Source organism: Eumetopias jubatus, unplaced genomic scaffold (assembly GCF_037043125.1).
Source record: "Eumetopias jubatus isolate StellerSeaLion01/CBP00866 unplaced genomic scaffold, mEumJub1_p1.0 scaffold_6, whole genome shotgun sequence".
Taxonomy (NCBI): Eukaryota; Metazoa; Chordata; class Mammalia; order Carnivora; family Otariidae; genus Eumetopias; species Eumetopias jubatus.
This window is the reverse complement of record NW_028274812.1, coordinates 79,535,798-79,824,155: the sequence shown is the minus strand read 5'-3', so window position 1 is coordinate 79,824,155 and position 288,358 is coordinate 79,535,798. Positions and strand designations below refer to the sequence as shown.

Sequence of the window (288,358 nt, the reverse complement as noted above, 5' to 3'; positions counted from 1 at the left end):
TTGATCATTTTTCTTTCATCTCACTTGGCTAAATTTACTTTCCCCTTCAGGAAACTTCTGAAATTTATCCCTTTCTCCATAAAGCTATTGCTGGGAAAACCTCACATATATTTTAATGTTACCATTTTGGTTCTTGCAAATTTCTCCTTCATGATATATATCCTATCAAACCTCAGAGTGGATAAAGCATCTATGTAAAAGTAATTTTTTTCCATTAAAGTAATCATTTAATTCATTCAGTCTTTCAGATTGTGTAGCTGTTGTATGTTTTTCATTCTTAAATTGTTTTTAATTGCACTCTTACCACTTGTTTTTTCTAATCAATTTCTTTGTTGGTTTTGTTTTTCACTCAGTGTGTATTTCATTACTTTTTTCATACCTACTTATTTCTGCTGTTAAAAAAATGAAGACAATTTGGGTGGTACAAACAAACTTTATTCAACACTTCATGAAGTAGGACAGTCTTTCTTCAGAAAACTGCCAGATGGGGCCAAGGTAAGCTTTTATAAGAGGGTGGCTGGGTGGCTCAGTTGTTAAGTGTCTGCCTTTGGCTCAGGTCATGGTCCCAGGGTCCTGGGATCGAACCCCACATTGGGCTCCCTGCTTGGTGGGAAGCCTGCTTCTCCCTCTCCCACTCCCCCTGCTTGTGTTCCCTCTCTTGGTCAAATAAATAAAATCTTTTAAAAAAAATTAACTTTTATAAGATGAAGAATAATGAACAAGGAAGAAGCAAATAGAAAATATCTGATTGACTAGAGCCAGAGAGTCAACCTGGTTTGGGGTGAGAAGGAACAAGGAAATAAGTATAGAGCCCAGAGTTGGCTTGGGGTTTGGGGTTGGCTGACTGAATATGCTACATTTCTGATCAGGTGAAGCATTTACAGAAGTACAAAAGTTATCTAAGTGGTTGACATGGCACCCTGGGCAGCTTCATCTCAGGCCCCAAAATTAGTTTCCACACTATGGAAATACATTCTAAATTAAAGAAACCTGATAAATTTTCCCTACTAATTTTTGTCACTAAATAATCAATAATTCATCAAAATGTGACAGCAACAGTCCAGATAATTAATTAATTAATTAATTTATTTATTTATTTTTAAATTTTTTATTGACATATAAGGTATTATTTGTTTTAGGGGTACAGGTCTGTGATTCATCAGTCTTACACAATTCACAGTGCTTACCATACTACATACCCTCCCCAATGTCCATCACCCAGCCACCCCATCCCTCCCACCCCCCACCACTCCAGCAACCCTCAGTTTGTTTCCTGAGATTAAGAGACTCTTACGGTTTGTCTCTGTCTCCCTCTTTGGTTTCATCTTGTTTCCTTTTTTCCTCCTTTCCCCTATGATCCTCTGTCTTGTTTCTCAAAATCCTCATATCAGTGAGATCATATGATACTTATCTTTCTCTGATTGACTTATTTCTCTTAACAAAATACCCTCTAGTTCCATCCACATCATTGCAAATGGCAAGATTTCATTTTTTTGATGGCTGAATAATATACATTGTGTGTGTATATATATATGTATATATATGTATATACATATATATATACCACATCTTCTTTATCCATTCATCCAGATAATTTACTGAAGTCCAAGTATTTTTGTTGCTTTTAAGAAAATTGGAATTTTTTTAGCTTAATGTTTGGTTTTAAAACTCTGACACCACACTTTATTCTCCGTTATCTTTGTCCTAACACCCACCTATGAAGGCTCTCTTAATCTTTGACTGAGTTGCGTATTCTAAAATTTGCTTTTTTATTCAGTGAGTCTTTTGGAATATAAGAATGTTCTTCCCCACAGAAATGATTTTTTTTTAAAGAATTTATTTAGTTATTTGAGAGAGAGAGAGGGTGCAAGAGCACAAGCAGTGGAAGTGGCAGAAGCAGGTTCCCTGCTTAACAAGAAGCCTGATGCAGGGCTCGATCCCAGGACCCCAGGACCATGACCTGAGCCAAAGGCAGACACTGAGTCACCCAGGTGCCCCTCCACAGAAATGATATTTAGAAAGAATCCTTGTAATCCTATCCTAAAGTGGACCCCCCAAATTCTTATTTCATCCACAATGTAGCTAAGCAATGGTACCAGTACTATAGTTGTACCTAATTTTTTGACATTAATTTTCAGAGAAAGTTTATTTCTTTAGTTTCAATCTATCTGTATGCAAGAATCCATCTTCACTTACTATGACTTTGTTGATGAGACTGTCCTTGTTTCATTACCGGTTGGGTGGTCTTGAGCAAGTACTTAACTGCATAGTGGCAATAAGGATAGTACCAACCTCAATGAAATATTACCAAACCAAATCCAATAATAAGTTAAAAAGTCATTCACCACGATCAGGTGGGACTTATTCCTGGGATGCAAGGGTGGTTCAATATTCACAAGTCAATCAACATAATACATCACATCAACAAGAGAAAGGAGAAAAACCCTATGATCGTTTCAATAGATGCACAAAAAGCATTTGACAAAGTACAACATCCATTCATGATAAAAACCCTCAACAAAGTCGGTTTAGAGGAAACATACCTCAACATAATAAAGGCCATATATGAAAACCCCACAGTTAACATCTTGCTCAATGGTAAAAAACTGAGAACCTGTCTCCTAAGATCAGGAACAATATAAGGATGTCCACTCTCATTACTTGTATTCAACATTGTAGTGGAAGTCCTAGCCACAGCAATAAAAAGAAGAAAAAGAAATAAAAGATATCCACATTGGTAAGGAAGAAGTAAAACTTTCACTATTTGCAGATGACATGATACTGTATGTTGAAAACCCTGAAGAATCCACCAAAAACCTCTAGAACTGATAAATGAATTCACTAAAGTTACAGGATACAAAATCAATATACAGAAATTTGTTGCATTTCTATACACTAATAATGAAGTAGTAGAAAGATAAATTAAGAAAATAATCCCATTTACAATTACATAAAAAAAGAGAATACCTAGGAATAAACTTAGCCAAGGAGGTGAAAGACCTGTACTCTGAAAACTATAAAACATGATGAAAGAAATTGAATATGACACAAACAAATGTAAAGACATTCCATGTTCATGAATTGGATGAACAAATGTTAAAATGTCCATATTACCCAAAGTAATCTACAGATTCAACACAATTTCTATCCAAATATCAACAGCATTTTTCACAGATCTAGAAAAAATAATCCTAAATTTGTATGAAACCATGAAAGATCCTGAATAGCCAAAGCCATTTTGAAAAAGAACAAAGCTGGAGGTATCACAATCCCAGATTTCAAGTTATACTACGAAGCTGTAATAATCAAAATAGTATGGTCCTGGCACAAAAATAGACACATAGAGCAACAGAACAGAACAGAGAGCCCAGAAATAAACCCATGATTATATGGTCAATTAATCTTCAATTAAGGAGGCAAGAATATACAGTGGGAAAAAGACAGTCTCTTCAACAAATGGTGCTGGGAAAACTGGACAGCAACATGCAAAAGAATAAAATTGGACCACTTTCTTACACCAAACACAAAAGGAACTCAAAATGGATTAGGAACCTAATGTGAGACCAGATACCATAAAAATCCTAGAAGAGAGCACAGGCAGTAATTTCTCTGATATCAGCCATAGCAACATTTTTCTGGATATGTCTCCTGAAGCAAGGGAAACAAAAGCAAAAATAAACTATTGGGACTGCATCAAAATAAAAAGCTTCTGTACAGCAAAGAAAATAATCAACAAAACTAAAAGAGAACTTACTGAATGGAAGAAGATATTTGCAAATGACACATCTGTTAAAGGGTGAGTATCCAAAATATGTAAAGAACTTACATAACACAACACCCAAAAAACAAATAATCTAATTAAAAATGGGCAGAAGATGTGAACAGACATTCCAAAGAAGACCTATAGATGGCCAACAGACAAATGTAAAGATGCTTAACATCACTCATTACCATGTAAATGCAAATCAAAACCACCTCATACCTATTAGAATGGCTAAAATCAACAACACAAGAAACAAGTGTTGACAAGGATGTGAATGAAAAGGAACCCTCATGCACTGATGGTGGGAATGAAAACTTGTGTAGCCACTGTGGAAGACAGTATGGAGGTTCCTCAAATAATTAAAAATAGAATTACTATATGATCCAGTAATTCCACTACTGGGTCTTTACCTAAAGAATAGGAACACTAATTCAAAACATAGATGCACCCCTATGTTTATTGCAGCATTATTTACAATAGCCAAATTATGGAAGCAGCCCAAGTGTCCATCAATAGATGAATGGATAAAAAAGAAATGGTATGTGTGTACAATGGAATATTAGCCATAAAAAAGAATGAAATCTTGCCATTTGCAACAACATGGATGGACCCAGAGGGTATAATGCTAAGTGATATAAGTCAGTTAGAGAAGGACAAATACCATATGATTTCACTCATACGTGGAATTTAAGAAACAAAACAAAGAAAAAAAGGAGACAAACCTAAAAACAGACTCTTAACTAGAGAGAACAAACTGATGATTACCAGAGAGGAGGTTGGTGGGGGTTGGGTGAAATAGGAGAAAAAGATTAAGGTACACTTATTTTGATGAGCACTGAGTAATGTATAGATTGTTGAATCACTATATTGTACACTTGAAACTAATATAGCCCTATATTTTAACTATACTGGATTTAAAATTTAAAAAAGAAAGAAAAAGAATAGTACCTATTTAATAAGATTGTTGTGAAAATTAAATGAGAGAATCTATGCATAGAGCTAACCACAGATGCCTGAAGAGGTTTCTGAAGGCGTTTGGGAAAGTTCTTCCTTAATCTTACATGAAAAGAAGTAAACTTTTTCCTAGCCAGTCTTGAACAAGAAACTATGTAGCCCCAATTGTTTATGACAGCTGGTTGATAACCAGATACTCTGGCTGAAGCTGACACTAGGGAGAGGTGAATGGAGAGATAGAAAGAATCTGGCTCCCTCAAGACATTGCTCAGCTGCTACATCAAACAATATTGAAATCTACTCTAGTTATGAACCTCCTGTTATGTGATTTGTTCTTATTTTTTAAGACAGTTTGAGTTGAGGTTGCTGTTTTTCTCAAATGAACACATTTTAACTAAGCAAATTTGGTGAGTTAGAGAATTCATGAGGAACAGAAGTGCCACAGGCTACAGTGGCAAAGGGCAGAGAGAGTCCAAGTCAAAGTGAGCCCCACAGATACCTGGATTACCCAGGTCTGGGGATGGCTGGAAGCCAATGCAATCCAACTCTTGGAGCTAGCCCAATGAGTCTGAGGAGGCATATTGAAGTGCTTCAAAAAATAAAATTAGAAATACAGTAACAAGAATATATTATTTTAGTAAAGTATTCTAAGCCTAACATAACCTATGGTTCTTAAGAGCTATTGGTGGGACTAGGGAAGAATGGTGTGGGGACTGGTTTTTCCTTGTTGTTATAAATGAGAAATCTTTATTGCTAGGAGTTCGTAATGGACAGAAAAGTAAATAGATGAAGATTGGGGCACAATATAACAGAAAATTATTGTTATAATTTTAGTGCATGAAGCTCCGTATTTATAGGTTTATCAATAAGACAGGGGAATGGACATTAACTTCAAAGAATAAACGTTCCTTAATCTTAAAATAATTAGATACTGGTCTTTATGCTAGCGAATGACAAGGTTATTCTCTCTTTAATATATTTGTTTTTGCAATATCTTTATTAGCAAAATAAAATTTTGAAAATACACAGGGCTTAAAATCAATAGACCTCCTTTCTTGGAATATACACAGGGAAGGGTCATAATTGTATCCTTGCCTGTTGGCTTGACGGTTTACACCTCTTGAGCTAGGTAGCTTTTTAGTCTTTTCACCTCAAAGCATATTAGGTTGAATATTGGTGGCATGGTTAAATAAGGTGGATTATCCTGAATAATGCCTAGAAAACTAGGTTATTATTGCACCATTTAAAAATTGATAGAATTTTTTTTTGCATTTTTGACAAGAAATAAATGATTGTATAATTTTTTGTAAGACCATACCCTTTATTACTGATATTATTAACAGGGCTAGTATTTATTCTCTTATCCTGAAGCTGTGGAACAAATATATTCACCCTAGTGCTTTACTTTTAGGATAACCCATACCCCTACTTAATGTCCATTCAGGACAAGATTTGGATGATTATGAACACTGTTCCAGGTTATTTCTGAGTTGCTCTATTTTTTATAGCTTCCCCTGGCTCCTCTCTGCTGCACCTCCTAGTCATGCCTTTGGTCATTTACCTTCCAGAGCTCTGACCCTTACTTTGAGTCTGAGGACTTGCTTGCATACTCACCTCTCCAGCATTTTTTGTTTCTGGTAAAATCAGATAGGTCCTCTATGTGGTTCAGTCTATTAGGGGGTCCAAAAGGGAGAATTAGTTATAATCTGCTGAGAGCAAGTAATCTATACCCATCCTTCATTATTTAGCATAATTACTTCCAAAATTTGGTTAAAAGCATAAGTTCCTATAATGATTTTAATTCCTACTATCATAATTTTGAAACAGCAGTTTTTTTATTGATGGAAAATAGGCTTAAGAAATAGACTAGTAACAGATTAATAAGTGTTTATGATTATGTGCTATAGATGACTAAAAACTTGGTAAATATATTAATTACATGTCAAAACTCCAAAGAAATATTCATTGGGTTGTATAGTTCGCCATTTTGCTGGTAGTTCTGAGACTGTAAGTAAGGAGTACTGACTGCTTTTGAGAGACATTTTCTCCTCACTAAATAAGGTACTATTTGGAAAAAACAATGGGTTTCAATGCATGGACATCGGATATGAAAATATAGGGCAGAGTTATACATCAGATTAGTGCTAGGAATAAAAGCAACATGGGCTAGAATTTGGTATTATGCACCTGGAACCTGACTGGTTTGACCTGATGTATCTAAAGCAAAGTCTGGAAGGTTTGAGGTATTGAGGAATGAACTCTTCAAAGAAATGCACATCTTTTTTTCCTTCACTTACTATATCTAACATAGATATGTTAAGCTTATAGCTATTTGTTGAATCAGTGAATTAAAAGGATTATAAAGTGAGGATCAAAAGAGCCAAATGACTATGGGGCAATAGACCTGGCAAAAAAACAAAAACAAGCAAGCAAGCAAGTCTTGTTTTCAGACTCCAATTTAAGGTCACGTCTATTAGAACAGTATGAGCTGCTTACACCCAAGCGTGTCTTTGGTAAAAAGATAATAGACATATGCACTGATGTTCTAACAAATCAAATATATTTCTATTATAAGAAGACAGGAAACACTTGCCAGCAGAAAAATCATATGACCTAATTCAAAATTTTAATGTCTTTCTTTTCACTTTCTAGTTTCTCTTTTCTGCTCCTGCTCAAAAGTAGTCAGACTCGCTACAAAGTATGCAGCATTTTTGGTAACTATATTCAAGGCCTGTGCTACACTGAGCAGATTTGATTCTCCTTTTTCTTTCCTGGAGCTGAGCCAGTGGTAATAGTATATTCTACTCTGAAAAGAAAAAAAATTCAAAATCGTTGGATAATAAAACCATTATCCAAACCATTTATTATTAAAAATTCAGGAACATTAAATTATCTCTGCAATTCTGTTTATTTCTTCTAGAAAATGCCTTCTAAGATTAATACTTTCTGAATGATTTTTCCCTTGTATCCTGGGTTTTCTTTTCTAAACGTGATGAATAACTTTGTGTGAGTTTTTTCACTTTCACTGTAACAAGGCTGCCAAATAGCTAAATAGAATTGATTCAAACAGAAATGCATTCTTTTGCTTACATTCCTATTTTGAAGAGAGAATATTGTGTGAAAAAAGTACATTTTCTATTAAGCTTTCTTTCTTTTTCTTTTTTTTTTTTTGTAAGCTTTCTTTTGATAAGCCAGTATGAACATGTGTTGGGAATGGAAACTCATATAAAAAAAGCAGCCTATCTGCTGCTTGATTATTAAATTTATTAGAATTTGTAACACGTTTATAACAATGCCTGATCACAGAGCATGGGCTCCGTATGGATTCGAAAACAAACAATATAGACACAGTAGCAGAATCATGGATATAATGGTAATGAGAGACCTAAATCCTAGGAAAGAACCATAAATTGCCAAATTTGTGATATACTAATTACATGAGAAAATGTTATTTTTCTTTACTTTTGATTTGATTCTGGAGGCAATAAATAACAGTTTACTACATAATGTTATTTATTTTTACTTCCTTTTATATAGGTATTTTTTATTATTTTATCTCTTAATTTTTAGCAAACATTATGTCTCTGAATTCTGTTCCAAAAGGAAAGGATGCCTTGGCTCCCCTCACTGATGCTACCAGAAGCTCCTTTCCTCAGTCAGTCATTAATAGGGACTCTAAGGACTAGTAGTTCTTGGAAGTTAGTCTGTATAAGAACCACATGAGGCGGGAGCACTTCTTAAAATGTAGATTCCCAGGTCCAGCCTCTGAGATTTTGATTCAGGAGGCCCAAGATGGGTCCTGGGATGTGCTTGTTTGACAAGTTCTGTCAGGTGTTCCCAATACAGGGGTTTTTTAACAGCTCAGAACATGATTGCCATCTTCCTTTTACAGAAGAAGCAATATGGAAACCTGGTGAGGTTAAATTACATAATTGAAAGTAACACAGATAATTGTTTAAAAGCTAAAATAATGCATGCTCAGTGCACCTGACATTCTTTGCAAAATTAGAACTTTATTTAGAAGTTCATTTCTCTTGACAAGACAGGGGTTAATATGGGTCCGGTTTTAAAACTTTCCCAAATAGCCTCTCACCCTTAAATAAGACACCATCTTTATTCTTAACTATTCTTCAGTCATCTCTAGTTATTCTGAACCTCATTCTGTGTATTTTAGTTTAGTTTAGCAAATATTTACTAACCACCTACAATGTACAAGGCACAATCCTAAAGCATACTTATTTTGTGTTCTCTACAATATAATGGAAACATTTCTCTTTGACTATTTATATTTTGTCTTAATTTACAGCTCAAAGCAAATGAAAGAATTATAGCTTATCAAATTTGATGTTAAAACATGACTATTTAATCATATTTCATATTTAACAATCTGTACTTTTAGATTGATTCAGTAAATTAATTAGCTACTTAGCCAATATAAAACCTTAATGTAGTATGAATTTTTAATATAGCAATTTTTCCGTTCATAGTTATAATATGCTTCTGGCAATAATTTTCGAAGTACAAAACACTTGTATCTAATTTTCTCTTCTGTTGTTCTGTCCTAAATTTAGAAATAATATTTCAAGTCCAAAATTCTAAAATAAGTTGAGCTTGTGGACATGGTAAACAAAAATCACAATCCAATGTATTGCCCAGAAAAAAAAGTTGAATACAGAATCATAGATGGTCTAAAATTAGGATGATACTACCTACTTTCCCCACTAATACACATACATTCACCCTGACATATTCACATACTACTGATGGCTCTGATGGACAAGCACCACAATCACTCCGTAGGAGTCTTGAGTGTAGTAGGGATATTAATATGTCTTATTTATCTGTTAATGGTAGTTAACATGTTGGACATTTTCTGTGTGCCAGGCCCTTTGCTATATGCTTCAAGTGAATTATTCTCATAACTTTCACAATAACCCTATTAGCACTTCATTTTATAGATATGAAAAGACTTGCAGAGGTTAAGTTTTCCAAGCCAGCATAGCCAGTGAGTGGCAAAACAGGCATTTGTGTTGAAGTTGTCTAACTAGAATTTGCAGGTTTACTACAATGCTGAAGACTTCAGTACCTCTGAAACTCTTAACTCACTTGGGGGGGGGGGCAGGCAGTGAGTAATTAATTGGGTGGAAGATATACGTGCCTCAACCTTAAAACAGGCTTGGATTTCAAACAGGGTTTTCTATACTTTCCTTAACATTCTTACAAAGCATGTCTGTCTTATTACTCATATTCTAAAGACATCTGGACAAGAGTTAATATAATCCACAAAAGAATAAACTAGTTCTTAATATCACAGCTTACCAGCTTCTTCAACCTCCACTGCTATTTCTTATTATTGTTTATAAAAAACCGAAGTGACTTCTTTACTTTTTATCAGGACTCACTACATTTACCTCATCAAAATATTTCAAATGGAAATTAGATGTTTTAAAAGAAAAGAACACCTATTTGGAGCAACACATTAAAATATTAATACTTGCACAGATTTGATTTTAAAAGGAGTTTCCAGAATATTCTTACTCCTTAAGTCTAAAACACATGCATAAATATTTCAATGAACATTTTCCTGTTTCTTATTCCTCTCCTCTATAGAGATGCTGAAGTAAAGCTGTGCACAGGGCTTACAGCCAATTCACCATGCCACTCAAAACTGGAAAAGATCATCGTGGACGTCTTTTAATAATGCATGGAGACTTAGTAACTCTATGAAGGGTTAGGACAGGAACAATTTGTAAATGAAGTTTTAGCTTTTTCAAATACATTTTCACATTGTCGCTGCATCTGTTCCATTAATAGGCCCTATCAAACCGAAAAACAAACAAAAGGAGAGGATTTGCTTGAGGATGGATTTAAAAGCAAGAGCAGGGGATGTCTGGATGGCTCAGTCGGTTAAGCATCTGCCTTTGGCTCAGGTCATGATCTCAGGGTCCTGGGATCGAGCCTCACATCGGGCTCCTGGCTCAGCGGGGAGCCTGCTTCTTCCTCTCCCTCTGCCTTTCCCCCTGCTCATGCTCTCTCTCTCTCTCTATCTCTGTGTCTCAAATGAATAAATAAAATCTTAAAAAAAATAAAAAGTAAATAAAAGCAACAGCAGGAAAAGGATGAAGACAATAAGCTTCTGATGAGTTTACCATGAAGGCAAACACTCACCTCCAGCTGGGATGTTAAAATTTGTTTATCTGGAGAAGGCGTTAGATAGTATAAAAAGCAATCCTCAATAGGGTAGCATTTCTAAAAGATCATCAAATAGTAAAATCATTAAAGACAAAGAGCTTTAGTTATCTCAAGATACAGTATCAGACCTTCAGTTTTAACCCTTAAAATGAATTATTATTCATGAACAAAAACTACTGATTTTCAGCCTAAGGAGAACATCTTGAAAGGACAGGTAAGAATTAGAATAAATAAGAATACTATAATTTCTAATGAGCATACAAGTGCCCAAAGATCTTTTCACAATAAATAATTGGAGACAACTTTTCTAGCAGGGAACTAACTAGTAGGTAAGAAAATGAACATTCAGATGTTATTAATCTACCAGCATAGCTCAGTTTATTTTAATAACATATATCAGGGATATGAATTGGGAAGTGTTAGAACTTTTTTGGTTTGTTTCAAAGAGATAGCAATTTAAAATTACCAGTAGATACACTTTGATACAAAATCAGGTACACCAGATCCCACGAGGCCTAGGATCTGGGACTGCGTATTTTCTCCCACTTTCCCCCCTGTTTATCGTCCCTTGGCATAACTTTACTTGTCTTATCAGAATTCACTTTTGACATTGTCGCTTCTAAAAAGCCACTCATAACTCCCTCCCCGCAACTGAGCTTGGTGTCCATTCCCATGCTTCCCATGGCACCTAGTGTTGGCCCCACTAAACACATGCTACACTGTGGTGCTTGTTAACTGTGTTCCCCAAGAGACTGTGAGTTCCCCAATGGCAATTTCTTCATTGTTTGCCTATTGTTTTGCATGGCACCTCACAGGTGTTCAGTTTTCCGGTATGGGTCACCAAGAACTGAATACAGGGTTTTCAGTCTCTCTGAGGCCCCATGGCACAACAGTTTTATGTTATATATTCCAGGAACAACTAAGGCAGCCTGATTTTTTTTTAAATTTTATTTTATTATGCTATGTTAATCACCATACATTACATCATTAGTTTTTGATGTAGTGTTCCATGATTCATTGTTTGCGTATAACACCCAGTGCTCCATTCAATACATGCCTTCTTTAATACGCATCACCAGGCTAACCCATCCCCCCACCCCCTCCCCTCTAGAACCCTCAGTTTGTTTCTCAGAGTCCATAGTCTCTCATGGTTTGTCTCCCCCTCCGATTTCCCTCCTTCATTTTTCCCTTCCTACTATCTTCTTCGTCTTCTTCTTTTTTTTTTAACATATAATGTATTGTTTATTTCAGAGGTACAGGTCTGTGATTCATCAGTCTTACACAATTCACAGTGCTCACCATTGCACATACCCTCCCCAATGTCTATCACCCAGCCACCCCATCCCTCCCACCCCCCACCACTCCAGCAACCCTCAGTTTGTTTCCTGAAATTAAGAATTCCTCATATCAGTGAAATCATATGATACATGTCTTTCTCTGATTGATTTGTTTCACTTAGCATAATACCCTCTAGTTCTTTTTTTTTTTTAAGATTTTATTTATTTATTTGACAGAGAGAGAGACATAGAGAGGGAACACAAGCAGGGGGAATGGGAGAGGGAGAAGCAGGCCTCCCACAGAGCAGGGAACCCAATGTGGGGCTCGATCCCAGGACCCTGGGATCATGACCTGAGCTGAAGATAGACACTTAACAACTGAGCCACCCAGGTGCCCCAATACTCTCTAGTTCTATCCATGTCATTGCAAATGGCAAGATTTTGTTCCTTTTGATGGCTGCATAGTATTCCATTTGTGTGTGTGTATGTGTGTGTGTTATATATATATATACAACACACCACATCTTCTTTATCCATTCATCTGTTGATGGACATCAATGCAAGCTGGTGTAGCCACTCTGAAAAACAGTATGGAGGTTCCTCAAAAAGTTGAAAATAAAGTTACCGTATGATCTAGCAATTGCACTACTGGGTATTTACCCCAAGGATACAAATGTAGTGATCCAAAGGGGTATGTGCACCCCAATGTTTATAGCAGCAATGTCCACAATAGCCAAACTATGGAAAGAGGCAGCCTGATTCTTAGAAGCAATATACCAGAATATTTCAAGATCAGTAATTCATTAATTCTTAAATTCTATTCACATTTTACATTATATATATCAATTTTTCTTGTAATAAGGTCATATGTGACTTATCTTTTTAAAACAGGGAATGTAGAAACTTTTTTTTTCCTAGAAAAATAGTGGGAAATATAGAAGCTATGCACAAGGATAAAGAGACAACTTCAGAAATTTGAAGCAGATTGAAAATTAGTAATATGGTCTGAGGTGCAATTAGAATTTCAGGGCAGAGAGAAATTTCTGAGGTCATCTTGCCCGAATCCTTTATTTTACAGAGATGTAAAGTGATTTTCCCTGGGTCACAGTGCAATAAATGGCAGAATATAGATTGAATCCCTGGTGCTCTGACTCTAAATCCAATGTCTTTTCCAGGATATCACAGACTCCTCAACAGTGAAAGTAGAAACTGCGTGTTTCTGGCTCCAAATTAGCAACCAGAATAACATATGTTTATTGCTTTGAATAATGTAAATGAAGATAACATCTGTTGCCATTTGTGATGCAAATTCCTTCCACTATAATAAAGCCATACCACTAGAATCAAATGAATAAGTCTTTACATAAGATCGTTTAGAAGAAGGTATATAAATGAATATGGTCCAACTACTAGAATATATAGGGATACAGTTTTAGGGTACTGTTAGTTTCAAAAGTCACCCAATCTCAGGGTGTGAATGTGTGTGTCAGTGTGTATGTGTGCGTGTGTGTGCCTGTGTGTTTGTTGGGGGTGAGGGAGGTGGAGGAGCATTTGCTTCCACTGGAGAAAATAAACCCAAAGCCAGAACTCAGAGAAGTAAAGGGGTGTCAGAAATGGGTTGGACCCTTGGTTTTGCTACTTAAAATGCCTAGGTGACTTTGGGTATGTTACTTAACTTCTGTGATTTGTTAATGGAGGGCAAATAAAATAAGAATACCTCTTTCATAGAGTTATTGAGAAGAGGTATGTGAGATCCTTAGCAAAGAGTAAGGCATCAATAAACAATAGCTATTGTTGTTACTTGTGATTGTATTCATATTTCAGATTTACAGCTAACAGCCTCGGTTGAAGTTTGTACTCAGATAAATACTTAACAATGAAGCAGAAAATAATATGTATAATTTGTCAACACATAATAACTGTGTAGATTCTTTTCTTCCTCTTCTCTTGGGCTATATGTCAAATAAAAAACTTGATACTGCTCGTTATCCAAACTTCTCTCTGAATTAAACCTGGATTTTAGATAATCTTAATAGAGGTCTTTAAAATTTATATTTTGAGGACACAAGAAATAAGGTCATTTGGGGTGGTTGTGATATTTTTCAATTTTTACTGCACCATTCTATAATAAACCTCATTTGGAGGAGATGTGCTCAAAGGCAATGGTTTTCTATGTGACTCTGGAGGCACAATGCATAGGCAAGTGGTTGGGAAAACTTTACCAGAAAAATTGTGTTCCTTTGGGAGATCCAAATTTACTTATGAATTCTTGTTAATGAGGATAAGAGGAATTGAGGATTTTCTTAAGGATAGCAATTATCTGTAGATTCATTTGCTAATTAGCTGAGAAAACACTGCAATATGAATTACAGTCATCTATTTTTATATTTGGAACTGCTAAAAAAATCACTATGCAAGGAAGGTAGTAATTGAAGTGATAATAATAGCTAATATTTATTTAAAACAGTGTGTGCTAGTGTGCTAGGAACTGAGGGGCTGTGTAAGAATTATATCATTTAATATAATACAATTATCATCATCTCCATTTTATAGATTAAGAAATTGGGATCTTAAAAGCGAAGCAAATTTACCTTGGGTCACTTGCTACCAAGAGGCAAACTAGTGCACCAAACCAGGCAATCTCAGTTCAGAGCGCCCATGCTCATAATCACGACACTGTAGGTCTTCTATCAATGTAAAAAGAAAAAAAAAAAAAGACAAATTCATCTCCACTGAGGATAAAACAGATGTATTGCTAGATAAAACAATATAAGATATGGGCTTTTTCTCAGTGTTTTTAATACCTATCTTCTTGACTCCTTAGGCAGTTTATATATCTTACTGTAGTATTTATGTAGTCAGTTTCACACTCTTCCTCTAGAAGATTTGCCACTACTCTGCTTTTTTATCCCCCAGAACGTAACTTTTTCTTTTTTTCAAATAATCTTAATGTTCCTTTCTTTAATATTTTATCTGAACCATTTTACACAGATTAATATTTGTATTATTAAATAAGACCAAAATATTGTCACTTAAAATTTTTCCCATTAAATCACCTTTACATTTTTAATGGTTGGACTTACCAGCATCAATTTTGAATACTTCTGCCTAATTCTTATATTTTGTTCATTTAAAATTAATGCTTTAAGTGTGCATCTTTTTCATAGCACCTATTTTGCCTTAGCTTTCTTTGCTAGCCTGTGTCATCTAGTCTTTCAGTAAATCACAGTAAATCCAGCGTAACAGAGCAGTCTGCGCTTCTGAAAGCTTTCTTTCATTTCCACAGAAGGCTTTTAAGAAAAGCCCGTTTTCCAACTTGGTAACATGCCTAAATGATTTCCAGGATTAGCCCAAGCTTCTTTTTCACCTCATATTTTCATAAAGCATCATTTTTTCCCTAATAGACCTAAAATACTTTCTGTGGTGTTTATAATTCTGGTAGATTAGTCTAATTTGTTTTTTATATCTTTAATCAATTCAGATGTGAATTGTGTGAACCCTTTCAATAAAAAAAAAAACACTGAAATGCACTAATGTACTGCTCTGAGAAAACAAAAAATGCTAAAAACTGAGTTTACAATCACATAAATTGGAATCAATATTCATATGAAAAAGAATTATTCTCTTTACACATAGATTTTTGGGAGGTAAAAGCCTAACATTCCCTGTAAATTCAAAATATAAATTTCCTGTAAAATACTTTTTAAATTCTTCCTGAATACAAGTATTAAAGTAAAGTAACATATTTTAATTTGGGGAGTAATTATTTTTACAGTATGTGATTTTAGGTATGTTAAAGAGATGTAATGCATAGTTGTAAAAGCTTCTTTTCCTCAGCCATATTCTTAATCTTTCCACTTTTCTATAATTATAGACTTTAAAATACAAAATTAAGTACTTTAAAAACATATACTCTTTATTTTTTTTCATGAATTTGATATAATTTAATGGTTTTAAACACTTGGAAACTTTTATGGATTATGCTCTTCTTAAAGCACGTACCAACCATTTTGACAAAGGCTAGGAAACGCTGTAACATGTTATCTGGACTATGCTAATAATTATATAAATAATGGTATGGATTACTAATTTTATGTTAATAGTACTTGAATTATTGATGATAATGATAGGCAGGATTCTGTAGTATAATGTTAATTCTAACGACCATGAGATCATAATCTGCTGAAAATTATGTTAGGGTATTTGATCAATTTGAGAAAAATATGGGCCATAGAATAGTGAGTGGTGACAAGTACAGATATGAAATTAAAGCAGGTGTTAAAGTTATCAGGTAGAAGTCTAACCCAGAGACCTGGCTCCAAAAAGTCTGATGAATGGTTAAAAGACACAAAAGACTTGTACAATTAGCTGTCCCAGACACCAATGAGGATGTTAAGACATTAGTGGATGGAACACTCCAAATAAGGACTAGAATTAAAGGCAGCAGCTAAAGAGGGACCTAGCTGGCTTCCTGGCTGAGCTAGAGTGGAAGGATTAAGTTCACTCACTTTGGAGTAAGACAGGGTGTTGTAGGAGTCCTAGCTACCCCATGTACAAGCTGAATGTCCTTGGATGAATAACCAATTTAAATTTTAGTTTCCTCATTGTAAAATAAGGGTTAAAAACAGTACCTGGCCCATAAGGATTTTGTGAAGATTAATTCAATGAGGTAGCCCATGATTACCTGGCATATTGGGGATGTTCAGTTTGCTAGTTGTATTATCTTAATGGTAAAATTTGGCTCCCTTACTAGACAGCAAGATCATTGAGGACAAGGACTTTTTTATACTTGGTACCTAACATGATAAATGTTTCTTGAACTACTGAATTGAACACAGAGCTAATAATTTTCTCCTGTGTAAATGGGTGCTGGCCTAGGGATTATTGAAGTTTCTGTTTCTTGATAGAAAGACTTACTACCATTTCCATAATCTTATATTATAAAATAATGCAAATTACTTTTCTAACAATAGGTTTTTTAAAAATATACTTTATATTCTTTTTGAAATTTTCAGGTATTTTGCTCCTTATGATTAGAGTAGCTGTTTAAAATTAATATTGTTTCCTGATTACATTTTTAAGGATTTATTCATTTATTTTATTTATTTTATTAAAAAAATTTTTAGAACTTTCTTGTTTTTATTTTTATTTTTTATTTATTTATTTTCTTATTATTATGTTATGTTAATCACCATACATTCATTTATTTTAGAGAGAGAGAGCGAGTGAGCATGGGGGAGAGTGGCAGAGGGAGAGGGAGAGAGAAACGAGCAGATTCTGCACTGAGTGTGGAGCCTGATTCAGGGCTGGATCTCAGGACCCCGAGATCACTACCTGAACTGAAACCAAGAGTTTGTGGCTCAACTGACTATGCCAACCAGGCACTCCTCTTGATTACAATTTTTGCATTCACTTTATCCATTTTACTTATTTTAGGTTGACGTTAAACTAGCTAATAATAATTTAGTATTCTCCATCTAAGGTTTTATATTTTGCACAGAGGTAAACCATTTTATTTTATGTTTTTATATGGATCCTAAATATTTCTACATAGTTACCATAATATTTCCTCTGCTATATATGGATTGGCATTTAATGAATTTGCTTTATTGAAAAAAAAACTGTTACATGAAACATTTTTTTTTTAAGATAGTCTGTCCTGCCTCTTTATTCAAGCCCCCTTCAAATATTCTGCAATTACATAAAGCAAACAAAAGGAAGAGATGAGAGCTTAGGTGCATCTTTGCACATTTTCACCTTACCCTTCTTTCTAAACTCTTTTAGAAAAGTTGTTTGTGCCATGGCACACATAGCTGAATCACAACATTTTTAGAAAAGTAGTTTCAAAAGGCACAAACTAAATGTTTTAAGATATTGGGAACCCATTAATTTCTTTATTCAACAAAGATGTACTGGTTACTTATTGTATATTCCCACTAGGGATGAGTAACACAAAAACGAGTATGAAAACTTGTACAATTTTCATGAAAGTTATTTTCTATTATACAATTTTATAAAATCCATAACCGTTCCATCTTCAGAAGCTCAAAGAAAATTGTAAATATACTCAGGTTAATAAATATCTATGTACGGCTTAATGAGAAAGGATACATTGTTTGTTAAAACTGACTGCAGTTTTCCAATAGGATTTCAGTGATTGCACCATATTTTGATAGTTTGTTTACCCATTTGTTTTAATTACCAGACTACACTTGTAAAGGGCAATAATCACGCCTCACTCAATACCTGGCCCAAGATAGGAGTTCAATCCAATTTGCATAATGAATGAATGAGTGGAATTGAAGCGCATTTCACACATGCAGTACACAAGGCAACTTTGTAACATTTCCCCTATTTGACTCTTGATTATCTCTGTGATAGATGTACTATGACTGGATTTTACATTTCTCAAATAAGAACTGCAAATACATTAAACCATTAATCTAGTGTTCATTAATTTGGAGTTCAAGATAATTCAGTCTGGGCTTACCTGAAATTTACCTCTGCAGGATTAATGAAGACTGATATATTAAACAAATTACAATAGACTTAAAATCATCGACTCTTTCTAACGGGCAGACGGTTAAAGCAGTGATGCTCTAGAGAAATGTACAATAACTGATTGCATGCAAATGGATGTTTTAATAAAGAAGGTTCATACATTTAGTAAAATAAACTGAACAGACCTCCACGTAGAAATGATCGATAATTGATTCTATAAATGTCTGTTGAAACTTCTACCCGATAGCTACCACACACTGTGTGTAATACTAAAGAGGACTACAAAGAATGTGTCCTCAGGATGCTTAGAATCCAGTTGGGATTCTAAAATATGACAGAATTTTAGAATGAGGCAAGGCATAAATGACTTAAGAATACAGATTAAAAACACAACATGAAAGGTAAAAAGTGAGCAAATCCACTCTATAATAATCATAATTTCTTGTAAGACATGGAAATTTAATTTCACCTTTGGAAAAAGAACAATTGTTTTAGAACTCATTTTTTCCTCAGTTCTCCCCTCCCCCAATGGAATCAATGCATCTCTTTCCACAACGAGTCACTTCGAGGATTTCTTCTTCATAAGGCCTCGATTTCACTTTCCCACTGGCAAACCCGAGGGGGCGCACTCCTGCGGAAAGCGACGGGGCGTTTCCTTTTCCTTCGCGGAGCCCTCCTAGAAGAACTGGGCGACGCCGGGCCGACCCAGCTCGGGGTGAGTGCACACCCATTCGCTCCCCGGGGTCCCGAGCCCGCTCTGCGGATCCGGCGGCCAACAGGGCGACCAGCCGAGCGGGCCGCGGGGCCTTCTGGGGCTTGTGGTCTCTGGCCCCGCCCCCGCCCACTTCCCCCGAGGGTAGAACGCAGGGCGAGCGGGGCAGCTTTCCAGGCTTGCGGTCGGGCGCCTGGCCGCCTGGGCAGGCGCTCTGGCTTCCCCGGCCTCAGCCCCAGCGCTTCCCTCCCCGCCTGCACTGGCTCCCCGCGGAGGGCGCCCTCCCTCCTCTGCAGGAGCCCCGAAGGTAGGTGGGGAAGCGCCCCGCACGCCTCCCTTGTCCAGCCTCGCGGGCCGCGCCCTCTGCCCAGGTCGCCTGGCCGTTTTCCTTTCCGGTAGCCCAGGGGTTGGATCTACGTTCATGCCACTCGCACCTCCGTGTCTGGGTCCGCACACTGTTGGGGTTTCCCTTCACCTAATTACGCGGATCTCACCTGCACTGGAGCTTTTGGGGTCACCCGAGCACTGGCGCAGAAATCTGTGGGTGTCTGTGGTGTGTTCCACGCCTGTGAGCATGTTTAATCCTAGCTTGACTACCAAAATGGTGCCTGAGGCTTCAAGGAGAAGGCGGGACCTGCGTTTTTGAAACCATTGGTGGGGTTGGCAAATCCATTCATTGAGTAGATCTTTAAATGATCACCTGCTGTATTGGAGGGACTGTATAGAGTGCTGTAGGTGTCGAAGATGGGACACACATGACTTCCTCACTCAAGGACCTCACAGGCTTGTGCTAGGGATGGATATATAAGTGCCCAAGAAACATTCAGAGGGAAGGGTAAAATTGCGTTAGTAAGGATCAGACAAAATGCTGTGGGACAGAGAAGCTTCGTGGAGGTGGGCTAAGTACCAGATATTTGGAAAATAGGGGAAGAAGTTGGGAATTCATTACAGATGAAGGGGTAGTAAGAATAAAGGCAAGAAGCCAGGCATGCATGGAGAAAACAGAGTGTTTCAGTGTGTCTAGAGTGTTTGAAGTGGCAGGAAATAAGACGGGAGAAGTAGCTTGGACTGAATTATGAAAGGCTTCAAGTAGCTTCATAGTCTGGAATTGTGGAAACGTTTTTGCACTTGAATTCCATCAGGATCCATAGATTATAAAGAAATGTACTGTTGTTTAATATTCATAAAATGTTTATAATGTCGAAAAAACGTAATAACATGGACTCTTCATGATCTGTTTTTCAATAGCAATGTGTTTGTCAAATTAATTACACACACACTGATCACTTTCTTAGGCTTGTTTGTATTGCCTTTTTCCTATTTAAAATCCAGAGAATTTACAGTGTATCATGTGGCTGCAATGAGATTCAGTTGCTTGGCGAAGATTTGTGATTTGCTATCCACTATTCTACTTGTTTTTATTTTGGAAGATTTACTGCTTTAGAAGGGTTTTGGATCAAGTGCGATAAAGAGCATGTGTAATTTGGAACATGTATAATCTGGTTGACGTTTTTTTCATGAATGATGGAGGGAATACCAGTATTTGGAACCAGCTTTCCCAAACCAGTATTTTGGAGGCTTTGTTAAAGCTTAGAGAATGCTATCTTAAATATGTTTTAGCATATATAAAGATGTTAGGAGTCCAGTGGATATGGTGGTGAAGATCAAAGAGAATATTTTAGTTCTTTCACAGGACATGTGTATGTCACATATACATTAAACTACTTGAAAAAATACTTGAAGTTGAAGGTCAAGAGTCACACTTTAATAGAGCCAGTTAAATTAGGCCTGGTCATTTTGGAGCTTTATTGAGGGAAGTGTATGACTGCACTGTGAAGAATGGATTGGAAGGAGTGAAAAGATCAGTCAGAAGGTTGATGCGGTAATAAAGACAAGAGGTATTAATGGTTTGAGGAAAAATTAGACACATCTTTAGATTCAGTTATAGAATTGACAGGGAATTGTATAGAAGGATAATCGGGAAGTAGTGCCCTGAAGTCAGAGAGCAAAGTGTTTTAAGAATAGAAGAGTGGCCATGAGGGTCATATTAGTGGTCTGATGCTTCAGAGAAATAGAATGAGGATTTGCAAATAGACATAAGGTTTGGCAATTATGATGTCATTTGTGACCTTGGTAAGAACAGCTAGGTTGAGTGGGGGTGATTAGAGAGGTTTTTTTTTTTTTCTTTTCTTTTTTAAAGCTGCGAGCAACCTGAGCATGGTTGTATGTTGAGAGATAAAAGTACAGAAGAAGAGATTGTTAAGAGCAGAGAGATGGTTGGTAGAGAAGATAAGTGTTGGTATGCAATTAGTGCGTATTCTTAGAATATTGTGTATGCTATATAAGTACAGGAAAATGTTGGCTAGAACTTTCTTGTATGCTTGCAGAGTAGGTAGGATCCAGCTTGCTTACCTATCCATTCATTCATTAGGTCGGTCACCTGATATTTTTTCAGTACTCCTCATGTGTTAGCTGTAGGGATTCCTGCTCTGAGCAGACAGATAATGAGCTCAGTGGAGCTTGTTTGTCACTGAGGGACACAGACATCAAACAACTAATTAAAGAAGGAATCATCCAGTTGCAGTTGTGGTAACTGATGTGAAACAAGAATATGGGATGTTAAAAGCATATGTATTAGAGGGAGTTGACAATGGTCTAAGGAAGGCATTTTCAAGGATAGAATGGCTAAGCTGGTATTAAGAGATCTCTCTTGTTGCCTTCCCCCATGCTGCCTCTCTGTTACCATCTCATTCTTGGTTCTCTGTTCACTGTTGGACTCAGTCTCCCCTCTCTCAAGCACTAGATGTGTATTTTATCAGTGGATTGGTTGGGTGGCAGAACTTTTGGGAACCAAGACTTTGCAAGGATCTTTCTCAATCCGGTTTTTGCCGCATCGTAGTGACTAAATATGAGCTAAGGGTCCCTTTAATTTTATTTCTGCTACATTGATTACCGTTAGGGAAAGAAAAGGGTTTTGGGAATGGCAAAGCGATGGTCAGCCACAGCCACCCCTGACTTAACCTCTTAACATCCTTTGGAGGAACCACAACCAGCACAGATCCTGTCACTTCTTATTAGGAATTTTTGGTAACAGCCAGTGAAAGCTAGATTTTGTTTTCTTTCATTTAAAATTGTAATGTTCTCTGGGACAAGTGATTGGGGAAAAAGTATCCACTCATGTTTCTGTCTGTAGGGAAGTGAAGGTACTGTTGCTGCTATGATATTGCATTTATACAGCATTTGAATGTTAGCTAAGTGCTTTTACAGTCAATTTTATTGTTCAGTTTAAAAGAGAGCCTCAAGTCACCCCTGTCAAAATTTGTTCAGTGTTATTCAGAGAAAAGGATCTTTTGTAAAAATGGTCCTCCTATGATGTGGAAAAACTCTGATCAATCAAAAGCCTAGATATAATGTAAGGCAATGTGTCGATAGAAGACATGAGCCACGTGATACCTTTCTTCACAATGAAAGAAGAAAAATAAACAACAAAAACAAAACTTAGCAGAAATATAGCCCTGCAGGAAGCCAACCCCCTCATGATTTGGTTTGTACGGTATTCAGAAATGTTTTATGAGCTACAATATGTGTGCTTACATCTGCGTCCTTAAAGCATTAGGTTTTATTTAGAGCAACTGTTGGCAAACTTTTTCTGTACCGGGCCAGATAGTAAATGTTTCAGACTTTTCAAGGCCGTGCTGTTTCTGTGGCAACGACACAGCTCTGAAGCTGTAGCACTCGAGCAGCAGTAGACGATACATAAGAGAATGGCCGTAGCTGTTTTAATAAAATGTGGTTTATACAAGCGAGCCTCCCCCCCCCAGATTTGGCCCGTGGGCCATCGTTTGTCAACCTCTGATCTATAGCACTTGTGAGATTCTTTTACTGGCGAGGGGTGTTAGAGATTAGAGTGATTGATAGCTCAGCGCTCAGCTCAGCGCTCCGTGAAGGCAGCGATGGACTTGTCTTGTTGACTGTTGTGTCCCTGTGTCTAGCACAGTGCCTGACAGGTAGGAGATAATTGAACTTAGCTGTTGAATAAAAGAATGAGTAGCAAGGCTATCTGAAGTAAAATTGCCTACGTCTGGGTAGATGGTTCCGTATTAAGATTTTCAGGCTCTATAACATGTATTCTGTGGTACTACAATTTTGGGTACAGCATATATGTTGCAGTTGAGTGCTTAGTTCAGAGAACAAATCCAAGGGGATGCTTGAAGAATGAAAAAGAGCCAGTGATACACAATGATAGTAAAGAACAGATCTATGAGTCTCTGCCAATAAAAATGCATACTACACCCTTTGGAAGGGACCTGAGAAAGAATATATTCCAACCTCTTACCCAGGCTAGGGCTTTCCTTGTTTGCCCTGTTTTGTGTGCCTTGCTAGTATTTATGCTAGAGATTCTCCTTTGGTCTTTCAGATTTCTCCACTCCTCCGTCCTGCAGGCTCATACCAGCCCCTGCTCCCTCCCTCCCAGTCCTAACAGTGATCCTGTAGGATGAAAAGTCACAGCTCCTGTCAGGTGGCCCTCTCCCTGCTGTGCTCTCTCTCTCTCAGGTCTGGTAACTGCTTCCTCCTCTCATCCTTTTAAGGTCTAGGGAAATTGAAGGATGGCCTTGCCTCTTTCTGTTATTGCTGGCCCCAGGACATTGTGTTATCCCCTTAAATTGCCCACACTTTTAGAAACAGTCTCTTTATTAAACTCTCCTCATATTACCTAAATTGTAGTGCCCTTAGCTTTCTGCCTGGACCCTGGTGGATGTGGTATTCCCACCACTTTTTCAAAGGCACCTATTGTATGTCACTGAATGACTTTTAAGTCCCCCAAGTCAGTGACTGTGGCTTCTATTTCTTACAGTCAGAGGATCTCAGGGTAAAAGTGGTCCTGGAAGGTGATCCATTTAACTTTTCTCTTCCGAGTTTGGGTACATTCTGTCCCAACCTTATCAGAGCTCATTGTACCTGAACACCTTCCACAACAGGGAATTCATTACTCCTAATGTTCTCTCACACATCTTTAGACACATCGGACTGATAGAATATGTTTACATAACTTCTATCCACTGCCCTTGTCTTGTTCCGTGGGATTTCATGGAATACGTACAATTTACATTTCATTCTTCTCTTCTTCAGACAGCAGGTTTTTGAGTTCCTTTACCATCTCTGTTTACAAGCAGGGTGCCTAGAACAGAATCTCTTTTTCCATGTGTTGTCTGATCATGCTCAGTTAAGCATGAGCATGATAACTTTCCCTGGAAGGCTTGCTACTGCCAATGAATAGAGGAAGGATCAGTAGGTCCTCTTTCCTTGCTTTGCAGCTATAAGAGGGAACGTGATCTGACTCCACTCTATACTTCCCACCCCTGCTGATTTCAGTGTTAACATGTCGTACGCACAGCTGTCTTTGACAGCAACTTAGTTTTTTCCCGTTACTGAGTTTATCTATATTTAAAGGCTGTCTATCAAGGGAGTAAAGTAATTTACAAATTGTAGATCTTTAGAGGGCTATGTGTACTATCCAATTTTCTTTTGCTTTTCTTCAAATGTCAAAAGTACACTGATCATCCTTTAATTACTTCAGGGGGCACGATTTAAAGTATTTCGCTGAACTTTTTATTTAGGTTTCAAATCTGAAAAGCATATATCAGCAGACTCACAGATTCTTTAGCATTTTGTTCCTTTTTTTTTTCTGGACATTCACTCTCACTTATGCCCATTACTATATCTTGCATTTGGGAAATGTAAGAAAATATATTGAAATGCAATATTTTTTGGTTAATAATCTAACTTTAAGGAAATGTTATGAAGTAGGTTCTTAAGTATATCCGACATGTAAGTCAATTTTTATAATGATAAGTCCAATTTATTTTTTTAACAAGCCTCTAAAATATTGGTCAGCTTCTTTAATTCTTCCTTCTGATTTATTCAGTGAGCTCATTCCTCATTTCATTTTTGATTAGATTGTTTTCACCATTGGCAGAACTCAGGAAAATAAATCCTCTTGTATTTAATGTGTGCTTTGGTTTAATCTGGATGAATAGAAAAATGAAAACAATCCATTAAAAAGTAATGTTGATTGTTAGAGAGATGTGGCTTTCTTAATCTTTAATATAATTGTTGGGAAATATATTTCAGAGGCTGCTTACTGATTGCTCCTTTTCCCATGCCTTCCTTCTGTTTTCATGACTGTTTCTTACAGGATTAAAAAACAGAACATACTTGTGATTCTTTTCAAATTCTTCAAATGGGTTTTACAATAGCTGATTGTTTATGATCCACTTCTTTTTATCTTTTGGAACAATGGTAGGAGAAAGCTACTTTCTCTTCTGATCTGCTTGTGTACTTTGTCTAAAGTTCTATTATTCATGTATTAGCTTGTATTTTATTTATTTTCTTATTTTTCTGCCTCCAATAGAAGAGAAGCTCCTGAGGAAAGGGGCATACTTATCTCGAATGCCTGGCACAACCAGTAAGTGGTGGTGAATGTTTGTTGGCAGAATATAAATTGATCATGACCAGTCTGCCATTTTATAACAGGGAACAAAACACTTACGTAGTTCTCAAGAAGTTGCTGCTTCCTAAAAAATTATTTCTCTTATAAATCTGACTCCTAAATAATCCATTTTTATAAAGACTGTTTTGTCTTTTAATTAAAAAAAATCATCCACTGTCCATCATCCATTTATTTGATAATTATTAAGCATTATTTTGGATATATAATGAGTAGATTTTAAAAATTACATATATTTCCCATAAGCTCTCTTCATCAAAATCAATTTCCTAGAACCAAAATTGTATATTCTAAATCCTTCATGCATGCAGGTAACTATAGCCTAACTGTGGATTGGAAGTGAAGGAACCATTTCAGCTCAGAGACCCTGCAGTACATTTCATACTAGATTGCTGATGGTAAATAATAGACTAATGACCAGTTTCCCAGTATATTCCAAAAATATGACTCCTGTGTAAAATCACTGACAAAGGCACTGTGATTCAAAGTACATAGCCGGAAGCTGGCTTCTTTAATTATTAATGTGCTTACCTCATCTCCATCACTCATTAATAAAAAGCTGAGATTCAGTCTAGAATTAAAGAAACACCTTCAGAAGAAGAGGTCATGTGGTCTGAGTAAATGTGTCATCAGCATTATTTTGTGCATTTTGTACTTTCCAAGCCAGTTTGGTACGTATTTCTGACTAGGCCCCATTCTTCACCGGCCTAATATTGGAATCGTATTGGAGTCTTCCCTCACTGTCTCTCCCTCTCCAGTCCGGCAGCAAGCTGTGCCGTTCCACAGATACCTTTCAGAGCCCCTCGTCCTCCGTGTGCTCACTTGCAGTGTTCCTGGCCTTGTTCTCCTCCCGGCCCCTCTTCAGTGTGTGGTGCAGGTAGTCCTGAGCCCCGTCCTACCCAGGACGGTCTTCTTCCTAAGACCCCACTGGGATCATTTCACCTATCCACTCAGAAGACCACAGCTATTTCCATCTGTCCAGTCGGCACTTCTGACTGACTCTCAAGATCTCAGCTTCCCTATCTTATATTATTTCCCTTTATTCCCTAAAATACCTTCTTCTTTTTTTTTTTAAGATTGTATTTATCTATTTGACAGAAAGAGAGAGAGCATGAGCAAGGGGAGAGGCAGAGGGAGAGGGAGAGGCAGGCTCCCCACTGAGCAGGGAGCCCGATGCGGGGCTCGATCCCAGGACCCTGAGATCATGACCTGAGCCGAAGACAGACGCTTAGCCATCTGAGCCACCCAGGCGCCCCTAAAATACCTTATTTTTTTTAGTCGAGGAGTTCTATGTCTTCTCCCACAAATTTGCTTGTCATTATCTGCTGTCTGCTCGTACTGTTCACTCCATCTGAAGTGCTTTGCTCCCTTTGCTTCTCTGAATTCTGTGCATCCTTCAGATCTCCCAGGCTTGCTCCAGAGGTCCTTCCTCCCCCGGTCACGTTAGCCCACATGTGTCTCTTCTCTGAGCTTTTATAGATTGATAGTCAGACCCGTGAAATTACAGGCTTGGCAAACAGTGGGTCTGGGATTGAATCATGGCCACATACTAGTCTCAAGTAGACCAAGCATTGCATTGAGTATTTACGGTGTACCTGGTAGAGTTCATAGGGGTCATGTGCCTTAGCTAATCTCTCCTCCTCAGTAACTTTATACATTAAGTACTATCTTTTTTTTTTAAAGATTTTATTTATTTATTTGACAGAGAGAGACACAGTGAGAGAGGGAACACAAGCAGGGTGAGTGGGAGAGGGAGAAGCAGGCTTCCCGCCAACCAGGGAGCCCGATGCGGGGCTCGATCCCAGGACCCTGGGATCATGACCTGAGCCGAAGGCAAATGCTTAACGACTGAGCCACCCAGGCGCCCCTACATTAAGTACTATCTTGATTCCCTTTTTACAGATGAGCAAACTGAGGCACAGAGAGGTCGAGCAACCTGTCCTAAAGTCACTCAGCTAGTAAGGCGCAGAGCTAGGAAGCTTGGCTCCTGAACCTGCTCTCCTAGCCTCTGTGCTATTCTTGCCTGGTCAAGATATATTTGAAATGAGGTTTGATGGGGATTTTTAGGGTTGACTGATAGGCCTATTACTCTTTCCTGTCTCCCTGGGCGGTCTTTGGAGGAAAAAAATCCCTTATCTAACAGTGCTTTTGGAGTTGTTACGCCTGCATGTATGTTGTGCGCGTGCGAGTGTTGCTGTGGTGACAAGCTGGGATGGGCATTGAGGGAGGCACAAAGTGACCACAGGGAAGTTCAAGAGGCCTCCTCCTGTCCTGGTTACACTTAATTCCTACTCCCAAGCCCAGAAACCATACTGTAGAAAGAATGCGTGCAGAAAGACGAATATTAAAAAAATACAGTTTTACCACTTGTGAACTGGATATCCTTGAGAAAGCTGCCCTCTCTGAACATTAATGTCCCTAGCTCTGAACAGTGATACTAAATTGTACATCGCAGAATTATTAAATGAAATAATAAAATGGGGTATTTAATGAGGTACTGGATGTAAAGTGAATGCATGGTGTCCAGTATGCAGAGGTGTCCAAGAGATATTTATGTTTTCCTTTGAGGCTCTGTACTCTAGCCAGGTGCATGACTTTCCTCATCCCTGCTGATGCTCTTCCCTTTGCCTGTATAACCAAGCAGGCCCTCGTTTCCACCTTGCTAAATCTCCTTAACTTCTCCTATCTTCCCTTAGGTACTAACTTCTTCATGCAGCTTCCTGCGACCCCTTAGCTGGCATTCATTTCCCCTTTCTGTGAAGTCTTTCACTTCCAATTCTTTATTGTAGTCGTTTGTGTACAGTGTGGCTTAATCGTTCCCACTGAGCCCAAAGCTAGCAATAATAAGAGATGAAGGCACAGTCCATGCCGCCGATGAGCTCACTTGCTGTCAGGTAGGGGAGAGAGGCCCCCACATGACTGTTGATACAACCTTGTGGTGAGAACATTTCCAGAATGCTGTGGAAATGTAGATGAGAGTGCCGTTAACAGAGCCAGGGTGGGGAAGGAAGGAGCAGGAAGCCTAGAGGATTTTGGACAGGGGCAGTTGGACTGGGCCTTGAAGGGTGAGTGGAGAGTCTGCAGGCAGGGGATGGGGGAAGGGTGTTTCTCTAAGAGAGTGAAGGTCATAGACAAAGGCCCACCATCATGGCAGCATGTGCTTTGGAAAGCCACAAGAGTCCTCTGTGGCTAGATTGCCCACTGGCAGTGGAGAAAAGTAAAGCTAGAGGGTAGCAGTGTTTCTGGTTCTCAACAAATCAGTTGTATGACTAGAGATCTAGCTTAAAAGCAGTTTTGAAAAAGAATAGATTTTTAATTGTGTATTCATTATGTCCATTTGAACCGTCCTGGAGACTGACCGTTCAACAACTTAATACTATTTTGGGTGCGTTAAGAAAAAAGTTCAAATGTTGTGACTGATTATGTTCATCACCAAATTGGAGGTTAAGTGCTGGGTCTCACTGAAAAGGGACTTTAACCAGACAGAGAATAATCAAAGGAAGCTGTCAGACTAAAAAGAGGCTCAATATTATGATGTTAGGATGGGTATAGGGGACTTTATAGCCTTTTGCTTGCTTCAGATCCTTGGAGGGTGATTCAGGAAAGTGGGCTTTATACTGTTTTGCTTTCAAAGGTGGACTGGGATTCATAAGCAGAAGTTATAGAGTATCTGGAAGGAATTTCTAAGAACTGAGGATTAGGTATTCCAGGTTTTAATACTGTAATGTCCATGGAGACTGGGTTGAACTCCTGATTCTCTTATTGGATGACAGACTGGATCATTTCTTCTGATACCAAGCTCTTGGGAGTCTGTGACACATGTTCAACACAGTTTTGGTATGAAATAAATTTTGTTATACTTGAAATCTATTAAAATAGATTATCTGTGTCAAAATATGCTAATTTAATGTGTCTGCATGGCAGACAGTATAGAAAGATGATAAGTTTTAGAGTCAAATTTTATCTTCATTTCTTACCATGTAATTTTGAGCAAGTTACTCCCTGAGCCTGTTTGCATGTTGATAAAGCAGGAATAATAGCGGTTATGTCACAGGCTTATTGGGAGGATCAAATATGACAATGGATATGAATCTATATCTATCTCTGTATAGATATATGTACTGTTGCATCGTGCAAATACTGTTATTGAAAGTACTTTTTCCTTTTTTGTATATGTCTTACTATGACGTTCTAACAGCGTGAGTACCCAGAAATAAAATATAGTGACATCACCCAAGTTTTTTCTAAAGTGGAGGCTTCCTTTTATCATTGAGGTCCATTCTTGAATATTTTCTCAATGATAAATGTCAGTTTATCCAGAAGGACAGAAGAGTGATGGCAAATTAATCTAAAATCATAACTCACTCTCTACCATCTAGAAGCATCTCCAGATTCTATGGTTATTTTTCCTTCATTTTCTATTAATACAGACATATGTGCATAAAACACTTGGCCCAGATAAGAAATATCTGGAATACTTTTGCTCATTAAGAAGTAATTTAAAAGTAACCATGAGCTTCCTAGTTTAACTCCTTAATTTTCACATAGAAAGCCTATGTAAATGTGTGTGTGTGTACACTTGAGTACTTGCATATACACACACATTGAATACAGGTGCAGATTGTTAGGTATTCTTTCTCATGCTGAAAGATTCTAAATTTTTAATAGTTGTTTCAATTAAGAAAATGTTGATTTTTCTTTCATTAGTTTTAAATTGGTGTATCAAATGTTTAAAAGATGAACTTTTCTGTATATCTCCTATTAATAGAGACATAATATGAAATTATTAGTCTAAGAAGCTGACTGTTTAAGTGTTTATTATTACTATTATTGTTAGTATCATCATGTTGTAATTTACTATGCTGTTACAATTCAGCTTTGGCCATTGAACTCTTCTTGCCACTGAGTGAGAGTAAAGGTAGAGATGGAGAAATTTGTACACATCTTATATGTATACATTTTCTATGCAGGGTCTCCAGTACACATACCTGTATAAGCTAAATGTCATTGGGCTTTTACTCTGTGCCCGGCACGGTGTTCAGTACTTTACATGGATTATCTCATTGAATTCTCTCAATAACCCCTATGAAGCAGCTTCTATTATTTGCCTCCTTTTATTTTTTTAAAATTTTATTTATTTATTTGTCAGAGAGAGAGAGCGAGCACGAGCAGGGGGAGGGGCAGAGGGTGAGGGAGAAGCAGGCTCCCCGCTGAGCAAGGAGACAGATGTGGGGCTCTATCCCAGGACCCTGGGATCATGACCTGAGCCGAAGGTGGACACTTAACTGACTGAGCCACCCAGGCATCCCTATTTGCTTCCTTTTATTTATTTATTTTTAAAGATTTTATTTATTTATTTATTTATTTGAAAGAGAGAGAAACAGCATGAGAGGGGGGAGGGTCAGAGGGAGAAGCAGGCTCCCCACTGAGCCGGGAGCCCGATGCGGGACTCAATCCCAGGACCCTGGGATCATGACCTGAGCTGAAGGCAGTCGCTTAACCGACTGAGCCACCTAGGCACCCCTTGCCTCCTTTTAGATAAGCAAATTGAGACTTGCCAGAGGTTAAGTGCACAGAGTTTCTAAGTGGTGGAGACTGGATTTTAGCGAAGCTGTCTGATTTCACAGCTGGAACTTTTCCCTGCACTGCCCACTGCTTGTGTACACGGACTCAGAATTAGGTAAGGCCAGTCAGTCCACGTAGCTTTCACATCAGTTTTGAAATCTGTCTTCATCTCAGAAAGATGGCCATTCAGCCTCTGCTTGAGTAACTCCAGTAATTGGAGTTTCATAACTTCACAGGACAGCGCATTCCTTTGTTGGACAGCTCCTGCACTGGAGATCTTTTTCATCTATTTATTGGAAACTTGTCTCCCTGTAATTTCCATGTATTAGTTCTAGTTCTGCCTTCTGGAGGATTATTGAACTCCTCCCTTCCCTCTTTGGTCTAGCAGTCTTTCAGATGCTATGTGCCTGGAGTCTGCTTCTTCAACAGTTCGGTGGGCAGTCTCCAGAGCCCTTGCCCTCACAATCACGCTTTCTGACAATCCTGTTTAATCGGTTGTTGCTGGCAAGTTGCAGTACACAGAATTGGACACAGCAATGTGGCAATCGGTGCACTGGAAAGACTTGTGGACTGAGATGTAACACCTAGGTTAAGGTATCAGCACTACTGCTAACTGGGTGACACGGGGCAAGTGGCAAGAGCTGAGCTGAGCTGTAGACCCTCATTTGTAACACAGGAATAATAATTACCCTACTGTACAGCATTAATATGGGGGTCAAGGAGGATGGTGCTGGCAAGGTGCTCTGTCCACAGCCCTTGCCTCACGCCTGTCAGCTGCCCTTTCTTTGGCCTGCTCTTCTGTGTTCTTCCATGTCAACATGACTTGCTCCCTCACCTCCCTTGGCAGCTTTGCTCAAAAGTCAGCTGCTGATTGAGGCCCTTCTTGACCGCTGTATTTACAGTTGCAGCCAACCGTTTACCTTCTCTCTCCATCTTCCCTGCATTAGTTCTCTCAGCTGTGTTTATCACAGTTTGACATACATGTATTTTACTTAATTATGTTGTGGCTCTTCCCACCAGAATGTAAGCAATGTGAGCTCAAGAACTCATCTATTTCTGTCACTGCTATATTCTCTGGACATAGCAGGTCACCAAAAAATACTTACTGAATAAATGCATGAATTACGATCATGTTTATGTCTCTGATGTGGTCTGACCCTCAAAAAGCACAATGAGATGCTTCCCAGTTTTCCTCTTTAACAGAAGAAAAGTATAGCTGGTACATTTGTGAATTGTTCTTTTAGTGTTTCAATTTCATAAATTAATGTGTCAGTTAATTTCCATGTGCTACAAGGGTATTTTCTGACAGAACAATTATCTGACTGGATTCCTGGAGTGAAATATTAGAATTTTCAAATTGAGAAATGTTACTGAAAATGAAAAAAAAATGTAGTTTATCACTGTCTTCTATTTCTAATGACTCAGAGTCACAGTTTGGTGGGTAAATGCATATACATTTTCATTTTAAAGTAACAACAACTCACTGAATTTCCTGTTTCTTTGCTCACTAGCTATTCACCATCCTGATTTCTGATTGATAGTGTATCTTACAACCACAAGACCTTTGTCTCAAAGGCATCAGTCCTACCTAGATAGTTGGCTGTTTCTGTGTTAATATGGGTTTTTTGAGTTAGTGGATGAAGGGGAATTGACAGGACAAAGTAGGCAGAAATGCAGATGTGTTTAGGCCCTACAAATAGGAAAGTAAGTAGGGCCAGAGGGGTGCTGAGATCTCAGCTTGACTCCCAGCTTGAACAGAGTCTAGGAAACATGTTACCTGCCCAGACAGAGTTCTCAGGGTTGGGTTAGGAAAACCTCAGTCATCTATTTGAAGTAGGTTGTGGGATTAAGATTACTGGGGTTGCAAGGAGTGCCAAATTTCCAGACTGATTGCCATCTTCTGTGGTTTAGTGACTTGCGTGTGGAGCTCACTGGTTGCCTGGTCTTAATGGACTGAAACAACTGAAGTCAGCCAAACGTCTGATTGTAACAGGTGATGTGTCTACTGGCAGGCTGAAGAGGGAAGAATTTCCTCACAGAAGAATAGTGTCTTGGGATAGATGTAGGGAAAAAAAAAAGATACTCTTTCCTTACCCTGGAGAGTTGACTCTAGATCTATGAATTATTGACATGCTTTCTTATTGTTGAACATTTGCATGTCTACTCAGATCAAATAATGCTGTCAGCAGTTAGTGCTTTGTCAAACTCTTCTGAATTTAAATCTGCAGAATCATGTTTGGTAAGAATGCCTGAAAAATCCCAGAGCTTCTTATTTAAACTTATTTTCAATTTGCTCTAAAGTGTATTTTAATCACAAAGGAGCTTTCACAGAATACTATAAATCTATCATTGCTAAATACCAAAACATTGCAAGTATACTTGGCATGGGAGAATAATGACCAAATGAATGAATTTTTTATTTATATCCCGTGTTTTAAATGGGAAGGGGGATATATTTTAGAAGAATCTGTATTTGTGGTAAATGTATGAAAATGTCTTTATGATTTTACAAAATATATGGAATTAAACAAAATAATTTCCCTAGAGGCATCACAGGTACAAGGCCAATGTGAACTTTTAATTAGTAACAGCAATCATGATAAAAGCTTTTGTTAAGTAAACAATTACCCTTGTCTAGGGAAATGAACATTTTGGGCACAGAATTGACTAATTGTTTTTCTAGTTATACCAGAACTGCATTTGGATTCAAGCTTACTAATTGGGTGTCAAAGAGGACATTGATCAATGGAATGGTTAAACTAATAAAATTGGGTAGGAAAGCACAAAATTAGGAATTATGTGGTTTCAAGACTCATTTCTTCCTTCCAAATAAATTGTAGTGGGATAGCATAGCTGTAATAGTAGTACTGGTACTAGTAGTGATAAAAATAACAATCCTTGAGTGCTTGTGCTTACCATATGCCAGGAACTATCTTATATGCTTTACAACCGTGTTTTACTTTAGTCTTTAAAACAGTCTTATGAAAATGTTACTAACATATTTTTCGTTTTATGGATAAAGTGAGATGCAGAAATTACTTTGTCATTCAGCTGGCAAAGGACAGAGCTGGATTCAGCTTGCAGTCCCTCCATTCTGAAGTCTTAGTTCTTCTGCTGCCCAATTCAACTGAGGATCTACCTACTTATTCAGACCCTCTTGGGTGGGGGGGGGTTGTTGGAGAAGTAAAAAAAGGGAAGGGGACATAGCCCTTGAGCTCCAAGGAACCTAATCCTACTAGAAAGGAAAGACAAAAGCAGCCGGTAACTGATTAAGAACCAGCATCAGTGGTTCCGGTGACATGTACGCCAATTGTTGAGAAAAGGGAAAATCACTATGGGCTGAAATGGTTTTTAGGGAAGGCTCTCTGGAAGAAGTAGACTTCGACTTATGCCTTAAGTGAGATATAAGCTTTTTGCCACAATACGTTGTATCCTTTAGTGTTCAAGTTCTATCAGAATTTTATGAACGCACCCTCATAGATTTCTAGCCTTGTTTATCTTAAATAAAGGGCTTCTGGGACCCTTTAAACAAATAGTTCTAATATGTGTGTATGGTTGACCCTTGAACAACATGGGAGCTGGGGGCACTGATCTTGCCACACAGTTGAAAGTTTGAGTATAACTTTTGACTCCCCCAAAACTTAACTAATGGCCTACTGTTGACTAGAAGCCTTACTGGTAACATAGTCAATTAACATGTATTTTGTATGTTATATATTACATGCTGTATTCTTAAAGTAAGCTAGAGAAAAGAAAATGTTATTAAGAAAATCAGAAGAAAGAGAAAATACACTTACAGTCCTGTGCTATAAAAAATCTGTGTCTGAGTGGACCCGTGCAGCTCAAACCCATGGTGTTCAGCGGTCAGCTGTACTTTTGATGTCGCAATTCACTTCCGAAAATGGGTATCATTTATTGCTTATCCCTCCTAAAATGTGCAAGGAGATAATAAGCTAATGTCATCTTAGTATTAGTGATGTCTTAATATCTGCTCATTCATGCTGTTTTCTGTAAAGACGTGGGAGAAATAGAGTTCAGAGAGGTGTTTAGGAAGAACTGGAAGTGTTCTGCAAGAGAGAGAGCAAGGCTGTATGAAGACAGCTTTCCACATTTCGGGGTCACACCCACAGTAAATATTTCCTTTAGTAGTTGTGTTGGCCTGACTGTATTAACTACATGAATTCTTTATTCAAATCTCATCTTTTTTTTTTAAAGATTTTATTTATTTATTTGACACAGAGAGAGAGCACAAGTAGGCAGTGTGGCAGGCAGAGAGAGAGGGAGAAGCAGGCTTCCTGCTGAGCAGGGAGCCCAAAGCAGGGCTTGATCCCAGGACCCTGAGATCATGACCTGAGCCGAAGGCAGATGCTTAACGACTGAGCCACCCAGGTGCCCGCAAATCTTATCTTTGGGCCCTTGTTTTAAAATCACTCCAAGATCATTCAGTCATCCCAACAGAAAATCAAGTCTAAAATACATATATGCTATAACATCTTAAGATACACAAAAAGGAATAAAGAATAATCCAGCAAATATCCATGTACTCAACTTCCAGCTTAAAAAACTAGATTTTTGCAAGACAGAAGAAACACTTCCTCTTTCTGATTTTACCTGCTCCTTCCTCTGCAGAAGTAATTATAATGCTAAATGTGAAATGTATCCCCCAATGCATTTCTTTGTACTTTTTCTACATAGTTATATTTCTAAGCAATATATAGTATTGTTTATATTAATTATATCTAATTATATGCATTTTTAATGTTTGCTTTTTTCTTTTACTTATGAAATTCATCCATTTTGATGGTATATAGCTCTAGTTCATTCATTTTTTACTGCTCAGTAGTATTCAATAGCACAAATATACCATAACTTATTTAGCTATTCTTCTAGCAACAGATATTTAGGTTATTTGTAATTTTTAATCTAATAAAGTTGTGAAGAGTTTTGAACATGTCTCTTCTGAATATATGTGACAATCCTTCATATGTTTGCAGACCATTTCCTTAACTTTTCTGTGACTTGCTTATCTCTTTTGCTCATTTTTTCTTTACTGATTCATGGACAATTTTTAGATGTTATGATTATTCATCTTTATTGACTATATGTGTTGAAATTTCTTTTCCTAGGCTGTAGCTTATCTTTTTACATTTTTGCTATTCTGTTGATGAACAGACTTAATTTTTTTTTTTTTACACGTAGAAAAGCAATTTATTCCATTATAAGCACTTACACAGTTAGTCATGGAGAGTAACAGGCCTGCTGGTGAAACAGGTCACCCAAAATAGAGATGGTACCAAACTAGTGGTCAAGGACTAACTCCTAAAAAAAAAAAGAAAGCAACTCTTATCCAGGATTAATTTAATTTTAAAAACAAATACAAGCTATCAATTTACTCTTCTCAACTCAACTGGACAGTCTACCTGTGGTATAACTGTCAGGTAAAAACATTCATCTTTACAACTTGGTGGTCCCAAGTTTTTTAAAAAAACCTTTCACAGAAAGGAAAGAAATATGAAAAAAGCTCAAGAAATACACTAACAAGCAAAAATATATGGGGAAAGAGGAACACATAGTTTTGACTTAACTGAAGAAACAGAGGAGATTGGTCTACATAGGAAAATGTGCATCCTGGAAAGTCAGGTGTGAAAATTTTAGAATAGGAATTTATATGACTTCAGTCTCCCCCATTTCCTGAATAAAAACGACATCTTGTGGTATTTATACTTCATGGCTCAGACACCTACCTCACTTGGCTCTACTCCTTCCTTACTTTAGCCTTCACTTAAAGGAGTCTGAAAAACTTGGGGATATAGCCTAAGAAGAAAAATAACCAAACATAATATTCCCCTCTCTGTGGCTAGTTTAGACCTTTGTTACTAGAAAATTCCTGAAGAAAATTATAAATATAAGTCTGTGGCTTTACTGAATCAAGTCCCCCAGTTAATATTTAGAAAACACCCTCTGTTTGGGCTAATAACATTGTTGATAGTACCTATCATAGAGGGATAGCCAAACAAAGTCTGTGTCTCAAAACCAGTGTTAAATAAATCTCAGGGTTGAGAAGAAAAAAAAAGGGAGTCTAAATTCACAAGAAGTGCAGACATATCTAGAACCCTTGTCCTGGATGCACACTTCCTTCAGGATCTTCATTATTATAAATGTTCTCTGCCATTTGCCACACTTGCATGATATTGTCTTCTGATAAGAACAAATCACCCAAGGTTCATTGGGATTCCAGGAGAAATCAGATATCTTGGCAGTGTGACCACCATGAATAAACAACAATTCTGGTGGCCCATCTTCTGCATCTTCCAGGGATTGTTCTTCTCCAATTTTATTTAAATCCCAGACATTCAGTCTGTGATCAGTACCACTGGAAGCCAAAATAGTCTCATTGTGAGGTGACATCTGAACCTGGACTATTTCATTCTTATGTGATTCAAAGGAATGCAACTTAAGTTTTTGATTTCTCAGATCCCACACGGCAACAGTCTTGTTGGTTGATCCTGTGGTCAGAATGAACTCACTATAAGGACTGAAAGGCAGTTCACTTTAGCAGTGTGAGCATCAACTGAGTGGCTTTGTTTGGAAGTATAGTTTGAACGAGTATCCCAGATCATAAGTTTCTTATCATCAGCAACTGACCCAAAACAGAGACTCATGGAGCAGATGCCAGGAAACATCTTCTACTACTGCTGTATGTCCTGTAAAGATGGTCTTTGCATCCACCACTTTTCCTTCCTTTGGAGCAGCACTGATGTCCCAGAGGCAGATGGCGTGGTTGTCTGAAGCACTATGTAAGAGATTTGGGTTCCAAGAAAGTCCATAGCCTTCCTTCTGATGTCCACAGAGATGCAAGTCTGGGTTGTACTCTCCAGAAGGGTCTGGTTTGGAAGGATGTTTTGTATAGTCAAAAACAAGAACATCACTGGATAGAGTCTTTGTTGCAATGAATGATGCAAGGGTTCTGGGGCACATAATGTGCGCGGTTTACTTCTCCTTCATGGTTGAGCTTGATTTCGTGCGGTTTATTTCTCCTTCATGGTTGAGCTTGATTTCTTTTTCAATTTTTCCACTAACTGAGCCAAAACCTCCAAATTCTCCTTTCTCACTGTTGTAGTGTGAAGCCTCAAACTGAGCATCATTGTTAGGTAGCTGCACACTGGCTATCACAAGATGGTTTTGTTCATCTGACGTGTGTGTTCCCAGGACAAGTCGATGAATGCTGAAGTCTTTCCCTTCTGGTCTGGTTACATCATGTGCAGTTAGGCTAGGCCACTCCAGAGCATGGGTCATCACCAAATTGCAAAGAAAAGGGGTGTTCTTTTTCCATATTTTGTACTCTTCGTTGATCACACGTTCTTCTACTGCATCATCAAAGGCTTTTTCCTTGTCAGCCATGGCGGGCAGGCAAGCCGGGGGGATCCTGGGGTTGAGCGTTGCGGGAGGGGTAGGGGAGGCTATGGGCCCAGACTTTTTAAATTTTTTCCTCATTATCATTATCATTTATATTATATATATATAATATTATATGTCTCTAGTTTAAGAAATCTTCCATATTGAGGGAATAAAATTTAATTTAAAAGAGTTCCTTAAAGTTAAAGATGAAGATAATCAAGAATGACCTTTTTTTTAAAAAAAAATGAGAGTCAAAGTTGGGTCACCTGCAGTTAGCGTATCTTTTATCAATACCAGTTTACTCAAAACACAGCCCACTGTTTTACCATAACTACTATGTGTAAATTTCCTGCTCAAACTTAATACTTTGTTTTATAAAATGAGAGTTAACAGGGAGAAGAAGCCATGGATAAAATACCAGTATTCACAGAATTCTAATTACCAATGTATATATTAATAAAAACCTTTCACCTACAGTAAAGTGACCAGTCATACATGTGCACATTCCTTTCTGTACAGAAAGCTCATGGTAACCATGAGTAAGTCCGATGGACTTTTGCTAACTGTAATGGAGGAAGAAGCAGAGGCTTTGGATACAATTTCAGTAGAGTGATCCCGAGGTGTTCACTCTTACGGCTGTCTTTATGTCCTTTTCAGGCTTCTCTACTTATCATCATCTTTTTGATAAGTTTGATCTTAGTAGCATAGTGATTTAATGGCCTGAGTTACACAGTCATGGTCTAGCCCCGCCAAATAGAGCTTATCAACCATGCAACTTAGAAGCCAAACTGTCATGACAACTTGGGTTGTCAATATCCAGAATTCCAGAAATCTTGTTGTCTTTCCTGAAACCACTCACAAGTATAAGAACTTACAAGGAGAGATCCTCATAAAAACCATTGTTTTATCTCTTGGTGTCTCTTAATTTACCTGGATCTCAATGATTTATCTTCATTTTTATTGTCACCAGTCATAAATTGTAGCTCACTTCACTATGAAATGGTTGTAACTTTTGTAATGATTTACTATTAATAAAAATTACCACTGATTTCAGAAGAGGATAATAAAATCCCCAGTGAACCCCTCGATAAGATTCCCAACTGATATTTGCATGCTTTGTAGTAAAGCAGTGATGTAGTTGTTTGTGGAGCTGAATTGCTGTCACTGAGTTGCCATACACCAAACAGAATGGTTATTAAAAGTCTGACCACATGTTTAGTCTTTGTGGGTAAAAATATAAGGTTAGTGGTCTGTAGAATGACAGTTGTTTGGGCTTATGGTCAAGACCTTTGCATCCCTTCAATCTGCTGACCCAAGAAAATTCTATGAGAAATATTAGGTTTATCGTAAGTTAATTGATTCTCAGGATATAATGTACAGCATGGTGACTATAGTTAAAATTACTGTATTGTATATTTGAAGGTTGCTAAGAGACACATAGGAAACAGTTATTAAATGTCGGGTATTACCAGTTCTTGGGATGGGAGGACTGAAACTCTGGTTAAAATAGGTTTTTATGAAGTTGTGCTTCATGGGATATGACAGAATCTCTCCTTCTTTTGTCAGTAGTCTAGTCAAGTATGTATTGTTCAGATTCAAAGTGGAATTTAGACTTTTTCACTTAGCAGAATATAGGGTGCAGCCTCAGTGTGGGTAGGTATCAACAGCCGAGGCATGTGGGGATTTCGGAGGGTGGCTGCATGATACACGGGGAAGAGCATGTGCCCTGATATCAGACCTGGGCTATAGGATTAAGATGTGTGTATAAACATATCTTTGAATTTCAGTTTCCTAATATGTTAAAATAGAAAAATAATATGATATGGTATGGAGGGGTGGAAGGTATAAAGAAATACTTCACAAGATTATGGTGTGATGAACAATGAAACTGCCTAAAATATGAGTGATTTCCATTGTTTGTTTATTCTTGTTTTAGGGCTCAGTCTTGGCAGTTTGGGAATAGACCATTGCTTAGAGAAAGTAATTACAGTCTTTTGAAAGTGCTGTTATTTCTAGGAATAGGGTTTGGCAGTGGAATCTTCAAGTGCAGTGCTCAGACCGGCAGCATCAATATTACCTGGGAACGTGTAAGAAGTGCAAATTACGGGGCCAACTCCAGACCTGTTAATTCAGAAACTCTAGTGGTGGAGTCTGGGAATCTGTGTTTAATGAGCACTCCAAGTGATTCCAAGGCAGGTTCAAGAGTGAGACCCACTGAAATAGGATGGAAGAGGAGGAAACACCAATTCTGTTTTTTTTTTTTTGGACTGCTTTCTGTTCTCTGCATTCGTGAAGAGCCACATTTCCGTGGATTGCCTTTCTACCTGTTGCTTTTTGTTAGCCTTCCATTCTTGGCAATGTAGCCACAGCTACATGTGGTCAAAGTGTAGTGCATGTGGTTAGGTTTTTTTTTTTTTTTTCTAACCTTTTGTCGTGTTCTTCCTTTCAAGGATTTGTTCCTGTCATTTACTGTCACGTGGTGGAAAACTTTGGAGCCGCAGGACTTCGGATAGTTTGCTTTCCTACCTGCACAAATCAGTAGCCGAGGTTTGGCTATATAGCTATCTAATACTGTGCCCCGACCAAATCTTGTATGTCTGACCTCTCTAAAGTCCCGCCTCAGTCTTCTCCGTTCACAGAGATATTCGGGCTCTGTCTGGGTTCCACCTCCTTGCATTTGTGGCCTGCACACAGCCTTCAGGCGATAAGCTGGTGCCGTGTGGGGCTCACCTCGTTTGTATGCCTTCTGTACAGAATTACTGCCCTGCACGGCTTTCTGTCCAATGTTTAAAAACTGTTGATGTATACTTTTTGTTTTGTTTTTTAATTGTTTTAAGGTGGAGTTTAAAATCTGGTCCTTTTAGGGATACCTGGGTGGCTCAGTTGGTAAAGCGTCTGCCTTCGGCTCAGGTCATGATCCCAGGGTCCTGGGATTGAGTCCCAACTCCGGCTCTCTCCTCTGGCGGGGAGCCTGCTTCTCCCTCTTCCTCTGCTGCTCCTACTGCTCTTGCGCCCTCTCTCTCTCTCTCTCTTTCCCTCTTAGACAAATAAATAAAATCTTTAAAAATAAAATAAAATAATAAAATAAGTCTAGTCCTTTTAAACTCCATCCCTGCTAGAAATCCCTTGTTTTATCAAAGTAAAATTTACATACAATGGAATGGGAAGTATTAACATGTGTCACTGAGGGCTCTGACAAGTTAACACACCTGTGTATCCCACCCAGCCTCATATCAAGAGCTAGAATTTATCAGAACCCTGGGAAATCCCTTCAGTCTTCTTTCCTGTTAATCCCTTTGCCCTTCCTCTTCTCCCCATAATGAAACATTATTCTTACTTGGTCTGCCCTTGATTAGTTTGTTATAGAACTTCACTTAAATGGAAACTTAGAGTATGTACACTGTTGCATAAGTCATTATTCACTCAGTATAATGAGATTTATCCACAGTGTTTAATGTATCGGTAGTTCATTCCTTTTTATTGTTGAATAGTATTTCATTGTATGGATATACCAGAATTTGTTTATTCATCCTGTTATTGATGAACACATGGGCTATTTCCAGTTTTTAGCTATTATGAATAAAGCTGCTGTGAACATTCTTATAGAAGTCTTTGTGACATATATTTTTATATCTTGGGTAAGAGTGGATTTCCTGGGCTATAGGGAGATGTATGTTCAACTTTCTAAGAAACCTTAGAGTGAAAGGTGAAATATGGTTATGCCATTTTGCATTTCCGCCAGCTATATAGGAAAGTCCCGGTTGCTTCACACACCTCTTACTTTTTTTTAGCTCTTCTTGTGGATGTAAAGTGGTGTCTTGCTGTGATTTTGATTTCTGTTTTTCTTATTGGATAAGAATAGTAATAGTGTTGAATACCTTACCTTACGGTTATTGACTATTTTTATAGTTTCTTTTATGACATATTTATGTCTTTCTTTGACTTTTTTAGTTGGGTTGTTTGTCTTTTTTCTTAATGATCTGTGGAAGTTCTTCATATAGTCATATCCAAGTTCTTTTTAAGATATATATGTAATGAATATTTCTTCCCAGTTTGTGTTTTGCTTTTCGTTTTCTTAATGATGTGTTTTGATGACTAGCAGACTTAATTTTGATGAAGTCTGTCAGTGTTTCTATACTGATTAGTGCTTTTTATGACTTGTGTAAATCATCTTTCCCATGCCCTAATTCACCCTGTTTTCTTTTTTAGTTTTAGTTTTAGTTTTTTACATGTAAGGCTGTGATTCAACTAAATTTGTGTGTGTGTGTGTGTGTGTGTGTCTAAGATCTGAAGAGATGGCAATGTTCGTTTTTTCCATGTACTTAACTAATTGTTCTGGCATTATACATGAAAAGTACTTTACTTTCCTAATTGTCGAGGTGCCCTTATTGAAAATGAATTGACTGTATAAGTGTGGCTCTAGTGCTAAACGTATTTTATTCCATCGATCTATTTGTCTGTCTTTAATACCACCTGGTCCTGATTGCTTTGTATATTAAGTGTTGCAATTAAGCAGTTTCATTTTCTCAGCTTCGTTCTTTTTCAAGCTATTCTAGTATAAAATTTAGAAATAATTTGTCAAGTTCTACAAGAAAGTTGATTGGAATTTTGATTAGGATTGTGTATAGAGGTCAATTTGAGGAGAATTAAGATCTTAGTAATATTATCTCTTCCAGTCCATGAACACAGTATATGTCTCAATTTATTTAGAACTTTAATTTTATTGGACAGCGTTTTATAGATTTCAAGGTAGAAGTCTTTAACATCTACTGTAAAATTTATTCCTAATTATTATTATTTTTAAAATTCTAACTTAAATTGATTTTGTGTAAACATGTAATGGATTTTTGCATATTGACCTTGTGTCCTGAGACCTAGCTAAAGTCACTCAATTCTAGTAGTTGTTTTAAGATTCTTTAGGGTTTTCTGTAGACATTCATGCTGTATATTAGCAAGTAGAATTTTACTTCTTTCTTTCCAATCTCTATATATTTTTATTTCTTTCTGTATTTCACTGTCTGTTGTCTCTAGTAAAGTATTTAATAGAAATATAGTGGATATCTTTGTTGTGTTTTCAGTCTTAGAGGTAAAGCACAGTGTTTCCTCATTAAGGGTAATGTTTCCTGTGGATTTTTATAGATCTTTGTCACAGTGAGTAAAAACCCTTTTTTTTTGTTTTGTTTTGTTTTTGTTTATGGAGAGTTTTTTTTTAAATGATGAATCAGTTTGAATTTTTCAGATGTTTCTTATGAAACTATTAAGATGACCGTTGTTGCTTTTTAAATAGTTTATTGTGTTAGTATGTTGAATTACAGTGATTGACTTTTGAAAGTTAAATTAATCTTGCATTCTTCAAAAAACTCTCTTCCGTGATGGTGTTTTTAAATATATTGCTGGGTTTGGTTTGCTAGCATCGTGTAAAGGATTTTTGAGTTTGTGTTTATTACACATATTGCTTTGGAGTATATTTTTTTCCCTTTTGTAATATTTTTGTAAATTTTGGTGTCAGGGTTATATCAATATACATATCAAATTATAAAACAGGTTGTGGTATTTCCTTTTTCTCTGTTTCTCACAAAAAGAGTTTGTGAGGTTCGTTCTAGCCTCTCTCCTTTATTTTTTGAAAGATTTCATGTTCACTAGAATTTGGTAGTGAAACCATGTGGGAATCAAATTTTTGTTTGAGTGTCGTGAGGTTTTTAATAAATGTGCAATTTCTTTAATACGTAGAGGACTACTCAGAATTCTTTGTCTTCTTTTGTCAGTGTTGGTCAGTATATTTTTTCAAGGAATGTATTCATTTCACTGTAAGTTCTCAAATTTATTAGCATAGATTGTTCATCATATTGCCTGAGGTTTTTGTAAGTTTTAACTCCAGTGTGTACTTAACGTACAGTGCTGTGTCCCTTTCAGGTGTACGATACAGTGATTCAGCAGTTCCGTACACTACTCAGCGCTCAGCGTGTGACCCCCTTCACCTAGTTCAGCTATTCCCCCCCCACCTCCCTTCCGGGAACGGTCTGTTTCTTCTCGGGTGGTTAAGAATCTGTTTTTTGATTTGTCTCTCTTTCTCTCTTTCTTTTTCTTTTGTTCATTTGTTTTGTTTCCTAAATTCCAAATATGAGTGAGATTATATGGTGTTTGTCTTTCTTTGACTGGCTTATTTTGCACTTAGCATTATACTCTACATCCATCCATGTTGTTGCAAAGGGAAAGATTTCATTTCTTTTTTAGATTTTATTTTTATTTATTTATTTGAGAGAGAGAGAGAGAGAGAGAGAGTGCATGCATAAGAGGGGGAGGGGCAGAAGGAGAGAGAATCTCCAGCAGACTCCCCGCTGAGCATGGAGCCTGATGAGGGGCTCTATCTCAAGACCCTGAGATCATGACCTGAGCCAAACCCAAGAGTCAGATGCTCAACCCACTGAGCCACCCAGGTGCTCGATCCCAGACCCTGGCATCATGACCTGAACCAAAGGCAGACACCTAACTGACTGAGGCGCCTGGATGTGTGTGTACACACACACACACACACACACACACACACACACCACTTCTTTATCCATTCATCTGTTGATGAACCCTTGGATTGCTTCCATAACTTGTCTACTGTAAATAATGCTGCAATAAAGATGGATTGCATATATCCTTTCAAATTACTGTTTTCATATTCTTTGGGTAAATACTCAGTGGTGTGATTAGTGGATCATAGGGTAGTTTTATTTTTAATTTTTTGAAGAACTTCCATACTGCTTTCCACAATGGCTGCACCAGTTTGCATCCCAACCAACAATGCACGAAGGTTCATTTTTCTCCACATCCTTGCCAACACTTGTTGTTTCTTGCGTTTTTGATTTTAGCCATTCTGACAAGTGTGAGGTGATATCTCATTATGATTTTGACTTGCGTTTCTCTAATGATTAATGATGGGGAGTATTTTACAGTGTCTGTTGTCCATCTGTATGTTTTCTTTGGAGAATTGTCTTTTCACATCTTTTGCCCATTTTTAAATTGGATTTTTTTTTTGGTGTTGAGTTGTATAAATTCTTTATATATTTATACAGACTCTTTAGCAGATATGTCATTTGCGAATATCTTCTGCTCTTCAGTAGGTTGTCTTTTAGTTTTATGTTTCCTTTGATGTGTAGAATCTTTTTATTTTTATGTAGGCCCAGTATTTAATTTTTGCTTTTGCCCTTGGCTCAGAAGACATATCTAGAAAGATGTTGTTATGGCTGATGTCAGAGTAATTACTGTCTATGCTGTGTTCTAGGATTTTTATGGTATCTGATCTTACAATTGGGTGCTTCATCCATTTTGAATTTGTTTTTGTGTATGTTGTAAGAAAGTGGTCCAGCTTCATTCTTTTATATGTAGCTGCCTAGTTTTCCAGCACCATTTGTTGAAGAGACTGTCTTTTTCCCATGCATATGCTTGACTCCTTTGTTGAAGATTAATTGACCACATAAATGTGGGTTTATTTCTGGGCTTTCTGTCCTTTTCCAGTGATCTGTGTGTCTGTTTTTGTGCCAGTACCATACTGTTGTTTTTTGGGTTTTTTGTAAGATTTTATTTATTTATTTGACAGAAAGAGACACAGTGAGAGAGGGAACACAAGCAGGGGGAGTGGGAGAGGGAGAAGCAGGCTTCCCACAGAGCAGGGAGCCTGATTCAGGGCTCAATCCTAGGACCCTGGGATCATGACCTGAGCCAAAGCCAGACGCTTAATGACTGAGCCACCCAGGCACCCCTACCATACTGTTTTAATACTATAGCTTTGTAATATAACTTAAAATCCAGAATTGTGATGTCTCTAGTTTTACTTTTCTTTTTCAGGGTTGTTTTGGCTACTTTGGGTCCTTTGTGGTTCCGTACAAATTTCAGGATTCTTTGGTCTACTTTTGTGAAAAGTGCTGTTGGTATTCTGATAGAGATTGCATTAAATCTGTAGATTGCTTTGGGTAACATAGACATTTTCACAATATTTTTTCTTCTAATCCATGAGCATGGACTATGTTACTGTTTGTATCATTTTCAGTTTCTTTCATCAGCAGTTTATAGTTTTTGGAGCACAGGTCTTTCATCTCTTTGGTTAAGTTTATTGCTAGGTGTTTTATTATTTTTGGTAATTTTGCATTAGTTTTTTAAAGGCTAGAGGATATATTGGGAAATTCCTTCTGTTATTCCTGATCTTGGTATGACTGATGTTACTTCTCTTTTTTCTTGATAAGTCCTTCTAGACATTTATTAATTCTATTAATCTTTTTTAAAAATTAACTTACCTTGTTAATTTTCTTGATTGTTTATTTCCTATTTAATTGCATTCTGATTATATATTTATGATATCCTTCCTTTTACTTCCTCTGTTTTTTGCTATTCTTTTTCTAATTTTCTATGATGGAAATGTGGGTCATTGAATTTAAACCTTTCTTCTTTTATAAAACAGATATTTGAAGCTATTATTTTTTTACAAATTGTTTAGCTTCCTCAAAGTTTAACAAGTTGCATTTTCATTATCATTCAGTTTGAAATACACTTTAATTATATTTGTAATTTTTTTCTTTGTACCCTATATTATTTAGTAATGTGTGGTATGGGGGCACCTGAGTGGCTCAGTCATTAAGCATCTGCCTTTGGCTTCGGTCATGATGCCAGGGTCCTGGGATCAAGCCACGCATTGAGCCCCCCACATCAAGTTCTCTGCTCAGCTGAAGACTGCTTCTCCCTTTCCCACTCCACCTGCTTGTGTTCCCTCTCTCGCTCTATCAAATAAACAAATAAATAAAATCTTTAAGAAAAAAAATGCACAGTTTGTTTTCCAAATATTTGAGAGATTTTCTAGACATTTCTAATTGTTTTTCTTGTGGTTAGAGAACATATTATATAAGATTTCAATCTTTTGAAATGTAATGGGAATTGTTTTGTCTCAGCATATGATCTGTCTTGTTGAATGTCCCATGTGAACTTCAACAGAATATGTATGCATCTGCATTTATAAGGTGTAAAGTTCTATAAATGTTAGGTTCCAGATGGCTGGTATTATTTTTCAAATCTTTTATATCATTGTCATTGTTATTCATGGTTTAGGTATTCTCTCAATTACTGAAAGAAGTGTGTTAAAATCTTCACATGTGATTGTGGATTTGTCTCCCTTAACGCTTTTTCAGTTTTTCTTTACGTATTTGGAAATTCTATTATTGCTATTATGTGCATGCCCATTTAGGATTGTTAATCTTCCTGATTAATTGACCTTTTTAAAATCATATGAAATGTTCCTCTATATCTCTCATATTTTCTTGTCATGAAGTCTCTTTTGTTTGATATTAATAGAGCCATTCCAGATTTCTTATGTTTACTGTTTGCATTTTCAGTTACTTTCAGTATATCTTGGTTTGAGATAGTTAATTACCTTAACCTACATACATATTTATAATTTAGTCCTTTAGACTTGAATCAAATAACTTAGCTAGAGCATCTAGGTAGAAGTTTTCTTTTGAGATAAATTGCCAAATATATGTGTAAATTAATGAATTTCCTTAATTTTCTCTATTTCAGTAAAATTTGTAAGGGGATAAAACCCAACTCATAAAATTGTTTCTAGTAATTGAAAGGACAAATAGATTTAGACATAGAAATATGATGAGTTCAAGATCTGAATTTCTTCTATGCCATGAGTTACTTTGAGAAATTATTATGGCTTTAAACAAATTAATTGATAACCCCAGAGTAAAAGTGAACACTGATACAGCTAAGGCTGTATTTGAGTAACCCATTTATAAGATGAAATAGATTAATATTATTGCCAATAAAAGAACTCTTTCAGGGTTGGAAGATAGTATGTTAAAAAAGATTCTAGAAATTCTTAATACAAAAAGCATTCCCTAAAAGAAAAAAAATGGACACCTAATGCAGTGCTGTTCTGCTTATACTTTCCATGGGAACTAAGGTTCAGGCTTGGCCATGGTGTTATGAGGCTGTTTCTTGGCTATCATGAGTTTGGGTTGGTAATCTCAGATTGGTCAGATCTAAATTTTGAGGAGGACAGCAGGTTTTGATGGGTAGAAGAAACAGGGAATTTGGAAAGTTTGATGTAGTTGCATGGAAAAAGTAGACAGTAGTTGTTAGGCTACAGGATTGCTGACACTTCTGACCTTGAATGGTTCCTGTTATATTGGTAGAGGTTGGGTATTGGTTACAATGGTGGAAGGAAAGGGACCACTTCCTGTTCCAGATGCCATCACCTGGTACCAGGAATATGTGCCTTGTGGTGTTTTTTTGTTGCCCTGGAGGGTACTGTGCTGATCTTCTAGAATGGCCGGCAGCTTCTTCTGATATTCCCTAGTTGGTTAGGGGTTGTTATAGTGGTTCTCAGTGGGACAGGAGATAGGTAACATGGATCCAGTGAATTGACAGGTTTTTGGTGGAGAAGAGCATTGTATTGATACAGGATGCACATTCTGTGGTGTGTCTGATTTTGGAGGATACAATGCCATAGAACTAGGCTGGGAGTCTGGGCAGGAGCTGGTGGGAACAGACAATTGTGGATGAAAGCTTGAGGACCAATTCTGAGTGATGGCTTAGCTATATTGCCTCAGTGTGTTTGTTGTCCGGAGCAAGTTGAGGGGCTGAGTTTAAAGGGACAAAAATTCAGAGGACATCATGTGCTGGAAGATGTCGGGAATCAAAGTGCTCAGTATGTGTGAAGCAGTCCCTCTCTTTTAGTAGGCTATTTTAGGTTAGTAAAAAGTAGAATTCTATTTTGTTAAATGTAAATCTAGGTGAATGTAAAAATGTATTAGACTTCTTTATAAATGAAGCCCTTTGAGAAGACATGAAGCATCGTCAGTTGCTCTCTGAAATTCACAGTGGTCCCCTTGGTGAGATTTAAATGAGGGAGATAGATGAGAATTAGGGTACCTTTTCAGCCTTAAAGAAAATGTTTTGTGGGGCTGCTCCTGCTTTCTTGAGTTGATAAGTCTTAAGTGCACACAGAAGGGAAGTATAAGAAGGTCTTATGTGACAGTAGCCAGAAAGCCAATCTTATTTCCTAATGTGTCATTTACAAAGTGGGACTTCTTTGAATAGGGTCTTTTACGTTTTCCAGGGGACTCTGCCTTGCCGCCTCCCCTCCTTAGTCTGCGGTGCTCCTTGCAGAAACCTGCTGCTCCTCTCCCCACCACTGGCCGAACCTCCCGCAGTGGCTGCTTCTGGTTATTTCTTTGGCTTCTGGTTTCATCCTATAGTCTTCCTAATTTTATGACATGTAACTTTTTCCATTTCCAGAGTGTAGCCTCATAAAAATTCCAAATGTGTGTTTATGGATTTGAGTTCTGCAGATCATCAGACTTCTTCATATACCCTGTGACAACAAGGTGTTTGTTTTTGTGATAAGGATTATGTCCATATCAATGTGTGAAATACCAGTGTAACTAGGAGAACACCTATAATTCTTCTGAATTATATTTTTAAATGTGTGTAATAGGAGGTATCAGGTTCTTTTCCTTCTAGGGATTTACGCAGTGGAGGAAGATGGTTGAGGATTGTGCTGTATGTACATGACTTTGCATTTCTGAATCCGTGTACTTTTTGCTGACTTGTAAAATGTGATGCAGGGGCGCCTGGGTGGCTCAGTCATTAAGCGTCTGCCTTCGGCTCAGGTCATGATCCCAGGGTCCTGGGATCGGGCCCTACATTGGGCTCCCTGCTCCACAGGAAGCCTGCTTCTCCCTCTCCCAATCCCTCTGCTTGTGTTCCCTCTCTTGCTGTGTCTCTCTCGATCAAATAAATAAATAAAATCTTTTAAAAAAATAAAATGTGATGCATTTTTCCCACATGAAATTCTGCAGCATTCCTTGCCAGAATCCAGGGAAAGCCTTCCCTATGACAAAAAAGAAGCATTGAGGAGTCGAAAGGGAGGGTGGGGATTGAAAACAGTTATTAAGAGACTCTGTAGACAGTTAAAACCTATGATTAATTAACTTTTTCAACATGAGGAAAATGATAAATAGTTGGCCTATTTTGATGAAAATGAAAAGAAAAAACAAGCATCCTTTTATCTTTACTAGCCTCTTGTCACGAACAGATTCTCTTTGCTGGGAAGGCTTTTAAAGGCCCCCTTAAGGGTGCCTGGGTGACTCTGTCATTAAGCGTTTTCCTTCGGCTCAGGTCATGATCCTAGGGTCCTGGGATCGAGCCCGGCATCAGGCTCCCTGCTCGTCGGGAAGCCTGCTTCTCCCTCTACTGGTCCCTCTGCTTGTGTTCCTCTCTTGCTTGTCTCTCTCTGTCAAATAAATACATAAAATCTTAAAAAAAAGAATTTAATAAAAAAAAGGCCCCCTTAATAATTAAGTAGAAAGATTTGAAATCTTGAGTAACTACGGATTCTTTTATGTAAAATTTCACATGATGGTAATCTGCTGAGCACTTCACAGTACAGTGTATGCTGAAACTATAACAATAATTAGAGAATCTTTCAGCTGAACCTAATCCAAAAATCAGATGTCAGACCTTGTCCAAATTTCGCTGAAACTAATTCACCAAAAAGTCTTGTACTATCTTACTGTTCTGGCAATGCCCCAGACTGATATTTGATAACTGCATATTCCATCATCATAGTACATAGGGACTTCCTCCTGTACTCACTTTATCCTATCATATTCATCTCAGTGATTTAGGGAATGTTCTTCAGTTTCTTGCTTTATGGGCAAGACATATTTATTGTAGGGTTCACATGAGATAAAATCTGGCTTTTTCCCTTATAGCTTACCCTCTCCTATAAACCTGTGTATGAACTAGATTTTATCTTTCTTGTATTTTCTTTAGTCAGGAATTATTTTGGTGAAAGTTTATGGGTATACTGTAGAAAGGCATAAGTTTAGAACTGGAAGTAGTCAAGAAAGGGTGCGTCACAGAGTCAAGAGAGACTGATGTGACCTTCAGGTCAACTAATTAAATTCCCCTCCTAATCCATTCTTCCTCTAGTGCCATGCTCCCTGATATGTAATTGACAAAGACTTACTGATGAGAGCTGGGGTTAAGAGCTGGCCAAGCAGCCTTCTGTTACTGCCTTGACCTATATTGATATATTCATTCATTCATTCACTCATGCACTCATTCAGATATTTAGTTGCCAATCCATGTTGATGGCATTGGGAATACAGTGACTAGTAGCTTCCTGGTTGCTCATATTCGAAATTTTTTTAAATAATTTTTTAAAGATTTTATTTATTTATTAGAGAACATGAGAGAGAGAGAGAAAAAGAGAGAGCATGAGTGGGGTGAGGGGCAGAGGGAGAAGCAGACTTCCCACTGAGCAGGGAGCCCGATGCAGGGTTTGATCCCAAAACTTGACCTGAGCCGAAGGCAGACACTTAACCAACTGAGCCACCCAGGCGCCCTCATATTGGAAAGTTTTTAAAGTTTTTCTGCCCTACCTCCAAAATCCACTGTGTCCTTTGGGTTAGTGGAAGGAACACCAAATTCATCTGAATGAAGGAGCATGTATCTACATGTGGACACAAAAGGCCTGAAGTCCACAAGCTTAGTGGAATTTGGGGAAAGCTGATCAAAGATGGAGATTAGAGAATTTAGGGGACAGAATTCTCATTCCATTGACTGTGTTTCGTCAATTCCGCAGGCACTCTGACAGTTTCAAAGTTCCGAGTATGTTGAATGTGCTATTATTTCATTCTTACGCCTCCTCTTCTCCCAAGCTGTAGTTGAACTGATGGTGTGTTTTACAGTTGAAGATCTCTTAGAATTGAGGAGGTGAGCGCTACAGGCTAGAGCTTCTCATCACAACCATGACATGATGGGTGTAGACTTGAGGCTTCATTCAAAACTCATCTTCATTTTCCCTATGATTTGTAATTTGAAAAATATAGAATAGAGAGTATTTTTGTAGGATTAGTATTAAGACTTTTTCTGTTGTATATAGCACATTTCATAATGTTTGTTGTGGAAATCTTGGAAACTATAGAAAAGCATAAACAAGAAAATGAAATCAGACTTCTTCAACTCATGCTCAGTGTTTTGTTTGTATTTTGGTGAATAACCCTGGTCTGTCTCCCTTGCTCCTCCTTCCTTCTTTCTTTTCTTTTCCTCTTTCCTCCCCGCCTTTCTATCTCTAAATCTATCAATATATCAGTCTCTGTCTTGGGATTCCCCCTCCCCATTTTCCAGTTTTACTGAATTTACTGTTGTTTTATGTTTACCCTGCAGTTAACATCATGTGGGAAATACTCTCCCATAGTTTTAAATATTTTAAAAACATTTTCAGTTCAATTGTATATTATGTCACAATTGAATGCATCTGTTAGATATTCAAGCCGGTGATAGGTTTTGTTTTGTTTTAGTAATTATAAATAATCCTATAAGATCATCTGTGGGCATAATGCTTTGTATGTAGCTCTGGTCATGTTTTTAAGGTCTTAGAACTTGTATGGCTGGTCCAAAGGGGGATAAGTATTTTGGTGTTTGATACACATTAGGGAAGTATCCTCCTGAATGGCTACCTAATTTAATCTTTCACTTCTTATATAGGAATGATCTGGGGCTCTTTAGTTTGTGGAATTTTCATCAGTGATCTTGGAGATGAACAGAATTTAGAATTCAGGATTATAATTCAAAACAGTTTTGACAGTTTAGAGAATTGGTTAGTTGATACAAATTAAAGTTCAGTAGGTGAAAACGAGGGTAGGAGAAATAGGGCAGATAAAAATTGCTGAAATACTCTTTGCAGAGTAGCCATTTCTGCATGCACTGCTTGAAGGAGAATCCAGGGGTCATAAGGAATGTGACTAGATTTCTCTGTAGCCCTGTGGGGACTTTGCTACGGTAAGGTCTGTTCTCAAATGTAAAGAAAAGAAAGCTCATTTGGGCTAATGCTGTATTCTAAAAAGACTGCTAAGATTTTGTGTTTTCTGCTGTTAAGAATTCAAAGACACTAAATACCTTCTTGGGGAAGATTTAATGTTCATTTTAATTATTTACGATAATTATTTGAGCATAAATTGAATTTTAAAAAGGCTTTCTGAAAGTTACTACCAATCTTTCCTCATTTAAGTAGAGAATATGTTTAGGAAGCTCATATTTTTTTCCACGAAATTTCAGGGGAAATAGAATTATCTTTACCTTGCAAATGGTACTTTGAGGATAAGAATGTTATCCTTAGATAAAAATGGCACGTGTTTATAAACACGCACACTCTAAAATATGAGGAAGGGGTTTAAAATGCCTGCTTCTGTTTGGTTGTAGGTTGTAGTTCTGTGTGTGTTTTGAGTGTAATTTATAAGGTAGAAGGCTGTACCAACATATCTATTAGCAATCAGTTCTGTTCACTTGTGGTACAATTCTAGTTAGTGTTCAGACGAGTGACCCTGGGATAGTTATAATCCAGAAGGACTTTATAATTTGTTCTTTTTTTGTTGACTGACACTCAGCATTATTTTAAGACTATTAGCGAATCACATATGATGACTAAAAATCAGAACATTTAATTAATCAGCTCACTTAAATCAATTAATTAAATATCTTTGCAAGATGACAGGTCGTTTTCTGTGTTTCTCTTATCCAGAGAATTTTATTCTCTTGTACTAATAAACAGGTTTTTTTTTTTCTTTTTAGTTTTTAGCCTAGATTGCCACCATTCATAATTGAATGTCAGCTCATGTTCTAGCCAAAACACTTTAAATAGGTTATTATTTTCATTATTGTTATTGTTATCTTTAGTTGGTACTATTATGTCTGGTGGTCAGCTTACTTCTTTAGGAAGGTCATCCAGGTTGTGTGCTCTCTGTACACAGGTGCTCTCCCGAAGCACTGGGAGACACGGAGTCTGGTCCCCATCGATGACACAGCAGATGAGGGATGAACCAGCCAAGTGACATGGTGGCTGTGAAAGCTAAAATAAGTGCAGCTATAATTCTAATTAGTTTGTCTATCTTAATAGCAGCATCCGGTCCTGGGTATATTATACAGCTGCGAAAGGCTAAAAATATGGCAGCTGTACTTTGCTTTTGGAAATCTATTCTTCATAATTTTTTTCTAATTATAATTTGATATATGTTCATTGTCAAAGATTAGGAAAATTTAGAGAAGTATCTGTAAGATAATAAAAATCACCGATAATTATATAGTAGAGATAAATCCTATTTACATTTTTTGTATTTCCCATTTTTTATATAATTGGGATCCTATTATACATATAGTTTTATGTCCTCACTGCTTTTCCACTCAGCATGTCATTAGTACTTTCTCATGGTAATAAAAAATATCTCTGAAAACCCCTATTTTAATAGATGATATTCATTTGAATGGTCATATCATTATTTACTTTACTATTTGGTTGTTGGTCCTAGTTTTCAATTATAAATTATTCTGTTATGAACATATCGTACATACATTTTTGTGTTGATCTCTGATTATAATAAAGCAGTATTATGCTTCCTCTTAGCTTGTGTATTTTCAGTGCTAAACTATAGAATATCAGATAGGTAAACAGTTTTGTAGGTGGTAATAAATCTGAAAAGATTGTATATGGTGGTGTATGAACTGTTCTTTGAAGGATGCACCACCAGGGCTTTGGCAGCTGTGAGAGTCAGGATGTCACAATGGGGGAAAATTCAGGAGCAGCGATGTGAATGGGAATGAGCTTAGGCTGAGTGCATCTGTTTGTGTGAGTATGATTTAACTGCAGTGGAAGGATAGGCTTGAGAAATTGAACAAAATAAAGTTTGAAATGTGGAGTAAAGAATTTGAATTTGTTATAGATGTGGCAACCAAAGGTCCTAAATTCTCTGGACCATTGTACTAATCATACGAATCTTTATGTAGCACATTTTATGTGCAAAGCTCCCCCTTGTGGAGGCCCACTGGGTGTTTATACCTCAGTAAGGGTCATCGTATTCATCCAGTGAATGCAACGGTCTGTCATGTCCTCACAAATAAATTCCTAGAGTCAGACTGCAATACAGTGCTGGTTTGGAAGTGGCAATTGGAAATCTTTGGAGGTGCAGAATCAGAGCATGGCCACAACTTAAATGATGCAAATATTTTAAGGATTGTTCTTAGTATAGATTGAAGGGGCCTGGTTAAAGGCAGGAATAGTAATGCAGGACTGGGAAGCAGGTACTGTAAGACTTAGCAGAATGGGTTGGAGGAGAAGGGTTTACATTTTTTTTTAAGATTATTTATTTATTTATTTGAGAGAGAGAGAATGAGAGATAAAGAGCACGCGAGGAAAGAGGGTCAGAGGGAGAAGCAGACTCCCCGCCGAGCAGGGAGCCCGATGTGGGACTCGATCCCAGGATTCCAGGATCATGACCCGAGCCAAAGGCAGTCGCTTAACCAACTGAGCCACCCAGGTGCCCAAGAAGGGTTTACATTTAAATGATTTATAATCTAGTGGTTCTGATTACAGAGTTAACTCCTTTCAGAATGTAAAAGCCTCAGTGCCCTTCCCAGATTTGCTGGATCTGAATTTTGGGGAGATGGGACCTCTAGATATATGTATATGTATGTATATTTAAAGCTCCCTTAGAGATTCTGATGTGTGCCTCTGGTTAGAAAACACTAAATGAATTAATGTGTGTTTTTTCCACCCCAGGAATTTGTCAAATTGTCTGAACCTACTGTTTTGAATCTTAATACACTTAATATGCATGTGTATGCATTTTTCTTTTGCATATTTTTTCATACTCTCTTCAGTTCCTGAAAAATTTTTTCTGTTACTTAGTGTCAAGTTCTTTAACAAACTTATTAATTAACGTTACTCTGCAAAATCAATTTTGAGCAAATGAAATGCACTACAAAAGTTAAAAGAAATTTCTGCAACTTTTTTTCTTACTAAATGATAGGGACAGAAGCCAGGATGGATGATCAAATATGGTATTTGAGAACATCAAAGCTGGCTCTGGCCTTGGCAATTATCCGCTCAACACCAGCAGACACAAGCAGCAGAGAATATACAGAGCACCTTGCAAAGGTGGTGTCTGAGCAGGAGTCAACATGGAGATCAAAAGTTCAAGCCTTGGAAGCTGAAGTTCTGCAATTACGCCACAAACTTCTTCTGAGCAGGATGCATGCGGGAGTGTTTAAGAGTGGTGAGTGTATGAAAACGTCATTCTGGGTCTTTATTATTTACTTTTTTTAAAAAGACTTATTTATCCATTTTAGAGAGAACGAGCAAGTGGAGAGGGGAGGAGCAGAGGGAGAGGGAGAGAATCTCAAGCAGACTCAGTGCAGAGTGCTGAGCCCAACACGTGGCTCAATTTCATGACCCTGAGATCATGAGCTGAGCTACTAAGAATTGGTTGCCCAAGTGACTGAACCACCCAGGTGCCCCTTTATTGTTTACTTCTAATTTAATTTAATTTTTTTAAAAAATTGAGTATAGCTGACACACAATGTTACATTATTTTCAGGTATACAGTTTAGTGATTTGACAACCCTCTACATTATGCTGTATTCACCAGAAGTGTGGCTACCATCTCTCCCGTTATGCCACTATTACAATATCATTGACTGTATTCCTTATGCTGTGCCTTTTATTCCCAGGACTTACTCGTTCCATCACTGGAAGGCTGTATCTCCCCCTCTCCCTCACCCATTTTGCCCAGTCTCCCAGCCCCCTCCCCTCTGGCAACCATCAGTTTGTTGTCTGTATTTATGGGTCTGATTCTGCTTTTTGTTTGTTTATTCTTTTTTTTTAGATTCTGTTTATGAGTGGAATCATATGGTATTTATTGTTCTCCGTCTCACTTATTTTGCTTAGTATAATGCTGTCTGGGTCCTTCCATGTTGCCTCAAATGGCGTGATCTCATCCTTTCTTATGGCTGTGTAATATTCCTGTGTGTGTGTGTGTGTGTGTGTGTGTGTGTGTGTGTGTCTACGTGTATGTATAACATTTTCCTTATCCATTTGTCTATTGATGGACACTTAGGTTGCTTCCATGTCTTGACTATTGTAAATAATGCTGCAATAACATAGGGGTGCATAAACCTTTTCTTGTTAGGGTTTTAGTTTTCTCTGGGTAAATATACAATAGTGGAATTATTAAATCATATGATATTTCTATTTTTAACTTTTTGAGGAACCTCCATACCATTTTCCACAGTGGTTATACCAATTCTGGTTTATTTCATCTTCACAATTATTTAGAAATTGTTTAGTTTCCTAAAACTAGACTTCTTGCCCTATGAAGATTTTTTTTTTTTTACTTGTAGTCATTCATTAAACGTTTATTGTTACTTCCTGATGAATGAGGCTACATTAGCTATTGGGATGAAGTTGGAGAATGAAAATATCTAGATGTGAAGGCAATAATGTTTTAACTTACTGGATAAAATTTAAAATCTCTTTAGTTAACCTTATTATTTTACTATGTATGTTATGTTGCATTTATATTAAATAATTCATCTAGCAATCATATATCATGTACCAGCTATGTACCAGGTATGCAGTGGGTGGTGGGGACCCAAAAAACACGTAAGAGGAGGTGCTGTCCTTGCCATTAAGTACCTACCATTCTAGCAGGGAAGATAGACCTATAAATAATTAACCCAGTGTGATAAATGCTTTAATAAAGATACCGACAGAGCACAGAGGAAGAAGCCATTCATTCTGCCTGGTTTTGAAGACTTCTCAGGTCTGGCCCTCAAGGTTCTGTCTACTAGGCATGGTCACGGAGCGTGCAGCAAGAAGCAGGAACGTGACCAAAGGCAGAGCAGTAAAGAATACAAGTGCCATTCAGGATACTGTCAGCATTACATTTCAGAAGTGACCAGAACACCATGAGGAAGAAAGGAAGAGAAGTGAATTGGGACCAGGTTCAGAAGGGCTTTGAATGACAGCCTAAGGACTGTTTTAGTTTATTTCCTATCACTAAGTTGACCATACAATTTATTGTCTCCCTAGGGCCCTTGTGAGAGTGAAAGTAGGGAACTGTTAATGATTATACTAGGACGACAGGTGGAAACCAACTCCTGAGCATGCTGGAAATGTGGTCACTCCATTCATCAGGAGCCATATAAATTTTTTGATGCAGAGGATTGACCCTCATATTGGGATTGGTAAACAATTCTGGTGATTTTTAAAGAATGTAAAATCCTTTGCCTAAAACCCTTCCCCAGCTCCCAATTTTGCTTCACATTTGATTCAGCCTTGTAATCAGGGGCTGTGATGCTGTGAGTGATTTCACCTCTGTTTACCTCTCCCACCTTGTCTCATACAACCACCCCATTGTATACAGGGCCCCAGTCACTATGGGCTTCCTTCCAGCATTGGACCTTTGTTATGTGCTTCTTTTTGAATCTCTTTGTGACTGGTTTCTTCCCTTTCTAGAGGTCTTATTTTAAATGATACCTCCTCTCTGACCGCTTTACATACATAGCACTCCCCACTAGTTTTTCTTTACCCAAACATCCCCTGTGGATTGTTTGTTTATGTAATTGCTAGCTTATCTCCTGAGCTAGAGTTTAAGTTCACTGAGTAGTGGGTTTTGATTTGCTCAGCACTCTCTACTCAATGCCCACCCCAAACCCTGACATACAGCAGGTGCTCAATAAATATTTATCACATGGAAGTGGGGCAGAGAGGATGTTTCTGGCCATAGCAGTGATTGGAAGCAAGGAGACCGGTTTTAAACATATTTACCAAAACCCATATGAAGAATGATGAATTGAAATCAATCTATGATAGTGAGAACTAAAAGGTCAGACATATATGCATGATTTTAGAGTAGACACTTCAGATATTTGTGAATGATTTCAGAGTGTGATTAAGGGACATAGAGGGATTTGGGATAATAAGGTTTCCAATCCCAGTTTATTGAATTTATTGCAATGCTTTGAGTATGGATAGTGAACACTGAAATAAATTTATATGATAAAAAATTGAGTCCAGGTTTGTCTGAGTGTAGGCTAATCCCCGATCCCTGAATATACAGGGATTACATAGAAGGAAGGTGGAAGGATGGTCCTTAAAGTCAAAGGGGATGAGCAGGCTGGAAATAGAGAACACAGACTTAGGATCCACTGACATTTAAATCATGATTGAAGTTCTAGCCATAGATGAGACTCACAGGGAGAACAGAGCTGAGGGTTGCGGGGGTTGTGGGGGTGCCTGGCACTGGGGATCCCAACATCCCAGGGGTGGGCAGAGGGAAAGGAGCCATGGAAGGACTATGACTGTCACTTTAGGGGTGTGCAGGTGTGATGCACACATGCCTGCTATGAGTAATAGGGTACTCACTTTAGTTTTGGGTATTATCAGGAAAACTCGTTAATCTAATACCCAGATGTTACTAAAATCTCATTATTATGTGAGTGAAAATGGTGTTATACAATTTATAGCCACAGTTTAGTCTCTCTAGAGTCTTTCTAGGTAATGGGCTCTTTGTACTCAATGAATGCAAATGCAATCAATATTCTTAATTATTTTAGGTGCAGTTATATGATATAATGCCACACACATAAAAATTTCCAGTAATCTTAAACAGACTCTTATAAACATCTGTGATATCAAAACTGTGGTTTACTGTCAAGGGTCTGTTTATACCACTGCTCTAGTGGTGTGGGTGATTTGTTTGGAACACGAATGTACCTGACAGTGAGAGCCTAGGTGAGAACTTGTTCTCACACTGAAAACTTGCACTTGCAGCACCTGTGAGAGAAATTTTCAAATACCCTACAATTAAAGTCAGTTTTAGTCACAGCAGGAGCTATAGGTAAAGCGTTTCTGCACAGATGTTGGTAAGAAACTTGTCTCTCCATCTGTTAGCTTAAACTTGAAAAATGAGGAACAGGTAGATTCCGATAAATAGAGTCACTATTAAAGGGGACAGAACAAAACCTAACAAAGGGGGGATATTAGATTGATAGGGAAATAAAGGAACACAGCATTATTTAAATATGTATAATTTGAAAGACTGACTTGCTCTAAGAAAACTCCATACCTGAGAATCAAAACTATATAATAGATATGTTTATATGATTCAAGATTTTCTCCTGGAATTTTCAGGGTTGCTTTCCATATGCAACTCTTCTCAAGTGGCTAGAGACAGCTGGCCCTCAATAAATGCTGAATGGACTGCTTCTTGACAGAGAGGCTTGGGAACTTAATTTACAGCATCAACTATCCATTGAAGCAACCGAGCAACCCAGAATTCAATAAAGCAGAGCTGAAATGGCAAAGTAAACAAATAAAAAAGCATGACGTAGTTTATACAGCATTTCAGTAACTCAGCTGTTTCTTTATTCAGATTTATTTTTCTACAGCTTCAGAGAGAGAGATATCTACTTCCTTATTACATTTATTAAAGGACTAGACTGTACACAGAAGGGATAAATGGAACTCGCTCTTAGAATTATGCCACATTGTAATTTTACTTAAATGCTCCTTAGTAGTGGGAGGAAGGAAGGGAGGAAGGATCAAAGAAGCCCAGATAATCCAGTGACACATTTCTCAAAGTCAGTTTGGGTGATGGCTGGTAGGCATGGTTAGTTGTCTACTCAGTATCTAACTTCCTACTTCCCTTTCTGAAGCACTCTAATTTTGTTTTGGCAGAGATGTGCTTATTCCCAGTGGGTTAATCCATGAAAGGCTTAGATTTGTTTTGCCAATGTTGTTCTAAGGTTGGGCAGGGGCCAATGAAAGGTAAAAAGCAATCTTCTGAGCCTTTGATAAAGATTTGCCTCTCTGTATAAAGAGATTGAGGCTCATGAAAGAGCAATTAAATTTTTCTTTCTTTCCTTTTTTTTTTTTTTTAACCTCAACCACTTCTTTTCTGCATGCAGCACTGCCAGTTGAAGATACGATGATGCCTGGATCTGTGGTAGCCAATTTGCAACTGCGAGGCAATATTGAAAAATTAATGGCCAGCATGCTAAGGGTAGTGAAATAGTCGGAGCAAAAGGACCTGGGTCCTTTTCGACATTGCTGAGCAGTCAAAGCAACGCTAGGATGACTTTATTAGGAATGTTTAAAAAGATAAGCAAGAGTTTAAGGCATTGTTGTCATGTGTTCTCTTCCATGTATCTGAGTGCATCCTAATTTATAGAGTGGGGAAGGGGCGGGGGTCATGAATAATTTAGAATGGCCCTACTTTTTCTTCTGCCAAGAGTCTTCTTGATCTATATGGGACAAAATCAGTGAGAAAAACTATGTTCTTTAATCTAGAACAGCTTCCCGTTAAGGATGGCCTCATAATGTTGGCAAGAATTTCATCTGTGTCTGAGTTGGTAGGTGAGGAAGACCCAGAGCCTAGAGACTGGCCAGGAAGGTGCCAGTGGCTGTTCTTAAATGTTGACTAGGGGTTGAACGGGACACGGTGACAGGAATAGGGCTTTGTTAGTGGGAATAATGGTACAGAACTTCAGTGAGCAGACTTTGGATTAAAATTTGAGTATGTGTGTGTGAGAAAGTGGAGCAGGCAAGGGGAATCTGGACAGGTATAATTATACAGTAATTTGGCATTCCCTGGAGGGAAGTAGATAGATGAAGTGTCAAGTGTATGCTTTTCCCCCTACAATTTATGTATTTGGTGTCTTCGTAAATGATAGCTAGGCTACTGGAGGAGCAACTGGCTAGAGGGAAAAGAAAGAGCAAATTAAACCAGAACAGTTCACCGATTTCCATGCTTATTTAGTAAATGTTCCTTGAATTCAGAGCGACTGTGTAGAGTGCTTGGGGGTGGGTGGCGGTGGTGTGCACAGCAGCAGCATAATGACTTTCGGAGCTGGACTTAGCCCTTCTGTGTTTTAGGTCTTGGGAAACAGCTGACCAACCAGATGGCTTTAGGAGCTTCCCTCCCCTCTAGCTGACAGTGTTTCAGTTTATGCATCTCCTTGCCTGTTGTCTCCTTTCCTGTTTTATACTCTGAGGATCAAATCCTCAGTGTTCCCATGCCTGCCCCAGACCCTACTTCTGTGGTGTGAGTTTGGATTCAGGAAAAGACTTTTAGCTAGATCAGTGTTGACGGGAGGTCAGAAAGGGTCCGGTTAGCCTTTGCCTGTGTGTACCTCGCCAGACCCAGCTTGGAGCCTGTCTTTGTCTCCCGACTGCTACTTTTCCAGCCCAGGCCCACTCAGCCTCTGTCCCATCCCAGCCTGTCCCAAACCACATACTGAGGACACATCTCAAATAACTGACCTACAGTCACTAGCTTTGGAGCTCAGCATTTATAGGTGGGGGGGGTGGCCTTCACTGTTGCACAGGTGCTGAAAGAGCACAGAAAATGAATGCATAAGCATTTCCCTTCTTAGTTTTGATATAAGCTTTTATAATACAAATTTCCTTAAAATTGCAGTTGATTTAAAACATACATGCATAATGTATGTAAACATCAGGAAATGTGCCGCTAATTTAATATGGAATCTAATGAAAGGCTCCAAAATAACTTAAAGCACATTGATAATTACACATTAGACATGCTTTACTCATTATGTAAAAATTGAATTAATATTTTGATGTTAGAGACCATCAACATACAAAGAAATTAAAGTTAAGGCTAAATAAAAGCTCCGAATCTTAAATGGCTTTGCTAGTGACAAGGCAGCCGTTTAGAAATGAAAACATGTCAGTTGTAAGAAGAGCTGGCTCTGGTAAGAATGGTGGGAAGGGCCAAACACCCACCAGCTTGGTCCTGGGCCTGGAAGAGGCGAGAGGCTGGGCTCAGGTGAGGGCAGCCGGGGGTCCCGAGGTGTGCTGTGTTCCGTGTTCCAGATGGACGTCATCAGCCCTGCCACACCTCCTCCTGGTGCGGGGCTCTGCGTCCCGCTGTGTGATGCAACTGTCTTTTTTGCCTGAGCTGGGTTCCTGGAAGGTATTGTGAATGTCCAGGTAATCCTCTAATTAGGGTGCCTCTACTTTCTGTGTATCTCTGGATTCTTTCCATTTCTCTCCCTTGCAGTGCCACTTCCTTGGCCCTGCCTGATTTATCTCAATTAGACTCCATGTTTACGATTGCAGCCTTGCCACTTTCGAATCTAGGCTGCAGCCCAGACTCAGGTCCTCTCATTGTAGGATAAATCCACAGCCCTTAAAATAAGCTACAGGCTTCTACACAGTTTGGCGCTTGCCTCCTTCTCTAGCCCATCCTGTCACTGTGTCCTCCACATTCTGCACTGCAACACATGAAACGTCTTTCACTTACTCGAATCCACCTTGTTCTCTTTCAGCTCAAGGCTTTTTACACCTGTTGTTTCTCTCTGCAGGATATAGTCTCTCAATCCCTTTTGTCCGGTTGGGCACTATTCTTTTTTTTTTTTTGATATAGTTTTAATACCCTTTCTGCCTTTGCTGACTGCCTCCTTAGACTAGATTAGATTCTCCTGCTGGGGGAAGCATACTATTCTGTACTTTTCACAGCATTTGTGAGCCAATTTATAATTGTTTAATCAGCCTGTCTTCCCTGTAGGACCTAAACTCCATGCTTGAAGGAGTGTGCTTTTTCTCATCACTGCTCTATTTCTGGGGTTAGCACAGTGCCTGGCATGGGGTGGTGGGGTGCTTGGGGATATTTGTTGAATGGATAAGTTTCAACATGTTTTATGTGAATGTTAATACCTGGAACAAGGTGGCCGGGCTGATCTGTCATTTCTGGGGATCTACCAAACTTCTCCAGTGCCGGGAGCAGGATCAGGAGGGCAAGACCAAAACACCCCAGGGAAGGAGAAACTCACTAAGGCAGGCTGAGTATCAGGGCTCCTCCCTTTGAGTGAGCCATCTATTCATACGGTAATTTGATCAGAATAGAATAAATGAAGAAAAGAGTGACAATTTTTGGATTCTCACCTATGGAACAAAAGCTAAAACTATTCAAAGTACCTTTCTTTGAATTCCAGGATCTTTTCTCAGTGTGATTTTCTTTGACTAGTTTAACCTGTAGTAAACTTCAGTCTGGTCCTTATACTTAGGATTATATTTATTTTTTTTGCAGGTTTTGTCTGCATTTTTAAATGCCCTGCTGTGTGTCTGTATTTGATTTTTTAGATTCTTTTAGAAATCTAAAGGTACCATTGAGGAGTCTGAATTTAATATTTGGGTCCTAGACATCTTGGGAAATTTTTTTTAGAATAAATTCAATGTGGAGTGAGTAAAATCCAGTTAGATAGCTGTAGACTGTAGTTTAGACAGCGAAAATTAATGGAGTAATATCAATTCCATTATCAAAGCAAGAAGGAAAACAGGTAAATAGGGTAAATGGGAGTAGGCTTGAGATCCTGCAGTGCTGGTACGCTCCCAGGTGATGTTGATAGTGCTGGTCTGAGGAGCATAGTTTGAGTAGCAAAGGACTGTGGATTAATTTGGGGGTGGAGTTTGTGAAGGGAAGGAGAAGAGATAGGTTGGTAGTTGGAGAGGCGGCAAGGGGGAGAGAAAGTTGTTTGTTGTTGTTGTGAAGATAGAAAAGATGGCCGCACACTGGTACTTGGGTAGGAAGGAATTAGCAGAGAGAGGAAGGTGAAAGGTTTGAACAGAAGAAGATAATAAAGAAATCACAGGGCTTTGGGGCCTGAAACCCAGAAGAAATACAGAGCATGAGTGGTAGGCCTGGCCCTGGACCTCAAGCAGGGGCCGACATTTCTTCTTCTGAGGCTCTTGAAGGTAGGAATATGTGCCCCTTTATTCGTGTTTGTGCTGAGTTCGTTCCTTGCAGCTGTCCTTTGAAGTTCATTCTTGTTCCCTTCTCCTCCAGTGTCCCTTAAATCTGTCTTGTTGTTTTGTTGTTGTTTCAAACTGCTTTTGGATTTTCATTATTGCATTTCTTTGCCTGCTGCTGCAAGTCTTGTCGGAGTCCTCCCCGCCCCCTGCCCTGGTTGTAGAAAAAGAAATGGGGAAAGCAGAGTTAAGTAACGTGCCAAAGGTTAAAATGGGTAGTAAATGGAGTGGAGTTCTTGTAAAACCCTAGAACAGTGCCTTTCCAGTAGGGAGCTTTCTTAAACCGGTGGTTCTCAAAGTGTGGTCCCCAGACCAGTTGCATCAGCATCAGGTGAGACCTTGTTAAAAATGCAGATTCTCAGAGCCCACCTGTTACATAATCAGAAACTGAGGGTAGAGCCCAGCAGCCTGTGGTTTAACAAACCCTCCAGGTGATTCTGATGAAAACTGAAGTTTGAGAACCACTGGTTTAAACAAATGAAAGTGAAATATATATTCAGGGAACATAGTAAGACTTCTCCGGAAAAATGGGTCGGTAGAGACCTATTCATCCCCTGTCCAAACCATCTGAGTGACAAATCAAGAAGGATTTGTAGGCCAGCCTCTGAAAGATTTCATAATCCCAATCGATAATATTTAACCCTGGTCACCATAGAATAGAGTGTTTATTTAGAACCTGATAGAGCTGAGGAAGATAGTAGAAATTAGAGAAAATGAACCAACAATAGTAACATTAACATCGCCCTAACAACTGTGTTTCATACTGTTCAATGAAGTGTGTATATAAATATAGTAGGAATCCAAGGAGTGTGTACTGTTGATTTTTGTTCTAGGAGAACCTCTCTCTTCCCTCCTTATCACCCTTTCCCTCTCTCCCTCCCTCCATCCTTACTTCCCACATCCCTTCCTCATAAGTGCTGATATGTTCTGTCATTGAGGAGTCTGAATATATATTTCCCAGTATATAAGGTGTGTGGTGTATAAGACAGCCCCTCCCCTTTTTGCAGGGGAAGCATCCTTTTGAATATGTATTTCAAGTAATTTTAAAGACATCTTGTAGGAGAAAAGTTGGGGATCAGAAATGCAAGATATTGTATCCTGTAAATCAGTAGAAAACCTTAAATCTGATTAAACTGTACCATTTTGCCAATCCTTAAAAAGTACATAACGTAACATAGCTAAAAAGAAATATATTGCTGTAAATGAATTCTAGCATGTTGCAGGCATAAAAACACATTTATTCATAAATAAAGTTTTGTATCATGCTCGTGGAACACACATACTTGCATTATATTCTGGGCCCTACGGAGGACTAAATAGCTCTACCTTCAGTACAAAATGAATTTGAATGAACTCCTAAATTGAATGTGAAGACGAAGCAAATGTCTCAGTGAAAGCAGAAAACCAGCAGCAAGGTGCAGTGCTGGGGAGTATGTGTAGGGGAGGTGCCGTGCACGTGCACATGGGACGCCCTTGGTTCTTGGGTGATTTGTGTAATAACGCTCCTTACAAGGAGGGGCAGCTTTACTCTTTGCTTATGCTGCAGGGAAATGGTGGTCTTTCCACTCGAGTCTCCTGTTTTGGAAACATCATTTATGTGAATTTTAAAATTGAAATTGCTTGTAAGCTTGTCTTTGAGTGAATGTGAGGAAATGCATCAGAGAGTGCTCAGCTGTAGGGTGTGTGTGCTGTTCTCAGCCTTCAGTGAATCCGTTGTTTCACATCATCCATTATTCTATAGGAAGCATGTGATAATTTTTCTTGTTTTCTGTCTCTCCCGCTTCTCTCGGAGTCAGAGAGAAATATTGTCTATGTGTCTTTAATACATTCAGGCCATGTCTGCCAAGTTTTATGCTTTGAAGTAAATAAACAAGGGAAGGATTGTGTCCAGAGAAAGCTGGTTCTTAATGCTTGCACAAGCCTAGCTATAAAAATTCCTCATTATTCTTTTAATTAATAAGTCACACGAAGAACAAAGACTCCGTTGCTTTTGTGCCCTCCCTTGGTGCTTGATTCAGCAAGATCTTTCACACAGTAGTTTTTCAAAGATGTTTCTGGGCTTGATATTTGAATTATCACTTCTGATGAGGCTTATAAATATTTGTAGCAGAAATAATTTTCATGAGCTAAGGCAGGCTTTTCTATGTAAAATGCAATGTAAGACATGCAAAATGTCAACATTTTATATCAGTTTGACAACCACGTGGTGAAGAAGAAACTGATAAAAATTTGAACAATGCTTCTGGTCTTTCTACATACTTTTTATTGTATTTGAAGTTTTTCTAATTCATCAATAAAGCAGAATATGCAGAATTTAGTCATGTTTCCTCCCTCCCATTATTACTCTAATAACAGATTCCTTTCCCCCTGGAATTTAGTGTCATTTGTCCATTCTTTCTGTAAAATAATGTTTTGGAAAAAAATGACCTTATTCTTCAACCCAGGTCATACAAATTAGAGGGTATTTCTCATACTTTAATACCTAATTTTGCTAATAATTGTGCCTTTAATGACTCTGAAGTTATTTCCACCTGTGTATTTTATGAAGTATTTATCCTCATCTGATTATTCTTTATCCTCTGAACCGCAAGGCGTCTCATCATATCTGTAATTTCCAAGCAGGAGTCAGTCCAAAGTAGGCCAAGTCCATGCTGGTGGGCTGCTTTGTGTGGCCGTGCCTGCAGCTCTCCGATGTCTGGTGGGGTGAGCCGGTACTGCAGGGGCTGGACCTGGAGAACTGCATGCCTCGGTGAGCTGCACTTTTCCAGTCCCTCTGAAAGTTTTCTTTAAAGAAGTGCCTTGTCTGTGCACAGGTGTCTGTGATGGTTAACGCAGTGATAACAAACTTAGCCGCTTAACCTACCTTTTTAACAGCAAATGCCATACGAATCTAGGCCTTTGGTACCTATAGGTCCGTGTGAAATAGAAGAGTACCATTAATCAGATTTGCAATTTTAAATTTAAAATTTTATTTTTGTTTTTAAAATGTCTTTCTGAAAGGTTTTGTCTCCTTAGTGTTGGTAGACATAAGGCTAGAGTTCCAGGCTGTGGCCCTGAACCCTGCCCATGCATTAGCATCACCTGGGGGACTCTTAAAAATCCTGATGCCTGGGTTGCCCCCCAGGCTAGTTACATCAGAATCTCTGGGGGTTGGACTGAAGCATCAGTATTCTTTGACAGTCGCTAGGTTATTCTACAGTATGGCCAGGATTGAGAACCACTGGTTTAAGGCAAACATTTATATTCTGTATTTAACTCAAATGCTCTTATTACTAGTTTTCATTGTTAATCCCACCTAGTTTTAATTCCCTTATTTTACTAGGGTTTTCTCTGTAGTATGCTGCAGTTCTTTATTAGAAAGAGTAGAAGACATTGGTTTTGGCTCTTATGGGGGAAACATCTGACTAATGTCCTTTAATGTGAGATTTGAGAGCATGGAGGACACTGGGGAGAGGGGATGGCAGGTCTGTGGGAAGTTGAGGGAAGGACCATTCAGTTGCCTTTGTACACGTTTGCATGTGCTTGGGGCATGGATGGGTTTGGAGTTGGGCCCTTGGTGGGGGATCCTAAGCTCTTTTGTGTGAATAGTGGGCAACCATAAAATGAAAACTGGCGTTTATTCCAATCTACCTTTTTGCTTCTGTAAGGGTAAATAGTAGTAGATAGCTCCCTTTATCCTGTAAAAGCAATATCATAAGGCATATGTTTTTAAAAATTAGGGGTAGTTATATTTCTGCCCTTCCTTCAGTATTATTTATTTATTATAGTAGATAGCTTATTGAACAGTTATAGGCTTTTAAAATGGATCTCCTTATATGATTGCCATAATTTCTGTAGTCTTCAGGTCCTTGAGTTAGAAGTAATACTGAGCAGCCCATGATGAGTCAAAAAGCCTCTAGAGAAAGGTGCAAGTATTATTCCTTCTGTCAACTCACGTGTAATAGGTGACTTCCCATATAAGTTGGCTATGAAATCTTATTGGCAATACTTTGAGGCATTTCTGAGAAAGCCTGTGTCCGTTGATGCAGAGATGTTTTCTACTGCATGACTTATAAGTAAGTAATTAATAGGGCACTTAGTTATACACACACACACACACACACACACACACACACACACCCCTTAGTTGTTACACTATAAACCTTGTGGCAACATGGTCATAATTTATGATTCTGATTTTAATACTGTTAACAACTTTACTGAGAATCCTCAGCTATTAAAATTACTTAAATGATTAAGAAAATATATAGTTCTGTAGTAAATACTTTTTTTCCTCCAACTACTTAAAATTTTTTGCATTTATTGGAAAGTAGCAGACACTCAGTTTTTATGGCATGAATATCATGGAATGATTGGTTTACCAGAAGGCATCTTGGAAGTAAATAGAAATGATGTGATTGTAACATCCATTCTGACACACCTTTAAATAAGGAAAGGGCAATGCCTAGAGCACCCTGTTTAATATAAAACAATTTAATGCACTAATGAATGATCCTCATCAAGGTCAAGCATACAAGAGATGCTCAATGATTAATTTAAGAATGCCCATTCGTAAATGAGGAAAGAAAGATCCAACAAAGGGAGAGGAGGTGTTATTGATGATGGGAAGGGTTGCTGAAGACAAATTCTAGAGGTAGATTGCTCATTGGGAAGAGCAAGAGGATTGGAGTTAGATGAATCTGGGTTGAATCTCAGCTCTACCAACATTAGATAAGTTCTTTTAGGCAGATGTGAAATGAAGATGATGGTGAGAATGATAATGACAAGCAATCGAGGTTAATGGGGAATGCTTGGCACTGAGTTCCCTAACACATGAGTAAAAATTAAATACCAGTTTCCTTCCTCCTTGGCCTTGATAGTCTGATGGGAATTGTCATTGATTGCTTAGCAGCAGCAGAACCTAATTTTTTTTTTTTTGGACATGAGGATTTTATTGTTTAATTCTGTCTTGCAAACACCTGGATCTGTCTGGTTTAACAGACTATACCTGTGGGAAAGAAAAGAACGGAGGTTTAAGGGCATGTGTGAGTTTTTTCTTCCCAGTAGTAAAATTGTTCTCAGTTCCAGTCCAGTAGCAGAAGTGGAAGATCCTCAGGCCTGGCAGTCTGATTTCTTCTGGGAGTAACCTGCTTAGAAAAGTTTGTAGGAATTCAGCTGTTATCCTGTTTAATTATTTTGAGAGAGATGTTAAGAGAACTTGATTTTCATTCTCTGTCTCTGTATTGTTACAAAAAGTTCTGATTTGATTTCTCTCCTGTTTTGATTTCTCCATCATGTAATTTTCACTGTTCTTCCACAATGGACCCTACGATTTCTCTCTCTTGAGGAAAACATCATCACTCCTTGACTGTTTCAAAAGGTTTCTATGGGTCAGTTTATCTGTCACCCTTGTTTTTTTTTGCCTCTGCAGTTTTTCTTAAGATACAGTTAATAAATCATGTTATAAGCAGTAGATAGTTTTCCGTTGTCTAGGTACAGGTTACATTCAAATTCTTTCCCATGGTGAACCCAGAGTCTGTCAGCCCTGTCCCTTACTCTCCTACACCTCTGCTTTCCCTCTGCTCTAGTCGCACTTTCCCTGAGCCGTTCGTCAGGCCCCCGCTTCTGTGCCCTTGTTCATGCACCTTCCTGGTATGAAAGTCCTCCCTAATGAAAGCACTGTGATCCCATGATACTTGTACTATATGAAACCTTTCTGGCTTTTCCCCAGTTTGAACTACTTTGTGTTTCTCTACCAAATCACCTGTAGCTTGGTACCTTTGCTTGACACTAATGCCTTTTGCTTTGTAGTAGAATTAGTTGTTGGCTTGCCTTTTTCTTAGTTCTTTGATGGTAGGAGGTCTGCCAACTAGGTATATGACTTTAGGCCATATCCATATATTCTTATTTACCATTTCGGTCCTCCCAGCCCTTATTTCAATGCCTTTACATTGTAGCGCTGAATATAGTATATGTTCTGTGAAATCATCTATTCTAACAAGGCAGAATATATTAAGTTTGGTTTATTTTCTCCCTGAAAAATATGTCTTAATTTCATTTTTAATGTTGAGATTATGTTGTTCTTGTGGTCAAGTTTATTTAATTTCCTAGGCCACTGATTTTTACAATGAGTGATGGGTGAATGAACGATAATACTAAAGCTATGCTGTACTGCTTTATAACTTGGCCTCACAAGTTACGAACACCAGAGAAAACCCCTGAGAATGGACTTTGTTTTCAGGATTATCACAATAGTAAAAATCAGTGGAAATGAGTTCTGCTTGGTTAGCAATAAGGTGTCTGCAAAAAATTGACTTTGAGCTCTCCTTTTTACTACTCACAAGACTATATTTTAATCGTAATTGACGGTATAATAATTGACTACTGAACTGTCTCTGGCTATGCCTCTTTTTCAGAATTAAGAATATTTTTACTTTGTCTCCTTATGCTAGAGAACACACTCTACGGAATTAAGTATACGACTTTTGGCCACATCCATATGTTCTTACAAAGTTGTCATTTGCGGCTTTACTGGCAGATAGACTATACTTAAAAAGAGGGAGGTTAGTTGTGGAAATGCATATGTCTCCAGAATGTCGCATGTGAATGATTCTTTGTCTTCATAACAAGCCTGTAATTTGTTCATATACGTAAGGCATATGACGAACTATTGTCATCCATCAAATGTTGTATTCCATGGTGAAATGAAAGGCACCTAATTCCTAGACTCAAAATTGGCCAATTATAATCTTTCTCTATTTCTGGACTGTTAGTCTTAGGGTATTATCAATAGTTTCAGGTCTTTTGAGTTTTTAAAGAAAAGGGTCATTTATGTGATTCTACAATGAAATAATCTTTTCACCTCTGAGCCTTCATAATGCTTTTCTTGTTATGCTTTTATAAAATTCATTTAGCAGAAATGGCTGATTATGAGGTCAAAAAGTATTTTGCAATTTGGGAGGGAAAGGGAATATGTATTTCATGAACCAACATTTTATAATTTCTTTTTGGTACCTGCAAGATCCATTATCAGATTCCTCTTGGAGTGACATCTCTGTATGAAAAGTAGTGGTGATTTCTGACCCCTGCAAGGTCAGTGAGGGCCCTGGAGCAGGATCCCCTCACATGGGTTAACAGACTTGATGGGGATTGCTAGCACCCTGGAGAGAGAGACCTCAAGGCTTTGAAAGACACCCTTTGAATGTGTGTATTATGGCTTGTATTATAATATTCAGCACTTGGGAGAAACATGATCTTTAGTCACCAAAACTGGAGATTAAAAATGGATTACATAGGGCGCCTGGTGGCTCAGTTGGTTAAGCGACTGCCTTCGGCTCAGGTCATGATCCTGGAGTCCCGAGATCGAGTTCTGCATCAGGCTCCCTGCTCAGCGGCGAGTCTGCTTCTCCCTCTGACCCTCCCCCCCTCGTGCTCTCGCTCTCTCTCTCTCTCTCTCATTCTCTCTCATTCTCTCTCATTCTCTCTCTCTCAAATAGATAAAATCTTTTAAAATAATAAATAGGGATTACATAAATGTTTTGTGTGTCCTAAGACTTGGGGAAGCCTGAGTTATTTGAAGATACATGTTTAGCATTTACCTGGGAGCAGATTGAACTGTTAATGATTCTGAAATAAATAAGGGGGTATTGAAAGTTGGTATTGCCCCCATGGGTATAAATAAAATACTATTTTAAATGATACTAGCAAAATAACTGTGATTGCCTAAATTTTGTGTTTTCTTTTCCTCCATTTCAGAAAGCAATTTCCTTAGTATCTGTGGTTGTCAGTAAGGTTTTAGAGTAAAACGTTGGGTCTAGTCGTGCATAGTAACTATTTGATAGCTTTAAAAAAAAAGATTTATTTATTTGAGAGTACAAGCATGCATGCCTGTGCATGTGCGAGTGGGGGGAGGGGCAGAGGGAGAGAATCCTCAAGCAGACTCCCTACTGAGCACGGAGATTGAGCATGGGGCTCAATCTCAAGACCCATCAGATCATGACCTGAGCTAAAACCAAGAGTCAGATGCTCAATCGACTGAGCCACCCAGGTGCCCCACTGTTTGACAGCTTTTTAACAAAGCCTAGATTTCGTGGGCTGGTTTCGATATATCAGATGTAAAAAATAATAATAATAAAATCTTGAAACCAGAACCCATACCCATGAGCCTATACAAGGCAGGCTTTAAAAAATGTTCTAGTCAGAGGAAGGTCTTATTTCCAGAGATGCAGCTGAGGCTTAGACCATCCCTGTAGCAGTTACCTCGTTGAGATCTCTCTCTGCTTGATCTGAACAAATGCACGTCAATTAGACAAAAATGTGCTTGAATCCTTATCAGGCAGTTCGATGGCCACATAGAGGCCACGCCTGCAATAGGTTTACAAGTTGTGTGGTACTTTATAAGATGGGTATAATTTAGAGAATGGAATTGAAGTGTGAAAAAATTGGAAGGTAAATTAAAATGAGAGACTTCTTGTTATGCTTGTTCAGGTGTGATATAGTAAACATTATAATTTAGGTGTGGATGTTTATGGGTTGGAAGATTACAGGTAGCTGAAAGTCAGTTTAAAAAAACAACTTATCTTTTTCAATACAATAGTGAGTATCTTCTAAAATAGCCCAAATAATCAACAAGTAAGTACTTAAATGTATGATATTTGGCCAGTACTGTGCTTGACTTCCAAGGTTGGAAAAGAAGAAGTTTACTTGCTGTATCTTGTGAGTTTATTATTTGGTTAGAGAGGTGAGATCCCCTGAGATGGACACATAGAAGGACACTACATATGATGTATATAGTTTCATTTGGGGTTATATTTATTCATAGTCATTCATTCATTAGTTAATTCATTTCTTCAACAAAAACTGATTTCTGGAGGTTGTGGTGACCAAAAAAAAAAAGAAACCGAATCGATATTCCCATGGAGGAGACAGACAATAACAAGCAAACTGATAAGCAGGAAAAATTCTGAGAGGGTTAAAAGCTGTGCAAAAAATAAACCAGGTTGAAGCAATGGAATGCCTGTGGATGGGGCAGGGTTGCTAACAGACTTGGTGGTCAGACAGACCTCACCAAGAAGGAGGTGTCTGAGCAGGCATCTGAGTGGCCCCGGAGGCAGGAACTAGCTTGCATGCTCAGTGAGCAGACACACAGCAGAGGGAGTGAGATGAGACCAGAGAAAGGCCAGCAGTACAGACGAGGCAGTGCTTGTTCCAGTGGGTAGGACTGGAAGCACAGTGGAATCCTTTGGTGAACATGAAGCAGGAGCTTTGAACTTTTTGCTGTGGTTGCTGTGTGGAGAATGTAAGTGGGAGGAGAAGCAGACTGCTGGGTAGGAGTCCATGGCTGTGGTCCATCAGGGACATGATGCTGGCTTAGATAAGGTGGGAAGAGACAGCTAGAATATATAAGGCTCTACTTTTGCAAAATAGAAAATAAAGTGGCAAAGATGACCCTGAAAAGGGAGTAGAATTCCAGCTGAATCCTGAAAGATTCAAAGTGAATTAAACATGAACAGATAAAGAGGAAATAGGTATTTCTGGGAGATTTGAAGATGGGAATGGAAATGGCATGAATGGGTCACACTCCACTTCTCTGCTATCCAAAGAAAGCAGAACAAATATAAATTAATATAAGATCGTGGTTCTCATAGAATCACCTGGGGATCTTTAAAAAATACTGATATCTGCATTCTACCCCTGAGATTCTGGCATGGTAGTTAGCATAGAGTGTGGTCTGGCATTGGAATTTTGAAATCTTCCAGTCACCTAAGTGTGCAGGTAAGGTTGAAAACCACCATTGTACGATCTCATAAGTAGGAGACCTGTAGCCCAGCAAGAAACACATGAAGCAGGCTGAGTGTGTAAGTTTGGGAGTAGTGCAAAGTAGTGCTTTTGAGACTCCCGAGATGTTTATTTAAAAATACAAGTTCCTGGAGCCCTCTCCTGGAAACACTGATTAATTGTACTTAGGAATACTTCATTTTAATATGTTCCCCTTCTGGTGATATAGGTTGGGAAAAACCGCATTGGGTAAAAGATCTCGGTGCTTCTGATTTTTGATAGAGTGAAGGGGGCACATCAGTGGGAATGAATGCCAACCTCAGTTGTCTAGCAGGGTGGACTTGGGGGACCAAGCTGGCTTGAAGGTAATATCTCAACAGTACAAATGTGAGCTGTTGGAACTCTGATCAAGAGCTGAAGTCAAAGCAGTGGCATCAGAGGCTCAGTGGAAAACAAATTCAGGCAAATTCTTTTGGAAAGAGACTTGGGCAGGGAGAGATTGGAGATGTGTATGATCTCAGCAGGAAAGCTAATTGGGGCTAGGTTGTAGAGAGCTGTGTCACTGGGCATTCACAGCATTGGGAGGCCGATGAATGTGGTGTATTGCTGACGTCCGTGATTGTATTGTTTTTACCAATTCTGCATGGCATTCGTAACATCCACACCCTGATGAAGTGGTGGATTCATTGGTTCGCTTGGTAGGGGGTTGTATTCTCATGGGTTTGATGTTATTCTGTAGGGCTGTAATATATGTGTTCACTGTCTCTCAACATGGTATTTCCTGTTTGTTAGGAAATGAAATCAGGACTGTACTTTTCACCTATACTGCATATCTTTGCCCCCAGATGACGGAATCCAAAAGCAATTGCCTTTTCTTATCAACCTTTAATTTTGTTCTAAAAACTTTTCCATTAGATTCTGTTTATTTATTTAGCCCCTTTTTATTCAGCAGCTGTTCGGTACAAACAATGTGGAGAATGTGGAGAGAGATGGGTCTATGCCCTGTCCATAGGATCACACAGTCTATTGGGAGCAAGATCACATCACTAATTACACCCAATGAGACTATGGTCCAGAGGAAGATAGTGATGTTTAGAGGAGAGTGTGATGATTTTGTTTTAGAGAATAGGACTTTTAAAATTCTTTTTGGAGGATGCTGCTGACTTTAAAGGTTGGGTAGGATTTAGAAAGCTATGGATACTAGGGTATTTCAGGCAAGAGGGAACAGTGTAAAGCACAGACACAGGAATCTGCTGGCAAATGATCTAATTTGTGGCATACAGAGCATGAGGAGGTGTTCTGGAAAATAAGATGAAAAACTAGGTTGGAGCCTATTAAAAAGAGGTGTGACAGCCAGTGGAAAACATGCTTTATTCTGTAGGCAGCAAGGAGCCTTTGGAGATTTTCCAGCAGGAAAATAGAAGGAAAACTAGCATTTATTGGGTGTGTGTTATGCATGTGCCAAGCAGTATGCTTTCCGAAAGTGGTTCCTTTAGGTAATCTGAGGCACAGGTGATTTGGGTACAGTAATTGGGCATCATGTTTAGGGTTGTTTGGAAGAGGGAGGAGCTAGAGACAGGAACAGCCCAGTCATTGCCCCTATCTTATGTGTAATTATTTTGGCATAGGAAAAAAGAGATGATATAAAAAAGGTTTTTATTGATTAAATTTCTCTTGAGCTCTCTCACTCAATATCCCGGACTCTGGGATATGGCAGTAAACCAGCAGTCTGAGACTATCGTGGAGTATATATTTTGTGGGTGGGACAGATTATACTGGCAGAAGATGATCAGGCAGTGACAAGTGAGATTTAGAGAATGAAAATAGGGAGACGTGACAGAGACCAGTCTGGTGGCTTCTTTAGACTGGTTGGTCACATAGGGTCTCTCTGAAGAAGTGACATTTTAACAGACACTTGAATGATAACAAGAAACCAGCCTTGAGAAAATTGAGAGGTTCAGGGTGGAGGGAGCATCCCAGGCAGAGGGAATGGCCCTAAATGGGAACAAACTTAGTGAATCTAAGGAACAGAAAGGTGAGGCAAGATCAACATTATTTGTCAATGGAGTGTATATGGGGATCAAGGAAGAAGTCAGAGTTGACCCTTAGGTTTCAAATGTTGGAACAGAGAATGATAGCAGTGTTATCAGGGAATCGGACCAAGTATCAGTGAAGGATGCAGTTTCTTTTGGACTTGTGTGGTTTAAAATGCTGAGAGCTAGGAACTTGAGCTTGGTAGAGGAGGCAGGATGGGACATAGAACTTCGAGAATCGCCTGCCTAACAGAGTTCTTTGAGGCTCTAGGAAAGGTGGGGACATCCAGGAAGTTGGAACAGGAAGAGACAGCCAAAGACAATGAGGAAGGTTTAAACTGGCAGACTCAGAGATGAGAGAGTTGGGGACAAGCAGGAAGCTCAGAGTCTGAGCACTGAGCATGGGAAAGATAGCACTATCAAGTAGTCCTGGACCAAGCTGACACACAAATGTACTGTTTTGTCTTGTGAACCTAATGCGGTGAAGACAATTCTGTTAAGATGAATCATTCCATTAGCTTATAATTTCATGCATTTGACATTGCTGTCTCTCTTGGTGTATTCATAGAATTAGGATGCCAGCAGCTAGCGTGGGATTAAACTAAACTGTAAGCTTTTCTTTGTCAGCATTTCTCAAATATGCCTTGCAATATGCCAAAACTTATCCTTCCAGAGGCAGAAGACAAACAGTTGTTTTAAAGTGAAGTGCTGTCATTTCAGAATTGCGTGGTACTTGAAAATAGCAATTTCTGTTTGACCACCAGGTGGCGAAAACACTACTTTTAATAAAAATTGTTCAACTCATCAGTACATGTGAGTGACTATTATTTCTAAGAAATCAGAGTTGGTAGTGACAAGTTATATATGCCCATGATGACATTTCAGTGCATTTGAAGAAATGGAGTTTGATTTAACCTTTTGTTAATATGTATATTCAACAAGTATTCACACCACCAACTATATAGTAGGGCAGGCATCAGGCAACAGAAATTCCCAGATTAGTAAACTCTGTGTCTGTCCTCAAGAATCTCTCCCTTTCAAGAGGGAGTCACTCATACACTCAGAACAGGTTGATGAATGCAGTAATAGAAGCATGTGTAAGGGGAGCCCAGATGGGGAATGATTTCCTCTGCTCTGGGCAGAGCAGGGAAGGTTTCACGGAGGATTTGAATCAAGGTTTGAGGAATCAGTCCATCTCTGGGTTATAGCATAAGAACACCCCCACGTGGTGGTGACAACTTGTGCAAATGCCTAGTTGACTGAATTAGCATGGTGTGTTTTGGTAAACTGTAAGGGTTTAATATTACTACATAAGCAAGAGTGAGCATGGAGGCAAGGCTGGAGAAGTAAGCAGGGGCCACACAGTGGAAGGCTCTGTGGGCCAAGCTGAGGATCTTGAAGGACTCTGGTAAAGGAAGCTGTTGGAAGGTTTTAAGGATGATAACCCTGTGCTCAAACTAGTATTTCAGCAGGGTGACTGTCCAGTCAGTTCAGAATATGACCTAGAAGAGGACAGAACCAAAGGCAGGTAGATTGGTTAGGCAAGGATATTGCAGTAATCAGCGCAAGAGATGATGATGGTGTGAACTAGAGCAGGGGTAGGGGAACTAGGAAAGGACAGGTTCACATGTGTAATGATGGTTGATTTTATGTGTCAACTTGATTGCGTCACCTGGTGCCCAGATATTTGGTCAGACGTTATTGTAGATGTGTCTGTAACAGTGTTTTGGACAAGAGTAACATTTGAATAGACTGAGTAAAGCAGACCACCTACCCTAGTGTGGATGGACTTCGTCCAGTCAGTTGAACTCAGGAGAACAAAAAGGCTGAGTAAGAGTGAATTCCTTCTTCCTTACTGTCTTTGAGCTGGGGCACTGGTCTTTTCCTGCCTTTGAACTCGACCTGAAACATTGGCTCTTCTTGGGGCTCGAGCCTACTGGCTTTCAGACTGGAACTTAGACTGTCAGCTCTCCATTGTAGGCCTTTGTAGTTGCACTGGAACTATATAATACCACTGCTCTCCTAGGTCTCCAGCTGGCTGACTGCAGATCTTGAGATTTCTCAGCCTCCATAATTACATGAGCCAGTGCCTTATGATAAAACTCTCTTCTCCCTCTCTCTTGTATATATATCCTAATGGTTCCATTTCTCTGGAGAGTCCTGACTAATACAGGTACAGAAGATGGAATCAGCATAGCATGGCATTTCACTGTATATGGGAGGTGAAAGGAAGTTGCCAAGGGTGATCCCTCACTCGGGCCTGGTGACTGGAGAATAGTCTTGCTATGGGCTGAAATTGGCAGTAAGCAGTACAAACAAGAATTGTATGTTTATGTGCAGTGCTATGATTTGTACAGCTTTATAAACAGAAAGCCTTGGGATTTTCAAGGTGTACAGAAAAAGATGCCTTTTAGACAGTTGGTTCTCTGGGTCTAATTTTATAAATAATGTAGGGACTGTAGAAATGGATGACAAAAGGCATCAAGATTTGATGTGGATGTGAAAATCTGGGGCACAGCAGAAAATACATTTGATTCAGGGGTGGGCATTTCTAGGGTAGGATGTGTAGCAGGCGGGCACAGCTCTATTTTGTTGAGCATGCTTGAGAGCCACTCTTAAATGGTAAGTGGGATGAAGATGGAATTTAACAACTGAAAGAAGATGGAAGAGACAAGGGCCCAGTAAGAGGGAATTGAAAGTCTGTGAGATCCAGGGTGTGAGAAGGACTATAGAATATTTTGGACAGGATCTGTAGTTTTAACTGGTATCTTATTTTATGCACTTTTATATGTGATGTCATACTTCAGGATAATTTAGATTCTTGGTGTATCTGTTATCATTTAATAACAATAGACAGTACTTCTGAGCACTTAAAATGTGCTGGACTCTACTTGATTAGGATGTGTGTATGTCCTTTACTATCTCTTTACATCTGATGACAAATGTGTTGGTTAGATCATAGCCAATGACTTGTCCTCAGTCCCTTCAGCCCAGTAACAAATTAAGAGAGAAGCATCATTTGACTTCTGCTTCACCTTAGTCCCTCCTGGAAAAAACAAGAATTACAGAAAGTTGCAGTAGCATGGCTTCATTTTCTCTCCTCTCCTCTGGGTATGATGCTTTGTTAGTCAAGCTTCGAGATTTATTTTGAGAAAAGCCATCCAAGCAAATGAGTAGAATCTGAGTAGAATGAGTTCTATAAGACTCATTTAAAGAAGCAGAGGGGTATGTACAGAAGCTGGCATGGGAACACACAGGCCTTTTTGCTGTGGTTAGAAGATGATTGGACTTGGAACTGAGTAATTGGTTTTGCTTCTCCCTCTGTGGCTTTTCTTAGACTCTTAATCAAGTGGAGCCTGCATTTCCTTATCGGTAAATTAGGAATAATAATAACATATGTTCAAGGGTTGTTGGGAACAACAATTGAATTATTTGATGAAACTGTTTTGTAAAGTGAAATGTGAATATAAGATTGTTCTATTCTATTTGACAAAGTCACGTTAATATTGTAAGCCATATTGCATAAAATCTCACTGTAGTCTTTGCTGGTGGAATTTATGCACTCCTTTAGGACACTGAGAGAACATTCCTGTCTGTGTGGTTTCCCACATTGGCGTCTCCAACATATGCCCTCATCAGTCCTTTCTGCGGGTACAGAAATGAAGCATCCAGGAAGAATGAGGGTCAGTTTGTGTACTCCTATGCCCAGAGCACATGCATGGGTAGAACTACTCCCTGCAAATATGTACCAATAAGCACATGAAAGAGATGAGATGGAGTGGTTATGACTTGCCAGAAGGTACACCAGTGAGGGGTGAAAAGCAGAAACAAGAAAACAGCTTTTTGCTTCCCAGTTTAGTTGTTGATAGAATTCATTTTATGTCTTCCCTGAAATCATCACCCATGAAGTTCAGCTTACCTTGATGGGAAGTTGAGGAGATTCATGAAATATTTAAACTTCTGTTCACTTTCTTAGTGAAGAACCATTTTGAATTCCGTGAAAGAAAAATATAATCTACCTAAATAATTACCGTAATCCCCCACCCTTTACTTTTGTGAAGTGAGAAGTCATTTCAAATGTTTATTCTTGCTCATCAGAAAAATAAATTGTCTGTTGGCTTAAAATGAGCGGACTGTGTGCCTTTTTTAGTGTAGAAATGGCCACGTATGGTTTAAATGCTTTGCCAATAGTTCAGTGTTTTGGTTACCACCGCATTTTTGAACTTACTGCGTTATCCCCTTAACATGGAGTACAGATACTGTTGTGGTAATTAGCAAGCGCATAGTTGCACATTTGTCATTGTTATAGCAGATACTTTTTAATTGAATAAACTCTAAATTAAAGCCTGATCCTCTCGTTTTGCTTCATCGTCACCTTCTATTTGTATAGAGGGATGAAAGAGCAGCAAATCAAATTTCCAAATGTAAGATGGGGAGGCTAGAAGATGTCCTTGCATCATTCTTCCCATGCCCTGATCAACCAGCATCCCCCTATCTCTAACTTTAAAAAATGACTGTTAGGGGAGATCCCTTTTAACTTCCTATATGCTAAGGGTATTTTTTTTTCTTCTTTTTTTGACATCCCTATACATTCTCATTCTTTTTCCTTCGGCCTCAAAGGAAACAAATTACTTCTGCATCACTAAGCACAACCCATCCACTGGGGTCCTTGACTCAGTGTCCCCCTGCCTTCTCCAGGGCCAGGCCCCACCTGGCTTTTTAAATTTTTTCTCATTTCTCCCAACTTTTGCTTCTGTGTTATTTTTTTCTTCTTAGTCTGTAATTGCTCAAATTTCTCCCAATTTGACATGCCACATTTGCATGCAATTACTCTCCCATTTTACACTCTCCTGATCCAAGTCCTCAGAAGCTTCAGCCGGTCCTCTCTGACTTTCTGCGCAGTCACTCCCATTGCACTCTGGCCTCTGTCCACCACCCTGACTGAGCAAAGCTTCTGTGGATACGGTCACTGGTGATTTTCTAATGAATAATGCCAACGTATTTTTCTCAGCTTTTTATTTTACGGATTTCTCTACTGTGTGTAATTCTCCTTGAAACTTTTTCCTTGACTTTCATAACACAGTCATTTTTATTCCTTTTGTACCACTTTAATTGTTCCTTCTCTGTCTCCTTAATCATTTTTTTTCCCCTCTACTCAGCCTCAAATATTGATACTCGTCAGGGTCTCTCTTTGATCTTCTGTTCTAGTCACTGCTCATACTCTCTCCAAGTGATCATAACCATTTTCATGATTTCACATACCACCTACACACTGATGACTCCTCAAATGTATTTTCAGTCTAGACCTTTTCCCCACCCTTAGGCTCATGTGGCCAATTTGCAGGTGACTCTCTTTGCCTAGAGTTCCTCCAGTTGCTTCACAGTTTACAAGACCAAACCTGAACTTTTATCATTTTTCCTAAGCCAGTTTTTCTGTCTGTATTTTTACCATTTCAGTTAGTAGCACTGTCATCTACCTAGTCCCCTGAGTCAAAAACAAAGGCATTTTTTCCTACTTCGACTTCATTGCCCATTTCCAGTCAATCCGCTGGCTTCTAGGTTATATTTTGATGTTTTGTATGGATTTCCCTGGTCAGTCCCTTTCTTTCTTTTCCACAGCAACTGCTTGGTTCATTTCTTTCATCATCTGATATTAGGACATCCTTCAATGCCTCATTGTGTCCTCCCTCAAATCTGCCCTTCATACGGCCAATAGAGTGAGTGATCTGTGAAATGCAAAAAAAAAAAACCATTTCCCTTTCCTGTATTACACTATTTAGTGTCTCACTCCTCCTTTCATTGCTGATAGCAATATTTCCCAAACTTGGTTTCGTAAATATATGTATGTGCTTTAGAACATTCAATGAGAATTTCTCAATTTTTTTGGTAACTTTTACTGATGATCATTTTACAGATGATAACCTTATTTGTGTTTATGATGGCATTTCTGTCAAAGAATGGCCTAAAATTACTAGTTTAGCTTTAACTGCAGTACCTCTCAGCCCACATCAGAAGATCCTAGTGGTCATAGACATACTTTCAAGGATCTGTGAGATCCAGCTCTACCTATCCATCTATTTATCTCTCTATACAGATACAGGTGTGCTTGAATACCTATAAGTACACATACATATGTAAGTTGTTTATAATAGTTATTTTTTGTATATCAGGTATTCGTGTGGATGTGTATATAATTTTACCAAAGGGGTCTTACATTTTTCAAGTTTGAATTACACTCATTCTACCTATAAATTTTAAGGCCTTTAATATATTTTCTAAGATCTTTTATGATCTGGCTTCTACATATTTCTTTTAGTATCTTGCTTTATATTTTCTGTAAAGGAACATCAAACTGCTTGTGGCTCCTTATATACACAATGCTTTTCTTTTCCTTTTTAAGTCTGTACTTTAGCTCTTATCCCTTTCGTGTATGGAATCTCTTCCTGAATTTCCCTGACTTTTAACTCAGAACTCCCACTTAATGCTTTATAAATTAGTGCTACCATCGCCTCCTCCAGGATGCAGTAATCCAACCAGAGTGTGCTGTTCAGTGGTCCTCCTGTTTCCACAGTGCCCTGAGCAGATCTCTATCTCTGCATACATCTTACTGCCTTGTGGTGACCCGTTGCAATCTCCACCAGACGGTTACCTTCTTCGGGTCTTGTGGGTTTTTTCTCTGTATCTTTCAAGCATGGTACAGAGTTGAACGAGAGATAGTGACCTGAAAATACATGGGGGAATCACCTTTGCTTTCTACCAGAGATCTTTCTTCAGTCAGCTTAAGCAATTCCTTTCATAGTTTTTTCTCTTCGGTTTTTTACACTACTGGTTTTTGAATGTTTAGTATGTTTTTGCATGCTTCGTTTAGTATTTTAAGTTAGAAAAATCTGTCTAGTTTTGTTTTGTTTTTTTGAGGGCGAGAGAATGAGCATGAACAGGGTGGGAGGGGCAGAGGGAGAGGGAGAATCCTAAGAAGGTTGCACGTTCAGTGTGGCTCCCAACACAGGGCTTAATCTCACAATCCTGAGATCACGACCTGAGCTGAAATCAAGAGTCAGACGCTTAACTGACTGAGCCTCCCAGGGTCCCCTGTCTAGTTTTTATATGAAGAAATGTTAGCTACAGAAAAATAACACTTCTGTTCCTTTCTGTTTTAGGCGACCCATCTTCTCAGTTGCAGGCTCAGGAACCCGGAAGTTCTGAAAATACATTAAGTCTGCTGGAAGATTCTGGGTGTGATTTATCAAATGAGCAGAGAAGTGAGCCTTCAGAGATGACCCAGCATCTTGTGGAGAGCTGCACCCCCACACCCTTTCTACCACTGCCCATTGTGAAAAGACATTGTACCACTCAGGAAAATCCTCTGTCTTCCCACATGCAATTCTTGCAACATCTGCTTGAACTGAAGAACTTGACAGAATCAGGGAGTCTGAAAACAGACTTAAGCCACTTTGAAAATGACTTTTCCACAGTATCTGATTCTGTTTTTCAGTTGCTGGATGGCCTTATCACTTTTTACCGTAAACCCAAATTTCCTTTTTCAAGCTTTTGGGCAGAAGCTGTTAATACGTTAGCCAGACTGATCAGTGATTGTAACTTATCTAATCATATTCTTAAAAAGTGTTCCAAGAAGTTGGAAGAATTTGAGAAAACCCTACTACAGGTTATTTTAAGGAGCAACCATATAAATCGAGTAAGTATTAAATCTCTTCTATTCATGAAATGATACGTCAGTCGTTTTGGTGAACATCCGCATTGGGTAATGTTGGTTGCTGTCCGTAGACTCCTGGCTCAGAGTCTCCGGCTAAGACCTCCTTTTGCAGCCCTGTGTCGCCCTCACTCGTTGTCACGTCCCCTCCTCTGGACTCTTGATTGCTACAGCATCCTTCACCACAGAGATGCCTGTGCTTCCAGCTTGTACTTCTCTACTCTGCGTTGTTATCTTCCCTGTTTTTTATTGCTCTTCTTGAATTCTCTGTTTTCCTCTGCCTATGTTTACTTCCTATTGATCAAAAAGTCTCAATATTTTTCAAAAAACCACTAGCATTTAATGGTTTCCCAATCCATTACTTCTCTGGGTGTTAAATTCCTCATGATGGATTACCTGTACTGTATTGAATTTGTTCTTTTTCTGGCATTGACTAGCAGATGCCTGGAGGTCAAAGAATATTTTTCTCTTCTTTTAGAATTTCCATTGTAAGTGGCATAATACCCCATGGACCCTCTGCAGTTGTGGATTAAATGAGTAAATTGGCTGAGGAACACACAACATATGGCTTTATTATGTGTTTTTTTTTCTTATTTATTTAACGTGGCTTAATTAGGTTGACTTGGATTCTTTTTTAACAAGTGACATTGAGGTAACCTGCCGTTGTTTTTTTGTTTGGCTTTTGAGACAGAGTAGATAGTTTTTTTGTATTACTTCCTGTCTTCCTTAGGATCTGACCCTCTGTTTGGGAAACTCCAAATGCATTCACATTTTTTAAAAAATATTTTATTTATTTATTTGAGAGAGAGAATGAGATAGAGCATGAGGGGGGGGAGGGTCAGAAGGAGAAGCAGACTCCCTGCTGAGCAGGGAGCCCGATGCGTGACTCAATCCCGGGACTCCAGGATCATGACCTCAGCCGAAGGCAGTCGCTTAACAAACTGAGCCACCCAGGCACCCTGCATTCACATTTTAATCCTTCTAATTGCCTATTTAAAATACCACAGAGGAGACTAAAAGGTCTATCTGACTTAGTAACTGTATTTCACTGTTTGTCCTCAGTACCATTATCTGACTTTTGTACAGGGAAGCTTTACCTGAATTTTTAAAACTCTAACAAAACTTGAAGCCTAATTTGTTGTACATGCATCTGTTCTCTGTTAACATGTGGTTTGATCGGTATTATAGAAAACTTTACGATTGAGCTTTTGGCAAGTGTGAAAGGTGACTTTTCTGTCTGGCAAACTGAAATGTTTTTTCTACCTGATATGGTCAATCAGGAATTAAATATCAGATTTTTCACAGTAGTATCTGAGGTATATAATCTGTGTCTTCACCATTAATAAATATCTCATATTTAATATTTCTTAATCTTTTCTTTGGCATATTTTTGCTTTCTTTTAAAACTACTTTAAACAGGTTTTATGTTGACTTGGAACCTTTCAGATACTGGCATTTATATTCTTTATCATTTAACAGATGATGCGTATATTTTTTTCAGTCTAGTTTTCCACTTAAGGATTAGAATACCCACAAGTAGCCTTGGGACGTGTATGGAAGGAAGGGAGTATGTAGAAGACGATACAGATAGTACAGGTGGATCTGAAGTATATTTTCTGTACCATTTGCCGTGATGCAAGCTGTTGTCGAATAGTTGGTCAGCAGTGGGTAAATGAGTGAATGAATGGCTTTGATCTTTTCTTGGTGAGGTTATTGTTACGGGTAGAGAAAGTAGAATCATAAAATTGCTCACTGCGTTTACAATTAGGACGATGACTCATGAAAAAGTTTTAATGATATTCTCTCTGGGGATTTTTTTTTTTTTTCTTGCCAGTAAAAGCTTCTTAGATTAAATCATTCCAGCTTTAGTTGTCATTATTACTATCATCATCATCATCTTCCAGTTATGTTCATAAAGCTTCTTTATTAGAAAAAAATGACTGATTGCTCTTTATAAATCTTTTCTCTTTCTTTTTTAGTTTCAAGAAAGAATATATTCTGATGTGCAATATAAGATAGCTTCTATTGCATTTTTTATTGATACTATTTTTGATTGATTAGTACAAAATGCCATAGTTTAGAAAAAAAAATTGCTTCTTTGGAAAAACCTTGTTTCCACGATTGGAATTGTTTAAATTGTATTGCTTAGAAACTCGAGCCCTGCTATTGATTTTGTTAAAGTAAAGTTATATTTGTGCAATGTGATAGGAAAAGTTGTGGTATGAATACTTTCATAGTCTGACAGAAGGATTTCATATGTTTATATTCATCTATAGCCAGGTTTTAAATAAAATATATATCTTTTACATGTTCTTAGTACATTTAGTAGTACAATTATTCTGGCCCCATAGCTTAGTTTTTCTTTAATAATCAATAAGAAGTTGGTATTTTTCATAATCTTGAGGTTATTGTGAATGTCAGTAACGTCAGGGTTGTATATATTCAAGAGATAGGAGGTTGAAATGAGACACCATGGAAAGTGTTTTGAAAAATTCCCTAATTGTAGCTTGGTTGAAATTATTAATAAGTTTGGGGGAGAAATAAGTTTGCGGAAAAAATATATATGATTTGTGATTTTTCAGATTTGGATAAATCCTATTTTTGTACTGTTTTGTGCTATAATATACACTGTATTCAATAACAGATTTTTAGGAATTGTTATCTTAGTGTTATGTCTATATCATATTTTTAGGATAACCATTAATGTGGGACTAGAAGGTATAATCCACAATGACATATTTGACAGGTAGAGAAGATATGTGTCTTGAAACCAGATGGCTTACAGAAGTCTGAACTAGGCTTGCTCTAGGGGTCCTGAGAGGCAGTCTTGACTTTACTTGTCTTCTACTTTCAGGCCCCAGTATGGCATGTTTCCTCTTTCACCTGCGTACTTGCCTTGGGGTCAGGACTGTTTGCCTTTGAGGTATTTAATGCCCTTTGTTTGATGGATAGCCTGACCTTTCCTATATTTCCAGACTTCAAAATGTGTTTATTTCTACAATTAGGCATTTCTTCCACTTATTTTGTCATAGGCCAGGATACTATCATAGAAGTTAAACATCAGAATGGTTATGATTCTACTTAGATTTTGTCATAAATTTTCATTTGTTTTGAAGAGATGGGAAAGATTATATTAAGTTAAATATCAAAATTTATAGTTATCCTTGAGCTTTTAACTTAGCATATGTTGCTAAATCTTAAAGATATACTAGTGAGTTACTTAGAAAACTTTCTCTTCAATTTCTTATTTTTTAAACCATAAAACAACTCTTGGACATATTGTGAAATTAAAAAAAAATTGACTGCCAAGTAGACATTAACGTAGAATCTTGTATGTATGGTAGGCTGAATAATGATCTCTGCTAAAGATGTCCACATCCTCATCCTTGGAATTTGTGAATATTTTATGTTACATGACGGGATGGGGTGGAAAATTAAGGTTGCTGAGTTTGGGATGAGATTAGCCTGGATATCCCCATGGGCCTGATACTCACAAGGGTTTTTGTAAGTGAAAGAGGGAGGCAGGAGAGTCAGTGTCGAAAAATTTGAAGGTGCTGGCTTTAAAGATGGAGGAAGGGGCCATGAGCCAAGAAATGCAGGTTGGAAAACACAAGGAAATGGATTCTTCTTGAGATCCTCCTTAAGGAATGCAGGCCTGGCAACACCAGTGAGACACACTTTAGACTTCTGATGGCTAGAACTGCGACTGAATAAATTTGTGTTGCATTAAGCCACTGAGAGTATGGTAGTTTGATATAGCAGCAACAGGAAAAAATACACTATGCTTAATATTTTTATAGTGTTTTCACATCTGTTATGACATTATATATTTATACAACAACTCTAACAAATGGCATGGTTGCCATTTGTTAGATACGAAAAATGAGGCTCAAGAGAGATTTGCCCCAAGCCAGCAAGCTAGTTAGCACTGGGAACACTAGTACCTAGTGTTAGAGTTGAATGTGGCGCTGCTTTCTCTCCTCAAAAACCTCAAATTTGGTAAAACTGACCCAGATTCTAGGCTCTGTGCAGATACTGCTTGTCTGACCCCCCAGCCGTGGTCTGTGTGTTCACCCCTTCCTGTCTGGATTTCTGCAGTGACTTCCTTCCAGGTTGCTGACTCATCTGGTCCCCCTCTAACCCATCCTCCTCACCACTGTCAGCGTGATCCTTAAACAATGACAAAGACGGCACAAATTGGGAAATTATTTTTTTTTAAATCACCCTTAAAAAAATGTCAAAGATCCTTTAGGGGCTCCTCATGGACTTATAAAAAAGCACACATTCTCTTGATGGGCATTGAGCAATGTATGGAATTGTTAAATCACTATATTGTACACCTGAAACTCATGTGACACTCATGTGTCAGCTACACTAGAATTAAAAAAGAAAGAGAGAGAGAAGAAAGAACGGGGGGGGGGAGGGAGGGAAGCAGGCACGCCCACGAGGCCCTTCTCTGCCTGGCTCCTGTCCCCCCGGTTCAACATCATCTTTCTGTATTCCCTCCTAACCCCTCTTCACTCCAGACAGAGTTATTTGTAGTTTCAAGTACGTTCTCTTCTCTTCCTAGTACCTGTCAGTCCCTTAGCCCAGGACACCCTTCTTCCATCTGGCTAGTTCTACCTATCCTTACAAATTGCGCTCTAGGATTAGCTCCTCAAAGAAGCCTTCCCTCCCACCCTGCTTCCATAACTGTCTTTTCCTTTTGCTGATTAAATAGCCCTCATATAAATTCACCACAGTGCACATATCACTGTACAGTAGCTACTGACTTGTTTTCCTCGTCCACTAGAATCCATATTTGTGGCCATATGCCATGCCTTACTCAGTTTAGATCCTCAGGGCTCAACATGGTACCAGCAATGGGTTGGGGGCATCTCATTATAGCCTGGTGAGGGTGGACGTCTGGGCTCCCACTTGACCTTTGCTCATGGGGGTGGGAGGGCACAGCTTTTTTTCTATGGTGTTTGGCTGTTATCTCTGAAAGCTTTCCATCTTGCTAGGCTGCCTCTTTTCTTTCCTTTGGCTTATGTTGTTATTTTTGTTCTGTCCATGCCCATTGGCATTTCTAGGTTGTTGGCTTTTTTAGCTCCAAATCTGGGATATATGAGGCACAAGGAAAACCAGGGAACTTACCACTTTGTCCTTCCTTTGTCTTCAGGTCCATAGCTGGTCTGTCTGTCAGTCTTCTTAGGTTTGATTTATAGATAATGCCCAGGATTTTTAGTTGTACTTAGTGAGAGGAATGGAGATCAGTAACTCCACTTCCCAGAAGTGGAAACCTATGAACGTATTTTTAAAAATCAAATAATATTTCATACTTACAACAAAGAGCTAGCTCTGCTGCACACCAGCTCCTTAGTACCACCCCTCAGAGACCAGCACGACCGGATCTTAATTCCTGTTCTGCCACCATTCACAACTGTGTTTTTAAATAAAAGGTTACACTGCTATTTCTCAGTCTTTTCTTTCCTATTTATTTACTTATTTATTTATTTAAATTTTTTATTTTAGGTAGGCTCCATACCCACTGTGGGGCTCAGACTCACGACCCTGAGATCAAGTGTTAGACTCTCTACCAACTGAGCCAGCCAGGCACTCCCGTTATTTTCCTTTTTATCTGTTCACTTTGTATCATGGGAGATAAAAATGTATGTCTTATATAGCTGCCCTTCTCTACCTACTCTCCAAACATAAGTTTTAGTTAAAACAGTATTACATATTTATACTATTATAAGTAATTTTATTAGCATGGAGACATATAATACACAATGATTTTCCTTTTGTACAACTTTTTTTCTAAAGATAATTGCTCAGAATTATTTTTTTTTCCTATTTGCTTAGTTTTCTACGTACCCATGATTGATTTTTCTTTCAATCACTGTGATGGTTGTAAACATCCTCTCAGTGTGGCCAAACAAATTAAACCATTTATCAGTTCCATCCTTTTTCAAAGAAATCCCTCCTGAAGCCCTCCATCTTCCTGTTGTAATCTGGGCTCATGCTCCCTGTGTTTGCTGCTCAGCATTACTCCAGGGACTCCTTTTCCTTTAATCACCACCTGGGAATTCCCTCTGCTGTTTTCTGGTGTCCTATCTCATAGTCCCTGGATTTCATATATTCCTTTTCTTGGTTTATAACTTCACTTGGTGATGCACATTCTTTATGAGCTAACTTAGAATGGGTTTGTGGGTTATAAACTAATTTTAAAATATTTGTTTACTTAAAATATTTTATTCCAACTTTAAACTTTATTGATGAATTAGGATATATTTCTAGGTTGGAAATCATTTTTCCATTTTATTTAAGACATTTTTCTTTTCTTTTCTTTTTTAAAGATTTTATTTATTTGACAGAGAGCCACAGCGAGAGAGGGAACACAAGCAGGGGGAGTGGGAGAGAGAGAAGCAGGCTTCCTGCCGAGCAGAGAGCCCAATGTGGGGCTCAATCCCAGGACCCTGGGATCATGACCTGAGCCGAAGGCAGACACTTAACGACTGAGCCACCCAGGTGCCCCAAGACATTTTTCTACTAACTTCTAGGTTCCAATGTTGCTAATGAGAATTCCAGTGCAATTGTGGTTTTAATTCCTTGAATGTGATTTAGTCCCCACCTTCCTGTACCCCCCAGAAGTACTTAGCCTCTCTCTGATTCCCATTGTTTTGTAGTTACAGGATGGTGTACCTGGATTTGGATATTTATTTATTTATTTATTTATTTATTTATTTATTTATTTATTTATTTATTTGAGAGAGAGAATGAGATAGAGAGCATGAGAGGGGAAAGGGTCAGAGGGAGAAGCAGACTTCCCGCCGAGCAGGGAGCCCGATGTGGGACTCGATCCCGGGACTCCAGGATCATGACCTGAGCCGAAGACAGTCGCTTAACCAGCTGAGCCACCCAGGCGCCCTGGATTTGGATCTTTTAACATTCCTTTTCTTGAGTCATTGGTGGGTTCTGGAGTCTGGGATTTCATCCTTTGGTTCTGAATTTTTTGTTTTGTTTGTCTTGTATAGTTCTGTCTTCTCTCTTCCCTTTTCCTAGAACACTTCTTAGTCTGCTCTCCCAATTTTTTTTCCCCTCTTTTCTGGTACCATTTATTATTTTTATTTATTTTTTTTTCTGAGAGATTTCCTTAACTTTTTCTTCAAACCAACTATTGAGCTTTTTATTTCTGCAGAAATATTTTTAGTTTCTATGAGTTCTTATTCTCTTGATTGTTCCTTTATACAGTTCCCAGTTCTTGTTTTATATCAATAAGATATACAATGTTTATATTTGTTATCTGCTTTGCCTCTGATTTCCCCATCTCAGTTGATCACCATTTTTCATTTTCAAGGCTTTTTGGTGCCTTGAGTGGGTAAGACGTAAGGCCACCTAACAAAGAAGTTGTCGGGGTGTGCTTAGTGGTATGCAAGCTGCTTGGGAAGAGGCTCTGAGGCAGGAGGAAGCCCGGAGAGCCCTGGAACTGCCACAGGTTTGGTTTGGGAAGGAGTAGAATTTAGCAGTGAAGGAGCCAAACTGATGGAGAAGGGCCAGGTCATGAAGGTTCTTGTGTGTTTTGTTAAATACTTGAGTGTCTTAAAGTATACAATGTAAAATTGCAGGCATAATTTTGTATGTAGAAACCTGTGTTCTTTTTCCTAGGAAGGTGCTTATAGTTTATATATGATCCTGAAAGGATGTTGTGATCCTCAAAAGTAACATCTGGGAAATCATTTGGACTGGTTGGCACATCCTGCCCACATTAATCCTTTCTTCTCATCCGAATTCTACCCAGTTTTCAAAACATGGCTCAAATCTCACTTTACTTTTAAATTATTTATCAAACTGATCCTGAAACGGGCTCCTCTTCTGAACTGCTGGTGCTGATTATTGTCTACATTATTCACTTTTCAATTTGCCACATGCTGTCTTATTTCCGCTTACCTAGCTTGGAAATTTGACTTTTTGAATGTTTTCATCACAGAGATTAATAGCTTAAGTTAGAACCCCCAACTTTTATTTACTAACAGTGACCTGAGACAAGTTAATTCACTTCAAGTTCCACATGTAAAGATGGAGATAATAAATATGATTATCTCCTAGGGCTGTTGGAGATTTTCCATGGGCAAGTGCAAATGAAGTGCTTGGCCTAATATTCGGTATTATATAAGTGGCTAATAAATGTTTCTTGTGACTTGTCTCCTTGAGGAAGGGCTGAATCTTATTTTCTCCACTATTGCTAGTATAATGCCGAGCTCATATTGGAAGCAAAATGAGGTTTTTTCTGAATTGAAAATACAATGAAAGTAAACGACAAGTTATGGTTCATTTGCGCCCATACCTTTAAATACCATCTTCTGACTTTTGGTCAAATTTGTGTGTATAGAACCTTCCTTAGCAGCAGCTCTGTCTTATTGGCACTTTAAGAGCATTCCTGGAGCACTTCTGTGTACCAGGTAGCTGGTACCATCTTGTGATGTCACTAACTATCCATCCACACTTAACAGCTTCCCACTGACTGATGAGCTGAGTAGGAACCCTGGCCTTTTTTTCTTTCTATGTTAATTGTAGAATATCTGTATGTTAACTATTTGAGCATCATTGATTCACCTACCCTTTGCACCAGTCCCTTCCTGTAGAGCTGGGTTGTGCTGCATCTCTCATCTTGTCATTGATTTTGTAGGATTTTGTAGTTGACACGTCCCTCTTAGACTGCCATTTTTGCTCAGCTCACCAGTGATGTGGCCTTCAGGAAGCATAGTGGTAAATCTGAAGATACAGTTCATGAAATTAAATGTCTTGTTTCAACAGTGTGTACCTCTTAGTTGTATTTTAAAGCTCAGTTCATGCCATAATTATATCAACCAGTAGAACAAATTAACTTTTAATTTAATTCTGTTTAGGTAGCAACATTTATTACTGATTTCTCTGCTGTGAGTTAAGACATCATTTTAGTAATGACATAGGCTTTTGCTCCTGTGCTGACTTTTCCAAAGATCCTTACGTTCTGCTGCTTTTGTTTTTGTCATAGGTGTTCATCAGTTTCTTGCGGTTTGCCTCAAGGATTTTTAAGGCTACTCACGGTGTGTTTTGTTTTAGGATATTCCCGGGGAAATAAAAGTGGAATTGAAGGTTAAGGCTTCATGCTCCATTTCATTTTTGTGCAGAGCTGTATTTAAATAAAAAAAAAAAGAGTGAAAGAAAAATCTGGGCTAATAATCCTGCAGTTGTAGTTTAATTTAATAAGCATTTACTGAAACAAGTTGTACCATAAACTCAGATCTTAATACTTATTTTGATCACTGTATCAGTGTATAAATCAAACATTCTTTGGATTTTCAGAAAAGTGTTTGACTTTCAGTACATATACAGAGAAAGGAAGAATAGACAGAGCTGAACCTGGTTCAGATTACTTTCAAGGTATATTGGACATGCCAAAATCTCCTCCTGAGATCATTAACAGCAGTCTACCTTCATATTATACTTTGTAGTTTGTAAAGCACTTTCACCTGGAGTTTTTTACTGGTTCTGACAACAACTCTGTGTCCTGGTTGTTATTGCTACTTTGGGTTTATAGATGAAAAAATTGAGGGCAGGCAGGTTAAAAGATTCCCTGAAAGTACTTAATTAACCAGCCATGGAAGACCTGGGTCTCAAACCTATGTGCATGACCACAGATTCTTCCCTCATTCTACTATATTTCATTTCCATCTTTTTTTTTTAAAGATTTTATTTATTTGACAGAGACACAGTGAGAGAGGGAACAGAAGCAGGGGGAGTGGGAGAGGGAGAAGCAGGCTTCTCGCAGAGCAGGGAGCCTGATGTGGGGCTCGATCCCAGGACCCCAGGATCATGACCTGAGCCGAAGGCAGACACTTAACGACTGAGCCACGCAGGCGCCCCTATTTCATTTCCATCTTAACTAAAAAAAAATTCCATACACTTTTGTCCCAAATGCAAAAGAAATGAATTGACTTCCATTTATGGGTTAAAAAATATTAGAAATCAAGACCTTACCGATATTTCTCATGATTTTATGAGAATATTTATAGTTTGCTTGGGTAAGTTACTGCATTTTCTTTTTGTGCAGAGATTTATGTTTACAGAAAGCATAAAAGGGGGAAAAAAAAGCACCGCTGTGTATTATAGGATCACCTGTTCCTTGTTTTCTTTATTGGCTATAAATAATAAATCTGTTGAAAACTTTATAATTGCATATAGAATCTAGTTTCTAATTGAATATAAACTATGTGGTTTTGCTTGTGTCTACATAAAAATAAAAATGTTTTCTCTGCTTTAACAATATTGTGAAATACATTTTACATTTTCTAGAAGCTTTATAAATGGGATTTTGAAGCTTTCATTTTTTAGTTCAGTTTTTCCATTGAGTTCAGAATCTGCTTAGAGTAACCCCCTCCCCTCTCTGCCCATAGTTATCAGTAGTTATAAGAGTTGGGAAAACTTAAATCATAGCTATCAGATGTGAGGCCTGGAAAAATCCAGCATTTCTGAGAACATGAAATTGCCTCTCATTTATTTATAGATGTAATGGTTTTAAAGTAGAACATTTTGAGCATACAAAGATTAACCATTAACCCACTTACTTGTTTTTTTCCATGGGACTTGTTTCCAGGGCTCGGTCTCTAAATTGAAACCTGGGGCTCCTTTCCATGTGCTGGGTACCATCATAGATGCTGGATATGGTCTGGTAGATGAATGACGTGAGTCCCTGTCAAAGGGGACTCATAATCCAGATCACCATTGAGTAAATGGACAGGTAATGTAAACTGACATCACAGAAAACCGAAATGAACAGGGTACAATGGGAGAGAATAAAAGAGAAGACCTAATGTAGATTGGTGAGACTTGGCAGGTTTCATGGAGGAAGTAGCTTTAAAACGGAAGGAGTGGGAGTTTAGAGTAAGGACTTTCAAGACAGTGGTCATCCCGTGTTGCCGAGACAGGACGAATCTGAGTAATGTTTTGAAGAGAGGCAGTGTGCTCAGGTTGTGAGCATGAAGGACAGAGAGCTGCATAATGCATAGAAAAATACAGACTGTGGTGGATCTGTAGATTGCCCGCTGTGTGAATTTCTTAGGGCTGCTGAAACAAAGTACCACAAACTTGGTTGCTTTTAAAACAACAGAAATTTATGCCCTCACAGTTCTGGTGGCCACCTCTGAAGGAAAGGTGTTGACTTGGCCCCACTCCTCCAGAGATGCTGGGGGAGAAGGGGCTCCCTACCTCTTAAGAGTTTCGGGTGGCTGTTGGCATCTTGGCTTGTGGCTGTGGCTGTTTCTTCCTCACACTCCCTTTCCCACTGTGTGTCTAATCTCCCTCTGCCTCCTTCTTCTAAGGATTTATATGAGGGCATGTAGGGACTACGTAAACAACCCAGCATCATGTATTCATTTCAAGGTCCTTATCTTACTGGCCTCTGCAGAGACCCCTTTTCTAAGTAAGATGGTGACATTCAGAGGTTCCCCAGGACTTGATGTGGATATCTTTGGGGGACTATTTTCCAGCCTACCATACCTACACAGCATTCATTTTCACTCTTACTCTTTGATTTTATTAAAATATCTATCCCTTTCAGAAAACAATGAAATAAAATACCTATCCCTTTCTCCACACAGGTCATGCATGTACCCTTCTGACCCCTGGGCCTAAGGATAATTCTAATCTCCTCTCCCATGCCAGGAGTAGGCTCCTAGGCATGTCAGATCAATGTGGCACCAGGAGAAGCCTCCTCTGGGCTTCTGGAAAAGTTTCTCCTCAGATTCCCAAAGGCAGTTCTCTGTCTTTTCTTCTGGCTACAGTCTCGGGAAGGCGTAAAGCTAGAACTCTTACAGTCATCTTGCTGCCATCTGAAGGGCAAATATAAAGGAGAATAAAGCCTAGAGAATCACAATAAATCCGAGCCAGAGCCAGGTTAAGGCAACCCTGCAGCCCACTCAATCTCTGCATTTTCAATCAGAGGAGTCAGTGCATTTTGTTAGCATTTCAGGTGGTTTGAGTTGGGGTTTCTGCAACTTGTAGCTCAAATCATCTTTTGGATAGGCCATGGTAAGGGGCGTGGATTTTATTTGATATATAATGGGGAGTCATTGATTTAGGTTTCAGAACCTCACTTTGGATACCATTGGGATAATTGATTAGAGAGACAAGAGGTGGAATTAGAGAAGTCATTGAAGCCATGTAGTAGTTTAGTGAGTGTGGACTGTGGTTTAAACTAGGGTGGTAGAAGTAGAAATGAAATGGATATCCAGATTTGAAATATATACTGGAGAAAAAAATATAAATATATACTGGAAGATCCCTCATTAAAGTTGATAGATTGAGACAGACATCTGATTTGGCTCCCACCATCATTAAAATAATAGTAAAGGACTTGTTTTTAAAAGGCATAGACATATGGGGAAAACTGAGAGACCAAACAACAGCAACAAAATACTGCAAACTAGAAAGCTCTGGGACAATTGGTAAATGCCTTATCAGATCCAAGAAAACAGAATCATAAAGGAACAGTTAAGAAAGCTATTAACCAACCCAACCTACACAGTAGAATCTATCAAAAACTCAGAAATTAGGTCTCCTTGTTGCTTCCAGAAGAGGGAAAGGAGGCCAGGTACTGGAGGATAAGGAAGATTGGTCAGAAGTACTCAGAGCCCTGGATCCCCTCTCCTACCTCGAATAGCAAGGTCACAACGGAAAAAGACTGGGGATTTATTTTTTTGGAAATATTTTTAAAAAAGGTATTTAATTGGAGAAATTACACAGAGTTGAGGGTAAAGGTACTATATTTTTTTAAAAGTGGGGACTAAGTGAACATATGTGTACAGTTGTTGATACTTTCCCCTCTTTCTCCCTCTAACTGGCTGCAGACACTGGCAGCAAAACCTTTAACTCTCAGCAGACAGGAAGTCTTCTCTGGGAAAATTGAATTTCCCAAGAGGAAAAACATGAACATACTGATATCAGAGGTTCTCTAAAGGAAACAAAGCATCCAGATCCCCTACACTGCACCTTAACGCTAAGTCCTACCGACAAACCAACAGCTTTCACATAGCTTTCAGTCCTTGGTTTTACAGTGCAGGATTAGCCGATTTCTGAGGAAGGCATCTAATATGAGGGTTAGATCTTGGAAACAATTTGGTGGAACCAGAGAGCAAGCAGAGACGCAAGACTGAAATATATATATTTAATTTATATATTTATATGTATATATAAAATATATTTATATATTATATATTATATATATCTATATATTACAAATTTATATATAAGTACATATTCTATATGTATATTTGTGAATACACACATGTAAATATTCTCATCAGGAAGATAAGAGCATGTTTTGCAACCATGACAAAAGAAAATGGCGCTTTAAAATCAAATTTTCAGGGAATAAAAAATACTGTTTTAAAATTTAGAATATGATAGTGAAAACATAAATGAAGCTTTGGAAGCTTAGGTAGGAAAATCTTCCAGTAAGTAGAGAAAACAGAAAATATGAGAGCAAAGAAAGAAAACTAGATGGCCAATTTGAGAAACCTAACATATTGAATAATATATGAGTTACCAAAAGAGAGAACCAGAGAAAATAAGAGGAAATCATTGAAGTTACAATTTAAGGAATTTCCTAAAAGTGTCTTTAGATTGAAAGCCTACCAAGTGCCCTGTACTTAGATGAAAATAGACATATTAAGGCTATGACTGAAATTTCAGAATACCGGGATAAAGGAAAGATCTTATATGTTTCCAGAGAGAAGAGGAAAAAAATATAGTTCATAAGCAAAATATCAGGAATACAAATATTTCAGATTTTTTAAAAGCAAAACTGGAAGAATTGAAGACAATGGAACCTTCCCAATTATTTTTCAGGATATTTATTTCCAACTCAGAATTTGGTACCTAATTAAACTATCAATCAAGTGTAAAGGTAAGTGAAGATACTTTCAGGCATATTAGGTCTCAAAATGCACCACCCCTGTACCCTGTCTCAGGACACTACTAGATGATATTCTCCAACCAAAGGAACTAGCAAACTAAGAAAGAAGACGTGAGATATCAGGAACAGAAGAAGGGCACGTGAGAGATGATGCTGAAGGGAATTTCAGGATACCTGCTGTGCACTAAGTCTGGAGAGCAACCATTCTAGATTGGAGTAGGTTAGAAGATTCCAGGAAAGATCCTTAAGGAACATGAAATTAATAGAATACAGAGTATGTATGGACATCTTCAGAGTAGACTAAGACAACTGATGAAGAGTTTGGGGGTGAATTTTTATTAAGTGCATAAAAAATTAAGCCAGTAAATAAAGTGACAATTACTAGTTAACAGGAAAAATGGGTAGAAAAGGAAAAAATATATAGTAATCTACATGGCTTGGCTGTGCATAGTATTTATGTAGTTATAATAATATAGACACTGAGTAATGATCTACCCAAAATTATGGATGGGAAGTTGTGTGTGTGTGTGAGAGAGAGAGAGAGTGCAAAAGTAAGCGAGCAGATGAGTACAGGGCAAAGAAAGTCAAATCAAAAACTTCCATAGTGGAAAATCAATATTTTTTAAAAGTACATTATTTAGAATAATGCAGGTAAATACCCAAAGAATCTACTAGAAGTTTCAAATGGAAATGATATTGGAAGCAGGTAGGGTACCATCAACTTCAGGATAAATGCTGTAAACCTGACAGTATGTGCCTGAAAAACTTTAATAAAAATGAAAACTGGAAAAAAATATGTTAGAGGGAGAATCCATAGGATTTAGGCATGGATTCAATGTGAGGGATGAGGGAAAAGTAGACATCTAACAGTACTCTAGGTTTCTGGTCATTAACAACCAACCAGGTGAATAGAAGTACCATTTATAGATTGAGGGAGGACTGGATGGGGGACAGACTGAGGAAAAGGTAGGGGAAAGGTATACCTTTCAGGTATATGGAGTTTTATGATGATTGCAAGATGACTATAAGATGGAAATGCAAAGCAAGGCAGTTGGTTTTATCAGTCTGAATCTCAAAGGAGAGAATTTGCCTGCAGATAAATTTAGCCCTTATCAGCATATAGAGGTTTATTAAAAGCTATGAGAAAATAAGTCCCAGGTAGAAAGAGAGGAGGACCTAGGACTGAGGCCTACAGGGCATCCACATTGGGTGGAGCAGAGCACGAAAAGAATCAGAAGACTGAGAGGTAGGAGAAAAATTAGAAAGTACTGTCATGAGAGTGAAGAGGGTATTTCAGAGAGAAGGGAACTGTCAATCTTGCTGTGTGTTACTCCGAGGTCTAATGAGGGGAGAACTGAAAAGTGTCCCAAGTAATAAGCTTTTCATGTTGTCAGTATGTAACTACGGTACCAGATAATTTGGTACTATTGTCATAAATTTGCTGAAGATACTCTGAAATCTTAATGTGCCTGCTGGTCAATAGTATTACTTACCCATGAACAGCTTGATTTTTTGAGTTAATGCTGTGCAATGGTATAACCTAAAATAATAATTTTAAATTGTATCCTCTTTTTAAAATACTTTGTTAACATGTTTGGATATAATTTTGGGTGGCCTTACTTAAGACAGATGAACCTTTTGATTGCTCCTTCCCAAGCAAGTATGGAAGGATGTTACTTCGTTTTTACCACAACTCTCTTTTTGTTTCATAATTTGCCCCTTTCTTGGATTTCCATCTCTCAGTTCTCTGTCAAAATGCTATTTTCAGAGGCGCCTGGGTGGCTCAGTCGTTAAGCATCTGCCTTCGGCTCAGGTCATGATCCCAGGGTACTGGGATCGAGCCCCGCATTGGGCTCTCTGCTTGGCGGGGAGCCTGCTTCTTTCTCTCCCACTCCCCCTGCTTGTGTTCCCTCTCTCGCTGTCTCTCTCTGTCAAAGAAATAAATAAAATATTTTTTTGAAAATGCTATTTTCATTCCCCCTTAGTTCTACACTTTAATTCTTTAGTTCTGCACTTTAGTTCAGAAGCTTTTAGAAACAGACAGCAGAAGAATATGGCATTGAGATGTCTATAGTTCATGTTCATACAGGGAAGTCTTTTTTCTTTTTTAAAGTTTTACTTATTTTAGAGAGAGAGGGCACAGGTGGGGGTGGGGGGCAGAGGGAGAGGGAGAGAAAACCCTAGCAGACTCCATGCTGAGCCCGGCGCAGGGCTTGATCCCAGGACCCTGAGATCATGACCTGAGCCGAAACCAGGAGTTGGACGCTTAACTGACTGTACCACCCAGGCACCCCTCATACAGTGAAGGCTTAACACTTTCAAACAAATACTATTTTACCCTAATGAAGAAACACCTGTGACTGTTTTGAGATGACATGATAGCTATTTGAAATTGTTTGGGGTGTCTGGGAATCAGAATTTTAGGCAGCAGTCACCCAATAGGAATGTTGCCTGGAAAAGAATAGGGATTCTTTGGAGGTTGCAAGGAATGGAAACTCCTTTAGATCAACTTAAGAAAAAGGTTATCATAAGAATAAATGCAGACCGGCTTGGCAAGCTGGCCATATATGGGTGTTAATCCACTGATCAGCTTCTCTAGCTTCCTTGTAATTTTGGTTTACTATTTATCTCTTATCTATGTCACAACCTTTCAATCCCCTCATGCTAACAACTAAGGGGCCTAGCATAGTCTCTAGTTTATTACAGTCTAGTGAATTAAATAATTTTAATTCTAATATAGTCTAATTCGATTCAATAAATGAATTAATGAGTGAGTAGCTAATGTTCCCTCTGTTAAAAGTGCATGTCAGGGTCATCATGCCAGAATCACCAAACATGTTCAAATAAGCCTCTTATATGAAGATTAGTATTTTTACATAAAATTTACTTTTAAAAAAAGATAAATCCTGGTAAAATTAATCTGATAGTAAAATGTATGTACTGACATTGTATCATATGATAATTCTGGATTGCTTTTATAAAGCTAAACAGACATTTCCTTCCCTTTACTTTGTTTTATTTCAAATGCCTATGATCTGTCCACATCAATGTAGTTAGATTTCCCAAATACTGTGTGCTACTCTCCTACAGCCCGTGAATGTTTACTCCCATATACATTAAAACCTTACTACTTGAAATGTGGTCCAGGGACCAGCCATGTTGACATGATATGGGAGCTTGTTAGAAATGTAAAATCTCAGTCCCCTATCCCAGATCTACAGAGTCTGATTTTGCTTCTTTAACAAGATCCCCAGGTAATTCAGATACACATTAAAGTTTGAGGAACACTGTATTGAAAGACAGATTTTGATTCTGACTCCCCACTAATTACAGCCTACATTTATTGAGTTCTTGCTGAGTGCTTTGCATGGATCAGTTCACTTAATCCTTATTAACAACCCCAAAAAGTATTTTTTATCATCCTTCTTTTACAGACAGAGAAATTGACACATAAAGAAGTAACATCATTTTTCCATGAGCACAGCTGGGCAGACCTGGATCTAACCCAGGCAGTCCTACTCAAGAGGCTCCCTTCCTGCAGCTATGGGGTCCTTACCATCAGCTCCTAGGAGCCCAGTGCTTTGTGTTCCGCTGGTGTGGGTATCTGTCTTTTAAGCTCAGAGAATCTCTTTCTTCCCGAAACCCTAACTGTGGAAACCTCTGAGAAGAATATTCCCCTTCTCTTGGCCCTGGTTACGGGAGGGTTCAGAGCCACATGCTTGGATTGTATGTCTTTGCTTGACAGCCCTGAGTGGCACGGGCCACTGGGGAAGACTCAGAATGGGGAGAGAGAGAGAGGGACATGATGAATGCAGTCTGGATTCTGAGATTTGGTATGCCCTTGGGAAGTAAAAGTTAAACTGTCAGGATTAAAGGGAAAGATGAGAGGAGGAGAGACCCTGAGCCCTTTAGGTCTAGACACCCTAAACAATGAAAATAGGTGAATCTTTAGTATCAGCTTAGGATATCATGTGAGTTTAGATATAAGGAAAGGATCTCCATCTCCAAAAAAAATTTTTTTTTCGTCATTTACTCGGGTTTTGTGTTTTTTTTTTTCATTTACTTAGGTTTTTAGAGCAACTTTATTGCGTGATAAAATACACTGCACATACTTAAACAATTTGATCAGTATTCATCTCCATTTTGTCTGAAAGTGTTTTCATGGGAGGCAAACACTCTCATACTATAGAATGCAAAGATGAAACTATGGGAGAGTTTATACCACTATGACTGAGATTTTGGCCAAATGATACTGATCTTTTTAAAATTAAAGTATAATTGGCATACAATATTATATTAGTTTCAGGTATACAGTAGTAATTTTATATTGTTGGAAGGTGGGGATTTTCCTGAAACTAAGAAGGCACTTTAAGACTGAAAAAAGCAGCAACTCCATACAGTGTACTTTAATTCATGGTAACTTACTGGCAGGGAAGATCGGACAGAGCGCAACCTGGCCAGCTGCGCATCTGTTCTCTGCAAAATCCAGACTTTGTTGTACAGACTTGATAGAGTGAGGGGATGTGCAGGAGAGCATTGTAGTGAGATCATAATGCTCACATGCACCTCACGGGGTCTGACAGCTTGCATTTAACAGACCTGTGCATCAGGAGGGAGAAAGACTATGTTATCTCTAACAGATTCTTGGGAAGCCAAAGCAAGCCTCCCCCTGTATTCTGGTCGTGGCAGGCATTTCTAAGGCATGTATATTAATCTCCAAGGGGCCTGGAACACGTAGCCCCAAGAGGGGTCATCGAGTGATCATGAACAAGATGGAGGCCAACTATGGAGTCGGTATTGTCAGCATTCTTGTAGTTATTTATATACATTACAAAATGATCACCATGATAAGTCTCAACACCATCTGTCACCATATATAGTTTTTTTTTTATTATGTTATGTCACCATGCAATACATCATTAGTTGTTTTTTTTTTTTTATGTTGTATTAGTCACCATACATTACATCATTAGTTTTTGATGTAGTGTTCCATGATTCATTGTTTTCGTGTAACACCCGGTGCTCCGCCCAATATGTGCCCTCCTTAATACCCATCACCGGGCTAACCCAGCCCCCCACCCCCCTCCCCTCTAGAACCCTGTTTGATTCCCAGAGTCCATAGACTCTCATGGTTTATCTCCTCCTCCGATTTTCCCCCCTTCATTTTTCCCTTCCTTTCTCCTAATGTCCTCCATGCTATTCCTTTCACTTATTTGTGGAACATCATTAGTTTTTGATGTAGTGTTCCCTGATTCATTGTTTGCATATAACACCCAGTGCTCCATGTATAGTTTTAACAATATCACTGAGTTTATTCCCTGTGCTGCACATTACATCACCATATCTTATTTAATTTTAAAACCAGAAGATTGTACCTCTTAATCCCCTTACCTGTTTCATCCATCCCCTCCATCTCTCTCCCTTCTGTCACTATGTAATATAGCCTGCTTTGTCTTTTGTTACAGTTTTTATTGTAAAGTCCATTTTGTTATTATATAAGTATTGCTACCTCAACTTTCTTTTGGCTTCTTTCTTTAGGCATGGAATATCTGTTTTCATCTCTTTACTTTCCGTCTGTATGTATCTTTAGATCTGAAGTGAGTCTCTTTTAGGCAGCATATAGATGGGTCTTGTCTTTTAATTCATTCAGCCTTCCTATATTTTGTGTGTGTTTTTTTAAAGATTTTTATTTATTTGACAGAGAGAGACACAGCGAGAGAGGGAACCAAGCAGGGGGAGTGGGAGAGGGAGAAGCAGGTCTCCCACAGAGCATGGAGCCCGACGCAGGGCTCAATCCCAGGAGGATCACAACCCAAGCTGAAGGCAGATGCTCAACAACTGAGCCACCCAGGTGCCCCAGTCTTCCTATGTTTTTATTAGAGAATTTAGTAAATGTACACAAAATAATTATTGATAGGTATGTCCTTTGCCATTTTGTTGTTTTCTGGTTGTTTTGTTCTCTACTCCTTTCCTTCTTCTCTTGCTCTCCTCCCTTGTGGTTTGATGCCTTTCTTTGATGTTATGTTTGGATTCCTTTTGCTTTATTTTTGTGTATCTATTGTAGGTTTTTGTTTGTGGTTACTATGAAGTTCATATATAACAGTCTATCTATATATATATAGCAGTCTATATTAAGCTGATGGCCGCTTAAGCCTAAATGCATTCTAAAAGTATTTTCTCCACACATCCCTTTAGTTTTACGTTTTTGATATCATATTTCACATCTTATTTTGTGTATCCCTTAACCAGTTATTGTAGTTATAGTTGATTTTACTACTTTCGTCTTTTAACCATCATATTAGTTTTATAAGTGATTGCTCCATTACATTTATTATGTAATTGCCTTTACCAGTAAGATTTTTTTCTGTGATATATTTTCTTATTTTTACTTATGGCCTTTCGTTTTACACTTAAAAAAATTCTTTTAACATTTACTGTAAGGCCAGTTTATGGGTGGTGAACTCCTTTAGCTTTTGCTTGCCTGAGAAACTCTATCTCTCCTTAAATACTGAATTATAACCTTGATAGGTAGAGTATTCTTGGCTGTAAGTTTTTTTCCTTTAGTATTTTGAATATATCATGCCACTCACTTTTGACCTGCAGTGTTTCTGCTGAAAAATCAGCTGGTAGCCTACAGGGGTCCCCTTGTACATAACTAGTTGTTTTTCTCCCTCTTGCTCATTTAAGATTCTCTTTTTATCTTTAACTTTTAACACTTAATTATAATATGTCTTGGTGTGGATCTTTCGGGGTTTATCTTATTTGGGATTTTCTAGCCTTCCTGGACATGGATGTATGTTTCCTTTTCGAGGTTAGGGAAGTTTTCAGCCATCATTTGTTCAAATAAATTTTGTGCCCCTTTCTCTCTCTCTTCTCCTTCTGAGACCCCTGTAATGTGAATATTGGTACACTTGATATGTCCAGAGGTCCTTTAAACTCTCCTCATTATTTAAAATTATGTTTTCTTCTTGCTTTTGTGATTGGTTTATTTCGACCCCTTTGTCTTCCAGGTTGCCAATCCATTCTTCTGCATCCTCTAATCTGCTCTTGATTCATTCTGGTGTACTTTTCATTTCATTATTGTATTCTTCAGCTCTGATTGATAATTTCTTGTATTTTCTATCTCTTTGTTGAAATTTTCCCTGTCTTCATTTATCCTTCTCCCAAGTTTTGTAAGCATCTTCATGACTATTACTCTGAACTCTTTATTTATAAGTTAGATTGCTTATTTCCATTTCTTTAAGGTCTTTTTCTGAGGCTTTGTCTTGCTCCTTTGGAATATATTCCTCTGTGTCCTCATTTTTCCTGACTGTGTTTTTTTTCTGTGTATTAGGCAAATCAACTGCCTCTCCCTGTCTTAAAGATGTAGCCGTGTGTAGGAGATATCCTCTGGAGCCCAGAAGCACAGTACCCCCTGGTCACCGCAGCCATGTGCTTAAGGTGTGAGCTGTGGCATGGTCGTGGGTAGGGCTCTTTCCCCAGCTTGATTCTCTGGAAGGCCGTGGCTGCTGCTGTGATTGTGGAGGTGGACAGGGTTTTCTCTGCTGCCCAGCTGCGTGGGGTGCCATGGTTACCCCAGCAGCTGTGACAGTGGTCAGGGCTCTCCTCATCACCTGGCTGGCTAGGGTTGTGACACTGGGTGGGACTCTCAGTAGGGGCATGCCTGCCAGCATTAGCAGGTTAGAATGAGAGTTTCAAGATGTTGCCTGCCAGCTTCTGCACTAGCACAGTAGAATGTTTTTGCAAAATTGGCACCCAACAGTGTCTTCGTTCCCAGAGAGTGTCTTCAGCAGGTCCCTGCCTCTCCCCAGATGCCCCAGGATTAGTTAGTGTGTCTCCTTTACCTGTGTTCTAGGTGCTTTTCCAGCTGGTGGTTTATCACTTGTTCCCAGGATGAACGAAACCTTGTGCAAAGCCTTTAATGAAAAGTTTTCCATTCCCTAAAGCTCTGTGGTTTTTCTGAACGTAACCCCTGTTAGTTTTCAAAGCCTGACATTTTGGGGCTTTGTCTTTCCTATGTAGAATCTAAGGGTTGGAATGTCTGCTATGGAGTTCTAGGCCCTTGGTCCTCAGGGGGAAGTTCCAATTTTTGAGAACCCTCCCAATTATGAATGGACACCCTCTTTTTTGGTGAGAACTTGTCTCTGAAACTCCTACCTGTCTCAATGATAACCTTTTATCCTTTGTTGTGGAAACTCTGTTCATCTAATTTTCAGGGCTTTTCCTGAGGAAATTATTCTATATGTACATGTATATTTTTCGTGTCCACAGGAGGAGGTGAACTCAGGATCCTCCTACACCACCATCTTGAACCCTCCTACCTAAAAACCAGTTCCTCGTTTTGATAAGGGAAGAGGTCTAGAGGAGAGAAGTCATGCCTTCCGGGGGCAAGGGAAACATGCCGCTGAGATTTGAATAAAGAAAGATTGGGGAACTTCTCTAATTTCACTGTTTTAACCTCTTTATTATCATCTATAAACAAAGTGGTTGTTGTATGTAGCTGGGGTCGAATGGCTGTGTGATCATTGCTCATATATGCTCTTCCCAGAAAAGTAACAAATTGAATGTGAGTTTTGAATAAATAACTTCGTGAAGATATGTAAAATTGCTTACTATTTTTAATCAAAGGCCTAGAAACTTCATATTTATAGCAGTCTGTGGCTTAGTAAGTATAGCACATCTAGTGCTATAGTAAGCTACCATTACCTGAAATTCAGAAGGGGTCATTAAATTTCTTTGTAAATCTGTCCCCCACCACTTGTGTTGTAGGCAATTGCAGCTTTATTTAGCCTTCTGGTATGCATTTGTCTGAGAGACAGAAAAATTGAGCTATTCTACAGATTCCCATGAAAACTGTCTCAAAAATGGGGGCTTTTTCTTTTCCTGATTTACTAGCAGTCACAAAACAATGAATTTAGGTTTATCTAAGGGGAGGAATTCAGTTGTATGAATTGGGGTGCAGGTGAGCACATGTATAGTAATATATGTGTAGTCTGTGACAGGTGTATACCTAAGGGCATAAAAGGGACAAATAGCAAAATAATTTTTAAAAACATACCTTCCTTCATTATAAGTAGCTTGTTTTATTTTTCAGATGTGTTCATTTTCTTTCCACAAATCTTAATAAAAAACATGAAGAATCTGATGAAGCCGATCTCTCTACATGACTATAATAGCTTCAGATGCTAAGGAATATAGGAAATATGACAATAATATATATTCCATTTTTGGCCCTGTAAGTAATTGAAACCAGAATAGGCTTAGAAAGGTCTCTTAATTTCCTTCACTGGGAGTTTTACCTTGTACAGTGGAAGTGAGTTATTCTGAAATATGAGATCAATTTTTGTCCAAAGTAAAAGGTTCCTTTTATTTTAGCCATTTTCATGAATATTTCTGTTATTTTATGATAAGCACCTTTTCTTGAGATTCCTCAGATTGAGCAAAATACTAGGAAGTAAATGTTGCCAGTCTAATCTTTTTATTGCTTCTGAGTAAATTCAAATAACAAAATCAGAATACTGACACATGCTACATTTAAACCAAGATCTGTATGTAGTTAGTTGCAAATACATGTTTACTAATGTTTACTTGGTTTCAGTCCTCTTCCAGGAGCTAAATTCCCTTGAAAACAGTACTGAAACTTCCTTTTTATAGCAAACTAATCTTAAAAATTTGAATTAAGAAAAAACAAGTTGGACAGAGTTATAGAGAACTTCAGTGTAGAATTTCTCTTCAAATAAAGTCTACTAACTGACATGAAATTAGCAGTAGTCCTTAGCCTGTGTTTTTGTTTTGTTTTGTTTTGTTTGTTCCAAATCCTGGTGCCTGAATCCTCTGCCAGACCTATTGAAATAGAATCTTTGGGCATCTGATGGTTTTAAAAATTTCACAGGTGATTCCAATGCTTAATATAGTGGAGAACCACTGAGATGCAGGGGCAATATATTTAAAAAGCGACACACACACATACATACACACCACTTAGTAACTGAAACAACAAAATATCTGTTTTTTAGATGATTTATGTGGGTCCTGAGTTTTCAAGTGCTGGAGTGAGCACTGTTCTTTCAGTGTGATGTTTACATCTGGTTTAAGCTGTTACTAAGGAAAAGCTGTGAGCTGAGCAGCCATCTCATGCTCATGCTGGTTGTTTGGCAACTTGGGTTGACATAACCTGACTCTGCAACCAGGAGAGATTTTCTGTTTATTGTCAAATGCTATTTAAAAATAGATTAATGTATCTCCTCGATGCATTTCTAATCTATGAACATGAAGTTTTATTCTCCAGGAATTAATTAAGTACCGGGGGAATTAATACTAAAGAATACTGTACATTCTTAGGTGCAAGAGTGTCAATTAAAGCTGGCAGAACAACAGTTCAATCACAGGGGTTATTAAGAAGCTCTTTTAAAATCTGTAGTCTGGTAAGTAACAGTAAATGACTAGATGCTGATCATTGTTAAATGTAAATGTCAAATTAAATTGACTTGCCCTAGGTTGGTTTCTCAGACTGTCATATTAACTTGCATAATTTCTCCTTTTATACACCATGATAAAGAAGAAAATATAATCAACCATTGGGGTTCTGTTCAGTTGCCATCCTAGGCAGCCCTTATTAACCCTATTTCTCCTTCTTTCTAATGAGCTGCTTGCCCAGAGTTTCCAAGAAATCAGCTGCAAGGCACATTGCTTACTCGAGGATTAAGGCTTATTAGAAGTCGTCCATGTTTCTTCCTCACATCCCAGGTACTTCTATGAATAACACACTGGCACTAAAGTTCCTCAGATAAACATTGACTTAAGATAATATAGAATACAGGAAATCACTAGGGATTTGGAGTGAGAAGTGAGAGTGTTTCACTTACTAGCAAGTCACATAACCTCTGTGCAGTTGCATTTTGCCATTTGAAAATGGATTAGGGAGGACAAAATAATGTTTATGGAGGCACTGTAATTTTTTGAAGCTGTGTGCAAATGCTATTATTTTATTATTGAACTCAGCTCTCTCTGAAGTGAGAAGTGATATATAAAGGCCATATTCTTCATTAAAATCCCAACTACAGATCATAGCTTGGAGATAATAGGCCTAAGTTGGTATCCAGAGGTATCGTATTTTACATATTTGCAGTAAACACTAGGGAATGAGAGAAGGCATAGTAGAAGAGTAAGAGGCCACTGAGAAGGAAAATGGATACAGACTAGAAATTTCTCACATTTCACTATTCCTTCATTCTTATATGACTCTGCTGCATGATTCTGTAAAGGAGTTCGCTAGAATGAACAAACAAAAACAAGACATTAGGTAGGGGATTGTATATGCATGTGCCACTGGACATTTGCTGGTTTATTTATATGAGAATGTGGGAGAAATTGCTAGCATTATATTTTGGGAGTGGGAGAGGTGAGTAGAGCTTTCAGTTTACTTTACTTTTCTTTATAAGGAAAGCCTTTGTCCCCCAGTTAAGAAGAACCTAGCAAATAGAGCTTGGAGGAAATGGATTAGGAAAAAGTGGAGAAAGAAGCAGCTAGATAGAAACAGGGAACTGAGCAAGGAGGTGTCATTCTCCCTACCATAGTTGTATGTATGTAAGTAGTCATCAGCTTTGTTGGTTTGTCCAGAGATCCTCAGTTCTCAATATACAATGGAAGTATCCAGATAGCTCCCATTAGATTTATAGTGTTAGAATCTTAGATGGCACCTGTGGCACATATCATTTTGAATGAGTAGCATAAAAACATCTGAGGCACAGCCAGTGTTTAATCTTGTTTCTGCCTTTGACAAATCTCTGACTTAGTATACCCAAATGTCTTTTAAAGTATCCACTATTTCTGTTTCAAAGTAAAAAGAATTAAAAAACAGGAATCACATGGAAATTATTTGGTTAAACTGTTTCCTTAGTTTTTTTTTTTTTTTTAAGTTGAAGCTGTGACAGGGGAGGGGGAAGGGAATTCACTGAGGGGAAAAAAAGAGTGGAGTGAAAAAGTTTTTATTAGGAATGTATAAATTAACCAAATTTTGAGTGATTGTCATAGTGACAGCTGACAATGAGTTCATGCATGGTTACTTAATTATTAACAAAGTCTCATTAAGAGAAAATTGTAAGCATACTAAACTTGGTTGTAGAATATGCAGGATAATGTATGTTGAATAAATTATGAGGAATCTAAGTAGGGACCAGTTATGTTAATAAGCACTCCAGCATTGCTACAAGTAGAGATGTTGGATAATCACTTTCAAACATTCCTATTTTAGAGTAGGAGTTTCTAAAGAAGACATACAGATGCCTAAGAGACACACGAAAAGATGCTCAGGATCATTCATTATCAGAGAAATGCAAATCAAAGCTACAATGAAATATTACCTCACATCTGTCAGAATGATAAAATCAACAACATAGGAAACAAAAAGTGTTGGCGAGGATGTGGAGAAAAAGGAACTGTTGTGCACTGTTAGGGCGAATGCAAACTGGGGCAACCACTCCGAAAAACAGTATGGAGGTTCCTCAGAAAAATGAAAAATAGAATTACCATATGATCAATTCCACTACTGGGCATTTGCCCAAAGAATATGAAAATGCTACTTCAAAAGATATATGCATCTCTGTGTTTATATATTATAGCATTATTTAGCCAAATAATAGAGAAATTATGGAAGTAGCCCAAGTGTCCATTGATAGATGAATGGATAAAGAAGATGTGATACACACACACGCAACATGGATGGACCTAGAGGATATAATGCCAAGTGAAGTAAGAGAAAGACAATACCATATGATTTCTCTCATATGTGGAATTTAAGAAACAAAACAAATGAACAAATTAAGAAAGAGACAGACAAAAAACAGACTGTTAACCATAGAGAACTGATGGTTACCAGAGGGGAGATGGGTGGAATAGGAGAAGGGGATTAAGAGTACACTTATCGGGGCACCTGGGTGGCTCAGTCATTAAGCATCTACCTTGGCTCAGGTCATGATCCCAGGGTCCTGGGATCAAGCCCCGCATCGGGCTCCTCGCTCAGCGGGCAGCCTGCTTCTCCCTCTCCCATTCTCCCTGCTTGTGTTCCCTCTCTCCCTGTCTCTCTGTCAAACAGATAAATAAAATCTTAAAAAAAAGAAGAGTACCCTTATCATGATGAGCACTTAGTAATGTAACATAATAAAATAAGGAACATAAGTAATAAAGATTAGCAAGAAATAGGTAAAACTGTCCATATTTGTGGTTAATATTATTATATAGTTAAATCCAAATCTACAATTTAAAAAGTAACAGAATTTAACAAGTTTTTTACATGGAAAGTCATTATTCAAATTCAGAGCTTTTATACCAGTAATGACCAATTAGAAAATTGGATAGGAAAAAAGTTCACTTACAGTAGCAATAAGAAACATACAGGGATAAACCTAGAAGAGATATGTAAGATCTGTGTGGAAAAAAGAACATTAACAAAGGACATAAAGTGAGTAAATGGACAGCTATACCATGTTCATGAAAAGGAAAAAAACAATAGGGTAAGGATGTCAATTCTCTCCAAATTGATCTATAAATATATATATTTATGGTGTGTATATAATTTGTGTGTGTGTATACATATATGGTGAAAATTTATGTTCTGTGAACTAAACTAGTTAATTTATAAAAGATTTCAGTCATAGTGTTGGGGGGCGGTTCCTACTTCTGGTAATGGAGCTTTTCTATCCTCTGCATAAAATATCTAAATTTAAAAAACCCAAAACATTGACTTACACATTGAGGAAGATAAGTGAACTTTAAGTAGGATAAATTCTAGCAGAGACACACCTAGAGACAAGATAGTAAAACTACTGAGATCAAAATCAAAGAGAAAAATATTTAAAGCAGCAAGAGAAGAAAGACACTATGATAAGATGACCATCTAGCTTTTCATCAAAACAACTGAGGCAAGAAAGGCACTGGAGTGACATAGTCCAAGTGTTAAAAGAAAAAAACTGACAGCCAAAAATTCTATATGCTGCAGATTTACCTTTTAAAAATGAGGGCAAATCAGAAGGAATGAGATCTTGCCATTTGCAACGACATGGATGGAACTGGAGGGTGTTATGCTGAGTGAAATAAGTCAATCAGAGAAAGACATGTATCATATGACCTCACTGATATGAGGAATTCTTAATCTCAGGAAACAAACTGAGGGTTGCTGGAATGGTGGGGGTGATGGACTCTGAAAAACAAACTGAGGGTTCTAGAGGGGAGGGGGTGGGGGGATGGGTTAGCCTGGTGATGGGTATTAAAGAGGGCACATTCTGCGTGGAGCACTGGGTGTTATGCACAAACAATGAATCATGGAACACTACATCAAAAACTAATATAATGTAAGGTGATTAACATAGCAATAAAAAATTATTTAAAAAAATAAAAATGAGGGCAAAATAAAGACATTTCCAGCTAAAGCAAAATGGAGAGAATTTGGTGTTAGCTTACTTGCACTTCAAGAAATACTAAAGGAAATCCTTCAGGCTGAAAGGAGATGGCTGCAGATGGTAACTTGGATCCTAGGAAGAATGAAGAGTATTGGAAGTGGCAAGTATGAAAGGAAATATATTTTTATTTTTTCTTCTATTTCTTTAAAAAATTACTCAGTGAGGGGTGCCGGGGTGGCTCAGTCGTTAGGCGTCTGCCTTCGGCTCAGGTCATGATCCCAGGGTCCTGGGATCGAGCCCCGCATCGGGCTCCCTGCTCCGCGGGAAGCCTGCTTCTCCTTCTCTCACTCCCCCTGCTTGTGTTCCCTCTCTCGCTGTGTCTCTTTCTCTGTCAAATAAATAAATAAAATCTTAAAAAAAAAAAAAAAATTACTCAGTGGGGGGTTGCGCGTAGGGTCCTCCCGGTTCGTGCGCGTGCCTCTCGGCACGTGGCTGAGCCACGGCCCCGGGCACCCTGGAGCCGCCGGGCCTGGGTGGCAGAGGCTGTGTCATCCCTGACCATGGGCTTGACGCCTTCGCTGCAGCCAGGCAAGAGCCCCGCCCTGCCGCCCTCCGCGCTCAATAGGAGGTTCATCTGCTCCTTCCCTGACTGCAGCACCAGTTACAAGGTCAGGAAACTGGATGCGCACCTGTGCAAGCACACGGGGGAGAGACCGTTCATTTGTGCCCATGAAGGTGTGGCAAAGACTTTGCCAGGGACTACCATCTGAGCCACCACATCCTGATTCACACTGGGGAAAAGCTGTTTGTACAGCTAGTGGTTGTGATCAAAAATTCAACACAAAACAAACTTGAAGAAACATTTTGAACGCAAGCATGAAAATCAGCAAAAACATTATGCACTTTTGAAGGTTGTAAGAAGGCCTTTAAGAAACACCAGCAGCTGAGAATCCATCAGTGCCAGCACACCAATGAGCCGCTGTTCAAGTGTGCCCATGAAGGATGTGGGAAACATTTCACCTCACCCAGCAGGCTGAAGCGACACAGCAAGGTCCACAAGGGCTATATGTGTCAAAAAGAATGTTCCTTTGTGGCAAAAACATGGACAGAGCTTCTAAAACATGTGAGAGAAACCCATAAAGAGGACATAAAATGTGAAGTATGCCAGAAAACATTTAAGTGCAAGGATTACCTTAAGCAGCATATGAAAGAAAACTCACGCCCCAGAAAGGGATGTATGCCGGTGTCCAAGAGAAGGCTGTGGTAGAGCCTACACAACTGTGTTTAATCTCCAGAGCCACATTCTCTCTTTTCACGAGAAAAGGCGCCCATTTACCTGTGAACGTCCTGGCTGTGGCAAAACATTTGCAAGGAAACAAAGTCTCACTAGGCATGCCGTTGTGCTTGGCCCTGACAAGAAGAAAATGAAGCTCAAAGTAAAACCATCTCGTGAAAAACGGAGTTTGGCCTCTCGTCTCAGTGGCTATATTCCTTCTAAAAGGAGGCAAGGACAAGGCTTATCTGCACCTGAAAACGGAGACACACTGAGCTGTACCGAAGACAAGGTGCTCTCGACCCTTTTGCTCCGTGCCCTCAACCGACCCTCCCACTGCTTTGTTTAAACGAGACCACAGCATTCAGCTCAATTATTTCCGCTCAGAAGCACACTTTTCTTTATTAAAATCACTGATGCACAAAAAAAAAAAAATTACCCAGTGAAGTAAAAATTACAGACATGTACAAAATACTACGTTGTGGGTTTATAATATAAATATAATACATATTATAATAGAAGAAGGGTAAATAGGCTAAACTGGAGTAAGCTTACTTTAGTTTACTGGACATAAGTCAGTAGTAACTTGGAAATAATGAGAAATTAAAGATGTATATTGTAACACCCACCACAATGCTAAGAACTTACTCAAATAATTATCACTAAAAAATCACAGATAAAAAAATACACATTTGGGGCGCCTGTGTGGCTTAGTTGTTAAGGGCCTGCCTTTGGCTCAGGTCATGGTCCCGTGGTCCTGGGATCGAGCCCAACATCTGGCTCGCTACTCAGCAGGGAGCCTGTTTCTCCCTCTCCATGCTGCTCCTCCTACTTGTGCTCTCTCTCTCTCTCTCACTGTCAAATAAATAAAATCTTAAAAAAAAAAACCCACACATTTGACACAAATAAGGCCATGAAAAAGGAATAGTAGAACAAAAATATGAGATAAATATAAACCAAAAAGCAAGATGGCAAGCCTTAATCCCAACATATAAATAATTAGGTAGTTATTTTTATATGTTGCATATTACTTATCTAATCAGTAAAATAATTAAATATTAATAGTTAAAATGCATTACATGTGAAGGACCAAACATTCTAATTAAAATACAGAGATGGTCAGACTGGACAAAAATGTAAGATACAACTATATGCTATCTAGAAGTGAGGCACTTTAAATTCAAAGACAAAAGTGTGTTGAAAGTAACATTAAAAAGACACAATGTTAATAGTAAGCATAAAAGAGTTGAAGTGTGTACATTAATATCAGACAAAATGGACTCTAAGAATAATGAAAGAAAGGGACATTTCATAACGGTAAAAGTGTCAATATATCAGGAAGGTATTTATTTATTTATTTGGAAGATATATTTATAAATGTATATGCACCTAACAACAGAATCACACAACTGAAAAATCGATAGGAGTAATAGACAATTTAATACTCCTGCAATAAATGATAGATTAAGTAATTAGAAAATCAGTAAGCATATAAAATACCATCAACCAACTTCATCTAACTGACTTAGAAAACTTCAGAAACAGCAGCAGAATGCACATTCTTTTTTAAGTACACACGAAACATTCATGTACATAGGTTATACACTAGACCTTAAAAGTACTTGCTTTGAAGAATTTTTATAACAGCATCATTTATAATAGCCCCAAATTAGAAAGAGCCCAAATGAACGTTTGCCTGTGTGTGAATAAACAAAGTGTGGTATATCCACACAATGAAATACTATTAAACAATAAAAAGGTATAAGCTACCTGTATATGCTACAACATACCTGAGTTTTTTTTTTCTAAAGCTTTTTTTAAGATTTTATTTTATTTCAGAGAGAGAGCACAAGATGTGGGAGTGGGAGAGGGAGAAGCAGACTTCCCGCTGAGCAGGGAGCCCGATGCAGGGCTCAAACCCAGGACCCTGGGATCATGACCCAAGCCTAAGGCAGATGCTTAACAACTGAGCCACCCAGGCATCTCACAACATAGCTGAGTTTTAAAGACATCATGCTAAGTGAAAGATACCAGACAAAAAAGATTACGTATGGCATGATTCCATTTATATGCAATTTCCAGAAAAAGGCAAAACTGTAGTGACTGAAAGCAGACCAGTGGGGCTGCTGGTGGGGGAGGGAGATGTGGATTGAATGCTCTATATCTTTAACAGAATTATTTGGAATAGAAATGATCATTTTGATACTAAGATAGTGATGAATTTTATAAAATCATCTTTGGTAGTCATTATTTAAAGGTTCAAATCAATGGAGCCTAGTCTTACTGATTTACTCCATTACTATGGTTATTTCACCATATGCATGCCTTTTAATTTTCATTTTGGATCAGTTTGTTACAAATATTTGTTATTTTAATAATATCCTGTTTTTATTTTTGTCGTAGTTAATGGGATGTTCCAAATTTAAAATAAGGAGACAGATTGAAAAAAAATTTCGTTTAAAATATTTCTTAGGTATTTTGGAAGAAATTTCTTTAACAGAATAATCAAATTCACTTATCTCCCAACTTTGTTTCTTTTTACCACTTGAAGGTATATAGCTTAAGTGTTATCTTTTTCCATAATTTAAGCTTATTCACTAGGGATCTTTAAATTTTGACACTAATTTTTATTCAGAGTAATCCTATTTACTTTTTAATGAAATCAAGTTGGTATATTAATACTGGAATCAAATTGCTGAACATTATTTGGAATTTACTAATTATATATTTTGGATATAAGAAATATGTAGGTGGTAAAAATTTCATGCCATATTTTCAAGGAATTATGGCTGTGAATTTAGCTACAATTCTACCTGAAAGGGAGACATTAGTCCATAGACTCTGTCATATATTACTCATTTGAACAAATGTAAAAAGAAATTCTGATTTTTAGTGCAGACTTGAGAGAACAATTTGCCATTTAGGTTCTAGTTGCAGAAATATAGCAGTGGCCTGGCCTGTGGTACTCTGAGAAGAATATGAGTATTGAAAATACTGTTAAATAACACAAGTGCTTATTTCCTAGCTGTTTAAGTGATGATATGAGATCATCAGGTTAGTTATATGTTCTATCAGGAATAGTGCTGATGGACTGGACAATTGTTTGGGCATAGCTCTCAGGATGTCCTCATAAAATGCCAGGAGTTAGTTATGTCTGGACCAGGCATTTCACTCATTTTGTTTTGTACAATGTTCTGGTATGGTAACCAAAACTAAAAATGAAGGAAATGTGTGGATACCTAAGCACATGGTAGAAAACCTGGACTACTGCCGCCTGGTTAATAGAGCAGGATTCCAGCACTGTTAGGTAGAACTTTCTGCAGTAATGGAAATGTTCTGTACCTGAGCTGTCCTGTGACTACGTGAGCATTAGTGAAACTAGTATACCAAAATTACAGCCGTTCTGGTTTCATGCCAGCCCTACTGGACTCGATTTTATGCAGTTAGTAGGAGTTGTAATAACAGAACGTAAGCAGAAAAAATGAAAGCCAAAGAATTAAGCTAGAGACAGTTAACACTTGGGAATACTTAACGAGGGATGGACCAGTATGGAATATTGCCTTTTGAGCTCGCACAGTCCGAGTGCTTATGTATATTGTGTACTCCATGAGTTTTAGAGTCAGGCATAAGTAGCAAAATTTGGTGGAGCAGACAAGCCCGCTCTGGATAAACCAGTATTTCAGAATTGGAAACAATCCTCAGATTCCAGTTAATCTTTCTAATATCACTTAAGAAAATCTTCTGCTATCCACACATCTTGCCAGAGGATGGGTTTAGGTGGCCATTTGGCACCTCACTTTCTTCTTGGTTACAACTAATGTTTACCAGAGAAGGGTGCTTAATTCAGGCGAAGAGACAGATTTGCTCTCCTAGGGATTGAGAGTTGAAAAAGAACCTGAGTGTGCCAATGGTGAACACTAGAGCTTCAGAGTTATACAATCCAGGGATTGAACAAAATACTCAGTTGTGGGAAAATGACAGAATCCAGAATTTTGAGATGAGAATGGAGTGAATAGAAAAGTAGAAACAAAATAAGTGGTTCCCAAGAGAGGCAGAGAATCTCACCATTGATAACTTTCTCATGGGCCTGTTCTTTCAGCACATTTGCCCTATCCACACATTTATTCCTTTCCTGCCAAACCATTTCTTTCTCCTTTTTTTCTTTCTTCCTTCCTTCATTTTTTTTTAGAAAGCAAGATTTTTTTTATTAAATCATTTTCAGGTTATAGCTTTATAATTTGGCATCTCATATGTACTATAAAGTGATCATCACCACAAGTCTAGTTAACATCCATCACCAAACAGTTGTTGACCCCCTTCACCTGTCTCTCCCATCTCCCAACCCAGTTCCCCTCTGATAGCCATGTGCCTGTCTGTTCCCTAGGAGTTTTTTCGTTTGTTTGTTTTGTTTTGTTCAATTTGTTTTTTTAGCTTACATGTATGAAAGAAATCATACAATATTTGTCTTTCTCCATCTGACTTATTTTGCTCCTCAAAGTCCATTCATAATGTCACAAATGGCAAGATTTCATTGCTTTTTATGGCTGAATTATATTCCATTGTGTGTGTGTGTGTGTGTGTGTGTGTGTGTGTGTGTGTGTGTGTGTGTGTATAACATCTTTTTTATCCATTAATCTCTTGTGGACATGTAGGTTGTTTCCATATCTTGGCTATTGTAATTAATGTGATGAACATAGGGGGTGCAGATAGCCTTTTAAATTAGTGGTTTTTATATTATTCAGGTAAATACCCAAAAGTAGAATAGTTAGGTAATATGGTAATTATATTCTTAATTTTTTAAGGAATCTCCAGACTGTTTTCTACCAGTTTATATTCCCACAAAGAATGTACAGTTTTTCCCTTTTCTCTACATCTTTTCCCACACTTATTTCTTGTCATTTTGGTAAAAGCCATTCTAATAGATGTTAGTTGATATCTCATTGTGGTTCTGATTTTCATTTCCCTAAGAAATTATTGATATTGAGTATCTTTTCATGTCCCTGTTGGCAACCTGTTTGTCTTCTTTGAAGAAATGTCTGTTCAGATCCACTGCCCATTTTCTAATGGATTTTTGTTATTTTCAGTTGTATTAGTTTTTATATATTTTAGATATTAAGCCCTTATCAGGTATTTGGTTTGCAGAAATCTTCTCCCATTCAGTGGGTTGCCTTTTCATTTTGATGATGGTTTTCATTGCTGTGCAGAAGCCTTTTAGTTTGAGGTAGCCCCATTTGTTTATTTTTGCTTTGTTTTCCTTGCCTCTGGAGTCAGAACTACAAAGATGTTACTAAAACTGATGTTAAGGAGCTTACCATCTATATTTTTTCAAAGGGTTTTATGGTTCAGGTCTTACTTTCAAGTCTTTAATGCATTTTGAGTCAGTTTCTGTGCATACTGTAAGATAGTGGTCTAATTTCATTCTTTTGTATGTATATGGCTGTCCAGTTTTCCCAACACCATTTATTGAAGAGACTGTCTCCATTGTATGTTCTTGACTCCTGTGTCATAAATTGTTCATATATGTTTGGATTTCTGAGCTCTCAGTTCTGTTACACTGATGTGTGTGTCTGTTTTTGTACCAGTACCATACTTGGTTTTGATTACTATAGCTTCGCAGTATAGTGAGAAAGCAGGGAGCATGAAAACCTCCAGCTCTGTTCTTTCTCAAGATTGCTTTGGCTATTCAGGATCAGAATCATTTGTGGTTTTAGATAAGTCTTACAAATTTTAGAATTATTTCTTCTAGTTCTGTGAATTATGCCATTGGTATTTTGATAGGGATTTCATTGAATCTATGGATTGCTTTGGGTAGTATAGACACTTTAACAATATAATTCTTCCAGTCCATGAGCACAGACTATCTTTCCATTTATTTGTTTCTTCAGTTTCTTTAATCAGTGTCTTATAGCTTTAAGTGTACAAATTTTTCACCTCTTTGGTTAAATTTATTCTTAGGTATTTAAATTTTTTTATGTCATTATAAATGGGGCTGTTTTCCTGCTTTCTTTTTCATCACTGATGATTTGTTATTGTATAGGAATGCAACAGATTTTTTTTGTATTGTTTTTGTATCCTGCTACTTTACTGAATTCACTTATCACTTCCAACAGTTTTTGGTGGATTCCTAAGGGTTCTATATATAGTATCATATTATCTGTAAATAGTGACTTTTATTTATCAGTTTTCACTTTCATATGTTTTATTATTATTAATTAGCGGCCATTTCTTTTTGGCTTAAAGAAGTCTCTTTTTTTTTTTAAGATTTTATATATTTATTTGCCACAGAGAGAGAGCATAAGTAGGGGGAGCAGGAAAGGGAGAAGCAGGCACCCCGCCAAGCAGGGAGCTTGATGTGGGGCTCCATCCCAGGACCCTGGGATCATGACCTGAGCCAAAGGCAGACGCTTAACCGACTGAGCCACCTAGGCACCCCTTAAAGAAGTCTCTTTAACATTTCTTCTAGGGCCTATTTAGTAGTGATGAGCTCCTTAAGCTTTTGTTTATCTGGAAAGTTCTTTATCTCTCCTTCAATTTTGAATGATAACCTTGCTAGAGAGTAAGTTTTTTTTTTCCCCTCTCAGCACTTGGAATATATCCTGTTACTCACTTCTGGTCTGCAAAGTTTCTGCTGAGAAATCTGCTGATGGCCTTCCGGGGTTTCCCTTGTTCTAAATAAGTCTTAATTCTCTTGCTGCCTTCAGGGTTCTCTCTTTATTCTTAGCTTTGCCATTTTAATTAGACTGTTTCTTGGTGTGTATTTCTTTCAGTTCATCTTTGGAACTCTGGTCTCCCTGGACCTGGATGTCTGATTCCTTCCCTAGATTAGGGAAGTTTTCATCTATTATTTCTTTAAATAATTGTTCTGATCCTTTATTTCTCTCTTCTTTTTTTTTTTTAAAGATTTTATGTTATTTATTTGACAGAGACACAGCAAGAGCAGGAACACAAGCAGGGGAAGAGGGAGAGGGAGAAACAGGCTTCCCACCGAGCAGGGAGCCCGATGCAGGCCTTGATCCCAGGACCCTGGGACCACGACCTGAGCCAAAGGCAGACGTTTAATGACTGAGCCACCCAGGTGCCCCTCTCTCTTCTTTTTAAAAAATATTTTATTTATTTGAGAGAGAGAGAGGACAAGCATGAGTGGGGGGAGGGGCAGAGGGAGAGGGAGAAGCAGGCTCCCCGAGGAGCAGGGAGCCCTGCGGGGCTCTGTCCCAGGACCCTGAGATCATGACCTGAGCCGAAGGCAGATGCTTAACTGACTGAGCCACCCAGGTGCCCCTCTTTCTCTCTTCTTTTTGTGAGGCCCCTATCATGTGAATGTTGTTCCCTTGATGTTGTCTCAAAGGTCTTTTAAGGTATCTTCACTTTTCTTAATTCTATATTCATTTTGCTCCTCTGAGTTACATTGCTTTGTCTTCTAACTTGCTGATCCAGTCTTCTACTTCGTCCAGTCTGCTGTTGAACCACTCTAGTTTATTTTTCAATTCATTTATGACTTCTGTTTGGTACTGTCTTATATCTGTTATCTCTTTGTTGAAGTTCTCACTGTGTTCATCCATTCTTCTCTTGAGTTCAGTGAGCATCTTTAGGACCATTACTTTGAATTCCTTACCTTTGGTTTGTTTAGTTCTTTTTCTGAGGTTTTGCCTTGTCTGTCATTTGGAGCATATTTCTATCTGCTCATTTTGCCTAACTCTTCATGTTTGTTTCTATGTATTAGTTAAGTCAGCTACCTCTCTCATTCTTGAAGGAGTGGCCTTATACAGATGTCCTGTGGTGCCCAGAAGTGAATCTCCCCTGGTCACCAGAGCCAGGTGCTCAGGGAGTATCCTTTATGTGGATTGTGTGTGCCCCCTGTTGTGGCAGGGCCACTGCTGTAGTGCGTTGGTGAATGGGGCTGGGTGGTGGGTGGGGCTAAGCCCTGCCCTGTCTCCCGTGTATAGCCACAGTTACTGGGGCATGTTACAGATCAGGGCTGGTCCCTGCCCTAGCTGGGGCCTCGGACCCATCTGCTCTTGTGATTTGGTGGGTGGGGCTCCCTGTGGGGCTTGCCTACTGGCACTAGCAGGTTAGAGGGAGAATTTTAAAATGGCACTACCAGCCCAGTATTTGTAAGGTAGGCTAAGATCGCGAAAATGGATCCTGTCAGTGTCTATGTCCCTGGGGAGGGTTTCTGCTGTTTTCCTGCCTCTCTGGCAGATGCTTTAAGGTTAGTAAATGGGTCTCCTTTACCTATGGTGTATGAGCTTTTCAATTTTGTGTGTGTGTGTGTATGTGTGTGTGTGTTGGTTTCTGGGTTGAGGAAATCTGCACATGAGCTCTTTAAGAGTGATTTTCCAATCAGTTTTACAGTTTCCTGAATGTAATCCCCATTGATTTTCAAACCTGGCTGTTTTTGGGGTTTGTCTCACCTGTGGAGGATCTAAAGTTTTGGGTATCTCAAAGCTTGATCCCTTGCTCCTCAAGGAAGAGTTTCATGCCTTTGATATTCTTCCCAACTGTGACTCACTACGGCTGGGATCCTGCCCCCCCCAACAATGGGTCTATGTCTCTGCCTCTCTTTCCTGTCTCAAAGCTGTTCTTTAATTCTTTGTTGTGGAGGCTTTGTTCATTTCAATTTTCAGGTCCTTTTCAGAGGGACTCATTCCATATGTAGTTGTAGATTTGTTGTGTCCATGGGAGGAGGTGAGTTCAGGATCTTGCTATGCAACCATCTGGAACCTAACCCCCTTTTTTTTTGCATTTTTTAAAAGATTTTATTTATTTATTTGACAGAGAGACACAGCGAGAGAGGCAACACAAGCAGGGGGAGTGGGAGAGGGAGAAGCAGGTGGAGCAGGGAGCCCAATGTGGGGCTCTGTCCCGGGACCCTGGGATCATGACCTGAGCCGAAGGCAGACGCTTAACGACTGAGCCACCCAGGCACACCTGCATTTTTTATATAATTTTCTGTTATCTAGCTTCATTAGTGGTTCATATCACTTGCTGTGTGTTAGAATTATTTGACCAACTTTTAAACATATCGATGTCCAGGACCCACACAGATGAATCAAAATATATGGATGAGATTCAGGTATCAGTGTAGTTTTAAAAGCTTCCCAGATGATTCTAAAGTATGTGCAGCTTTGAGAGGCATTGATCTCTACATAGTAATTTTCTAGTCTTCTAACGTAAGAGTCATCTGTTAATTTTATTTGATAGAGTTTTATTCACATGTATGCTTATAGATGTCTTAATTTTAGTACAGTATACCAATCAGATATATTTTATGGTTCATTGATTTTTGGTTTTATCTGTACTTTCAGCATCGCTATTAGGCATATGACACTTTAACTGTAAAACAGTTTGAAATCCTATTTAGCATTGTGTTATTTACAACTTTTGTTTTGATACAGTGAAGTACAATAAAACAAGAGACGATGTTTTTATCTTGGATGAGAAAGATAAGATTGTTCTATTAAAGAGAAATTTTCTTAAGTTGGAAAGGTAAAGAATAAGTGAAGAATGGGAAAACCTAGAAACAAATAAGAATGCCTTATCTCCATGTCATCCCCTCAGCCTTCTGATTAAACTGAACTATAGTGCTTTGAATATGAATGAGATGGTATTCTGCTTACTGTCACCACTCCCTGCTATATGTTCTTCTTATTCAAAGTGAATCATTGCAATTTCATGAGATTTCAAACCTCCTACTTTAGATAATACTATGTTTATTTATTTTCAATTAGATATTATTATATAAAAATGGATATTTGAAGACTCTTCTATGTGTGATCGGGTTCAGAAACTTTGTTGGAGGAACATTATTGCTCAAGAGCTAAACAAAAGATAGTTGAATTTTGAATTCTAATTTTATAATTCTACTTAATTAGATCTTTACATTCTGATGAATAAGTCTTATTTTTATAAAAAAATAGGGAAAGTCCGTATAAGCAGTTATTTAGCACTAGGAAGTTAGACCAGAAAAATAAATATTGAAAAAACATTAAGTTTCAAATATCTTGCAGGTTTTGAAACCAGACTTACTGCTTCAAGAAATGAAAATTCTAAGAGGATGAGGGCAGATAGGTTAGGAATAATTTCATGAAGTTTTTAAACATATTCAGGTCTCTTACACAGGTAATGTATGCCGTTTTCCATCTCTCCTGAGAACAGGACAAGAAAAAAATCATTTTATTCTGTAGCATAAGGGATTTATGAAAATTATTTTCTGACAGCAAAATTTGTTAAGCATTAGAACAGATTACCAGGGGAGGTTGTAAAATCGCTTTCTTTTGATGTCCCTAAAAATAGAATCATTCTATTTTTCTTGGTATGTTAAGAATGCTTCTTCCTAAGAGAAGAGGGATGAATAATTTGACCTCTAACTGTCCCTTTTATCTGGCCTGTGTCAAGTTGCTATGTTTGAGTAGAAAATATGGTCAGAAACCTCACTAGGGTCTTAGGAAAAAAAAAAGACTAAGGAATAACTTTAGAACAAAGCATGTACATAACATGCATATGACTCATACTGTTAATTTCTATGAAGTCCTATTTCTGCATATTTATTGCTTTGGACTTTAAGAAAAAGAAATAAGCTTCAATTTTATTAGTACTGTTCAGTTGGTTTTTTTCCCTAGAAGTATAATATCTACTCTGAGAGGCAGAAATGGCAGCATTCATGATACTATGCTTTTTGGTGTTTTAGAGCATCCAGAAATGCTCTCAATAGATCATTTGATTACAAATCAGCAGGGGCAGTAAATAATTACAAATCTGTAATATGTGATTAAGTACCTTCATACTATTTTATACATATATCTGTGGGGTGATGTTAACACTGCCAAGATTCAGGGTAAGTATAGCATATAGGGAAGGCTTTGCCTACAGAGTTGTATTTGTTCTGGGTATTGAAGTATTAATATGTCCTCAACCAAAGCTTTACCAAGTCTGTGGCAATGCAAAAAAATATGGAGGAGCTCCCAGAGCATGGGGTTTTAGTAGAAAATACCACTATAATGGTGGTTTGGGGTCATATTAATTAAGTGCTTTGGATTACTATTTTAAAGGAATTTGGTTGTTAAGAACCCTGGATTACTGTTTTAAGGAATTTGATTGTTAACAGCTCAGTGGTTGGAAAACTGTGCTAATAGGTTATATCCAGCCTGTCACCTGTTTTTGTAAATATGGTTTTATTGGAACACATCGACACACATTTGTTTATGTATTATCTATGGCTGCTTTTGCACCACGGTGGCAGAATTGGGTAGTTGCAACAGAGACCTTATGGCTTGCAAAGCCTATTATATATTATCTGACCCTTTACAGAAAAAGTTTGCCCACTTCTGTTATAGATAATAATTTGGTCTTGTTTTTCTTGGGGAATGGTCTGATCAGATTTATGACTTACAATACTGGCTTTGGCAGCACAGAGAGGATGCTGCTCTCTTACCCTAGTTCTCTGCAAATAGATGTACTTCATAAAGATATTTTGAAGAATGAATGAGTGAATGAAGGATTATAGTCATTAGGGCCTATCATAGTGAGTCAGAATTAAATTCAGATTTCAGGTGGGAAATAATAAAATCCTGAAATGAGAGTGGCAAGAGGAATAGTAAAGAGAGGGTCTGTACTAAAATTATTTGAAAAATAGAATTAGCTGGACTTGTCTTGATCATTTTAGTAAACCAGTCATTTATTTGTTTCACCAATGGCTGTAATTTTTTAAGCCTTTGGTTGTCAAAATTTTTAAATATATGCAAAAGTAGGGATGAACAACCATGTAGTGACTCCCTAGTCTCAACAATAAGCAACATTTGCCAATCATGTTTTTCCATCCTCACTCCCAAAAGAATACTATTATTGGTAGAGTATTCTAAATCAAAACTAAGCACTAACAGAAGGGAAATCAATAATGCTAAGCCTGTTGATACTTTTGCTGCAGGTAAGAGTACACAGTCAATGTTAGTTGTTTGCCCATTTAACTTAAAACGTGGCTGCAACAGTACTTGTCATAGAGTAGCACAATGGTTCTCACCCAGGGTGGGTTTGGAAGGTTTTTTTTGGAAGGTTTTCCAAAATATACATTCCTGGGCCTTTCTCCAGACATTCTGATTTTGTGGTTCTTGTTGTCATGCATTTGAAAATGTCCCAGAGGTAATGCTGATGAGCACTAAAGGCTGTGAAGCACCAAGTCAGTCAAATACCATGGTTCCATGAGATATCTTTATGGGTTTCACAGAATGTAGGTGCTAGCTTTTTAACTATTACATCATTTTGGGACCCGTCAATACTAAGGCTGTGAACATTAGAACATTAGACTATGTGTAAATCTTCTTATACACAGTATGAACATATGTGTCCAATAGCTTGGGATAGTTCTGATTATTGCCTGTTGTCCTGGAGTAATTGTTGATAGCGCTCTGTTTAACTTTCAAAAGAATCCCAGTTTGGGTAATTACGATTGAATATGAGAAGTGACCACTCACTAATATGAAAAGTATTTGGTGGACTTTTAGATCATGGAAATTGGTTTGAATTTTTGTCTAAAAATATAATGGAAAGCCACTGAAACAGGAGAATAATGTGGTTCAGTTTATGTTTTTAAAATATTAGTGGCTATTGATTGAAGAATTGACTGAAGGTAGCAAGGGCGTCCCAGCTTCCAGATGATGGCACCAAATGGGGATGCCATTCAAATGAACTGTTAGCTATCCAGGTGTGAAAATCAGCTGGGAGAGTAGTATGGATCAGCAATCGGTGTGGGAACCCTTAGCTTCCCGAAATACTGACATGACTGTGATCAACTAAGGGAGTATAAAAACAGAAGACCAGAACTGGGTCTGGGTCAGTCTAGCATCTTAATGTTTGTAATAGGAAAACAGGACTGGCAAAGGATGAAAACCTTGAGAGGTCATTGTTTCAAAGAGGGAGTTTCATCTCTATTAAATACTGTTGTGAGGATGTCACAGGTTGAATTCCCTGGGAAGCAGTTTCTTACAAGAAGTGTAATATGCAGGATATTTATCTAGAAGATCTTTGGGATCAACATTTGTGGAAGAGAGGGTTGGAAGTAGGATTAGCAGGAGAAGTGGAGCTGCAGTGTAGGCCCAACAGTAATGTTGGCTGACGCCACACACACCCCCTGCCCCGCCCAGTGAGCTCTGGAACTAGAATGATCCTTAAGAGCTGTCTTGAGTTGGACCAAAAGGCAGCTTATTATATTCCCATGGGAATGTGGGTCACCCTAAGAAGGGCTATGACTTTTAGTGAGGTGGCTCTCTGAAGCTGAGGAAATGTCTGAAGGAGCTAGCTTTTGAAGGGTATCCATTTTATAAGTAAGGATCCTGGAGTTCAAAGAGGCTAGGGGATATACTCAGAGTCAGAGTCTGGTAGGAGGTGAAATGAAGCTAAGAACCACATCTTTTGATACATCTTTCCCTTGTTTTTCCATCAAGTAAGCTGATTGGTTGATAGTAGGGAGGGCTTAAATATCTGTTATCAAATTCAAATAATCATAATGTTGAATGATGCAACATAGAGTTGCCAGATGAAATAGCTCAGACATGCTTATACTAAAAACTTATTCATTGTTTATCTGAAATTCAAATAAACTGTATTTCCTGTGTTTTAATTTGCTGAGTATGGCAGATCTAGTTGTACAATACAGTGAATTTCAGTTTCCTTTATAGTTTGTGCTAAAAAAAAAAAAAATCCCCTGATAACATGTGGAATTGACAAACACTGTATGACCTGATCTGCTAAATATAAGACCTATATTGATGGGCATGAATAAATGAACGTAAGTTAAACAGAGCTAAGTCAGTACATGCTGAGCAAGTCTGGTGTATGTTGTAGATGTTGGCCACCATCAGATGTGGAATCTCATTAATGCCCACTCAATCTTCTAGGCAGAGAAGAGACATGACAAGATAGTTTTAATGAGTGTAGAGGTGTGCCTGGCAGATGGTCTAGCATTTTGTAGTGCCAAGCAGCAAAAATCTGTAGTTAACACTTGAATGGATCTTCAAATCTTCCTCTAGGCCACCTGTTGGGGACTCTGGAAAGCCCGCTTGGGCCTCAGAATGGTAAATGTTCTGGAAAAAAGGGAATAGGAGCAATTTGTCCCGGTTCACCATGATTAGACATTGATCTCTAGGCCAGCTGCTGTCCAGAGAAGGAATCTTTGATTTTGATCATGGAAGTAAAACTGCTCGTGAGATTTGACGAGTGGTAAAGAAGACATCTGCCTGGTGTCAGAGAATACAATGTAAAGGCAAGTTAGTCAATACATTTCACAAGCATTTGTTGTGACAGCAGTGTTCATGTAAAGCTTATATTAAGCCCCTAGGCTATTATTTTAATAATGTAAAAAATAATTAAAAGTAAGGCTTTGGGGACTTTTTTAGTAGTTAGTCCTATAAATAGAATCTTACTGGTATTAAAGGGAAAATACATGTCATAGAAACCCTGAATTCTTAATCAAAGTTTAATACATAAATAGATCACAAAATATAGAAGTGTCCACAAGTAAATACAGTTTTTTCTGTTATATAAACAGAAGTATCTATCCTTATTTGTATTTTTTATTTTGGATGTTATAAATGGTTTCTTTTTATAGTGTAAGAATCCATGATCTGTCTCCAGATTAATGCATTTGAGTATATCTTCTTGATTAGATCGCTTGCTAGGAATAGAAAGAGAAAGGAAAAAAAATCTACTTAAAATCAGAACTGCTTATATTGAAATTGATTGCATGATTGGATATTCAAGAGTAATTAAGGCTCTGTTGTACTGTAATTTTCTTTTAACAATTGATTAAAACTGTGTAAATAGATATCAGAGACATCATTCCATTGTTTATAGATGCATCTCCAGTGTTGGAAAACAAATTTGTTTAAGCCTGAATGTGTATTTGGTAGTTTGGCATGTAGTTAAGAACACAAACTTGTATCAGATTTTGAATGGTCTGGACTTGAGTCCTGGCTTTCCCATTTATTTGCTGTGTGACCTTGGAAAAGTCACTTCACCGTTCTGAACTGCAATTCCCCAATCTTGTAAAAGAGGTTGAATAGGTTGTAAGGTTGTTGTGAGAATTCAGGGTTAATCTAGAGAGAATACTTAGAATGCTGTCTAGCATAATAAACTCTAAAAAGTATGTTTTGATGTTATTATGTGTTCATTAAACTCTTTATGATAAGGTTTATAGCTTCTATAGATGATGAGGTAATTTTGAAATAGTTCATAAAAAAACATTTGAAATAAGTGACCTTAGAAATAAATCTTAGTACATTTTAACATTTTGATAATAGGACTATACTTGTATGCACGTAAATATATGCAACAATTAGCTATTTTTTTTGCTAATTTTGGACATTCACAATAACTATCTGATGTGTGTACTTGATTTCTAAGATCTTTCTGGCAATTAAAAAACTCTCAACAGTATATGAAAGCATGTATTTTAGGATCCTGAGAAATATATCTTCTTCAAAATAGGTACTTACATAATGGTAATGAACAATCCTTTTCTATGAAGTTACAGCTAAAACATATTGCTTGTAGCTTCTCTTCCATTTTATTTTTTTCCTGAGTAGTTGCTTTTTAATTGGGGGTTAATATTAATGATTCTTGAAAAGCTCTACATTGAAATATATAAAAACTGTTGTAAATTCATATCAATAATTATTCTTTGGCATCATGAACTCCTATCAATAACTATTCTTTGGGGAATCCACAAAGAAACATATTCCATATTCCTTAGTTACCACAAGTTTATGCAAAATACTAAATATTTGAATATATAGTTCATACTGCTCAGGGATTACTAATGTATTCTGGTAAGAAGAAGATTAAGCAGGTAGGACTTGTGAAGGAGAAAATAAATGAATGTACTAAACTGTCTGAATAGATTTTTCTGTAGGGAATTGTTATCAAGCTGCTATCCTTGATTCCTCCTATAGTCAGAAAGGGCAGAAACCTGTTCTTGGTAGGGCATCTAGTGGTGACACAAAAATTGACTCCCTGGAGGTGGTGGGTGGGTTAGGAAGCAAGGTGTAAACATCAGGATGCCAAGACTGAGCAGATCTCTGGTCAGTATCCTCAGAGCACTGCAAAAGAGAGCCTAAAAGAGAGTGGTTGATTTTGAGTTCTGCAAATGCTTTTCTCTTTTTGCTGTCTCTTTCTAACCACAGTTGGCATTCCACTTTTCTGCTCATAGTTCCAGCAGAGGCCTGTTTCTCTTTATGTCTGTTTGTTAAAACACCATTGGACTTACTTGTGTATTTTATTTTAATGTGCATCAGAATGATAAATTTTAATAATGATATTTGTTGAATGGACGCAAAAGTGAGACTAGAGAATCTCCTGTCTTTAAGATGTTTCAATATGGGAATTTTCCATGAGATTTTCCATTTAAATTACAGAAACCCATTAGCCAAAGACCACCACATTACACCTCCAATCAAAGTTAGAGGTATTCAGCTTGCTACAGCTTACCCCAGAGGAACCTTTGGGTACATTGCAAGTAAAGGGGAGTTGGGAGAAATTTTTATATAGGGTTTGGGTTTGGCTTTATGGAGAGATTAGGAAGTAGGAACTAGCTTCACATTTGACAACTGTCAAAAAGTCCAGGGCAGTTCAACAAAGGAACACCTCAGGAATCTTTGGGGAGGAACAACTCTTTGTTTAGGGAGGAACAAAGCACAGCCCAAGATTCATGGGTCAGAAAGCAGACATTATGCAAAAGGAGGAATTGTAAGTCATTTACAACTATGCTATGACGTTGCTACATCCTGTTAGAAAATTATTTATGCTCTGTTGGAAGCACTGTTATGTCTGATTGGCAGCTGAGTTTATTTCTGCTTTCTCAAAGTGTAATCCTGCTGTTGGATCAATAGATAACATATATAAGATATTTATATGTATATTGTGAGGATTGTGTCCTGTAACTACTGTACAGAATAGTAGGAGTTCACTTTTTCCTCCTCTTAAGCCCCAATGACTGTTGCTTTGGCCTAATTGCTTCCAATGGTGTTACTTTTTTTTACTCTTTAACAGACTTCCCCTCTCATCTAACTTCTCTCACTTTATGCCCACTGTCCTTTGACTCCCACAAGATGGGCTGCATAGTGGGGTACACAAGCTTTCTTCATTCTGAGGGTTATATTGCTAATCACCATGATGAACCAGAAGTTAACAAACAAAATTCAGGCAAATTAGAGCCAATATTCCAGGTCCATCACTTAAAAAAGGAGAGTATCTTCAGCTAGAGTTTGTAAACACTGATGATGATCTTCAGTTGTTGATCTGTTCAATCAAGTTAATCCGTATAGATTAGAAGACTAGTCCTTTTTGAAAACTTGAAATTTTAGCTTCATTTTTAAAATAAATTTTGAACATTTATTTTAATATTATAGTAGTGTATTTGAGTAACTGTAATATATTTAATAATTTAATATATATAAAACATCATCATCTTGATCTTTACATAACCCATGCATGTGGAGTCAAGGGGAAATAAGTTATTGAGCATTTGGAAGAGGATTTGTGTCAATTGGGGTATAATTGACATACAACATTACATTAGTTTCAGCTGTACAGCATAATTCTGTATTTGCATGTATTGTGAGGTGATCACCATAAGTCTAGTTAATATCTGTCATCACACATAGTTCCAAAATGTTTTTTTCTTGTGATGGGGACTTTTAAGATTTACTCTTTCCAGTATGCAATACATATTGTGTTATTAACTACAGCTACCATGTTGTACATTACATACCCATGACTTATTTAGCTAGAAATTTGTACCTGTAGACTCCCTGTACCCCTTTTGTCCACTCCCCACCCCCATCTCTAGAAACTACCAATCTTTTCTCTGTATCTATAAGCTTGTTTTTGTTTTTTAACATTCCACATATGAGATCATACAATATTTGTCTTCCTCTGATTTATTTCTCTTAGCATAATGTCCTTAAGGTATATACATGTTGTTGCAAATGGCAAGGTTTCCTTTTTTATGGCTGAATATTATTCCATTGTATGTTTTTATAACACATTATCTATTCATCCATTAATGGACACTTGGGTTTTTCCAATATCTTTGCTACTGTAAATAATGCTGCAGTGAACATGGATGGTGGTGCATATATCTTTTGGAGTTAGTGTTTCCATTTTCTTCAGATAAATACCCAGAAGAAGAATTGCTGGATCAATGGCAGTTCTATTTTTAATTTTTTGAAAAATCTCCGTACTGTTTTCCCTAGTGACTGCACCAATTTACATTTACATGGACAGTGCAAAAGGGTTCCCTTTTCTCCATATCCTTGTTAACACTTGTTATTTCTTGTCTTTTTTTATCATAACCATTTTAACAAGTGTGAGGCAATACTTGATTGTGGTTTTGATTTGTATTTCCATGATCATTAGTGATGTTGAACATTTTTTCAAGTACCTGTTGGCCTTCTGTCTGTCTTTTTTGGAAAAATGTCTATTCAGATCCTCTGCTTATTAATCAGATTGTTTTATATCTATGAAGATGTAGGAGTCTTTATAGATTTTGGATATTAACTCTTTATGCAATATAAGACTTGCAAATATCTTCATCTATTAAGTAGGTTGCCTGTTTGTTGATGGTTCCCTTTGCTGTACAGAAGCTTTTATAGTTTGATGTAGTCCCACATGTTGATATCTGCTTTTGTTGCCTTTGCGTTTGGTGTCAAATCCAAAAAAAAATCCTCACCAAGACTGATGTCAAGGAGCTTACCAGCTATGTTTAATAGTTTTGGTCTTACATTCAAGTTTTTAACCTATTTTGAGTTAATTTTTATATATGGTATAAGATGATGGTCCAGTTTTATTCTTTTCCAAGGAGCTGCCCAGTTTTCCAAACACCATTTATAGAAGAGACTATCCTTTCCCCATTGTATATTCCTGGCTCTTTTGTCATAAATTAGTTGAATATATATACATGGATTTATTTCTGAGCTCTTTTTCCTGCTCCATTGATTTATTTGTTTTTTATGCCAATACCATATTCCTTTGATTACTATAGTTTTATATCACAGTTTGAAATCAGAGAGTGTGATGCCTCCAGCTTTGTTTTTCTTTCTCAAGATTGCTTTAGTCATTTGGGGTCTTTCGTGGTTCCATTCAAATATTAGGATTGTTTGTTCTATTTCTGTGAAAAATGCCATTGGAATTTTGATAGGGATTGCACTGAATTTGTAGATTGCTGTGGGTAGTATGGACATTTTATCAATGTTAATTCTTCTAGCCCATGAACACAGAACATATTCCCATTTAGTTTCTTCTTCTTCACTTTCTTTAATTAATGTCTTACAGCTTTCAGTGTACAAGTCTTTCACCTCCTTGGTTATATTCATTCCTAGATATTTTATTCTTTTTGATTCAAATGTAGATGAAATTGTTTTCTTACTTTCTCCTAACAGATTATTGTTAGTATATAGAAACACAAAAGATTTCTATATATTAACTTTGTATCTTGCAACCTTACCAGTTTCATTTATTAATCTAACAAGTTTTGGTGGAGATTTCAAGGTTCTATATATAATATGTCATCTGCAAACAGTGACAGTTTTACCTCCTCCCTTTCCAATTTGGATGCCTTTTCTTTTTCTTACCTAATTTCTTGCTAGGACTGCCAATATTGTGTTGAATAGGAAGGGTCTTATTCCTGATCTAAGTCTAAAAGCTTTCAGCTTTTCACCAATGAACACGACATTAACATAATACAGTGAGTTTGTCATATATAGACTTTATTATGTTAAGGTATATACTCTTATATCTACTTGTAGAATTATTTATCATAAATGGATGCTGAATTTTATCAAATACTTTTTCCTCGTCTATTGAGATGATCACAAGATTTTTATCCTTTATTCTGTTAATGAGATGTATGACATTGATTGGTTTATAAAGGGTTGGCCTTGTGTAGGAGACGAACCTTATTGTTCAACCCTGCCCTAGCTTTTGGTTGTCTCTCAAATATTGTGATTATCCAAGAAGCCTATTTTATTTTTAATAGTTCCCAGTAGTTGTGGATGTGCCAAGACCAAGTGTCCCAAAGGGAAGGATCTCAATTAGCACCTAGATTCAGGCTGAGTGAAAGCCAGACCCTCAGGTAACAGCTTTTAAAGAATGCAAATATATGTAGTCCTGTGGGAACTCAAGCATAAGCCCCACTGGCCCCCAGAGCCAGACTTTTTGGACATGTCCCTTGGATGGCAGTCACAAAAACTTGGGCTCCAGATGAGCATATATGCTTCTTTCTGAAAGGTAGTAGTGAGCTGTAGCAAAGCACAGGGAGAATCCAAAGATGGCATTCCTTGGCCTACACTTCTGAGAACACCTCCATAGCTTCTCAGTGTTGGCTAAACCTGCAGCCTTCCCCTAATGCCAAAGCTTCAGGACTAGCAAGTAGGTGTCTTTTACAGAAAGCCTGATGGCATTTCAGTCTGTGGTCAGCACCCTGGGGTTGGTAGCCTGCTAAGCATGGTCTTTCTGGTTGTTGTAGTCCTCTGAGACCCAGGAACGCCACCCCTCTCCCCGCCCTCCCAGCCATAGCCACCAGAACAAGGCAGGCATAAAAACTGGGGTCCAGACATGTGGAGAACTCCCCTCTAAGAGGTGCTGTCAGTCTGGCGCATAGCAGAGAAAGTGTGAGAATAAGTTCTCAGGAAAGGTTTCCAGTGAGCCCTTAGATGTGTGTTTAATTAGAAACCCACCCCTCAGGCTACAACTGTGAAGATAACCTAATAGTCCTCTGTCACAAAAAGATGGATCTCCTGGGTCTGTGCCTCTTGCTGTGCTCAGGGTGTGGTAATCACTTACGAACGAACTTTCTGTTGGTTACCGTCCTGTGGGACCTATGAGCCTAAGCCCCAGTGTCCACCAGAGCCAGACAGTGCAGAGGTTTCCGCAGGCGGCAGCTACTAAAATCAGGGTGCTAGAAATGGGTCTAAGATCCTTTCTGGAAGATACTAGCAAGCCAGAGTGAGGCAGAGAGACAGCATAAAGATTGCATCCATTGGCCTCCATTCTCCGAGAGCATGTCAATAGGCCCCTACAAGTGCACCAAACCACAAGTCTGCTCTCAGGCCAAAGGTCCTGAACAAGCAACCAGGCCTCTTTATAAGAAAGGTTAGGAGTGTGTTTCGGTCTGTTATCTGTGTAGTGCCCAGTGAGTAGTAGTCTGCCAAGAACTGAATTTCCAATTATTATAGTCCAAAGTACCCAGAAACATAAGCTCCTCAGTCTCCAGAGCCAGGTGGTAAAGGGGCATCCTCTGGGTGGCAGCCATAAAGACCAGTTCACCAGATGTAAATATCCAGGCACCACATGTGTGTAGAAGCTCCCCCTGGGAGATACTGGTGCTCTGGTGTGTGGCAGAGGGGGTTTGCAAAAAGGACACTAAAAAAGGGGGTAAAAAAAGGAAAGGGGGGGAAAGGCATTCACTGGCCTTAGCAAAGCAGAGGGGGAGCAGGAAGATGGCACCCCCTAGCCTCCATCCACACAGAATATCATAGCAAGCCTCTGTTCCTTAGAATAATGCTTTAAAATTAGCCTGGACACTTTTCAAAGGGTTGCTTCTGCACTGATCCCTGGGGGCAGACGAGTCTCTGTACAGGCCCTTTAGGAAACATTTCTTGGAGCCCCCCATTGGTCTTCAAAGCTGGAGGTTTTGGAGACTTGTTTCTCAGGTGACAGTCGTAAAAGTTGGGGTATCTGATGTAGGGTAGGAACCCTTTGTTCTTCAGAGAGAAGCTCCAGGTTTTGAGTTCTCTTCTGATTGTGGTTTGCAGCACCAGGTGTGGGGTTTATGGTAAGATTGTGTCTCCACCTTTCCTACTGCTTCAATGTGGTTTTCCTCTTATTTGCCTGAGGTGAAAGGGTCACTTTGCCTGTTTTTAGTTGCTTTTAGGGAAGTTGTTCAATAGATAGCTGTAGATTCGGTGTGTCTGTGGGAGGAGGTATTTTTAGGATCTTCCTGTGTCACCATTTTGAACCAGAATCCTATGCTTCTGTTGTTTTTAACTATTTTTCATGGTGAAATTAAGCCCTGTTATCATTAGTGATTATGTTTAAAATTAGCTCATTTTATATGAAAGAGATTGAGATACCTAAAATTAACATGTGTTAAAAAGATAGTATCAAATTTAAAGAGATTTCTTAGCGACTGATAACTGGCATTCAGTAGAGATTTTCTCTTTAATGACTAGATATTCTTATTTCTGTTATGATTGCTACTTAAGAGATCACCCCATAACTTTGTGGCTTAAAATGGTAATTATTATTATCTCACACCGTTGCTGTGGGTAAATAATTTGGGAAGGTCTTAGCTTGGGATCTTCCATGAAATTGCAATCAGACATGATATGGAGCTGAAACAGATGGTTACTAGCTCTTCACGTAATCTTGGGGTCTCTCGTTTCATGTTGTTTGAGTCCTTCTAGATGGATTCTACATGTGGTCCAGTTTTGGCTTCCCACAGCATTGTGGCCTAATGGCAGTTGGACTGCTTACACGGTAGCCAAAGGTTTCAAGAGCACTGGGTGTTATATTCAACTAATGAATCACTGAACATTATATCAAAAACTAATGATGTACTATACCTTGGCTAATTGAATTTAGATAAAAATAAAATGAGTATTCCAGTGAGCAAAGCAGAAGCTACATGGCGTTTTATAATTTATCCTTAGGTTTCACATAGAATTACTACCTCAACTGATTGGCTAGACACAGCCTGTCCAGTTTCAAGAGTAAGGGACACAGCAGTTGGCCTCTCAGTGGGAGGAATTTCAGAGAATTTGGGGCCAACTTTTTAAACCACCACAATTCTGTGCAATGGTTGTTAAGGCAAGTTGGTGGACTGGATTATAGTATAATGTTTACAATGGGTTAATTCCTTGGGAATTGGGAGAGGCTCACACTTAGAACCATTTCAACTATGGATGCATAAGAAAGAATGAAGAGAATTCAACAGCGGTCACTGGCGGAACCTTTTTTTATTGTCTGCCTTATCACCTTACTTGGTTTAACTCTTATTTAGGATAGTAAAGTATGTTACTATGTCCCTTTATATTCTTTTTTTAAAAACAGATTTGATACCAAAAAACCTGGTATAGTTAGTCTTGCTGATCATTTAATTTTGTGTAATGTAGTTGAGTACAAATATTATACATTGTTCTGGCAGATGTAGATCAGACTAAAAGCATTGGATGGATTAGTGTCTTGTTTTGGTTACCTTTGTTCAGTTACTGGTGTTATGGCAAAAGTTAGTACCAGTGAAAACACTCATCAGTTTTAAAAGATAAAGTCATTTAGGACACCTCAACTTTCTAATTTGGTGCAGATTCTTGTCAGCAATTAGATATTTGAGCACCTGCAGGATTCCTGGTCTTTACTTGTGTTATGGTCTGTATTTCAAGTGGAAGGCTGCAAAACACTGAGTTATTGTGGAAGGCCATCAATTCATAGTCATGTAATTAACATTTGAATGCAATCTTTCAGTAACTTAAAACAATTTTAAAAACCCCATAGGAGTCTGGTTACAGTTCTTCCTAACAGAGTGGAGAAAATGTGATAAGATTCATATTAGGATAGTTTGATTGGTGTGATAGTCCTCAAATCTCTGGTTTAGTGCAATGCAAGATTTTGCTTTGTGTCTATGTTCTAGGCAGGTGTTTTTGAGCAACTTTACAGATGATTCTTTAGGAACCTGGCCTTCTTTGTTGTTATAACTTGACATCCCCTCAGCTCTTGGAGTTCTGTGCCAGATTCTCTGCATGCAGCCAGAGAGAGATGGTGTGACGTGTTTAATGGGCCAGAACTGGAAGTGGTGTGCATAACATCCCCACTGCAAAGGAACCTGGCAAATGTGGTCTAACTGTTCAGAGGAAAAGAAAAGGGGTTTGCTGATAAGGTGAGCAGTTTCTGCCACAGAATTTTTCATCCATCTGTTTCAAAAGAGTTTTAAGTCCTAAGTAACTAAAATATTTTAAAGACATAATAGCCATCATATTCTTTTATATTCATATAATAATGCCCAGAGGTATAATGGTGCCTGAAGAACAAAGTTAATATTTATTTTTTACTCTCTGTAGTCTCTAGCTATGTTGTATCCTTGATTTTGTATGGAAAAAACTATAGTCTGAAGGGGTAAGCAAATGTAGTCTCTAGAAGATAAATGTGATGGTGGCATTCAGGTGATGGCAAGAATTTCATCAGGACAAGTTGGAATTGAACATTAAATGACAGAATATTCCAAACAGTGGTATTCACAATTACAATATGCTTACAACTCAAAGCGTCATTTAAGGAGTAAACTGTTCAAAAGTTTACTTGAAGTCAAGTTAGAATACGTACATTAATAATTCATCTTTGGCTCTTATTCAATCTAAAGCTTTGACTTAGAATTTTTAATAACAGAATCAAACTGGATTGGATTAAGTATGGGACAATTTTGAAATGAAAAATGTTAAGCTCAAAAATTTCCAGTAATAGTTTAAATGCTTAATTCTAATAATAATTTAAAATATCTACTTACAAAAAAATGAATAAAAAGCCAGGTAGAGAATTAAAACATGTAGGCAAGGTGGTGTTTCAGCTTAATTCAGCTACTTTCATTGTTTAGGAAGTTACATTGTATTTATAGTTAAGTGCCTATCCACAGGAGAATAATAACACACATTGCTACATATGGGTCAGGAGGAGAAAATAAAACTGACACTACCTAGATGAAGACAGCAAGATCATTACAGAGATTTTAAGAATGAAAAGGAGTAAGTGATCAGTTGTTACTTTAGAATAAGTAGATATCAAGGGCAAAACAAAGCAAACTTTTATAAATAAGAAAAGGAGAACTGTCTAGTCTGAAAACATCAATAAGAAAAGAATCAGTGACCCTTTTTTGTTAATAAAAATGTCTTGGTCATAAAATATTAGCTCCATACTTCAAGTGTTCAACAAGTGACATAAAAGGTGTTAAGGAGACGCCCTAAAGGGCTCTGAGCCAGTGCTGTATATAGTGAGGGCACGTTCGGAAATTAGTTTTGGCCTCTGGTGGTCAATAAATCTGCCTCAGCTCCATAGAAATCAGCCCACAGACCAAAGAAAAGCGAAGACCCAGAAGAGGAGAAACAAAATTAAATCAAGCCTCAGGAGTTGGAGGAAATCATGTTGCGGCATTTCCATGCCACTCACCTGACACAGCCTCTCAGGCCGTTCTCTCCTGGGTACCTGCACACACTGCAGGAGTCCCTGACCCCAGACTCTGACTTTGCTGCATCTTCAATGCATAAAAGAAGTTATTGATACTCTCGAGAAGCCACCACCACTTCCTCTTTCTATAATCACCTTTTTTTTTCTTGTTTTCTCATCTGTATAAGTACAAGGGACCATATACAGGGAGTGCTGATGAAAAGATAGGTGGGCTCTGGGAAACAGCGAGACCACAGTCCAGCTGTAAAAAAATTCCCAGTTGCTGCCTTTCTCTGTGGGATGGGGAGGGAGCAATGAAGTATCCAGGTGAAATAACACTCTACCTGCTAAAATTCTAGATTCACACCACGAGGAAAATGTGTTTGAGAATCCAAAAGAACATGCCCCTGTACTTCAAATATATACATGCTTTTTCCATATGGTTTCTTAGGATTCTACTCCTAGACAGGATCCCCGTTTTTATTCTCATTAGAACAGCATTCAGTATCACATCACCAGAAAACCCATTGTTGAATGCGGTGAAGGCCTGAATCTTCTACCAAATTTCTTACTGATTACTCTTTTTATAATGACCCATACATTCCTAAGCTCAATTTCTGTCATTTCCTTATGTGTTTGCAAGAGTAGGATGACTGCATTATTAATTTTTAGACCACTTTATTGCAAAATATAACATACAGAGAAAAGTGCTTTGTTACATTCATATTTTAACAAATGGTTAGAAATGAACACCTGTGTAACCCTCTCTCTAAACACTTTTCTGACTTTTATGCTAATAACTTTTTTAAAATAGTTATATCACCTATGTGTGTATTTCTAAAGATCGTAGTTTAGCTTTGTCTGTTTTTGAACATTTTATAAATAAAATAACAAATATATTCTTTAATGTCTTGCTTTGCTCAATGTTATATCTGTAAGATATACTCAGATTGAGTGAAGCTGTAATTCATCCTGTATTCATTACTGATGTCTGTGTGTATATGTGTTTTCTTTTTTTTTCCCACTTTCTTAAATATTCTTGCTTACTATCATTTTATCTATAGCTTGATTCTGTCTTTAATTGTACATATATTATCCTTGGTATAAGAGAGGTACTGAAAAGAAAAAAAAAAGGCAATAGAGGCAACATTTCTCCCACTCTACAGGTTAGGTTCAGAGAAGTTCCCAGAAAGCAGAAATTTGGCAGAACCGGTCCTCTGCTGTACCCTTTGTCTTTTTGAAAAAGATGCAGTTCTCTGTGAGCATAGAAATGGTAAAATTCCCTGAGTGGCAAGGACCATCCTTGAGTTTAGGAACCCTGGATTTTACTTCTTATATCCAGGGTGACCCGAGCTGCCTGATACTGAATCCTCATCAGGGTTGTCTTTCTGTTTATACCTCTGTTGACCAGAGTTCTGCTTGTCACTGATGGCAAGTCAGGTTGTCTCCAGACTTGGCCTGTGCTCTTTTCATTTCCCATAAATCTGAAGCAAGTTTGCCACACACCACAGAGAAAGCAGTAATTAGCCTTTATAGACTCTAAAACCTTATTTCTCTGATCTTAGCTCTTACTACTCTTAAAAATGTTTGATTCTTCTTCAAAAATTATTTTTCTCTCTCTCCCCCTCTTTTTTATAGGCCAGAATGATGCAGACAGACTAGCTCTTAGGGCGCAGGTATCAGTGAACATGTTGAGAGAGAGCCCATATGTGCCGTGCCGTGACTTACCATGTTAAGAGCATGGTTCTGCAGTGCTGCACTCTCTCGCTCGCAGTGTCTGTTCCGTTCACTGTCCATGCTGTATTGATACTGACTTGAACTGCATTGCTCATGGACTGCAGATATCTTAGCCTGAGGCAGTGTGTAAGAACCCACTTGTTAGAATCTGTCAACAAAGTCACTGATGCCGACAGAACAGGGCTTTTTCAAAGTGTTATCAAATTGGGGCCTTTTTTTTTTTTTTTTTTTAAATATGATTGCTGCCATCTACCCTCTTAAGTCTGGATGATTTATATTGCTCTATACCCTCTGTTTCAGGGTCTTCATTATATTTTGGTACTTTTATTTTTACTGCCTTTTCATTTTAAACTAATGTTTAAGATTTGTGTCTCTGGAAAAGTTTATCTAATTTTCCTTTAGATCATATCTGAAAAGCATTAGCGGATCTTTCAAAATAGGATCTTTACTTTGCAGATCTTCTCAGAGGGTAAAAAATCATGTGTCCCATTAAAGTATAACAGTATATGAGTTACATTTATATCAATCTAATCGGTTTCTTAAATTCATGTTTTCTTAAGCTTTTTAAACAAATATCAACATCAATGCAACTCTAAAATTAAATTGAATTAATTTTCACAAGCCTTCTTCTCCAGAAACTTAAAATACCCTTCCTAGTCTTTGTAAATATACACATATTTTTCTACTTATCTGTAAAACTGTCACTTGGTTTTTTTATACCTTTATTTTTTTACACTTTCTACCCTGTTATAGTGCGTTTTGTGTTATTACATAATTGTGGTGTTTGTGGTATTTTAGTGGATGCAACCTAATTTTACCTATTCCCACATTGTTGGATACTTAGCTCTTTAAAAAATAAAATTTCTATGTAAATATACAGTATTTATTCTTTCACATTATTTAAACATTAGGTTCCAACTGAATGAGTATAAGCCGATACCTTTTTAAAACTTTTTAATTTGCTTATTTTGAGGTGTAGAACATTTTTTTCATGTATTTATTTACTCTTTCTATTTACTTGTCTGTGAATTACCCATTAATTTTTTTTGCTATTAATCTATTTGGTGCTTAATAATGTTTTAACTAGTTTAAGTGTTTTTTGATTAGCACCATTGTTGGTTTTTTTGTCAGATTAGTAGGTTTTTTCCACACCATGTTTTTTTGTTTTTGTTTTTTACTTTCAATTTATTTAATGTTTTGGTACTATAGCTTAAACTTTTCATATTTTTGTCATTCATTTTACTTCTCAAAACTTGAAAAATTATCATCTGCCCAGAACTCTAATGAATACTAGTATTATTTTTTGGTACTATTCCTAGGATTAAAAAAAAAAAAAAGACTTAATCCTTTAAATCTACTTTTAATTCAATTTGATGTGACTATTATGAATAACCAGTGAACACCCCAAATTCTTTCTATCCAAAGTTTTCTTCAGTTTGCCCTTTTCTTCCCCCAATGAGTACAGTAACGTGATGTCGAAATACTTGAAAGTAATCATGTAGAACTGAAATTTGGCTGGTAGCTTTCTTCTGTGTAAGAGGTCTAACAGTTAATGCCTTAGGAAATAATAGGAGCCTTTTTTTAAAAAAACAGGGGATTTAGTATTTCCTAGATATATTTTCACATTGGTTTCAGTGTATCAATTTTGTTTAAAACCGGAAGAAGTCCTTCTATTTCCTATATCTGATCTTTTGTTGGTTCTAGGAAGATTACTCTGTGCTTTGAGGATTTATTCTGCTTCATTTGTTGTATTTTCTTCTTTAAGAACCTTTGATTTTCACATCTAACTTCTATGTGTACCTGCTTTTCTTATTTTCTTTCCTTCATTTATTTCTTCCATGCATTGATTACATTTTTTAAAGATTTATTTATTTATTTTAGAGGGAGAGATAGAGCACGAGAGGGAGTGGCAGAAGGAGAGAGAGTCTTAAGCAGACTCCATGCAGAGCCTCATGCAGGGCTTGACCTCCCAACCCTGAGATCACAACCTGAGCTGAAACCAAGAATTGGATGCTTAACCGACTTCGCCACCCAGATGTCCCTCGATTACTTTTGAGTTAGCTTTTTTATTCACGTTGAGAGACAGTAAAACTAGAGTGCACAGTGAAAAAAGAAAAAACATAGGGAAAAATAAAAAAGGTTTACTAACACATCCAATAAATGCCAGTATCAGGATAAGATTTCTTTTGATGCAGATTAAAATGAAATATAAAAGTATGTCTTAAAAAACCTCAAAACAGACATTAGCAAAGGAAACAGGCCTCTTCACAATACCAAAGAATAAAAGATTGCTGGGACCATTTTCCTTTTGCTCTAACCTTTAGAGGCCCCGTCAGTATGGCTTAACAAGTACTGAATTAACTCATATTTTATTCATTCCAAAAATGTCTTATTTTCTCTTTGTTCTTGAAGAATAGTTCTGCTAGGTATACAATTATAGATTAATACATATTTTCTCTAAATATTTTGAAGATAATATACCAAAGACTATGGTTCTTATTACTGCTATTGAGGAATTATGTTGCCAGTCTAATTTTTCTTTTCTGTTAGTATACATTATGCTTCCCTCATCTGTGAGTTCTTATTGTTCCTTAAGCCCAGAATACTTTTTTCCTTTATGTTTCCCTATATTGTTTCTTCTCCAGATGTGTCTCTTTAAAAAACAAAACTCTATGTAAACACATATTATACCTTCTCATTCTATTTTCTATGTCTCTTAACCTCCTTTCTCTTTCCTACATTATGGATGATTTCTTTATATCTATTTCCAGCTTACTGCTTTTCCCATTACCTGTCACTAATCTGATATTCTCTCATTCACTGAACTTTTAATTTTAAATTTTTTATCTCTTAGTTCCAGTTGCTTTTATTTTTTTCAAATCCCCTTGTCCTTTCATTCATAGCTATTTGATAAGCCTAATTAATACCTGAAGTATTTGGAGATCCAAGCTTGTTATTTATTATACTGTTTGTTTTTTTCATTTTATTTATTTTATTTATCATACTGTTTAACAGATGGTGGCTTATTTTCAAGTTCCATATTACCTCATGTTTCTCTGAACTTTATGTGTGGATATTCCGAAAAATTGGAGATGTTTTCATCAGGGATAATTTTGCCAGGGTTTTCCTGGTGAATTTTACCAAATATTTACAGAAGAATTAGGAAACAAATCATAAGAGACTCAATGATAGAGAACAAACTGAGGGTTGCTGGTGGGGGCTGGGCTAGATGGGTGATGGGTATTAAGGAGGGCACTTGTTGTGAGGAGCACTGGGTGTTGTATGTAAGTGATGAATCACTGAATTCTCCAGAAACCAATATTGCACTAAGTTAACTAAGTAAAATTTAGTTAACGAAGTATTAACTAAGTAAAATTTAAATAAAAAAAGAATACCAGTATGTTTCAAAGTGCTTCAAAGAGGAAGGAACATTTTCAAACTCATTATACAAGGCCACTGTTACCCTGATGGCGAAGACACTACAATAAAACTACAGACCAATATCACTGATAATTAAATATGCAAAAATTCTCAACAAAATCTTAACCAAATTGAATTCAATAGCACATTATATACCATGATCGAGTGGGATTTATTCCTAGGATGCTAGAATGGTTAAACATACACAAATCAGTAAATGTGATAATCTCAACAGATGCAGAAATATCATTTGACAGACACATCATTTCATCTTAAAAACTTTCAACAAATTGGGTATAGAAGGAACATACCTCAAATATAATAAAATCCATATATGACAGGCCCACGGCTGACATCACACTTAACAGTAAAAGTTTGAAAGCTTTTCTAAAAATCAGGAATAGGATAAGGGTGCCAACTCTAATCTTTGCTATTCAAAAGTACTACAAGTCCTAGGCAGAGCAAGTAGATAAAAAACAGAAATAAAAGGCATCCAGATGGGAAAGAAAGAAGTAAATATTCTCTTTTTGGATATGAAATGATCTTATATTTAGAAAATCCTAAAGACTACACCAAAACAGTTAGTACTAATCAATGAATTCTCAAAAGTTATAGGATATATTATCAATATACAGAAATCAGATGTGTTTCTAAAAAGAAATAAAACAGTCCCTTTCACAATAGCACCAAAAACAATAAATTAGGAATAAATTTAACCAAGGAAGTGAAAGGTCTACATGCTGAAAAGTACAAAAAAAATTGAAGATAAATGGGAAATATCCCATGTTCAGTGACGGGAAGATTTTTTTTTTTATTCTCATTCTGCCTTCTCCCCCTCCCCCCACAACCACCAGTTTGGTCTCTGTATTTATGGGTCTGTTTCTGTTTATTTTGTTTTTTTAGATGCCACATATAAGTGGAATCATGTGGTGTTTTTCTCTGTGTGACTCATTTCACTTAGGATAACATCCTCTAGATCCATCCATGTTATGGCAAATGGAAAGATCTCATTCTTTTTTATACCTGGGTAATATTTCATTGTCTTCTTTATTCATCTACCCGTGGACACTTAGTTTGCTTTCATATCTTGGCAATTATAAATAATTCTACATGGGACACCTGGGTGGCTCAGGTCATGATCCCAGAGTCCTGGGATCAAGTCTCAGCGGGAAGCCAGCTTCTCCCTCTCCCTGTCGCTCCCCCTGCTTGTGCACTCTCTGACAAATGAATAAAACCTTTTAAAGAAATAAATAATTCCACAAGAAACATAGGGTTACATACATCTTTTCAATTCAGTGTTCTCATTTTCTCTGGATAAATACCCAGTATTGGAATTACCGGATCATATCGTATTTACATTTGCAATATTTTGAGGAACCTCCATACTGTTTTCCATTGTGGCTGCACCATTTGCATTCCCACCAACAGTGCACAAGGATTCCCTTTTCTCCACATCCTTACCAACACTTGTTATTATTTCTTTTTGATATTAGCTATTCTGAGAGGTGTAAGGTGATGTCTCACTGTGATTTTGATTTACATTTCCCCAGTGATTAGTGATGTTGAACATCTTTTCGTGTATCTATTGACTACCTGTATGTCTTCTTTGGAAAAAAGTCTATTCAGGTCCTCTGCCCATTTTTAATCAGATCATTTATGGGGGGGTTGGTGTTGGATTATATAAGTTCTTTAATAGTTTTGATATTAACCCCTTATCGGATATATCATTTGCAAATATCTTTTCCCATTCAGGAGGTTGTGTTTTTGTACTGTTGATTATTTCCTTTGCTGGGCAAATGCTTTTTACCTTAGTGTAGTCCCAATAGTTTATTTTTGTTTTTGTTTCCCTTGACTGAGGAGACATATTTAGAAACATGTTGCAAAGGCCAGTGTCCAAGAGATTACTGCCTAAGTTTTCTTTGAGGACTTTTATGGTTTTGCTTCTCACATGTAGGTCTTTAATATATTTTGAGTGTATTTTTGTGTATTATATAAGAAAGTGGTCCAGTCTCATTCTGTTGCATGTAGCTGTCCCGTTTTCTCAATGCCACTTATTGAAGAGACTGTCTTTTCCCCCATTGTGTATTCTTGCCTGTTTTGTTGTATATTGACTGGATAAGCATGACTTTATTTCTGTGCTTTTCATCCTGTTCTCTTGACCAATGTGTCTGTTTTTGTGCCAGTACTATACTTTTTTGATTACTCTGTCTTTGCAGTATAGCTTGAAATCTGAATTGTAATACCTCCAGCTTTGTTCTTTCTAAAGCTTGTTCTGCCTATATGGGTGGATTGGAAAAATTGTTAAAAGCCACCTACAGATTCAATGCAATCCCTATAAAATTGGAATGGCATTTTTCACAGAAATAGAAAAAATAATCTTAAAATTTGTATGGATCCACAAAAGACCCCAAATAGCCAAAGCAGTCCTGATAAAGAGGAACAAAGCTGGAGTAATCACACTTCCTGATTTCAAACTTCAAATACTAAAAAGTTACAGCAATTAAAACACTATTTCTGGCATAAAAATATGTATATCAGTGGAACAGAATACGAGCTCAGAAATAACCCCCCACCTTATGCATTTGACAAGGGAACCAAGAACACTCAATGGAGAAAAGATAGTCTCTTTAACAAATAATGCTGGGAAAACCGGATAACCACACGCAGAAAAATTAGACTCCTATCTTAAACCACTCACAAAAATTAACTTGAAGTGAATGAAACAATTAAACATAAGATCTGATATTATAAAATTCCCAGAAGAGGCTCTTTGACATTGGTTTTGGCAGTGAATTTTTGGATATTACACCAAAAGCACAAGCAACAGAAGGGATTTAAGATGGCAACATAGGAAGATCTTGAGCTCACCTCCTCCCACAGAAACAACAGATATACAACTAAATATGGAATAATTTTTTCATTAAAGCCTTGAAACCTGGATAAAGAGAACATCCACAATGAGAGATAAAGACAAGGTCTTGCCAAAAAATGAAATGTTGCTCCCCAGGCAGAGCGATCCAAGATTGGGAGGGTCTCAAAAACATGGAACTTCTTCCTGAGGAGCAAGAGGTTGAAGCTCCAAGGCAGGCAGTCCAATCTTTAGATCCTGCAAAGGAGAGACAAGCCCTCCAAAAACCAGCCTTTGAAAACTAACAGTGATTACATTCAGGAAAACTACAGAACTATGTAGGAATTGAAAAACTGCTCTTAAAGGGTTTATGCACAGTCTCCTTCACCCTGAGGCACAGTGATATAACACCAGTTGGAAAATCACCTAAAATATAAGTGAAGAGATCCACTTACTAGTCCTGAGGTATCTGCCAGAGGGGCAACAAACTTCTGAGACACCCTCTGGGAATGGAGACGTAGCTGGGTGCCATTTTTATGATTACATTCTACCGTGCTACTTCTGACACTGGCAAGTACCATCTTAGTATTCTAATTTTTTACCTATTAATGCTGGTAGGCACAGTCCATTAAAAGTCCCATAGCTGCACTAGACACCACAGCACCTCAACCAGCCTATTGTGTGGGTGGGTGGGTCAGGGAGAGCCGTTCCCACCACTTTGGTTCCTAGTGGCAGCCACGGAGCTCTTTCCAGCTGAGCTGGGAGAAAGTCATGCCCACTGCTGCAGCCCTAGTAAGACAGGAGAGGGGAGATCTTTGCCCAGCATTACAGTTGCTATGACAGGTGCAACCAAGCACCTCCCATCTCTGTAGTCCCAGCCATGGCTGTGGCAACCCCAGCATTACTGCTGGGGAGAGAGCCCCACCCTCAGCCACTCCACAGCCTCTATCCTGCCATAACCTCTGGGATAGCATCAAACATGTTAACATTTGCAATGCATGTATCCAGAAGGAGAAAAAGAGAAAAGTGCAGAAAACTTACTTGAAGAAATAAGTAGTGGTAAAAATTTCCCTTACCTGGGGAAGGCAACACATGCAGGTCTTAGAAGTACAGGGAGTTTCAAAGAAGATGAACCCAAAGAGATGAATACAGAGACACTTCATAATTAAATGTCAAAAGTTAAAGAGAAAATCTTACAAGGAAAAAGAGAGAAACAACTAGTTATGTACAAGGGAACCCCTGTAAGGCTATCAGCTGGTTTCTTAGCAGAAACTGTATGAGCCTGAAGGGAGTGGCATTGTATATATATATTTAGAGAGCTGAAAGGAGAAAACTTAAAATACTCTACCCAGTATGGTTATCATTCAGAACTGAAGAAAAGATAAGGAGTTTTCCAGATAAGCAAAAGATAAAGGAATTTGTCACCACTAACCTGGCATTATAAGAAATATTAAATAGACTTTGAGCAGAAAAGGCCTTAAATAGAAATAAAAAATACATAAATGAAAAAAATCTCACTGATAAATATAGGAGGATCAAGCACTTATAAAACTAGTATGAAGATTAAAAGACAAAAGTAATAAAATCAACTTTAAACTACAATAATTAGTTAAGGGATATACAGTGTAAAAAAGATGTCGAATATTATATCAAAAATATAAAACATGAAGAGGGGGAATAAAAATGTAGTGTTTTTTTTTAATGTGTTCAAAAATAAGGAAACCATGAACTTAAAATAAACTGATACACACATGTACCCATACACATAAAGGTTGTTATATATGAAACTCATGGTAATCACAGACCATAAACCTATAATAGATACACAAAAAAATAAAACTAAAGGAATCCAAATATACCACTAAGGAAAGGCATGAAATCACAATGGAAGAGAGCAAAAGAAAGAACAGAGAACTATAAAAACAACCAGAGTATAATGAACAAATGGGGATAATTACATACCTATTAATAATTACTTTGAATATAATGGACTAAATTCTCCCATAAAAAGACATAGGGTGACTGAACAGATAAAAATACGAGTTATCTATATGCTGCCTACAAGAGACTCACTTCAGATCTAAAGATACATGCAGACTGAAAGTGAAGTATGAACAAATATTTTCCATGCGAATGGAAACAGAAAGAAAGCTGGAGTAGCAGTACTTGTATTACACAAAATAGACTTTAAAACAGACTGTAACAGAAGATAAGGGCATTATATAATGATAAGGTCAATGCAACAAGAGAATATAATGCTGGTAAATATTCATGTACCAAACATAGGAGTTCTAAATATATAAAGTAAATATTAACAGACATAAAGGGAAAAATTGATAGCAACACAATAATAGCAGAGAACTTACATCAATGGATAGATCATTAGGGAAGAAAATCAACAATAAAACATTGGCCTTAAATGACCCATAAGACCAGATGGATTTAATAGATGTATACAGTACATTTTTTTTAAAGATTTTATTTCTTTTTACTTGAGAGAGAGAAAGCAAGCATGAGTGTGGGGGGTGGGTAGGGGCAGAAGGAAAGGGAGAAGCAGACACCCCACTGAGCAGGGAGCCCAGTGCAATGGTCCATCCCAGGACCCTGGGATCATGACCAGAGCCGAAGGCAGACTCTCAAACAACTGAGGCCCCCGGGTGCCCTTATACAGTACATTCTATGCAAAAACAGCGTACTATCCAGTATTCTTCTCAAGGGCACATGGAATATTCTGTATGACAGACCACAAATCAGGCCACAAAACAAGTATCAGTAAATTTAAGGAGATAATATTAAGCATCATTTGTGACCACAATGGTATGAAACTAGAAACCAATTATAGGAAGAAAACTGGAAAAAACACAGATATATGGAGACTAAATAAGTTGTTAAACAACCAGTAGGTCAAAGAAATCAGAGGAAATTAAAAAAAAATATATATTGAGACAAATGAAGATGGAAACACAGTGTTCCAAAATCTGTAGCCAAGAATACTTTACCCAGCAAAGCTATCATTCAGAATAGGAGAGAGAAAGTTTCCCAGACAAACAAAAGTTAAAGGAATTCATGAACCAGCCCTATAGGAAATGTTAAAGGGCATGCTTTGAGTGGAAAGGAAAAACCATAAATAAGAGTAAGAAAGGTAGGAAGCACAAAAGCAGTAAAAATAAGTATATCTATAAAAATCAGTCAAGGGATTCACAAAATAAAAGGATGTAAAGTATGATACCATATACCTAAAACATGGGGAGGAGAAGAGTAAAGAATAGGTTTAAACTCAAGCAACCATCAACTTACTTTTTAAGGAGCTAAGATAGTAGCCTAGTAGGAGGATCCTAGGCTTGTCTCATCCCTTAAACACAACCAGATAACTGTCATATCATTCTGAATACCCAAGAAAGCAACCATCAAGTTAATATAGACTGCTATATGCAGAAGATGTTATATACAAACCTAATGGTAACCACAAATAAAAAACCAGTAATAGATAAAAAGACAAAGGAATCCAAGTAAATCACTAAAGAAAGCCAACTAACTGTGGGAGAAGAGAGCAAGGTAAGAAAGGAACAGAGAAGAACTATAAAAACAACCATAACAAAAGTAACAAAATGGCAATAAGTACATACCTATCAATAATTACTTTGAATATAAGTGAACTAAATGCTCCAATCAAAAGACATAGGGTGATGAAATGGATAAAAAGAAAAAAGACCCATTCCTATGCTGCCCACAAGAGACTCATTTCAGACCCAAAGACATGTGCAGACTGAAAGTGAAGGCATGTAGAAACATTTATCATGCGAACGGATGTGAAAAGAAAGCTAGGATAGTAATACTTATATCGGACAAAACAGACTTTGAAACAAAGACTGTAAGAAGAGACAAGGAAGAACATTATATAATCATAAATAGAACAAACCAACAAGAAGTTATAACAATTGTAAATATTTATGCACCCAACATGGGAGTACTCAAATACATAAATCAGCTAAAAAGGAAAAAAAAAAGGAAGTAATCAATAGTAATAAAATACAATAATAGTAGGGGACTTTAACACCCCAGTGAATAGATCATCCAATAAGAAAACACTGGTTCTGAATGACACACTGGGCCACATGGATTTAACAGATATATTCAGAACATTCCATCCTAAAACAGCAGAATACACGTTCTTTTTGAGCACACATGAACATTCTCCAGAATAGATCACATTTTAGGCAACAAAACAAGTTTCAACAAATTCAAAAAGATTGAAGTCATACCATGTACCTTTTCTGATCACATGCCATGAAACTAGAAATCAACAACAAGAAAAAAATCTGGAAAGAGCACAAATACATGGACGTTAAACAACATGCTATTAAACAATGAATAGGCCAACTGAGAAATCAAAGAAAAAATAAAAAATTACATGGAGACAAAAGAAAATGAAAACACAGTAGTCCAAAATGCTTGGGATACAGCAAAAACAATCCTAAGAGGGAATTACTTAGCAATACAGGCCTACTTCAAGAAGCAAGAAAAATCTCAACCCAACCCTACAACTAAAGGAGCTAGAAAAAGAACAACAAATGAAGCCTCAAGACAGCAAAAGGAAGGAAATAATCAAGATTAGAACAGAAATAAATGATATAGAAACTAAATAAACATTAGAATAGATCAATGAAATCAGGAGCTGGTTCTTTGTAAAAATTAATAAAATTGATAAACCTCTGGCCAGACTTTCAAAAAGAAAAAGGACCAGAAAAAATAAAATTACAAATGAGAGAGGAGAAATAACAATGAACACCGTGGAAATACTAAAAATTAACAAGAGAATATTATGAAAAACTATATGCCAACAAATTGGACAACCTTGACGAAATGGTTAAATTCATACAAACATATAAACTACCAAAACTGAAAAAGGAAAAAATAGAAAACTTGAACAGACCAATAACTAGCAAAGAAACTGAATCAGTAATCAAAAAACTCCCCCCCCTTAAAAAAAAAAAAACTCCCAACAAACAAAGCCCAGGGCCAGATAGCTTCACAGGCAAATTCTATCAAACATTTACAGAAAACTTAATACCTATTCTGAAACTACTCCAAAAAATAGAAAAGGAAGGAAAACTTCCAAATTCACTCTATGAGGCCAGCATTACCATGATACCAAAACCAGAAAAAGACTCCACTAAAAAAGAGAACTACAGGCCAATATCCCTGATGAATATGGATGCAAACATTTTCAATAAGATACTAGCAAACCAAATCAAACAATACATTAAAAAAATCTTTCACCATGGTCAAGTGGTATTTATTCCTGAGTTGCAAGGGTGGTTCAGTATTCACAAATTGGGCGCTTGGGTAGCTCAGTCTGGTTAAGCATGCCAGGGTCCTGGGATGGAATTCCACTGTGGGCTCCCTGCTCAGTGGGGGGTCTGCTTCTCCTCCTCTCTCTGCCCCTCCCTCCTGCTCGTGTACTTTCTCTCAAATAAAAAGTAATCATTAAAAAATATTCACAAATCAATCAATGTGTTAAACCACATTAATAAAAGAAAGGATAAAAACATATCATTTCAATAGATGCAGAAAAATCATTTGACAAAGTACATCAATTCATGATAAAAACTCAACAAAATAGGTTTACAGAGAACATACCTCAACATCATAAAGGCCATATACAAAAACCCCAGAGGTATTATCATCTTCAGTGGGGAAAAACAGAACTTTTGCTCTATGGTTAGGAACAAGATAGGGATGTCCACGCTCACCACTGTTAACATAGTACTGGAAGTCCTAGCCATAGCAATCAGACAACATAAAGAAACAGGCATCCAAATCAGCAGGAAGAAGTCAAACTTTCACTCTTTGCAGATGACGTGATACTCTGTATAGAAAACCTTAACTACTCCACCAAAAAAAAAAAAAAAAACCTGCTAGAACTGATAAACAAATGCAGTAAAGTTACAGAATACAAAATCAGCCTACAGAAATCTGTTGCATTTCTATTTACCAATAATGAAACAGCAGAAAGAGAAATTAAGGAATCAGTCCTGTTTACAAGTGCACCAAAAACAATAAGATACCAAGGATTAAACCTAACCAAAGAGATAAAAGACCTGTACTCCGAAAACTATAAAACACTGATAAAAGAAATTGAAGATGACACAAAGAGATGGAAAAAGATTCCACGCTCATGGATTAGAAGAACAAATACTGTTAAAATGTCTATCTCCCCAAGCAGTCTACACATTTAATGCAGTCCCTAACAAAATACCACCAGTATTTTTCACAGAGCTAGAACAAACAATCCCAAAATTTGTATGGAACCATAAAAGACCCCCAAAAGCCAAAGCAGCTTTGAAAAAGCAAAGCAAAGCTGGAGGCATCATAATTCCAGACTTCAACTTATATTACAAAGCTGTAGTGATCAAAACCAGATGGTACTGGCACAAAAATAGATTCATAGATCAGTGGAACAGAATAGAAAACCCAGAAACGAACCCACAACTGTATGATTAATTAATCTTCAACAAAGTAGGAAAATATCCAATGGGAAAAAGACAGTCTCGGGCGCCTGGGTGGCTCGGTTGGTTAAGCGACTGCCTTCGGCTCAGGTCATGATCCTGGAGTCCCGGGATCGAGTCCCACATCGGGCTCCCTGCTCAGCAGGGAGTCTGCTTCTCCCTCTGACCCTCTTCCCTCTCATGCTCTCTATCTCTCATTCTCTCTCTCTCTCAAATAAATAAAATCTTAAAAAAAAAAAGAGGAAAAAGACACTCTCTTCAACGAATGGCATTAGGAAAACTTGACAGCATATGCAAAAGAATGAAACTGGACCATTTTTTTACACTATACACAAAAATAAATTCAAAGAGGATTAAAGAGCTGAAAGTGAGACAGGAAACCCTCAGAAACCTAGAGGAGAATACAGGTAGTAACCTCTTTGACATTGACTGTAGCAACTTCTTTCTAGATATGTCTCCCAAGGCAAGAGAAACATCAGCAAAAATAAACTGTTAGGACTCCATCAAAATAAAAACTTCTGCAGAACAAAGGAAACAATCCACAAAACTAAAAGGCAACCTACAGAATGGGAGAAGATATTCGTAAATGACATACGTGATAAAGGGTTAGTATCCAAAAATATATAAAGAACTTATAAAACTCAACACACAAAAAACAAATAATCCAGTTAAAAAATGGGCAGAAGACATGAATAGACATTTTTCCAAAGAAGACATACGGATGGCCACCAGACACATGAAAAGATGCTCAGCATCAATGATCATCAGGGAAATACAAATGAAAACTATAATGAGATATTGCCTCACACCTGTCAGATTGATTAAAAACAACAAGAAACAATAGGTGCTGGGGAGGATGTGGAGAAAGGGGAATCCTTGTGCACTGTTGGTGCGAATGCAAACTGATACAGCCACTGGGAGTTTCCTCAAAAAGGTAATATTAAAACTACTCTACAACCTAGCAATTGCACTACTAGATATTTCCCCAATTAATACAAAAATACTATTTTAAAGGGATACATGCACCCCAGTATTTATAGCAGCATTTTCTACATGGCTAAATTATGGAAACAGCCCAAGTATCCATCTACTGATGAATGGATAAAGAACATGTGGTATCTCTTTCTTTTTTTTACCCCCTGTGCTCTTAACTATAGAGAACAAACTGATGGTTACCGGGGCGGAGGGGGGGGGGGGCGGTGCATAGGGGGATCGATTAAAAGGGAATGGGGATTAAGGAGTGCATTTGTTGTGATGAGCACTGGGTGTTTTATGGAAGTATTGAATCATTATATTGTACACCAGAAACTAATATTACACTGTATGTTAACTAACCGGAATTTAAATAAAAAATTAGAAAAGACATGCACACACCTGTGTTTACTGCAGCACTAGTTACAATAGCGAACATATGGAAGTGACCTAAAGGCCCATTGATAAATGAATGGATAAACAAGATGTGGTATATATACACAATATTTATAACTGAGACATAAAAAAGAATGACATCTTTGTATTTGTGACAAAATGGATGGACTCAGAGGATATTATGCTAAGTGAAATAAGACAAAGACAAATACCATATGATTTCACTTATATGTGGAATCTAAAACAAAAGAATAAGCAAACAAACCAACAAAAACAAGAAAGAATTATAAATACAGAGAACAATTGCTTGTTACTAGAGTGGAGGGATTTGGCCAGGGCGGGGGGGAGATGGGAAAAATAAATGAAGGGGATTAAGAGTACAAAATTCCAGTTATAAAATAAATAAATCACTAGAATGAAAAGTACAGCATGGAGATTATAGACAATAATATTGATTTTTTGACAATAGTATAATAAAATTGTATGGTGATAGCAACTACACTTATCATGGTGAGCATAGGTTAATGTATAGAACTGTCAAATCACAATGTTGTACCCAAAACTAATATAACTAATATTAGTTATACTAAGTCATATATCAACTATGAGAAAAAAAAAAAGATACTGAATCAGAACTCAAAAAACTCCCATGAAAAGAAGTCCAGGACAAGTTCACTTCACAGGTGGACTCAACCAAACATTTAAAGAATAGTTAATACCTATTTTTCCAAAATTAAAAAAAAGTTGAGGAGGATGGAACACTTTTACACTCATTTATGAGGCCAGCATTGCCTTCATACCAAAACCAGACAAGGACACTACAAAAAAAAAAAAAAAGACAGAAAATTACAGGCTAATATCCCTGATGAACATAGATGCAAAACTCTTCAACAAAATATTAGCAAACTGCATTTAACAATACATTGAAAGGATTATACTCCATGATATTATAAAATTTATTTCAGAGATGCAAGGATAACTTAACATTTGCAAATCATTCAAAGTGATACAGCATATTAACAAAACAAAGGTTTAAAATCATATCATTTCAGTAGATGCAGAAAAATTGACAGAATTTAACATCCAGTTATGATAAAACTCTCAACAAAGTGTTTATAGCAGAACATACCTCATCATAAGAAAGGGCATATCTGACGATTCCACAGCTAACATCATACTTAACAGTGAAAAATGGAAGATTTTTTTTCTAACATCAGGAACAAGACAAGGATGCCCATTCTCTCCATTTTTATTCAACATAGCATTGGCACTTGTAGTCACAGCAAAGTAGGCAAGAAAAAGAAATATAAAGCATTGAAATTGGAAAGGAAGAACTAAAACTGTCAGTCTTTGCTGATGACACGTTCCTATTCATAGAAAACATTAGAACAAGTGAATTCAGTACAGTTGGAGGATAAAACATTAATATACAGAAACCTGTTTTGTTTCTGTACACTAATAACAAACAACCAGAAAGAGAAGTTAAGAATATAACCCTGTTTACAATTTCATCAAAAAGAATTAAATACCGAGGAATATTTAAACTAAGGAAGTGAAAGACCTGTATTCTGATAACTATGATATTATTGAAAGGAACTGAAGACACACAAATAAATGGAAAGATATACTGTGCTCATGGATCGGAAGAATTAATATTGTTAAAATATCCATACTACTGAAAGCAATCTGAAGAGCCTCAGAAATCCCTATCAAAATACCAGTGACATTTTTTACAGATAGAAGAAATAATCTTAAAATATGTGTGGAACCATAAAAGACCCTGAATAGCCAAAGCAATCTTGAGAAAGAACAAAGCTGGAGGTATCACACTCCCAGATTTCATACTGTACCACAAAGCCATAATATTCAATACAGTATGATACTCGTACAAAAACCAACACATAGAACAAAGGAGCAGAAGGGAGAGCCCAAAAATACACCCATGCTTATATAGTCAATAAATCTATGACAAAGAAGGCAAGAATATACATTGGAGAAAATGCATTCTCTTCAATTAATGGTGCTGGGAAAACTGGACCTCTATATGCAAAAGAAGGAACTGGACCACTTTCTTACACCCCAAACAAAAATAAACTCAAATTGCTTAAGGACTTAATATATAAGACCTAAAACCATAAAACTTCTAGAAGAAAACACAGGCAGTAAGTTTTTTGACATCAACCTTAGCAGTACTGTTTTGGATCTGTCTCTTCAGGCAAGGACAACAAAAAGCAAAAATTTTAAAATGGGACTGCATCAAACTAAAAAGCTTTTGTACATCAAAGGAAACTATCAAGAAAACAAAACAAAAGGGTAACCTAATGAATAGGAGAAGATATTTGCAAATGATACATTCAGTAAGGGGTTGATATGCAAAGTATACAAAGAATTCCTACAACCAAGTATCAAAAAAAAATGTGCTATAAAATTGGTAGAGGACCTGAGTAGACTTTTTTCCAAAAAAGAAATACAGATGGTCAACAGGCACATGGAAAGATGATCAAATCACTAATCATTAGGGAAACTCAAATCAAAACCACAGTGAGATATCACTACACCTATCAGAATGGCTTTCATCAAAAACACAAGAAATAACAAATGTTGGTAAGCATGTGGAGAAAAGGCAGCCTTTATGCACTGTTGGTGGGAATGTTAAGTTGGCGCAGCCACTATGGAAAACAGTATGTGGAGGTTCCTAAAAAATTAAAAATAGAACTACTGTATTGTTCAACAGTACCATTTGTGAGTATTCATCTGAAGAAGATGAAAACACTAATTTGAAAAGATATATGCACCCCTATGTTCATCACAGCATTATTTACAATAGCCAAGATACAGAACAACCTACGTGTATAATGGAATATTAGCCATAAAAGAATGAAATCTTGCCATTTTGCAACTACATGGATAGATGTAGAGGGCATTATGCTTTGTGAAATAAGTCAGACAGAAATACAAATACTATATGATTTTACTTAAATATGAATTCTAAAAAGCAAATCAAATGAACAAATCTAATGAACAAAGCAAAACAAAAAGATTCATGGATACAGAGAACAAATTGATAGTTGTCAGAAGGGATAAGGGTTGGGGGCTGGATAAAATAGGTGAAAGTGATTAAGAGGTGTAATCTTCATATATAAAATGAGTTACAGGGATGTAATGTACAGCATAGTGAATGTAGTCAATAATATTATAAAAACTTGTGCGTTGACAATTGGTAACTAGACTTATGGTAGTCATTTCACAATGTATATAAATATCAAATCACTATGTTCTATAAGTGATTATAGTATAGTTATATAAACTAATTCATAGTATAATATAACTAATATAATTAAAACTAATATAATATTGTATATCAGTTATACTTTGATAAAAAAAAAGACAGGTAGAGATGGAACTGGGACTGAGCACCACCAAAGCATACAAACAAAAACAAAAGCACAAGCAACAAAAGCAAAATTCAACAAATGAGACTTCACCATAAAAAAAAGCTGCACTGCAAAAGAAACTATCAACAAGGGTCGCCTGGGTGGCTCAGTTGGTTAAGCAACTGCCTTCGGCTCAGGTCATGATCCTGGAGTCCCCGAATCGAGTCCCGCATCGGGCTCCTGCTCAGCAGGGAGTCTGCTTCTCCCTCTGACCCTCCCCCCTCTCATGTGCTCGCTCGCTCTCTCTCTCTCTCTCTCTCTCTCTCTCAAATATTTAAAAAACTATCAACAAAATGGAAAGGCAGCCTATGGAATGGGAAAAGATAAAGAACTCATACAGTTCTATCAAAAATACAGCCCAATTAAAAAATGGGCAAAGGAACTCCAAAGAAGATATACAAATGGCCAACAAGTACATGAAAAATGCTGAACATCACTAATCATCACAGAAATGCAAATTAAAACCACAACGAGATACCACCTTACACCTGTCAGAATAGCTGTCATCAAAAAGACAAGAGATAACATCTTCACAATTGGTGAAGATGTGGAGAAAAAGAAACTCTTATGCACTGGGAATGTAAATTGGTACAGCCACAATGGGAAATGGTATGGAGGTTCCTCAGAAAATTAAAAAAATGGAACTATTGTAAGATTCAGCAATTCCTCTTCTAGGTATATATTCAAAGGAAATCAGAATCTTGTAGAGGTGGCTGCACTCCCATGTTCATTTCAGTATACTTACAGTAGCCAAGATATGGAAACAATCCTAAGTGTCTCGCTGTAGGTGAATGGATAAAGATGATGTGTGTGTATACATAGAGTGGAATATTATTCAAACATGAGAAAGAAGGAGAGAGAAAGTTTGGACCTTTGAGAGTGTTATATAAAGTGAAATAAGTCAGACAGAGAAAGACAAATACTGTTGATATTACTTATTTGTGGAGTCTAAAATGCTGAACTTATAGTAGAATGGTGTTTTACCAAGGGCTGTGGGGTGTACGAAATGAGATACTGGGCAAAGGGTACAAACTTTCACTTATAAGATGAATAAATTCTGGGGTTCTAATAAACAGCTTAGTGATTACAGTTAATCATGCTGTATTATGTACTTAAAAGATCCTAAGAGAGTAGATCTTAAATGTTCTCGCCACAAAAAAAGAAATTATGTGAAGCAGTGATGTGTTAACTAACCCTGCTGTGTTGTGGTAATCATTTTACAACATATAAGTTATCAAATCATCATATTGTTCATCTTAACGTCATATGCCAATTATATCTCAATAAAGCTGAAAAAAGGTGGTTTTGTATTTGCATCTTCCAGTTGCAAATACAAAATTAGCTTACTTTCTCAGTGTGGGGTCCTGGAGTACTTCGTAGTGTAAATTTGAACTGCAGACCCAACGGAGACCTGGCTGGCTTTGCACATTCTTAGAGGTGACTATTGCTCGTCTTACTGTTGGTATTAATACTAACTTGGCGTATCCATTTCTGAAAGTTAATTGTCTGGTTTTATCTTATTTTTATTCCCCTTTTTCTTTTGGCCTCTGAGGATATCCTTTTCTTTTTGAAGAATTCAATGCATTAATATATGTTACTTTATCTAGGATTAAGATACATTATCAAGATCCTATAAACAAGGCAAAGTGTTGGTTGCTTATCCTGACACTCTAGGGCATTATCTAACAGGCTAACCCAAGGATTATGTAAATGTCTAGGATGTATTTTGTCATATCCCTGATTTTGTGAAGTCCCATATTAAGCCATAATTCCTATCTGGTATATACGTAAATGATTTCTATACACAAAAATTCTGTACACACACATATGTTAGGGGTTTATCTTGCAGGGTATTAATCAGTTTGTATCTAACCTAACAGTATTATTCCAGTATTTTTTCTTTAAATCCAATACTCAATTCCCAAATGTTCTTTACCATCATTAATAATGTAAATACACTATTGACATGTATTCACTCTAAATTTGTATGAGAATCACGTTTTTAACTTTTTGGAAAGTATTGTTTCACATCAGAATCAAGCTGGATTGCATTTTGATAGCTTTTTAAAGTATCTTGCCAACCATAAGCAGAAGTAACTACTGAAGCAAAAGTAATCTTATTTTATTCTTCATTGAATCTAAGTGATAATGGGTACTGGCTCAGTCACTGGCACATGGACTACACAGTCAATATTTGCTATAAAGAATGAATGAAGGTATAACCATTTACGTTTGGCTATTACAGCTTTAATTTTGTTGTGTCCTATTTAGAATCATGATTTTTCATGAATAATTGCCTACCTTACAAGAATCTTAATACATCTAGTTATTTTTTTTAAAGATTTTATTTATTTATTTGACAGGGAGATAGAGAACACAAGTAGGCAGAGTGGCATGGCAGGCAGAGGGAGAGGGAAAAGCAGGCTCTCTGCCGAGCAGGGAGCCGGAACCGATCCCAAGACCCCAGGATCATGACCCAAGCCGAAGGCAGACGCTTAACGACTGAGCCACCCAGGCGCCCCTACATCTAGTTATTTTTAAAACATCATTTTATGTAATTAATTACAGCAATAACTTTTACTCTAAACTACGTAACATATTTACTTTTATAGTGTATACTTCTTCATATGAGTGAGAGCTTTTGAAAATTGTTTTTTATGATTTACTTTCAATTGAGTCTGGGTTGTTAACCTTCACTCTTACTGAAGTTTTAAGATCTTTGTACAGCAGGTTCTGTCTACAGCACAAATTAGCACTGCTCTGATCCCGGAGAGCTAGGGGAGTGGCAGGGCCCCTCACTCATGCCAGTTTGCCTAAAGCCTTGGTTAGTTCCAGAGGTCAATTTTCTGGACATTACTGCCTTCTACAGCCCCTCACATCCTTGTGAGCACATAAAATGCAATGTTTTTATTATTTACTTTTGACTTCCACTCAAATGTCACACAATCCCTAATGTTAAGGAAATGAAATTTTTTTCTATTAATTTGTTGCCTTTAAGAAGTTGGTCATAAATAAGCACAATACCCTTTGTATATAAGGCAGATGGCTGTTTTAAAGCTTGTTGGGTAGGGCTCCAGAGCTTTCCAGATTCTGAGTCACACTGAACAAGTAATTTTTGAAAATGACCATCTAACGGAAATCACTGCCTGTGCTACACCCAAGCCCATGTGATCATCTTCCAGGAAATATGAGGACTTTTATTAAGATGCTACTAGTCCCTTTTTGGGGCTTTTGGATACTTCTGGACAGTGTCTGTAAAGCCAGTCCCAATAAGTGCTTAGCAGATAAAAAAGTTAAAATACCCATATATAATTATAATTCTGCTTTTTAACAGGTTATAGGAACTTAAATAGACATAGCTTTTCCTATATCTCTATTACATTTTGCTTATTTGAAACTAATTATTATAGCTCAGAGACTTCATTTGAATTTTGCTACCACAGCACTAGTGGTCTCCACCAGTATTGCAGAGTTTAAATTTTGATTTGAAAGATTTTTTTCAAATTATTCATTAAAAACTAACCATAGGGCCAAGTACTGTGGCATACTATTAGAGGAGCCTATGCATGTGGTCCATATATACAATGGACTATTACTCAGCCATCAGAAAGGATGAATACCCAACTTTTACATCAACATGGATGGGACTGGAGGAGATTATGCTAAGTGAAGTAAGTCAAGCAGAGAAAGTCAATTATCATATGGTTTCACTTATTTGTGGAACATAAGGAATACATGGAGGACATTAGGAGAAGGAGGGGAAAAATGATGGGGGGGAATAAGAGGGGGAGATGAACCATGAGAGACTACGGACTCTGAGAAACAAACAGGGTTCTAGAGGGGTGGGGGGATGGGTTAGCCCAGTCATGGGTATTAAAGAGGGAGCACTGGGTGTTACACAAAAACAATGAAGCGTGGATCACTACATCAAAAAGTAATGATGTATGGTGACTAACATAACATAATAAAATTAAAAAAATAAATAAAAATTTAAAAAAAGAAGAGCCCATACAATTACAATCTACACTCTTTAGATGCAGTTTATTCACCCATCCTGAAACTTACGCAGTCCCTACTGTATTTAAAAGAAATCCTAAGGGCTTACTCAGAGGCCTTGTTGAAATCAGTGTGTTCTATGTCTGGGACTTCTTTTGATAAAACATAACAACCCTACCATAATAGGACAGGAATTAAAGTTAGTCTGGCCTGACATTATTCCTTAACTGATGCACTTTCCTAATGGACTCTGTATGCTCTTCTTAGTTCTCAAAAATTTTCTGCATAAGAGTGTCCTCAAATGGTCTCAGAATCCACATATATTATTCTGTGGATTGAGACATCTACTTTCATATTTTTAAAAATTCACCTAGCACTTCCCAATTCTATTCCTTTAAGTGCCTTTTGTATGACTTCTCAGTAATTATACTGACTACATAATTAATCACATCTACAAGTACTTTGTATACTTTAGGATAAAATTCTTCAAATTTTGAGTTCAGTTCAAATAGATAGATTCTCACATACTCATTATATTTGAGACTTTAATTCTGCTTTATCTTTTATATATATTATTTTTATTATCTCCAGACCAAAGATCATTTCTTTGAGTGGGAAAAATGGTAATAAGTTTTTCTTTTGTCATGTGTTAACTCTATACCATTTTTTCATAATGAGAAATAATAATGAAAAATGTCCTTTTTGCTGTAAACCTAAGCAAATATTTGTTTGCCTTTTGATTTTTTTTAAGTCTTGCTTTATTTTGAAGTTCCATGATAAATACATCCTGATATAGTTCAGTGTCATTACATAGTTTAACTTTGCCCCTTACTTACACCTCTTCTCCCATCTGACCCATACCTGTGTGCTTAACTCTTCCTCGGGCTCTGGGCTCTCACCTGTTTCATAACAATGATTCAGGGAGCCATGGATAATTTCCTTTCAAACTAGTAGATTAGTAGTGCTTCTGGAACTTCTGGCCTCACATTCTAGTCCCAATTAACATTTTTTGTGCCTTGTTCCCTATCTTGCAGACATGGAAACGAAGTTTCTGTCTTATTTATTTCTGCTTGTTTTTCTGCATTTGTCAGCCTTCCCAGTTTCTTAACATCTACTCAAAACTGAGATCCTGCTGTCTACAGCTAGATCATGGTTCTTCAAACATAACCTCTTCCCAAGATACTCCTTTTTGTTGTTGTTGTACTCACTTGTCCGGGTGCCTGTTAGTTCTTGCTGTTCTTATGTGGGCTGAACTTATTTGCTATTACACTGTCTTTTGAAACATACTTCATAGGAGTTCCTCCCAGTGTTTATAAATCCTAGGGCTTCCCTTTGGAAACTGCCAAGCTCTAGTTTGTAGATTTCCACTTAGTGGCACCTCTGAGATTTCCAGAATCTTGACCATGGGTTTATACATAGTTTTAGAGCAAAATTCTACTATAATAAAGGCCTACTTGGAACTTTGCCTTAAAGAATTGGGCTGTACATATGTCAGACAAATGTACATATTTTTGGCCAACCACAAAGCTTGATCTAAGCATTCTTGGTCAATGCCTTGTTTTTCCTAATTTTCACTTTTTTTTTTCTTCTTTACACTGAGAAGTATTCTTAGGAGATAGGCGCACACTGAGAGTCTCTTATCATTGTAGTCACAAAGAGATTAAATTATCTGGGGACTAAAGCCAAAGGAGAAGATTCCGCATGTCTTTACCTATACTCTTTTTCCTCTGGCACATTAGTTAGTCCAGAGCTCAGTCATACCTGTGTGTCTCCTTGAGAGAAGCAGTGGGGTAGGGAGGTGTGAGCGCTCTGTAAAGCTGCAGATGTGATGGGGGAAGAAAAAGGAGAGAGAGATCGTTCTAATTCTATATGGTTATCTTCCTTTATTAAAGTTAAAAATAGCTAACGTTCATTTTATCAAGAACCATTACAAGTATTTCCATGTGTTAACTCATTTATCTTTCAAAACAGGCTGAGGCCTGTGAAATAGTAGCTATTCTTATCCTCCTTTATAGGTGAGAAAACTAAGCTACAGAGAAGTATAGTAACTTAGCCGTGGTCACATAGGCAGTACTTTACAGAGGCAGATTTGAACAGGCAGTCTGACTTCAGAGTTTGAGCTTTTAATAACTAGATTATCTCACCTGTAAGAGGTAGGGATAGTAGTAGTAATAGTTGTAAGAGGAGGAGGAGGAGAAGGAGGAGGAGGAGGAGGAGGAGGAGGAGGAGTAATAGTAGTAATACCAGCAGCAGAAAGATAGATAGGCAAAGTGCATCAACTTTTGGAAGCTTCCTGGTAGGTTATGAGATAGAATTCTTAGAGAACATATAGATGATAACAGAATCCAAGTGTATCCCAAATGTTTATGAAAATGCTATACAGCAATACCATTTTGATAATGATAATTCTGTTACAGATTTCATTTCCAGTCTTTAATGGCTAGTGGTAACTGTTTTTAAGCAAAAAGGGAATTGAAGGGGCTGCCATATATAATCTGTTTTTACTTCTCATCCATGACTCTTAGGTTTATTGATTTATCTTATTTACTGTAGGAGGAAGGTATAGATAATTCCAATTTTTCCAATCCAGGGTTTTACATATGTTTAAAAGAATATGTACTCAGGAATGTTAAAAAGTCATTTTAAAATAAAATTAAGATAATTTATAATAGCATGCAAAATAACAAGTCTTTGGAATAATTATCAAAAGTAGTATAAGATGTCTTTGCACAAAACTACAAAACATTGTTAAACAATAAAGAGAAAAAATATTCCATGTTTGTGGAGTCTAAGATTTCATACCATTAAGGTAATAATATTTCTCAAATTGATCTAGAGATTCAACATAATCCCTATCAAAATCCCAACCTCCTTTTTTTTGCAGAAATTAAGCTCATGCTAAAGTTCACATGGAAATGAAAGGAACACAGACTAACCAAAACAATCTTGAAAAAGGAGAAAAAAATTGGAGGATTTCAAAACTTACTACAAATCTATAGCAATCAAAACACTGATTCTGGTCTAAGGATAAGCATATATATATTAATAGAACTTAGACTCCAACAGTAAACCTTTACATTTATAGTCAGTTGATTTCAAAAAGGATGCCAAGGCAATTCAATGGAATAAATTCCTTTTTGCAACAAATGGTGAACAGCCAGACATCCACATGCAAATGGACCATCTATCAAAATTAACTCAAAATGGATCATAGACCTAAAGAGATAAAACTGTAAACTCTGAGAAGGAAACAGATAAGTAAATATTTGTGGAGTTAGTCATTTGTTTCTTAGATATGACACCAAGAGAAAAAAAAATAGACAAACTTTTGTGCTATTAATGATGCCATCAAGAGAACAAACAGACAAACATTCCACAGAATGGAAGAAGATATTTGCAAATTATATATCTGATATGGGACCTGTATCTAGACTATATTAAAAAACTCTTATAACTCAATAAGAAAATATAAACCTGCTAAAAATAACTAAAGAATTTGAATAGATATTTCTGCAAGGAAGATATCCAAATAGCCAATGAACTCATGAAAAGATACTCAAAATCATTAGAAATTAGGGAAGTACAAATCATAACCACAGTGAGAATCCACTTCACACCCTACAGTAGGATGGCTAAAATAAAAAGATAGAAATAGCAAATGTTGATGAGGATGAAATGAAAATATGGGAAAATTGCAGTCATTGTACCTTGCTAGTGGCAATATCAAATGGTACAGTCACTTTAAAAAAAAGTCAGTTCCTCAAAAAGTTAAACACAGTGTTATAATGTTATTAAGTAATGCCACTCCTAAGATATATATCCAAGGAATGAGAAACCTACATCTACCTAAAAACTTGGACATAGCAGCATTATTCCTAATAGCCAATAAGTGGAAACAACTCAAATGTCCATCAGTTGGTGAGTGGATAAACAAAAGTATCTCCATACAATTTATTATTTAGACTTTAGAAGGAATGGAGCACTGATACATGTTACAAAATATATGAACTTTGAAGAAATAATTATTCTAAATGAAAGAAGTCAGACACAAATACCACATATAGTGTAATATCATTCTATTATATGAAATATCCATATAGGCAAATGTAGATTAGTGGTTTCTAGGGACTGAGGGAATGGGGAATGGAGAGCTATCACTAATGGAATTTATTTTTGGGGTTCCAGAATTAGATGGTAGTATTGTGTTGATTATACAACGCTGTTAACTATATAATATGTATCTCTCTCTCTATAGATAACTAGACAAATAGGGCATGTGGGAGCAAGAGATTTATATATATATATATATATATATATATATGTGTATATATATAATCAATAGAGATGTTATTAAAAATGATCAAGTTGCAAAAGTCATTGCTGGTTGATCAGGGGAGAGCATGCAATCCCTGAGACTCTCAAAGGGAAGCTTAACCTCTGCTTTCCAGATGAATGAAGACAAGACATGGTAAACGATCAATTACTTTGATTTTAGACTTTTCTTCTTATCCTTCATAAGTATTAAGAGCTATAAATTTGTCTCCAAGTCCTTCTTTAGCTACATCCCACAAATTTCAGTATATTGTATTTTTATGTAGCAGGGTTTATGTGGAGTGAGTGTCCAGAGGGAGTGAGGGCTGCAGAGATATTGACCCTCCAGGTCACAGGAAAGCCTTAAGGAAAGTGGCATCTTGGTGGGAACATTTTGGGCTGCAGGTGAGCCACCCTGATCCCTGTAGGAGTCCAGTTGCTAATGTAGGCAGGAAGACTTCAGGTTGCCAGTTTCTATGTAGAGAGGATCAGGGGAGGGTTATTGCCAGGCCAGGCTAAGCTTGAAAGATCTTCAAGAGACCTAAAGTTCTGGATGGGCAGGTGGGGGTTGAACTCCACCAGATGTCCTCATGCCCATACCATTCACCCACTATGCAACATCCAGAAACAGAGGAAAACCTCTTTCTCCTACAATGTCCCTTCAGCATCCTCTACTGAGAAACCTAATATGTTGCTCATGTAAAGGAGAGATGCTTAAAAGAATGCTGTGTATTATGGCAGATCATATTTTGACAGGTGAACTGACAGCTGAGAGGTAATAAACTGATAACTGGCTTATGCCTCTATTTCTTATACTCTCATTGTCGTATGTATCACATCCATGTACAAGACAATATTATGTGTATTTTTTACTTTAAGCTGTCATATGTGTTTTAAAGAAATTAAAGGGAAAATATAATTTATCCAGATAGTTACTCTTTTTGATGCCCTTCATTTCTTCCTAATATTCAAATTTCCCACTAGTATCATTTCCACTAAGCATGAAAAAAAATTATTTCAACATTTCTTATACTATGGCTTGACTGGTTACATTTTGTTAATTTTGCTTTTTATCTGAAAATATTTTAGCTTTTTTCTTGAATGATTTTTACTAGATATAAATTGCTGAGTGACATTTCTTTTTCAGCACTGTAAAGATATTAATCCAGTCTCTTCTACCTATCATAATTTCTGATGAGAAATCCAGTTATTTGAATTAAGTTTCCTAAATGTAAGGTGTCATTTTTCTCTGGCTACTCTTAAGTTTTTCTCTTTATCGTATATTTTCAGGAGTTTGGCTCTGATATGCCTAGGCATTTTTTTTTCATACTTACTATTTGGAGTTCAGCAAGATTCTGGAATGTGTACATTTACGTATTTCACCAAATTCAGGAAGTTTTCAGCTATTATTTCTTCAAATATTTTCTGCCTATTCTGTCCCATTTCTTCTTCTGGATTCCTACTATGCTTATGATAGACCTTTTTTTTTTATATTGTCACATATGTCCCTGAGATTCTCTTCAGTCCAAGGATTGCATAAATTCTGTTAACTTACATACTCATGTATTCATCATCTTTCTGCTCCTAAGCTCATCTGCCTTGAATTTTTTATTTCATATACTCTTGAATCCCTTTTTGGTTCTTTTCAATAGTTTTTCTCTCTCTACTGGTAATTTGTATCTTTTCAGTCAGTATGAGAATTAGGCATAGTTCTAATATCTGTTTTAAAATCTCTTTTTTTACAACCCATACTACAGAATCATGGTTGCTGCTGCTTCTGCCATAATTGAGGAAGCACAGAAATGGAACTTTCCCAAGCTGTCAGCCCAGAACTATAGCATTTCTGTCATCATCAGGCATCTCCTGAATCAGGAAGACTCTTCCACCATAGCTGTTCAAGAATCCTGCTGCATCTGCTACAAACTGTATCATTATTCACAAAGGATGACCTACAACCCACCCTTCACCCCAAATAATTCTATGTCTTACATAAGATTGACTGATTAGGAAAATTTAAATTATATCCAGAACCTTCTCTGAAAGAGAGTTTTAGAAACATAGTTTTAGCCTTTTTAGTACAGGAAGTTTGCTTGAAGAATACTTGAAAGGATACTCCAATCTATCTGCTATAGACTACCCCTCTCATTATTCAACATTATATTTTCCCTTTTTCAAACCTTCCCAAAATATCAATAGCAAAAACAGTGTACTTTGAAGACATAATATACCAATGCTCTATAGAAACAAAAATCTATAGAGCTTTTCTCAAAAGGAAGGATTCAAAGTCTCAAACATTTCATGTGATGTGATATGACTTTATGTGATGATGTGATAATCATGCCTATGCTAATTCCATCACAATTCTAGTTTGATATGTTGTAATGCATAGACTAAATTATAAAGTAAGCCACTGCCAAAATAACCTACCCATATACACACACATACACACACAGAAAAAATAACCCTTCATGGCCTTCAATTATAAGTGGTTATAAGTCCAATTTGTATTGACTTTCTTCATCCACTGCCAGTTACATTCTCTCTTTGTCAATTAGTTGTATTAACCCAGGGTTTCATCCCTAAAGGATGTGGCCTTTGGGTGGTCTTATCTCATGAGTTTGCAGTAGTATTCTATTTAGTTATTACTAGTTGGAGAGTAATACCAGGCCACTCCTGGCTTCCAAATACAATCTTCTCTGCTGCCATTGTGTTTTAAATTCCTGTTTTCCTCAATCAGAGATCAGTTGTTCCAGCCAACACAGGAACCCCCTTTTTGCCACTGGCAGAGTGGTAAAAGAACTCCATATAGAAATCTCAACTTCCGTGCTCGCTTCAGCAGCACATATACTAAAAAAGAAATCTCAACTTCCAGTTCATGAAATAATTGTTGGGTTCTTTGGTAGGATCCATTTTTACTTGTTTATTTAGACCTCTAAACCAGAATCCAGTGTCACAGGGTATGAAGAATACTTTACCAGTGAATCATTAGATGTAATATTGAGAGTTCCCAGTCTCTTTCATACCTTGGTTCCTGAATTCAAACATTCTGGCTATCAGAGAAAGAGCATCATATATTGGTCATTGGCTTAGAACATAATTTTCCTATAATTCAACCTTAAAAGGAGTGGTATTCTAGTTGGAATTAAATGCTCAAGCAGTGCTTCTTCTTTTATTTCCTGCTTGATCACAAATTTATATATATTACAGCTACTTGATGACAGAGTAATGCTGTGTATACCTGACTTTAGATAATACTGTTCAAATGAGCAGCTTTGGGCATATAATCACTTGGTGTCCCATGTTGAGACAGTCATTTAATCTCTAGTAGGGCCAAATAGTGTTTTTTAAATATGTGTGTGTGTTTATGTGTTTGTATGTGTGTATGTGTGTGTGTGTGTGTATATATATATATATAACTATATTAAATATATATTTAGTATATATTATACATATATTATAATAGTTATATAAAATGTATTTATATAGTTATATATACACAAATATACATTAATATTATAGTTATATATACATATAGAAATATTTATTAACTATATAATATATATATATAACTATATATGTATATATATATACACACACATATATATGTATACATATATATATGTATATGTCAAAACAAATGTTTGACTTTCTCCCCAAACCAAGGGTTCTCCTTTTTGATTTTCTTATTAGGCTCAACCACAGGCTTCATACAGTTACTGATTAGCTCCAAGAACATTGGATATTATTGATCATAAGGTCCACGTGGCAGAGTTGCTTCTTCCTCAACTTAGACTTCCTAGAGCTCTTTATACTACTCTGGGCTCTTCTCAAAGTTTATAGACATGATTTACTCAATATGTGCATCCAAGTGGTAAACTGAGATGAATCTATGTTGCTTCAGCTATCCATAAATGCCCACCAAGTATTATATGTTTTTATTACTGATAGGAAATACATACTAAAGCAACTTGTGTTTCACTTTGGAAGGGGTATTCCAACATGCGTCAGACCCAGAAATGTTCCAAGTGTATTAGGTACCCGAATCCTGGGGTTTACTTTCTTCTACTCTATGTACTTTACCAGGGCCTTTAAAACCATTGCCATATAAGCATGATATCAATACAGTACACCAGCATGATGTCCTGTGGAATGTTTTGATGATCCAAGTCCTATGAACTAAATAATGACACAGAACCAGCAAATTGACATGGTCTTAAATAGGACGGAAAAAGTATAATGATGACTCCTAGGTGAATGCAAACTGCTTTTTATCCTTATTGGGATAGTAAAAAAAAAAAAAAAAAAATCCCCAGATTAAGACCTAACAAATATCAGAAACCAGGAAAGGAACTACAACTGGAATAGTATCATTGTGAATTAGAAACACCCCTGATGAAGTTTGCGCTTATTCACTGCCATTCTCCAAGAGCTTTCTGTCTTCTACACAGGTCAAATAGGCAAAGGTGCTGGGCATGTGGTAGGAATTTCCACCTCTGCATATTTCAAGACTGAAATGTCAGCACTGGGCTCTGTGAATCCTCCCGGGGAATATGTAGATGTAGATCAAAGCACATTTGGTTTGGGTGAGTTTACAGGTATTTTAGGAGGCTGAGTTTATAGGAATGACTTCTTAAACCACTGGGCCGTCAAGGTAGCATCCTACTCCTGTCAGGGTTAGGAACTTGCAAAAGTAGGGAACCTCTAAAGCAGCTACAGGATAAAGGAACTCTGCCACAGTCTACACCAACAGAACGCATGCTGTGTACCCTGCTTCTCTTCTTCCATAATGCACTTCTAAATCAAGGTCTCAGTTCTGATTAGCAGAACTCAAATAATATCCAAAATCCAAACTGCACAGGAATCTGGGGAAAATGTTTCTAGGTTCCAGTCCCTGCAATACAGGAAGATGTGCTAGAGTAGAAAAAGATGGCGTGTTGTTTTCAACCATGTTTTTACCACGATAGACTATCCTATAACTTTGTAAGCCTTGGCTTTCATGCCAGCCTCTTTCAAAAGTTCCACTGTATTTACAAAAAGGCAAGTGTCAATTAAAATGTAAGGAAGAATAGAAGCCATTTTTATAAAAGTGTTCACAGAATTTAAATTACTTTAACAGTTATATACTTAGTCTTTGTTCTCTTATAAACTTCAGTCATATTAGGGAGACTGTAACAATTCCTATCTAGGTTATGGAAAAGGTCTTTATGATGAACTTTTCTTCTGAGCACTGTTCTCTAATACTAGATGTATTAACATCTATGCATTAACTCTAGAAAAACAGATTTTATTTCTAGTATTTAACTTTTCAGTGTTCAATAAATTAAACTTCTGTAACCTTTAAGCTTTTTTATTATCAACCTACGTTATATTAACATGTAACACTTAGCATTTACTGGGTGCCTGGCACTATGGTAACAATTTTTACTATCTAACTTCATATGCACAGCAACTGAAGTGGGTGCCATCACAATCATTATTTTGCAGATGTGGAAGCTCAGACCTAAAAAGTGAAGTAACTTGCTAGTGCAAGTTAATAAGCAGTGGAGCTAAGATTTGACTCAGGCAGTGTTAGATTCCAGAGTCCACAAACCTAACCCTGTGACTACCCTCATAATTTTATTCTCACTCTCTGAAGTACCTTTTGTTTCACTGTGCATTTTTTCTTTATCTCATAAAGACTTACATATTAAGAAAGGAGGTGAACAACAAGAACATCAGTGAAATACCCAACAGAATTTTTTTAGAGCTCAGATAAGGTACAAACAAAAATGTAAACAATCTGCAAAAAAATGGCACTGGAGAATTACAGAGGGTGTGAGTGTTAGAATTACAGAGAGTGTGAGTCTTAGCCAGTTACATTATTGAGAAACAACAATGATAAATAACTATAATTTCCTATGGTAATAAATTGATGTGGTTTTAGGACTGAGTTGACAAGTTGACTTAGAAAACTATTATTAGAACTAGTTATGCGTATCCAGATTTATAATAGAAATTTCTTTTGAACTCTATAATCTTAACTATTTCATTGTCATTGATTAACTTTTAAAGTATATTATTAAAATATCAATTTGAGAAATACCTATGTTAAGTCTTTATCTTAAAGGACACAGGTGACGTTTCGTACTTTCATGTGGCATTATTTAGCATTGTCATTTAGACATTTTATATATAAAAGCAATGTCTCCACAATATGATTTTAATCTATAGAACATGACAAGGTGGGTACTATTTCTTTGTTTCGAGATACTTCTGAAGCCTCCTTTCTCCAAAATATATTAAGGGACATGTTTAATGAAGTTCCAACTTTGAGTTATACACACCTTAATGTGATTAATAATCAAATGGCCTTTTTCCTAATAATTATATGGGATATAGTTTATTGTCTACCATTGTCCTTTTACATTTATTTAGTGGTGAGTACTTTTTGCTGCCTCTAGATGAAAATTTAGAATCCTGCATTTTTTTCTCCTCTCTCTCAAGTGCCCCTCTTTTGACTTATAGAGAACAAAGAAGTCCTTCCCACCTGTCTCCACGTGTGGAGGTGGGATTCATAGTGCTCCAATATCTATCCCAAAAGACATCTTCAAACTCCGTTCTTTCACCTTTTATATATATCTGTATACCTATACTTATATCTAGTGGGTAAGGGCTTATCTTTATTCAGTCTATCTAAGGTCTGTCATCGAAGTACATTTATTTTGATACTTCAACTAAAACTTCCATTTCAGCACTTTGTCATACATTTCAAAATATTAACTGCTGTACAAAATTTTATTACTTATATAGTTACAATTTGTCTACTTCATAATTTTGCTTACGAATGATCCAGAATTATGCTGACACCTTTTGTACTCCTAACAGTATGGATTTAGTAATAAAGTCTTAGAAATTGCCCACTAAATATATTTTGAACTGACTTGATAGAAAATGGAAACCTATTCATTTTTATCTTTAGTTTCAGGTGCAGCATTACGTTTCTCAGAGTCTGGTAACCCTGGGAAGTTGCAGCTTGTTGAGAAAATCTATAATATCTCTGCTTTTATCAGAAATAAACAGCTTCACTGATGTTCTGGGTACCATCGATCAGGTACATATAGCGTGAAACTGTAACTCTTATTTATAGTTAATACAGCTATAGACTTTTCTTTCTTTTTGTCCTCTCTCCACTTCTTGACAGGTTGATATTTTAGGTATTACCTTTTTCCCCCTAGAGTATGTGAATACTCTTACTGTCTACTAAAATTTTAAAGATACTTTCAGAAAATAGTTTTCAAAATAATACCATCTTATCATCCTTACATGTATATTTATGCCAAAGGTGCCAGTGGTGACAAGGAATGCTTAGATGAATGGCCTTAAATCTCTCTAACTGGGCAGCGTATTCCTAAAGCAAAACGGTGAGAGAAAAGTGAATGGGAGAGGATGCTAAATGTAAAAAAAAAAAAAAAAAAACAAAAAACCTCTCACCAGTGGTTTTCATTTCTAATTGCTCATGAGAATCATCTGGTTAACTTCTAAATATCCCATTGTGAAGCCATATGCTAGTTCAATTAAATGGAGGTCTCTGGGCTTAAGATGCAGGTATTGGTATTCTTAAAGCTCTTCGGGTATCCCAATGTGCAGCCAAGGTTGAAAATTCATGCTCTAGGCCCTCTCCTCTGTGCAAATTCTTACATCAATGCTGATAAACGTGTCTAAGGAACTGAAGTCATTAACATATTTTAATGTTGACCCTGGTATATCATGTGTTCACTTTGTCAACCCCTGTAATATTATTACTGTCTCTGTGGTAGAATTAAGCACAATTAAAGGAAATCAGAGACAGGAAGATATGTTTTAGTAAAGAAGAACAAATTTAATTAGAAAAAATATGTATATAATTTTAAATATTGTTTAACTATTACTTATATCTAAGTTGCCTACATTTGACAATATATTCCAAAAATATGTATAATCTAATTGAATTCACTGAATGACATGATAAATCATCTAGGCAGCAATTTTTCAAGGGACTACTAAATGGTAAACTCTCTTAAGTGCTCTGTGAGATTTTTTTAAAGTAATTGTTACTGATGTTGAGGAGCTAAAAATTCATTTGGGAAACAGTGAAGTGCTAAAATACTTGGTGTTTGTAGGAGCTCCAACATCAAGAAGTGATCAAGGTAGGTTGCAGGTCCCTGAAAGGACTTCATGGATGAGAAACAACTTGAAAAATGTATTTGAAAAACAGAAGATAACAGAATATAGAGGCATTGAGTGTAATTTTTAAAAATGTGTGCCCGGGGTCACCTGGATAGCTCAGTCGGTTAAGCATGCAACTCCTGGTGTCAGCTCAGGTCATGATCTCATGGGTCATGAGATGAAATCTCCATGAAGTAGTTGTACTTTTTACCTAGTATATAGATAAAGAAATCAAACCTTAGAGTGATTCAGCAACTTGACCAAAATTGCAGAAAGAACACATTTTAAAGCCATAATTCAAACAGAGGTATTTTGATTGTAAATTCACTTGAGAATAAGAATAAGAACACAACAGTAACTACTTTTTGGCAGGTGATAATGCATTAATATGCTTTACATGAATTTTCCCAATCGAGATGTTAGTATAGTTGTTTAAAGACAAAGTAATGGAAACTATTACTTGGCATTCTTATAGTAGACAACAACATTCACTCCAGCCATTTTAAGCAGAAAGGATGCATAAGTAGCTATGGATTGTTGAGAGGGCTCAGGCTGTACTTTCACGAACGACTCGCATAATCATACAGCAGAATTTGGCTACCAGAGGATTTGCTGCCTTTATCATCATGACTGGGAAGCTGCCTGCTGAATCACCAGTTCCAGAAAGCAGTCCTGCCACAATGTACAACAGACAAAGGTGTGCCCTGTGCTGTACCTGTCTCACTATGTGATTCAGTTTGAACTACAAAGTTTGTGTGAGTGCATTTGTTTCTAAACCAACTTTCTATTCATAACCCTATCAGCAAGAGTATAGGTAATATAGTTTAACAAAAGCAGAGGAACGGGATCAAGATGGCAGGATAGGAAGATCCTGAGTTTACCTCCTCCCGTGGACACGCCAAGACTACAACTACACGTAGAGCATCTCTCTCTGAGAAGAACATGAAGACTATCAAAACAACTTTAATGCAGCTAAAGATATAAAGAAAAAGCCACATCAAAAGGGGTATTTTGGTTGGGACCTAAAACCTCCAGCATGGCAACCCACAAGTGAAAGAGATATCAAAGGTGTGGAGGTCTTTCCTGAAGAGTGAGAGGTTCAAGCCCACATTGACCACCTCCTCCCTTCAAGGATATGCACCAGGAAGGTAAGCCCCCATAATATCTGGCTTTGGAAATCAGAAGGGCTTAACTCTAGGATCTTTGAAAATCAGTAGGGCTTAGCTTCAGGAGAGCAAGAGAGCTATAGGAAACTGACATTGTTCTTCATGGCCTGAGCACAGTTTCACTCACTGTGGGACCCAGCATAGAGGCAGCAGTTTGAAAAGCACCTGGGCCATACATGAAGGAGATTTACTGACTACTTTTAGGGCAAGTGCTGGAGGGGCAGGGATCTATAGGAACTTTCTCTGGGAGCAAAAGTGCTGGCAGACACCATTTTTCTTATCCTCCTTCAGCCTAGTTAGCCCATGCTAGTTCTGAACACTCTCGATCTACCTTGACAGCACTGGGTGATCCACTCAGGTGTTCTGTGGCTGCCCTGTTCAAACCCACCTACGCTGCCAGGTGCCCTTCCAAAGTGGCTCCCACCCTGCCATACATGGTGGGCAGCCTTGGCTAGGTCCAGGACTCCTCCAAAGCAACTTCTGCCCCAGAGACAGAAGAGCCCTACCCAGCAGCACATCCACAACAGTTGCCACCAGGCCTCCCAGCCAACCACACCAGGGACTAAACCCACCCACCAGCATACCCACAGCAGCTGCAGCTAGTACTCTCAGCCAACAACTGGGGGCTGCACACAGTCTACACAAGGGACAACCTTGGAGTGCCTGGGTCTGATGAGCGGGAGGTATTGCATTCCTGTGTCCCACAAAATGCCTTCAATATCAGCCCACTACCTTTAAAACGATGAAATGTAGCTGACCTACCTAAAACACAGAAACAAGTGTAGAGAGTCAGGCAAAATGAGGAAACAGAAGAATATGTTCCAAATGAAAGAGCAAGATAAAATCTCAGCAAAAGAACTAAGTAAAATGGAGATAAGCAATCTACATGATAAAGAGTTCAAAGTAATGGTCATAAAGGTACTCGCTGAACTCAGGAGAAGAATGGATAAACACAGTGAGAGCTTCAAAAAAGAGATAATATAAAAAGGAACCAATCAGAGTTGAAAAAATGCAATAACTGAAATGAAAAATGCACTAGAGGGAATCAACAGCAGATTAGATGATGCAAAAGAATGGATGAACAATCTGAAAGACAGGGTAGTGGAAGTCATCCAAACTGAACAACAGTTCAACAACAACAACAAAATGAAAAGAGCATTTTAAATGGGGATAGGTTAAGGGACTTCTGGAACATCATCAAATGTATAACACTCACATTATAGGGATTTCAGAAGAAAAGAGAAAGAAGGGGCCAGAAAAATTATTTGAAGAAGTAATAGCTGAAAACTTCCCAAACCTGTGGAAGGAAACAGATAATCAGATCCAGGAATCATAGAGAGCCCCAATAAAGTTGAAGTCAAAGAGGTCTACACTAAGACATTAATAATTAAAATGTCAAAAATTAAAGATAAAATATTAAATGTAGCAAGAGAAAAGCAACTAGTTACATACAAGGAAATACCGTAAGAATGTCAGCTGATTTTTCAGGAGAAATTTTGCAGACCAGATGAGAGTGGCATGATATATTCAAAGTGCTGAAAGGAAATACACTACAACCAAGAATACTCTACCCAGCAAGGCTATCATTCAGAATTGAAGGAAACAATAGTTTCTCAAACAAAAGTTAAAGGAGTTCATTTTCAGTAAACCAACCTTATAATAAATGTTAAAGGGACTTCTTTAAGTGGAAAAGAGGCCATAAGAACGAAGAAAATTATGAAATAAAAAATTCACTGCTAAAAGCAAACATACGGTAAAGGTAGTAAACCAATCACTTACAAAGCTAGTATGAATGTTAAAAGATAGGTATATCTATAATAATTAGTTAAGGGATACACAAAATAAAAAGATGTAAAATATCATGTCAAATGTATAAAATATGGGGAGGGAGTAAAAAATGTAGTGCTTTTACAATGTGTTCAAAGTTAAGTTACCATAAACTGCAGAATACTTAGGATGTTCTATATGAACCTTATGGTAACTGCAAACCAAAAACCTGTAATAGATACACAAAAAAATAAAGAGAAAGTAATCCCAACATAACACTAAAAAATAATCATCAAATCACAAGAGAACAAGAAAAGAAACAGAAAACTACAAAAACAACCAGAAAACAAGAGAATGGCAAAAAGTTTATACCTATTAATAATTACTTTAAGTGTAAATGAACTACATGCTCCAATGAAAAGACATAAGGTGACTGAATGGATAAAGAAAAAAAAAAGACCCATCTATATGCTTCCTAAAAAAGACTAACCTCGGAGACAAAGACACATATAGACTGAAAGTGTAGGAACGGAAAAGATATTCCATGCAAATGGACATTAAAAAAAATCTGTGGCAGGAAATGACGACAGAGGAGTTGGGGACCCTATTTCAACTGGTCCCCAGAATTGAGCTGGTTATCTACCAGACCACTCTGAACACCCACGAAATCAGCCTGAGATGTAAGAAGATATATCTGGATCTCTACAAACAGAATATCGCGGACGGTTGGTTTCCAGGTATGAAGCGGGGAGCTGTGATTCTTCGGGCAGATAGCAGAAGATAAACGGAAGGGGGCGGGAGCTGCCATAAGCGCTTGAGCCGGGAAGGTGAAATAACACAAGAGCGCAAAAGCTGGGGACCAGGCACAGACTTGAAGACCGGTAGCAGTGGGGAAAGCACTTTAGGGAAGCCCCCGCACTGAAACCTGAAGCTGCGGGGGCGCCTGCATGAACCAGGGGCGGCTGGCAGTTTTAGAAGCACAAAGGGCAGAAGCATGCCTAGACCTGGAAACAAGGGCTGGGAGTGCTGCTGAGGGGCACACAACCCAGGATGCTGTGGTTTTAGCAGCACAGACAGAAACGGAGACTGTGTGGCCTAGAGAGCTCACTGAAGAACAGACTGAGATCTCTCTGTTCTGAAGCAGAGGTTTGGAAACGGTCTCTTCTGCTCTGACTCTTGGAAGAGATGTGGAAAGCCTCCAGAGAACAAAAGCCCCCAAAAAACAGTTTTCACTGAGCCCACCCCCCACCCCCATACAGGGGGCAGGGAAACTGCCCAAACAGGGTGGCCTCAGTAACAGTGCGGCAGGCCCCTCCCCCAGAAGGCAGACTGGAAGAACAAGAGGCCGACAACCCTAAGGTCCTTATAAAACAGGTGCCTTTTGCTATAAAACAGGTTGTGGTCAACAATATGGACTCTGTACATTCCCTAAACCACCCCTCAACAGAATGACTAAGAGGAGGAACCCCAAAAAGAGGAAAGACTCAGAGACTGTGACTTCTGCCACAGATTTACAAATATAGATATAGATACAAGCAAGATGTTGGAAACAGACTTCACGGTAACAGTTATGAAGACAATAGCTAGAATGGAGAAAACAATTAATGGCAACATAGAGTCTCTAAGGGCAGAAATGAGAGCTGATCTGGTAGAACTTAAAAATGCTATCAATGAGATCCAATCTAATCTAGATACTTTAACAGACAGGGTAAATGAGGAAGAAGAACGAATTAGTGATCTAGAAAAGAAGGAACAGGAGGAAGCCTAGAAGAAACAGCTTAAAATCCATGAAAACAGAATTAGAGAAATAAGTGCCACCATGAAACGGTCCAATGTCAGAATTACTGGGATCCCTGAGAGGGTGGAGAGAGAGAGAGAGGGGACTAGAAGATATATTTGAGCAAATTGTAGCTGAGAACTTCTGGGGAATGAAACAAGCATTCATATCCTAGAGGCAGAGAGGACCCCTCCCAAGATCAAGGAGAACAGACCAACGCCCCAGCATGTATAGTAAAACTTGCAAATCTTAGAACCAAGGAAACCATCTTAAGGGCAGTTAGGAGGAAGAGATTCCTTATGTACAGAGGGAGGAACATCAGAATAATGTCAGAGTTATCCACAGAGACCTGGCAAGCCAGAAAGGGCTGGCAAGACATATTCAGGGTATTAAATGCAGCCAAGAATACTTTACATGGCAAGGCTGTCGTTCATAATGGATGGAGAGATGCAGAGCTTCCAGGACTGGCATAAACTGAAAGAATATGTGAGCACTAAGCTGGTCCTGCAAGAAATATTAAGGGGGGTTCTATAAAAAGCGAAAGACCCCAAGAGTGATATAGAACAGAAATTTACAGAGACAATCTGTAGAAACAAGGACTGCACAGGCAACATGATGACAATAAAATCATCTTTCAGTAAATACTCTCATCATGAACGGCCTAAATGCTCCCATAAAACAGCACAGGGTTGCAGATTGGATAAAAAGACAGGACCCATCCATATGCTGTCTATAAAAGACTCATTTTGAACCTAAAGATACATCCAAACTGAAAGTGAAGGGATGGAGATCCATCTTTCATGCCAACAGACCTCAAAAGAAAGCTGGGGTAGCAACTCTCATTTCAGACAAATTAGATTTTAAGCTAAAGACTGTAGTTAGAGACACAGAAGGACATTATATCATTTTTAAAGGGTCTATCCAACAAAAGATCTAACAGTTGTAAATATCTACACACCCAACATGGGAGCAGCCATCTACATAAGCCAACTGTTAACCAAAATAAAGAGTCATATTGATAACAATACGTTAATTGTAGGAGACTTCAATATTCTACTCTCAGCAATAGATAGATATTCTAACCAGAAAATCAACAAGGAAACCAGAGCTTTGAATGACACAGTGGATCAGATGGACCTCATAGATATATACAGAACATTCCACCCTAAAACAACAGAACACTCATTCTTCTCAAGTGCCCATGGAACTTTCTCCAGAATAGACCACATACTGGATCACAAATCAGGTCTCAACCAATACCAAAAGACTGAGATTATTCCCTGCATATTCTCAGACCATAATGCTTTAAAACTGGAACTCAATCACAAGAAAAAATTTGGCAGAAATTCAAACACTTGGAGGCTAAAGACCACTGTGCTCAAGAATGTTTAGGTCAACCAGGAAATCAAAGAAGAACTTAAACAATTCATGGAAACCAATGAGAATGAAAACACATCGGTCCAAAACCTATGGGATACTGCAAAGGCATTCCTAAGGGGGAAATACATAGCCATCCAAGCCTCACTCAAAAAAGATAGAAAAATCCCGAATTCACCAACTAACTTTACACCTTAAAGAACTAGAGAAAAAACAACAAACGATGCCTAAGCCACGCATTAGAAGAGAAATAGTTAAGATTAGAACAGAGATCAATGAATTAGAAACCAGAAACAGTAGATCAAATCAACGAAACTAGAAGCTCGTTCTTTGAAAGAATTAATAAGATTGATAAACCACTGGCCAGACTTATCCAAAAGAAAAAAAAGACCCAAATTAATAAAATTATGAATGAGAGGGGAGAGATCACGACTTACACCAAGGAAATAGAAACAATTATTAGAAATTATTAACAATGATATGCCAATAAATTAAGCAACCTGGAAGAAATAGATGCCTTCCTAGAAATCTATAAACTACTAAGACTGAAACAGGAAGAAATTAACAACCTGAATAGACCAATAACCAGTAACGAGATTGAAGCAGTGATCAAAAACCTCCTAAAAAACAAGAGTTCAGGGCCTGATGGATTCCCTGGGGAATTCTACCAAACATTCAAAGAAGAAATAATACCTATTCTCTTGAAGCTGTTTCAAAAAATAGAAACAGAAGGAAAGCTTCCAGACTCATTCTATGAGGCCAGCATTACCTTGATCCCCAAACCAGGCAAAGATGCCATCAAAAATGAGAATTTCAGACCACCATCCCTGATAAATATGGATGCCAAAATTCTCAACAAAATTCTAGCTCATAGGATCTAACAGTACATTAAAAGGATCATCCACCACGACCAAGTGGGATTTATCCCTGGGATGCAATGGTGGTTCAACATTTGCAAATCAATCATTGTGACAGAACACATTAGTAAGAGGAGAGAGAAGAACCATATGGCCCTCTCAGTTGATGCAGAAAAAGTATTTGACAAGATACAGCATCCTTTCCTGATTAAAACTCTTCAGAGTATAGGGATAGAGGGAACATTCCTCAATTTTATAAAATCCATCTATGAAAAACCCAAAGTGATTATCATTCTCAATGGGGAAAAGCTGAGAGCCTTTCCCTTAAGATCAGGAAAATGACAAGGATGCCTACTCTTGTCACTGTTGTTGAACATAGTACTAGAAGTTTTAGCAACAGCAATCAGACAACAAAAAGAAATAAAAGGTATTCAAATTGGCAAAGAAGAAGTCACACTCTCTCTCTTCGGACATGATACTTTATGTAGAAAACCCAAAAGACTCCACCCCCAAATTACTAGAACTCACACAGCAATTCAGTAATGTGGCAGGATACAAAATCAATGCACAGAAATCAGTTGCTTTCTTATACACTAACAATGTAACTGTAGAAAGAGAAATTAGAGAATCGATTCCATTTACAATAGCACCAAAAACCATAAGATACCTTAGAATAAACCTAACCAAAGAGGTAAAGGATCTATACTCTAGGAACTACAGAACACTCATGAAAGAAATTGAAGAAGACACAAAAAGATGGAAAAACATTCCATGCTCATGGATTGGAAGAATAAACTTTGTTAAAATGTCTATGCTGCCCAGAGCAATCTATACCTTTAACGCCATCCTGATCAAAATACAATGGCATTTTTCAAAGTGCTGGAACAAACAATCCTAAAATTTGTATGGAACCAGAAAAGACCCTGAATCGCCAAGCAAATGTTGAAAAAGAAAAAAAAAGTTGGGGGCATCATGTTGCCCGATTTCAAGCTATATTACAAAGCTGTGATCACCAAGACAGCCTGGTACTGGCAAAAAAAACCAAACACACAAACCAATGGAACAGAATAGAGAGCCCAGGTATGGACCCTCAACTCTACAGCCAAATAATCTTCGACAAAGCAGGAAAAAATATGCAATGGAAAAAAGACAGTCTCTTCAATAAATGGTGCTGGGAAATTTGGACAGCTACATACAGAAGAATGAAACTCGACCATTCTCTTACACCATACACAAATATAAACTCTAAGTGGATGAAAGACCTCAATGTGAGACAGGAATTCATCAAAATCCTAGAGGAGAACATAGGCAGTAACCTCTTCGACATCAGCCACAGCAACTTCTTTCAAGACACATCTCCAAAGGCAAGGGAAACAAAAGCGAAAATGAACCTTTGGGACTTCATTAAGATAAAAATCTTCTGCACAGCAAAGGAAACAGTCAGCAAAACAAAGAGGCAACCCACAGAATGGGAGAAGATATTTGCAAATGACACTACAGAGAAAGCGCCGATATCCAAGATCTATAAACAACTTCTCAAACTCAACACCCCCAAAAATGGTCAGAAGACATGAACAGACACTTCTCCAAAGAAAACAAACATCTAACAGACACATGAAAAAATGCTCATCATCATTAGCCATTAGGGAAATTCAAATCAAAACCACACTGAGATACGACCTTACACCAGTTAAAAATGGCAAAAATTGACAAGGCAAGAAACAACAAATGTAGGAGAGGTTGTGGAGAAAGGGGAACCCTCTTACACTGTCAGTGGGAATGCAAGTTGGTACAGCCACTTTGGAAAACAGTGTGGAGGTTCCTCAAAAAATTAAAAATAGAGCTACCCTATGACCCAGCAATTGCACTACTGGGTATTTACCCCAAAGATACAGATGTAGTGAAAAGAAGTGCCATATGTACCCCAATGTTCACAGCAGCAATGTTCACAATAGCCAAACTGTGGAAAGAGCCAAGATGCCCTTCAACAGATGAATGGCTAAAGAAGATGTGGTCCATATATACAATGGAATATTACTCAGCCATCAGAAAAGATGAATATGCAACTTTTGCGTCAACATGGATGGGACTGGAAGAGATTATGTTAAGTGAAATAAGTCAAGCAGAGAAAGTCAATTATATGGTTTCACTTATTTGTGGAACATAAAGAGGAGCATGGAGGACATTAGGAGAAGGAAGGGAAAAAATGAAGGCAGGGGGAAGTTGGAGGGGGAGACAAAGCATAAGAGACTATGGACTCCAAGAAACAAACTGAGGGCTTTAGAGGGGAGGGGTGTGGGGATGGGTTAGCCCTGTGGTGGGTATTAAGGAGGGCATGTATTGCATAGACCACTGGGTGTTTTATGCAAACAATGAATCATGGAACACTACATCAAAAAGTAATGATGTACTGTATGGTTACTTAACATAATAAAAGAAAAGAAAACTAGACATAAACTCCATCTGTACACATTTAAAAAAATAAATGTGCACTGGAGTCTCATTCAGTATTGACTTTGATGACATTTTAAGTTGCAACAGTTTACTCTTTTTGTCTTAATTTTTATGCTTCAACCAAAATTTTTGGACCATTGATCCATTTTTTTGTTTGGCAATATAACACAGCACAATAGCAACTCTGAAAAATTCAAACAAAATGCATGTAAGCAATAATATGCAAAGGAAAAAAATGTGGGACAGCAATACTTAGATAAAATTGAGTTTAAAACAAAGACTGTAAATGATAAACAAGGTCATTGCATAATGATAGAAGGGTCAGTCCGAAAAGGAATATAATAATTGTGAATATCCATGCACTCAATACAGGAGCACTAAATATATAAACTAAATATTAAGAAATGTAAAAGGAGAAATTCTTAGTAACAAAATAATAGGGGAGTTTAAGACCCCACTTACTTCGATGGATAGATCATCCAGACAGAAAATCAATAAGGGAATGGTAGCTTTAAATCATAGATTAGAATAGTTGGACTTAACAGACATATACAGAACATTCCATCCAAAACACATTCTTTTCAAGTGCTCATGGAACATTCTCTAGGACAGATCACGTGTTAGAACACAAAACAAATCTTAATAAATTTAAGAAGACTGATATCGTATCAAACATCTTTTTTTACCAGATTATGAAACTAGAAATGAATTATAAGAAAAAAAGTGGAAAAAACACACATGTGGAGGCTAAACAACATGCTACTAAACAATGTGTGTATGAAGAAGTTAAGAGAAAATTTTAAAAATACATAGAGATAAAAGAAAATGGTAACAATATTCTACAATATCTGGGATACAGGAAAAACAGTTTTAGGAGGCATACAGGCCTTAAGGATACAGGCCTACCTCAAGAAACAAAAAACATCTCAAATAAAAATCTAACTTTATAGCTAAAGGAACTAGGAAAAGAACAAAAACACCCATAGTAGAAGGAGGGAAATAATAAAGCTAAAAGTAGAAATAAGTGAAATAGAGACCAAAAAATAATGAAACCACAAGAGAAAAGATCAATGAAACTAAGAGCTGGTTTTTTAAAAGATAAAACTGACAAACCTTAACTCGGGTTCATCAAGAAAAAAGAGAGCGGTCACCTAAATAAAATAAAATAAAAGAAATTATAACCAATACCACAGAAATACAAATGGTCATAAGATAATACTATGAACAATTATACACCAACAATTTATACAAACTGGAAGAAATTACTAAATTCCTAGAAACATATAATCTTCCAAAACTAAATCATGAAGAAATAGACACTCTGAACAGACCAATTACTAGTAATGAAACTGATTCAGGGAAAAAAAATCCCAATGAACAGAAGTCCAGGAAGAGATGGCTCTCAGGTGAATTCTACCAAAGATTTAAAGAATAGCTGAGCACCTGGGTGGCTCATTCGGTTAAGCGTCTGCCTTTGGCTCAGGTCATGATCCCGGGGTCCTGGGGTCAAGTCCCACATTGGGCTCCCTGCTGTATGGGCAGTCTGCTTCTCCCTCTGAGCCCCCCCCACCCCTGCTCATGCTGTCTCTCTCTTTATCTCTCGCGCGCGCGCAAAAATAAAGTCTTGAAGAGTTTGTAGATATTCTCACATTATTATAAAAATTGAGGAATATGAAACACTTCCAAACTCATTTTATGAGGCCATTACCCTGATACCAAAACCACAAAGACATTACAGAAATGAAAAGTACAGGCCAGTATCATTAATGAGCATAGATGCAAAATCCTCAACAAAATGTTAGCAAACCAAACTCAACAATACATTAAAAGTGTCATACTTCATGCCAACTAGAATTCATTCCAGGGATGCAAGATTGGTTTAACATTCACAAATCAATCAACGTGATACACCACATTAACAAAACAAAGTATAAAAATTCTATCATCTCAGTGGATGCACAAAAGGCAAAATTCATCATCATTTCTGATTAAAAACTTTCAACAAAGTGGGTACAGAAGGAATGCATTGCAACATAATAGAGGCCATATTTGACAAACCCACAGTTAGCATACTCCATGGTAAAAAGCTGAGAGCTATTTTTCTAAGATCAGGAAAAAGACAAGGATGCCTATTCTCCACTTTTATACAACAGAGTATGAAGTCATAGCTATAGCAATTAGGCAAGAATAGAAATAAAAGACATCCAAACTAGAGATGAAGAAGTAAAACTGTCACTATTTGCAGATGACGTACTGTGCAGAGAAAACCCTAAAGACTCCACCAAAAAACTATTAGATGTCATAAATGAATTCTGTCAAATTGTAGGATACAAAATCAATAAACAAAAATCCGTTATGTTTCTATATAATAATAATTATAATAATGAACTATCAGAGAAATTAATAAAAAAACCCACCTAAAATTGCATCAAAATGATTAAAATATCTAGGTGTAAATTTAACCAAAAGACCTGTATTCTGAAAACTACAAGACACTGATGGATGAAATTAAACATGACACAAATAAATGGAAAGATACATTGTGTTCATAGATTAAAAGAACTAATATTGTTAACATATCCATACTACTCAAAGCAATTTATAGATTCAGTGGAATCCCTGTCAGAATTCCAATGAAATTTTTCACAGAACTAGAATAAATCATCATAAAATTTGTATGGAACCCCAAAAGACCCCAAATAACCAAAGCAGTCTTGAGAAAGAACTTGAGAAAGGTATCACACTCCAAAATTTCAAACTGTACCAACAAAGCTACAATAATCAAACTAGTTACAGCACTTGTCTAAAAAGTGACACGTAAATCAGTGGAATAGGATAGAGAGCACAGAAATAAACCCAGTTTAGATCAGTTAATCTACCACAAAGGAAACAAGAATATACAATGGGGAAAAGATAGTCTCTTTAATAAGTGGTGCTGAGAAAAATGGACAGCTACATGCAAAATAATGAAACGAGACCACTTTCTTACACCATACACAAAAAGAAGCTCAAAATGCTTTAAAGACATAAACGAAGGCCTGAAACAATAAGACTTCTAGAAGAAAATATAGTAGAAATGCTTTGATATCAGTCTGAGTAATTTTCTTTTAGATATGTCTCCTCATGCAAGGTTAACAAAAGAAAAAAAAAAAAAACAGACCACATCAAACTACAAAGCTTGTGCACAGTGAAGGAAACCATCAACAAAATGAAAAAGCAACCTACTGAGGGGAGAAGATACTTACAAATGACATATTGGCTAAGGAGTTAATATCCAAAATACATAAAGAACTCATACAACTCAACAACAACAGCAACAAAACACTCAATTAAAAAATGGGCAGAGGATCTGAATAGACATTTCTCCGAAGAAGACATGCAGATGGCCAACAGGCACATGGAAAGATACTCAGCATTACTAATCATTGGGAAAATGCCAATCAGAACCGCAATGAGATAACGCCTCACACCTATCAGAATGGCTGGTATCAAAAAGATAAGAAATAACAGGTATTGCTGAGGATGTGAAGATTTGAAGAACCCTCTTGTACTGATGGTGAGAATATAAATTGGTCCAACCACTATGGATCACAGTACAAAGCTTCCTCAGAAAATTAAAAATAGAACTACTGTATGATCCAGCAATCTCACTTACGGGTATTTATTTGAAGAAAATGAAAACACTCATTTGAAGAGATATATGTACCCCTGTGTTCATTGCAGCATTATTTACAATAGCCAAAATATGAAAGCAGCCTAGGTGTCTACTGATAAATGAATTGATAAAGAAGATACGGTGTACACACACATACACACGCAATGGAATATTACTCAGCATAAAGAAAAGAATGAAATCTTGCCATTTGTAACAACAGGGAGGGCCCTAGAGGGTATCAAGCTAAGTGAAACAGAGAAAGACATTAAGTATGATTTAACTTAAAAATGGACTCTAGAAAAACAAAGCAAATTAACAAACAGAACAGAAACAGACTCATACATAGATACAAAGAACAAAACTGGTGGTTACCAGAATGAAGTGGGGTGAGAGGACAAGCAAAATAAGTGAAGGGGATTAAGAGGTACAAACTTCCAGTTATAAAATAAATAAGTCATGGGAATGTAATGTACATCATAGGAAATATAGCCAATAATATTATATAATTTTGTATGGTAATAGATGGTCACTAGACCTGTCGTGGTGATCATTCCTAATGTATAAAAATATCAAATCACTCTCTTGTTTATCTGAAACTAATATACTATTGTATGTCAATTATAATTCAACAAAACAAGATAATGTAGTTTTATGCTTTTTCAGCTTTGTTACTCTGAAAAGATGATAGCATGGCTATTGATATAGTCAGTCCAAGGTGTCCATTACATCTAAGGCTCAGAGATTCAGTCATATGCTGGTAAAAGATGGAACCAGAGTAGGAGGGAACACAGGGCAGAGAGCGTGAATAGAGGGAGGCTGTTTATTTGGGACTGTCAGGGCAATAAACCTTCCACAGGCAGCAACAGAGATAACCACTAATATATAAGGGGTGTGATCCAGAGGACTCCAGGAGAAATTTAATGTGAAGGAGAGAGGGGAATCAGTGGAAAAATTCATACCGTAAAACTAAGAGATTAGAAAAATGATGTCATTAAGGAGAGTTAGGTAAGTAGGAAGGAATGCTTGTGAAGAGAGTAAGTTTAGTTTAGATATATTGAATTTGAGGAAACATTTAAGTAATCTAAATGTAGGCATAGGGAAATATGAAAATAAAATTTGTAAGAAAGGAAAGGGGCATATCTAAAAATTTGGAAAATAATCACAAATATATGGCAGTCATGAAATCAGAAAGAAAACAGGGACTCAGAGAAAAGTAAGGTGGAATGGGAAAGGATGTACAAACAAAGAAAAGAAGACAGGCTTTATTTCAGCAAGTTTGTTAGGTGGCTATTATAAATGTCAGGCTTAAATGGTTTAAAATTTTTGTCAGATATACAGTAATATATATTTATTACATAAATATGGATTATGCAAGAAATCCATAAAAATACTATTAATATCATACTCCATATTTTGTCTTTCCAGTTTTCTTTTTAACGTAGAGGTTTTTGCTCCCCAAAACATTTGTATCATACAGCACATAGTTTTGTATTCTGCTTTCTTGTGAAATACAGTATATCATTAGCACTTTTCATGATTTTGCATTCCTAAGGAAATGTGATTTTTAGTGACTCAGTAGGATCTTATGATATCCACATTCTTGATTTATTTAGTCTTTGTTGAACATAATAGGATATTGCTGTATGCATTGACCACTGATAATATGAATCATATTCTGAAACTGATTCATGGAGATACATTTCAGAAGTTGACCTTATTGCATTAACTGCAGTCAACTCATCTTATCAATTTGTATCCCAAACTTACATATTACGATGATTTTCCTGAAAAAGCATAGATATTTTTTTGAAAAACATAGATATCAAACTATCTAATTATTTAAAACAAATATAATTTCTTAGAACTTCTAAAAAATAATTTAAAAAGTCATGTAAGTTTACTGTTAACAGAGTTAGCCTCTCCAGTGTAAGCTAAAAATCTAAATAAATATATGAATTAGTGAACTTCAGAAAATAGGTAGTATGGGAGCACCTCGGTGGCTCAGTCAGTTAAGCATCTGCGTTAGGCTCAGGTCATGATCTCCAGGTCCTAGGATCCAGCCCCTGCATCAGGCTCCCTGCTCAGCAGGGTGTCTGCTTCTGCCCCTCCTCCCCACACGTTCTCTCTCTCTCTCTCTCTCTCTCTCTCTCAAATAAATAAATAAAATCTTTAAAAAAAAATAGGTGATTCCTGAGATGAGGGAAACAAATGACATGAGCTCCATGATCCCTTGACTTTTGGCCTAGAGGACCTTTCTGGACTGTGGCATAGGTGGAACCCAGCCAAATCACAATAGTCTCACCAAACTGAAGGGGCAGAAAGTGAAGTTCAGGAGTGCAGATATAGGTAGTATTTCTGGATCAGGGTCATGGAGGGAAGGAAATTATGAAGAAGGGCCCAAGAAATTTACACAGAGACTTTCTTTATTTATTGACTACTAAGCTGTGCATGTGTAGGAGGATCCTTCACAACGCCAAGCAAAGAAAATCTCAGAAAGGAACTACTACAAAGAAGTTGTGAGCTGAATGACACATGAGTGCTTGGGACTATTCAAATTCCATCCAGCCATAATGTTAAGACCTTATTTAATGCTGCAGGCATAGAGACCCTAAAAGGTTATACTTAGCTATATGGTAACTTACCGTCCTAGGATAAAAGCTATGGTAGAATGATTCTAACAAAATTTAGAAACAAGCCTTGAAAGGATCTTGCTGATTCACAGCTAGATTTACTGCCCACTGGAACAGTATAATACAGAATGTCAACAACGTGGTATCATTAATGTCTAGCATCCTTTTAGAAACTGAAACATGAGAAGAAGCAAAGATGTGTGATCCATAACCATTAGAAAAAAATCAGTAGAAATATAACCAGAAATGACAGAAATAATGAAATTAGCATACAAGTCCCAACAGCTATTAAAAGAAAACCTGAGTACTAAGGGGAAAATTGGAAATTTCAGTACAAAAATAAGAGTAATATATATGATAAAACTGTTAAAAACAGAATAGGTAAGTATAAATATGAAAGTATCTTTGCCCATAATCAACAATTTAGATTAAACATACACAGTCCTTGAAAGATTAAAATTACCAAAACTGGTAGTAGAAAACATAAATTACCCTATTCTGATTAAATAAATTATATTTAAAATTATAAACCTCTCCACAAAGACCACTCCAGTTCCAAATGAATTCTGCCATACATACATTTGAAGAAATAATAGCACTCTTAAACTTTTTAGAAGAGACAGTAGGGAATATTTCATAACTCATTTTATGAGATCAGCATTATCTCAATATCAAAACCAAACACATCACAAGTAAAACAAAAACAAATTCAGACCAATATTTCTGATGAACATAGAAGTAAAATCCTTACTGCATATTAGTGAATAGAATCCAGCAACGTATAAAAAGAATAATACATAATGATCAAGTGGGATTTATCACAAGAATGCAATGTTATTTTCACATTCATAAGACAATGGATATAAATCACAATATTAACAGACTTATCAAGAAATTCATATGATCTCAGTACATGCAGAAAATGCACTTGGCAAAATTTACCACCCTTTCATGAATTAAAAAATATATATATCAACATAGGAATAGAAGCAAAGTTTCTCAACCTGATAAAAGTTCTTTCTATGAAAAATCTCTAGATATAACCAGTGGTGAAAGACTGAATGTTTTTCCCCAAGACTATAAATTAGGGATGGATGTTATCTCCCATCTCTTCTGTTTAGCATTGTACTAGAGATCCCAGCCATTTTAAGCTACTGTACTTTTAGAAGGGAAGAAGTAAAGGGGCTCCTGGGTGGCTCAGTCATTAAGCGTCTGTCTTTGGCTCAGGTCATGATCCCAAGGTCCTGGGATCGAGCCCTGCATCGGGCTCCCTGCTCAGCCAGGAGCCTGCTTCTCCCTCTCCTGCTCCCCCTGCTTGTGTTTCCTCTCTAGCTCTCTCTCTCTCTCTCTCTCTCTCTCTCTCTCTGTGTGTCAAATAAATAAATAAAATCTTTAAAAAAAAAGAAAAATGAAGAAGTAAAACTATATTTAGGGCCAACATGATCAGGAATGTAGAAAATCTTAGAGAGTTTACCACAAAGCTACCAGATCTTGAAATAGACACATCCACATACAACTAATTGATTTTATACATAGCTAAGGTAATCCAATTGAAAAAACAGACCAACAATTCAATAAAAACAAGCAAAAAATTTGAACACAAAAAAGATACACTAATGGCCAATAAATACATGAATAATGCACAATATCATCAGTCATCAGAGAAATATGTTGAACAATGGCCAGAATGGCTAAAATTGAAGAGACTAACAATACTAAATTTTGGTAGGGTTGTGGGAACTCATAAATTGCTACTGGGAATGTAAAGCAGACTGGCAGTTTCTCAGAAAGTTAATTATATACTTAACCATATGGCTGAACAATTCAATAGCTATGCTGACATAAACAATTGTTCAGGAGTGTACATAGCATTTTAATTTTGAGTATCAATCTGGAAATAACTCATATTCCCATGACAGGAGAATCAATGAACAAGTTATCTTAAACATGTTCAGTGGAATACTGAATTCAGTGTTGAATCAGTGATACACACAACAGCATAGATGGACCTAAAAAAATACTGGGCTAAGGAAAATAAGCCAGACACAAAAGAACATATATGGTATGATTAAATTTCTATGAAGTTCTAAAATTAGGCAAAACTAATGTATGGTGAAAGATATTGTAGTAGTGGTTGACTTAGGGAGTGGTCCTGGGATTGACTGGAAAGAGGCATGCAGCACTGGGGTGTGGGTATATGGGTGTATGCAGTTGTCACTCACTGTACATCAAAATGTGCACTGAAGATCTGGGCATTCCACTCTGTGTGAACTATACCTCATTTAAAATACATTTTTTGAAATCTTAACTTTTTTATCTGAACACAAAGTAAATATAATAATAGAATTTTTCTCAATCTTATACTCAGTTTTTTAGTTCACTTTGAAGACTGTTTCTTTATTCTTATCATAATGAATGCTAAGATGTCACCAAGAACTGTATGAAAAACAATTTTAGTTTCTAATGATGGAAAGCTTTCTAAATAATCACCAAGTCAAAATGAACATACAGTATGATAAAATAACATATATGACTCTGATTCAGTTTCTAATGTACTAGTATATCAGATGCAGGAGAGATCCTATTTTATAAAAATTAGTGAGAAATCTAATAACTTATCATAGATATTTATGGAGACTTACTGTGTGGCCAACGTGATTCTGAACATTTTATACTTCTCTAAGGCTTTTACGTATATTTTTTGTTTAAAATAGAGAGCTACTAATTTTAACTTTCTGGTTATGTCATTTAATTCTCCCAGCCACACGATGAAGTAGTACTCTTCCCATTTTACACAAGAGGTAAGTGGGATTAGATGATTAGAGTACCCAGCCTGCAGGCACAGGCAGCACAGTACCAATTACTGAACTCAGCAAGTCTGACTCCAGAGTCTGGAAGATCAGCAAGGCAGTATTTCCTGTTACTGTCTGATCGCCGTGGTTCTCTGCATTTCACTGACATTGTTTTATATTTTAACTTGTCATCTACAACTCATATGTATATTTTCCCACTTATTTTTTATATAAGTAAAATTACTGTAGGTAATATATTTGTATCAATTTTAATATCTGCTTCCATAGTCTGTGAACCCTTTTGAGAAAGTGGGTCTGTATCCTGATCTTGCCACCCTTTCTGTAGCTGTGCTTACTTAAATGCAGTTCTCTTGGGTCTTGAAAAAACTGTTTATATGATGCTAAGGATAACACTTTCATAGTATCTTGACAAGCATGTATTTTGTGTACACCTATTTGGAGTCTTTATCAACTGATTAAAATTAAGAATTTTTATTTGGAGTGACAGAATTTTCTCGTGTTATTGTATATTTACCATCTGTGACATAATCACTTTGGTTTTCTATTTATTTTGAAAATGACTTTGAAAAAGTGGCTTCTCTGGGATTCCATAAACTGCTGACATATTGATTTAATAAGGGCCTTCATTGTTTGGCTGTGCAAAACTGAGAACAAAATCAAGATATTGATTTTAATTTCTCAATCATTATGCCATTGGGACCTTGTGTTGGAAAGCTTTGTGAGTAACTCCTTTCAATGGCTTTCTTCCTCTTCAAGCAGCTGTCATTTAGGAAAAGCCAGTCAGTAAACAAATAGTCACAAAGCATCCATGGGGTGAATATGTCTATCAAAGGCAACGGACAAGTTTTCTGTTTTATAAGAATTTTGTTAATAAATTTACAGATTTCTCTGGATAACTAGATGGTAGGTGATTTTCATAGAATCAGCCTTCTGATCAGGAATTAACTAAAATTTTATGCTACTGAAATCTAGCTTATCAATATATTTTATTTTTAAACTTTAACAAAAGTAGAGTGTTCTGTTTATGTGGAAAGGCGACATAGAAAAAGAGGCATGATAATGCTGCTATAAACATTGGGATGCATGTAACCCTTTGAATTAGCATTTTTGTATTTGGGTAAATACCTAGGAGCACAATTGCTGGGTCATAGGGTAGTTCTATTTTTAGCTTTTTGAGGAACCTCCATACTGTTTTCCAGAGTGGCTGCACCCCTTTGCGTTCCTTCCAACAGCTCACAAGGGTTTCCCTTTCTCCACATCCTCGCCAACACCTTTTGTTTCTTGTGTTGTTAATTCTTGTGAGGTGATATCTCATTGCAGTTTTGATTTGTATTTTCCTGAAGATGAGTGATGTTGAACAACTTTTCATGTGTCTGGTGGCCATCTGATGTACATCTTTGGAAAAACGTCTATTCATGTCTTCTGCCCATTTTTTAACTGGATTATTTGGGTTTTGGGTGTTGAGTTTCACAAGTTCTTTATGTATTTTGGATACTAACCCTTTATCAGATATGTCATTTGCACATATGTAATTCCATAGGATTTTAGTTTTGTTGATTGTTTTCTTTGTTGTGCAGAGGCTTTTTATTTCAATGAAGTCCCAATAGTTTATTTTTGCTTTTGTTTCCCTTGCCTCAGGAGACATATCTAGTAGGAAGTTGCTATAGCCGATGTCAAAGAGGTTACTGCCTGTGTTCTCCTCTGGTATTTGGATGGTTTCCTGTCTCACATTTAGATCTTTCATCCATTTTGAGCTTATTTTGGTGTATGGTGTAAAAAAGTGGTTCAGTTTCACTCTTTTAGGTGTTGCTGTCCAGTTTTCCCAACACCACTTGTTAAGAGATTGTCTTTTTTCCATTAGATATTTTTTCCTGCTTTGTCAGTGATGAATTGACCATATAGTTGTGGGTTCATTTCTGGGTTTTCCACTCTATTCCATTGACCTATGTGTATATTTTTGTAGAAGGAGCCCAAATGTCCATCGACTGATGAATGGATGAGGAAGGTGTGTGTGTGTGTGTGTGTGTGTGTGTGTGTGTAATGAAATATTACTCAGCCCTAAAAAGGAATGAAATCTTGTCATGTGCAATGATAAGGATGGAGCTAGAGGGTATTATGCTAAGTGAAATAAGTCAGAGAAAGACAAATATCATGATTTCACTCATGTGTGGAATTTAAGAAGCAAAACAAATGAATATGGGGAAAAAAGGAGAGAAGAAAACCAAGAAACAGACTATCAACCCTACAGAACAAACTGATGATTACCAGAGGGGAGGTTGGAGGGGGGGGAAATGGGTTAATAGGTGATGGGGATAAAGAGTACATTTATTGTGATGAGCACCGGGTGTTATATGTAAGTGTTGCATCACTAAATTCTACACCTGAAACTAGTATTACACCATGTACACTGTATGTTAACTAACTGGAATTTAAATAAAAACTAAAAAGGGGGAGGCACCCAGGTGGCTCAGTTGGTTAAGCGTCCGACTCTTGAGTTCAGCTCAGGTCATGATCTCAGGGTTGAGAGACTGAGCCCCAAAATGGCCTCCATGCTCAGCAGGGAGTCTGCTTGAGATTCTCTCACTCCTCTCCCTCTGCCCCAAGGCCCTGCACTCTCTCTTGCTCTCTCTCTCAATCTCTCTCTAAAATAAATAAGTAAATCTTTTTAAAAATTAAAAAAGAGGCATAAATGCTTAGTTTATACTTTATATGAATGTTAAAGAATCCTAACTCCAGTCTAGCTCCAATCTGGGCCCTATTAACCAACCACTCACCTTGATATGAGGATAAGTAGGAAGGTAGCAAAGATAGCATTTTATAAAGAAGCTGAAATCAATCAAAAGACAGTTTCTGTGAAGTATCAAGTAAAATCAGATAGGCAGAGAGAGAATGCCAAAGCAAGACAGGAAGTAGACAGTGTAGAGGTTCGGGGGGGTCAGTCTTAGCCCTGGCAAAATACTTGCTGACACTTGTGAGCAAACTCATGACTGAATTGCCAAATTGAATTCTATAAGTCAGAGAGATATATTTATTCAACACAAGCTTTACAAATAATTTTAAATAGATAGACAATCAAAGCACACAGATGATTTAGAAAGGGATGTGGGACATCCTGTGTGGTTCACAGGGTCCTTGTTTGAGACATGTCTCTCTATTTGAATGATGGATGAGGTCCCCCAGTGAGATTTTACAGGGTTTTCCACACAGTGGGAGCTTTAAGTTGGTAGACATCTCCATTTCATAACCCAGAGAATTTTACAGGCAATATGATGATCTTCAAGGAGCCATGTCTTCTAGATTCTGAGTCTTTTTAGTATAAGTAATTCTTTAGCTAGGAATTTTCTACTAAGGACATTAAATAGCATAAAATTTCCTCCTAATAGCAGATGCCAGGAGGCCCACTTGAGGAGATAGACCTAGTCATCAGCCTTCTTTTCTTTCCCTTGTGGCATATTCCTAGTAAGTACCAGCAGCTTTATTTTTTTCCTCCTAACTCACTGTCAAGTTCCTGAGGCTTCAGTGTGCTAGGAGAGTTGTTTATGAAACTGAGTCAGCTAAGAAAGAAAATTTCTTTATAAAGGTGTATTTCAGTTGTTGACATGGTAAATAGGTTTATAATATTCCCCCAATAAATCTATATAATTTATAATAAATAAAAGATGAATACTAAGATTACATAATGAACTACACACCAATAAGAAAAGGAGATAAACAATCCAATAGAAAATTGGGCTAACAACATGAAACGTCAGTTTAAGAGAAGAGGAAACATGAAAGGAAAATTGATATGAATGATGTTCAACTTCAGTAACAGAGAAATGAAAATGTAAAAAGCAGTAGGATGTTTCACTGAATATATTGACATAAACAAAAAACAACAATATCAGGTGTTAGTGATTATGTGGATAAATGGAATTTGTCACTGAGTAAAGCTGAAGATGTGTATTTTCTAAGATAGACAGGGCTACTGGACAAAGGAGATCTGTGCTCATTTTAACATTTTTGTAATAACTAAAAATTGGAAATAACAGTGCCCATTTGTAAAAGATGGCTGGATGTGGTATATCAAAAATGAATATTCTGTAGCAGTTAAAATGAATAAATCAGGTCTTCATGTATTAACAGTGATAAATTTTGAAAACTGTAATGTCAAGTTATAAGGAAGAACAAAGTATTGAAGGAATAGAGCTACCCAAATATACCATTTTGAAAATTATACACAAAAAATTTTGCACACACACATCCCACACGAGACACTTTCAGTATATCCATACTTTTAAACAGTCTTTTAAAAATACAGAATCTGAAGTAAATGTGAGAAATTATTTTTTTAATTCAAGTTAACATACAGTGCAGCACTGGACTCCTGGGTGGCTCAGTTGGTTAAGCGACTGCCTTCGCCTCAGGTCATGATCCTGGAGTCCCGGGATCGAGTCCCACATCGGGCTCCCTGCTGAGCAGGGAGTCTGCTTCTCCCTCTGACCCTACCCCCTCTCATACTCTCTCTCTCATTCTCTCTCAAATAAATAAATAAAATCTTTAAAAAAAAAAAAAACAAAACAAAACATACAGTGCAGCACTGGTTTCAGGAGCAGAATCCAGTGATTGATTCATCACCCACATACAACATTCATTGTTCATCCCAACAAGTGCCCTCTTTAATACCCATCACCTCTTTAGCCCATCCCCCTACCAACCTCCCCTCCTGCAATCCTTTGTTTGTTCTCTATATTTAAGAGTATCTTATGGTTTGCCTCCCTCTCTCTCTTTATCTTATTTTTCCTTCCCTTCCCATATGTTCATCTGTTTCGTTTCTTAAATTCTACGTATGACTGAAATCACTACATACTTGTCTTTCTCTGGTTGACTTATTTTGCTTAGCATAATACACTCTAGTCCCATCCACGTCTTTGCAAATGGCAAGATTTCATTCTTTTTGATCACTGAGTAGTATTTCTGTGTGTGTGTGTGTGTGTGTACACACACACATCTTCTTCATCCATTCATCAGTTGATGGACGTTTGGGTTTTTTTCCATAATTTGGCTGCTGTTGATAGTGCTGCTATAAACATTGGGGTGCATATGCCCCCATCGAATCAGCATTTTTGTATCCTTTGGATAAAAACCCAGTAGTGCAATTACTGGGTCATAGGGTAGTTCTATTTTTAACTTTTTGAGGAACCTCCATACTGTTCTCCAGAGTGGCTGCACCAATTTGTATTCCCACCAACAGTGTAAAAGTGTTCTCCTTTTTCCCCATCCACGCCAATAACATCTGTTGTTCCTTGAGTTTTTAATTTTAGCCATTCTGATAGGTGTGAGGTGGTATCTTATGGTTGTTTTGATTTGTATTTCCCTGCTGATGGGTGATGTTGAGCAAATTTTCATGTGTCTGTTAGCCATCTGGATGTCTTCTTTAGAAAATGTTTATTCATGTCTTCTGCCCATTTCCTAACTGGATTGTTTTTTGGGTCACCACATTAATAAAAGAAAGGATAAGAACCATATGATCCTCTCAATAGATGCAGAAAAATTATTTGACAAAATATAGCAGCCTTTCTTGATAAAAACCCTCAAGAAAGTAGGGACTGAAGAAACATATCTCAACATCATAAAGGCCATATACAAAAGACTCACAGGTAATATCATCCTCAATGGGGAAAAATTGAGAGCTTTTCCCCTAAGGTCAGGGACATGGCAGGGATGTTCACCGTCACCACTGTTGCTCAACATAGTACTGGAAGTCCTAGCCTCAGCAATCAGACAACCACAAAATGAGTATATAAAAGGTAGGCATCCAAATCAGCAAGGAAGAAGTCAAACATTCACTATTTGCAGACAACATGATATTCTATGTAGAAAACCCAAAAGACTCCACCAAAAATTTGTTAGAACTGATACACAAATTCAGCAAAGTTTCAGTATATAAAATGAATGTACAGAAATCTGTTGCATTTCTATATACCAATAATGAAACAGCAAAAAATGAGAAATTAAGGAATCAATGCCATTTACAATTGCATCTAAAACCACAAGATACATAGGAATAAACCTAACCAAGGAGGTAGAAGATCTGTACACTGAAAACTATAGTACACTTATGAAAGAAATTGAAGAAGACACAAAGAAGTGGAAAAGCATTCCATGCTCATGGATTGGAAGAACAAATATTGTTAAAATGTCTATACTACCCAAAGCAATCTACACATTCAGTGCAATCCCCAGTCAAAATAACACCAGCATTTTTCACAGAGCTAGAACAAACAATTCTAAAGTTTGTATGGAACAAGAAAAGACCCCAAATAGCTAAAGTAATGTTGAAAAAGAAAACCAAAGCTGGAGGCATCACAGTTCCAGACTTCAAGTTGTATTACAAAGCTGTAATCATCAAGACAGTATGGTACTGGCACAAAAACAGACACACAGATCAGTGGAACAGAATAGAGAACCCAGGAATGGACCCACAACTCTGTGGTCGATTTATCTTTGACAAAGCAGGAAAGAATATCCAATGGAAAAAAGACAGTCTCTTCAACAAATGGACAGCGACATGCAGAATGAAACTGGACCATTTTCCTACACCGTACACAAAAATAAATTCAAAATGGATGAACAACCTAAATGTCAGACAGGAAACCATCAAAATCCTAGAGGAGAACACAGGCAGCAACCTTTTTGACCTCAGACGCAGCAACTTCTTACTAGACATGTCTCTGGAGGCAAGGGAAACAAAAGCAAAAATGAACTTTTGGGACCTTATCAAGATAAAAAGCTTCTGGACGGCGAAGGAAACAATCAAGAAAACTATGGAATAGGCAGCCTATGGAATGGGGGATGATATTTGCAAAGGACATATCACATAAAGGGTTGGTATCCAAAATCTATAAAGAACTTACAAAACTCAACACCCAAAAGACAAATATGAGAAACCATTAACAAACACTGAAAATATATAGTGAACTCAAGAGCCATGCTTTTTTCACCTGTGAAATATTTTTATGATGAAAAATATTTCAGAATTAAAAATATAAAACAGATTCTAAAATAAAAAGTCTCCCTGGATATCAGAACTGTTTTGATTTAAAACAAAACCTTAGTTTTTAATGGCTTTTTTACAGAAATGTTTCTCTCTCTAAATACAGTTCATACTTCTAATCAGCATATTGTTGGGTATAGTAGCCAAGCTATTAAAAATGAATAATGCTTTTGGAATATTGGTAAGGATGGGGTGAAATCTGAATTTAGAGTATCCTATGCATACTCATATTAAATACTTCAGAAATCTAATGCTTACAAAGTAGATGAAATTTCTACATGAAATAGATTTTTCTTTTAATTGGAAGGAAAGCATATTATAGCAGAAGAAAACTCAAAAACTTTGCTGCCTACATCAGGGAGCATTTTTACTGTTCAAATATCTGTTTAACTTGTTAAATAAAATGAAAGCTAAGCAATTCATTTATAAAAATGGAACATGCAAATTAAATGTTCTGAATCTGGAATGAGTTTGTACATACTTTCTCCAAAGTAAACTAATTTTCTGTATCAGGGCAAAATGTAACAACTAAATAAGCATTTTTTAGCAAGATAAAGAGAAAAGTAATCATAGCTCTGAGCAACAAACAGCTGACCTATTTCCGTTGATAGAGGAACCTTGTTTTCTGAAATTATGCATATTTTGATCATATCTAACAACTAGAAAGCCTGCCTCAGTCAGCAGTCAATCCATTAGGGAGAATAGTTTGCATCAAACTGTGCTCAAGTGGACAATATAGAGGTTAGGGGTTCTCAGCCCTGGATTTTCTTTTCTTATTTTGGATCGTTTTACAAGAACTTAGGAGAAATTCCTGATAATGAGCTCTATTTTAGATTAGTGCTGTTTCTCCTTTACCAGTGTTTTTGGTGCAAATAATTAAATAGTAGGTAAGGATGGAGCAAGGCGTAAAATTCTCCAAAATACACTATTGGCCTAAATATTTCTACATTGCTGAATGCCTTTTTGAAGCTGCTGCTTATGAAGAAAAACTTATCTGTGAGCTCAACTGGCAACAAAGTTGAAAGTTAGCTAGGGCATTTGCCACACATAAGCTAGATCTTTTTAAAAAGAGGTTCTCCAAGGGTAAGCTAAATCATTGTGTCTAAGAGCATGAGCTTTAGGGAATCAAATGCCTGGTTAAAATGGCATGTGATCTCTGAAGTAGTCTCTTTTGTAAACAAATCAAACCTGAAGGCTCTAGAATGAATTACAAATTTACAGGCAGTACAGAAGAGAGGAATGTGTTAAATTAACCCTGAAGATGTAGTTGGTAAAATTCAGACTGCACAGGAAAAATAACTCATTATCTTCAACAGATAGACTGCATTATAATGAGAAGGTTGGGGAGAAAAAGAGGAAGAAGGAGCCTATATCTTAAGAGAGTAAAGAGACATATTAACCTGTTCCTGTTATCAGAGATTGATGAACTGTGGTCCGTGGGCCAAATATGGCCTGCTGTCTGCTTTTGTAAATAAAGTTTTATTGGAACACAGCCATGTTTATTCATTTATGTCTAATCTGTGGTTGCTTTTGCACCAAAACAGCAGAATTGAGTAGTTGCAGCAGAGACCATATGGCCAGTAAAACATCAAATATTTACTATCTGGCTCTGTACAAAAAGGGTTTGCCAATACCTGCTACATATGAATCTTACTTTTATACTGACTTGAACAATCTAGAAAATATAATAAATTATAAGACAGTTGGGGAAAGTTGAACACTGTATAGGATAATATTAGGGAATTATTAAATTTTTTAGATGTGATAGTATTGTAATATTTTTAGAAGGTCCTTATTTTTTAGAAATATTTAAGGATTAAATAAAATAAAAATAATGCTTTTATTTTATCTTATTTTTATTTTATTATGTTATGTTAGTCACCATACATCATTAGTTTTTGATGTAGTGATCCACGCTTCATTGTTATCGTATAGTAACACTTTTATTTATTTTTTTTTAAAGATTTTATTTCTTTATTTGAGAGAGAGAGAATGAGAGACAGCATGAGAGGGAGGAGAGTCAGAGGGAGAAGCAGACTCCCTGCTGAGCAGGGAGCCCGATGTGGGACTCGATCCCGGGACTCCAGGATCATGACCTGAGCCGAAGGCAGTCGCTTAACCAACTGAGCCACCCAGGCGCCCTCGTATAATAACACTTTTAAACCTGAATTTTTTTTCTCTTAAAATAGTGACAGCAATAGTATCTATCGCATACAGTTTTTGTGGGTATCATTAATGATCCATATTTGCCTTTAGCAAACAACATTCTAAGTGCCCAATGCCGTTGCCTGCTGTTATTGTTACTATTCAACAAGATATAAAGCTTAAAATACAAAACTGCTCTGACATTAATATGCACTTATAAAAATGAATGATACTAGAACCGTCTTCAAGAGCAGTTTTTCAGGTATTTTGCTTGACAGCTCATGGTCTCTAAACCGTGCTCTGTGGAAGACAGACATGGGTAACCACAAAGGTTGTTGTTTTACTTGTTCCCCTCAATGTAAACATTGGACAAATATTTAAGAAACAATTGAAGAGGTGCCAAATCGGTCTGGTGGTAATGTCTGAATTCCCTTGTGTTGACTGTGGCACTGAGCATCTGAAGAGGGCTGAAAGATTTTTCCCAGGAAGACAGAAAATACATTTTTCATGCTGTATAACTTTGCTTTTGCATAGTGAGTAATACTTTAAATCCTTAAAGTTCAAAATCCAGAATGTGACCTACTTGGCATTGGTGGTATAGTATGAGCGCAGCTACCTTCCCAAATGTGGCTGGGTGACACGGGGTACGCCATCACAGTCTCTCTCCTGCTGTTTCAAACTTAACATTTTGAAAAGAAATATAAGAGAAACAACTACCCAAGGACTCAGAAATGTGAATTGTTAAGGAAGACAATTGTTAAGGAAGAAAAAAAAGTATGGAATCTCTTTCCCTTTTTTTTCCTCTCTTATCGCCCAGACATGATCCAAGAGCAGCCTCACTCAAGGAAGTATCCAGTGCTTGAGAGTCACAAGAGCTTGGACAGAAACAGGTCTTTCTGGCAAGCAGACAGGGAACAGGGCCTTTATGAGCTGGAAAGTATGGCAGGAATCCTTGAGATTTTTTTGTTGTTGTTGTTTTCTCTCCATTCCCTTCAATAGTGGTCATAGTCATTTAACTGTGCACAAATGGCACGAAGGCTTAAAACTCTGAGAGAAACCCAAGCCTTATCTGGCAAAAAGTGAGGAAAAAGGGGAGAGGATGGGGGTGGGGATATAAATTCTGATTATCTCCTAGAGACAGTAGGCATCATTTGTTTTGTTTTGTTTTGAGGCCAATTTTCACAGAATTGACTATCACGAGTTTGTGGGGTGGTGGGATGTTGATTAAAAAAATTAGCCTTTTCGGGCGCCTGGGCGGCTCAGTTGGTTAAGCGACTGCCTTCAGCTCAGGTCATGATCCTGGAGTCCCGGGATCGAGTCCCACATCGGGCTCCCTGCTCAGCAGGGAGTCTGCTTCTCCCTCTGACCCTCTTCCCGCTCGTGCTCTCTATCTCTCATTCTCTCTCTCTCAAATAAATAAATAAAATCTTTAAAAAAAAAATTAGCCTTTTAGAAACCTCTTGATGTTTTAGACACTATGCTTACTTTAGATAAATGCTTTAAGGTTGAACGGCATTTAAGTAGTGACTATTGAAAGTAACCCAGCAATTGCTTTATTAAGTATTTACCCAAAGAATAGAAAAATACCAGTGCAAAGGAACACATGCCCCTGATGTTTCTAGCAGCATTATCTACAATCCCAAATTATGGAGAGAGCCCAAGTGTCCATTGACTGATGAATGGGTAAAGAAGCTGTGAGATGTATATATATATGGAATATTACTCAGCTATCAAAAAGAATGAAATCTTGTCATTTGCAACAACATGCATGGAGCTAGAGAATATTACGCTAAGTGAAATAAGTCAATCAGAGAAAGACAAATACCATATAATTTCACTCCTATGTGGAATATAAGAAACAAAACAAATGAGCAAAGGGGGAAAGAAAAAGAGACAGAGAGAGGCAGACCAAGAAACAGACTGTAGAGAACAACTGTAGAGAACAAACTGATGGTTACTAGAGGGGGCAGTGGGTGGGGGGATGGGTGAAATAGGTGATGGGGGTTAAGGAGGGCACTTGTGATGAGCACTGGTGGTGTATAGAAGTTTTGAATCACTATATTGCACACCTGAAACTAATATTACATTGTAAGGTAACTAACTGGAATTTAAATAAAAACTTAAAAAAAAAGTGAAACACCTTCACAGTATTTTTGTGGAGTATGACTTCCACTTAGATGATTTTGCTGAGAAGTTAATACAGGAAGTTTTGTTTTATTTTTGTCTGAAAGTAAAGTGTCTTTAGATCAATTAAAGATGCCTTACTTTGCAAAATCTTCTCAATTACCATAATATCCTCATTAAATGTTTGGTAACTTTAATTACTCTTCTTTCTGTTTCAACAAAGCTACAGGCCTGTTGAAAAAAAAAATCAAGGAGAAATCTATAAAGATGTAGGTAGAAGTTTCTTTTTAAAACCTATTAAAGAACAAGTGGTTCAAACTAACCATTCGAATAGCTAGTTCATGCTAGAGGGCATAATTAGAGATAAAGACCAGGATTATTTACCACTCAAGGCCATACATTACTGTGTACTTGTGAATATTAAATGGCCTCTGTGCCCTAATTTCAGAAGCCATATCTGAAGAGACTGTGACAGTACAACTTAAAATACGAAAACGAATTATTTTATGATTTCTTAAAAATGATAAGCTGAAATGTTAAAGTTAATTATTAATTTATTTGTGATTTGATCATGGGTGAAGACAGAGATATAGTAGAATTGGCAACATGGATGGAAAGAGAATGGAGTGCCCGTTGGGAACCTTGGGTTCTATTCTAGCTCCATTATTTACTAGTTTAGTGGCTTTGGGAAATCCACTACTCTGAGCCTAATTCTAAAATCAAATGCAGTTGCTGTTTGGTGGTAGGTATATTTTTTTATCCCAGGCAGTTGAATCAAAGACTTAGGGTGGCAGCCAACCCAACATGTGGTTTATGGGTACTCTTTAAACATACTGCATCATGATTAACCCACTTTTCGGGCCATTTTACCATATTAGTTTGGAGAATATCTCAAGGGCTATATAGAGCAGATGCCTACACAAAGCACAGTGACATTACTAATGCTTGTATGAATGGCTCATGATTCTGTGTTTGTCTTTCTCTTGACACAGTCTTTATCCAGAGCTTTTTGAATCATGATGTTAATAACTATTTAAAAGTAGAGTTTGTGATCACAAATCATATCCTAAAATTTAGATTTGGAATTCCTGATTAATTTTACACCTGCAAACAAAGGCTCTCTGCTACATTGAGAGGTAACAGTGAAACATCTTCCAAAGCCTTAAAAACATAACAGAAGCCTTCTAGCAATGAGTGAATGTATTGGGGTTAATTTTCTTCATCTTAAAGATCTCTAGAGTAGTCAGTTCCCCATGAATCGATTAAACTTTCTCAGCTCTCTACATTTCTGCTTATTAATTCAGAAGTTTGTACTGCAAATTAAAATCTTTATGCTCAAGAATGATGGTGTGAATACAAAATGCTAAATAAATACACAAATCAATAATTTGGTAAATGTTTTTTGTATCCAAAATTTAAATTATGCAGTGAATATATCAGAGTATATTTATTATTGTATTTATATCAGTGACCATGCCTGAGGCATCCCCCAATCCTTGCCACATTTTAGGAGAGAAGTTAAAGGCAATGGTTTTCTATTATATATATATATATATATATATATATATATATATATATATATATATATATATATATAGAATTTAGTATAATTGAATACTAATTATACTATGAATTAAGTATATTTTAAATGTTTATATTATATGGATATTGAAAAGGAAAAGAAGTCCAAGATCTCCAAACCCTTTCCCTAGCTTCTCAGAAAAAGCATTACATACAAATGGCTTTATTACCTGTGACTACTTAGCACACAAGAAATAAGACCATCTTACAATTTAAAATAGGTGTGAGTTGCATCTCCAACCTGTGTAAGGGTAGGTTTATGACTCCAAATGCTTAGAAAGCCCTTGCCCTTTTTTCCTATCCACTGGGGACCAGGTGAAGCAGGTGGGAATTCACACTCCACTCTTTGAGTTTGTGGGGTTTTTCTCGCAGTTTACCTATTCACGGTGACTTCTGAGGGTGTCAGCTTACATGTTCCAAAATCCCACCTTGTCCAACCTCAGCCTTCATCTTCTACCCTGTGTAGAGGTAGCCAGGTGAAACCCAAAATGTTGCTCAGCAAGGACTAGCAAATTCTCCTGATGGGACAACTTCAGCACGGTCAGACAGATCATCTCTTTGTATTCAGTCTTTCTTATTTCTGACTCTCAAATATGAACCTTCTTTTCCAGACAGTTCAGCCTTTCTTCTCCTCTTGTTAATTGTATGTCTTTGTGTCTTCATGAATCTGTGAGGGGGAATATGTGTTTACTTAATAGTTTTAGGTATTCTGTAGCGTGAAGGTTAATTTGGTCACCCAGTTCATCATATTGCTGGAAATCATTATCATTTTATATCTTAATTTTCTACATTTATTTAATACATTTGGGAAGTATATTGGTGCATGGAGTGAGGTGAGTCTCTAAGTAGGGAAAAAATTCAACTTCCCAGTTGTTTGTTGAGTATCTCTCTTTTCCTTGGGTTTGTGATGCTTCCTTTATTATTTAGTTTTCACATGTATATTGTTTGTTCATTAACCTCAGCTCTCACACTGTTGCCACACCAATTTACTTACTTCAGCTTTATTATATATTTTAATACCTAGTTGTCGTAACTGCCTTTTATTAGGTGTTCTTCCTGTTCATACTTCTGAGTGGCTTTAAGAATAATCTTTTCAAGTTCAAAAATAAAACTGTATAGATTTTCATAATTTTTGTTGAATGCTGGGAGCCTTTAAAACAGCATTTTTTTCCTGAGGAAACAGTTTTTAAAATTATGTCTTCCAAAAAGACCAGTCGTTGTAGTTTATAGCTCATATTCACTGTACTTACAATATTTTCTCATCATTTTCATCATCCCTTTGTCCTTACCCATTATATATCAGGCAGACTTCTCAAGCTCTCCATTCATTCAGTGTTTTGTAACACTGCTTCTTGAGTTTATCTTCAGTGTGGACTTCAGCTTTCCTTTGGAATTTTAGTTATCTTATGGTTTTTCTTCATTTGACCACATTCTGCTTTTATTTCACTCTTTATGTGCTTTTTATCATTCAGTATGCATGTCTTTTTATCTTTTATTGGCTCTCACCTTTTCATAATGGACATGGGGCAGAACTTGCTGAACCATCTTCCCTCCATTTATTCTGGTTTCTAGGTGTCATTTTCAGTCTCTTTTTCCTCATACTTAGGATACTACTCATTTTCTTGTATAATTTCTCATGTTATCTATGTTTTTGTTTGTTTAATTGCCTTTTTCCTTTGCCTTTATCTTCTGAGAAACTTATTGGATCTGACTGAGATTTCCTCACCAATGCCCACTTCATTTGTCCCTGTCCCTGGTCCTGGTCCTTGTGCACTCAGGTAACAGGAAACCCCCCATTCCACTCTTCTGCTAGAGAGATTGTGACACCTGTGTTCAGTGCTTTTCTCTTACCCCGACATGGAATCCTGTGCCCCTGACCATAGTGTTTTGGTGAGCTTATGAGATAACAGTAAGACCAGAGGGCTGAACATTGACAATTTCCAAAGCTCTTGCTGCATCTTGCTGTATACATAGTATCAGTGCTCCTTGATCCCCCATCCTGTTGTTTGGCAAGTCCAGGAGAATTTTTGGAGACCTATGAATTACATTTCTCTGTCCAACTCAGTCAGCCTTTGGCATAGAGTTTCTTTAGTGAAAAACTGGTGGACCCTTAGGGAAATCATTTTTTTTACAAGAATTCCTATCACCTTTAAGGCTTCTGTGCTCTTACTAGAAGTTGAAAAGAATTAGAGAACATTTCCTTATTTATTTATTTTGGTAAGTTAATGAAAAATGTGCTTCAATAAAAGGATCAGTGGCATTCTCTCTCTCAGTTCTGAAATGGTGCACAGAATCATCATAAAACAGGAGCAAATGGTGGTGGAGGAACCAGGTGCAGTTGCTGTCACAGTTCTGTGCCTTAGATTATAATTAATTCACGAGAGCTTTGAGTAAGTACAGAAAATAAAGCCAATTATTTCCTCTGTATTTGGCTGTGGTAACAACAAAATGTCAATTAAATATGATTAATTTTTACTTTTTTTCAGTAAGCATGAGAATGTGTTGCTGCAGTTTTAACGGCTGTCATGATGAGGTCTACTGGTACTGAAAGAAATCATCAGAGTTACTGTAGTGACATGAGGAAATTCCAAATGTATTTCAGTAAAATATCTTTTCCTGATTGTTTTTCCTTTGCTCACTGTGGCAAGTAAAATTATATTTGTTCTGAACAATTTTCTGACACAATTAAAACCTAATTCCTTCTGTCACCTAATCATCACGGCAGGAGCACAAATCTCCTTCCTCCTCCTAACTTTGGTAGATATTCACACATTTTATTGGCAATAATTATAGTGCAGTATTGTTTTCATGTTTTCTCTTTAGGCTGAGGTTAGTGCAAATGTCTTATCCATAGTTTTACTTCTAGAATTCACTTATTGGAAAAAAATGTGTTGACTAATTGAGAATTTTTCACTTTAAATGGAAAGGAAGCAACCCACAATCAGCAGTTGTCACTGACTGTGAAACCCACACCACTTATTTTGTAAGCTGTAGTTCGCTCAGAATTGAAAAGGAAAGAACATTAGAATTTACATCTCCTCACCATGTCTACTTTATGCAGAAATCCTTTGAGCGCCTCAAAAGAATGATTTCAGGAAGAAGACTAAAGGGTGGCTCTCAGTATTTTTCTGAGAAGGTAGGATATGCATGGCACATATTGAGTACATTAAAAAGTACTTACTGGAGAATGGAAAGCAACAATTTAACAACAAAAGCAAAAATAAGTGCGATTACGTCAAATTCAAAAGCTTCTGCACAGCAAAGGAAACCATCAACAAAATGAAATGGCAAACTATGAAATGGGAGAAATATTTGCAAATCATATCTGATAAGGTGTTCATATCCAAAACATATAAGAAACTCATACAACTTAATAGCAAAAATACAAATAATCGAACTAAAAAATGTGTTGAGGAACTGAATAGACATTTTTCCAAAGATCTATAGATAGACAATGGGTACATGAAAAAGTGCTCAACATCACTAATCATCAGGGAAATGCAAATCAACACCATAAAGAGAGATCACCTCAGACCTGTTAGAATGTCTTATCATAAAAAAGATGAGAGTTAACAAGTGTTGGTAAGGACATAGAGAAAAAAGAATTCTTGAGCACTGTTAGTGGGAATCTAAATTGGTATAGCTACTATGGAAAACAGTATGGAGGTTCCTCAAAAAATAAAAAATAGAACTTCCATATGATTCAGCAATACCACTTCTGGGTATATGTCTAAAGGAAATGAAATCAGGATCTCAAAGAATTATCTACACTCTCATGTTTTGTTTTTTTTTTTAAGCATTTTTTTAAAGATTTTATTTATTTATTTGACAAGAGACACAGCGAGAGAGGGAACACAAGCAGGGGGAGTGGGAGAGGGAGAAGCAGGCTTCCCACTGAGCAGGGAGCCCGATGTGGGGTTTGATCCCAGGACCCTGAGATCATGACCTGAGCCGAAGGCAGACACTTAACAACTGAGCCACCCAGGCGCCCCTACACTCTCATGTTTATTGCAACATTATTCACAACAGCCAAGACATGGAAACAACCTAAGTGCCCATCAATGGATGAATAAAGAAAATGTGATACACACACATAAACACATTCACATCAACACACACACAATGGAATATTATTCAGCCATAAAAAAGAATGAAATCTTGCCATTTCCAACAACATGGTTGGGCCTTGGAGGTATTATTCTATGTGAAACAAGTCATATGTGAAATCTGAGAAAACTGAACAGATTGCCAGAGATGGGGTGGGGGGTGGGGGAAATGAGTGAAGTTGTCAAAAGGTACAAACTTTCAGTTACAAGATAAATAGGATATATTCTGGGGATATAATGTACAGCGTGGTGACTATAGTTAACAATACTGTATTGTATATTTGAAAATTGCTGAGAGAGTAGATTTTAAAAGTTCTTATAAGAAAAAAACCTTTGTAACTGAGGTGATGGATGTTAACTAAACTTATTGTGGTAATTTCGTGATATGTATGTATATCAAATCATTATGCTAAACACCTTAAACTAAAAGTTTTATGTCAGTTGTATTGCAATAACAGGGGGGAAATGGAAGCTACTAAAAGGTATAGAGATAGAGGTGTTCTGGATGGCCTAGAAGTGTCAAATGACAAGTCCAGTGAATAAAAGAAAAACAGAAAGAAGGAAAGCTGTATTCCACCTGTGGAAGTTTGGAATTTAAGGTTTTAGAATTGAGGCACTTCTAGTTGTTAGTTGTGTAGTAAGTGTCAAGTTCACTGCAAGTTGACTAGGTGAAGACATTGTTTGTCGGGGGCCCTGGATGATTCATCCAATGGGCATAGGAATCAGTTAAGATGACAGCAGCATGTAAAGCAGAAGGAAAGGGGCCCGAGAGATGTGATCACTACCTCCAAGAGTACTGGGCATGTATTATATTGACAGATGAGTGAAAGAATGAAAATTCTTTGGGTGAGAGATAGAGAAGAAACACTGGTATAAAGATTTACTATTAAAGTTGCTGCTGGGGGCAGTGGGCTCAACTCTGCCATAATTTCTGGGAAGCTGAGCTTGGTGGTTGTGATACAGCACACTCAGATCTTCTGCCATGTTGTCCAACGCCCTTCCCAACTAGAATGCCACTGTCTAAGCTCCTCTCTCAAGGAAACTCTAGAGTTGCCACAGTTAAGTGCAGAGCCAGGTTTCTGTGAGGCCACAGAGGCAGAAGTTAGTCTCACCTGTAATCATGATTTGCAATACTAATTAGAATACTACTTCTGCTCTCGGTTATTAAGCAAATTATTTTGAACATGAACCGTAGCTTCTCTCAAAACTATATTCTTGTCATTATTATTAATCTAATATCTATTGAGCTCTTACCATGAGGCAAGTCTTGGTACTGAATGTCCTGGGGGTAAAGGCATGTGGGTCACTTACAGTGTAATTGTGAAGAGAAATGCTTGCTGCAGCATCTAAACCAAAGTAGGTCATGAATAAGTATTTTGAATGAGCACATAAATAAAGTAATTGTTAAAGGAACAGGTCTGCATCTTATTTTATATATTTAGATTATAGAGAGAGATGATGTTAATATTTTAATATAGAAAGCAAGTCCGAAAAGATTTAAGAAAAAAAGAAAAATATGGTGGCTGGGCAGTCCCCTGACAGGCTTATAGGAGAGAAAGGATTTAAGGCACTGAAGTGAGGAAGGGACTGAAGGAGAACATTTCAGGTCAGCTGAGGGTACTGACGGCGCAACATGAGGCCTGGGTATGTCAGAAGGATGGATTGGCTAAATGAGAACTACATTCTTGTTCACTCAGGGGAAAAGATCATACTCGATGTTTTTGCTGCTTTCCTTGGAGATTATAATTTTAACCATAACCCATGGTTTATGGCTTTTTATAAATATTTTCTTGGAAGTGCTCAATGTTCAAAGAATGCAAATAGGAAAAAATGAGGACTCCAAAGAAATTTATGATGAAAGGCGTCTCCTCTACAGTCTTGGTGATTACAGATTGATAGTGCATAAATATAGAGTAGACTAGGGATTCGGTGGTGGTTGGCATGCCGAAGTGAGATCTTCATGTGACTCTCTGTAGCGGAACAGGAAAACCTCTGACTCTCAGTGTGTGTTTATGCCTAAGAATCTGACTTTTTTGTGGAATTGCTCTTTTACACAATATTACAGTAACATTTGAGGCGGTGTTTCCATAAACATTCATCCCATGCGGCAGATTGATTTTAAACCCTTCACCGATGAGCACATCTAATGTTAAAATGTGAAAGCAGTGACAGAATTTAGTAAAATGTCATAGCAACTTTTCCATTTTCATCTTAAACATGAACAAAATGGTTAAGCATCTGAGGAGATAACTATATTATATATTCTATTTCATTTAGCCTTTAAAGGTCTAGTATACTGAAAAGCACCTACAGAAGTTGAAAGCAGGGATTTGGGAAAGGAGAAAAGGCTGATAGCTTGTAAAACAGTGAGCTTTTATTATGATTATTAAATAGTATCTGAAATCCTTTAATGGCCTAAACATATAATCCAATTCAAATATTACTTAACTTGCTTATTTGCAAACGGGCCTAGGATATTTTTTAAAAAGAATTGAACATCTAAGTTCTCTATGTTAAGTGGGCTAGATTAGGGATTCACATATGTAATGAACTTCACTTTTAGAGTTTTAATCAAGTTCTCTCCTTTAACTTGAGTCTTATACTGTTTTGTTTCCTTTCTGTAGAAATAAAAATGCCTTCTGAGCTTGGTTGCTTTGTGGAAATATCCCTCTGTTAGGAAGCTGAACCTCGTCTGCCCTGTATCAAAACCTCAGAGGTTCATGGGATGTGGCAAGTGTTTATTTTTTTTTAAAGGCTTTGAAAATAGAAATACATAAATTAAATCTTACTTTAATCTTATATCTTTCTTCAGGTGGTGCTATAATCATCCTAAGGACAACTTTATTATTTAAAATATTCATGCTATACTACAGAAAGACAGCTTTTAAGATATATTTTTATTCAGAAAAAGCTGGCACAGTGCTTTCTCTTTTTTTGAAAATAAACTAATATGAATAGCTCCAGGAAGCAACAAGTTTAGATTTGGCTTACAGTATATGTGTCTTAGAATTTAACCTGAATCAGCAGGTATTTTTTTAGTGCATCCTGTATGCAATGATCTACATCAGATGTCTGCGATTCACAAAGCAGAAAAAGACCCGCTCACTGTGGTCAAGGAACCAAAAAGTTCTTTGCTATTTGTATTTCTAATAGGTGTCATTAGTGCATTTTGAAGATGCTTATGAATTATTAAAGTTGCTATCTTTTTCTTAATGTTGATCTAGAAAAGAGTAGCAAGCCCTACTCATTCAGTAGGAGCCAACTAATTCATTCATAAGTATAATGTGTAAAGCATATACATTGTCCTGACAATTATGTATGTTTTGATTCCTATTTGAATCAAGATGCGATACAAATAAACACAAAAAAATTATAAAAAGACAACTAAGTAATTTTAAAATGTTCATATTTAAACTATGGACAGCGAAGCAAGTGAATTCTTCTTTATGCTAGAACCTATCCAGCAGGTGTTCAAAGGGCTTTTCAGTCCTCCCGAGCAGTGCAATATATACTGACAGCATAGAACTGATTAGGTATCAAGAAAATGCTGCCCACAGTGTGAAGTGAGAGGACACAGGCATTGGGCCGTCATGGGGCCTTGCCAGGTGGTGAGTGTGCAGGAGGCATTCGTGTCCTCCAGGGAGAAAGTATATTCCATGCACCTCTGAACCCTCAATACCTTATAGGAAATGAGCAACAAATACTTGTTTTTTCTTAAGTTTGAAAGATTTGGCTTCTAACACAAATGAATACATATTTCTTAGTATCTCCTATATTCAAGATTTGATAGACCTTAAAGAATGAGAACAATATAGACACAAAACAAATGGGAGAGAATTGTAAAAGGACGGAAGAACATGAGCAAAGCGGATGAGAAATTATTCTGGGTGTCAATTTACTTGAAACCATAATAATGAGCTTTTCATACTCTGTTATCTTAAAATCCATTGGTGTAGCTTGCACTTGGAATGGACCTTTTACCCATGCACTAGTCACTTGGTTGGTTCATTGAGTTACATAAATATACTAAATGTTGACACATTCTATTGCACAATATTTAAAAAGATTATTACATCTCTCAATATCACCACTGATATCATCAGAAAAGTCTTAAATATTAGCAGACTTTCCAGCCCACTGTGGTGGATACAAGTTTTTCAGACTGCCAGTTTTTACTTGAAAGCTTCAATTTATCATCGGTAACAAATACTGTAATTTGTTTTCTTTGAATTGACAGTTTCACTTCATAGTTTTCTGTTAGCTATTCTTCCAAGTAGAAATGGTGTTCCATGTAAAAAGAAATTAACTTGGCCCGGAATTCAGTCACCCAAGTCATTTGTCTTGTGAAAACCATCATACTTAAGCAGGCAGCAGAGTGCTTTATACATAGTTCCAATTTTGTCACAGACTATTAAAAAATGTGCACCCAAGAATTGCTATTTAATAAAATTAATATTTTTTGCTGCTCCATCAAGAACATTCTTGAAACTGGCATTTTGTTGTTATTTTGTTTGTTTTTTTTTAACTTTTGTTTGTACACTCATGCTAGGCAATGAAGAAAACAATACCTACTTACATAGTTTGGCACCACTGTTTTGATTTGGTGCTCAGGTGCCCATGACTGACCCATTATTGCTTTTGTACAACCAGTACAAATTATTTGTCTTTTTCACAAACACAGTGAAAAGACAAATAATTTTAAAATTTTATTTTGATAGTTTTGACCTCATAGCCCCTCTGAAGAGGTCTATGTTTGTGAACCATGCTTTGAGAACTGCCCATGGAAAATAGGGTTCGGTAAAGCCAATAAGAAAGGTTAATGCTAACAAAGCAAGGTTCCCTAATACCTAAGTATTAGGGACCTAGAGCATTGTGCACTAGAGGGTTATAGCTCATAGAATTTTAGAGCTGCAAGGGAAGGGAAAGATCATCTTGACTGATCCCTGCATTTTTACTAGTGAAAGACAGAATAACTCCAAGGAGATTCTGTGACTAGCCTGAGGTTGCTCATTTTAACAATAGCAAAAATAAGAGGGCTGAGCTAGCTCTGCAGTTTCAGAGTTTTGTGGCCTTAGGAAAAAAGCCATGTGATATCTCTGAATCTCAGATTCTTTGTTGTAAGTCAAAGATAACATATCTACACTACATAACTTAGAGGGCTATGAAAAGCATATGAAACAGTGTACATCAGGAGGCTTTGAAAACTGTACTGAAACGCTATGACAGGTCAAGGTCAGGAGAATTCTTACTCTCTGGGAAAATACTAACGTTCAGTGTCTTTCAGAAGAGTTAAGTCCAAAACATGACCTGAATCCTAGTATGTGTCGTGTGAATTTTCTGTATCAGAACATAAATTAGGTTCTGTTAGAAGATGACAGAATGAAATAAGGAGAGGCTTAGAGAGTATAATCTAAAAGATAACTATGTTAGGGAAGATCTGCTTTTGATGACTTCCGTTCTTCAAAGACTATGCAACATTCGGTTGGAATATCCAAGTAACAGGCTATCCTGGTTGACTGTTAATTGGATTATCTGTTTAAGAATTAGTTTAACATAATTAAATATTTTCTAGACAATCTTGGAGAGTGCGATCCTTGTGAATGTCAGTTCTCACCGGACTTCAGCCGAACTAAAAAGACTGCGTTAAGTGATTCTGTGTGACCGTAAACTCCTTTTTAAAAAATAAATCCTACTTTTTTCCAATTCTTATTTTCACATTTTTCCCAAAAGCATAATATCAGGGGTGGGAAGAGTAAGTTAATTGAGGATTCGAAATCATTTGGATTCTGGTTAAGGTTTTTATTTATTTGAGAATTTGCTCTATTAAAGACATGCTATTAAATTTACCCTTTAAGCAAGAGATGGTATCACTCACAAATTTTTTGCTTCCGTTTTTCAGGTTAGAGTTGGCCAGTGTGTTCAGTATAATACTTTGGTCTGGAAATATTCTTCTTTAAAAAATTAAATAAACAGAAATTAATATAAAATGACTAATATTAATGTGTAATGCAAAGTTAATGTCAGCAGTAATTGTAGAGTGGTGGACTATGGATGATTTTTTGTGGTTGTTAATCTAAATTCTCTAAATTTCCATTATACTATGTCTTTTTATTTTTTTTTAAATAGACTGTTTTAGGGCAGTTGTAAGTTCACTGCAAAATTGAGAGGAAGGTACAGAGATTTCCCATATACACCTTTGTTGCCACTTATGTGTAGCCTACCCCATTTATCAACAGCCCCCACCAGAGTAGTAAATTTATTACAACTGATAAACTGCACTGACACATCATTAGTACCCAGAGTCTTTTGTACACATTAGGATTCACGCTTGTTATTGTACATTCTGTGAGTTTAGACAACAAATGTGTAATGACATTTATCCACCATTGTAGTATCATACAGTATAGTTTCATGCCCTAAAAATCTTCCGTGCTTCGCTTCTTCATCCCTCTCCCCTCCATTAATCCCTGGCAACCACTGATCTTCTTACTCTCTCTATAGTTTTGCCTTTTCCAGAATGTCGTAAGAGTTCTGGAAATATGCAGCCTTTTCAGATTGGCTTCTTTCACTTAAGTTTCTTCCATATCTTTTCATGGCTTGATATTTCATTTCTTTTTAGCACTGAATAATATTCCGTGGTTTGGATGTTCCAAGGTTTATTTATCCATTAACCTCCTGAAGGAAGTCTTGGTTGCTTCCGAGTTTGGGCAATTATGAATAAAGCTGCTATAAACATCTGTATACAAGTTTTTTGTGTGGACATAAGCAGTCCTTTATCAGATGTGTCTTTTGCCGATATTTTCTCCTACTCTGTAGCTTGTCGTCTTCTTTTCTTGACATTGTCTTCTGCAGAAGTTTTTAATTTTAATGAAGTCTACCTTACCAATTCTTTCTTTCATGGATCATGCTGTGTGTCTTTTTCAATAAGAAAAAAAGTAATTTTTCTATAAAGAAGAAAACAAATTGTTGGAAACAAAGATAATAAAGAAAGGAAACAATTTTGGCCAACATATGTTTGCACTAGTAATAGCCATTTTCCAGTAGCTGATGTGAAGAGCTTTATTTAGATGGACGTATTTGTCTGGCTTGTTATACTCATGACCAAGCACAGAAGAGGGTACTGATCATGACAGGGGAAAGTGATAGTGGTGATGGCCATGGTAATGTAAATACGCCCTGACTGCTTGCTATGTGCCACCCCTGGCTGACTTATGTTGTACCATTTAATCCTCAAAACAACCCTCTGGTGTAGGTATCACTTTTTGCCATTTTATAGGTGAGATGATAACTAACTTCTGAGATTAGGAACTGGTATCTGAGCTGGAATTCAAACCTTACATTTTCAAAGCCCCATGATTTTAAGTATCAACCTGTGCTACCTCAATAATAATAAGAGTATAATAAGAAAATAATAATAACAGCATCTGTTTTCTGAGCCCTTCCTATGTGTGGGACTTGTGCTAGATACTTAAGAAAATTATTGCATTTGAACATTACAAAACTCTCTGAAAGAGATATATTATTTTTTCTACTACAGCTCAGGAACGGAGGTTCAGAGGGGGTAGATAAATGACTCCAGGTCACATGGTTAGTAAAGCTCAGGTCTATGTGACTCCAAACTCTAGTTTCTTATCTGGTATACTTTATTCTTGGAAGGGGAACAAAACAGGTAAATTAAAAAGACTTATGCTTTGCTACAGTGGTTGGATTTACAGAGTAAAGACTAAATGGAAGAAACCCCTTCTGTTAATGAAAGGAGTCTCCCACTTCTCCTTTGGAAACAAATTGCATTATTAAGGAAACACAACTGGGTTGGTTTATTCAGCTCAGTAGAATCAGGTAATGTAATTGAGACAGTTCGATTAACTAAAACCTTAACAAAGTTCTCTAACAAAAAATTAAAAATAAAAATATGTACTGTGCATTCTTATGAGTAGAATTTGCTGTCTGTTTTTCTCCCAGTAGGTTTTCATTCTTCTAATGACTTTACCCACCTCCCACAGGACTCTATCAAAAATGTTTCTCTTCCACTTACATCCATTCCCTGACACCTCATTAGTTATGGGGTAAAACACGGTTCCCTCTCGTGGTAGACAGGACAGTCTATGAACAGGCCCCATCTCCACCTTTCCAGCCTGGTCTCTCACGCTGTGCACTGAAAAGCCATATTCTCTTTCTTAGATCCGGCCTTGGTTGATCCCCGTACCCCCTGCCTTGAGTGCCATTCCTTAACCTCAGCTTTCCTTGGCTTTGCTGACTCCTTCCCATCCTTCAAATTCAACTCAGGTGCTTTCCTGACCCTCCCCACACTCTACTGGGTATCCCTGTGCTATGTTCCCATAAAATCTCATGTATATATGCCATTGTACACATGATAAGTTACCTAAATTTATTGGAAGGACAGGCTTCATGAAATTAGCATTGTTACCTTCTTGATAAATGGAGAAATGCGGAAGGGAAACAGACTAATGAGAATCCATTTAGTGTCATGAGCCCATAAGCATGTCGCATTGTTTGAGGAATGCCCTTTGATCTCCAGCTGTGAATCAAGGCCCCCTACTGTTGACCCCTTCGTGGCTACAGAGTGTAGAGTGCAGGAGCATGGTTAAGGCCTGGCACTGTCACTCAGTCAGAGAGATTTGGGCAAACCAAACGTTGAGGCTACGTATAAAGTAGGTGATGATATTAATGTACCTATCACATATGGATGTTAAAGTCAGGTATGAAAAAGAACATTGGAAACCCTACAGTATGATTCAAATAAAGATTATTAGAAATAAAGGGGAAAATATATGGCAAATAGTGAAAATTCAGTAAATGAATAGATGTGTTACTTATTCAGGGTATGAAGAATTCAAAGAAACTACTAAAACAGTTTTGATGTTTTTAGAATATCTAAAAAATTAATATTTTACAGTGGATTAGATAACTATTGTTGCTTTTACAGAGAAAATAACAGGTGTCTCAAACTGAATTCTAAGTGCTGTTCTGCCTTTTTGAGTACAGCTGATTTGTCATGCATCTGATGGGCAACATAAGGATTTCTAGTACTCTGAAGTTATGTGAATCATGTTCTGGGTTTCTTTTAATATTTCATTTACCCATGTATTGATAAGTTTAATTTTTTCTCTTCCTAGTGCAGGTTTACAACCAACCTGGTGAGATTATTAAAGTATTCTCAAGATTTTCCCTAGGATTACAATGATTCTTTAGTTTAATGTCATCAAAATTTACATCTTACAATATTGATTCGTTTCTTCCAGGAACATGCTATGTAATTATTTGCAAGTGGTTTGAATTTATTGTTACTATCCTTTTGTTTTTAAATTCCAGTTTAACTGCATTATGGGCAAGCATGGCCTTTATAACTTGTGTGTTTTGAAATTTTCTTTGTAACATAATACATGACTTTTTTTAACTACTTCATGAATGTTTCAAAAGAATATATTCTCTTTGGGTAACAAGTTCTGTGCATGATAACTATCTAGTTATATTATTAATAGGCTTATATTTTTGTTTTCATCTATCATAATTTCAGAAATGTTAAATTATTCTAATATGATTATAGACACATATGCTGCTTCTTCCATTTTTGACAGTTTTTTAAAAATTTATTTGTTCATTTTTTACAGCTATGTTGATAAATGGCCAATATATCTTTGCAGTAGATTATGACTTTTCTCAACATGATATAAACCTTTTTATCTTATTCAGTACTTTTCACCTTGATTTCTATTTTTGTCTATTATATGTCCATGCCTGTTTGATTTTTTATTAGCATTTGTCTACTTTATCTGTTTCAGCCATTTTGTACTTTTCTTTGTTTCATACTTGTCTGATGTAAATAGCATATAGCACTGTGCAAGTCACTAAGAACATATTACTGAATTAAAAGGTAATAATCCCTTCCCTGTAATACATTCCACTAGGAGCAGGGTGGCAGAGACACCCTGAACAAGAAAGAATAGATTAATTACATACTTTGATAAGCTTTTTGAAGAAAACGAAGGGGACCCATTTGGAGGTCAAGTTAAATAAGTTAATCAGTGGTGTGTTGTCTTTTATCATACCTTTAGGTCCTTACTCCTGCCATCTTTTTATTTATTCTGTTTAAGCATAATTTTTCATTTTGTTTTCTTTTCCTTTTCTTGTTTTTTATTACTGATAGAGGGTATTTTCCCTTCTATTAATTTGAGGTTACACATCTTAATTTTTTTAAAGATTTAATTGTTTCTTTCGGAGAGAGAGAGCATGAGTGAATGGGAGCAGGGGCAGAGGAAGAGACAGAGAGAGAGAGAGGGAGGGAGAGAATACTGAAGCAGACTCCCTGCTGAGCCCAGAGCCCAACAAGGGGCTCAGTCCCAGGACCTAGAGATCATGACCTGAGCAGAAACCAAGAGTCAGCCACTTAACCAACTGAGCCACCCAGGCACTCTGTTACACATCTTATTTGTACATATATTTAAATGTGTAATTTTTGAGTTAGTGCCTAGAGTTAATCAGTATTTACCCCAAACAGGAAAAGGACCTAAGCACTCTCATCCTTCCCACCTGCTTTTTACCCTGAGCACATGAATATTACCATCTATTTTGTGTCCCCCCCATGAGATTTTAGTTTCATATATTTAGTACTTTTTGCATTATATATTAATAATTGTTTGGACTAATCACATTGTACTCAGTTTTGGTTTGATTGGTTGTGTGTGTATGTATGTATTCCAATTTTAATGTCTACATATTTTTCTTTTTAGAATCTCTTTTTTATTTACTGGAGTATATCCTCAAGCAGTTCTTTCAGAGAGGGTTTGTGAGCAGAAATTTCAGATTATGTTGTGACAACTTGAAATATCTGTATATTTCAAATACTCTAGAAGGTTTTATTTCATTGAGTCATATTTTCCAGACAAAATTTCTCATTTTGGTAATTACTAACTTTTTAAAAGACCTACAGAGGAGAATATTTTTTAAGTGTGGATATAGTTTACTTTTGGTTGCTATTCAGCAAATAGTTGGAAGGAGTAGGAAGTTGTCACTGATGAATTGATTGTAGAAAAAGTTCAAAGGAGTGGGACCTTGATTTCATCATATAGGAATGACTGTTGCTTTGATACTGATTCTCCAGGTACGCAGTCAATACTTTGAAGGTATTCCTGATGATTCCCTAAAATTGGCAATTTCAAAGATTCCATATGCCATAGCTTATCACCTATATTTTCCTTACTAAAGCAAAGCCACAGGTATATGAGTTGTGATGGAATTAGCCTTCCACATGGGTTGCCTGTTTTTATCTATCGACCTGATCCATCTAGCCTTGTCACTTTGGGTCATTGGGGCCACTGTGACCACATTAACAGAAGGCTCATGCCAGCTGCAAAGTTTATATCTAAATTGCCCCGTTCCTTTTTTTCTTTAAAGAAAGATTTTATTTATTTGACACAGAGAGACAGACAGCATGAGAGGGAACACAAGCAGGGGGAGTGGCAGAGGGAGAAGCAGGCTTCCCGCGGAGCAGGGAGCCTGATGCGGGGCTCGATCCCAGGACCCTGGGATCATGACCTGAGCCCAAGGCAGACGCTTAACGACTGAGCCACCCAAGCGCCCCCTCAAGTTCCTTTTTAACAGTTTGTAGAATCAGTCTTATACTCTCCATAAAATAATGTTGCCAAAAGAGGTTACTTTCTAAAATAATTTCAAAATCCAACATTTGGTGAATACATTTGTTCATTTATGAAATGCAAAATTCCATCCAATGTAACCATGTATTTAGCCATATTTATTGAAGAAACACTCTGTGCCAAGTGACATTCTAATCAGACTGCTGCTGATTGATCAGACATAGCATCATGGTTACTACTAAGTAAATTACATGAGAAACATCTGCCTTTGTATATGTATTTTTTAGCAATGCAATAATGCCATATTTTATGTGTAAGTAATGACTGAGGTTAGAAGAGGAATCACTTTCAAGTATATTTTTATTTGCAATATATACACTGCATGAATGTTTTTACCTAAAATTATAAAGTTACTTCAGTTATCTAACAGAAAGCAATTTGTTTAGGAATCTTTATCTTATCAACTGTGAAGAAGTGTCATTGGATAAGAAATAATATGACTTTCGTTTCCATTGATACGTTGTTTTGGAACAACATATCATATAAAGGCCGTGCTTGCCCATAATGGAGTTAAACTGGAATGTAAATTTTATTATGCCTTTACCATCAAGGCATAATAAAAATAAATATGTCACCTGATAAATGCTCCTGGTGTTATTAACACACAAAACTTTCCCACAAATGAATATACTTACTAATGGTCAGAAGCATATATAATTCTCCAGAACATTTAAAATTAGTCAACATTTAATAATATTATTTGAAGAATAACTATAATGCCAAAAAATGATCATGTATTAACAGTCAATTTAACTTATTTGGTATAGCAGTTTAAACTTATATATTTTTTAATTTTTAATTTTTTACTTATCTTTCTTTAGTTTTGAGAGTATGTGCACTAGCACACACAGAAACGGGTTGGGGGAAGAGGGGCAGAGGGAGAGGGGGAGAGAGAGAGAGAGAGAATCTTAAGCAGGCTCCACACTCAGCATGGAGCCCTGCACGGGGCTTATTCTCACCATCCTGAGATCATGACCTGAGCCAAAATCAAAAGTCAGACATTAACCACTTAACCGACTGAGCCACCCAGGCACCCCATAAACCTATTTTAAAGCAATAAATTTATATATGCGTATAGTAATTGGGAATTTTTTCTTATTCATTTAATTACAATACTTAATGATCTTGCTAGATCAGATTTCCATGAACATTTGTTGACTGCCTATAGTGTTCAAAAACATCAATTACCTTTTTAGAGAAATTTGAGAAAGGCCTTAAAGGTCTGTACTTAGGAAGAAATGTTTACTCAATGTAAGAATCTTTTAAAAAGTCTAATTTTAGATCTAAGAAACAAGTAATATCTTTGGCTTGACGGTAAGATTTGGTCTATGGAATGTTTCTTTTTAATTCTTTCTCTATATTTCCATCACAGGTTATTTTTGGGTTTCTAACAGTGTCTTTCTTCTTGCCTACTGGGAGGGAAAGCCTATAATTTATATAATTGGTACAGTTTAAGAAGGATGAATTTTAAGTGTTTGGTAATCCCTTTTAATCTGGTATTCTGAATTCTTAACTCTAATGGGAAATAAGTAGAATTTTAGTGGACTTTGGTGACCAAAGAATTTTTATTGAGGCTACCCACACAAAAGAATGAATCATGGAGAAAGCAGTCTCTTGATTCCAGCTGAGTTACTGATCTCATGTACTCAACAATCCATTTGAAATATAAGACTTAGAGATCCCCCAACCCACATTTTAGAGAGGAAGCCCTTGGGCCCATCTGTGTTTGCTAGTAGTTTACTTGTGATCGAGGCTGATCATCACATCAAAAACCTGCACTTGCTCAGAAGCCAGTATAAAACTATAAACATGAATTGACTCTACTTTTATTCCATTTGATATCAGTGCATTATTAAACCTATGTACTTTCAAGAATAACTTATTACAGAATAGCCAAATCTTACATCTTAAAATTTCCAGAATTCCTTTCACATCACTTAACTAATTTGCTTCTCATATAATGCAATCACAGAACAGGCAATGATTTTCACTTTGCAGAGAAACTAAGACTCTGCATTCCTTATTAGTTAGCAGAGATAACGTGTTTCTGGATTTTCTGACCCTATTCACTCCACTGCTCTCTCTACTATAATACATGCCTCTCTAAAAGTGATTGTGAAATTGTGAAATCTGTGAAATGAAATTTGAACGACGTCAGAAGGGGAGAGTTGATAGCAGCTGCTATGTGTACCTAAATCTGTTACTTAGCTGGTTTATGATTCCAGTGAAATATGGAGCCATAATGTCGTTTAGAAAGATTCAGCAAGCATTTTGGTCAGTGTACTTTATTTAAAAAAAACCTTCTGAAGGGGTGCCTGGGTGGCTATGTCATTTAAGCATCCAACTCTTTTTTTTTTTTTAATTAAATATTTTATTTCTTTATTTGACGGAGAGAGAACACAGCAAGAGAGGGAACACAAGCAGGGGGAGTGGGAGAGGGAGAAGCAGGCTTCCTGCCGAGCAGGGAGCCCGAGGCAGGGCTAGATCCCAGGACCCTGGGATCATGACCTGAGCTGAAGGCAGACACTTAATGACTGAGCCACCCAGGCGCCTCAAGCGTCCAAGTCTTGATCTCAGCTCAGGTCTTGATCTCCGGGTTGTGAGTTCAAGCCCCACATTGGGCTTCACGCCAGGTGTGGAGCCTATTTAAAACAAAAAACAAAAACAAAAAGCGTTCTGTTCACACTCAGATAAGTGCTAATGGGGATCATCAAGATGGTATAAAATGATTTTACTTCATAAAGAATCATCTTTTCATTACTAATAAACTGTATCTCTCATCCCAGGCTCAGAGTTTCCAACGGTACCATTTATTACATTTCATAGCATTATATCAAACCTCTTATAGAATGAGAATTTTTATTTTGCATTTAATGATGCCTCCTTGACCATATTAAGAGTAAAATAGATGAACATATAGACACATATATACAGTATACATATTATATACATCTATATTGAATATGAGTATCTCCAAAATATAGTTCAAAACTTTCCACATCTCACCATCTTCTTTTTTGCCACCATAACACATGACAGCATGCGTCACATGGATTCCTGAAATTGCCTCTCCAGAATGATCTTACTGTCTCCCTTTTCACTGCAAATATTTTTTTTCTGTTCCTTCTATTTTCTTGTACATGTTCTTTGCATTTCACTGTGAATATTTTTTTTCTGTTCTATTTCTTGTTCATGTTGTATGCATTCATGCCTGAGCATTGTTCCTTGTTATTCCCTGTGCCTTGAATGCTCTTTCTTCATATCTTATCATGTCCTGCTGCTTCTTGTCTTTCATATTATTACTCCAATAACAGTATCACCTTCTTAGAGAGAGCTATCATGGCAGTAGCATCTGAAATAGAATTCCTCTCTACCCCATTATCCCTATAGAACTTATCTGAAGGCATCTTTATATATAGTAATTGTTACTTTATAGGAATGGCCTTGCTCTTCCATAATGCTATCTCCATTTGTCTGTCTCGTTCCATAGTGCCCTTTTGATTGGTTGCAAAGGTTTACATGGTAACAGAATTATCTGCCTCTTAAAGCTCCATAAAATTTGCCTATAAAACTGTCTAGGCCTGGTTCTTTCATTAAAGGCTTTGTTTTCATTTTGTTTTTCAACAGCAGCTCTTACTTTTTTCATGGCTGTTGAGTTTTTGAACTACTTGTTATGTCAGTTTGTGTCAATTACATCTTCCTGTGAAAATCAGTCATTTAATAGAAATTTTAACTTTTGTGCCAAAAAAAATTTAATGGTCTCTTGCAAATTTTAATACTCTTCATTTACTTTGTTACATGTGCTTTTTCATTTTTAGTTTTAGATATTCATTTTCTCTGAGCATCTGCATGTATAATCACACAAATTTGGGTTCTGGAGTCAGGCAGACATGAATTCAAAACTTAGTAAGTGGGTGAACATAAGCAAGTTAATTAAGTTCTCTTAAGATTCCATTTCTTCATCTGTGAAATAGGTATTTGATTACTTATCATAAAAGTTTATTGTGAGGATTAATTGGTGATGTACATATGAACTGTTGAGTCCAGAGTCTAACACGTAGTAAATTCTGCATGACAGTTAGCTCTTGCATTGTTATTATTCTTACTAGAATATTTATTAAAATAATGACCATTATTAAAATTAAACTATACAGTTGCTTGTTATTATTGTGCACACTTCAAAAAGAAGTATGTTAAATCTTTAGTAAGTATTTTGTTTTAATTCATTAATTTCTACTTTTGACTTTATTTTTTCTTCTTGCTTGAATTACATTTGTTTTGTTATTTAAAAAACTTGTATTTTAATTTAAAGTTTCTTTCTGAGAAAAACAATTTCATTTCCAAGAGTTTAGGAGGCAGTGTTCAGGATAGTGGTTAAGCTAAAAGTTTTGACATAAGACTTCCTGATTTTCAGGGCTGGCATCACTTCTAACTAACTGGGCTCCACTTGTGTTCTTCATCTATAATACGTAGACAATAATAATAAGTACTTCAAGGGGTGGTTGGCAACATTAAATTAACAAATACAAGTAAAACGCATAAAGTGGTGTTTGTGGTTCTCATTTAATCGTAACTACTGTATTTTGGTTATTTATATTTTATTATTATTTCTATTGCATTCTAGTTAGACCATGATGTCTACATATGTCTTTTAATGTTTACTTAATATATCAAGTCATACATAGTATGTCCAATCAGCTTTTATAAATATTTGATAGACAATTCAATTAATACCATACTTTATAAGGTTGACATTTTATAATTATTAAAAAAGCCATAAAATTTTGTAATATTCACCTTCTCTACAGCTTTCTTTGGTTTGAATCCTTCAATACCCTGTCCTTTAGCTTGCCTCACCATCTACCAGCTGGAACTCTCCAAGCCTTCCACAAGCCCTCTTTATCATGCCAATTAGATGAGGATAGTCCTCACTCACTATTCACCTAGAAATAAAGTTTGGGAGAATTAATGAGCTCTGTACATGATTTGTGTTGCCATATTGGCATCACAAGATGTTTACTTTAAGGAAGACTGAGCCTATGATATGTTAACAACTGTGCTTTGTAGGTGAAGCTTCTCTTTCCAGTTGAGGTATGTGGTGAACGTACATTAGCAGAAATGGAAGAAATCCCTAATTTCTAGAAAGTGCATATCAGTTGTAAGGCTTTTTCCATGAACACTTAATGAGTTTTCACTAGTATTCAAATGTCAGGCATTAGACCGAATGATTCTTAAGCACCATCTCATTTATCTTATCATCGGCACTTTACAGGTATTACAGCTGAGGCTTAATGAAAACAACTTGTCCAAGAGTAAACAGTTACAAGTGCCAAATGAGAATTAAAACCCAGGTCTGTCTGATTCAAACCTCATGTTCCTAACCTCTGTACATGTTGAGGATAATGAGAAAGGAAGATAAGAACGCACCTGTAGAGTTGTTGTTCTCTATCATTAAGTCAAAAGCAGACAAAGCTATTGAGCAAAACTCTCCAGGGAATGAATCTAAGGCTGGATTAATAATCTAGTCTAGTACCTGATCCTGTGATCATCCCCAGGATTCCAATCAGCAATGTCCAAATGAAGTACAGCATGGCCACTGCAGTGGAAAAGAAGTGATTGGCAATTGGAAGAACAGCACCCATGCTTCATGCAGCCCCTGCCCTTGTGTGGGGTCTGCTTCCTTACTCTTGGAATGTGTCTTGCTCTTGGATGCATCTCCTGCTTGGCCCATCCCAGTGCCTTATGTAGAAGAGGTCCTCAGAAAAGTTACCCACTCATTCGGCATTCATATACTGAATGGCAGCCCTGTGTCAGAAACTGGTTTGCATGGTGGAAATACTGCAGTGAGCAAAACAAAGTACTCCCTAGACTTTACATTCCAGTGGAGGGAGCCAGAGAAAAAAAACAGATACATATAAATACTGTCAAATAATAAGTGCTATGAAGAAAAATAAGTTGCAATGAGGAGACGGAACATTACAGAGCCATGTCATTAGGTAGGGTGGTCGGGGTGGACCTCTCTGCAGAGGTGACATTTGAATACTAGCCTGGACAAAGTAAGGAAATAGACTCTGAATAGTTGGTGAAGAAGATATCAGGGAAAAGAGGCAGCAAACACAGAGGTCTTGAGGCTGCAGAGTGTTTGGAATAAATATTTGGTAAATGCATAAATGACTGATTAGAAGGGTGGGAGTAGATACATAGGAAGTATCTACTGAATTGGGAGGCATAGGGATGAATGGACTGCCCACCAATTCTCTAGCACTCCTGGACACTCCATCTTTCCAAGCCTCTGGAGGTATGGGGAGGCTTCTTGGGGCAATCCCATCATTCACTGGACAAGAAGTGGAGGAAGTGCTACATTATGTACCTAATCACAGGGATAAGAACAGGTGGGGTGGGCGCCTGGGTGGCTCGGTTAGGCGACTAACTTCAGCTCGGATCATGATCCCGGAGTCCCGGGATCGAGGCCCACATCGGGCTCCCTGCTCGGCGGGGAGTCTGCTTCTCCCTCTGACCCTCCCCCCTCTCATGCTCTCTCTCTCTCAAATAAATAAATAAAATCTTTAAAAAAAAAAAAAAACAGGTGGGGTGTTGAGAGACAGAAAGGATATGGGTAAACTGGTCTTCAAATATAAACATTTTAGTGATGCATTTGAAATCCACATTTTGAATGCCAAGGAGAGTGAACAAAAGAACCATCAATTAAGTTTTGAATAGTTACACAATACTAAATGTCACTTTACTTCATAGAGCAATATGTCCAAACTATAAAGTTAAATAGATATAGCTTTGACTTTCTTTAATTCTGGAATAACTTTTTTAGGCATTTAACAGAGAGGTTCAGGAAGAGTATTAGGAGAAAACAGATAATTACATGCCATTCAAACTATTTACGAACATGAATGTTACAAAATTACATAACTGTAATTACACTGAGTGAAGCCGTAATAATGCAATCAAGTGGTTGCATTATTAAAAGTTTTCTTTACAGCAAAGAAGTATAGTTTCTAAAAGAAGCTTATATCTTGAATTTGTAATGAATATCTGCTTATATTGCATTCTGATAATTTATTGAAACTAGTTCTTCCTTTTAAAATAACGACTGCATTGTTTTAGATTAACTTTTGAGCTTTAGGTTTGGTTTGAGGTTTCATCAGTTAATTTAGCATTTTTTGACAAATATTTATAAATTATGTTTAAAGAGAACTTCTATAGTAATAACACATCTCCTATGCATATTTTTATATTGTCTACTTAGTACCATGAGTTGGATTCCTTAACATTCAAATAGAGCCTGATCTTGTTTTCTGATCATCACAGAATTTTGTAGCTGGAGATGGTTTACAGGATTTACTTACCTCTCTGCTAGTCTTTCTTTTTACAAATAAAGAGACAGACTCAAGGGAGAGCAAAGACTTCTTCAGGATCATAGAGCAAGTGACAAAGTCAGGACTCGGACTGGAATCTTTTGATCTCTGGTGTTCTTTCATCCTACTTTAAAAAAAAATGAAAGAGCCATAAGTCCTTTAAAAAAAAGGTACTTGAGAAATTATAATAATCCTATAGAATATGTTCATTTTGAATTTAATTTGGTAGATTTCAATGCAGATCCCCCAACATACTATTAAAAGTTACTTTCAGTAGAAATGTTTATGTTGGAAAGCAAAATTGTCTTTTGTGAGCCCTGAAGAAGGCAGGAAGGTAGATGTCTTGCTTATTTTCAGTTTGCTTACACATGTACACATGGACTCAGTCGTCCAAGCCAATTCATGTTATTCTCTCTGCCTAGAGTGCTCTGCCCACTTCTCTTCACAAAGTTGGCTCCTCCATAGGCTCTCTATTCCCCTGATGACAGAGTCATGGGTGGCTCCCCATTTCCTGATTTTATTGCATTTATTTTCTTCATAATATTCACCTGTGTGTGTCTGCATGTGTGTGTGTTTAGTCATTTATTTTCTTTCATATTTACTAGACTGTAAACTCCAACAAGGCATTTTCTATATCTTTTTGGTTCACTACTACATAGAGGGTCGATAGTTCAGGGAACATATAAGAAGCACCTAGGAAATGTTATATGAATAAATGGCTCCGTGAATAAATGAAATGACTATGTGATTAAGTATGAGAGAGTTGTGATCAAAGTATAGTTTAACAATGGCTTTAGCTTTCAGCCATATTTGACACAACTATAAAAGACGTAGAACCCTTCAAGGCACATTATAATTCCCTGAAATTGTAAATCAAACCTTGAAAAGATCTGTCAGCTAGATGAAGAGTAGTTTCAGCCATTGTCAGTGATTTGTAATGCTTCAGAAGATTAGAAATTCTGCATCTTGGGAAGGAATTTTCTTTAATAACAAACAAACACTGAATTAATACTGCTTCATATTGTTTTATGCTACATCAACGTCTTAAAGTTTTGTGGCAACAGATTTTAACAGATTTTATGAATGTGTAGAGAATTGAGAATTGCATTGAAATACATGTTTTGCAATAAAATGCACATAAGAGAGATGCATGTAACAATCTGTGCATTGGGGGCGTTCTAGTCCATATGGAATCTATCAAACCAGAGTATTAAAGGGATAATTGAATTGAGATCTGCATTTTTTACAAACTGCAATCTAGAAAGATTAGCTGATTTATCAATTTCACATCCTTTTTCTGGAATGTTAGGATATAAATCAGTACATAACTGACTTCTCTCACACCACGAGATACAGAATTTAGGATAACAGAACACAGGCTTCAGGGCCATAGAAACCTGGAGGAAATCACAGCTCCATCATGATCCGGGTCATCTTGACGGTTTCTTTATAAAATAATGATAGTACTACCACCTAATCCATTGTCGTTTAAGTAAGAACTCCTATGTCAAATACCTAGGATAGTGTTTGAACCACAATTGATATTCAATAAATATTAGTGTCCTCTACCTTTTCTTAAATGTCCCCTCTCTTGATATAAGGTCTAATAGGAAATCCACAGTGTTGCTACAAGACAATCTGTTTATTGATCAATTAAAGCTATCAGAATGTCAGTTATCATGACTTAGAAAACTAAGACAAAATACTATAACAACTCAAGTGACAAAATGTATCAGGGAATGCTTCTCAAATTAGAAAGAGAAATAGAAAAAGTATAAAATAGAGGGAGGAGAGGTAGAGAAAGAAGGAAAAGAAAAAGGAAAATGCAGAATGAAAATTTCAAATGTTAGCATAAAATATAATCACACCTAATTTTTAATGTTACTAGCTACAAACAAGAGCTTGTATATATATTATATATAGTTGACCCTTGAACAACACAGGTTTGACTGGATGGCTCCACTTATATGCAGTGTATAATGCATACAACATATAAAATATGTGTTAATCAAATGTTTATGTTATCAGTAAGGCTTCCCATAAATAGTAGACAATTAGTAGTTAAATGTGGGGGGAGTCAAAAGTTATACTTGGGTTTTCGACTGTGCAGGGGATCAGCATCCCTAACCCAAGCACTCTTCAAGGTTTGGCAGTATATATCTCCTTCTAAGTTTCTTATGATCCTTCCAAGTTGTATTGATATGAGCCCATTAATAGATGGCTTTGCTCAGATTTCCATGGTCAAATATTTCAGAAGATAATATTTTGACAGTTGAAAGGCCAGTATTCAGAAGGAAGAGAAAGTATGCCATTTTCCGTGTCATCCAGTTGATGGTGACTGACAAGGGAAGATTTTCTCACCCACTTAGATTTTCCAACCTTTTTAGTTCACATCCATACCCAAAGAGATGGCTCATAATTCAAATGAATAACCACCTTAAATATTGATTAACCAGAAATGTCAACTCTGCCTATTTGAAAACTGAGTGTTTTTAAAATACCAGGTGTTGTGACTGAAAGAAGTATTAAGTCTGTTTTCCTAATGGTTTTATTTTATGAGGGTAAAAAATGCTGTGCTCCAGGAACCAAGTAGTCAGCCATCTTTTTTGGAAAACTGGAGTATAGAGCACTGGAAAAGGCACTGGAAGTTGTGAGAATGATTCTCTCTCCTCTCAGAAATCTTGCATTCTTCTTGAGACACACACACACAAATTTAATGAAGTAAGAACAAAAAGATTTCTTGGAAAAGATAATCCATGGTGTGACTTTTCTGAAAACTGCATTATGAAGGTAGTCCAAGATGGTGTCTCAGGAAGAACCTCCTCCCATTGACAAACCAGATCTACAGCTACATATGGAATAATTCCCACAGAAAAAGAACTGAAAACTAGCTGAATAGCTCTTTCCACAACAAGGGATAAAAGGGCCACACTGAGATGAGTGGGAGAGGCAGAGGCACAGTCTCACCAAAAACCACACCATGGACATGCAAACCACAATAGGGAGGGATCTCATGGGTCCAGAGCTTCTCCCTGAGGAGTGAAGGGTATCCCCACATTGAGCACCACAACCCTTGGGACCTGCAGCCGGAAAAAGGAGGACCAAAAAATGTCTGCCTTTGGAAATAAACTGAGCTTATATCCAGGGGCCTCGGGGGGGGGGGGTCTCAGATACTTATTTTGAAGGGCTTATGCCTAGACTAAATTTCCTGGAACCCAGAACAAAGGCAGCAATTTGAGAGGTGAGTGGAATGTATGTGAAGGGGATTCATTTGCTGATTTTAAAGCATCTGCCAGGGGGGCAAGGACCAAGTGGGACTTTCTTTGGGGAAAGAGGTACTGGTGAGCACCATTTTTGCACTCTCCCTCTACCATGCTAGTGCTGGCAGCTATAGCACTGACACAACTTTGCTAAAGCCAAGGGTGTGGTCCTGCCCCAGCATTCTTTCCTTACATTGCTAAAGCTACAGGCATGTCAGCGCCCTGTGCTTTCTTGGCTTCACTAAAGCTGTGGGTGTACCCCACTCCCAGAACTCTTTCCTAGCCTTGCTAAAATCCCAAGTGTCTATCCCAGTGTACTTCCCCTGCATCACAAAAGCTGCAGACATGCCCTGCTCTAAACACTCTCCTGCAGCATTGCTAAAGCTGGTGGGAAAGCACAGTCCATACATGAGATTCCCCTCAATTACCTGGCTCTGGTGGCCAGAGGGGCTTGTGTTCCTGGGCCCCATGAGACTAACAATTGTAAAGACAATTCTGGGCAAGATACCACACCCAGGGCACTGCACAGACAGCAACAGAAACATCCCCAGTCTGTCTTTGAAAAAGACCCATTTACTTGTCCTGGAGTTTCAACCTGAGATTGGCTTTAGCTTGCCCCATATTTAGAGGCTACAGAGGCACTCTCAGGGAATGTAGGTAGAGAGATGCCATCTTTGTACCCCCCCCATTGCCTTTGCCACAGTTCACTGTGAAAGGAGCTTTTACACTCCACAGTCCTCCAGAAAGCTTATACACTGCCACAGTCCTCCAGAAAGGAATTTATACACTCAACTGAAGCCCTTATTCCTGCAGTTGTCATCCAGGCGATGCCTCCAGATCTCATCTGGAGGCCAGCAGGGTTTATGATTGCTGTTCCACAGGACTATGGCATACTTTAAAAGCTGCTGCCTGAGAATCTGGCTTCCAATCAGCCTGAAACTAAGTCCTAAATGAGATCACACGTTTGGGAACAATGACAGGCATTGGCACACCCTAAACAACTGAGAGCTATTAAGAACAAATCAGGCTACTCAGTCACAAAGGTTTGAGAATCAACCAAGAGCTAGGGTAAGACTCAACAGTAAGGTTTATTTCTCATACAAGACCACTTCTCCAAGACTAGGAGAGGTAGCTGTTTTACCTAATACATAAAAACAAATACAGAGAGTCAAGCAAAATGAGAAAACAAGAATATGTTCCAAACAAAAGTACAAGACAAAAAATCAGAAAAAGACCTTAGTAAGTAAGTAAGACCTTGGAGACAAGTCACCTGATGAAGAGTTCCAAGTAATGGTCATAAAGATGCTCACTGAACATGGGAAAAGAGTGACATCTTCAACAAAGAGATGGAAAATATAAGAAAGCACTAAACAGAAGTCACATACTTAAAGAATAAATAACTGAACTGTGGGTGCCTGGGTGGCTCAGTCAGTTAAGCATCTGCCTTCGGCTTGGGTGATGATCCTGGAGTCCCGAAATCAAGTCATGTATCGGGCTCCCTGCTTAGTGGGTAGCCTCCCTACTCATGCTCTCTGTCACTATCTCTGTCTCTCTCAAATAAATAAATAAAATCTTTAAAAATAAATAAACTGAAAAATACAATAGAATGGGTTCAATGGCAGACTGAAACAGAAGTTTCTAGTGACCTAGAAGACAGAGCAATGGAAATCACCCAAACAGAGAAGTAAGAAGAGTAAAAGAATTTTTTAAAAATGAAGATATCTTAAGATACTTATGGGACAACATCAAGTGGAATAACACTCACATTGTAGTGGTCCAGAAGGAGAAGAGAAAGGGAAAGGGGCAGAAAACTTATTGAAGAAATAGTGGCTGAAAACTTCCTAACCTGAGGAAGGAAACAAATACCCATGTCCAGGAGCATACAGAGTTCCAAATAAAATGAACTTATTGAGATCCACATGTCAAAAGTTAAAGATAAAAGGAGATTCATAAAAGCAGCAAGAGAAAACAACTGTTATATACAAGGGAAGCCCCTTAAGATTATCTGCTGATTTTTCAGTGGAGTTTTGCAGACGAGAAGGGAGTGGCATGGTATCTTCAAAGTGTGAAAGGAAAAAACTTCCAACCAAGAAGGCTCTACCTGGCAAGGTTATCAGTCAGAATTGAAGGAGAGATTAAAGAGATTTCCAGACAGACAAAAGCTAAGAGCTCATTTACGACTAAACCAGTCTTACAAAAAAAATAAAGTTAAAAAGACTTTAAGCTGAAAAGGCACTAATAACAAAAAAATATATGAAAGTAAAGATCTCACCGGTAAAGGCGACTATAAAGTAGAGATAGTAGATTAAACACGTATAAAGCTAATATGTAGGTTAAAAAACAAAAATAGTAAAAGTGACTATAACTGTAATTATTGGTCAGGGGATACACAAAATAAAAAGATGTAAAATATGACAAAAGGATAGTCAAAACAGTTTTTAAAATGTGTTCAAATTTAAGTTGCTACCAACTAAAAATAGACTTATATGTACATATAGGCTGTCATATGTAAACCTCATGGTAAACACAAAGCAAAAAAAGATACACAAAAAATGAGATAAATATAAACATAATTCTAAAGAAAGTCATCAAACCACAGGGACGAGAATAAAACAAGAAAGGAACAGAGAAGAACTACAAAACACACAAAAAAACAATTAACAAAATGGCCTCAAATACATACTTATCAATAATTACTTTAAATGTTAAATGGACTAAATTTTCCAGTCGAAAGACACAAAGTGGGTGAATGTATAAAAAACACGATTCATTTATGTAATTTTCTATAAGAGACTCACTTCAGATCTAAGGACACACACAGACTGAAACTAAAGGATGGAAAAAGGTATTTTATGCAAACCAAAGGAAGGCTGATACAGCTAAACTGATACCAGAAAAAAGTAAACTTGAAAGCAAAGACTGTAGTAAAAAGCAAAGAAGGGTATTTTATAAAGAGGCCAATCCCACAAGAGGTTATAACATTTGTAAACATTTATGGACCCAAAATGGGAAAAGCTAAATATATAAAGCAAATATAAATAGACCTAAAAGAATTGACAGTGATGCAACTAAAGTAAGAATATTAATACTCCATTTACATTCATGGATAAGTCATCCAGAAGAAAATCAATAAGGAAACCTTGGCTTTAAACAACACATTAGAGCAGGTGGACTTAAAGATGTATATAGAACATTCCATCCAAAATAAGTGGAATACACATTCTTCTTGTGTACACATGGAACATTATTTGGAACAGGTCACATGTTTGGTCACAAAACAAGTCTCAATAAATTTAAGAAGACTGATCATAGCAGGGATCTTTTCTGACTACAATGGTGTGAAACTAGAAATCAATTATGAGAAGAAAACAGGAAGTATCACAAATATGTGGCGATTAAATGACATGCTACTGAACAACCACTGGGTCAATGAAGAAATCAAAGGAGAAATCTAAAAATACTGTAAGATAAATGAAAATGGAAATACAATTCAAAATCCATGAAATGCAGCAGAAGTAGTTCTCAGAGAGACGGTCATAGCAATATAGGTCTACCTCATAAAACAAGAAAACTCTAAAATAACAATCTAACTTTATAACTAAAAGAGCTAGAAAAAGAAGAATGAAGCCCAAAGTTAGTAATATGAAGGAAATAATAAAGATCAGAACGAAAAGAAATGAAATAGAGACAAAATAAAACAATAGATCAGTGAAACTAAGAGCTGGTTCTTTGAAAAGATAAACAAATTGACCTTTATCTAGACTCACTAAGAAAAAAGAGGGTTCAAATAAATAATATTGGAAATGAAAGAGAAGTTACACACCTGATACTACAGAAATACAGAGGATAGTAAGAGACTGTTGTGAACAATTACACACAGCAACAAACTGGACAATCTAGAAGAAATGGATAAATTTCTAGAAACGTACAATCTTCTAAGACTGAATCACAAAGAAACAGAAAAATCTGAAAAGACTAATTACTAGTAAGAGGATTGAATCAGTAATCAAAACCTCCCAACAAAAGTTCAGGACTAGACAGCTTCGCTGGTAAGTTCTACAAAATTTTCAAGGAATAATTAATACCAATCCTTCTCAAACTCTTCCAAGAAACAGAAGAGGAGGGAACTCTTCCAGACTCATTTTTTCTTTTTCTTTTATTTTCCTTTGTTTTTTAATAATATAATGATTCAGAAATTCAATACATTACACAGTGCTCACCATGGTAAGCGTACTCTTTAATTCCCATCCCCTATTTCACCCATTTCCCCACCCCCACATCCCCTCTGGGAACCATCAGTTTGTTCTCCACAGTTAAAAGTCTGTTTCTTGGTTTGACTCTATCGCTCTCTTTTTTTTTCCCCTTGGCTCATTTGTTTTATTTATTAAATTCCAAATCTGAGTGAAATCATATGGTATTGGTCTTTCTCTGACTGACTTATTTTGCTTATGACAGAGAGATCAAGAATATACATTGGGGAAAGGACAGTCTGTTCAGTAAGCACTTTGGGAAAACTGGACAACTACAGGCAGAAGTATGAAACTGGACCACTATTTTTAAACAATAACATAAAAAAATGTGGATTAAAAACTTGAACATCAGACCTGAGCCATAGAACTCCTAGAAGAAAAAATATGCAGTAAGCTCCCTGAAACAGGTCTTAGCAATGATTTTTTGAATCTGACACCTAAAACAAAAGCAAAAATAAACAAGTGGGACTACATGAAACTAAAAAGCCTCTGCACAGCAAAGGAAACCATCAACAAAATGAAAAGGCCACCTAGTGAATGGGATAAAATATTTGCAGACATATACCTGATAAAGGGTTAATGTCCAAAATGTATAAAGAACTCATACAACTCAATAGCAGAATCCCCCAAATAGTCCAATTAAAAATGGGCAGAGGATCTGAATAGATGTTTTTCCAAAGAAAATAGACACATGGCCTATAGGTACATGAAAAGATGCTCTATATCACTAATCATCAGGGAAATGCAAAGCAAAATCTCAATGAGCTATCTCTTCATACCTTCAGAATGGCTATTATCAAAAAGACAAATATAACAAGTGTTAGAAAGAATGTGGAGAAAGGGGAATCCTAGTGCAGTGTTGAGGTAAATGTAAACTGTAGAATTACCATCTGACCCAGCAATTCCACTTCTGGGTATTTATCTAGAGAAAATGAAAACATTAATTTGAGAAGATATATGCAGCTTCAGGTTCACTGCAGAATTATTTACAATAGCCAAGATAGGGAAACAACCTAAGAGTCCATCAGTGGATAAATAGATAAAAAAAAGATGTGATCTATATATATAAAATGGAATACTATTTGGCCATAAAATAAATCTTACCATTTGTAATAACAAATGCCCCTTAAGGGCATTATGACAAGTGAAGTATTTCAGACAAAGAAATACTATATGATCTCACTTATATGTGGAATTTAAAAAACAAAACAAAAAAAAAATAAGCTCATAGATACAGAGGACAAATAAGTGCTTGACAGAGGCATGAGGTGGTGAGTTGGCAAAATGGGAAAAGGGGGTCCAAAGGTACAAACTTCCAGTTATAAAATAAGTAAGTCATGGGGATGTAATGTACAGCATGTTGGCTGTAGTTAATAACACTATATTGCATATTTGAAAGTTGCTAAGACAGCAAATCCTAGAAACTCTCATCACAAGAAAAAATTTTTTGTAATTGTATATGCTGATGGATGTTAATTAGACTTACTATGATTTTTCACACATATATAAATTGTATCATGTTGTACACCAGAAACGAATATAATGTTATATGTCAATTATACTTCAATCTATAAAAGTATGAAATATGAGGGGAAAATCTTAGGAAATTTATTTTTATGTTTTTGTGACTTCTATAGATCATCTGCATACCTTCACATAATTTGCCTTAACTTCAAGACACACTAGTATATTCCAGTTCAGTTTAATTCCGGTGCTTATTACCCAGAATTACTACAAACCCCATGAGTTAACAGTATAGTCCCCATCAAGACTGCCCTCACTTCAGATGCCAGCCCCAAGTTCATAGGCCTCCAGGCTATCTACACTTCTGACCAATTTGCTACAAATGAGGGGGAATTCCTCCTACCTCCTTTAGGTTTGATAAATTACTAGAATAACTCACAGAACTCAGGAAATTTCTGTCCTTATTAGAAAGGATACAAATCAGGTCAGTCAAATGTAGAGACCCATAGGACAAGGTCTAGAAGAACCCTAAACACAGAGCTTTATGTGCTCTCTTCTCATGGAATCCAGGTACAGCACCCTTTTGGTTTATCGGAAGATCCACCTACCATCATTTTCCAGGGTTTTTACTGGAGAATCATTATGTAGAAATGATTCACTCCGTGGACACATGACTGAACTCAGTCTCCATCCCCGCCCTTCCCTCTAGATCAGGCTGGTTTAATGCACAATTCTCTAAATACATGGTTGGTATTTCAGGTGATAGCCCCTGTCTTTCCTCTTCTTGTTAACATAATCTCAAGTGTGAGCCATGGGCCCACTATGAATAACAAAGGCACTCCTCTATCATTAAGGAAATTCCAAGGATTTAGAGGTTGTCTCCCAGGAATGAGGTACAAAGACCAAATTCTTCTCTATACAATACACGCTTTCTAAATTGTTGTACTACCTTTTTATGAAAAATAATATACCTTTAAGCCAAAGTTCTTTTTTTTTTATAAGAGCCTGTGCAGGTTTTCCCATAATTGCTTCAAAACTATGTATATAAAATGTTATTGTTGCCAAGATATACACTCTCATGGATCATTAAAATGAGTATGTCCATATTAATTATGCAATTGTATACACACATAAATATATTTATGTATGTGGATATGTGTATACACACACATTTTCCTAAAATAGTTGTATATATAGTTTGGGTACTCTTTTTCTCTAAACGAATTTTCTAAAAACTGTATCTTTGAAAGGATAATAGCAGTAAACTTTCTAGTATACTTGCTAAGAAAGAGTAACTATTTTGTAGTAATTTTCTGTGGATAGTCCCTGGAAACATATTAGTTAGGCTCAAAGAGGTAATGTTATTTGATGGTATGTTACATCATCTAAGAAAAATTTCTGCATAAGAGAATTTTCCACACAAGATTCTTCTTAAATTTTGTTTTAACATTTTAATGGAACTCTATGGTATATTTTGACCATTTATTACATAGAGCAAATCAAGCATCACTTAATCATTTTCCAGAATCATCATCTGTTTTTGAATTATGCTGTTATATCCTTGGCAACACATTCAATTCAAGCATATTGAGCTCTTTTTCCATTCTAAGAGATCCAGAAATTATCAGGTCTGAACCTTACAGTTTTTTTCTAATTTCTCCTTTGCTATCAATTCTTGCTGCTTTCAATTTCCTGTGGCAGTATTTCCTGCCCTGCCCTTATTGCCTTCAGAATTAGCCCATGATATGAGTTGAGGAGATGTGAGGACCCAGTGACCCTCCCTCTAGAGTCACATGCACAGTCTACCAGGAATTGTTTCCTGGTGGCTATTTCACTGGCTCAGGGGCTGCAAATTCCAGGATGTTTGACATTTGGAAACTGGACATCCAGGTAAGTGTGGTTTTATTCTCAAAAAGTGGAACATTTTACAAGGAACTACTGTATTCCCTTACAAATGAAACATTATGAATTAGAGTTCTAAAAAGCTTTTGAATAAAGGATTCATTTTTTTTTCCTTACTGAAGCCACTTCAAGTATTTGGAGGGTTTTTGTTTTATCGGTAAATATATCGTCTTAAAACTTTAATGTCATTGTGTCAGATCCAGGTATTATATTTAGGATTGAATTTGAATAAAGAATAGATCACTCTTCTAAAGTTAGCAGCATAGTTTCCAAAAAAGGTAAAATTTATTGGAATTTCAGACTCAGATTAAGAAACAAATCTAATTACATTTAAAATGTTGTCAGTGTTTTTAAACATGTCTTCGAAATTAACCAGTGATAGTCAACTTATTGGGCACATTATTTTTTTCCAAAAATAATTGCTTCTAAAGCATATATCCAAGTCCAAACACTGTTGATTAAGTAAACTACTTATATGTCTTATAAATGCAAGTATCTCCCAAGAATACTTGATTTTAATTTTGTAATATGTATCTGAGAAAGACAAACACTTTGACACCTGTGTATTATATGCATACTAAGTTGTTCTCCTACTTGTTTTGTTTTCACTGCATTTAAGTTACCATGTGAATTTCCCATCATGTACTTCATTTCCCTTGTAAGCCATTGCTAGTTTAATTTTCTAAAACAGTAGCATTTAGAATTCTCCATTGAGCTTATTTGCTGAGTGCATTCTTCCTATTTTTTTTTTTTTTACTATAACCCACTTAGCAGCAATGCCACTATAACACTATGGACAGGACTCTCTTATGATATATATCACATTATATTGTGATTGTTTACATATTTAACTCCACCTTCATTTATGATGCCTAAAGGATATGAAGCCATGCTTCTGTCATTTTGTGTAATTTCCATCTCAACATCATGGTTGGCAGTAGCTACTGAGGACATGGTATTTGAACAAGAGAGCTAATGGAAGCCTCAGTTCTCTGGTTCTACACTCCCCCTCCTCCTTTTTTTTTTTTCTATTTGTCATCAGGTAGTGACTGTCACCAGCACCTAAGAAAGCTTTCTCTAGGGTCACTTAGCATTTTTGTGACAAATTTCCCCAGCAGCATCTCAGTGTGAAGATAATGAAAATAGTTAAGCCAGAAAAGCTATCTCATAGTTTGAAGTCTACTTCCTTCTCCTAAGGTTTCTGCATTACATATGGATCTTGTCTTTTCAAAAATTTCTCTAGAGTACCTTCAGATAACAAAATTATAGTTGTTTGAAATAGTATTTCATATAGTTGTGAAAACAACTAAATGCTGTATATACATTTTAATTAGAAAATCATCTAGATAAAAGGTAACATTTAAAATGTCATTAAACAATATCACATAGTTGTAGCATGAGATTATTTCTGTTATGACATTTCTCTGTTCTTAAAAGTAATTTATCAAATTCATAAAACTCAACACCATTTTACTGTAGGCCAGTTATATCTCAAAAAGTCTTTTTTTTTTAAAAAAGGAGAGATAGTGGTTGGTTGATTTTTAAAAGAAGAAGGACAAGAATGTATCACATACCTTGCTCTCGGCCCAGTCTCTACTACAACAGTAATACAAAATGTTCATAAGAACGTAGAGTTTTTACTCCATTATGTTTCCAAACTTTCCCGTGTGTTGTGTAGTGTATCAAGCTCTGATAAAGTAGTTTCATTGAATTAGTGGCGATACCTATTGAAAATAGGAAGAGAAAAGGGACAAATGTATTGACTTTTAATTTCTGTGATTCCAACCCTGTTCAGTTGGCCTTTGGGAGATAATTAGTAGATTATCTGAGGCCAATCAGATTTGGCTTTCAGTTTCCAAACAAAATTATTGCAAAGGATTTGGTCACTATGAGCCCATCCTCTTGTCGTCCTTGATCTTGGGCTTTGGATCCAGTGCTCTTAAATATATAAACCTTCACACACACACACACACACACACACACACACACACACACACACACACACACTCGCTTACTTTGGCAAATTTATCAAAGCCTAGATATGCAGCCTCTAGGAAATTATTTTAGGCTCTGGCTTTTGCCTGGCTGGGCAGTCACTGATGCTACTCCAACAAATCTGGTTCCTGCCTTCTGCCTAGTTGGGCAGGATCTGATGCTGCCTTGGATAATCTTTATTTAGAGTCCTAAAGAAGAATGTTTCATGTTGATTTTACCCCCACTGGCTATTTGGACATTTGTTTTCCATCAGTAATGGCCATCTGGATCTGTTTTAAATATGTATCAGATATTTCACCACTTTTTCTCAAGCTCTGTCTTAATGACATGATAGAAATGGCTTCACTTGGTGAAACAGTGCATTTTCTCTCCCAAGAATACTACTTTTGTGCATCATGATCTGGGCCTTCCTTCAGGAAGGTAAGTATAAAACATTTAAGTGGCAATAGAGCTCAAAGAACCAAACACATTCTTTAAGATTGTGTTAACATACAGAATTGATTTGGCCCTTGACTGCACACACCAGACAGTCCAGGCTGGTTCCACTGCCTTAGAGAAGGCAGAGGTGTAGGGATTCTGTAGAGATTGGTGACATCTTTCCCCACACCCCTATAAGCTCTCTGCCTCTCCCTTGCTTCAGTGCATATTCACCAGCCAGAGACGGAGGCCCCTGTGGTAGTAGCCAAACAAGCATTTTATCTATGCTGATAATAGCTTTCAAGTCATCTCTCCAAAAGAATCCTGCCATGCCCCCCAGGAGGAAGTGAGCCTGCAATATCCCCATTCACGACTAAACTCATTTCCTGACACTTAGCGTCTTCTCACACCACATGACTCAGTTCTCTTGAGAGTTCTTCTCTCACCCTAACAGCAGGCACTCGGCATTGCCATTATGTATTTACTTCTTTGTCTCCCTAGAAGCGTACTAGGAATTCTTACAGAGGTAGGGATCTTGTCCTATTCGGCTCTGTACCCCCAGCACTTACCACAGGGTATGACACATGAGAGTACCCAACACATGCAGTAGGATCGACAGAAGAGAGGGATGAGTGCAAAGCAAGCAGAAACAAAATTTTAAAGTGCTAAGTACTCCCAGCCGAATTAGTCCTTACGGAATTTAGCTGCTTTTATTCCAGTCTCTGAACCCTGTTCTTTCACTTAATAGACTCTTATATTAATAACCAGATTATCTGGTTTGTACTGCTTTGCCAAGAACTACTGTGATGAAAGTCCAAACTAGTGAATGATCTATTTGCTTCTCAAATGTACTTGAAAGGAATTTCTAGCCTTAGATTAAGTTTCATATAATGGTATAAAATGGTGAAAATTGTACTGTGAGTGGGATTGATGACCACATAATGAAGGGTACAGATCCTAAGAAAGGAGTGAGGATCCAGTGTAAAGCTGTTTAAAGGTGACTCAGGAAATCTGTTAGAACAGAAAAATGCCATGTCCCTGTATTAGGAATTCTCTATCCTGTATGTGAGGAAATCTGAGAATAAGAGTCTATGTGGAGTCTATCTTCTAATCTCAATTAGTCTTCTAATATCAGAAAGGCTTTAAAGTAATTATCTCACATTTTGCTTCTTTAGCATCATCCTTCTATGCAGAAAAGAATGCTCTGCTACCCTTGTCTATGAAGGACTTCCTTGGTAGAGGAAAGTAGCTGGAAGAGACATCCTTAGGCTCTTTACACAGCTCTAGATGAACAATTTGCAGTAAGTTTGAAATGCTTCTAAAAACTGACCACAGTACGGTGCTTGAGTAATAGCAGTAGCCCTCCTCCAGTTGAAAAGTGCCTTTTGGATAGGGACTATAGCTTTTTCACTCTAGGTAAACACATAATGATAATGGGGCACAGTCAAGCAACCGACGCTTGGTTTCAGCCAGGTCATGATCTCAGAGTCATGAGAGTGAGCCCTGCATCAGGCTCCACATTCAGCATGGAGTCTGCTTGAGATTCTCTCTCTCCGTCTCCCTCTGACCCTCCAGCACATGCTCTCCCTCTTTCTAAAATAAATAAATCTTAAAAAAAATAATAATGATGGTGATGATAATAACAGATAGTAGATAATACTTATTTGAAAATGTGCATGTTTTAAATATGTAAATGTGTGTGTGTATTATCCTGTGCTGGGTTTTGAACATGTAATTTAATCTATTCTCTCAGCAACGCCAAGGAGGAGTTACCCTTGTTATTTCCAAATTTTGGATGAGGAAAGGTAGGTTTAGTGAGGTTAAATAACTTGCCCAGCTCACATAGCTAGTAAATGGCAGAGCTGGGGTTTAATAAGCAATGAATATGTGTTCAATTGATGGCCTTTGAGGGAAAAAAAAAAAAAAGTCTTGCTTAGTAAGATTCTGTTTTCTCAGAGATCTCAACCAACAGGGCCTCTGCCACATCTGTTCTTATTTGGAGTCTCAGCCTATATATTTTTGTCAAATACAAACCATGCTTCTCCTTTCTGTGATTCTTGTCCAAACTCCTTGCCCTCTGTAGGCCATTTTCTTTTTCAGTCTGTTCATTTTGCTATTACTTTATTAGATAATCTCAGCCCTAAGAAACAGATTTGAGAAAAGTAGGTAAAACTGGTTAATGAAAAAATCATTATTTTTAAACAAGGCTCATAATGACAGATTTAAATTTTTTTGTTATGTATATTCCTTTCATGAGTAGCTTTACATATAAATCTTGCATACTCAAACTATTTCCCATAGGAAACATGGCAAAATACCAAGATTGCAAATGTTAGTACTTTCAGTAGTTTAGAACTTTTCATCTAAGTTACCCTCAAAATTAGACATAAGCCCTTAGAACCAGTCCAGGATTCAGTGTTTTAGGCAGATAATCATACCATTATCTGTATAAAGCAAAAAGGATTAATACCCATTGTATCCTTTTTATTCTTCTTTACCTGGCAATCTGATCAAAAGATGATTCACCAATCTGTACCCCTCACTCCCTTTGAGCCCTGGCTCACAATTCATCTCTAGAAAATCTTTCCTAATTAACTATATTCTGCTCTGATCAGCCTTTTGCTTTATACACTTTCAGTATGATTTGGCACCCAGGTTGTGGGGAACAGAAAAGGATAGAACACCATTTTTGCAGAGACATAGTTTTAAATGAATGTGTGCTTCTATTGCAATCATAAGTGCATTGATTTTAAATATACATATATGGGGGCACCTGAGTGGCTCAGTCAGTTAAGCATCTGACTTTGGCTCAGGTCACAATGTCAGGGCCCTGGGATCCAGCCACGACCTCAGCATTCTGGGGTCACGTTGGGCTTGGCCCTCAGCTTCTCCCTTTCCCTCTCCCTGTGCCCCTCCTCCCTGCTCGTGCTCACTTTCTCTCTCTCTCTCTCTCTCTGTCTCTTATTCTCCCTCTCAAATATTTTTTTAAATTTTATTTTATTATGTTAGTCACCATACATCATTAGTTTTAAAATATTTTAAAAATAAGTAAATAAACAAACGTACATTTATATAATGTGTATACGGTTCTCCTGCTCTGTTCTCAAGCACTGTTGCTACTGTGGTCATGCTCAATATTGTGCTGGCCCCAGAGCTAAGCCCCTGCTTACTTATCAGCTCTTTTGGTGCTTTCTCCTGTGCTTCAGAAGCGGCAAGCTAGTGAACTGTTGATAGAGGGTTAACTTCACCCTCCTCAACTCCTCCACTGAAATCTGCCTTCTTTGCTTTCTAGTAGATAAAAAAGGCTAAGTTATTAAAACTCAGGGATAAGTTTCCCTCTTAATTATCATGGTGACAACTGACCTTTTCCTTTAAAGTATCATGTTTAATTCATTCTTTTAGAGACTACTAATTTTAGTTGTATCTTTCTTATTGCTTCTGTCTAATAAATTCTGACATGGAGGATACTGAGCCAATGTTATATTTATATTCAGTGAACATTTAGTTTAACATTTCGGTTATTTGCCTATACTCTTTGACTTGATTTTCTGCCCTGTAATGATCCAATTTTCTCCACCTCTTGCGCTTGTAGCAATAAGAAAAACGTCATGTTGTGTTTTCACCCCTTCCATAACAGCATGCTTATTTCTGAAAGTGTCAGACTTCACCACTGCATGCCTTTGGCTAGTACACGTAAATTACCAACCACTGAATTTAATGAACTATTACATCTTTATGTTTTTCAGTATTAAATATAAACATCCAAACTGCGAGCCACACTCAAATGTATGGTACACTTTGTTACATCATCTGCTGTCAAGAAATGTGACTTTGTTATTGCCCCTTTGGGCATCTCTGTCCTCCCTATATCAGAGACAGCAGAAGGCAGCACCTTCTCAAGGCAAAGAAACCTTCAGAGCCCCCTTCCTGCCTAGTTGAAGGCTCAAGGTTCCAATTTTATTTTATTTTTTTTAAGATTTTATTTATTTATTTGAGAGAAAGAGAGCATGAGCAAGAGAGATAGGGAGAGAGAGCACAAGCAGGGGGAGGTGAGGGGCAAGGGAGAGGGAGAAGCAGACACCCCGATGAGCAGGGAGCCCAATGCAGGGCTTGATCCCAGGACCCTGGGATCATGACCTGAGCCGAAGGCAGATGCTTAATCAACTGAGCCACCCAGGTGCCCCATCAAGGTTCCAATTTTAAAAGACCAAAATGGAAGAAGAGGACCCAAGCATAGTGCAGGAAGGTATAGCCATCCTGTGTGGATATATTGAGCTGCACCATGCCTCCAGAATCTGGTCCTTTTTACTGACCCATGGGTAGCACCCATCCTCAAGCTCACAGGATGGCTACTCTACCTCCAAGCACTGTATCAGTATTTCGGAGCAGGGAAAATGGTGCAGAGGGAAGGGGCAAAGCTGCCTTCTACTAGACTTTGCCTACTATTAAAGAGCTTTCCCAGAAGCCCACCCAGTTACTTATATTTATATCTCTTTGAGAAGAATTAGCCTTAAGAGACTGGACATAGACATTTTTAGTTGATCTATTGCCACCCTGAGCAAAACCAGGTTTCTTTTGATGAAAAGGGAGGGAGAAATGGATATGGAATAAGCAAATAGTGGCTGCTTCAAGGATAAGTCTCTACAAAAATGTCAAGCTAACCTTGACCGACTTCCAACTAAAACAATAATTAGGAAACTGGCATTATGTGTCTATAGCCTAACTTCAGGATTTAAGTGTTGAAGTGAAACTTAGCAGCATGTAAAGAAAATTAATATTTTTCACCACTGAAAAAAATATTTGGAGACTTTCTTCAGCCCAGCTCAGGAGTAGAAAAATAAATCTAAGAAATGTTTTAATTTTGAAAATACTCTACAAAAATATCTGGTGATTTTTCTACCAAGAAAATATCTTCTCTTTTGAAGGTTCCCTATTACATAAAATGGGATTAGGTAATAGGAAGTAGTCATGGGACTCTAAAAGCTTCTTCTCAAGATTCCTTCCATTCAAAAAGACCTGAATAGAAAGATAAACTGATAGCATTTTATCAGATGCACACAGCCATCTTGTTCATGTACCGGGGTCATTCAGTCTTCCTGGCAGGATGTTCAGGCAAAACACTTGAGTATTTTCCTTACTGGTATGTTCCACCTGTGTTGGGTATTTTCCAACACTGATGCGATTCAGTCTAGTTCGATGCTGAGAGTGTAAAAATAACACCAAATCCGATGGACTATCACTTTGAGAGCATTTATTTTTGTTTTATTCAGTTTATGCACTAATTCAGAAAGTGCCTGAGCATATGATTAAGCAGAGCAGGCAGCTGCCAGTGTGATGAAATCTGGGAACTACAGGAAAGACCGCCCCCACAGACATGCCGTTTCAGTCGTGTTGAAAGGAAGGGCTGCGAAGGCATGTTAGCTAAGCTCATACTGTCCCTAAAGAGAGGAGTTAGTTTCAAATTACTGTTCTATAACTGCTAATATCTTAGAGTAAAAGAGTGTATCAAATAATTTGGTACAGGCATTTAGGATCGAGGTGGAACCCAAGACAGATAAATTCTAGTAGGTGTAAAGGCAAAGTCTAAAACAACATAGAGATGGGGCACTAGAGCAGGGACCCCAGCCCACCTGGAAGTAGAGCTAAACATGCCCAAAGTAAGAATCTCAAAGCGAATGGAAAGGTACCAAGACACACTGTCTGCCTCACGCTGTTGCCCTGAAATTTCCTGGGATGCTATGGCCTTTATCAGAGGGGAGAAATTTCCTTATTTGTGATAAGCACCATTTGACAACTTTTTATTCATAAAATTGTTATACATGAAAACCAAGGTTAACTAAAAATTAAATAATTTCAAAAAAGAATAGTCATTCAGTTCACAAAATCCTAATGTATTTTAAGAGCCCAGTAAGATAAATGCTGGAATATATAGCTAATATATTATTATCAGTAGAGGTGAACCCTAAAATCATTGCAACACTCCTGCCTAGATTATCATTATAAAGTACCATACCCTGTTATAGTTAAAGCTTCAAAGTGAATGAAATAAATGTGCCCTTTTGCTACATAATTTGTATTTCAACGCTACCTAATTTATGTTAATGTCTAAATAGGTTAAGCACCTATGTTTATAACATAGTTCCAAAGAAGAATTATCTGTTAACTCATACAGGATTTGTACTATCTGTGGTCATTAGTGAGCAGGTTGACAAATTTTTAAGTATTGCTGATAAGATCAGGTTAAACACATACTGTGAATTTTTTTAGTTTGGATGAGTATTTGAAAAGTATTTTTAACATTGAAAAATGTCGCTGTTATTCTCCTTCAGATAGTAACCAGTATGTATCTATAGTAGTTCCTTTTACATTGCTCTAATTCCTGTTCAGTTCAAAACCACAAATGTATCATTGAGATCTACTATGAGCAAGACAGACATTGTTTTAGGAATTGTAGAAACTGTAGTGACAGGAACACATTTGCTTCTCTCAACATATTTAGAATCTAAGTGGGTGATGAAATAAATATAACCAACCAGAATATAAGGGAAATAGTTCAAATCTATAAAATTGAGGGGCTTGGGAAAGGCTCAGTTCATAGGTGGCATCTATGATAGGCACTGAAGGCTGCTCAGGGTGCTAGTAATGAGAGATTGATGAGAGAGGCCATTCTAGATCAAGAGAATCGGCACATAGGTATTAGGAATATTCACTTAAGAATGTAGAGTCCAGTTTGTAGGAGTGTGATATACAGGCAGTTAGAGAAGTAGTTCTTATTACAAGCACTTTTTTTTATTATGTTATGTTAATCACCATACATTACATCATTAGTTTTTGATGTAGTGTTCCATGATTTATTGTTTGCATATAACACCCAGTGCTCCATGCGGCATGTGCCCTCTTTAATACCCATCACCAGGCTAACCCATCCCTCCACCCCCCTCCCCTCTAGAACCCTCAGTTTGTTTCTCAGGAAAGTCTCAAATAGGACAAGCAATCCTAAAATTTGTATGAAAACACAAAAGAACCTGAATAGCCAAAGCAGTCTTGAGAAAGAAGAACAAAGCTGGAGGCATCATGCTTCCTGATTTCAAACTATATTACAAAGCTCTAGTAATCAAAACAGTATGGAATAGGCATAAAAACATAAATATGGATCAATGGAGCAGAACAGAGAGCCCAGAAATCAACCCACACATATACGGTCAATTAATTTATGGCAAAAAAGCCAAGAATGTACAATGGGAAAGTAGCCTAGCCTCTCCAATAAATGGTGCTGGGAAAACTCAACAGCCACATGCAAAAGAATGAAACTGAACCACTATTTAATATCATACAAAAAAATAAAAATGGATTAAAGACGTGAATTTAATATCTGAAACCATAAAACTCCTAGAAGAAAACATAGGTAGCAAGCTCCTTGACATTGGTCTTGGAAATTAGTTTTTGGATTTGACACCTAAAGCAAAGGGAAAAAAAAATGGAAAAAGAAACAAATGGCACTATATCAAACTAAAAAGCCTCTGCACAACAAAAGAAACCATCAACAGAGTAAAAGGCAGCCCACTGAATGGGAGAAAATATTTGCAAATCAAATACTAAATAAAGGCTTAATATCCAAAATATATAAAGAACTTCTACAACTCAACAGCAGAAACACAATCCAATTACAAAATGGGCAGAGGATCTGAATAGACATTTTTCCAAGGAAGACATGGCTAACAGGGACATGGAAAGATGCTCAACATAACTAATCATCAGGGAAATGCAAATCAAATCCACAATGAGATATCCCCTCACACCTGTCAGAACGCTATTATCAAAAAGAGAGAAATAATAAGTGTTGGTGAGAATGTGGAAAAGAGGGAACCCTTGTGTTCCCACTGTCAGTGGGGATGTCAATTGGTGTAGCCATTATGGAAAACACTATGGAGATTCCTCAAAAAATTAAAAATAGAATTACCATATAATCCAGCAATTCCACTTTGGGGTATTTATGCAAAGAAAAAGAAAACACTAATTCAAAAGTATATATGTATTATCCATGTTCATTGCAGCATTATTTATAATAGCCAAGACATGGAAAGAAGCTATATGTTCACTGATGGATGAATGGATAAAGAAGGTATGGTGTGTGTTTGTGTTTGTGTGTGTGTGTGTGTGTGTGTGTATACATAAATGCATTCATATTTATATGTGTGTGTGCACATACACATACATATAATGGATTATTATTCAGCCATAAAAGAAGAATTAAATCTTGCCATTTCTAACATGTATGGACCTTGAGGGCAATATGGTAAATGATATAAGCCAGACAGAAAAAAATAAATACCATATAATGCAGTTATATGTGGAATATTGAATGGAGCACTGGGTGTTATGCGCAAACAATGAATCATGGAACACTACATCAAAAACTAATGATGTAATGTATGGTGATTAACAACATAAAATTAAAAAACAAAAACAAGCTCATGAATATAGAGAGCAGACTGCTAGTTGCATGAGGTGGGGGTTAGAGGGTGCTGAAATGGGTGAAGGGAATGGAAAGGTACAAATTTCTAGTTATAAAATGAATTTAAGTCATAGGGATATAGTGTACAGCATGGAGACTATAGTTAATAACTATATTAGCTAAACACTGTATTGAATATTTGAAAGCTAGGAGAGTGGATCTTGAAAGTCCTTGTCACAAAAAAAAGAATTTGGTAACTATGTATAGCAATAGATGTTAACTGGACTTACTATGGTGATCATTTTGCAATGTATATAAATATCCAATTATTATGTGATACCTGAAGCTAATATGTTATGTCAATTATACCTCAATAAGAAGAAAGTATATATTTAACTGTTTATAGGACCACCTTGTTACGGCATACATTCCTCTGGGCTCTAAAAGAATGTTTCTTTTTATTTATGTATTATTAGAGTGGATAGATTTGGGGACTGTTTCCAACACATGTCTTAATAAGCAAATGATAAAGCCATTTTATATCTTTAAACTGATTCCTGTATCCCCTCAGATTATGCTTTCCATTGTCCACTTTTTAGGCCTTACTTTGATTCATCTCACTTCCAGTGATCTAGGGCCAAACAAAACTTCTCAAGACACATCTATATTTTTCCTCATGACCATATATGTGATTCCACATAATCTAATCCTATTCCTCCTTGATTTGTGTAGACTCAGAATGAGATCATGTCTGGTCTCTTAGAGATCATAACTGTTCTAAGACTTAGTTATACTGAGTTACTCTATACTGAGTCATAACACATTCTTAGGCCGCCTGGGTAGTTCAGTCAGTTAAGCGGTCTGCCTTTGGCTCAGTTCATGATCCTGGGGTCCTGGGATCGAGTCCCACATCCGGCTCCCTGCTTGGTGGGAAGCCTGCTTCTCCCTCTGCATCTCCCCCTGCTTGTGTGTGCTCTCTTTCTCAAATTAATAAGATCTTAAAAAAAAAAAAAGAAACATTCTTAAAACCGTACCCCCAAGATATTTATGTTATCATTGGCAGGACTGTCATGCACTGAAAGTCTTTACCACAACACTGAATTCAACACACAAGACATTATCAAGTATTCTCAGATTCATCTGAGTAATGAATTATAGCAGTAGTACAGAGAAAGGATTTTGAGCTTTATAAACCATCAAGAGAAAAAAGTCATTCACCAAAACTGTAAAGTTTTTGAAAGAAAGGAAATGTTCTCCTTTGTTCTCCCTCCATCCCAATTAAAGGAACAGGAACATAGTGTTAAATATATCAAGAATTTACTTATTGTCTGAAAATTTAATATCTTTATTTGGCTTTTTCTGAGCTGAGCTACAACCAATATGTGTTTTAAAGAAGTTTGTTGTTTATTTGTAGGTTCACGCCGGTTATGTGACACACTATGAAAATATTTTCTCCCTGTTCTGGGTTCTGGAGCAGCTTCTTCAAAAGGAAACCAAAGAAGGCAACACATCAAGTGTAGGGCATGATGATCAAGAAATCAAGAAATTTCTTCAAAAGCATGATGAAACTATTTTCCAACTCTCTGATGCGTTTCCTTTATTCACTTTTTATTTATGGAGACTGGGCATTCTCTTGAACTCAGTAGAAACTGTTGAAAGTAACTCACTTCCTTAGCAATTTACTAAATGTCAGAAGCATACTGAAGTATGAAGATCTTCTGCTTAAAAGATTTTCAAGTATATTTTTTAAATGAGCATTTTAAATGGATCTCTAAATATAATCATTCAATAGGTTTAAATTGTATATAAAAGATTATGAGTCCTATTTCTATACTAGAATCAGTCAGTTTCAGTTGAGAATGTCCTTATTTCCATGTAACTGTATTTTACAATATGTTACTCAATATAGTCTAGCTCTATTATTCTCTATAATGGACCATTAATTGTCTATCTCATAAACAGTATTTACATTTTAAAAGATTTACATGTAATAGATAGTAAAAGGCAACAGAAGAGATCTTAAAGGTTTTGTTACTTTATCAAAACAGTCTCTAAGTGGTTATAAATGAAATTTTTAAAACTTTGTTCTTACATAGTTTCATTTACACCTTTGTCTATCATCTTAGAGGATGATTCTTTAACATTTATAAACAAAATGGCCCTCAATTTCATAAAATCAAATTATTTGTTAAGTCCTTTGAAAGTACGAATTCATTGTTTAAAATGTTTGTTTTTCAAGTATTTGTTTTGATTCTGTTTATTATGTATAATATTCCGGTTATTGTTAAAATGTAGTTAAGTCATGTATAATTATATCATTAAGGATATTTTTACAAATCTAACATCTGCCCAGAAATATACTTATTGAAAGTATATTTATACTTATTAAATGTATTAGTTGAATTTGCCAGTTACACAGTTTCATTGACTTTATTTCGATTATTAAATTCATAACCAACAAGCTTAATGAGTACACATTATGTACTTACCTATAGTGCAATTTAGGACACAACAAATACAAATTTACTTTATTATTTATGTGTGATATTGTTTCATAAGTTAATTACCATTCCTAAATGCCATTGGTATTTTAAAAAAATGTATATAAAATCATATCATCATCTGCTATGGTTATTTTTGGAATTATTTCTGCTTTGTAGAAAAGAAAGCCTTTTTTATAAAACTCAATGTATATATCAGTCACCTATTATGTAACAAACTACTACAAAATCTCAGTGGCATACAATAAATATTTCTTGAATGTCTGTGGGTCAGTCACTTGCGGGATTGGCTCATTTGAACTGGATTCTGTTGGAAAGCTCTGCTCAGGTTGCAGATCCCACTGAGCTAGTTTCTTTATTACAAATTGGCTTTGGTCTCTTCCACTTGTGCTTATTCTGGGGCCCAAGTTGAAAGGGAAGCTACTCAAGCTCTTCTGTGGCAGTGGCAGACTGGCAAGAGGAAAAGGGCTAGGCTGAGAAGCATTACATTGTAATTGTCCACGTGCATTAGCCAAAGTACATCAAATGGGCAAGCACAAAGAAAAGAGGCCCGGAAGTACCCTCTACCCAGAGCGGGAGAACTGCAAAGTTCCATGGCAAAGGGCATGGATACAGGAAAGGATGGAGAATTGGGGCAAATAATTTACTTTACCATACACACCAGTTGAACACAAGGAGGGCATTCCAGTTCCTGAATTAGGAATTTTTCTAATATTTGGATTCCTGGGATTTGTATAGTTGATGACACCACACAAAATCCACTACCCATGACATCTCCCCATCCTCACTCTTAATGATTAGACAAGGTTGGTAAATACATAAGCCACAGCAGTGGCCCTTTCCCATTGCAGCCAGCCAACATAGTGATCCTAAGAAGACTTTTGTAACTCGAACAGATTTCTTAATCTTAATAGTTTTTAAAGCTTCATGGTCTGAAAATTAGCCTAGAAAATGTATTTATTTTACAGGAACAGACAAGATGGTGGGATCATCATTAATGTACAAAATGGAGATACATATTATTTCCATTTAATATTTTTTTGTAAACAAATTTAATCAATTATAGGACGCTTAACCCTTCATTATCCTGTGTTTCAATCTCTAACAGTGTTAACTGTGCAGTACATTTAGTATTGAGGTCTAAAACTGCTGGTGAATAAGAAGATAAAATGAGACATATCTCTGTTTCAAAAAAGTGGTATAAGATAATGATTTAAACTAGAATTAAGATAATTTAAAAATGTAGCAATTAAGATTTGATGAATATCTAACTTCTCAACTAAAATTCAGGGTATAAGACTAATGGAGACAGTAGAAATTAGGCAGTGCTGAAATTGATTTTAGAATAGGATGGGAAATAAAGAGGACTACAAGGCAATACTAAAAATGGAAGAAATGATAAAAACGATAGTAAGTGCAAACATTCATATAGTAGGTATAATAGACGCCAGGCACTGAGCTAAGCATATTACATATATTTACTCATTTATTTCTCCCGACAACCCTATGTGATAAGTAATATTATTACGTCCATTTTAGAGATGAGGAACTCAGGCAAAGGAATGTTCAACAGCTCGCCCGATATTACACCACCAAGAAGTAGAAGACTTAGGTTTCACCCCCAGGAATTTTATCTTCGCAGTCCACACTCATTAATCTGCTACACTTCGTCTTCATTATAAACATTGCTGGCACCTCGTGAAAGTTTCATAAATACCACTTCTTGGGAATTATCACCAAAGCTTTATATGCCCTCAACTACAGATCTTATACCATGGCAGCTATTAGCTTATTTTGGATTCTTCAGCCCCTGCAGAGTAGCTGTCCTCTCTACCACCATCTCAGAACAACAGCATATTTGTTCTTTTCTACACTGTAGCATTTTACTATAGTAAGGACTCTTTAGGTAAGTTCCAGATCCTCTTTGAACAATTAAGTTCTAAAAAGTACAAAGCTCTCTTTAAAGAGGGGGTAGGTGAGCTATCAGGCTGCAGTGCTCCTCCCAGTGGGAAGAGAAAACAAATCTGATTGTGTTATCCTTGGATCTATAAATAGATATTGTTGGTACTTAATGCAATTCTTTTACAAACTTGTACTTTTCCACCCTACTTGTGGGCGTCCTGTAGATAAGGGCCGTTATCTGAGGGTGACACGGGAAAAAAAAGGCATTTACATTTCCAGGTTTTTATGTGAATTTGTAGATTTTTTAAAAATATTGATGGCTCTGGCTTACGATAACTTGGTTTTGTTTATTCATCAAATATTAAGCACCAACTTTGTGCACAAACCAGTTATTTGCACATATGAAAAATAAACATAGTAAGTTTTAGCTTTTATCGAATGTATACAGCAGAACTCTGTTTTTGTGGGCATTATAACGACCCAACAACATCAATATCTTATATTTGCTGAAGGAGATAATTAGAGTGATAACATTTACCTAATTTTGAAAAAAAGAAGAAAGGATTTTTATTATTGAAAGCCAATTCATTCTTCTTAAGTTATTTATAGAATTGGACAGCACTAAATTCATCTGGTCAATGAACAGGCTCTTCTTTTAAAAACTGCCTAAATATTATGGGGTCTGATTGACATAAGAAATGACCTCAGCCTCTTTTTTGTTTTTCCTTTAATATGAAAGTCCTTTAACTAGTTTTAAGAATCTATTATTATGAGGAACAAAGCTTGTATAAAGATAATATAAGTTTAACATTCAAGACATTGAAATAATTTCATAATTCATGGATATATATACTCTGAATTTATAAATTTTTTATATTTTAATCTAATTTTTGTTGTATCTGCGTACAGGCTGGGGAACTTTTGCTGTTTTTCAGTCAGTAGTACTAAACGTTCCATAGCCAATCCACGGGGGCATCAAGATTTACAAATAACATTAACTTCGTTTGTCTCTGATATATAATGTAAAGCAGTGGTTCTCAAACATTGTCCCCAGGCCAGCATCATCAGCAAAACTTTCAAACCTGTTAGAAATACAAATTCTTGGGCCCCACTCCAGATCTACTTCAGAATCAGAAAGGGTTAGGTGGACCCCAGAAATCTGTTTTATCAAGTCCTTTAAGTGATTCTAATACCCACTAATGTTTGGGAACCACTGCTATAATCAAGGTTTTTACTGAACAGGAGGGCTTAATACATCTAAAATCATTCAGAAAGTAGAAATTCAATCATCCCAAATTACTTAACTGAAATTTTTTTAGCTTTCTCTCAATGTGCCCTAAAATTCCAAAGCAGGATTTGGGGAAATTTAGTTATTCCTGATTCATTTAAAAGGAGTAACAAATTTGGGACACCTGGGTGGCTTAGTCGGTTAAGTGTCCCACTCTTGGTTTTAGCTCAGGTCATGGTCTCAGGGCAATGGGATCAAGCCCTGTGTGGGGCTCCACTCTCAACAGAGAGTCGGCTTGGGATTCTTTCTCTCCCTCTCCCTCCGCCCCTCCCCCCCACCTAAAATAAATCTTTTAAAAAAATAAATGAGTAACAAAGTTAAAACATATCTGTCAACCTTAACAACACTTTAAATAATTAGCATCTTTACATTCATTTTTTAGTTGCTTCACTAAAATTACTCCCTATTGGTGGCATTTTTAAAAAAGTTATTATAATCCAACTTTATGAGCTATAAATTAATTATAGCTTTCTGTTCAGTCCTGGTATAGAATGATGAAAATGCAGAGACACGCAGATATGATGTTACTTTACTCTTAAGTGGGCACCCTCAAATAATATCAGAATGTTCATCTTTTTCCCAGAGATCTGTTTTTATAGATAAGGCAAATATAGCTTAGTTATGAATATATTATTCTCTTTCTCAGATCTAGAGATGAAATTCTACCTTCTTTAACTCCTTCTGGAATATGGTGTGATAATAAATAAATAATTAATAGATGATGGTTTGTTCTCAACTCTTCTGTTTAATTCATTTCCACCATGTTGCATCTTCACCACATTACCGTGAGCTCCAAGTTGCCTAAGGACAGCACCCTGACATAATGCAGGAACAGAGCGACCACTGCTTTAACTTCAACGACATAACTACTAAGACATTTTCATGAATGATGAATGATTTCAGGAGCATTAGAAATGCCAGACACTCAACCAGCAAGGAAAAGGATGTATTTGTTCTTATTTCTCTCTCACATACATGAAATTCAACATTCATTTTATAAAAAGAGATCCAAATCTTTTGAAACGAATTTTTTAAAGTTTGGGGAGAAAAAAGTCTCCTTTCTTATATTTTACTTTGTGGTCTTTAAGGGGTCCCACCACAAGTATTGGCTACACCTTTGGTGCGTTTTTGCCCTAACTTGCAGCAAGGATATGAAGCAGGCCCCCAAACTGCCCTGTCATGACTGTCTCTTGGAAAACTCCAGTCAGGGCATTCTTCTGAGAGGAATAACCATAGGACTTTAAAATGTGTGGCTCATTCCCTTCCACAGTGGCCCATGACCAAGAAGTAGAGTTCATCACAGCTGATCAAACACCTTATCTCACAACTCGATAACATCTAAGAAAGAACACACCAGAGACTAGACTGAGAGAATATGTTTACTCCAATTATAAAACAAAACAAACAACAAACAGAGCTGGCAAGAACTCTATAGAAATGTGAGGATGTCTCCAACTCCAAATAAATACACTGATATTTTTCTTTTCTTTTTCTTTTTACTTTTTACTTTTACTTTTCTTTTACACAGAATCTCTTCCACACATATCATACACTCCACATGCCTTTTTGTACCATCACTTTATTAAAGCTGGTAGTAAGACCCAGCTCACTAAGCTTAGCATGTGCTAGGCACTCCACCAAGTTCTTTATTATTTTGCTGAATCCTTCTAACAACCATTGAGGGTAAGTATATTATTATCCCCAGTTAGATGAGGAAGCACGCACAGAACATGTAAATCATTTGCCCATGGTCACGGGGCTGAGAAAAAAAAAATCAGAGTCATGATTCAAATAGGCAACAAGCAACTCAGTCAAGAGTCTGCGCTCTCAACACTCAGGTACCCACGGCTCCCATGCCCTAACTGCAAAAGCAGAAACTGAGTGCAGAGAATAGCTACCTCGATAGTAAACTCCCTTTTGCATTCTTTTTAAAGAGTTCTCAGACACAGGCCTCATGCACTTATGCTAATTATATTATTAAGTAAAATTGGATGACGGAAAATATTCTGTTAAGTTTGGAAGAATAAAAGAAGTGTGGTAAGACCTAGAGATTTCCAATTGGTGGCATTTATTTCAATGAAACAGATATAAATTCTGCTCTAGTATCTGATTGTTTTGCAAGCCAGTGTAACGCTTTCTAAGGAAATGCAAGTTAAATCTTCCAAAATGCAAGGATCAAGATCAGACAACCGTGTATGGATTAGAGTTAATTCCTAAGTCTTAGACATGGAAATAAATAATACACATGAAGTATAATTTCTCTATACTGGCTCCAAAATCATACTTCTTTGTTGTGAGTATAAAGAAAAATATCTCTATTTCCCGATTAGAATTGACCGGTATAATCCTGTTGACAATATTTGATATTTCTAAAGCATCTTATGAAGTAGAAAGAAAATGTCTTTATAACTCTTTACCTCACAGGAGAAAAACATAAATAAATACTAAATAAATAATGAATTAAAAACATCTCAGTGATACGTTCTCAAAAAAAACTTTAGCAGCTCTTGTTTACTCATTTTTCTTCGATCTGGGGAAAAGAGATGTGAGGACTTTTCCTTGCACTCTGATTGTCAATCAGCAGTACATCCCAATTTCATTTGCGGGGCTTTCTGTTTTTCCATATTGAAACAACAGTGAAGCTCAGAAGAGAATACGTTGTAGAAGGCACAGATGAAAAGGCAGGGCATGGGTTGTGGGGGTAATGGAAGAACAGAGAACAGAGGGCCATGATGGCCAAGCCATATTGTGGCTTAGGACAACTAATTTCCTACTCTCATTTTCTCATTATAATATAGAGCATTTGTTTTTCAGTTTTAAAGTGTAAGGAACAAAGAGTCCCTTTGTATTTCTGCTCGGGAAATGTGTTTCTTCAGAATGTATGCATAGATGATTAGAGTAAAATTGTTAAATGTAACTACCCATTATTACTAAATGTTATTGCCGAGCACTGGGAGTTTTGTCTCTTTCCTGTAGTCATGGAGATCTTTCAGTGATAAACTTTTTTTTCTAAAATATTTTATTTATTTGACAGAGAGACACAGCGAGAGAGAGAACACAAGCAGGGGGAGTGAGAGAGGGAGAAGCAGGCTTCCCACCGAGCAGGGAGCCCGATGTGGGGCTCGATCCCAGGACCCTGGGATCATGACCTGAGCCAAAGGTAGTGGCTTAATGACTGAGCCACCCAGGCACCCCAGTGATAAACTTTTTTATACATTTGACAAGGCCCAGTACTTGGGATTTAAAAGAGGATGATATCACCCTATCCCTATTATATAAATAAAACCTCCATTTCTTTATTGTTAATGTTTTTTTTTTCTTTTTAAGAGCACATGCAATGTGTACGGGGGTAGGGGGAGAGAGGGAGAGAGAGAGAATCTCAAGCAGGCTCCACGCCCAGCATAGAGCAGGACAAGGGGCTCGATCTCATGACCCTGGGATCCTGACCCAGTCCCAAATCAAGAGTCAGATGCTCTACCCTCTGAGCCACCCAGGCACCCTCTTCATTGTTAATTTTAAAAAGGATAATCTCACCACAGGATTATTTGTGTCAACGAAATGAAATAATGTGAAAAGCACTTTGTGAACTCCAAAGTAAAAAAGTATAGTGTTACATAATAAACACTATAAAAGTGTTTGTTCATCTTCTTAATATTTTCTCAGTGCTTTACATGTTATTTTCTCATTCAATCCTCATAACTACCAAATAGGCAATACTATTATTCCTGTTAGTCTCATTTTACAGAGGAGGAAATGGGCCTAGAGAGGTTAAGTGATTTGTCCAGAGTCATAGAACTGGAATATAGTGTTAAACAACATGTATTTATTCCTAGTTCCTTATATTCCAAGTCTTTTACATTAATTATAAGTGAACTCATAGCTGAGACATAGAGAAATTCAATCCCTGCCTGACTCTCGTCCCATTCAACTGAAATTTAAAGGTGACTATGATGATTATGATAATCAATAAATGTTACCCATAATTTCTACATGCTAGAAACTGTGCAAAATGCTTTATTAGAAAATTTAATTTGCTGACCTGCTATAAACCAATCAGTCCTTCAGAGGTCTTGATTCAGTGAGACATAGTGGTATATTTAAGAGGACTCTTTCCTACCAACCAGAGAGCTCAGGAATGGATTTCATATGACTGCACCCAAGGCAAACAAACAAATGCTTTGTACACCGTTCACCTGCCAGACTTTTTGCCCTTGCTCTTGATTGTCATTCTGGTTCCCCATTGAATCTGGATTCTCATCCTGAATGCTACCAGGACAGTGGATAATAGTTTTCCATTTGGAAATAACAGCTTAATTTCCTTTTGTGTCCTATGTCTTTGCCCCACTGTTCACAGTCCTTTTTAATACTAAAAAAAAATCAAGATGCCTTCTTTCCTAGCTGAAAGGTATTTGCGTGACACCAGTTAGGCTATTGGGAAATTCCCTCTCTCAAGTCTGAATCCTGTGCAGAATCAATGAAATCAGCTGTAGCTTATTCACTGTGGCAGCAACACACTAATGAGATTGTTGAGCAATCTTTGCTGCTAGCCTCCCAAAACTACCTGCTTTCTGCCTTTTTCCAAACCTGACTCTTCAGCTTTTCAGTTCAATCTATCAGTTAACAGATTTTCTTAAATGACATTGCTTTTCTGTTTATGTTAATCAGAGATGATTTCTGTAGCTTAGAACTGCTGACCCCTAACTAATATGCCCATTGAACTGTGGTCCTGTTACCCTTGTTTGTTCCTCTGAGTGCCCTCCATAACAAGCCTGGACCATTCTTCCAGTATTTTTCTCTTACGGTTCCCCTAGCATCTAATGACATTCCAGCTACTAGCTTATATCTGCATCAATCCCAAGAGTTCTTGTGAACTATAACTTTGCACTAAAGAACACTACTCCTTGAAACATAAGCTATCATGCACCCATCATCTTCCAATCTAACCTGCCCGGACTGAACTCTAATTCTGCATGTCCCTTGGACCTTGTGATTCCAAATGCTGATGATTTCACTGGCAGTCCCCTCTCCTCCTCTGGACAGACATCAGTTGCACTGCCTTCTACCCATGAATCTTGCAATCTTGCAATAAAAGAGCTTATTACAGAAATGCACTATTCACTTCATTGAGCCATCATTCACACTTTCTAGTGTGTGTATTTAAAAACGTCCAAAAATTGTCGAACTTAAAAGAATCTTGATACCATCTAGTCACTGCCCTCATTTTATAGATGACAAAACAGATACCAGAAAAATTAAGCAGTAAGCCCAAGTCGCACATAGTTGACTGGCTGAGCTACAACTACTTTTTTTTCCAATCTAAATTATTGTAGATGGGCTTGATATTTGGCCACTACACTTCTTTGAACACTTTGGAAGAGTCTTTCAAAACAGACTCTAATGTGTAGCACAGTTAAATGCTGTATTTCTGGCAAGTAGTAAGTGATCAGTAATTATTGACTACATTGCTGTATTAATTGATGAAAGCTATTGATTTCCTCATTCTCTCCCACACGTAGGAGTTAGAAGCCTCAGAGAATATTCTTCAATGGCCATCAGTGTCCCAAACTGTGAACGATCTACACTCAAGTAGGTGAGTGAATAAAAGTCTGAAGTACCCAATATCACTTTCAGTCCAGGAAACTCCTTTCCTTTATTTCACAGAATCAATGACCTAATACAGATCTGCAGTCTAATTATGTAGGCAGGTGTATTCTCTGATGTAGCTATCTTATTTTCAAAATGCTATTGCCTAGGTAGAGAATGAGCTGAATTCCTTAGGGAAAAAAGAATGCTAGCAATTGCAAGTAGGTAGATGTCAAACAACAGTACATGGGACATTGGATTCACCTTGGATTAACATGACTTTTTTGTCCTGATGAAAAATCTTATCTCCATTTACATAATTTTTGTGCAAAATATATTCCACTTTCCACTTTGTAAGTAAAATTTTGTATCCCAACTCATTTCTGTTGTATAGACTGTCAGTAGAAATTTCAAACCCTTCCACCCTTGACAAACATCAGTTATTACAGTTTTTAACTAGGTTCCTAAAGACCACTTCTGCGTCAAGGATTGTAGCGCTCGCAGTGACAAAAGTGTCATATATTTCTTTTTTGAAAAGAAAATGCTGTCTGGAGAAAAGAGTGTCTTCATGGAAGCTATATGTATTGCTCAGACATAGTAAAAATAAAAAGTAGGATAAGGCTGTGGTCGGGCTTCCGTATTGGGCTCATGTAATTTTGATTGACTACTGAAGAGATGAATGAAAAAAGTGGTGAGATTTCCTTTGTTATTTCCTATGAGGTAATTCTGGTGGTAAGAAAAAAGAACCGGTAAGGCAACGCAGACTAATACTGATTGCCACATTGTTTTACACATGTGAAAGTTTATCAGGGCCCTTACCAGCTCAAGAGAATGAAAAGGGGGTTACCAAAATGGGGAAGAGCATCAGTAGATGAAAATCAGGAGTAAGAAGCAGGGCTTAGTTTACTTTTGCTTCACTTTCTACAATCACTCTTTGCTGTGGCTGCTTCAACCCTTTAATCATTCAAAGAACAGAGAAGCCCTTTTTTGCTCATGGACACTTCTGCCGATAGTACAAAGGGAAAGTACATAAGAGATGTTAATGTGCACTCAAAATATTATATGCAAAAATATTTTATCTATATTTTCTCCTCAAAATGGGGCGAGGAAAGCATAGCAGTAAATTTGATCATTTATGGCAGAATGATGGCAGAATTTATTAATAGTCTGAAGGACTATCATCAAGTCTAGCTGCTTCTTAGAGGTAATATGGAAAATCCATTAGAATGTCAAAAAATATATACTGTCAAGGCAATGTTTACAAGCAGGGTACACTTCTGAATAGGCAATTACGTACCAAGAACTAGATTTGATGATTTGATCCCTGCTGCCAAAAGATTCAACATAATTTGAATTTCAAGAACCTCATTTTTGAAAATAAAATTACTGGCATCCTAGGAATTGTGAAAGTGATTAAGTGGGTAGAAACAATATAAAAGCATTTAACATAAAACATTTTAGAAAATATTGAAAATCCAAAAGGCTAAAATAAATGTTAATAAAGAAAGAAGCAGTACAGTTAAGAATAAGACGTCTTCTCTAAAAGTTGTTCTTTACAATGGAGTAAACGTTTTGAATATTTCTAGATAAAATTGATCTTTGTTTATCTCCTTATAACATCATCTATCTCCTTATAGCATCATTTACCAAATGTTGGTTTATAACTGTGTCCATGTAATTGATTTACAATTAAGATGATTTACTTCTTAGTGACTACAAAGAAACAAAGAGTATCATGACAATGAGCTTCTCAAAGTACCAGAAGGCCCATTCATAAGTAATTTTTCTACATTCATCTACACCTGAACTTTTTCCAATCTAAATACAGATCATATTATTTTCAAAACACCCTCAAAGAAGAAACCATCTATTTCTTTTATTTTAGTAGTTTTAAATCATAAAAACTAAAACCTGACAAATATTCATAATAAATATAAACAAGTATCTTATAAGTATCCTATAATGTACTAATTGTACTTCTAAGTATATACCCAAAAGAAACCATTGTATTTGGGCAAAAGGGAACACTTATTAATTCAAGAATGTTCATATTGTAGTTGTCACTGCTTGTAATAAATAGCAAAACCCCAAATGCTCCTAAATTACAAAGTGGGTAAATAGTGTTATCTTCATTCAGTGGAATACTATCCAATGGTTAAAACAAGAGAAATACATTAATATGCACTGATATGCATGAAAGCAAAGTCAACAGATTCATCAATCAATGCCAATGACTACATATAACATGAAACCTTTTTTTAGAATTAAAATTAAAAATACATACATTTATGAATGCATGTAGATACAATAAACTATATAAAAAGGAAATTTAGTAAATAATTAAATAGGATTCAGAACAATGCTAAATTCAAGTTAGCAGAAGGCAAAGAAAGGCATTAGACAAAATAAACCAAATGGTTAAATACAGGCTATTGTAAAATAATTCTTGGGTTTCGTTTTAGATTTGTGAATGGTTATTCTATTATTAAAAAAAAAGGTAACTAATGAAATAAGGGAAGGAATTAGGAAGGAAGGAAGTCAAGCAGGCTATGAATGGGCCAACAAGGACAGTGTATCATAACCCCAGAATCATGATTGATTTCATTCTGTGCATCTGCAGAACAAGAACAAACAAATGTACAAAAACATAATAGAACTAAAATGCAAATTATCTATATATATAAAGCTGTTTTTTGGTATAAGACATTGGACTTAATTCTTCACATTTTACAAATTGAAAACACCAATAAATAAATCTAAGTGTATACTATCATGTCTATTTAACTGGATATAGAAGGTATTTAAGGAATAATTTCAAATCGTATTTGAAATTTCAAATTGTATAAAGCACGTGAGGTGAAGCCTGCTTTATACTAAGCTTATTAAGTCTCATTTAATCATTCATATTAAGTAATAGGCAGCTCAGATATTTTGACCACAGTTCAGGGCCCCTGTGAAGTAGCCAGAGTCACTCTAACTCTTTATTATCCTGGATTAGTGAGCAAGGGATTTATGTGGGCATGCAAGAAGGTAAAATGAAGTTCCATCAGAATCTCAAGTGGGAGCTAATTGGGGATAAATAAATATACCCTTCAGTTAATATGGCATAAATGGAAAGTTTGTTGAGAAAACTCCTCTGTCTTTCTATAAAGACCTCTCTGCTTGTCCTAGAGCTTTGGCCTGAAAAGCGGGCTTCAGATTTGGAACACCTTTAGTGACCTATGGAGCTACTCTCAGGAATGTAGGCTGTGGACACTCATCTTGATGCTCTCCCTCCTCCTTGCTCCAGCTTGCCAGTATCATACAGAAAAGAGCTCATACACTCATTTGGAGTCGATTTCTGTGACTGCCACCCAGGAAAAACCTTCAGATCACCTGACTAAGGTTGACAGCAGGGTGTACAGTTGTGGTCCCATGGGGATGTATATATTCGCATGTTTTTAAAAGGAGATGTCTAAAGGTTTAGCCAAATTCGTCAGCCTGACTCTAAGTGCTGAAATCCTCCCCTTTGGGACACTGACAGGTATTGGCATGTCCTAAACTACTGGGAGCTGTAAAAAACATAACAGTTGCTTGGATAAGCACACAGGTTTGAGACACAACAAAGAACTGAGGCAGGGTTGAATGAAAAGTTTTCATCTCCTATATGTGGTCACTTCTTCAAGACTGGAAAAGGTGTTTTTTTCATCTACTGTATAGAAACCAACACAGGGAATCAAGCAAAATGAACAGGACTATGTTCCAAATGAAAGAACAAGATAAAACCTCAGAACAAAAATCTCAGTGAAACAGAGTAAATAATTTACCTGATTAAAAAGTTCAAAGAAGTGGTCATAATGATGCTCACCCAAATGGGGAGAAGAATGGATGAACACAGTAAGAACTTAGATAAAAGTAAAAAGTAAGTACCAAATCAAAGTTACAAAGCTGAAGAAAACCTTAACTGACATGAAAAACACAGTAGAGGGGTTCAATAGCAGAACAGATAAAGCAGAACAAGGATCAGTCAACTTGAAGACAGGGCAGTGGAACTCATCCAATCAGAGCAGCAAAAATTTAAGAAGAATGAAAAAAAGTAAATAGCTTAAGGTGCTTATTGAACAACATCAAACAGACTCTAACATTTGCATAATAGGGATCCCAGTAGAAGAAGGGAGAGAAAAAAGGGGCAGAAATCATATTTGAAGAAATAATGGCTAAAGGCTGAAAACTTCCATAACTTGGGGAAAGAAACAACCATCCAGATCCCAGAAGTCCACAGAGTTCCAAAAAAGAGGGACAACAAGATACGCTATCATTGAAATGTCAAAAGTGAAAGACAAGGAGAGAATCCTAAAAGCAACAATAGAAAAGTTTTTATATATAAAGGAAACCCCTTAAGACTAAAAGCAGAGTTTTTAGCAGAAAAATTGCAGGTCAAATGGGAGTAGAGCAATATATTCAAAATACTGAAAGAAAACAACTTCCAACCAGGAATACTTCTACCTGTCAAGGTTATCATTCAGAAGTGAAGGAAGATTGAAAAAATTGACAGACCTTTAAGGAGACTCACCAAGGGAAAAAAAGTGAGAGGACTCAAATATATAAAATTAGAAATGAAAGAAAAGATAAAACAACTGGCACCATATACTACAAAGGATTATAAGAGAATACTATGAAAATCGATATGCCAACACATTGGACAAGCTAGAAGAAATAAATAAACTTCTAGAAACATACAATCTTCCAAAAGTGAATCCAGAGAAATGGAAAATTTGAACAGACCAATTACCAGCAATGAAATTAAATCAGCAATCAAAAAAGCCTCCTAACAAATAAAAATCCAGGACCAGATGGCTTCACTGGTAAATTTTATCAAACACTTAAAGAACAGGTAATACCTATCTTCTCAAACTATTTCAAAAACTAGAAGAGGAAGAAAAGCTTCCAAAATCATTCTGTGACGCCAGCATTACTCTGACAGCAAAACCAGATGAGAACCCTAAAACAACAACAACAACAGCAAACTACAGTCCTCTCTCTGATGAACAAAGATACAAAAATTCTAACCAAAATATTAACAATTGAATCTAACAATACATTTAAAAATTCATTCACTATGATCAAGTGGGATTTATTCCAGGGATGCGCAAGTTGTTCAATATTTGTAAATCAATCAATGTGATACATCACATTAACAACTGAAAAGATAAAAACCATATGTTCATCTCAAAAGATGCAGAGGACGCATCTGATAAAGTACAACATACATTCATAATAAAAACCCTTAACAAAATAGGTTTAAAGGGAACACACCTTAACATAATAAAGGCTATCTATGAAAAACCTACAGCTACCGTTATTCTCAATGATGAAAAACTAAGAACTTTCCCTCTAAGATCAGGAACAAGCCAAGGATGTCTATGCTCACTGCTTTTATTCAACAATGTACTGGAAGTCCTAGCCACAGCAATCAGACAAGTAAAAGGAATACAAGGCATCCAAATTAGTAGGGAAGAAGTAAAGCTTTCATTATTTGTAGATGACATGATAGATATATGTAGAAAATCATAAAGACCCCACCAAAACTATAACTGATAAATGGATTCAGTAAAGTCATAGGATACAAAATTAACATACAGAAATTGTTTAGAGTTCTATACACTAATAACAAAGTAGCAGAAAGAGAAATTAAGAAAATACCCCCATTTACAAAAGTGCCAAAAAGAATAAAAAACACCTGGGAATAAACGCAACAAAGGTGGTGAAAAATTTGTATTTGAAAAACTATAAAACACTGATAAAAGAAATTAAAGATGACACAAATGGAAAGATATTCTATGCTGGTGGATTAGAAGAAGAAATATTGATAAAATGTCCATACCCAAAGCAATCTACACATTGAATGCAATCCCAATCAAAATACCAACAACATTTTTCACAGAACTAGAACAAATAATACTAAAATTATAAAGAACCACAAAAGGTCCCAAACAACTGAAGCAATCTTGAGAAAGGAGAATAAAGGTGGAAGTATCACAATTCCAGATTCCAAATATACTATAAAGCTATTGCAATCAAAACAGTATGGTACTGGCACACACAAAAAAGACACATAGATCATATGATCACTTAGTCTATGACACAGTAGGCAAGATTATCCAATGAGAAAAAGAATCTCTTCAACAAATGGTGCTGGGAGACTGGACAAGTACATGCAAAAAAAGAAACTGAACCACTTTCTTACACTATACACAAAAGTAAGCCCAAAATATATAAAAGACTTAAATGTGAGACCTGAAACCATAAAACCCCTAGAAGAAAACATAGGTGGTGATTTCTCTGATGCTGGAAATAGAAACACTTTTTTTAAGAGGTCTCCTCAGGTAAGGGAAACAAAGCAAAATTAAACTATTGGGACTACATCAAAACAAAAAGTTTTGCACAGTGAAGGAAACCATCAATAAGATGATATGGAACCTACTGAATGGAAGAAGATATTTGCAAATGATATATCCTGTAAGGGGTTTCTATCCCAAAAATATAAAGAATTTATACAACTCAACACCTCAATAATCAGGCAGAAGACCTGAATACACATTTTTCCAAGGAAGACATACAGGGCCGACAGAAAAGATGCTCAACATTACAAATTATCAGGGAAATGCAAATTATACATTATGTGAGGTATCACCTCACACCTGTCAGAACAGCTATCATCAAAAGAAAGGGGTTAAAAGTGTTGGCAAGGATGTAGAGAAAAAGGAACGCTCATGCACTGTTGGTGGAATGCAAGCTGGTGTAGCCACTGTGGAAAACAGTGTGAATGTTCCTGAAAAAATTAAAAACAGTTACCATATGATGCAGTAATTCCACTACTCAGTTATTTACCCAAAGAAAAGAAAAACTAATTTGAAAAGCTATACACATCCCATGTTTATTGCAGCATTATTTACACTAGCAGCATTATTTACAATATGGAGACAACTTGGTGTCCATCCACAGATGAATAAAGAAGTGGTGTGTGTCTACACACACATACACAAACACACAATGGTATATTACTCAGCTGTGAAAAGGAATGAGGGGATGCCTGGGTGGCTCTGTTGGTTAAGTGTCTGCCTTCAGCTCAGGTCATGATCCCAGGGTCCTGGGATGGAGCCCCACATGGGGTTACCTGCTCAGTGGGGAGCCTGTTTGTCCATCTCCTCCCCACTCACGCTCTCTCTCACTGTCTCTGTCTCTCAAGTAAATAAATGAAATTAAAAAAAAAAGAATGAGATTTTGTCCTTTGCAGCAACGTGGACAGGCCTAGAGGGTGTAAAGATAAGTGATGTAAGTCAGACAGAGAAAGACAAGTACCATATGATTTTACTCATATGTAGAATTTCAGAAACAAAACAAAGAAAGAAAGGAAAAAAAAAGACAAACAAAAAACCAGTATTAAGTACAGAGAACAAGCTGGTGGTTGCCAGAGGAGGTTGGGTGAGGGGATGGGTAAAAGAGATAAATGAGATTAAGAGCACACTTATTGTGATGAGCACTGAGTAATGTATAGAATTATTGAATCATTATATTGTACAACTGAAACTAATATAATACTGTATGTTAATTATACTTCAATAAAAAATTTAAATAAGTTCTATAGAGCCTGACATTTTGAAATAGAGGGATGAAAATCACAATGACAGTAGTACCTATCTCTTCTGCAAGGATGTATCTCTGATTGCAAAATAGTTTGGATATCACTAATTCATCATTCAAGAGTGAATAAATGATAGCATTAGCATTTAAGGATGATGAATACTCTCTATTTAAATTGACAGTCAATGGATTAATTGAAATAGCCATTATCACATTAAAGTAATCAGTGAAAATAGCTTCTGCTTGGTATGATCTGACTTTATATTTATTGCAAAATTAACGAGGGCTCTGTAATATATTCTCTCCCTCTTTATATATATATAGATATATATATATCTATATATATCTAGTATACATTCATACTTCATGAAATTTTGGCATGAAAAACTACTTTAGAGATTATCTACTGCCATCTTTGTTATAGATTCACAATGTAAAAGATTCTCCATTCATTAGTCTCTGCCACTTTACCTCAAAGTTGTAGAAATACTCATAGTTTTCTATTGAATTACACTCTCCTTCCTCCAGGACATCAGAAAGAGAATTTTAAAGGAGATTTAAATGTTCTATAAACAATTCACTTTTTGGAAGTAGGGAAAAGAAAATGTGACACTCCCAAATTTTTGGAACTTTTTTTTTATGACAGGTGGTGTTATGGGTACAATTTGATGTCCCAACATGTTACCCATGAAGACAACCAATTCTATTTGCTTTTTGAACTGTCTACCTTTAAGGAGGAAGAGAAACTAGCATGTATTAAGTGCTTGCTACAATACTCTACTACGTATCCTACAAAGGTTCTCATTTTATCTTCATAGCAATTCAATGACATAGATATTTCATCAAATTCTCAGATGATAAAACTGAAGCTCAAAGACACCAGAGTCATCAACAGTGCTTGAGCTAGAATTTGGTATCTGATCTGCCTTACTTCAAAATTCACACTCTTTGTAAAAGACATAGAGTGGCTGAATGAATAAAAACACAAGACTCATCTCTATAAGACCTACAAGGCACTCACTTTAGATGTTAGTACACACACAGACTGAAAGTGAGGGGATGGAAAAAGATATTCCATGCAAATGGAAACCAAAAGAAAGCTATAGTACCTATACTTATATAAGATAAAAAAAAAAGACTTCAAAATAAAGATGGTACTAAAAGAAAAAGAAGGGCACTACATAATGATAAAGGTGTCAACCCAACAAAAAGATATAACAATAGTATATATTTATGTATCCAACATGGGATCACCTATATATGTAAAGCAAATATTAATAGACCTAAAGGGGGAAAATGACAGCAATAAAATAATAGAAGACTTTAATGCCCCACTTACATCAATGGATAGATCATCTAGACAGAAAATCAATAAGGAAACATCAGCCTTAAACAACACATTACACAAAATGGACTTAACAGATATTTATAGAACATTCCATCTAAAAGCAACAAGACACATTTTTCTCAAGTGCATATGGAATACTCCCAAGATAGATCATCTGTTAGGCCACAACACATCTTAATAAATTTGAAAGGACTGAAATCATATCAAGCATCTTTCCAACAATAGTATGAAACTAGAAATTATTTGTGTCTCTGAAATAAATCCCACTTGATCATAAATTATGTTTTTTAATGTATTGTTGAATCTGATTTGCTAATATTTTGAGGATTTTTGCATCTATGTTCATTAGGGATACTGAGTTGTAATTTTCTTTCTTTGTGCATATTTTACTGGTTTTGGTATCAGGGTAGTAGTAGCCTTGTAAAATGAGTTTAGAAGACTTCCCTCCTCTTCTAGTTTTTTGTTTTGTTTGGTTTGGTTTGGTTTTTTGGGGAAGAGTTTGAAATGGATTGGTATTAATTATTCTTTGAATGTTTCATAGAATTCAGCAGTGCAGACATCTGGTCCTGAAGTCTTGTTTGTTGGGAGGTTTTAGATTAGTAATTCAATCTTTTTATAGTAATTGATCTATTCAGATTTTCTAATTCATCATGATTCAGGCTTGTTAGATTGTATGTTTCCAGGAATTTATCCATTTCTTCTAGGTTGTCCAATTTGTTAGTGCATAACTATTCATAGTAGTCTCTTATGATCCTTTGTGTTTATTTGGTATAATTGTAATATCTCCTCTTTCATTTATGATTGTATTTGGGACTTTTTTGGTGGATATAGATACATGTATGAGACTTTATCTTTTCAAAGAACCAGCCCTTAGTTTCATTGATTCTTTTCAATTGTCTTTTTTAATCTTTATTTTATTTATTTTAGCTATGATTTTTGTTATTTCCTTCCTTCTACTACATCACTTTTATTCAATAGTATTAGAGGATCTAGCCAGAGCTATTAGGCAAGAAAGAGAAATAAAAGGGTATCCAAATTTGAAAGGAAGAAGTAAAACTGTCACCATTTGCAGATGGCATAATATTATATATAGTAAGTCCTAAAGATCACATCAAAAACTGTTAAAATAAAGAAATTAAATTAAATTCCAAGTAACAAAATCAATACATAAAAACATGTTGTGCTTTTATACACTAATAACGAGTTATCAGAAAGAGAAATTAAGAAAACAATCTCATTTACAATTACATTATAAAGAATAAAATACCTAAACAAATTAAACCAAGGAAGCAAAAGACCTGTATATTGAAAAGTTCAAGACTTTGATAAAAGAAATGGAAGAAGACACAAATAAAAGATATCCCATTTTCATGGGTCAGAATTAATATTATTAAAATGTGTGTATTGCACCAAGCAATCTACAGATTCACTACAATCCCTATCAAAATTCCAAAGGCATTTTTCACAGAACTAGAACAAACAATCCTAAAACTTGTATGGAATCATAAAAGACAGACTAGCCAAAGCAATCTTGAGAAAGAACAAAGCTGGAGGTATCATGTTCCTTGATTTCAAACCATATCACAAAACTTTGGCAATTAAAACAGCATAGTATTGGCATAAAAATAGATATATATCAATGGAAAAGAACAATGAGGAAAGGGCAGTCTCTTCAATAATGGTGTTGGGAAAACTGGACAGCCACATGCAAAAGAATGAAACTGGATTTCTATTTTATACCATACACAAAAATTAACTCTAAATGAATTAAAGACTTGAACATAAGACCTGAACCATAAAACTCCTAGAAGAAAAAATACACAGTAAGCACTGTGACATACATAGGTCTTGGCAATGATTTTTTTTAATGTGACACCTAGAGCAAAAGCAACAAAAGCAAAAATGAATAAGTGGGACTACATCAAACTAAAAAACTTTCACACCGCCAAAACTATCAACAAAATGAAAAGGCAACCTACTGAATGGGAGGAAATATTTGCAAATCATATATCTGATAAAGGGGCAATAACTAAAAAACGTAAAAACTAATATAACTCAATAACAAAAAGCCACTCAAACAATCCAATTTTAAAAGTGGGTGGAAAAATAGACATTTTCCCCAAAGAAAACAGTTGCTTGAAAATATGATGTCATTAGTCATCAGGGATGACTAAAAACCACAATGATTCTTGCAACCAGCAGGCCTTAAAGCCTGGGTTTTAAAGTTCAGCAGGCTTGACTGGGATAGAGCTCAGAGGGTATTGCACTGCTCCTGGAAGAGAGGGCAAACAAAAAACCTGGGGGTGGACAGTGTGGAAATGGTGATCTGGGGAATGCCTGGGGCACCCAGTGGGGGAGACATTGTTCACTCTTCTTGGAGTATGTCCCTGAGAGGCAAGGTTCTTAGAGATGCCTCCCCAGGAACAAAGGAGTTGGCCGGTGCCATTTCCCTCCCCACCCCTCAGAATAAACACAGGGCCACCAGTGGGAAGCAGCACAGTCCTGACACTGGCTGCCTAATTTGCACACACCAAGCCCCACCCCACCCAACTCCCATGCCCTGACGGATTGTCCTTCTCAGTTAAGCTTGCCTCCTCAGTCACAGCATGGAGGGCCCCTCCCCCAGAACACCAAGATAACCCTTGCCCATACCATGTCTCCCAACCAGAGAGTTCTGCAGGGCCTCAGTTCTGGTGGAATTGGTGTCAGGTCTCATTTCACAAGAAGACCAGAGCACACCTAATTAAAACTCACCACATTCAGGCCAGGGACCAAACACTGCCCACAGTAGGCAAGGAGAGCTTCTGCAGATGACTGGCCTGAAGCATAGAGCAGCCAAAACACAACAGCGGAATATACACAGCACACTCCAGAGACACTTTCTGAAGCACCAGGCCCTGGGAACTTGACTTCTCTTCATAAGGCCATTACTTTCAAGAGCAGAAGACATACTGTCTTTTATAAGACAGAGGAGAGGGCAGAGACTTAGACAAAATGCCAAGATGGAGGAATTTATCCCTAATGAAAGAACAAGATAAGGTCATGGCCAGAGATCTAAGCAAAACTGATATAAGTAATATGCTTGACAGAGAATTTAAAATAACAATCAAGTTCACCGGACTTCAGGAAAGAAGAGAAGACATCAGTGAGACTGTTACCACAGACATAAAAGAGTTAAAAAAGAATCAAAGATGAAGACTGCATTAAATAAGATTGGAAACAGGCTTGACGCAATGAACAGCAGGATGGAAGAAGCAAAGGAATAAATTAGTGACCTAGAACACAAAATAATGGAAAATAATGAAGCGAACAAAAGAGAGAAAGAAGAATTATGCAACATGAGAACAGACTAAGGGAACTCAGTGACTCCATTAAACATAATAAAATTATTATATAAGTCCCAAAGAAGAGATAGAAAAGGGGGCAGAATATTTATTTGAAGCAATAATAGCAGAAAACTTCCCTAATCTGGGGAAGGAAGCAAATACCCAGATCCAGGAGGCACAGAGAACTCCCACCAATATCAAGAAAGCCAGGCCAATACCAAGACATATTATAAGTAAATCTGCAAAATATAGTGATAAAGAAAAATCTTAAAAGCAGCAAACAAAGGAAGTCCTTAACTTATAAGGGAAAACCCATAAGGCTAGCTGGAGATTTCTCAACAGAAATGTGGCAATCCAGAAGAGAGTGGCATGATATATTCAAAGTGATGGATAGAAAAAATCTGCAACCAAAAATACTCCATCTAGCAAGGCTCTCATTCAGAAAAAAAGGAGAGATAAAGAGTTTTCCCAGACTAATAAAAAAATAAAGGAGTTCATGACCACTAAACCAACCCTGTGAGAAATATTAAAGAGGACATTTGGAGTGCAAAGGAGAGACCAAAAGTCACAAAGAAGAAAGGATCAGAGAGGGCACCTGGGTAGCTCAGTTGGTTAAGTGACTGCCTTTGGCTCAGGTCATGATCCTGGAGTCCCAGGACTGAGTCCCACATCAGGACCCCTGCTCAGCAGGGAGTCTGCTTCTTCCTCTGACCCTCCCCCCTCTCATGCACTCTCTCTCTCTCTCTCTCATTCTAAGAAATAAATAAAATCTTAAAAAAGAGAGAAAGGATCAGAGAAAATCTCCAGAAACAATGACAAAACAAACAATAAAATGGCAATAAATACATATTTATCAGTAATTACTTTGAATGTAAATGGATGAAATGCTCCAATCAAAAGACATAGGATGTCAGAATGGATAAAAAAAAAAAACAAGACCCATCTATATGCTGACTACAAGGGACTCATTTTAGACCTAAAGACACCTGCAGATTGAAAGTGAGGGAATGAATAAACATTCATCACACAAATGGTTGTGAAAAGAAAGCCAGAGTAGCAATACTTGTATCAGACAAATGAGACTTTAAAACAAAGTCTATAAAAAGAGACCAAGAAGGACAGTATATAATCATAAAGGGGACAATCCAACAAGAAGTTATAACAATTATAAATATTTATGTACCCAACATGGGAGCACCCAAATATATAAAATAATTGATAACAAACATAAAGAACTAATTGATAACACAAGGAAAGTAGGGGACTTTAACATCCCACTTACATCAATGGACAGATCATCTAAACAGAAAATAAACAAGGAAACAATGGCTTTGAATGACACACTGGACCAGATGGACTTAACACATATTCAGTACATTCCATCCTAAAATAGCAGAATACACATTCTTTTCAAAAATGACATGAAACATTCTCCAGAATAGATCACATTTTAGGTCACAAATCAGGACTCAACAAATACAAAAAGAATAACATCATACCATGCACCTTTTCTGACCACACTACTATGAAACTAGAAGTCAACCATAAGGAAAAAAATTGGAAAAACCACAAATACATGGAGGTTAAACAACATGCACTAAACAATGAATAGGTCAACGAGGAAATCAAAGAAGAAATAAAAAAAGTACCTAGAAAGAAATAAAATTGAAAACACAATAATCCAAAACCTTTGGGTTGCAGCAAAAGCAGTCCTAAGAGGGAAGTTTTTAGCGATACAGGCCTACCTCAAGAAGCAAGAAAAATCTCAAATAAACAACCTAACCTTAGACTAAAGGAGCCAGAATAAGAACAACAAACAAAGCCTAAAGCCAGAAGAAGGAAGGATATAATAAAGACTAGAGCAGAAATAAAATATAATCTAAAAAAAAAAAAAATTGAACAGATCAATGAAATCAGGAGCTGGTTCTTTGAAAAGATTAATAAAATTGATAAACCTCTCGCCACATTTATCAAAAAGAGAAGAGAAAGAACCCAAATAAGTAAAATCACAAATAAAAGAGAAAAAGCAACCAATACCATAGAAATACAAACAATTATAAAAGAACATTATGAAGAAATATATGCCAACAAATTGGACAACCTGGAAGAAATGGATAAATTCCTAGAAACATATAAACTACCAAAACTGAAACAGGAAGAAATAGAAAACTTGAACAGACCCATAACCAGCAAAGAAATTGAATCAGTAATCAAAATCTCCCAACATACAAAAGTCCAGGCCCAGATGGCTTCACAGATGAATTCCACAAAACATTTAAAGAGTTAATACCCGTTGTTCTCAAACTATTCCAAAAAATAGGAAGGGAAGGAAAAATTCCAAACTCATTCTCTGAGGCCAGCATTACCCTGAAACTAGATAAAGACTCCACTAAAAAAAGAGAACTACAGGCCAATATCTCTAATGAACATGGATGCAGTAATTCTCAATAAAATATTACCAAACCAAATCCAACAGTACATTTAAAAAAATCATTCACCATGATCAAGTGGGATTTATTCCTGGGCTTCAGGGGTGGCTCAATATTCACAAATCAATAAACGTGATATATACTGCATTAATAAAAGAAAGCATAAGAACTATATGATCTTCTCAATAGATACAGAAAAAGCATTTGACAAAGTGCAACATCAATTCATGATAAAAACCTTCAACAAAGTAGGTTCAGAGGGAATATACCTCAACATAATAAAGGCCATATATGAAAAACCCACTGCTAATATCATCCTCAATGAGGAAAAACTGAGAGCTTTCTCTCTATGGTCAGGAACAACACAGGGATGTCTACTCTCACCACTGTTATTTAACATAGTACTGGAAGTCCTAGCCACAGTAATCAGACAATGCAAAGAAATAAAAGGCATCCAAATCATCAAGGAAGAAGTCGAACTTTCACTATTTGCAGATGACATGATATTCTATATAGAGAACTCGAAAGACCACCAAAAAAACTGCTAGAACTGATACATGAATTCAGTAAAGTCACAGAAAACAAAATAAATGTAGAGAAATCTGTTGCGTTTCTATGCACAAATAACGAAGGAACAGAAAGAGAAATTAAGGAATCAATCCCATTTACAATTGCAATAAAAACAATAAGATACCTAAGAATAAACCTAACCATAGAGGTAAAAGACCTGTACTGTGAAAACTATAAAATGCTAATGAGATGTTGAAGATGACACAAAGAAATGGAAAGATATTCCATGTTCACAGATTGGAAGAACAAATATTGTTAAAATAGGTATAGTATCCAAAGCAATCTACACATTTAATGCAATCCCTATCAAAATACCACCAGCATTTTTCACAGACCTAGAACAAAACAATCCTAAAATTTGTATGGAAACACAAAAGACCTCCAATAGCCAAAACAATCTTGAAAAAGAAAAACAAACCTGGAGGCATCACAATTCCAGACTTCAAGTTATATTACAAAGCTAATATACTGGCACAAAATGGTACTGGCACAAAAATAGACACATGGATCAATGGAACAGAATAGAAAACCCAGAAACGAACCTACAACTGTATGGTCAGTTAATCTTCAACAAAGCAGGAATGAATATCCAATGGGAAAAGACAGTCTCTTCAACAAATGGTGTTGGGAAAACTTGACAGCAAAATGCAAAAGAATGAAATTGGACCACTGTCTTATACCATACACAAAAATAAATTCAAAGTGGATTAAAGAGCTGAATGTGAGACAGAATATCCTCAAAATCTTAGAGAATACAGGAAGTAACCTCTTTGACATCATCCATAGCAAATTTTTTTAATATTTTATTTTATTTTTTGACAGAGAGAGAGACAGTGAGAGAGGGATCACAAGCAGAGGGAGTGGGAGAGGGAGAAGCAGGCTTCCCGCAGAGCAGGGACCTGATGAGGGGCTCAATCCCAGGACCCTGAGGTCATGACCTGAACTGAAGGCAGACGCTTAAAGACTGAGCCACCCAGGTGCCCCAACCATAGCAACTTCTTTCCAGGTATGTTTCCCAAGGCAAGGGAAACAAAAGCAAAAATGAACTATTGGGACTTCATCAAAATAAGCTCTGCACAACAAAGGAAACAATCAGCAAAACTAAAAGGCAACTTACAGAATAGGGGAAGATATTTGTAAATGACATTTCCAATAAAGGGTTAGTATCCAAAATATGTAAAGAACTTATAAAACTCAACACCCAAAAAACAAATAATCCAGTTAAAAAATGGGCAGAAGACATGAGTAGATATTTTTCCAAAGAAGATGTACATCAGATGGTCAGCAGACACATGAAAAGATGCTCAACAGCACTCATCATCAGGGAAATACAAATCAAAACTACAATGACATATCACCTCACACCTATCAGAAGAGCTAATATTAACAACATAGGAAACAACGGATGTTGGTGAGGATGTGGGAAAAGGGGATCCCACTTGCACTGTCGGCTGGAATGCAAACTGGTGCAGCCACTGTGGAAAACAGTATGGAGGCTCCTCAAAGAGTTAAAAATAGAAGTACCTTATGATCCAGCCATTGTACTACAAGGTATTTACCCAAAGAATACAGAAATACTAATTTAACAGGATACATGTTCCCCAGTGTTTATAGTTTATAGCAGTTTTATCTACAATAGCCAAATTATGGAAACAGCCCAAGTGTCCATCAACTGATGAATTGATCAAGATATAGTATGTGTGTGTATATATTTATATGTATGTATATATATATGTGTGTGTGTGTGTGTGTGTGTTTTGTACATAATGGAATATTAGCCATAAAAAAGAATAAAATCTTGCCAGTTGCAATAACATAGACAGAGCTAGGGAATATTTTGCTAAGAGACATAAGTTGGTAAGAGAAAGACAAATACCATATGATTTCACTCTTATGTGGAATTTAAGAAAGAAATGAGCAAAGGGAAAAAAAAGAGAGAGAGAGAGGTAAACCAAGAAATGGACTCTTAACTATAGAGAACTGATGGTTACCGGAGGGAAGGTGGATGTGGGGATGGGTTAAATAGGTGATGGGGATTAAGGAGGGCACTATCTGTGATGAGCACCCAGTGTTGTTTATGAAAGTGTTGAATCATTAAATTCTACACCTGAAACTAATATCACACTGTATGTTAACTAACTGGAATTTAAATAAAAACTTAAAAAGAATGCACAATGAGATATTACTTCAAACCTGTTAGAATGGCTATTATCAAAAAGACTAGAAATACATTTTGGCAAGGATGTGGGAAAAAGGAACCGTTGAGCACTGTTGATGGGAATGTTAACTGAAGCGGCCATTCCTGACAACAGTAAGGAGTAAATTTCTAAAAAAATTGAAAACTATCCTATTACCCAGCAATTCTACTTCTGGGTATTTATCTGAAGAAAACAAAAACACTACTTCAAAAAGATATATAAAGCCCCCATATTCATTATTATAATGAATTATAATGGCATTATTTATAATGGCCAAGATATGGAAACAACCTAAGTGCCCATGACACACATACACACACAGTCACACACAGAATATTATTCAGTCCCGTGCAAAAACAAGGATATATTCTGAGGGCATTATGCTAAGTGAAATATGTCAAACAGAGAAAGACAAATACCATGCAATATCTCATATATGCAATCTAAATATATAGAGAGGACAATATAGATTTTTTTTTAAGATTTTATTTATTTATTCATGAGAGACAGACAGAGAGAGAGAGAGAGAGGCAGAGGGAGAAGCAGGCTCCCAAGGAGCAGGGATGCGGGACTTGATCCCAGGACCCTGGGATCATGACCTGAGCCGAAGGCAGACGCTTAACCATCTGAGCCACCCAGGCACCTGATCGCTATGGATAGATATCTAAGCTCAGAGTTCTAGAAAACCGATTAGTGACTATTAGTGACTGCCAGAATTAGGACATGGCAGGGGAGAAATGGATGAACTGTTTTCATTTTTTTTCTTTTGTTTGTTTAAATAAATAAAACAAAAAATTTAAAAAAGCAAGAAGTAAAAGAAACTTTGTATCATTTACATTTGACGGCCATTAACTTTCTGATAAAACACTCATAAGTATTCCCTAAATACTAACAATAAATGTGATCTAGTCTCATTGTTCATAAAAGAAAAAAAATATAAGTGTGAAAATATAGGATACATTAGAAACTACATAGATGAAAATATCTCAGATATGATATCACAACTTCTGTAGGTGTTTGCAAATATAATTTAATATCCATTGAAGATTATTTTACTTTCTCTCCGTTACCTCTATCACCTTAAACTATTGACCACTTTCCAGACAACATAACTGATACCCTTTATCATAGTGTCTTTAAATAGGAAACATCATAAAAAAGTGAAATACTGATATGCTCAGCACTAACCTAACACTAGAAAGTAAACTCCCCACATATGCAGAGAAACATAGTTTTTGTTTGTTCCTTTGTTTGTTTGGTTTGTAGCCATGATGGCTATTGTCTGCCTCTATGAGCATAGTAAAACCTTATTTGTTAATCATATCAAGGTGCTAGTTATTGCTTGATACCAGCTAAAATGTAATGTCTTGAATAAATTGGCCAGACTCCCCACTTGGTTATAGTATCAATGACAAGATGGCAATACAAGAGTTACTAAACAACTTGAATTTGCAACCCTAGTTTAATAATGATTTTGCAAGAAATATGTATGAAACATTTTCTTACATTTCTTAGAATGCACACAGTATATTATCAAAACCAAGACATTTTTACACAGCTTTGCCTTTGTCCTGAGTACTCCTCCACCTCACATATATCCCAGTCCTGAAGTCTTCCAAGCACTCAATCAAGGGTGCCTTCCCTATGAAACAATCCCCTGTTAGGGTTGGTCACTTCCTGCTCTTGCCCTCTCATGATGAGTGCTGAGTTTTATCATAGCATGTGCATATGTAAGTCCCACTGACAAAGACAGTGGCATATATCTCATAACTCCAGTTCTCTGACTCAGGATGAGCGCAGTAGCCATCTTCTGCATCCTACAACCACCTGCTGAGCGTTCCTGGAGAAAATAACAAAGGAAGACCTAATTGTGCCATTATATATTCATTGTTACCAATTTCAACGTAGCCATAACATTGAGTCTCTTCTGTTTTTCTCATTATTTTATTCTCACCTCTGCAAGAACTCTTCCAGACTGCCTCTTCTTTCCTCAGATCTCAGAGTTCTCCTCATCTTACTCTCAGCAGATAACCTTATCCTGTACCTTACACAGAAATTAGAAAATACAGGAATTCTCTTAAATTGCTGCGACTAAACATAAACCCATCTATCAACCATCTTCTTTTTACCAACTTCATAATAAAAAAGATATGTTTGCCTCCTATCAAAGGTGATGAAGCTGCCTAAATCTTGCACCGCATTCTGTCCACAAGAAACTTGACCCACATATCCCCTCCTTATCTTTAAACGTTCCCAATTTTCTATACACAAACAAAAAGCCACCCTGAGCCCCACATCTTTCTCCAGTCAACATCCCACTTCTCATCAAAATTCAATAGTTGTCGATAGTGCCTACTATTATCTCCCTACCATCCTCATTTTCTCAATTCATGGCAATGCCTCTGATAGGGTTCTTAGAATGATGAGATGAAGTCATCAAGTAAGAAGTACAGTAAAAGGTATTGAGGAGGGCACATTCTGCATGGAGCACTGGGTGTTATGAACAAACAATGAATCATGGAACAGTACACCAAAACAAATTATGTAATATATGGTGATTAACATAACAATAAAAAAATTTAAAAAAATCCATAAATATTTGTAATAAAATAAAAATATTTTAAGCACAAAAAAAAAAGATAACTCTTATTCACCCATTGCTCTTTCAGGAGCGTTCAACAGGATGACCATTCTCCTCTTGAAACACTTACTTTTGGATACAATGATCCATATTGTCTGTATCGTTTCCCTACTTCTCTGACGCCTCTTTATCCTGCTCTCTTGTTGGTTTTTCTTACACCACTTGATGATTCAATGTGAAGTTTCTCTGGGGTCTGTTCTCAGACCTTCTTTTTTGCTACACTCTCTATGAGAAATATTTATTTCACACGGTTTCACTGACAACAGTTTTGCTGCATAGGTCAGAATACCTAGTTGCAAACAGCCGCATACAAACTTGCTTATGCAGAAATTTATTCATACTAGGAGTATCTTAAGGAAGATTAGACAGGCTTTAGAGCTAATCTTGGAAACTGTATCTATACTAGAAAGATGTGTTAATGAAAATACTATGACTAACTCTAAAAAATGGGAGGCCTTTGCTGCTATGCTTCCCCCACTACACACAAGTTCCTCACATTTATCATGTAAACATCCAAGTCTCTCAAAGTTGTGTCCGATTAGAAAACCTTAAGTTGCGAGTCTGTCCTCCCTCAGACTGTAAAGAGTTAACAAATGTTGAGTTTTCTGATTCCTAGCTGAGGAAGATAGGATTTATAATATGGAGATTATAGAAAATAGGGTGAGTATTCTAAGATATTAGGTGATCAGAAATGGCAAAAATGCACTGTAGTTGCTCTTATCTACCTGACATTAATATATATCCTTCTTCCCAACATAATCTCTCAAATAGCAACATGCTCCCACCTATCCTATTGCAAGTACCTATAAACAAATACCTCACCACCTTCTCAAGAAGAAAGGAAACATCTGATCAATCATAGTATCCCCGGTAGGACCAGTGAATTTCATGACAGTTGGCCCATTGATTTATTTTTTTTTTACTGAAAAGAGTTCTCAAAAAGGCAAAAATATTATGTGAAACGTCTTAATAGTGATAAAGCCTATGAATGGTGTTGCTGTAGGAAGTAAGATGAGCATGGAGGCAAACATGAATCCAAATTAGGCATTCATCCTACCAAAGACAAACTATTTCTAGTCCATAATGGGTGTAGCCCCCACATAATTAATTTACTGCCAAGAGTCAGATACTTTTCCTGGAGTATAGAACCATACTGAAGGTTTATGATTGTCTCCTGCTGTAGGTAAATTCGGTAATCAGCAGTCGTGGTGTCCAACTCAGCCTTGTTGTGGGAAATCTACATAAATCTGCTGTCCTTGTCACCATGATCACTTTATTACTGAGTGTACTGGGCAAGTATTGGGGTGGCTGGGAAGGAATCGGAATTTCATCCATTTATCAGGTCATTTTGTTCAACTGATTATTGAGAATTTATTCCACAGTGAGAATCTTTGACAGAGTATTTACTTGGGATGCAAATATTGTTAATCTCTCAGCCCATTTTGAGTAATGAGTCCTTAAGTCTAATCCCAAATCTTCTCCAAGTTTGTTCCATCTGAATGCAGACCACCTGATCAAACTATTGCTCATTAATCAGTATAAAGCTAGCCTTTAGCCATCTCTCTCTAGACTAAGCAGAAACCAGAATATGCCCCTTGATCTTCTATATTTTGAGAGGATTTTCCTTTTATAATGTCATTTATGACCACCCTGCATGGGTTTAATGTAACAGCAGTTCAGTTCTGATTAGTGCTGGCACATCAGTCTGAGTAAGTTTAAGTTAGATTCAAATTATTTCCTTCTTGGTCCCTTTGTTATAGGACCTCCTCAAGAGTCACACATGTGAATTGACAGAGGAGTGGCCGAGAGAAACATTAGGACACAGGGAGTATGAAGTGACAAAGATTCTCTCCTTGACCAAACTCTTGTTGGGTCCTCTGAGCCCTCTTCTTGATGAGGCCTCAACTTTGGTGCCAAAGACTTCAGACTCTCAGCACAAATTATTTTGTCCACCCATTACACACACACACACACACACACACACACACACACACACACACACACAGATACATATTCCACATTAAAAAACTTGAACAAGCCCTAGCATAATTTCTAACAGCTCAAGGTTACATCCCTAGGATGACCCTAACCCCCTTAAAGTGGCTGCCTGAAAGAAACCTCAAGGCTGCCAAAAGAATTTTTACCATTTTCTTTCTAGCCAGTATATCATCAGGTAGGCCTCTGACATTCCTTTCTTAGAGCATTTACTAACAAAGGCTTACCATCATGAATTCTTCTTCTGTCCATGTATCTCCCATAACTCAGGATTATCTTCTCAAAGACCTAAAACTCATTCCTTTGAAATAGTATCATCAGAAGGGATAGTGCCCTCTCTCCCAGTCTCTGTGGTAGGAAGGAATCTGACTTCAATAATTGACAGCTAACAGACACAGCTGGCCTAATTTTATTTACATTGGCCAACTCTTTGTAATTTTTCATTTCTCTGGTTCTGCTTAAGCCCCTTTCCTTCTCCCACCTTACTCTTTTCTCTTCTCTTCCTTCCTTCCTTCCTTCCTTCCTTCCTTCCTTCCTTCCTTCCTTCCTTCCTTCCTTCCTTTCTTCCTTCCTTCCTTCCTTCCTTTCTTCCTTCCTTCCTTCCTTCCTTTCTTCCTTCCTTCCTTCCTTTCTTCCTTCCTTCCTTTCTTCCTTCCTTCCTTTCTCCCTTCCTTCCTTCCTTTCTTCCTTCCTTCCTTTCTTCCTTCCTGCCTTTCTTTCATCCTTCCTTCCTTTTGTCCTTCCTTCCTTCCTTTCGTCCTTCCTTCCTTCCTTTCATCCTTCCTTCCTTCCTTCCTTCCTTCCTTCCTTCCTTCCTTCCTCTCTTTCTTTCTTGGCTGGGTACAGTATACTTTATTGAGGGTACATGACAAAGTAGGGCTCCCCAAGCTCCTCCCCTTCTTCAGGGGGTCTGGCATGGAAACTGTGCAGAGTTCTGGAGATTCTCTGTGTGCTGGGGGATGACTTGGGGCAAGGACTCCCCAGCAGCTGAGGGCTTCTCTCTTCCTCTTGCTCTCACTGGGGCTGGTGGTCCAGGGGGCTTTTACTCCTTGGAGGCCATAACGTCCATCACCCAGTTGCTGTAGCAAATCTGTTTACTCCAACCTTTACCATTGTGTCTTAGGGATGCAGCTGGCACTGCACCAGAAGATGTGGCTGTCCCTCAAACAGGGAGAAGCAGAGAGCCTGTCATTCTCCCTTTAAATGCCCAGTCACCTTTGTAAAAATTGAAGTTGAGCTTGATTTACCCTGTACCACCTTTTCCCCTATTGCCATAGTATTATTACTGATTAAAAACTCTTCTTACCACTTTAAGTACTGTCCAGCTTTGTTTATCTTTGATGAAAATATCTGCTCATGCAACTTATTTGTGCTTCAGGATCTGCTTGAGGTCAAAACTATATACACAATTTCTAATTGATGGGTTATTGCTGGGCATAACCAGTTATACAACTTGAACTAATAGGTAACACCAAGTTAATGAATGTAAGATCAGGTTATTTGTTGCTCTATTTTCAGGTGTTCAGTGCCTACCATGATCTTGCTTCTACTATGAAAACAGAAACTTTCAATCAAAAGGAGAACAGTTACTTGCAAATGGTCACAGCTTTATTCCAAAACCTTACCAACCTGTACTATGATTCTCCTACTAAGGCTTGACACAAGCTTTATACTGTGTCTCCTGCCACAAATATTTGGGCACAATTGGATTAGCTGTCATAAGGCCCATTGGAGGGTTCTTTTCATGGGTTCTGGTCCAGCTGCAAAGTCTTTTTTTGCTGAGGCTCCTTTAAAAAATGACATCCCTTTGAGTCACCTGACAAATAATCAGAGTAACCAACCTAAAAGTGGTGACAATTTTCTCTAATATCCAAAGAAACTCATGGTAGCTCTTTCTTAGAGATTTATGGGGCAAAGCACAACAACTAGCCTTTCACTTTGAATAGTATATCTTACCATGTACTATACCACAGAATATTCAGAAACTCTGTAAGGTGGCAGACTCTTGTATTTTCATGGGATTTATTGCCCAAACTTCAGCATACATACACGTCTTACCAAAAAATCTAGTGTCCTTGCTCTCCAATTTCTTTCCTCACGATATTATTAATATACTAAAACTGGATAATGCTCTCCGACATTGTGAGATCAAGGTCCCTCTAGAATAAATTATGGCACAGAATCATAGACATAATGTAGTTTTGAGATAAGTGAGTAAAAGTCTACTGTTGTTTGTACCAGGTGGAAGCAAATCACTTTTGTTTTTGTCTGGTTGTTAGAATAGAAAAAAAGGCTTTTACCTTGTCAATAGCTGCATTCCAGGGGCTATTCTGAAGCTGTTTAGATTTCCTCTTGAAATAAAACTGAATCTAGAACAGTAGTTGAGATTAGAAGTAACATGTACTTAAATGAAGGAAAGTCTTGTGTTATTTTCCAAGGCCTGTTTCTTACTGTGCAGGTGATACAAGCTAACTGAATGAGGAAGAGAAAGGCATAACCACCATCCACTGGGAATGTGAATCCTTATTATTCCAAGTGAGATATGAGAACAACTTTCTTTTTTTTTCTTCATTTTTTATTTTAAAGGCAAAGAAAAGGCCCAGGAACATCTACTTAGCCAACCATAATAGAATTTGGTTTATGGGTTATGACTCCAATCTGTGAATCATTCCAGTTACTGATTATAATCATTTCAACTATCATTAGGAACTAAAGAAATAGCAACAGGATGTGTGTAGAAACCCACTGGGCCTACTTTGAGTATACTCATACTGAATCTCCATTGTTATGGACCAAATGTATCCTTTCCAAAATTCATATGCTGAACAGCTAACCCCACCCCCCACCCCAATGTAATGGTATTGGGAGGTGGGACCTTTGGGAGATAATTAGGTCTAGATGAGGTCATGAGTGTGGCTTGAATTTGCTGGCACCTTGATCTTAGACATCATAATCTCCAGAACTATGAGAAGTAAATCTCTTCTTCTTTTTTTTAAGATTTTATTTATTGATTTGAGAGAGAGAGAGAGAGAGAGAGAGAGTACAA

General features: G+C 37.0%; 1 protein-coding gene and 2 pseudogenes across 1 annotated transcript; 2 read left to right on the top strand and 1 right to left on the bottom strand.

Annotated features, from left to right (window-relative positions):
* Positions 1-37,467: 37,467 nt before the first annotated feature.
* On the bottom strand, positions 37,468-38,873 carry LOC114213001 (histone-binding protein RBBP4 pseudogene; annotated as a pseudogene).
* Positions 38,874-56,733: 17,860 nt separating this feature from the next.
* MEI4 (meiotic double-stranded break formation protein 4) lies at positions 56,734-253,583 on the top strand. Its single transcript, XM_028108085.2, has 4 exons — positions 56,734-56,971; positions 84,473-85,008; positions 174,407-174,538; positions 253,323-253,583. The coding sequence occupies exons 1-4, from the start codon at positions 56,740-56,742 to the stop codon at positions 253,581-253,583; spliced, it is 1,161 nt and encodes a 386-aa protein (XP_027963886.1). The 5' UTR covers positions 56,734-56,739.
* LOC114212972 (transcription factor IIIA pseudogene) lies at positions 113,463-114,977 on the top strand (annotated as a pseudogene).
* Positions 253,584-288,358: the final 34,775 nt, after the last annotated feature.

What these genes read in the sequence shown, in the direction of transcription:
- MEI4 (XM_028108085.2), top strand. Translation starts at nt 56,740, where the DNA reads ATGGATGATCAAATATGGTATTTGAGAACATCAAAGCTGGCTCTGGCC. An exon ending in GGAGCAACCATATAAATCGA is followed by an intron (nt 85,009 to 174,406) that starts GTAAGTATTAAA and finishes TTTTATCTTTAG; the next exon opens with TTTCAGGTGCAGCATTACGT. An exon ending in TTCTGGGTACCATCGATCAG is followed by an intron (nt 174,539 to 253,322) that starts GTACATATAGCG and finishes GTTTATTTGTAG; the next exon opens with GTTCACGCCGGTTATGTGAC.